Raw genomic sequence first — 264863 nt, forward strand, 5'->3', positions numbered from 1 at the left:
ATATATATATATATATACCTTAAAATATGTCTGCATATGAACGTATGTTCACATATTTTGCGGCATAATCTCGGGGTTGTTTTGCTTGGGCTACAATAGTGTCCCACATTGCTGAAATCAGAAGCCTTCATTTAACTTTACAAGGCTAGTAAAATACAGTGAGCCACTGATCCGGCTTTGTTACAGAACGCCTTAAACTTGTGATGGTTAAATAGTTTAATAAAACTTACATTAGCTTTCTTTGATTTTTATAGCCTTGAATTTATTGCCTGGAGAAAAGAAAAGGGGCAAAAAAAGGAATCCCAAGCGTTTTCAGTTACCGTGCCCCCCCCGCCTCACATGTATGTGCCCACGGTGCGTGTGCGTGTCCAACAACACCCCCCCCGCGATTGCGTTTTCCGTGTGTTTTCGAAAACCCGAGGGTTTCGAGTTTTTCCCCGTTGCACCGAAGCGATGATGGACACGGGCAGAGCCCGGAGCGGCTCCCGGCCCGAATGATGCGGGGTAACGGGGTCAGTTTTACCAAGTTATGATGATAAATCCCTTTTATTGCAAGATAGTCCGATGGCGTCGTAAATGTTGGTTAAGGAAAAGGTGCGCTCTGTGATTGCGGCAAAAGTGTTTCTCTGGACTTCAGCTGTAACAGTCTGGATCAATTTGCCTTCTTTAATCTATTGCCCCTCCGCCCTTCTCCCTCTCACCCCAACACTGAAGGATATTTAAAGTGAAGGGCAAAGAGATTTCTAGGAAAGAGAAATCATCTCGAATCCTTCCTGAAGTATATAGGGATGGAAGTCTATATTAACAGGCTAATAATAACACTGAGGGGTGCTGATAGCCCCTTGAAATGAAGGAAAAATGTATTTCGCGTTTCTCTCTGTATCTATGAGCGTGTGCGCGCGTGTGTGTCCGTATGTCCGTGCCTACACAACACAGATGTTGGAAATTGCTATCAGAGGTATTTTACTGGTGCCGGAATAATACAAAGGCGCTTTAAAACCTTCAGCCAAAGCCTCCGATTTTTTCTTATTCCTATAAGCGGTGCTTTTCCATCAGCATCTGCCCCGCAGCCTGATGGACGGACACATGTCCAGGACCACATCTCCTCTAAACGAGGCGCTATTAGGAAGCTGTTTATTTTCATTGAATAAAACCCAGAGGAGGGCGAGGAGAGCCGGAGCTTAATGCCGGAGGTCAGATTCATTTTTAATTTCCGCGGCCATCAGGGTAGCGAGAGCCCCCCGGCCAGCTCTGAATCCTGCCCGTGTTGGACACGCAGCCCTAGTCCCAGGCTGCAGCCAAGGTGAGCTCTGAGGAGCCCTCGCCAGCTCAGATCTTGCCAAGGCAGCCGTAAATGTCACCAGGTGAGTCCTCTCCCGTCATCTGCAAAATCCGCTTTCCAGGGGGGGGTCCAGCCAAAGTGACTCCACTTCACCCCTTTTGCTTTTAAACAGGCGAAGGCAGCGAACCCCCGCCCCAAGGAGCAGCATCGCTCTGGTGCCGCTCGCACGAACGAGGGGCATTCCTGCTTTTTCCAACTTTCCCATTTCCATCTCCTCCCCACCCTCTTCTTTTAACTTCCCTAAGAGCTGCGGAGGTTTTGAAATGGAAAGACCCTGTGTCATCGGGCATGAAATAAGAGCTGGTTGCTCACGTTGTCATATTTCTGGGCTTTATTGCCTTTCAGGAATGATTTTTAAAAATCAGGCTATTCCACAAGAGATTCGGAAGGACTCTGCAAATGTTATGAGAGCTTGGGAAAGGGCTGATTTAAGTGTGTCGTGGAGATTAAACTCGCTTGGCGCATGGAAATGTGTTTATACAACTGATGGATAAACAGCCATGTTGGTAGCAGAGTGTTGAGTAAGTATAGATGAAATTATTGAATGTTAATTGAAGCAAAACACCTGTTCTCTGCTTGCTAGATAGATTGGCCATGTCTTACCTGTAATAAATATATTCTTGGAAAAAATCCTGGTGCGCCTCCTATAAATAATGATGAACTATGTCAGCACGTGAGTATATAATTTTCTGTAGTATATAAATTTAAACCAAGAAGACTCTTAGGAGTGTGGCTGTGAGGCAGAAACCAAGGCTTTTCAGCTCCCCAGTGAATGGAAACCTCACAAGAAGATCTGCAAAATCCATTTGCTTTCGCTCCTCTGGAGGTTTCCGTTTGTTCAGTAGTTTATTTTTATACATATTCCCATAGCTTATCTCTTTGCAGCCTTTTCTATAGGCGAACTCCAGCTCTGTCCCGGTCTGGAGAGAGCGAGTCCTGCGGAGCTGCTGCTCCGGCTGCACTAGGAGGGCGTTTATACTTCCAAGTCTTAAATAGAGCCCATCAGAAATTACATGAAAAGCTCTTCTGTGTGTGAAAAACACTTGGCGAAGGAAAAGTCAAGGAGAAAGTGACCTCGGAGTCTGAAAGTCTAAGGGGATGAATCTTTGGGAGAGAGGAGGCAGGATGTGCGAGCTGTTCACAAACTGGATTAATTTTAGATATGCGATTGTTGTGAAGTTGGTAAGGGAAGTGGAACTGGAAATAGTTATTAAAAAAGAAGTCCAGAGTGGAAACTTTTTCCGGCTTTCAGAATCCACACCAAGCGCATTTAGCTGTGAGGAAAATCAGAGTATCGTCAGCTTGCAATGGAAAGCCAGAGGCTCCTGAACTCAGATACTGTTTATAAAAAACCTTTATTGTTTGTGGAAAGAAGGAATCATTTCCAAATAGTGCTTTGAAACACACAGCTGCCCAAATCCATCCTTAACAAAAAACCCTTTGGGTTGGCATTTCTAAGCTGAAACCAACCAAATAGAAAATATTTTCAAAATATGCATATTATAAGTCTGTGCTATCGCCACCTTTTACTGGTTTATAAGTTTTGGCAGAAGGCAGAAGAAAAGCGGATGAGCCATTTCTTAGCGGAACCATATTTAACCACTTTTTAAATACGGTTGTTATCATTTATTAGAACTGGCACCTTCTTGCAGCTGATTCTGCCTCTTTCTCACGGCTACGGAGGAGACCTGGGGTGCGGATCTGCCCCCGTCCTGGTGCTCGGACTGAGGGTTCCCCAGGATCTCTACACCCAGACACGGCGTCGGGGTGTAACCTGCATTACTTTGGGCACTTTTACTTCTCCAGCTGAGGTTTCGAAGCCGATAAGGGTAAGTAAGGGAGGAGGAAAGCTGAGAGTGACCTTCATGAATGCTGGGAGTCTGGAGACCAGATTCTGAGACAACTCAGCCTTCAAAGGGCTGAGCGTTTATGTTAGGAGATATAAAACATTCCGAAATTGTACTGCTAATAATAACGATAAGCACAACAACGACACCTTTTTTTCTTTTTTGAGTCAGGGAACAGAAATCAAATCTCAGCATAAAGCGATCATAATTTATGAATGATGCATTCAGGCAAGTCTAAGAGGTTTTGAAAGAAACTTCAGTCACGGGTCCCCTCCAAACGCACGAAAGCGCACCAAAAAATCCCTCCTGAAGAGCAAAACCTTCAAAAATAACAAATAAAATAATTTTTTAGAAGTTAAACAACTTTCTGCAGCTCAAAAGCCGAAGGATCTACCTTTGCCATTTCCTGTGCTAGCGCTCAGTTTGAATGCTGCCGTCTGTTAAAAATCCGTAAGTGCTGAGGAGGGAGGGGGGGGGAATTCCTTGTCTGGAGAGAAGCAAAAACAAGTTACACATGTGGGCAATTTTCCAAGAACCGAAAGTATACCCTGGCTAAAAATCCCAAGTCCAAATGAGGTTTGTAATCTCAGCGGTTAATAAAGCATTTAGATCCCCTGTAAAGTAAAAGCGTATGTGCATTTGAAAAGGGAAACTGGAAGGAGAGAAAGTTAAAATAAAGTTTAATTGTAGTTCAGGAACCCACTTTCTGGCTACTAGACTGAGTGTGTCCCCCCCCGCCTCTCTTCTTGCAATAATATTCCTCTCCCATGCAATAACTGGGCGCTCGTCCCGCTCCGGCTGCCGCGGGTTTTACACCCGGGAGCTGCTGGTGCAACGGCTGCGGATCCCCCAGCTCCGCTTTGGGGTCACACGGTAGAACTGGAGTGTCCCCCCGAAATAAAGCAACCAAAAATCGTCCAAATCGCATGAGTCTGGGAGGAAGTAACAACCCATGATGGTGAGAAATCTGTCGCTGCCGCTCCAGGCAGAGGAAGAGGGTGGGAAAATACAAGCACAGGTACAAGAATTAAGTTGCGATATAGTTTTTCCATAAAACCCGTAGCATGAGCCCCGGTGAAATAAAAGGGGGAGTTTCTTTCGGGTAGGCTCTTTTCACAACACTTTTGCCCTTAATTAAAACTCATCCCTGGTCGGGGTAACACCAGACAGGCTGGACCCGGCAGAAAAGCAACTTGGGGGAAATTTGTTGCATTAACCGCAGTTGCTCGTTGCCTGGGAGCGCAGAATGTGCGGCATGGCGCAAACCAGGCAGTCACTACGCGGAGGACAATTCTGTAGCCACCCCACACACAGCTTCTTTTCCAGGTAAGTTCTCTCTTATCTCTCTAATTTGGAAAAGAAGAGAAACTAACGCTGCAGCAGCAGCCGCGCCTGAGGGACAGGACCCTGTGCCACCGCACCCTCCTCTCCCAAAGCCTTGGGAAATGAGCCCCAATTCCCGTTTTCAGGCAGCAATACAGACCCCCTGGGCCTGATTCTGATCTTTCCCAGCTCTGTGTCCCCCATTCTCCTCCCTGGCTCTTGTTTCCTGTATTTACGTGGGTAGGAGGGAGATCAAAATCAGAAGCCCAGACATTTACAAGGCAGGTTAGTGGTTGCCTGTGGGGACATTATTACTGAATAGTTTATGATTAACTTTCCCAGATTGTCCTTTTCCGTTTAAGGGCTTTGAGTCAGGGCACAAGCACCACGTTGTTTCTCAGGAGTCACAAGGCTTGCGGGTTAGACGGAAAACTCGGAGCTGTTTTACGCTGTTTGACTTTCCCTCTCCTCCCCTTGAGCGGCTGTTTGTTTTATAGGCGCGATAGGCGCTATGGCTACAAGAATCACCACATTCGGGAATAAAGCACGTACCAGTTCAAAACCCATGAAAGTTTTCTGTTTATTTGTTTTCGTTTGCTTTTAACACTCCGAGGAGGGGCAGGGCGGGAGGGGGGTGGAATCCTGAAATCCAAGTAATTCCTTCGGCCACATAAAGTAGCAGCAGATGGTGATTTAGACACTGGATATGGTATCAACGTTTAATTCTTTAAACCTCGAAGTGAGATCCAGTCCCAGGCAGATTTAGCCGTGGCCTGGACCATGTGGAACTTGGTTTTATGCGTATTTGAAACACCGGTGCTGGGAAAATCGCCTCCATGAACTTATTGCTCACGCACACAATTCTGTTTGCAGAGAGTGCAACGGGTGGACCCCATCCAGGCACACACTGACACTCAGGGCTCTCCGCTCTCCCTCGTTCTCACACGGATTTTCTATGTTTTAAATCGGCTTATTCCCACTTGTAACACGTTGAGATGCGGAGGAAGGATGTGGTGAAACTATTGTGGGCATCTGACACCACCTAATCCCTTTTATTCCGTGAACTTTGCAGCCGTTGTCCTCTCCCAGGTTTGTCTGAAGGTGTCATATTTGATGAACTTAGAGCCCAACGCCCAGCAATGAACATCAGCCGCGTATCTGTGCGCGGTTACACGCGTACAGACCGCGGCTTGGCATTGATCAGTCTCTAAGGACGTGGGCACATTTCCTACGAGTTCTCCTCGGGGACTGAATATTCAATATTTAGCAGGTATGGCTAAATTCGGTATTTTTACCCCCAAAGGAAAAGCCGCAGAGAGCCGGTCCCTATAAACATTGTCAGCGAAGCGACAAACGCCAAGCGCTGCTGAGATGTGCAGCACGGCCTTTAATAAACTTATTGTTTCAATGGGGACAATTTAACTCATGAGCTGGACACAGTCCTTATGTGCTCCTTAAACCCGCATTTTACCCTTTACACCGAGCAGATCCCAGCTACTAAAACAAGACAGACCTTTTTTTTCCTAGCTCTGTGTGTATTTATAGGTGTGGAATTTTAAGCGAGACACCAACTTTATTGCGCACCCAGTGGGGTTTGATAGCGCGGGGCCGCAGTCGCTGGGGAGCGGGGGATTCAGCCTCTGGAGGCGCCGCAGCCTAATTAGACCTTTAATAAGCTCTTGATGATTCGGGGCGTGACTGCGCTGTCTCGCAAAAGGTCTCTGAACCGGGCACTGAAACAAAGAAAACATCAGCCCGGTGCTGAGCCGGGCCCGGGGGAGACAAGGGGACACGGGCCCGGGGGAGACAAGGGGACACGGGCCCGGGGGAGACAAGGGGACACGGGCCCGGGGGAGACAAGGGGACACGGGCCCGGGGGAGACAAGGGGACACGGGCCCGGGGGAGACAAGGGGACACGGGCCCGGCGGCTCCGCGCCCGGTGCCGGGCGGTCCAGGGGATGGAGGGGGGTCCAGGGATGTCGCCCCATTCCCCATCCCTCCCGGGGCAAGTGCCCTCAGCAAACCAGAGCGAGGAGGGTAACTGGAGTAAATCAGGTAGTTTGATGTTCTTGTGTTTAAAATTAAAAGCCCAACAACATGAAACTACCTAATTCACAGAGCAGTTCTAGTTCAGCCTTGGGTCAAAGGCTACAATTCCCAAGAAAGGCGCCTGGGCGGCCATTTTGTTTGACATCATCTGCAATCTGAACTTTTATAATAGAAAACAGTTGCTAGGAAACAAAAGCAACAAAAGGATCTTTTCAGAGACGGAATAAAACCCCTCCGATTGCACGAAATGACTATTCAAATGATTTCCTATGTACAGTGTCTGGAGCGGATCCCTCCTGCAGGACTTTACAAATAGTTTACAAATAGACCAGAGGAAACAGTAAAATGCTATTGACTTTGAGAAACAAGCGATTATCGCAGCCATAAAATAGAGCAAAAATTCCTAAAGTTCTTCCCTAACCTCCTCTGAAAGCTCATTTGAAGGGTCGTTTCTGATAAGAATCTGATTTATCAAGACTTCCTATTAAAACGCTATTACAAGATATTTTTTTCCCTTTTAATCTAGACCCACCAGCAAATCAAATCAGTGAGTTCCGGGAAAGAAAGCAAGTAATTCATATTCTCCTCCCCTGAAAGCAAGTATAACTTGGATCGCTTAAGGAGAATAAAATAAGCCACCACAACTCCAGAACATATAAATCAATTAAAGCGAGAGGGGGGGAAAAGCGTCGTTGTGACTATTTTATAGGTGTAAATAGCAACACAGAGAAACGTATTGTGTCCTTTCCTCCCTCCAAGTCGCTCCCCGAGCTGGAAAAGCGTGTTATAAAATAATGAGTGGGAAATTAAAGGCGAGGGGGCGTCCAGGCCCCTGCTGAGCTCTGAGTGGCTTCCGAGAGGGAAGTTTGGCAGGGAAAAATACAATAAAATAAAAGAAAATAAAAGAAAAAGAGACCATATCGGGTCAGGTCACAAACCGCTTATATATATATGTAATATAAAGTCAACGTCTTACCTTGTAAGCTGGGGGGTTGTCCTCAAGTGGACTAAGTAACTAAGCAGGGTGAGCAAAAGACAATGGGCAGAGATAGTCCCGTCCCAAAGGGCAAGTTTAGGGGAGTTTAAAAGTTCACCGAAGAAACAAAACCCCCGAGTTCAAGAGGCGCATGGCGGAGCCAGAAACTTGCCTATAACTTAACTTCATTTCGTTTGAAAAGCCTTTAAAAGCCTGGACGGGACGGTGTATAAACGGATGGTGCCGGAAATACAATAAAACTGAGCCATGTTGTTGAACTTCAAACGGTTTGCAGCAGGTCGGGCGGGAGACGGGGCGGAATCCGAAAACAAACAAACAACCCACCGAGAACAACCAGCCCTCGAAAACACCGAACAGCCCCTTGAAAGAGAGCGGAGGGGGCAGTTTTTCGGGGGTAGGAGGAATATCGAGAGACGGGGGTTGTTTGCGGGTTTGTTTTGTTGGAGGTCAGAGCTCTAAGTGCACGGAGGGAGGAAAACATCGCCTGATCCCGCATGATAGGCTATAATTGGAAATTAATATAGGTTTCTTATTATTTCACAATTAATAATTTATCTCCTTCCTTTTTTTTTTTTTTTATACGCAAACATAAGCAGGTTCAAGTTTAAACCAAACCTAACTTAAAGTCTAGAATAAAACTTCAATTATGCTTATACATGAATGACCTATAATATTCCATATCTCTAGTTTGTACGTGCCATATATGTTTGCAGGCATGTGTATGTACAATCTGCGGTACTTATATGTAGCGCACCTATCCTAATTTTAAAATTTGTCGAATATTTCTTATTTCCCACAAAGATACTTTTAAAAGCCCTTTATAGCTGCTGGTTTACTATTCACGCCAATGCAATTGGTATAAACCAAAGTCGTAGTCACAGCTGAACTCATCCTACTAAAAGCACTTTCTTGTAGACAAAAGAGGCAGCAGGAATATATTTTAACCGGGTTTCCACTGCTACAACGTGGAAATGAAGCCCCCTCCGCCCCCAAATTGCAAACTGCAACATAAAGCACTGAAGATAAGCATGAAAAACAAACCCGCAAACGCCATTTAATTTCACGATTCGGTTTAAAACAATATTAAGTGAAAAATAAAAAAGGAGGGGAAAAAAATAACCCCAAATCTAAGTAGGTTTAATTCTTGGGCTGGAACAACGTTTTAAGGTAATGGGATATTTTTTCTCCCGTTCTGGCTGTTTCTAAAGTTTTAAAAGACATTTTCAATTCAGACGTCAAAGACAAGTTAGAGCTCTTAGGCAGTAAATGGATGTCTGAGCTATAAGATAACTTCTGCTTGTCAGGGGAATAAGTGCTAAAGTAATTAATAGGCTTGGATGGGAGGGATTTAAGTGTTTGCGTGAGCATATATCAGTAAATGTATATATGTGTACATATCCATTACACACACTCTTACATAATAGAAGAATCTATTACAGATCATCCAAGAGAATGGATGAGATCTCAAGATCTCATTATGGCTTTCTTTGTGACTTACTTAGATCTTTACAAAGCGGTATTTTTATTAAAATATGGTTATAGCAGCTGGTTTTCACAGTTCCCATTCATCACCATTGGCCTTTGGGAGTATTTGGTGTCTGCTCCTCAGGACTCACGCAGATATTCCCAAGCAGAATACGTTACAAACGGGAGGTGCTTGTCGCATTTATGGGAAAAAGATTAAAAAGTAGCCCTTAAACCCTCCTCCTTCCCTCCCCCTGCACTCGGCTGTGCCTGGATGGGAGTGGGAAACAGCTCGGCGTGGGCTCTTTCTCTCCTTTTTTCCAGCTATCCATCAAGCCAAAGGACATAACAGCAACGCACACAAAAACGCGTTGTGATATTTCTTAACCACCCATTGCAAATATATATATATATATATATATATATATACACACACATATATTTTATGTGGATGTTTGAATCATTCCAGGTTCGCTAATAATTTTAAAAAAGAGGAATAAGTAATAGCTACTGCCCGTCCACTGGCCGGTATTTGACCGCTTGGCCCCGGGAGGAGCGGGACGGGAGAACCCGCGGGTCCGCGACCGTGGAGGGGCCGGTGGTGCCGGGGGTGGCGGGGCCGGTGGCCTCGGTACCGGTGGCCTCGGGGCGGCGCTCGCCGGCCGGGCTGGCCCGGGCCCCGCAGCGCCCTCGGCCGCTGCAGCTTTTGTTCCTCTGCCAAGGAGAAAACAAACAGTTTGTCTTCTTTATTTCTTCTTTAAAATATATATATATATGTATATATTTAAGTGAAAGGAGGGGAAACAAAGAGAGGAAGGAGCTTTGGAATAAAAAAAATAAACATTCTGCCTTAAGGAAAGCCGCATTAAAATAAAATAATAAAAATAAATAAATAAAAATATAATAATAATTCTCACAGACTTCTCAAAAGCCCCGTAGGGCTCTCATGACGCACGCAAAGAGCTTTGCCACACGAGTAATTGCGAGTGGGCACAGAGGGACGAGGCACATGGGGGTGACCTGGAGGTCCCGACGGCGACGGGCTGGCACAGGGGGCAGCGGCCCCACCGCCGTGCCCAGGGGTGTAGAGGGGCAGGAGGAGCCCCAGGAGAGGATCGCCTGCCCCGACACGAGGGGAAAACCTCCCGTGGGCCGCCCAAAGCGCGGCCAGACCTGCCAGGGGCACCTCCGGCTGCCCTTCCCCTCTCTGGGCTCTGTGGGGAGAAGCGAGACCCCCGGGGGCGGCAGCGCTCCGGCTACTTGTTGCTGCAGAAAAAGAAGTTTTCCTCCGGGACAATGGAGACACAAGTGGGGTGAAACGGGAGCCCCTCGGCCCAGCCTCCCACCCTCCCCATCGGATGGATTCCCCTCTTCGCCTGTCCCCCCCTCCCGCCTCGAAATCACGGTGCACGGCCGCCCACGCTCCTCCTGCGCCCGCGTAGAGTCGGAGCCGGATTTTATGGACTAAACCCCCAATTAGACGGAGTCATTAGGCCCAAAGAATGGCCCACGCGTGTACCCGCAGCGCCTCTTCCCCTCCACACGTACCTCCCGAGGCATTAGAAGAAAGCAAACTCTGCAAAGCGCCGGGTTTAAAAGCAGAATCCGAGATTAAAAAATAAAGTTCCTTTCGCTGTTCCAATTACTTGGAAAACTCCGATTAATAGGTAAGAAAAGGTGGTGGGAGCTCCTGTGCACCCGCCTCGTCGTGACTCCCCATTTCTTTGCAGGGAGAATTGGAAACCCAGAGTGCGGTGAAGCAAAACGAAAAGACATCTCGGCAGCGAGCAAGCGCCGGGTTTATTTTGGGGTGTCCAGGATGCCGGAGGTGCCCTTGCGGGCTCAGGGCTCAGCTCCGGCCCGGGACCCACCGAAACAGGGGGACAGGGAGAGCTGATTCGCTTGGAAAACCATTAGTCCCCAGACACGCTGCAAAGTTTTCGAGTTAGTTAAATGGGGGTTCCTTTAATTAGCCATAGAGGCTTTGGGCGGAGGGGTTGGAGGCTAAGCCTTGAAAAGTAGTTTTTACAGGTACAAGAAGAGTCAGAAACACTACATCGGTTGTCATAAAATAAAATAAATCAGCAAAATATTTTGGACGAATCTATGGTCATTTAGATTGTGCGGTCAAGAGCATTTAACTTTGCCGAATTAAACCTCTCGCTTTGCCAAGAGCCTTATAGGTCCAGCGACTAGTGCGAGAATGTATTTTGCCCCGTATATTCTCATGCCAGCAAAATAGTTCTAAAATCTTCGTTTTAATAATTTTCAGGAGAGTTTTTGTTTAGTAATTCTTTCAGTTGCTGTATTTCGGAGTATTTTGAATTAGACTGAAGTGTTTGCAAGAGTTCTCCGTTGGCAGGGAAATGAAAAACATTAAAAAAAAAAAAAACCCAAATCGAACAATATTGATAAAATTTCTCGGGGAATGAGCAACAGAAATATATCCAACACCGGGCGGTAAATATTCCATCTGTTCCTGTTCCATACATTCGCTCGGAAATTCAATTAAGCCCGGCTGCCTTCGATTATTGACATAAGCCCTCCGTCCCGGCCACTTGAATAGGTTTCTTCTCTGCTTTTTAACATTGTTATTAAAAATCCATAAAGCAGGGGAGGGACAGGAAATTAAATGTAAAGGTACCTCATTATGGCACAAGTGCTTTCCTGCTCTGCATCGGCGCGGACGGACGCGAGTTGATGCAGACGGGGAGAAACACGTGGCGACACGGAAAGGCCGAGTCCCCTCCGCAAGTGGCCTTGGCAGTCCTGGCGAAGTGACCTTTTAGTTTCAAGTCTAGAAAGCAACCTTCCTTCCCATCCCATCCGAGAGCCAGCAGAGAGGGGGGAAATAACCAAAAAAACAAGAGGGAGAAAGGAAAATCGTGTATACGGTAGAGCCGCGTAAGTAGAAAGCGTGGGTTGGATTCTTTTTGTTAGTATTTTAATCTAAGTATGCGCTGGGACGGGCTGGAATGGGGGGGTTATTCCAGAAGGCTTTCCCAGCTCTGAGCCGAGCGGGATTTCGCTGAGCTGGAGCTGCGACGAGGCCGCTTCTAATCCCGGGTTCATGGCGCAGTTAGAGGGTTCGAACAAACAGATAGAAAAGTAAGCAGTGCTAAAGATGAGGAGTCGGATCAATGATTAAGAAATAAATTGTCAAAACTCCCAGAGGGTGGAGAAGGGGGATACGAGTAACCCGGCTTTGCCTCCCATCTCCGTTTCAAAACAACTTGAGTTTTTTTAGAAGAAGGAACCTGAAATTTAAATGAAAACGTAAGGAAGAGGGGAGGTAAGCACGGCTGCTCGCCCGCCCAGAGAGCCGGCTAGCAGTTTTCTACCCAGGCGTTTCAGGACGATGAGGAGAAAATATTCTCGAGAAGATACATGTGGGAAAAGACCAATACGTTCCGAAAAACGCCTCTTTATCCAGTGCCCGGCAAGGACACTCACTCACCTGGCCGTGCCTTTCCTCTCCCAAACGCTTCCCCTCCCCCTTAAAAATACAAGCGAAATGAATAAATGGCGGCAGCCCGTGTTCTCCGCAGAGTCATCCTTCCACCACTTGTTACAGCCCGGCAAACCTTTCCCAGCTGCGGCTCATTTTATTTTAGCAGTTTGAGGGGTTTTTTTAATCCTAGGGAATCCTTTTGGTTGAACGTTGCTCTGGCCTGAGAGCGAGGGTGCTGTAAATTAATTTTTAACCAAAGGGCCATTGTGTTAGCAAAAGGGAAAAAAGAAACCAACCAACCCAAACACCTTCCCTCCCCCTGTCTAGACAAAATCACTGTTTTGACGGCAAACTGCAGACTTTCCCCGCTCCTCCCTTATTCCGGCTTGTTTGCCTTCTTCTGCTATAAAGCAGGGGAGAGGAATTTAATTTTTATTTATTTGCTTTACCCACCTTTGATTTCTCGTGCTGTTTTAGCATCTTTAGACCTGGCTAAAGATGGAGCTTCCTGCCGAAACAAACAAACAAACAAACAAAAATAGAAGATACTTTCTTTATCTTCTCTTGTGCTTCCCCCGGTCCATCAGGCGGCTCCAGCACAGCGGACACCCCAGGGACAGGCGGTCGCAGCCGGCGGGGACTCGGGACGCACCGAGAACCGGCGGGGTCGGTGGGTGAAGCGGGAGCGGGGGGGTCCCCTCTGCTATGCCGGGGGGTCACAGAGGCTCTGCTGGGCTGCCCGGTGCGGGGAGACTCCAATCGGGTCGTGGAGAAGGACCCGCAGCCCTGGCTGCTGCCCGCTCATTCCCATCCCGAATGAGGTGCGGGGGTCGCCCCTCTGCCCCCAGCTTTGCGGTGGGGTGGAGGGCAGGGAGGAGAAGAGGCGGCTGGGGGAGAGGGTCTCTGCCGGGGGAAGGAGCGGGCTGGGGCTTTGCAAAAAAAGATATTTTGGGGTAAAGGGGGGTGGAGAGGACTCTGACGATTGACTTATCTCTTAGAAAACGCGTCTGCAGGCGAGCTCACCAATCCGGGCTGGCCGAGGCTGCTGAGACCATCCCCTGGTGTCAGTTTGAATGGGAAACTTCACTGCTTTGCAGTGAGGGGGGATGTATTTTTTAATATAAAGACCTGCAGGCACCGCCGGTTTCCCCTCGCCCCTCCCCGCCCGCTCGGCCCCCAGGCAGTTTGCTCACACCTCCGTTGCCAGCAGCTCCATTTCTGGCATGGGGGTTATTTTGGGAAAGCCCTTTGCGGAGGTGAACCTGTGGCTGTGCCAAGGCGTGAAAGCCCACCCCCAAAAATAAGAAATAGAGAGGAGAAAGAGTGCTGCAGAGCGCTGATGGCCGGCTTGCCCCACTGAGCCCGGCCTTTGTAAGCCGGGCTCTAAGCCTTTGCGTCCTTGTAGTGCATCTTGCACAGCTGCGTGCAGGGTGGGGGGGGGGAATATTAAATATTATGTATATAATACTAAATATTATATACTATATGAAAAAAGTCCGTGGCATTTTTAGGGAAGGGAAGATCTCTCAGCTCGGGTTTATTGCTGTAGAGTCGGGATGCGGTGGGTCGGCAAAGCCCGGGAGTGGAGGGCTCCCGAATTTGGGGGTTGCTTGGGGGCATGGCCAACACAGAGAAAAGCCGGGTTGCCCAGGAGGGCGGCTCCCAGCTCGCTTACTCTCCCTTCAGAAAGGATTTATACACAGCATGAAATGCCTGGCCACATCGGTCAATTTAATGATCAGCGTGAATTAATTCTAACTCCGTCTTTAAGAAAAATGATGGTTTGTGGCACAATTCTCTGCAGGGCTGTCATTGCAAAGAAGAAAAGAATCCAAACCCCAACAGCACCGGAGCGTTTCCGATGCCTGGAGGCAGCGTTTCCAAAACGGCTTGGACCGAGAACACGGAGAAAAGGGGAAATTCGGTGTTTCTGTAGAAGGGAACCTATTTATGCAATATCTTCTTGTGTAATACACCTTCCCTTCTGGAAATGAACCTGCGGGTACGGGGTGTTGCTGACAACATATTAGGGTTGAAGCCGACAGGCTTTTGCAGTTGTACCTGGTTCTGTATTGGTGACACGTTCCCAAATGCGGGGAGGACCGGCCGTGACCGCCCCCCCTCTCCATGCACTTGCTCCCTTCTCGTTACCGTCTGCCGGGAGCAGGACTTTTAAAGGAAAACTCCAGGGTATGTTCCAGGGTGTCTCGGCTAAAGAGAGTGAAGATCGGCTTATTTTTTTGGTCTTTTTAGTTTATTTTTTAGCAAAAATCTTCTGTCGGAAAAGCGCGAAAGCGCCACTAGAAATCTGGGAAGAGGACATGGGATGTAATTACCTCTTGGAAAGGACCCTCGGCTCTCTAGAGAGGTTTTTTTGTTGAAGTACTTGAAGGATGACAAATGTACCTCCGCAGGGAGAGCGCTCAGGGCGTTATCACAGCCCGGGGAAGCCGCTGAAAGGCCCCGACTAAATATAACACACAGCGTTAAGGCGGGTGGGGACTTTGCTCTTTTTTAATCCCGGCTAAATCGCTCCTCGATTTGATTCCGGCCGGGGACTCCGTCCCCTGCCCACCCTGACGGGCTTCGCTAAATCTATTTCACGTTCGGGTTTTCATGCTGAAGCCCCGCGGCTGCGACCGTGCGGGGCCTCAGGGCGGTGGGTGCCGAGGGCGGGGGGCACGCAATGAATTTTGCCACATGATGCAAATCGCATGAAAAACAACGCCAAACCGCTGCCCCCCCCCCCCCCGCCCCCGATTTGCTGCCGGCAGATGTGAACGTGCATCCCAGTCCCGGTCCACAAGGCACCCCGGCAACAGCCCTTGTACCCCAGTTCTGACAAAACCCTTCCTTGTAAAAGTCACTTTACATCTCCTGAGCCTGAGAACTACCAGGTAACAACTTTTTACGACCCGGCCCCCAGGACATTCCTTAACTCAACTCTCCATCCCCTTCTCTCCCGGCTGGTTCCCAGCAAGAGACCCCTCCAAGTTTAGCATGAATTTAAACACTCAAACCTTGCAATGGAGCTGCTTCACGATCTGGCCTTAAACCGCAGGATTTTTAGACCAGCTGGAGTTGAACTCTGATTCCAGCGGGGGCATTTTCAGCTGTTTAGAAGTCCTTGGGATCCCACTGTCATGGGGGGAGCGCCTCTGCCAGCAGCAGCTCTGGTCTCTGCAGGAAGGTGCTGAGGTTGGTTCTTCCTGAGGGTTTCTGGCCCCGGGACATCCCAAGGGTCACTCTGCTCCCATGTTGGCCCAGGCAGAAAATTCCCAACCCAATCCCAGCCTGAAGCAGCTGGAGAAGCTCCTCAGATGTGTTTCTTTGCTCTTCTTGCTTGTTTTCCTTCTGATGACTTGTGTATTTTGGAGTTTGAAGCAGGAGCTGGGTGGGCAGAAAATGAGGTGAAAGGAGGGGGAAGCGGCACTGGGAAGCTGGGCAGAGGAAAAGACCAAGAGCAAATCCATGGCTTAACTCCCCTTGAAAGTGGCTGGATGTGAGCCCTCCTCTCCCCTCGGCCCTTGTCCGGGGACCATCGCTTCTTGGGTTTATGGTTCCCCTCTGTGTAGTGTCAGCATTTCACACCCCTGATGACACAGCCTCCCCTTTTCCAGTCCCTCTGAAGATTTGGATTCCAAATAGAGTAAAAAACCCACAAAATTCTTCAGCTCAGGGATTGTTCTTAGTGTGGGTCTACATGCTAGTCCACCGGTTATTCTTTAGATTAAGAAATAAAACAAAATTAAAAGGCCCCAAAATCAAGAGGTGAGTCACAGAGTGAGACTATGGATTCCAGCAGCAGGGCTCGGCGTCTCTCCCCTTGCAAAGACAAGTTGTGGCACCATCCTGAAACTATTTAGCTCACATCCATGGGAGATGGGGGCCTTTTAAGGTCTCTTCTCCATACCCCACCCCCAGAGCCACTACCCCTCATATATTATTTTTACTAATGTGGTGGGATTTTTTTTGGCCTTTCTTGAAGGAGGAGGGATTTGTGCAGCCGGATCCGAGGAATTTGGAGAGAGAGAGAGAGAGAGATCCCCCTGTTGACTAGAGAGATGTTGTTCTTGGGATTAGAGATGTCTGACCTTGAAGGTCGCAGGTCATGGTCTTGAATAAGGAGCCAGAGAGCGAGGCTGGGATTGAAACTTGAGGTGTGTCTGCTGGAGATCACAGGGAAAAGTCTTCCAAACAAAGAGGAATGCCTCGGTCAGGGTGAGAAAGGACAACTTCCCCAAGAATTATGGGCTCCTTCCAGACGGTCACATACCTGCAGACCCCCCAAAGGATGCACCATGGCTGAGGGAGGAGAGAAAGGAGGGGAGAAAGAAAGGAGGAGCAGGATGGCTGGAGCCAGAAGGCCCCGTTATTTATGACTATTTGCACTCTGGGCAGGCCCAGAGGCCCTGATGCTGGCAGCTTTATGGAGAAAGGTGCTGTGGAGAGGATAGAAGGAACATCCCACCGTCAGGGTGGAGATGGCTGCCCAGAAACATCTTTGCAAGAAGGGAAGTCTTCTCTCTGTGAGACCCTGCAGAGCTCTGGGGAGTTGCTCACAGCTCCATGCTTCAGTTTCCCCCTGGGAATACCACTCAGAGAAACAAAGAGCACTTCAACCTTGTTTCAAAGCAGTGAGGTTAGAACAGACTACAGAAGTCGCCTTTCTCTGCTGGGATTTTCATCCAAATCAGGAAAATAACATAGTGGTCCAGAGCCATCAGGCTCGTGCCCGTGGACGCTGCAGCGGGAGGTTTGTGTGTCTGTACCTGGGTGTCTGTGCGTGGGCCGTGTCCCTGCCCTGTCCAGGGTGGGTGGGTGGCGTGGGCAGGAACGAAAGACCCGGGAAAGTGTTTGAAGATCCAGGACCTTCAACACAAGCACAGATCACCTCCCTGGAACCCCAGCATTTGAAGAGACTCAGCTCCAGACCCTCTGCTGGTGTCAATATGGTCTAAATGACCTCAAGGACAAGAAGTCCTGACTCTATTTCAACATTAATTGAAGAGAGCGATGAGGACCTCATGGTGTTCCCCGTGTACAACATGCCCAGAAAGCTCTGCAGTGACACTCCCCAGGCCAGGTCTTGCTGCGGTGCTTCAGCCCATCCTTGGGGCCTTTTCCTTCCCTTTCCCCCTCCCAGGCCCAGTGGCGGCAAAGGGAAGGGAGAGGGTGGGTGCAGAGCAGCCCCTGCCCCGGGAGCGGCCCCGAGCGACGCTAGAGGGAGCCCCGGGCTCAATTAATTAACGAGCGAGAATTAACCGAGTGAAAAAAAACCTGATGGAGCTGGGAGACAGAGTCAGAATTCATTTACCTGGGCTATTACTGGCATTTCAAGCTGCATTTATGCTGATATATATTAAAAAAACCCCTACGTGCGTAGCAGCGAGATGACAGTAACCCAAAATGCAGCGAAGGGAACGACTTTGCGCATTCGTGGTCTGATTCAGAGCAGTTTGGGCTCTAATTGATTAAACGGCTGTCAGACCTGCTTCCCCTCCGCCTAGGTATTTATTCTTCACTTTGAAGCATTTGAGGGAAAACAGCAGGCATCAATCTGTCTCCAAAACGCCTTTTTAATGCCAGTATTGATTTTTGAAGTGCCCCTGGAGGAAGAGATGTCAGGGCTGGATATTGAGGAGTCCAGTGCTCCCCAGGCTGGCCCAGCTGAGCTGCTCCCAGGAGGTGCCCAGGCCTGGCCCAGAGCCGGCCCAAGGCGTTGGGACCGCAGCCAAGAGCCCACGGTGACGGTCACCACGGCGCAGTGGATGGGCTGAAGCCATGTGGGGGGTGAGCTCAGGCTGGAGTGTGAGCAACACCGAACGAAAATGGAGCTCAGCAGAAAGAAGGTTATAAAAGCTGCTGTTGGGCTTATTTATTATCATTTTAATCTTATTAACATCCCATTGAGTGGCTCTTTGGAGAATAAAGCACTGATATTGTGTATTTATCTTGATAGAAAAAAAACGACCTTAATGAAAATGAATCACTCGATAAAGAAAAAAGGCAAATAAAGTATTTCTGAAGTTTTATATTGTCTTTTTAATTAACTATAATACTGGTTGAGTATGTAGGAGGGGGAAAACTAGAAAGTAGCAGAGATTATGGAAAGGTTTTACTGTATTCCATGTCTTAGGTGTAAATAATGTTCCTGTTAATTTAAAACCAAGGCTGCCTGTCTTTATGACTTCACTGCACTCACATTAGCTCTATCTTTATACAGTGTCATGGGTGCAAATAGATTGGGTTGAAAACTTCCCCCGGAGCCACTTTAAAGTGACTTATAATCTTTCCCTTTAGTGGTGTTAATTCAACTTGGAAAGGGTGTTTGCAGCACCATTAGGCAGAGAAATGGACCTTCTCTCCTGCTGGTGCCCTTATCCAAATAGCAACGTTACAAAAAAAATCTGTTTCATATCAGGCCAAGTCTCTGGGGCTCCAGAGAGCAGCTGAAGGAAACGTGGGCTTCCTTTTTATGAGACTTAAATACATAAAGGATTTATGCTTTGCATTTCGGTATCACTGTCCTGTGGAGGTCTCCAGGCACCTTGGAAACCTCCTGCCTCGCACCGTGCAGGACAAGTGGCAGCAGCTGCTGGAAACAGGACAGAGAAAGAGCTGGGGACACAGCCAGGGGAAGGAAAGAGTCTGGGTAGCCCAGGCTGGCTCCATGGTGGCACAGTGCTGGGGTGGGTTGTGCAGCAGGACTGGGACAGACAGCTGTCACACTCCATCTCAACCATCCCTCTGTTCCCGGCAGCTTGGTCAGCACCCGATGGTGTGGTTACCCCAAGTCTTGGTGGAGGAAATGTTCTATTACAGGGCAGTCTGGCCCAGGAGAGCCAGGTTGTCCCCACAGGGGTTACGACCCAAAAAGGACTGAGAGGTGGTAGGATGCGACTTTTCTCCTGTCCTCCAGGAGAGGGCAACCCCTGGCTGGAGCTGAGCTGGGGAACACTTGTTAACAAGAGAAGCTTGGGAGGATTTTCCTCTTTCGCTGCTCCTTCCGAGCAAAAGCTCGAATTACTGGGCTGGAGGAAGGCTGTAAAATGGAAAACACAGATGGAGGAGCTCTCAGGGAGTGTTGGCTTGGGGTAGCCTGTGTTTCCTTGCATGGTGACATTCATTGGTACAAACCAGCCCTAAAAGAAGGAAAAAACAGAGTTAGAATCAAACCAAAGTTTATTCGGATTCCATCAGAAGTTTATACTGTGTGATCCAATCATAAACATATCTCACCATTTGTTTTCATTAGGCTTGTGTTTAATTCTTCTTCTTTAATGTTCTTCCTTCTGAAGACCCAGACAGAAGATGCAGGTGTATGTTGGGTAAAACAAGCAGATCTATATGTAGCCTGTCTCCCAATACTTGATTTCCACCATATACGCTGGGGGTTTTAATGCAATAGATTCTCACACAGCAGCAAATGTGTTCTTGACCTGTCCTGTGGAGACAGGCGGGTGAGCAAGACCCTGGCAAACATTTATTCCAAGTTGTGTTCTGTATAATTGGGTAGCAGATCAAATAGCTCAGCCTCTTCTCTACCTCAGTTTTCCCATCTGCAAAATAACAATCATGAAACTGCAACGTGGATTAAACATAATTTTCTTCAGATGTCCTCTTTCCTAAGAGGGTGGTGAAGATCCAAGCCAGTATTTCAAACATATTTTACTATGCATGTGAGAAATGTTCCATGTGTTGCAGTGGAACTACTTGTGAGCATGTCCTTACCTTTGTATTTGGAGGAGCTGGTGGGAGGGGAGGGTGGGGCAAGGAAAGGGGATCAAAATGCTTCTGAGTAAAGAAACTGCCTGCTCAGGAGTGCTGCTCGACACCTCTGTGATTTCCCAACTACTTCCAGGGAAAAGGTTTGGAAAACCTAATGTACAAGTGTTGGAAGGGAAGGCGGCATCCCAACGGACCACTTCATCCCAGTGCAGGCGTGTGGTTCCGAGAGAGAATATCTGGAAAACAAATGAACAAAACCCTGTTAAACAGTCCTCGGAGCATCCTGTCTCTTGCTGTTAGATACAGGGAAAAAAAGCAGGAATGAGAGAAAAATACTGGAGCCTGGAGAACTGGAATGTGGAGCTTTTTGGCACAAGCTGAGCAGGAGAAATTTCCAGAAGAAACAACATGAGTGAGAGGATTATTACGAAAGGCCAGAGTGTCAAATCTGTGCTGAGAGTTAAAAGGAGCCCATAAAATCCACTTGCCAGAAATGGAGCCAGAGCAAGGTCTGGAGTTAACTCCTTAAAGCCTACAAACCAGTGATAACCATCAGAGGGACTTTCTCTCTGTGCAGAGGTGCAGAGTCTGGGCAAAGTCCCGTCATAGCCATCACCCAGAAAGCTATAAAGAGCAAAAAGGCAGATCAAGCAGGTTGATGAGTGTTTTATGCAATGCAATAAATCCAATGTCTAGAGCAGGTCACTAATTTTAACTCCCCTTTCACAGCCATTATATAATGATTCTTTCAAAAATAAAAGGGAATCATAACAGTATAATCCAGTTATATTATGACTATATAATCCACATGCATCTAATTTTACCATCTTTATTAATAAAAATAATTGTACTGCAGTAGCTATGTGAGGCCAAACCCTGCTGGGGACTTGCAGACTGATTGCAAAGAAATTCCAGTGGCTTATATTATTTTCCCTACTCAAACCCTTTGCAAACACTGAAGAGTGAATCACTGCAAGTTATGCAGCAATTCCTCCTCTTCTGTATAAATGCAATGAGTCCTCGCAGGTATTCGCATACTTACCGAAGTAAAGACTAAAGCTGAATTACAGAGCATTGCCTAAATAATAAGCAAAAACGGGTGCAAGACAGGAGTGTATCCTACACTTTGCTGTCATGGTGGGTAGGACATGAAATGATGGGTTTAGAGCATAGTTAAGAAGATTTACATGTTTTCAAAGATTTGGTATTTGCAAGGAATGGAAAAGGTGGATTTGGAGCAGGAAGGCAGTGGGGGATCCCTGATGCTGGGTGGATACATGTCACAGGGATAACAAGATAAAGTTGTCCGGGACCAAGTGGCAAACTGAGCCCAGGGCTCCAATGCTATGCAGAGGGGGCGGGAATAATTCTTACCACTCTCACCTCCTGCTTCCCTGCAAAGTGTCTTTATTGGCCTCTGCTCCCGTAAGCCAGGAAGAGCTGATTAGCAGATTACAGACCAGCCCCGACCTATCCCCACTTCCCCTTCTGCTCCTGGCCTTTGCATCCTGCCCCTGCTCCCAGATGTGGAGGATGAGACCCCGCTGGAAGGAGCTGCCCTCAAATCCTGCCCTGGCCGCACGGCTCCTGCTCATCCGCACGAATGGGGACAATGAGAGATAGGAGATAATGAAACGGTGACTTGAGTTATTAGTAATTCGGTTCTGTTTGGATCACAGGCATTCAGAGACAGTTTGGGAGGAAGAAGAAAGCATATGGCCAACTTTTAAATAGTATTTTGGGTGCTCCACTTGAATGGCAGGTGCTCAGCCAGAAGAAATGACTCGAGTTTAACACACACCAGAGCAAATATTGTGCCTCCAACTCAGAAAGGCAGAGCTGAAAGGGACAATCAAAGTGAGATGCTTTGAAAAGTCAGAAACAAGTGTAACATGGAAGCAAAGTCAAACTAATGAAAGTCAGAATGAATTTATGAGGCACCTTAATGAAACACGTGGACATGCAGAAGATGAATCCATGATGTTTAAGCTTTTAAGTCTGCAGATAGTATGGAACTCACATGATTGGAAGGGTAATAAATTTTGTAGCAAATGGACAAGATCATATTTGCACAGAGAAAACCTTTGCCCAAAGCAAGCGTGTGTGGTTGGTGACAGATTCAATTAGGCGATGTAATGCCAGTTACACAACTGTCTTGTTCAAAGACATGTACTATGTTCTGTCAAAGGTTGCACCCTTCGCTGGTAGCATTTATGGATTAAAGCCGAGCAGCTTTGCTCTGCCCGACAGATGGGTCTTGTTCCTTTGATGAGAGAGATCACAGAGAAAATGATAAACAAATCATGTCCCACTCTGTACTCATGGTGACAGAACATAGATAATAAATGTTACTTTTTACTTAATTACCCAGAAAGTGCTCAGACAATACCCAGTCTCAACCCAGGACATGGAAGCGCTGAGCGATGATCAGACGCTGCCACGTTTATGAGTCCTGCAGCAACAACCCTGCCCAGATGTGGGTCTGGAACCCACCACTCAGCCGGGCAGGCCCGGAGCGACCCCCCGGCCCCTGCCGGCAGGAACCGGCCCCCAGGACCCCCTAACACGCACCGTGCTCCCCCCGTCCCGGCAGCACCGCGGAGAGCTCCGCACCCCCCCGCGGAGGGGGCTGCAGGAAACCCCGCGGCCGATGTACAGACACACCTATAGACACACACAGGTATGGGAGCAGCATTCCGGCTGGGCACTGACTCCTGCAGCGTTCAGAGCTGACGGCAAAGCTCCCCCTGGCCCACCAAGCGGGAGGGATTCTCCCTTTCCACCAGGCTGGGAGCTGCTTCTTTCCCAAATTAATCCTCTGAAAGGGTCTGGGCTCCCTCTGTGACACGCAGCCAGCGCTACTGCTGGGTATGACCAGCAAGGGCTGTACTGGTGGTGAGTCCTCCCCAGTCCACAACTGGGAAAGGTCCTCCCTGCTCTGCATGGAGCAACGCCAGCACTCAGAAAGCTCAGTTCTTTAGGCTGGCACTTTGCTTTTCTTCCCTGCATCTCCCCGTTTGTAGTTGTGCATGCAGTCGCCATGCAACAGGACAAAAATACCACCACCTGAAATTACAGGAGTGAAATAACACCATCAACTTGAATTACAAATTAAAATAGAGCAATTAATAGTCATAAAAATACTTACTTTAAGCGGCATTGAACACAGGACAGAAAGAATAACTTCTTCCCGCAGAGGCGGGCAGAATCTAGAAGCTAAGTGGTAAAATAAAGGTATCAGGGTACTGTGATGGGTCTGTGCTTTCTGCAGACTGATTTGTGCTTTCTCAGGTGCGTCTGAGATTATTTTGGAGGAGGGAACAGCCGCCCTTTCACTCACCTGAAAGTGATTTTCTCTTTGCTTTTCCTTTAGAAACTTGGGGCTGCAGGATCCTTCTTATCCTCAGTGGTAACTTTCTATTGTTATTTAACTGTGTGTACCCGATTCGCTTTCCTCTTCTTCAGCCAGGCAGGGAGCAAAGAAGAGTCCACCCCAACAGAGAAGCCGGTGCGGGTGATTTAACTGACTCTGTGGGAAGTGCAACTGCAAATAGAGACAAGTAACAATTCGTAGTCTAGAAATTCGGTGTCTAGATCTAGAGGGAGTTTTATTGTTGATGCTGGAAGAATAATAGTGGCTGTGGGTGTGAATTAGTGCAACATTTTCTAGAGCGCAAATGGCTAATATGAACACGAATATTTTTACAGAAATATATTAAAGGTTGGAATTTGTATTTTGTAAATGCCTTACCCCGGCGGGAATGATTTTTAAAGTGCCTCCTTATTATTTGCTATGTGTGCACATTAAAACAATCCCGAAAGAAAACGAAAACAACAAAGAGGGAGAGGTTTTCCTGGAGGTGCAGCCGCGACAGGACACGGGACACGGGTCTTGGCAAGCACAGGGGCAGATGGGGCTTTGGGTTGCAGGGGTTTGATATTTGCGTTGTATATTGTAGAGCTGCTGTTGTCCAAAATAATTTAAAATCGGCTTAATTTGCGAGATTGCACTGTTACAAAAAATTAGGGCGAGTTTTGCGGGGTTTTGTTTGTTTCTTCTTTCCCCTCCGTGTCGATGACTTTCTTTTCTACGTAAAGCAAATTAAATCGGGTAATTTTTGTGCTTCTAAACGTCCACAACAGCAGCTCCCCGCGTTGTTTCGGCAGTGGGAGAGGGTTCGGTCGCACAGTCCTGTCTGCTGGGTGAACCCCCGGGCCCTCCAGACCCACCTCGTCCCCCGTTTCTGGGTCCGGACCCCCCGCGGCTGCACCCACAGCCCTTTCTTGGCCGTTTCTGGCCGGGTGAGCCCCTCGGCCGCTTCCCGCAAGTTTGTTCTTTTATTTTTAGTTTCTCCCCGGGTTATTTTACCGGCAAACGGTGGGTGCGGAGCCGGGACGGGCCCCCCCTGCCCGTCGGTGCTGGGATGTGGTTTCGCTGTCGGCTCCTTTGGGCAGGGGGATGCGATCCGGGATTTGTCGGGATTAACCGGGACATCAATCCCGGCCGGGAGTCCCCGGGGGGGACCGAGGCTCCCAAGCGACCCGGGCTGTGCTCACGGCGTTCGGGGGCAAGGAGGGGCATTATTTCATTCATTAACAGATCATCCCCCATCCCTTTCCTTCGCTTTTCACGGAAAAGGTCTCCCCGATTTGTCCTTTCCGCGTTTCCCCTGCTCGGCCGCGGGGGCAGGGGCCGGGGAGTTGGATTCGACCCGTAGGAAACCGAAGCACCGGGATTTACTGTAATACGTCGCGGCGGCCTTTCCCGGAGGCGACAAAGTCTGAGAATGTCACTTAGCCGGAGTTTGTCGCCCAAAAAACGTGCTCTTGTTCGGGCGGCGATAAATTTCCCCTCCGGCACGGAGCAAATTGAACCGCGGCGGGGGGTGGGGTGGGGGCTCGCTGCTGCAGCCCCTTAATTTCTGCAGCTTTTTCTGCAGCTTTAGCCCCTTCGACGGTTCTCCCCGCTCATAGTGTTGCCCCAGTGCTCTGAACCCCCAGTTTTGTCAGTCCCTGCACACACTGGTTGTCTGATGAAGAAGGGATCCTGATTTATATCCAAGGCGTTATTAGATTGAATTATGCTTCCTGAGAGGCAAAAAAAGGCCAAACACACCCAGGTTCTCCCGGACAGAGCCTGGGAGGGGACACAGGCCTTTGGGGTGTACCTGGGGGGGGACTAGGCCTCGCGCGTCATCCTGGGGTCCATCATGCAGAGGAGCCTGAGGCCCTTCTGCTCTCAGGTGCGTTTCCAGTTCTATCCATACACGTCACGTTGCTTCATGCATTTGTGCAACCTCAGGTTTAGTGGAATGTGCCTGAATGATGGTTGAGCACAGATGTAGGAAAAGGTTGCCAAAAGCATTCCAAGAAAGGACATGGAACGGGCAATAAATGGGGCTGCATCAGCAGGAATGGAGGCTACGCGCTCTGGAATCTTGTGCCAGATTTCACATCCTCTGTGGACTGATGGCGATGGGGAACTCGGGGGAGGGACAGGAAACTGGGTGGCTGGTGCCTCACCACCAGCAGCTCATGAATACGCTCGGCATTAGATTTAGCAACAACAGCAATGAGTAGGTGGGAAATCAGAAGTAAAGAAATTAGGGTGGTTCGATGGTTTGTGTTGAAAACTGCTCTCCCCATTGATTTGCAGTGACAAGGATTTGTCCCAGGGCATGGAAAGCACCACAGAGATGGACTGGGAGAACATCAGTTCCCAGGTGCCAGTGGTCAACAACGCAGCAAAACTCAGACTGAGGGGGTAAAGCAAAATAAGCATAAGCACAGGTAAAGTGCTCTGATGCTTTACCACAAGCTCTCCAGACTCAGGGACTGACAGGGCATGGAGAAGGGCTGGTTATTCCTGACTCTCCCTTTCCTTTCTGAACTGGGACTGTGCACGCTGTAGGAATGAGCTTTGTCCTTTTTTCCCTTTGCACTGAGCTGAGTCATTGTGGAGGAGAAGCCCATTTGTTAATGAGAACAAAGTGCCAAGGTTGAGAGCAGTCTCTCTGGTTGTGACCTGTTGGGCTCAACTGTGGCAGCAGGACAAGTGTCTGGTCACTCCTGCTTCCCCGGCAGAGCCACGGGCTGTGCAGGGAGCACATCACACCCCCCGCATCGCCTGCCCAGACCGCACACAGACCCAGAACGTGCCATAAAGCTTAAGGTGTGTGATTTTTATGCAAACGTTTATTTAGATGCCGGTCCTTTGGTCTGCTCAGGAGACTCTGTACCCTGGGGCTGGACAAACACGCTGCTGTGAAGGGCTGGAGATGAGAAAATTGCTTCTTTTGGTTGTGGGAAAATGCACTGAAGCTATTTCAGTGCTAAATAGCGCTGCCAAACTTCTTGGAGGGAAAAATAGGAAGAAAATTATTGTTTAGGGCCATCTACATAAGGATCAGTTATTTTCAGTAAAATAATCTGGGATAGGCTGATATATTTTAAAAGAAGGAAAATGTCATTATTCAAAAGTATGTTCAAGTAATACAGAGATGTTAAGCACTATTTTATAATCCTGGGGGAGATCGATGGTTGTTGCATAAAGGGTGAGTCTTCAAATAACAGGAAACTCACCCCAACCTGCCATGTAATTCAGCAGAGGAATTTTAACAAGAAGCACCTGCCCGTCTCTTCTAGCTCAGCACTGGCCTTTATGGCTTTACACACACTGTTAAATTTAATCAAGCACATCAGTTTACATATTGTTTCTAATGATTAAACTCTCTATGGCTGGGTTTTTTTACATATAGGTGAAGTTATTAAGGTGTATTACATTTTTTCTTAAACATATCAATCAGCCGAAGCATGCGGGCTGTTGGCATGCTGTGCATTGAGTCAGGAACTTGTATATTCCCAGCATCCAAGAGTTCACGCAGACTCTTGAGGAATGTCATAAGCCAGAAATGATGAGATGGTAAAGGCATTTGACTTAACAACTGATCCATGCTTTGTGTCTGTGTGACACCGGTAGAAGCATTAGCCCAGCAAATGGCCCCCAGAGGTGGCCCAGATCAACCTCTCGTGCTGCCGCAGAACCAAGATTGCAACGTGTTTGCCAGGATGCATTTCAAATGCAGCAACGAGGAAAGATTTTGCACTAACATTCTCCAGGGTTATAAAAAGAGCATCCAAAAATGGGAGGAGGTTAGTGCTGGAGGGAGGAGGGGAAGGAAGGAGGGTCAGAGCTTGGAAATCCCTGGCATGAAGAGGAGGTGGTGGAGCACACGGTGAGTCCAACAGAGCTGGACTTGCTGCTGCTGCCTCTGCACAGCTGGGTCCAGCGTGGCCCAAATATATCAGACTCATTGACCTCCATGGAGCTGATCCCTCCCTACTTCCCTTTGCTCTGTATTTCTGGATGTCCAAAAACCAGGAGCAAATTCCTCTCCTTCCTTCAGGGCAAAATTTCTTGCCGGATAAAGAGAAGAAGTGGCAAAGCCATGAATTCCCAACTTTTTCTCAACTGTCTGGCTCAGTCTCACATTCACAGGCCCATGGGGACCATTTCGGGGTGCACATCTGAAAGAACACAAGAGCACATGCTACTTTAGCTATTGAAGGTCACAAACATCTTACCCATCTGAAAGACATTGTCTTAACAGGCCACTGTTTGCACAGGACAGATGGAGAAAAGAGGTGGAGGAGAAAGAATCCCAGTTGCTGTGGGAGGAAAAGCAACAGTTCCATCCCCAGTGGATCTGCAGCACCAGGTTGGTGTTTCAGTGGTGTCAACTGAGGAATATTGTGGAGGGACAAATAAGAGAAGTCACAATAAGGTGACATAAAATAATGGTTCATGCTGTAGAAAGGTTCAGCTTCATTCCTTGCAAACGTGCATGAAACAATAGTCCCAGTCTCCTCCTTCAGTGCAAACACAGACCTGTCTCTGCTTCCACGCCTCCCAGTTCCATCCCGCTCCATTTCAGTACGTTTCGGTGCATTCCAATGAGAAGCAGACAGGGAGCCTATGTGCTTTGTTTCCATTTTCTGTGACTTAGCGTTGCCGTAAGCTCCATGTCTGCTCCCTTCGGGCTCGCTCTGTACCTGACATTTCCACATCTCCTTCCCTTTCACGCTTGACATTGTTGCCAGGATCCGGTTTCTGGTTTGCACACGAAGGCTCGGCCCTTGATGGTTTCATGGATCTGCAGGGGTGTGTTGGGCTTGGAGGTGAATTTGAGTGAATCAGATCCCTTTGAGATTCTGACAAATGGTCCCTGGAAGGTGACCCAGGTGCGACCTGTATTTCTTCTGGCCACCACACCCACCAAGTATCCTGTCCCTCAGTGCCCCGGTTCCCCTCACCAGCCCCGTTCCTGTGCAGTGTTGAGGAATTAATGGCATCAAAAAGCAGCAGATCACTTAATTCGATTGCTTTTGTTGCTTTATGCAACTGAAGATAATCACCGCCAGGATTTTCTTTCCCTTCTCTGTGCGAAAAACCCCATAGTCTCCTAATAACTGCCATAGTGATTTCCATATATTTTTCTTAATTAAGTAATACCCTTCCCGTGGCTGTACAGGGAGGCTTTATTATTTGCTATAATAATAATAATAATAATAATAATAATAATAATAATAATAATAATAATAATAATAATAATAATAATAATAATAAAGCAAGTATCCTCGGGGGGGAAAAAAGACAAAAAGAAATAAAAAAGAAATATTTATTTCAGCCTTTGGTGTTTAGGAAAATAACAATAATAATTTAAAAAAGCCTACAGGTACTGTAGAAAATATATTGGGCTGCAAATTATTGAAGGCGACAGGAGACACTCGCATGGCAAGTCCAGGTGCAACCAGAGCTTTTCTCTTTCTGGGTAAAATTGTGTTTTGACGTGATTTTCCCTCCTCCCGTAGCCCGTTCCCGGGTCCGCAGCCGCTCCGTTGCAGCCTCAGCCGGAGCAAACGTTCGAGGGACCCAACAAATCCGGGTTTCCCCCCCGATCCTCCGCCGGGCTTTGGTTTCTCCTCCTGCTCGGCCGAGAGCAGGAGGAATCGCCTCTTTCCTGCACTTTCTTGCACGCAAATTGATGCCGAAGGGGGTGATGGAGGCTGAGGGATGCGCTGAAATGTAAACGGGCAGCGTAGGGTTTCTGGTTCTTAAATAAAATAAAAGAAATAATAATAAAAGTGTTTAGCTCTCAGAATAAAGAAAATGCGGTGCTTGAAAGGAGAAGAAAAGAGCCCCTTTTTCTCCGTCTTTTGGTTGCACAAGGAAATCGCACACGGATCTATAATGCGGATATTTCACAGTTTACAGTGGGCATTAACATTCAGCACACGGTTCTCTGCAGTGGGAATGAAATGGTTTTGAGTGCGAACGAAGAAAAACCCATTAGAAAACCATGACTGTATTAAATTTCAGCTCGGAAAATTGAAATATTTCTCACTTGGACGCTTAATTCTGCAGATCAGAGCGAAAACCCCAACGAACAGAGCGCTTTAGTTGCCATTGGGGGAATATTTAATCCCTGTGGCACTTCCAGAACGGCGGGAGACCCATCGTTGGCGAGTCCGCTTGCAAACAATAAACCTGCTTCATCTTTTTTACACTTTTAAAATCTTTCTAAAAAAAACAATTAAGTCATCTAGCAGAGAAAGATAACATCGATTCTGGTGGAAAATTAATTAAATTTGCCTTTTACGGAGTGCAAGACTATAATATATCGAAAAGTCATTGCCCTGGCAGTGCTTTAGAGTAACGAATTTCATTTTAATGTATTGGATGTAACTACAATGACGAGTTTTCCTGGTTTGTTTGCCGGTCTAAAATCACACAGTGATGTGCGGCAGCGCACACACTAAGAAATCACATCGTCTTAGCATTTGCGAAAATAATAATAATAATATTATTAATAATGTTTAAAATAAATAGAGGGAGTGAGGTAGAGCTCTCTTTTATTTTTTTAATTGTATTTTGGGACTCGGATTAGAAAACAAATGGAGTGAGGACATAGAACAATGTATCTTTGATTCAGCTGAAGGAGAAGCGGGGCAAGACAGAGCAGTCTGAGGTCCCTGTTAATGACATCCCGTCAAGATGCTTGTAAGACCCAAGAATGTTTACAACGTGGGCTCAAGTTCAATGACAAAATCCTTTGAAGGGGGAAGGGGAAGGAGAAAAAAAACAGCCCAGACACTTTGTGCGGTGGGCATGAACTTGAACAAAAGAAAGGAGTCAAAGGCTGGGGAGAAGGCGGGGGGGCGAAGGAGAGGTGTCCCCACTGCGCCTCTCATGTCTTTCTCATGCTCGGAGGTGGATCTCGGGTACAATTTTCATATCAAACTCGTATCAGAGCCCACTCAGCCCTCGGGACATCCCAGGGCTCCTCTGCTCCGCGTTTTGCGCTGCGCTGCCCCAGGTTTCAGCCTGTTCTGTCCCACGTTTCGTGCTGCTCTGCCCCAAGTTTTCGGAGTTTCAAGTTCAACGGCAAAGGGAGGGGGCGGGAGCCTTCACCTGGGCCGCCCCCCCGACAGCGGCTCCTTCCCGGCGGTTTACGAGGATGTCGGGTCTCTCTGGCCCTTTGCTGGGGCCGCCGTGTCAAGGTTTTACAGCTCTGCCCGGGACTCTCCTCCTCCCCTTCCCAGCTGCTTTTTCCGCCTCGGATTCGGGATGGAGCTAAGGGAATGGGGGCGGGGAGGGGGGGGGGGGTCACGTCTCCCAGTTTCAACCCAGTTTCCTACTGGGTCGGGGATCTTAACTGGGCTGGAGGTATCTGAGGGCTTCCAGGTGTTCCAGTGCCGGTTTGAGGACATCAGGGAAAGATCCCTATATGGGGGGGGGAACAAAAAATGATGGGAAAAATAAACATCTCACTAAAGGGATTAACCCTTAACGCGCCATAGTTCTAAGAGGAGCATCCTTGTCCAAACCTGTAAACAGACCAGGTTTGTTTTGAAGTTACCCTCAAATATGAGCCATTTTCTAACATTTATTTGATTGGATTATTTGCTTTTATTGTTGGGTAGAGACACTTCTGCTCTGAGGCCTCCTCGGATACATCGAAATCAGGGCGAGAAGAGTCCTTATTGGTAACACAAGGGGAAAAAAAAGCGGGTGTTTTTTCGTCCATCTGCCAGTTCAGTAAAACCAGACAAACATCCCAAGCGGCTTTCTAGCCGGGATTGTTCCCCCGGGCCAAAAGCTAAGGAAATAAACCCGAATCGGTACAAAGACTGCTAACTGAGAGCAGGATCCGGATTGGGAAGAGCAAAGCGTAATCGGTCCCTGCAGGGCAGCGATTTCCGCCGCGCTCCAGCGCTATAGGCGAGCACAGGCACCCTTGGGCGGGTGTTACGGGCGGCCGGAGGAGCCCACGGCCCCCGCTGCGTGCGCACACGCGGCTCCGCGCGTCCGCGCTGCCCCTTTTCCTCCTTTTTTGGCTTTTTTCCGTGGGCCGGAGCAGCCGCCGGGAGGGGCGGGGCCTCAGGGGAGGGGCGGGGTTTAGTGCGGCTGCCACGCCCCACCCCCACTGACGTCACCTCTCGGAACGCTCAGCCAAAGCACCATTGGCTGTTCCCGTCCGGTGGGTTCTGACGCCACGCGTGACGTCACGGGAGGAGTGCCGCCCGGCCGGGCGGGGAGAGACTGCGCCCCGGGGGCGAAAATATCGGGGGAAAACGGGGAAAAATGGGGGGAAACGGGGAGAAAATCCCAGAGAGAGTGCGCCCGGCTCCGCTCCGCTCCCCGCCCGGAACCTTCTGGAAGCCGGAGCCCGCCCAAGCCTAAAGTAGTTGATAAATATGCTACTAAACAACAGCAAAATCACTATTTAAAATCGTCATAATTTAGGCCACGCTGCGGTATACTACTTCGAATTTATGCAAGAAAGACAAGGCAGAAAAAAGGGCATCTTTTTGGTTGTGGTGGTAACGGTGTTTTGGAGCTTAATCGCCCTTTCAGAGGCTTTTTGGGGTTTATAGGCAGGTTTACACATGAGCCGACACGCCGCTGCCTTCAAACAGCGAAATATTAAACAAAGAAATTGTGTACGTGGAGTTTGCCCTTCCCCGAAGCCGTAAATAACCCGAAAAGAACAGAGAAAAACCCATGTTCGTGTATATTTAATTTCACCCTATTTATTCTGTTGAAAAGGATGACGACGTTTCTTATTTTTAACCAAGATCGTTTAGTATTATATGGGGATTACCTCAGCGCATGCTATGAAACGTATCACTAGAATTAGTAGAAGGAAAATGTGTGTACAAATACACATATATTGGCACAAACGAAAGCGTGTATGGAATTATACGAATTGCATTTACCTGTATCAAAATATAGGCGTGAACATACATATAAGTATGTGTATAAGGACGCATACAAACACGTGTATATACACCTTTATCTGAGTATATATTTATATCCACACATCCAGTACTATATTGCATACGTCTGGGTAGCTGGTTATATATAAACACACAAACACAAATATCGGATAGATATAATAATGCGTATTGCTAGATATATGCATGTGCATACGTATAGGTATATTTTATATATAACCGCGCAAAACCGTAGTACGTGCCTTCAGAAATGTGTGCCTCGGTACATATGTGGCACACGCATATACTGTACATTTATGCAAACAATTCACGTGTGTTTCTATGTAACACACCTGCACTATATTTATTCTCCCTTAGACATGCATTTTGATACTTCTGCCTGTAATTAAGGGGATTTCGTACTGGTTTTCGTATCCAAAGATCCCATTCCGTGTGATCCCCACAACCCCGGACAGCCCCGTTCCCGCTGGACGCAGCGAGCCGGGAGTTGCGGATTTGGCTTCATTAATGCAATTAGACATCCTCCCCCGCCCCCCCTTTTTTTTTTGTTTTAAGAAGCCGTCTGAGGACGCTGTTCCATCCGAAAAGGTGGGAGACGGGGAGAGCACGACGTGGCGACGGGAGCGAACTGTACAGGGTCCTGTGCGTGCAAAGCGGGCGGGGATGGGGCATATTCCCAACTCGCCCTCCTCTTGGGGGGATCTCACCCGGCAGCAGCGGGAGCAATTCCCAGCGGTGCCCCCGCCGCCCCCTCTCCCGCCGTTGACGGTACCGGAGCCCACACCCCGGGGGAACAGGCGGGGAGCCGTTCGGGGCTGGAGGTGGCCGTGTCCTCACGGGGTATTACTGCTGCTGCTGCTGCTTTTGATTTTGGCGACGACTTTTTTCTCTTTCACCCGCCTGTTCTGGAACCAGATGGTGATCTGCCGCTCCGTGAGGTTGGTGGCGGCGGAGATCTTCCTCCTCTTGTCGCGGGTGATGAACTTGCTGCTGGCGTACTCCTTCTCCAGCTCCTTCAGCTGCCCCTTGCTGTACGGGACCCGCTTCTTGCGGCCCCGGCGGAAGGAGCAGCCGTCGGGGGGCAACTGCCCGGCGGAGTCTGGGCGAGGGGAGAGACGGGGCTGAGCGGGGAGACCCCCGCACCCTGCACCCACCTCCCGTCACCTTGCCCTGCAAGCAACACCCTCCTGCCCTGCCACCCCAATTCTTCCCTCCATCCTCCCTGACAGCGAAGATATTCGAAGATATTTAAGTTATATATTCTCCCAATTGATATTTGAAGCTTATTTTTATTTTTTATTTTTCTTTTTTTTTTTTTTTTGGTTTGATTTGGTTTGGTTTGTTTTTTTTTTTGGTGGAGAAATCCAGGTATCAGCAAAACACCGACGTGGGGAGACCCACGCTAATACCCACGTACTCGCTTCTCGGTTTCAGCGTCGTCGTTGCGCGACCGGCCCGAGTTCAATCCCACCGGCGTGGCCAATGTGGGCCAGCTCGCAAACAAGTGGTACTGCCCAGAGCAGCTCCCCAGAAGGTTGTTTTAAGCCTTGTTCCCACTCTCCCCCCCGGCACGATGGACCCCCACACCCCACGTCCCCTCTCCCAGCCCTAGCACAGGGACTTTACCTGTAAAGGCGGATTTCAGGAGGTAGCCGGCCTGGCCCTGCTCTTTGGGGCAGCACATCTGGCTGCTCCAGCCGCTGCCCAGAGCCCACGGCTGATGGTAACCGTCCACGGGCAGCAGCGTCTCATGCCGGGCCTCCCCCGGGCCCCCCAAGCCCGGTACCACCGACACGTCCAGGTAACCGGCCACGGGCTGGTACGGGGCCCCGTAGCCCGGGTAGAACGCGAACTCGGCGGGGCGGCTCTGGAAGTCCTCGCTGCCCGCGGGGGGGTCCAGGTACTTCTCTGCGGGGAAGGGGCCCTGGGCCGGGCCGGCTTTCAGGGCGCTGCGGGCGACGCGGCAGGAGTAGTAACCGCTGCCGAAGTAGCCGTAGGGCAGCGGGGCGGAGGCGGCGGGACCCGGCGGGGCGGTCGGGGGCGGCGGGGCGGCGGGACACGGCTTGGGCGGCTCGGCCGGGCCCTCCGGCGGGTAACCGGGGTTCATCCCGGGGGGAGGCGAAGGACCGCCGAGGGCCGGGGGGGGAGGCGGCAGCAGCCCCCCCCTGCCCTGGCCGCCTGCGAAGCCGCCGGCTGCCAGGAGCCCCTCGAGGCCCGGGGGGCCGCGGGGCTCCGGGGGCTGCATGGGGGGCGGCGCGGGGGCCGGGGCATGGGGAGAGCCTGCTCGGCAGCACCCGGGCACTGCCCGAGGGGGGTCCCCGGATCTTTTTAAAAGGCTGCGAGCTGCCGAGAGCGGCCTTTCCCCGCCGGGCTGCCCTGACGCAACGGCCGGGCACTGCCTCATTGGCTGCCGCTCGGGGGGAAAAGGACGGAGAAGGAGGGAAAAAAACCCAGCCCCACACACAAAAAAATCTCCAGCCTCAATAAACTCCGACTGCAGAAATTGCGAAAATACTTTTATTGCAATGGGAGGAGGAGGGGACCCCCCCGCACGTGACAGGCGGGTACACGGGAGGCGCCTCTTGCGCTGCATCTTGCCAACAAAAAAAGTGGCAGAGGTGGGGGAAGGAATGATGGGGAAGAAGGAAGGGAGGGGAAGAGGAGGGAGGGTCATGAGCGGCGCGGAGGAAAAGTCCCCGTGGAAAAATACGGGCTCAGATTAAAACCATCCTTTTTTTTTTTTTCCTTTGGTGTGTGTGGCCCCTGCGTCCCACGCAGGTCTGGGGGTTCTGCCCTGGGAAAAGCCCTGTCCAGCCCGAGGAGACCCAGAGACCCCCTCGGCCCAGCGGAGTGACAGCGGGAAGCTGTGGGGCAGCCGTGGGGCAGCCACGACCTCCCCAGCCCCGGCCTCTCCCTCTGCCCCGCTCGGGGGTTTATCCCCTGCACATAGTCCTGGACCCCCACTTCCAACTGCAAAAGCCGAAACCTGTGTCCCTGGGGAGAGGAACACAGCATGGACCTAAAAGCAAGGAGAGAGGGAAAAGGGTGTCTCCAGTACTCTGAAAAAATAACTGCAAAGGTGCGTGTGGAAATCAATCTGATTTCACACGCTATTGCCACGCACAGCGCTGGCGGCCAAAAACCATCCCAAAGGGAAAGAGCTTGGAAAGAGGAGGGGGAAAACGATACAGAGAGCCCCTCTGGAGTCCGGGGGCAGCAGGCAGGTGGAGAGCCAGGTAGAGCAGGGAAAGACAGACGGACGTGGCGATGAAGGATTACATGGACCTGGAACACTGGGGTAAACACATTGAAGCCCGTGCCCATGTGTGTGCTGACAAATTACCCAGGTACGCACGTTTATAATCATCTGTACACGTGGTACAAACACACAGAGGGACGTTTCTTGCTCATTTTTCTCCTGGGTTTTCAGCCAAAGGCCTTGCTGGAATTTCCCCAAAGGCAGCTTGAGCTTCTGCCTTGTTTCCTTTGTGCAAAGCAATGGAAAGATTTCTGCTTTCCGACTACTAAATCGCAATAAAAATTCTCCTGCCACGTCTTTGGGCCACGAAAGCAACGACCCATCTGCCCAGAGAAGCCGCGACAGGGATTGACGCGCAGGGACAGAAATCCCGGTAGAAAATAGAGGTTAGAAGTGATGATTATGAAGCTCGCCCAGTGGACGAAAGGCCCCGTTTCGCTGCGGGGGGCAGGTGTCCCCCCAAAACCTCATCTCTTTGCAGCCCCCGTCATCTGCAAGGGCTTTGTCCGGGGCTGTCTCGGCCAGATCCGCTCCCACAACCCGTCCGCTCTCCCAGGGAACTAAACCACATCGCGAAGCTGCATCTTCGCTCCTCGGTCCTTCTCGTCCTCTAAAAATCCCGCAGACTCACCAAAATCGACGATTTTCCTTTTCTGGGGAAAAAAAAAAAAAAAATCAAACCCTTTATTTTTAGCCTTTACCTTTCCGATTTCAAAGCTCCTTTCTTTCCTTTCTGCAGTTTAACGACTACAGTCCTTCTTTGATGCCCTTTTTATTCTCCCCCTCTCCCCATTTGCTTTGAACCGGGCACGACGGCCGCGCCGGGCGGGTGTTTGCGGACGGGGCCGCCGCCGCCGCCGCCGCCACTGACAGGTCTGGCTGAATCCGGAGGTCAAGGCCAAGTTGAAAGTTAAAAGCCTGTTGACTTCGGGGCTTCGCTGCGGCCGCGGCTTCGCGGGGAGAAGCTCCCGAGGTGTCCCGGGCTGAGGCTGGAGCGGGAGCCACGGACAGAGCGACTTGCTGCACATTTTCCTGGTAGTTTGTGTCACTTTATTTCCTTCTATTTAATTATTTATTTTAATCTAAGCGGGACAAAAGAGGAGCGGGATGCACCGGCAGAAGCGCCCAGCGCGCACAGACACCCCGATAAATGGGGGTCCGGAACCTCCGATTGACGGAAACGGGGTTTTATTCCGTTTCCCGGGCAGCCGGTGCGCGGCGGCTCCGGCCCCGCGGCCGCGTCCCCGGCAGGAGCAGAGTCGGGGAGGAATTCACCTTTTTCACCCCCAAAAAACGACACTTGGTCTAATTTTAGAGGCATTAACGCTTTCCGAAATTGCAGCTTCACCTCGTGTTTTTAAAACCGCGCTTCCCTTCCGCTCAACTTCATGTTCGGAAAATGTAGAGCACGCTTTGCCGTGGAAATAGTTTAAAATGCGGCTTCCAAATTGATATTAAGATTTCCGTTCTTTGACAATTTTACAGAGAAAATTCAATGTAATGTTTAAGGTCACAACAAAGCAAGAGGAACGGCGTTGTTTTAAGTGAAAAAAAAATGTTTTCTTTTACTAGTTCCTCTCTATGATCTGGCTTAAAATTACCAAACGCACTTATTAGATTTCAACTAGTATTTTATTATATTCTCGATGGGAACCATTTGATATTTATGCCCTCTGGAATCTGATAAAGCTCGAGAATAACTTTTTAACAGTCTGTGATTTTTTTAAAACAATTGAATTTGAGGCCGTCGTTACGAAATACAAGGAAAAGAACCTCAAAACCAACCCAAACCCCTAAGCAGTTTGTGGGGGGGGGGGGGGAAGAAAAGAAATATAGTTAAAGGCTTAGCGTTTGGAAATAATCAATTGTTGGAAAATTGGACTCTGAGTCTGGAAGGGAGCCCAGCGCTTTGGTTTCTGATTTTGGCAATATTTCTGGGAATAAAAAAGAATCAAATAAAGGCAAAGATTTTGATCTTTTATTTCTTTTTTCTCCCTTCACCACCGTCCCCTCCTTCCCCCCCACAGGCATCCCCGGAAGCCCGGGGATGTAGGTGCGAATATTTCTCTCCCCGATGCCTGGAGGGCCAGAATCTGTACTTTATGGCACATTTCTCGTGGATTCTTTGAACAAATCAGCTGGCAGGGGAACAGAGAGCCCGGCCCGGCTTCTCTGGGCTCTTTTTATCCCCACTCTGCGCTGAGGTCCCGGCGCCGCAATCACTGCAATGCACTTCTGACCTCCCACCCCCTTTTTTGGGGTGGGAAGTGGGGTGATTTCAAACTCAGGGCTGGATTAACCTGGTTCTCAGTGCATCCCACCCAACCCAACCGGATCAGCCTTTTCTCCCGCGTACGTTCCCTGTCCGTGCTGAGCACCCTGCACCCATCATTGCACACACCGGGACTGACTCCGTGTTCCTTCCGTTCCTGCTCAATTTATTTCAGCTGTTGTGGGAGAAAAGGGGAGTTGGTTTGTGCTTGGCTTCTAAACACTGCTTCTGATGTTTGATTTGTTAAGAGCTGTTGGGAACCTTTACGCTTCCCTGGTGGGAGCCTGCAGCCAGTCCCACATTTTTGCTGGAATCAGGAAAATTTTGAGGTCTATTCTCAAAAGTGTGCCCTGCAGGAGGTGAATTTGGTGGGATCCAGCCCTGTCGCTGCTGCGGGACACTGGACACGGGGCAGCCTGAAAGTGGGAACCAGGGGAATCCTCTTCCCTCATAGCATAAAGCTATAGGCAAGTCCCTAAGCTGGGCTGTCCCTCTGCTCTGGTGCAGTGCTTGATGTGTTCTTGCTCTTTTCTGGTCTCTCTAGTAGCCGAGAGATTTCTCCCGAGGACAGAAATTCAAACAAGAACTTTGTCTTTTTGGGCTGAGCCATCACCATGGTGGTCACTAGCAAGGGCCAGGCCCTGACTCATCTACCTGGTGTGATTCACACCCTGTGCTTAGGGAATTCACAGCAGGACGGATCATAAATCATGGCGATATAGAGCGATGCTGCTCCTGGTCCCACGCTGGGCACAGGAGTGCTCAGGACATTGGGATCATGACTGAGGTCCCCAGGCCTGCAGCGACTGCTGCAGTGGGAGTTATACCTCCTGCCATTCACGGCAAAACCTCCCCAGGCCTTTGTGGCCAAGGTCTTCAGAGCAGGTAAAATATTGGGGGTCAGAACCTCCTTGGGGCAGCCACGCTGTGGAAATGCTCTGCAGAGGTGTCTGGGGAGCAGCATTGCTGCAGAATCTCGTGTGCTTCTCACCCCGTGCTGCAGGGAGAGTTCTGTGTGTATCCAGAAAGTGGCCAAGCACTTCACTCAGGCTGGTTCTGCCTTCCTGAGCCTGGTGCTGGATCAGTAATACTTACCAGGGGTGACCATCAGGCCCAGGGTGAGCTCAGCAGAGCAGAGATCACAGCAAGTGTCTTGGGACACCTTGTGATTAACCCTCCGCCCTGCCAAGACATCACTACAGCTGCTGGGAGACGGTCCGTGCACTGGCCTCACCACTGCCATTGCCACTGCTATTGTCACTGTCACTGCCAGGCCAGCTCCTGGGAGGTCCCTCCACTGCCCTATGGCACAGGGTGACTCGGGTGAGGACAGCGGGACGCAGCACGGAAAGGCGCTGACCCCGGGGGGAGAGGGGGCTCAAAGGTCGCATTTCCCCCCACTTTGCCCCTTTCCTTATTGCAGGGGCGGCGGCCGGAGGAGGAGGAGGGTGGGGAGGAAGGCGGGAGGGAAGGAGGCGGCGGGGGGACACGCAACCATCTCCCGCCGCCCTCCTCGGGGGTTCCGGGGGCTCCAGTCCTGCGGACACCTAAACAGGTTTTTAGTCTTCAATGGAGCCGATGTCCAAATCCAGGTATTTCCCGGCATTGTCAGCGTCGGACTCGCAGCTCCCCCGGCACACGGTGCCGGTTGCGAGGACCAGCGAATTGATCTGGTTTGGAGGATAAATGCGTTGCTGTGACTCGACTAAACACCCAGAAGTTACTTGCCAGGATGGTGGGAAAAATAACTCCAAGCATCAGCCCATGGGTGAGTGAATTGTCTGTTTACAAGTGCCAGACTACATTAATCCCACAATGGCGGGATTGTTGCTTTACGAGGACAGGGTCGGATGCTTTGTGTCCTGCTTTGCAGAAACATAATTCCACCCTTTTCCAAAGGACAAACCACAGGGAGAGCACCTTACCCGAGCCTAACCTTTGCAATCGCTTTTCCTCCCCTGTTTCCAGCCCAGGATAGGGCATTTGGGCTCCTCTACCCGGCCTTGCCGGTTCTGGGGTGACCTGGGGTTTCTCAGGCAGTTCAGACCGTTTGTACCCAGAGAATGTTCAAAACCCCGCAAGTTTCAGCACAGGAACTCAGGTCGGGCCGGCAGAAGGAGAAATTCTGGTCGATGCAGAAGTAACAGCTTTAGGACTGAAGGAATCAGGTCTGTGAAGTTCCCCGCAGCTGCAGTTACAGCAGAAGGGAACTGTCCCTGTTTACAGTAAATCCGTCCAACCCTGAACCTGCAGCAATTCTTCCCTCATTGCCTCCGCGGGGACAAAGGGTTTGATACTCGCTGCTCGGAATGTCCCTCTGATAAACCAGGACCGTGGGCGAGCAGCAGGGACGGGACCCGGCTAGGAACCCGTGGCACCGGGAACCCTTTTATTCGTTTTCCCTAAAAACGGAGGAAATCTCTGTTCCCATGGCCAGATCTCCAGGGATTTGTATTATCTGTATAATAATTAACAAGATATCATCCCGAAGAACTTGATATTTAATACCTGTACCCGCAGATGACCTCATAGAAAGGAGCGTGCGGGCTTAGAAAGCACCGTATTACTGAAGTAATAATTACACGTTCTCTCTGTTGCAGCCGCTGCAGCGGAGCGGGGAGGTTTGTGCTGTTCCTTCCCTTAGCTTATTAATGTGTGCCAAAAACAAAACGAAACAAACCGCACCAACACATCCCCAAACACCACCACCAAAGTCCTGGGATAACGCTGCAAAACAGAGAAATAATAATAAAATCGGTTAAGATTTTATTTTTAAGCTTTCATTCCCTCCTCTCCTCACTCAGTCCCCGTGTTTCCCGAATTACCGCAGTTGCCGAAGGGGAGGAGGTATTCCCTTCGTCTCTATAATACTCCAGCATTACCTGTTTTTTTAGCCGTCCTGGGCAAACAGTGACTTTTCCTCTCCCGCTTCTGTGCCCCCGACTCTGCGCCCCCCGGGGTCCCCGCAGCCCCCACTGGGCTCGGGGAGCCGCTCACCCCCACACCCCTCCAGGGGACGGTGCCATAGCAGGGACCGTTAGTAACCCCATTATCAAGCAACCTCTCAGGCTGCCAAAGGCATCGAGTTCCCACCCGCCGAAGTAACCGGTTTCTTTTACATTAATTATCCGGATTATTGAAAATGAGCCCCAGCTGAAGGTGCCCCCAGGGGCCCCCAAAGGTGCCAATCTAGCCGTTTATTTAATTAGAGGTTTGTTTGTGAACGACTCCACCACCTCCACGGCTACATCGGGGTTGATTTTGGTTTCGTTTTCTTTCCTTTTTTTCCCTGTAAATTTATTCTATGGGGTCCCTGAGATCCCGGGTGTGAACAGGGAACAGACCCTTAGAAAAACTCACAGCTTTCCCTGTTGAATCATTTGTGTTCTGATGAAACACGAATGGAAAAGGATAATGCACCTTTCAGCAACCTCTCCCAACTCAATTTATACCTTTGCACATCTTAATTTCCAGGCAATCTCTACAGCTTCTTGTCCTCCAGTAAGGAGAATCAACTTTCTTAATTACCAAACAATCAGGAAGTAAAAAATTAAACAGATTACAGCACAATCATAAATAAAGGAATAAACCACATGTGCACGGTGTTAGGAAAGCAACATGCAAACTACACATTTTTTTTCTGCTATTTATTTCTGTGCGCATCTAAGGGATTTTTTTCTAGTTCCCACTGCCTGGTGCCATTCGCTCACCCAGAGCATTCCCGTGTCCTCATGCCAGGTGTCTGTGCGCTGCTCCGGGTTGTCTGCAGGTCATGATTTCCACTCAAGAATTCCCCATTTGCAGCATTGTGATTTGCTTGCGGCTCGCAGGCTGTTCTGACCAGGCTGGCTACTGAACGCCTGGTGTTGCCCAAGGAGCTGCAGTTGGACCCACTCGGCTCCAGCTCTGCCCACGCTGCTCCAACCGCCCGGAGCTCCTGGAGCCCTTGGTGCTCCAGCGACATTCTGCCTCTTCCTTCAGTCCAGTCCTTGCTGCTGGTCAGCACAGCTGGGGAATAACTCTAGTTTCCAAAGCATAATATGGGGTAAAAAAGATTTGCAATGCCAAGGTTATTCACTGCCACCCTAGGAAGTCCGTCAAACCCCATTTTCAGTCATTCCTGCTGACAAACGTTCTCCCAGCATTGCCCAGGCTGATTCCTTTCCAGCAGAAGGGACAAGCCCCGGGCAGGCTCTTGTGCACGCACACAGCAGGAGGCTGCATCTGCCCACATCACCTTGAGTTTTTAGTGCCTGAGCCCACATCGTTCCACATTCAGCAGCAGGAGCTGCAGCTCTGGGTTCTCCCTCCTCGCGCGGCACATTCGCTGCATCGGAGTCTTTCCAAAGCACCGGCCTGGCAGCTGCTCCGCCACTCACCGCGCCATGCACAGCTCCTGCTGGCTGCTCACCAGGCAGTGCCGCCTCGTTTGATCAACACCAGCACCAATAAATGCTGCTGGCTGGTCCTCGGCGGTTGTGAGCGATGTTACCACCCGTGTGACTTGATGTCATCACGGATTTCTGTGCCCAGGCCCCAACTGTGGGGAGCTGGGTGTGTGACATTGCCGGCAGTGGCTTCATGTTTTCCTTTCCTTACTGAGCACGTGTCAGAAACACTATCGATTGTTGTTTAAGAAAAGAGATTAAGGAGTAAATATTGTTTCCTCATGACTGGGTTACTGTAATGGTTTCTTCTCTTGAGCTCCCCCTTTTACTGCTTGTAGAGGAGATATTTTCCTTGGACTGTGACAGCCGGTATCCTTGTTAAAGGCAGAGGGGGTTTATCTGGGACACTCCAAAATATCTGTATTGGCTCCCCCTGATCCCTGTACTTCCTGGGTATGATAACCCAGGATTTCGGACACAATGCATCTTCTGGCTATGCTGTGAGGAAGGAAATCTAGAAGAGTTTCAGCAGAAAGGGGCCAGATCCCCACACGAGCTACATCCCTCCCTGGCTCTGCTAGAATATAAATCTTCAGATATACATTGTAATGAAAGGAGCCATCCCATCTGCACTGGAACTAGTTAAATGCCAGTCACACGTTCCCAACAGAGGGGACGTGTCCTGGGAGCAGCACAGCTCCTCGCACAGGCAGAGACTTGCACCTTCCTGCTCAGCTGGCAGCACGAATTACAGAATGATGCTGAGCAAATGTTTTGGCTCCTGACCCGTGTTCAGCCTCTATTGCTCTGATTTTGTTCCTGTTGTTACTTGCACTGAAGCTGGGGTGGGTATGGGGGGGCATGTTTCTGGTGTTACCTTCATGTTTCCATTTGTTCCGTGGGTCTATCCTGACAGCCCTGCCCGAATCATGAGGCAGACGGCAATGGTTTTGATAGGACTGTGTTAAATGGGATGAACTGGTCATTTGCAGGATGGCCAAGGGCTGACTGCAGCAGCTGAGCCTTGGCAGAGCCGTTGTCTGAGAAGGGGCTGAGAACTCAGCCCAAAAGCACCCAAACGCCTCTGATGTACCAGTTCTTTCGGGGAAGTGGGAAAAATGGAAGCTGAGTCCTGCTGTGCCCTTGAACTGCAGCTGTCAGAGGGCAAATATCACCTACAGCAGCTGAAAAGCAATAGGAATGGAAACTGATGCGATTTTCACGTGCAGATAAACCCTTTAATCTCATTTTGCATAATTGTATTGTTGCAAAGGGATTATGCACTATTGAAGCTACAGATATCCTCTAGACTAGATAATTTCTCGGAGCTTTTAGCTGACAGTATTGTTGTGTATAATAATTATAGCTCATGATCATCTTACTTTGCCCAGCTGTTATTGGTATAACTCATCGGCCAGACGTTCTGAAACATACTAGTAATAAATGCCACTGGAACCTGCGTGCATACAAAACATGACGGAGTGAAAAATAATAAACCCGCTGCAGCGAATGGTCAGAAGGAAGCGACAGCTCCATCCAGTGAGACCTGACAGCCTTGAAGGCAGCGACGTTTCCCGAATTGCTTCCAAAATACACGACTCACCGTGGACAGAACAAAGGGTTGGCCTGTGTGAGCGAGGAGCAGATGGATACGGGTTTGGCGTTGGTGCACAGGGACAGTTTGAGGGATGTTGGCTGTTCGCAGCCCCTGAGCACACAAGAAGCGGGGAGAGTCTCTGTGTTTTACAAGAGACGGAGCTGCCAGCCTGTGCTTGTGGCTGAAATACCAGTTTCCTGGCTTCCCAACACTCTTGGCACCAGTTTCCACCCTCTGCCCATTTGACTTTGGAGCGGGAAGGGCTGGGGACACGGTCCTGCTCCCCGCACGGGGCACACGGACAAGCGCAGATGTTGTGAGAGGAAAAAGAAGTGAAGACAACTGAACCCGCGCTTGCCCTTAGCTGAAGGGCAGCGTCAAAACTTCATTTTCTTTTTGATTAACCCTCAGATGAAGTAATTTAAAGGGAAGGAAAGTGATTCTGCTGAGTGACACTAATTCCAGTCTGATTCATTTTACAGTGTTGTAAAAACAATTATGTGCCTGGCACCCTCCAGAACATTGAACACTGTTCAATAACCATCAGATCTACCGAGATGAAACTGATACAGCTTGTTAGAGCATAAACTTATTGAAAATGGGCTTTGCAGCCAGACCAAGCGGACAGTGGCTTTTTTTTTTTTAATATGAGCTTGGCTGGCTTTCCTCAACTGAAATAAAAAGGTGCAGTTGCTGTAGTGTCTTTTGATCAGATTTTTAAAGGAGTCTGACTCTCATTTGGTGACTCTGGACCCCTTTCCAGCTCGCAGGATCGTTCTCACAGTGACTGATTAACCGCACGTTGTGTATGTGGTAGTTCCCAGCAACTTACATTATAGTGTATTTTTACATAGGAAAAGCCTTAGAGTGGCTAGCTTAATTTCTACCAGAAGTTCTATTAAAATATATGAAAAGATTACTCTTTTATTGATGTCTGACATTGGAATTATCTCCCTTAAGGCAGACACATCTGTCTCACGAGGCTAAATAGCTTGTACCAGGAGCTGATTCAAAGTCAGATTGATGGTACGGGCGAAATTTATTCTTGGAGCAACATTGCTGAGGTCAGTGAAACGCAGAGCATCCGCTCAGGCTATGGAGCGGCTGCTGTTAAAAATGAGCTAAGAAAAAGTGAGGATGAGACCCTGGTTACCTTTTAATTTGTTCCATGGTGCTGTTTTGCTGGGGCAGAGGTTTCCAGCCGCTGCTCGGTCCCCAAATTCCCCAGTGACTGCCCACCTTGAACTGAACCCTCTGACCACAAAGCAGTTGAATAGGAAGATGAAACAATAGCCTCAAATCCTTCTTTTACCAGGGCAGATGTTGTGCGCGCTTTGGACAAGGGCAGTGCCTCTTTATCCATAGTTTTGTTAATATGCGGTAAATAAATGTACATTATCCGAAATTGAGCTTGAAAAAGAAATTGCCTTATCCACTGGAGCTATTTGTCAGATGCACGAGGCCTTTTTGCCTCTGATCAGCTGGAAACTGGGCCAGAGAAGGGCAGATCTGTGCCCAACACGCTCCCAGCAGGGTTAAGTGCACAACAAATTACTCTCCATGGAGCAACCCAACTGGGGACCCTGCAGGATCGGTCGCTGGGCCACGTTTTGGCCTCTCCCAGAGCCTGAGGAACAAGACTCTGCTGCGCCACCCTCATGGATTGATCCTTATAGTCGTATGAAAAGTCATAAATGTATAGGTTGTGTTTCAATACATCTCTCCTCGTGAAGAGGAGATTCTCAAGCTGCGGTGCAAGCACTCGGCTGAAGTTCAGTACAAAGAACTTTCTTCCTCACAAACTCCGTTCCGCTAAGTGGCTCAGACACCAACCTGGTGTCCTCAAAGGATTTGTCACCGAGCAAAACAAGAGCTGGCAGCAGCCAGACACCAGCACAGCAAACATATACACGTCAAGTCCCAATACAGCAGCTCCACATCAGGACACCCACAAGCTCCTGACGTTTCTTTTGTAAAGGCAAATTTCACTGGTCGTCTGTTGAGGAGTGTTGTATGCTAGCAAAGCTGTAAGAATGGAGGCAATTGCCAAAGAACCTATTTTTTTTAAAAAAGAAACAACAAAACGGTTCTGTCAGATCATGGCAAACAACATTGTCTACAGAACAGAGGATCTCTCTGATTAGGGGCGACAAAAATGTTGGGAGTAGATGTTTGCTCAAACCCCTGAAGGAATGGAATATAATATTGAACACAACGGATCCTGAACATCCTCTGCCCGGCGGTGTGTTTGTCCTGTGTTGTCTCCACTAACGACACAATGATGAAAGCGAAGGCGGCAGAAAGCAGCACCTCCCTTGTCAAGGTTTTCCCTTCTAAATATAACTTCTGTCCCGTCGATACATCATTTCCGAGACAGCTATCGTACGCTGAATATCGCTGATGAATCGCCTAGAGCACAAAGCCAATCAGTTCCTCTCCCAGCACTGCTCAATCTTTCATTCCCTCATCACTTTAAAATTAAAATCAGGAATCTTTTGCTCTTTCGATGCTTTGCCTTAAATCTATAAATAGTCCCCTGAGGATACAACGCTGAGTCAGAGGAAGAAAAATCACCCACTGAGTAACTCACATCTCTCCTTACTCTGGCATGAAGTGGAATGCACCATTTTCCATTCCTGGCTGGCCAGCGCTCGCTGTTTGCAGAACACTTCTGGAAGGTAGAAGTTCTAGGCCAGACAGGTATCACCACCTAATTTCTGCTCCTCCTCTTCCTTTGTCCTCACATTTCTTTGTAGCTTCCACTGTTCACCACTTAGGACACACTCTGCTCTTCTCTGCATCAAATATCCCCTATGCTGCTGCCCCGAGCCAGCCAGTATTTTCGTTGGGGGATGAAGGTTTTAGAGGACTGGAATTAGAAAACAGAAAACATCCTGGGAATGTGTTTCTCTGAGTGTTTTTTACTTGCTGACCTGACTCTCTGATGTGTCGCAGGGTGACGACCACGTCCTGCATGGTGTCTTGGGGCTGGATTGGAGTTGTACCCACCTAGAGCACAAGCTATCGGGTGTATTAGGGAGTTAAACACATCTTACAGGCGACAGAGGTGTGCGAAGTGGAGCTGGGGACGCACTGTGCTCCACCCCAGCACCTGACCCCAGGGGTGACACAGGAAATCTGGTTTGCTGAGGCTTCAACAAGGATTTGTGAACAAGTTGGAAAAAAACACCTTCTTACCCAGCGTGTTCCGGGTAGGGAGACGCCAGCTGCTTTTTAGCGCAAAGAGGGAAACAAATAAGTAACACATTCAGCTGGAAATGATCGCCTGAGGTTGAATGCAGGGTTGATACCAATCTGGTATGTGCTGGGAGTAGAAGAGGAGGAATTTGCATTACCGTGCTGTGCTGAGCAGCACAGCCTGCGCCTCCCATCACTGAGGAGCTCCCACCAGGGCCAGGGGGAACTGAACTATGAGTATTTCTGTGTGCTGGAGTGCGGCTGGGTCCGAAGGTGAGGGCTCCTGCAGGCAGCCAGGAGCAAAATCCTCTTTCCCCCGATTCGGTGTAGTCTATCCCCCTCTGCCGGCCTCTTGGCTCCTTTTTCTTCTTCCCACCAGTGTCCTTTTCTCCGGCAGAATTTACTCTGTTCTTGTTAATGGAACAATTTGTCTGATGCATGCATACATTATCCTGCAATTGAATGAACAAGATGCAGGGCTGGAAAGGTATTTGCCTCCTCCCTTCTTCTCTCCATGATCCTGGGCACACTGCGTGATGTACACAGCATCTTAATTAAGCACAGGAGATTTAATGGCACTAAATATGATCAGCCCTATACCGATCCCATTAGTCTAAAGAACCCAATAAATGAGGCTCAACAGTTTCAATTTCACTTCACTGCAATCTCATCAGCATTCCAATTCCATCGCTTCTGAGAAATCAGCAGTTTCAAAGGAAGAAAACCCCCTTTCTCAGCCAGGCCCCATTCTACAAGCACTTATTAGCAGAGCTCATTCTGTGTTGGAATGATCCAGAACTGCAAACCAGAACCTTTTCCAGCCATCAGCTAAGCCACGACTTCTTTTCATAAAGAAGTAAAGCAAGCTATCTCAGCATATATGACCATTTTTTATTTCCAATATTTGTTTTTCTTACCTTTTTTGTTTGGTTTGGTTTTGGTTTTGTTTTTTTCCCCACAATACTGCTTTATGAAGAATAGCACCAGAATAACACAGCATTGCCGACCTCTGCCATCAGTCAGGGCAACTGTTTCTGCTCACTGTGGGTGTGTTATTTACAAACCGCCTGCTTTAGATAATAATCTGGGCAATCAGTTAGAAATTACTACCAAATAATGCCACCATTTCTTGCTGTTTCAGAAGCTTCATACTACCGAGCAATAACTGCTGGAACAAACAGTTCCATTGATATTTCTGACGAGCGGTGAAAAACAAAGATTCCTGGAACACAGCTCTGAATGCTGCTTTCTTGGAGCTGGGAACGGAGCCACTTCCAGGGCTGCTCCATCTCCTCTCCTGCGGCACGAGTCCAGCAAACACTGGCAAGAGATCGCAGGCGTGTTAAGTTTTGACATCTTGCCTGACTTCAGTCATTATGAGAGGCAAGTTAGTGCTTCAGAGAGATTAAACATTAGGGATAGTGCGCGCTGGCACAGAGCGAGTGTTACAACAGAGGCCGCCGGGCCCGAGCTCAGCTGGGATTCCCAGACCGGCTGCCAAACCCTGCGCAAACCGAGCTGCACAGACACTAAAGCTTTTGATTTCTAACAATTCCAGGGGTTTGTTAATGCCGTGACCCCTGTGTAAACTTACTGGTCCCTTAGGAATCAACTGTATCACAGTTATTTTGGCTTCCCCACTCAAGAGAAGACAGAGACGCTCCTCCAACGCTCCATCCTTGTGCCGGGAGACTTGAGAACCCAACAGCTCCACACCTGCGGCTGCAAACAACTTTTGAGGCACCTTTTTTCCGAGGTTTCACCCCCGTACCGGTCGCACAGGACGCGGCACTAACTGAACGGCAGCGGGACGCTCCTGAGCGCCCTCCCCGGGGCCTCCATCTCCAGTCGCCGCCCTCCGCAGCCCGGATCTCACCTCCGCGGGACCGGAGCGCGTTCGCCCGGCCCACACGGAGGCACCGGCAGGGCCGAAACGGGAACCGCTGGGGTGAAACACCGGCACAACCGCGGAGAGCTGACCCCCACCCTTCCCCGCCTTCTGATTGGTCAAAACCACCGGCATAATCCTCCTCCCGCCACGCCCCTTTATTAACATATTGCCTCTCCATTGGTCCGAGCGGATAGAGTGGCCTCTGATTGGATAAAAAAGGCTAGAGAGAGGTGTTGCTACGGCAACCAGAGGACGCGCCGGCGTCACGCGCGTGCGCCAGAGCTGCCCATGCGCATTCCGGTGAACCAACGGCCCGCTAACGGCCCCGCCCCGTCACGGGAGGCGTGGTTTCATTTGAACGGCCGCAGCCAATCACAGCTGCGGGAAGCGGGGTGATTTGAATATTCACCAGGGCGCAGGGGGTTGTGGGAGGCGGCGGTGGCGCCGAGGTGGGTGTTCCTGACAGGATCCGTTCCCGCTCCTCAGGGCCCGGTGGGTCCCGGGGCACCGGCGTGGGCACCGGCGGGGTCCCCAGCTCGGGGCCCTGCTCCCGGCAGTCTGCAGCCTCCTGGGCGCTGTCTCCGGGTGTGTGATCCTGGAGGTGGGCGGGTGTGAGGCCCACGGCAGCCTCGGGTCCAGCAGAGCAAAGGCCTTGACAGAGCCCAGCGTTGTTCCCTGAGCAGCAAAGGGCGTGCGGGAGCCTCTCGGCCAGAGTTGTCTTAGATCTTTAAAATGGCACAAAAATAATCCTAAATAAAGAATAACGAGACAAAACGAGCAGCATTAGGAAGCCGAAATGGGGCTCTGAAGCCTGGTGGTGCTGCTGACACAATGGGCAGCACCATTTACATCCAGAATTTGCAACAGTTGCGTGAATCCAGTTCCTGCTGCCGTGGAAACAGACCGAGATGGCTCAAAATTGGTCTAATTGTTGGACACACAGGAAAAGCTTGGATTCCCTTTATTTGTGTGAGACCGATTCCTTTAACCTGCTCCGTTTCCATGGCAGCCAGCAACAGATTTACTAGGATTCATTTTAAATTTTACAATCTTGATATGTGGCATAAGGTTAAGAGTTTTCCAACATTCTCTATAGAATTAAAGATCCAGTGAGCTCCTTAGATTTATTTGAGCAATCTGTAGCGTGCTCAATACGATGCATCCAAGTGATATATAGGTAGATATTGCTTCTGCATTAAGGCAGCGTGTTCTTCTCTTCTGCCTGTAAACACAAGGACTGGAGCAGTGATGCTTCTGGTCTATTCTTCTGTCAGGCCACATGTTTTAGGATAAAGTGCAAGAATCTCATGTTTTGGGGTTGTTTTAGAAAAGCAGACTGAGAAATATTATTTAATATCTCTTTCCAAGTTCATGTTAAAAAATCCACCAGTGTAAAGCAACAATAATAAGTCAAGGTCCACTTCCTAGGTGTAGTTCTGAAAGGACAGAGTACATACAGGTCGTTAAAATTATAGTGACTGAGAAAGAACCTCCTAAAGGTGTAAAATCTGCCTTAAAAAAATACTGGTGTTCTCAGCTATAATTAAGAGCCCCTCTTCCAAACCTTTCCTACATTGTGGATCAGCTTGGGTCTAACAATCGCCCTCTTTAAGGGAGGATTGTCGAGCCTAATGAGTCCATTAAGGCAGGCGTGGGTTCATATATACGGCTATAACCAAGTAATAACTCTTAGGAATTAAAAATCCATATGGCTCTCTCAGCTGTACTACAGAACATGTGCAGCAGCTGCTCTCACAACCACTATCACTGTTATTAAAAAAGGAATTAACTACACTATATGGCTTACGAAACTGCAACTTATTATTAAATAGAAACAAATTTAGTGTAAAAACCGTTCAGAGTCTTCAAGCTGACCGTGGTTTTTTGTGCTTCTCGTTGGCAGTGTTTGTGTGGGGTTGCATCTAGACGCCGTAATCACGACCAAGGCCCCAGAGGAATACACGTTCTGAAAGCGCACGCAATATTCCAGCCTCCTCCTGTTACGGGGGAAGAGAAGGCGGCGGGGGCCGAGCCGTACAGATGTAAGTGCCTCAGGGCTCGAGTTATCAACTCGCTCTCGCAGCAGCTGCTCCCACTGGCAAATCTCTCCTGGCTCAGCAGAGGAGAAGCGCAGCCTGATGAACCTCACCAGGCTTTTCGGGCTGGGAAGACCATTGGGAAGGGTTAAAAACTCCCCCGGGTTCTGAAGGGCATCAATCCCTTTTGGCAGCCGTCCATTTTTTCTCCATCCTGGCTCACTTCTTGTGCTGTGCAGCCTTTCTCAAAGTGTTAAATCTGGCGAGGGAAAGGGGGATTATGTCACCAATTTTCTGAGTGATCTGGGCCAAATTCCTTCATGTGTGCTTTTCCTGTCTGTAACACAGGAGTAATATTTAATTATGGGAGTAATATTTAATTATGTAGAGCATAAGTCTCGCAAGGCCTGCTTCTTCAGTGCTTGTCGTGTGAGGTCTTAACGTGAAAAGAGCTATATTTAAATTAATTAATTTGAGATCTGTGTTGCTGATGGCTTTGCTGTATTTTAAACTCTTAATAATGACAGAAGTCTATAAGCCCTGGGCACTCTGAAGCTCATAGAAGCTTTGTCACCAACGTCATTTTTTATTTATATTACATGGTAAGCCAAGGCGCAAACTTACACTGAAGCCTAAACTGACCTTGCATATGAATCTTAACGAGCTCTGATGCCTCAGAGGGCAGGGAGTCTACATGATCTCTTAACCAGGGCCCTGTGCAGTCCCACCTGCTTTCTGAGTGGGGTGAACACGAGCGGGGCTGTGCCAGTCGTAATATATTCCATCATATTGTGTCACCAGCGGAGAACAGACGAGTGAGCTCAGGTTCCTTCCTAGAAGGGTTCAGTGGTGTATGCAGCGGGTGCTGCGAGCTGAGCAGGCGGCTGAGCTCCAGATATTTGGGGGATGACTGAGGTCAAGGGCAATACTTTGTAATAACCTGGTTTCTGGGCACATCCAGTGAAGTGCAGAACGGCTGCTGTTTGCATCAGGATGTGGTGTTACATTTTCCCTTAAGTCTGGATTGTCTGGGAAGGTAAAAAGATCACCTGGAAAAGGAAAGTCCTCTTTGCCCGACACCAAGAGCCAAGGTACGCAACACCACTGCACCAGCTCTACCGCTTAAATTGTGATCAAAACCCAACAAGACCCTCTCCTTGCCGAGATTTACTGCTTCACAGACCAACGGAGCGAAATGTAAACCGTGATACATCCCTCTTTATTCCACCAACATCCCTGCTTCTGTTCTTCCCCTCTCTGCTCCCCCCGAGAACAGCCCTGACCCCTTGCCATGTGGGCCAGGTGACTCCGAAACTGCCACCCAGCAGATGCTTCCGCAGTACCAACTGTTCTGAGTCCCCCACCCCATCTCCAGCTTTTTTTTTCCTGTATTTTTATTTTTTGCCGTCCTTCCCCTGTGTCCCACCAATCTGGGCTGCCTGGCACATGCTGCAAGCTGCAGTCCCGCCGGAGCGATATTGTGATGGAAATGAGGGAGGGGATGCGGGCAGAACTGCACAGATTTACAGCACTCTAAGGGTTTCCATTAAAATCCTTGACAACTTGTTATTTATGAGGAGACCAACAGCTCTTCTAATATCCAGGGCCTGGACCCCATTCACTTCAATAATGCTGGTTTGGAATAAATGAGCCAGAGGATGGAAACCAGTTCCGCTGGTATAATGGAGGAGGCTAATAGCTGTTTAGAGAAAACAACTGATGTAATTCTGGGACCCAATCCTTTCACCAACAAAACAATAAAGGTTCGATTCTTCAGTGCGTTTCACGTTAGCGGTTGAATTCAGTACAAAGAGGGTGATAAATGGCAGCGTTTGGGTTTCGTGCCGTTTATATACCCACGTTGCGCTCTCGATTTGTACGAGTGCCCTAGAGATAAAGGGGCCGGTTGGCTCCTGCGTGAGCAGGAATAGGTCGGTCTGGATCTCCACAGCAGAACAAAGGTGAACACTGTGTCCTTACCGAATAACGTAAGTGACAAACCCCCCTGCGTGTCAGGGTCATATCTTCATTTCTCAGTGTTACGGGGGCCTGTGAGCGTTTCCTTCCCCAGGTTAATCTGAGCTGCCCAACTAAGCCGGTGTGGCAGCCTGGCTGAGACTGAGCTTAGAACACTTTTTCCACCATTCCCAACGCTGCTCTCTCACCCTTCCCATCCCCAATACAAAAGCCCTCCGCTTATGAGCACAGGACTGATCTCTGAAATGAGGCTTTCAATTATCAAAGTACCTCAAACCCTGGATGTGCATTATGCTGCTGTAAAGAATTATCGATCTCTTCTGCTGTGTCTTAAAATCAAACTGACAAGTTGATTATCGAGTATAACCACTCAATTGCTGGCTTGCCCACAGATTTCCTTTTCCTCCTTTGTTCACCTGCATCTTTTCTCTTCCTTTTGTCGGGAATCTTTTTATCTCCTTTCTGCTTCCTCCACTCTCTGCAGGAGCCTCATTAAGGTGAAGTGAAGCAGCAGCAGCAGCACTGCCAGATGGACTCTGCTCCACACCCTGGAAAGCTTTTAAAAGATAGAGATCCACAGAGCAGGACTTCTTCCTTTTAGATATATTTCTAATGAACGTCCATTCAGATGTGACATGAATTTGGGCATAAATTGTGCCAACCCCCTACTGTCCCTTTAGAAAATGTGTGTCAGGGTCCTTATCCAACACACATCAAGGTAATATTCGATCTCACCCAAAGTGTAACTGTATCTAATTATCAGCCATTTGAGCCATTGTATTAAACCATAAAACTGAGATAGGATTGAAACATCTTATGATTCCAAAGGCTAAATGTACCAGTAACATAAATAATGCTGTAAATTACAAGCAAAATGAAAACTTGGTCAGAAAATATATGATGTAATTTGTGCTTAGGGGTAAATTGGCCCCTGGCTGCCCAGGCCAGGGAAGGTGTGACCTGTGTAAGGCCGAAGGAGATGGCTGCGACTCAGAAGCTGGGTCATTAGTACAGAGAACAAATGAGATACCCTAAAATCCTTCCAAAAGACAGCATCCTCACGAGATTTATTGCAGTCTGACCCCCTCTGCCGGTCACCTGCTTGCTGCCTGTGTGCCAGGCACCTCCAACAGGCTCCGAGATCCGCAGGGATGGTGGGAGCGGGCAAGCAGAAGGTGATCCAGGGCTACCAGAGCCGTGCTGAAGCACTTTGTTAAGGCAGAAGCTTCAGAAAGCACCTGAAAGGCTGCAAAGAGCAAACAGCTCCCTTAAGGCCCCACCATCTCCTCCAATTTATTCCTTTAAGAATGAACACAGGCATCTTTTTTCCAATATTTTCTTCATATAGCTTTTAATTTTGTTTGCTGCTATTTTCTTTTCCATTTTTTAAAAATAATGCTTACCAGCATGGCGCATCTCAAAGCAGCTACTCTAAACCTAAACTGCTAAAAACCTTATGTCAAAATCAAAACAGTAACTCATTTTGAAGTCTTTGTTATTCTAAATATTCTTAAAACTCTATATAAACTTCTTAGGATTTTCTATTGCTTCAGATATTCAGCAGGAAACACAGTCTAATACATCTGGATAATAAGCATTTACCCATTTGTGTCTGCACAAAAAAGAGCTGCTGATTATAAACTGAAAATCCAGAGGCAGAAATAAAGACAGTAACTGGATATCTGTGCACAAAGCATTGTAATATCCCAAGGCACTTAGTTTTGAAGCACAGTGTTTTGGTTGGAGAACACGCTCTTCTTGTCAGATCAAGAAAGTTTAGAGACAAAAAATAATCCAAATTGATAATTTTCTTTCAATGAGGGTGCCCAGTTTCTCACTGAGAGACCATTAATCCTCCGCGCTGCCCAGACAACTCAGCCCCTGCTTTTCTGCGGCTCGTTTAACAAGCGTACAGACTTGATCCAAGACAGGACTGAGGTTGGACACCCGTGATTCAGTTTCGGGATGTGATGTCTGACCCCATTATGTGTTGCTCATGTCCCGCGTGGAACAGAAAGCTCAGAATTACCGCAGCGGTGGCACGGTCAGTCTGGTCTGCGTGATCGTAGCATCAACTAAGCCTATACAGTGATTTCGGTCTATTTATACCGCAGCCTCCGGACCTATTCTACAGCGCAGATACCAATTCAGCATTATTCCAGGCCGTGACAAAGCAGGTGGTCATCAAACACCTGCTTGTTGGACTTGTCGAAGGTCTGGCTGCAGTGCGGGCACTGCAGGAGGTGGCTCTGCACATGTGCCTCGTACTGACTCGTCCCTGTGTCTTCAGGAAACACTTCGTTGCACATGGGGCATTGCCGTAGAGAAGCCTGAAGTACAAAGGAAATGTAAATAAAGCTAGTTTAAAAGTTATATTCAAAGAGAAGAAACAGATAAGTTTAGTAGCCAGATATTATCACTTTTGGACAAGTCTCTCTGACTTCTAACACTCCCAAGTTTTCAAATGTCTCCAAGCTTCTCTAAATACCACTTAAAAGTGACGAGCTCCTGAGAGCCACTCTGACCTCCCGTCCTACGCAGCACGTGTCCATGTCTCCGGTATGAAACACGGTCATTAGCAGCTGCATGCTGCTCGTTCTGACATGAGGTGCTGCCAAGAGCTGGTCCTTACAGAGTAAGGTCAACAGAGTTTCCTTTCTCTTCTTGGAGACACATAACTCTCATTAATTCTATGTGTTCTAAGCATCTCTGTCTCCATTTTGTTGTCCACTGTCTTACCGGGACCAAAGCAGCATGTAGACAATTGGTTACAGAGTTGAACTTCCAGCTTTTTATTTCCAAGCACTAACTTGTGTCCATAAACCACAAATTCATGTCCACTTTACTTACTACATTTGCAGCTCCTGCCCCCAGGTTTGCTCCTGCAGCTGTAAAAAGAAGTGGTCAATTTAGCCACAGCAAAATGATTAACACCGTAATGTGCTGATAACGAGACATTCCTGAAACATGAGGATGGGGCTCTGCATTGAAACCTCTATATTTAGGAGTATGGAAACTGGACATAAGCCACAGAGCTGGCTGTCTCACAGCTGAACCAACTCGCTAATCATTGTCCCTCCTGGTAGAACAGCCACCCCCGATCACTGAGCAGCTGTCACACCTGGCGCCTTTTGCACCTGCGCACAGGTGAAGCTGCACGGAGGTGCTGCCAACAGCGGCTTTTCTCCAGCACTCGGTTCCAGAGCGAGGGGAGTTTGCTGGGGCTCTCACTGTTGTGTATTTGCAGTTCTGGACAGTGTGATCTCACCACAGTATGGATTTCCAAACAGAAGAACTCCTTCCGGAGCTGGACCCGGAGCCTGAGGAACACTGGAGGAGGAGGAACCCTCTCCAGCCCGCGGGAGACGCCTCAGGAGCGCATCGTTCTCATCCCTCGGATTCTGCAAAGAACGGCAGACAAGATGATCGCAACAGAGTAGGTTTGTTGCTACAAAGGGTGTTATTTGGTAAATCACGGCAAACGGGCAAATAAACCAGTTCGCAATCAGCCAAATATCAATCCTGAATTCCCACTGATTTACCTTATGCCTTGAGCTGACCCAAAAGAGATCAAGACAGAGGTTGACTTTCCTCCTACGGAGAATCCCAGTTACAATGTCTTGTTATCCAGGCGTTTCTGCCAGAACTAAACCATCTGTGTACACTATAAGAATATCTGTGTACTACGAGAATCTGTCAGTGTGCTCACAGAGCCGCCTGTGTCGGTGCCCACGGCACCATAAACGTCTGTCTCTGTCATGGAATCCCCTGGATTCTCCCAGGATTGAGCACTATTTGTCCCTGCTCAGTGCTGAGGATGCCTCAGCCCCCCGCCCCGGCTCCCCCTTGCACCGTGGTGCTCAGGGACGGCTCTACCTCTTGAGTTCTGCTCACGCGTAACCGGCGATTCTCCTCCTTTAGACCTTCCAGCTGCTCTGTCTTGTCATGGTTCACACGAGACAGGTTTTCTACTTCTTTCTCATAATTCAGCACTTGAGACTGGGAACAAAGATGGGTGGGCGGAAAGGGAAAATCAAATAGCTGTGAGTGAGGAGCACAGGCACCTTCTGCTGCAGAAAGCAAAGCTCCATTTTCCCATTAAAACCTTTGTAGAAACTGAGAATAGGTCCACGGGGATCTATCGGACTCTACAGCTGATGCTCAGCCCATCATTCCGGGTGTCCCAGGTCTCAGACCTAACACCAAGCTATTATCAGTCTCCCTTCACACACCTCCCAGCTACAAGTCTTGTTTCCACCCACGTATTGAATGTATTAGAATGTTTTTCCAAACAGAAGTGTTTTCTGCCTGGATCCTTAGCTGGCAGGAGGTGAACCACAGTCTGGCTTTGGTCAACTTAATGAGCACACAAAGGGGACATTTGCAGGGAATAAACTCTCAGTTTCTCTTTGCACATCCCCCTCGGCCCTTTCACAAAACAGCTTGCCAAGGTTTCCTGGAGGTCAAATCACATCAAAGGTTGAGATAAAGAACCTATAGAACCTACGTAATCAAAAAAGAAACTCACACACCACATATTTGCTCAAGATTGCTCAGTTCTGACGGAGGCAAAGCAAAGCGAGGGAGGGCAGCTCCGTTTGCTACCTGCAGCTGGTCCATGTGCTCCAGGGCTGCTCTCAGTCTGCTTGCCAGACGGTCCTTGTCAGAGCTCACGTTCTGAATTTGCTCTTTGAGTCTACTCAGAACAAATCAAAACACACCGCACTTTCACAGATGGAAATTTAATCCGTAAAGCCAAGGTGCTTATATGAAACCCTGTTTTGAGGTATGCTGTAAATACACTTACTGGAGCAGTTCCGCCCCTCTGCAGTCATCCTGCTCCTTTAGATGTTTATTTTCCTTTCTCAGGGAATTCAGCTCCAGCTCCAGTTTCTCTATGTTGCTCCTTAGAGACTCTACATTATTCTGCAGCTCCTGAAAATCACAGTGAGGTTGACAGGTGGTAAACGGGACTGAAGCAACAGTCCTGCTCTGCACTGGAACTGCACAATCCCTCAACTGCAACATCTCCCGGCAGCCCGTGTGAAGGAGGAAAATCTCTCCTTTGCATTCTGACTCCTCTTTCAGATGCCGTTTAATTTATATTAAGCCCTGAGCAGAACTGAAGGAGGAAAAGATAATAATGCGATTTAGGGACAGCCAACAAAACGTTTTTGAACACTCCTGGTTCCCATATGTTCCTGACTTCTGTGTCTCCTGCTGCCTCTTGTTCATCATGATTGTTCTCATCACAGTAGAGGTGTTGCACGATTTGGTAAAAGATTAAACAGATAACACGTGGAGAAACCTCTTTTGTTTTCTCCCGGAAGCATAGAGTAGAACAAGACCCGACTCGATCCCTCTTCATCTTTCAGACTTAAAGCTGCTGACTTAGATTAACTTTTTTGTTTACCTGTGTCTTCTTGAGCTCTTCCTGTAGGTTGATGTTTTGTTGCTGGAGACTTGCACAGCTCGCCTTCAGCTCCTCATTTTCTTCATGTAAATTTTTGTTTTGCAGTTCCAACTCTTCCACTTCTCCCTGGCAAGCAGCAAAGTTGTTCACTCACAAAGGCAGCACCAAAAAGCCACATTCCAAACAGCACAGTGTGAAGAGCAAAGGAAGATGAGCTCTGCAGCAGGGAACCCCATGTACCTCCCCACGCTTTCACTACCAGCGCAGACCACGCTGCTGCTTCACTCTCCCCAGTCTGCCCAAACCCGTGTGACAGATCCACAGCAAAGCCAGGAACAGAACCCAAATCTTGGCATCCCCTTTACCGGGTCGCTCCGTGTTGGCAGTGAGCACACGCCAACAAAGCGGAGGCAGGGAAAAGTTGGGGATGGGGGACACACACCTGCGTGGTCACCACCAGGATGTCATCCTCGGTCTCTGCTCTGAACTGGAAGGGCACGCTGGCTCCCCGCACCACGCCGTCCTGGTCCACGTAGCAGAACTGGTAGTACTCGTCGTCCTTGGGGAGGTAGTAAGCTTCAGACAAATACAACAGCCCCGTCACATGCAGCTTCTAATTATCCAAGTCTCTTAACTACATAGCACAGAAAGTGTGTGCACTCCGGAGTGACCCCGGCTCCCTGCTCACCTTTGAACTGGATCTGGTGCTGTGCACCAGCGCCACTGTTGGTGTCACTGTGGGTGTCACTGGGCAGAGGAGCCCACATGAACGTGTAATATTCCCGGGTTGTTTTCCATCCCACCTGAAACAGTAAACTTGTTATATGGCATCACACAGTTCATATTTATCCTGTGGTAATGGGACTGTATTTCCACACAGATCAGTTACTGGGAGGACTTTTGCATTGATATCTGACCTATGACAGGTTATGATTATCCTATGACACGATAATCAGTGTTTGACAGCGCTGAAACTGTTCAGGTCACAACAGACCTGGCACCTTGTCCCTAGCCATGACAAAGATGTCCCGTTACACAGGGTTACTACTGAAAACAATTTCCCGTTGTTCTATCAAAGCCCTAAGTCCTGTCTTAAAATGAAGCATAAAGCAGATGCCGAGCTGTTCGTCTCTCCCGCTGCTGCCTTCTTGTGCCTGGCACATGGGGTCTCACGGGATTCACTCACCCGGAAGATGCCCACCCAGTCCTTCCCGCGAGGAACCATGTTCTGCGTGAGGGTGTACTGACAGGTGACGTCTCCTCCGGGAACATAGAACTTCTGCACGTTGTTAAAGACCACCTGGGAGAAGTGGCAGTTGTCCAAGAGGACGGCGGACGTGGGCGGCTCGTCTGAGGTCTTGTCCATTGTGGAGGTCTGCAAGAGGAAAGAGGAAGGAGATTATCTCATCTTCAGATGCTGCCAACACAGTTGTATCCGCGAAGGGTTCGACAAGGTTTGGCTTGTGAGCGATGCAGCTGCGAGGTCCAAACCCACTGCGCACAGCCCAAGGTGTCTCAGCAGCCACACGGGCTGCCTGGTGGCCCTGCCGCTGTGGCTGGGAATGGCGCAAACAGAGGAGTCCTGGCCGGGCAGGTCCTCACAATTCTGTCTCACCAGCCCGTGTCATGAGGCCGTTATAGCCCTGCGACTCGTGACCGCTGCAAGACGATTCCCAGTGCTGAAATGAATACGTTGGGTGACAGCAGGGTCAACAAATAGCACTAAAACTTTCACACGAGTTCCCAGTACAGAAAACATCGCAGTGTGCTGTGACACTAAACATCACGCAACATAAACCCACAGCGGGTGCATCAATCCAACCAGCACCCAAAGTGCCGGAGCCAGGGCAGGGCAGGACACGAAATGCCGCAGCACAGAGCAAACCCTGTTACAGCCCCGGGCAGTTCCAGGAATCCCCAGCAGAATCTTCTCAGCTGCTCTCAGTGACAGCAGCAGCAAGGACGGAGCTCAGAACCTGGGGAAGGTTCATCAGGAACACCCAGCCCACTGGAGCATTTCAGGTCATCTCTAATCCAGACGTTTCACAGGGAAATTAACTCCCTGGAACCTGCATTTTTAATTTTTTTTGGAGATCGTCCATATTCTGTGACAAAGAACAGCCTGGAAACCAGCCAGAAGCTGAGGTGGGGACTGCGGGGCTGTGCTGGGAAAGGAAAAGGCACCAGAGCTGAGAAGAGCAGCGAGAACTGCACCGACACGCTGCCTTGGGATGAAAAAACGTTAAAAAAGAATTAAGGACAGCACCTTAATAATTTTCCTGCATCGCTTCAGCACGGGACACAGCGCTTGCTGCCACCAGGCTTAAAAGCAACTTGCAAAGAAAATGAAGAGTCGTTGCCTGCTGCAAACAGAGGGTTTGGGTGGAATCCTCGCGACGCTGAGGGCAGAGGCGGCCGGGCCGGGGTGCCCAGGGCTGCGGTGGCTCCAGGACACGAGCGGGAGGACATTTGATCACCGCTCGGTTTGTTCCGCGCACAGCTCGGAAGTCACCAGCGGTGGCCCCTGAGGGGACCGGGACCGGGACAGAGGCACCTTTGGGCGTTTGTGCCTGACGGGGCAGAGGTACCAAGGTATCGCGACAGCTCTCTGTTTTGTTTGGTATTTTAAATTTTTGTCGCTGTTTTCTGCTGCCACGAGCCCGCAGCGTCCCGCAGATACACAACAACGCGGGCTCCCCCTTCTCCGGTGACACCGACCCCCGGTACCGGTACCCGGGGCAACCCCAGGCTTCGCGTGTCGTGTCCCCCACCGGGAAACGAAAGTGAAAGTGTCGCCGCCGCTCGGCAGCAGGGCAGCCCCGGCCCCCCCGCCCCGGGGGTCAGACCCGGGAGGGGCACAGGGGACCCCGTCACCTCCCCTCCCCCCCCCCCCCCACTCACCGGGAGGAACGGCTGGAACCGCCGGGGCTGCGAGCGAGCGGGAAAAGGCGGAGCCGCCCGTGCCACCCCCGGGCCACGACACCGCCCCCGGGCCACGGCACCGCCCCCGGGCCACGGCACCGCCCCCGGGCCACGACACCGCCCCCGGGCCACGGCACCGGCCCCGGCGGCCCCGCCCGCGCTGCCGGGACTTGTAGTTCGGTGCGGGCGGGTCCCGTGTTCCCCCCGGTGCCGGGTGCGGGGACAGCGGTGCCGGGTGTCCTGGGCCGCCGGGCCGGGAGGGGTTGGAGCTCAGGGAGTTTCAGTCCCGGTACCGAGCCCTGGGGAGGCCCCTCCGGCCGCTCTCTGTCCCGGGGCACCCGGGGGCGGGACGCGGACGGGCCCCGGCCCGGCCCCCAGCCCTGGGCTGTCGGTACCGGCGCACGGAGCCCTTTTCCCCGCACCGCGGCCGGGGGCGGCGAAACCCTCCCGAGGCCCCGGTTGCCCCCGAGGCGGCGGCGCTAAACCTCGGCCCCAGAGACGTTGGGCTGAACCGGGCGCTTTAATAAACGACGGGAAAAGGTTTAAATGTCCAAAACGACCCTTTGGGAGAGACTCGGGGCGGTCGCAGCCGCCATCGCGCCCGCCTCCATGGTAACCTCTATGGTGCGGGGAGCGGCCCCGCGGCCTCATGGTCCTCTGGAAGACCTCCAGGCCGCCAGCCAGTCAGCAAGCAGGCAGAGAAAATAACCAACCAATGACGATCCGTGTGGAGACACCGCCCTCCCGCCGCGTTGCGCTGTCCCGGATGCTGGTGGGAGGTGCCGTCCGGGTCTCAGCCAATGGGAAGCGCGGATGTTGTCCCAGCGTGCCGCGCGCCGCGCACGGCGGCAGCCAATGAGCGCGGAGGACGCGGGGGGACACGGCAAGGTGAGCGCTGCCCGCAGAGCCGCCGCAGCTCCGGCCGGACCCGCGCAGGTGGGACCCGCTCCGGCCCCGCTCCGGCCCCGCCGGCCCCGCCCGCAGCGGGGAGCGGCTCCGCCGGCCGCGGGGCAGCGCTGGGCCCGGGCGGGCGGTGTGGCCGGGGCCCGGGCGGGCCGTGCCCTTCGGCGGGAGGCGGCGGGCGCGGGAAGTGGCGGCGCCTCCGCCGTCCCCACGCACCCCCAGCGCTCGGGCGGGCTCAGCTGGGCCTCGACGGGGTCGGAGCGGGGCAGGGAAAGGGAGAAGGGCCCGGCCGAGGGTTGACGGGGGCGGCGGGAGCAGCCTCGGGCGGGACGTGTCGTGTGGCGGCCCCGGGACCGCGCGTTGGCCGGTGGTGCGGGGTCCAACCCCGTCTCTGTTCTGTGGCAGGTGAAGCACGATGCAGGCTCCTCTGGCGCTCCTCAGCTCCCCAGCCCTGGTGAGTGGCGTCTCCGCTGGGCGCTGCGGTGGCGCTCGGTGGGATGTGTCATTGCAAACCTTACCCTGCGCTGCTCGGCTCGAAGCGAAGCTGAGCCGGGATTGTGCGGGTTTGTTTCACGGTGGATTTGGCGAGGAGGGGAAACAAGGTGACCTCTGGTGCCCAGCGGGTGGGATCTGCCAGCTGAGCCGTGCTGAACTGCAGCCCCGAGGCTGCTCCACGATCAGCTGCTTGGCCCGGAGCTGCCGGGTCAGCCCTTTGTGTCAAGGTGTGAACTGGGGAGAAAAGCTGGAGCTGCTGTAGTAGCCGTGACACGTGTGCTCTGGGGCAGCGTTCCTCGTGCTCTTAATCCAACCGGCTAAACTAGAAACATTTCCACAAGCCTTTGCTTTTGAGTCTCGTTTCATTCTTGAGATGTTTTAAAAAATTCTAAGACTATTCTGCATAAAATAACTGCTCTTTTCTGTGGGTTATTGTGGACATGTCTGATTACAGGAGTTAATTGTGTTTTGTTTCAGTTCCGCTGCTGCTCTAGGGCGCTGGCCAGACCCGTGTCAGTGTCTGTTTTCAGCCGGCCTGAGGCTCAGGCCATACAGGTGAGACTTGTGGGGTGAACCGGGTCGCGTATTTCCCCGCTCACTGTCTGCGAGATGTGATGGTTCCACCTGAGAGGGAGGAATCAGTTTGTTGATCATGAGGGTGGCGCATATGGGGACATAAATTCCAGCCCAGAGCAGTGGTGGCTTAGCAAGCTCGGCTGATCGTGCTCAGCCTTGAGTAGAAGATAAATAGAGATGATGTTTTATTGAATGAATCTATTTGTAATTAAAGTGTGTCATTAGGCTGTTTGTTCTCCTGTGCCCCCAGCCCACCGGTGTGTCCCATGCACAGCTGTCCCGCCGCGGCTTCCAAACCAGCGCGGTCTCCCGGGACATCGACACGGCCGCCAAGTTCATCGGTGCCGGCGCGGCCACGGTGGGGGTGGCCGGTTCGGGAGCCGGTATCGGGACAGTGTTCGGCAGCTTGATCATCGGCTATGCCAGGTGAGCCAGGCCCGCTCCAGTTCATCCCCGTCTCCCAGCACTAAATTAAATACATCACTGGAGCGTTCTCAGGAATACGTCCAGCTCTATGTGAGCAGTGGGTGCGAGCAAACGCTGTTTCACTGCAGCCGTGCTCCTTGGAACAGAAAATGGTGGTTATAATCCATTATTCTATTAAAATAAATTAAAAAATACCTACATTGTGTGAATCCACCCCGTACCTCCCCGCGCGGTGCAGCCGCTCTGCCCATCTCCGGGAGAAATGAAACTCTTGGGAACGGTTACTCGGTGCCACCAGGGTGGGTGACAGCAGCCTGCAGGGTTCACCGTGTCCCCATTTCTAAAACCAGGGGCAAATCCGGGCTTTCTCAGTCCCACCAGTGGCCGCCTGCCCTGAACCTGCTCCCAAATGTGCCACCACTGTGACATCGTCCTGGGTTTCTGGGGTGGGATGATCAGGACTCTGGTTTGGGGTGTTTATTTCTCACTGTGGATCTTTTCCCCCCCCTCTCTCTGGTGTGTCCCCGCTCAGGAATCCCTCTCTCAAGCAGCAGCTCTTCTCCTACGCCATCCTGGGCTTCGCGCTGTCCGAGGCCATGGGGCTGTTCTGTTTGATGGTGGCCTTCCTCATCCTATTCGCCATGTGACAGCGCGGGGCTGGCTGCGGCGGCCGCCCCCGTCCTCTGCGCCTGGAGAACGTTTCCACCTGAGCGCCCCAGACTGACAATTAAAGAAAACATTTCTCTAAATAAACTGGTGGTTTTATTTTTTCCCTTGTGTTCTGGGCTGGTGGTGGGGGAGACTTCTTGTGAATTGATGGTTGGAGAGGGTGAACATCCTGGGTACGATAAAGCAGAAAGGGAGTGGGAAATGATGGTGGGAGGAATGTCCTTGAACAGCTCAGATCTGTGCAAAAATCCCACCAAGCGCTGCGCTGGTGAAGCAAACGCTTCCAGATGAGCTGACAGAGTGGTGTTTTTTTTTTAACATAGTGTTGAAAATGCTTTGCATTCTTTTTTTTTCACTGAAATGAGCTGGTGGGTGCAGGTACATGTGTGTAAAAGTGTATTGATGGTGTTTGCATCACCGTTGGTACATGTGGGATGTGCTGCCACCTGCTCTGAACTTCCTCATTTCACCCAGAAGAGCTGGTTTCAGAGCCACGCTGTTGATGTACCTCCTCAAAACATCTGTCTGCACAAAGCACCACAGCTCAGTTCTGTTTCCTTTTTCTCCTCAATGTGGCTTTTTCCACCCAAAAAGCCCCGAACTCGTTATTTCTGCTGCCTCCACCTCGGGAGACCCCCGCTGCAGCAGGGGGCGCGCTGCTCCGCAGTGGGACGCTCTAGCCTGCGATGAGGCGTTTCCACTACGAGACTCTGTGGTGGCCGGGGGGAGTTTGCGCCGGCAGTGGGAGGGGGGGAAGCGGGGGAGGCGCCGCTCTGGCCGGCCATCGGTGGTGGAGGCGGGCGGCGGGGGCCGCTCTGGCCGACGGACTCGCTGGTGCGGAGTCCCGGAAGCGGCGTTCCCCGGAATGGCGGAGAGTCCGGCGGCCGAGGAGGCCCCGGCCCCGGCCGCGGTGCTGGCGGCCCCGGGCAGCGGCTCGGCCAGCCCGCCGTCCGGCGGCACGGCCAGCCCCGGCGTCTTCATCCCGGCCGAGCTGTGGGCGGCGGCGGGTTTCGGCGCTGCGACACCGAGCGGCGGCGGCGGCGGCGGCGGCGGCGGCCCGGGGAGCGGCGGGGCCCCCATCGCGGCGGCGGCGGCGGCCGCGGGGGCCGCGCTCCTCACGCATTCGGCCTTCTGGGACCCCACGGTCAGCGGCGACTGGGACAGCGAGCGGCCCAGCGCGGCCTGTCTGCTGCGGATCAAGCGGTGAGAGCGGCCGGGCCGGGCCCGCCGGGACCTGGGGCTGCTGGGGCGGGAGCGGCGGGGTCGGGACCCCGCGGCGGTCACTGGCCCCTGGGCCTCGCCTGCGGGCCTGGAGACCCGGACTGGGGCTGGGGACAGGCCCTGGGGGCCCAGGGGGTTCCTGGGGACACAGCCCGGTCCCCATGGTGCCCCCTTGCCGGGGGTTTGGGGAGGACGGGTTTCCCCTGCCCCGCAGCCATGGACGCCCGTCCCGCCATCAGGTTGTGACTGGGGCTGTGTCCAGCCGAGCTCCTCAGCTCCAGCCCTGCCCGCAGGGTCGCTGGTGGCTCCTTGGAGACGCTGCCAGACGGGAGGAGAGCAGGTTTCTCAGTCCCCCCAACAGCCACATTCAGATGATTGTCCTAAACCTGCCCGTAGCGATGCTCCTCCCAACTGCTGCCGCTCCAGCTCCTTACAGCATCATCTGGTGCACCCCAGTGTGGCGACAGCCTTTGCTACAACGAGCAATATGGTCTGGTGTCATTAGAAACGCTGGTGCTGCTCCAACAAGCCCTTCCTCTTCCTTTGGAGCAGGAATCGCTGCCCGCCAGGCTCTTGCTCAGCCTTGCTTTGGAGCTTCTGGAATCTCTTCCCAAGATGGCACCAGATATTTGGGCGCTTTCCAGCCCAAAGCACGAAGCTTGCGGTGGCAGCGAGGCTGTGCGCTCCAGTGCCCCTGTGCTCGTTCTTGCCCCAAAACCTCCCTGAGCTGCCGTTGCTTCCCAAGGGGGGAGGTCAAGGTGGAGCTTGCCCTGGAGCTCTGCACGGCTCGGGTCACGGGAGGGGGGTTTGGTGATTGAATTCAGTGGGTGGCATTTGGTTCATCTGTAAACTGCATGGAGTTGTAGGTGACTTGTTCCTGTTCAGTTCATTGAGGCCACATTCCTAAGGAAACATCGTGGTCAAGTCGTGTGTGTGTGTATGTGCATCCCAACTACTTGTGGACCCTCAAGCCCAAATCTGTCAGAGCAGTAACAATCTCAGAGGCAGCTGAGCCCCGGTATGTGTGGGGAAAACAACGCCTGGGTGTACGAAAGGGATCCCATCAACAGCCTGAGCGTGAAGAGGGAAACCACGGGGTGGGAAAGTCATCCTTGAAACAATGAACTTTGCCCACGAGGACTTTTAAATGCTGCCATAGGGGGAGTTTATAGCTAAAGCTTTATGCACTGGAGATGGTAAGAGACAAGGCGGCTGGTAGTCACGGTGTGCTGGGCCTGATGTCTCGCATATCGATCCATTGAACGCTGCTTGTGCTCCTCATTTATTTTGGGGACAAGCTGTAAGAGCTCAGCCAGGAAACAGAGGCGAGAGAAAAACGTCCAGCTCTTCACAAGTTGCAAATTTCTGTCTTAAAAGTCTGTCCCTTTGCATCTAGAAGCTTCCATGCCTTGAGGGAGGGAGATCCCGACTAATTCCTGTTTCCTTTGCTCAGGGATATCATGTCCATTTACAAGGAACCACCCCCAGGAATGTTCGTTGTGCCTGATCCCCACGACATGACCAAGGTAAGAGCTCTGGAGCTGGTTCAACTTCCTGCTTCTCTGTGTGTTGCTGGTGACGGCTGCCGGGAGTGTTTGCCCAAACGGAGCGTTTATTCCCGTAGTGGTTTGAGAGGAGTCAGGGTGAGCCTTGCAAGAGCATAACGAGGCTCCCGTTTTGGCTGCGCCGTTGAGCCGGGCTGTGTTTTAACATGGGAGGAGGCTCTTGGAAAGCAAGCTGCTGTCACAGGGCTCTGAGCAGCTTCCCCAGACGGTTTAGTGTCCCTGTGACCTGGTGGGGGCTGGTCCAGCTCCTTTCACCCTATGGATGTTTGAAAACCATCAACAGAGCAGCTTGGAGAGGAAAGAGCCCCCGGGAAAGCTGTTGGCCATGGGGGCTTCTCAGGGAAGCTGGGAATGAGAAGCGTCCATTAGTGACAAGCAGTGCTGGGGTGTCCGTGATCCCCCCGTGGCACCCGGAGCTGTGGAATCATGGGCTGGCGACAGCGGGATGTGTCCCTGTCCCCGCACCTGCTCCCTGTCCGGCTGCAGAGAGGCCGCCGGGCTCCCCCACCCCCTGACAACCGTGCCCCCCGTTCCGGATCCCCCAGACACCCCAGGGAAGCCGCTGCCTGCAGTGTGGCCGTGGGGTTTGGAGGGAGCACAACTGGGGGTCTTCGCTGCAGCGCGGGCTCCTGGAAAGGCCCCAGCGCCCTATGGTGGGAATGGGGGTTTGGGACGGCAGCCTGGGGGCTTTGATCCAAATCCCAGGGAATGGTGAACGGGGGCTGCCTGGATCACCTGGGGGTACAAGCTCCCTTAGCAGCCCAAGGGAGCACATTTCCTCCTGGACAACTGGGATCTTTGAGGGCAATTAGCATGGAGAGAATAGGGTCTTAATTTTGGATCCTGGCAGAGGAAATGGAGCGATTGATTTTAATAAGAGCAAAAATCAGCACAAGACCACAAAATTGAGGAATGCTCTAGTTTTGGCAGAAATTCTGGATTTTTTCCTTCTAAAATTAGATTTTTTTTTCATATTTGATATTTTTTTTAAAGCGGAGCTTACCAGCTGAGCTGTGATTCAGTCTGCTTGGGGCTGTGCAGAGCTGGATGGGAGGCAGCTGCTGCGGCCTCCATCCAAACCCTGTGCTGGGAACCCACTCTGCATGTTGGGGGGACCGAGGGGCACAGTGTGGGGTGGGGGGGGGTCGGCGTGGGCCGCGCACGGTGGGTGCTGGTGGGAGATGCCGCTGCGGGCGGGGGTTTCTCAGGCCGGAGGGTCCGTGGGGGTTTGCAGGGCGCTGCACAGCCTGGCAGCGGGTGCGCAAGACGGGCTTTTGTTTTGCAGATTCATGCATTGATCACAGGCCCATTTGACACGCCTTATGAAGGGGGTTTCTTCTTGTTCCTGTTTCGCTGTCCTCCAGATTATCCCATCCACCCTCCGCGGGTCAAACTGATGACAACAGGAAATAACACAGTGAGGTTTAACCCCAACTTCTACCGCAATGGGAAAGTCTGCCTGAGTATTCTGGGGTAAGAGGAGACTTTGGCTGTTCTGTTGGGGAGCCAGGAGGCGGCTGCAGGCTGGGTTGTGCCTTGTGCCCCAATCCTGCCCCACACATGTGCTTGGATGCGCCTTTATGCTGCTGTGAAGTCGTGTACAGAATCAGGGTCATAGAGCGGCACAAATGAGAGTCCAACTTGTCTTTAAAAGCACCTGAGGACGGAGCAGGGGAAGCACGAAGCCCAGCGGCTGCTGCTGCGCCTCCCGCTTCCCCCGCAAAGCCCGAGCGCCGCGTTTCTTCCGCTTTTGCGCTTTGCAGCCTAATCCTCAATATTGTTTGAATGTAGGTTTTCGTGGTTTTAATTTCCTCTCTCCGTGTGGGTTTAAGAATAAATTAACAAAATTAAAAGCCGCTAACAACTTCCTTGAGAGCCATTTGACTGCTCTGCGTTTCCACCTACATGTCAGACGTGGGGCCGAGCGGTGGGTGTAACGATTCACCAGCGCTGCTCCCTCGCCGCCCGCTCAAACAGGCTCCGCTGCTGCAAACCCTCCTTATTTACCTGCTGGATTTTTAACCGCGTGAAGCCGTGTCGCTCTGGCAATTGTAGCCCTGGAGCTGAATTATTGAAGAGCAAACAAAGAGCCTCAGCCACAGCAGAACCGAGAAGCACGGGGGGGAGCGTGAGCGGCAGGATTTAGGGAGAGCGTATGTGGGTCAGTGCAGCCGCGTTCAGCTCGCGGGGGACGGGCCTGTGTCTGAGCTGGGATGTGAAGGGCAAGCGGCAGAACAGCGTTTTCTGCGGCTGCTATTGCGTGGAAAGGTTGGAGGCCAGTATCTAGTGCAGTGCCTCAGGGGGCTGTACTGGGGCCAATATTATTCAATATATTCATTAACGATTTAGACGAGGGAATAGAGTGTACTATCAGCAAGTTTGCTGATGACACTAAGCTGGGAGGAGTGGCTGACACTGGAAGCTGTGCTGCCATCAGAGACCTGGACAGGCTGGAGAGCTGGGTGGGGAATAACCTGATGAAATTTAACAAGGGAAAGTGTAGAGTCCTGCATCTGGGCAGGAACAACCCCAGGTTCCAGTATAGGTTGGGAAATTACATATTAGAGAGCAGTGTAGGAGAAAGGGACCTGGGGGTCCTGGTGGACAACAGGATGACCATGAGCCAGCACTGGGCCCTTGTGGCCAGGAAGCCAATGGTACCTGGGGTGGGTTAGAAGGGGGGTGGCTAGTAGATCGAGAGAGGTTCTCCTTCCCCTCTACTCCGCCCTGGTGAGACCACATCTGGAATATTGTGTCCAGTTGTGGCCCCTCAGTTCCAGAAGGACAGGGAACTGCTGGAGAGGGTCCAGTGTAGGGCAACCAAGATGATTAAGGGAGTGGAGCACCTCCCTTATGAAGAAAGGCTGAGGGAGCTGGGGCTCTTTAGTTTGGAGAAGAGGAGACTAAGGGGGGACCTCATTAATGTTTATAAATATATAAAGGGTGAGTGCCATGAGGATGGAGCCAGGCTCTTCTCGGTGGCAAACGATGATAGGACAAGGGGTAATGGGATCAAGCTGGAACACAAGAGGTTCCGCTTAAATTTGAGAAGAAACTTCTTCTCAGTGGGGGTGGCAGAGCCTGGAACAGGCTGCCCAGGGAGGTTGTGGAGTCTCCTTCTGTGCAGACATTCCAACCCACCTGGACACCTTCCTGTGTAACCTCATCTGGGTGTTCCTGCTCCATGGGGGGATTGCACTGGGTGATCTTTTGAGGTCCCTTCCAATCCCAAACATACTGTGATACTGTGAAGGTTTTTGCTACTCCGTGTGTGTGGAACGGGCACCTCGTCCCTCCAGCAGAGCTCCCATCGGTGCTTTGGAGGGCAGTCCCGGTGCGGAGCGTTGGCATCGCACGACTTGTCTGAGGCTTGAAAATCAGGTTTCAGTTCCTAAGAAGCTGTTGGTTTTGACCTGCGGCAGGTCGTGCTGGCGGCTCGCATTGCCCTGGGCTGCTGTGCGAGGTGACAGCCCGTAGCTTAAAGAGCCCATAAAATGCTCAGAAATGGCGCTTTTCCTCAGCTCTGCGTGATGCCCTGTGTGTCGTAGCAGTGACGTTCACCAGCCTCTCGTCTTGCTCAAGAGTTGAGAGAATAAACTGCTTTCACCCTGAAAACTCTGTCGGTGCGCGGTGCTTTCTGTGTCCGTAGCAGCGGTTTCTGTTCTGTCGCATTTCCGTAGGGCAGAGATGTGATTTCACGAGCGTTTCGACCTTTGGCGGCTGGAGGGATGGAGCTCGCCGGTCCAGTCCTGCGCTGTTAACCGATGCTTCTCTGTTTTAATGCCTCAGCACCTGGACCGGGCCTGCGTGGAGCCCCGCACAGAGCATCTCCTCAGTCCTCATCTCCATCCAGTCTCTGATGACCGAGAACCCGTATCACAACGAGCCGGGCTTTGAGCAGGTGAGAGCCTGAGGTCCCCGCACACCTCGCTGCTGGCGGCAGGTCCCATTCTGGAGACGAGGACAAAAGCAGGTTGTGGCGCTTGGCTCCTCCCGCCTTGCTCTGCCCCTCGGCAGAGTGCAGGGGGATTTACGGGCAGCTCTGCCCTGGGGCTGCTGGGCTCCCGGTGCACAAGCTAACGGAACAAACGCCGTTCAAGAAGGTGCCGGGGAGGGGTTGGCTCTTCACTGCTCTGCTACACAGCTCCTGACACGGCCTTTCTTGGGACACGTTGTCACGCAGGGAGCAAACTGCTTGGGTTTTCCTGGTCTCCAGCATCTCGGAGCGAGGCGCATTTCTGTGCTGACTTACCAACAGACCCGTCTCCACAGCTGTGCACTCCGAGGCTCTGGAGACACGTAACATCTTGCCAGCTTTGCCTTGGCAGCAGCAATTAGCTCAGCACACACCAAACAGACGAATCTGTGGTGGGTTCAGCGCAATTCACCGGGGCCAGGAGACAAAAAGCCATTCCCACCGCACGGACTCACTGCCCCAAATTCTGTTTCCAGGAGAGGCACCCCGGGGACAGCAAGAACTACAACGAGTGCATTCGGCACGAGACCATCCGCGTAGCGGTGTGCGACATGCTGGAAGGGAAGTGTCCCTGTCCCGAGCCGTTACGGTACGGAAAGGTGGCGTGGAGAGAGCATACGTGGGTGTAGGAGGCAGAATAAGCTCTGGCTGCCCTTCCTGAACTCCTGAGAGCTGCTCTAGGGACCAGCGGGTCTTTAACTCTCCCTGAGTTGTTTTGTTCCCCTGAAGCGGCCGGCGGCATCCGTGCGCTAAGGGCTGAGTTAATGTGCGCGATGGCCACAACCTCCAACTGCTGCTGGAGATAAAATATGCCTCGTGTTCTGGGGAAAACCATCTCTCAGGAGGGGAGCAGCGCTCTCGTGACAACACGCAGAAGCTCTGCAGCCGCGGCGACGCTGCCGTTGGTTTCGCTGTGTCCCGCCCTGCTGTCCCCTGTTACTGGCTGGGGACGCACGGTGTTGTGTCCACACTGGCCACACAAACTGGAGCTCAGTGGGAGGGGGTAACCCCGGGCGATGTTGCTGTTGTTTTGTGGTGACTGTTTGCTCTCTCGTTGCGTTCAGGGGCGTCATGGAGAAATCCTTCATGGAATACTACGACTTCTACGAAGGAGTGTGTAAAGAGAGACTTTATCTCCAAGGACAGACAATGCAGGTGGGTGGCAGACAATTTTGTTGTTGACAACTCGCTGCTTTAGGTACAGGTGTGTCGTTAGTGACAAACAACAACGTGCAGCACCTGGAGGTACATGGGGTGGATCTGGATCTTTCCGTGAACTATATATTCCAACTTCGAAACATGAAGCGAAGACATTCCTGTGGATAAAACCCGACCTGCCCCAAGTCTGGAGGCTGCACGCGGTGTTTTGAAGGCTGTGGGGGTCCCCGGGTGCTGGGCTGGGGCCGCTCCAGGCAGGCAGGGGCTTCTCCCAGCAGCGCCGCCGGGCCCGCTTGCTCCCTGGTGGATCTGGGTTGGCAGGGTGGGCGCAGGCGGGTTATGCGGTGCTGGTGGAGCCGAGCACCACAGCAGCGTTTCCTGATGCCACCCAGGTAGAGTTCCTCGTTTGCTGAGGTTCTGGGTGGGAACTTTGCCCCGACGCTCCTTGTTCTGGCAGATGAGACTGAAAGTGGCCGAGTCGGGAGCTGCTGGGGAGGCCGGGCTGGAGGAGCAGTGACAACGGGGCAGGCTGGACGCAGGAGCCGGGTTCTGCGCTGTACAGAACAGGTTGCCGAGCTGTTTGCGTGTGAACAGACGCATCTTCCTCCCTCATCAGCCACCTCTGTCTGACTCATTGAGAAATTCCACTGCTGAGAAAAGATGGAGGTGGTTGATTTAATGATCTTGTGTATCCGAGCCCTTTTTTCCTGTCAGTGCCATCCAGAAATGCAAAGCACTCCTAAAGCAGAAGGGCTGATGTATGGAGTGAGAAATTCCCACCAGGAAGGTCTGCCATGACAGGGGAAAGTTTAGGGGCCTCTCCATCATAAGATCGGATTTAACCCTTAATGCTTTGACCATTTGTTGCCCAATTGCTACACGGCTTTCTTCGTTCTGCCTCTTGCCAGGTGGATAACGGTCTATATTGATGGGCTTATCTCTGGTTTTCTTCCAGGATCCCTTTGGTGAAAAACGAGGCCACTTTGACTATCTGTCCCTACTGGTGCGTTTGCAAGGAATCCGGCAGAAGGTGCAAGAGAAACACCAGCAGGAGACGACAGAAATAGACTCTGAGAGCAGCTCCTCCGAGACAGAGACGGACACGCAAGGTTGCTCCAAAGCCTAGAGCTGCGCTGCCCGCGGGATGTTCTGTCTTCACCCTCTCACGCACCCCGGACAGACTCAACCCAACCAGGGCCAGGGCGGAGAGAACTGCGGGATGTTCTGTCTCCTCGTGCTGCTCTGGTGGATAACGCTGAGCGAGACTTCACGCGAGACAAAGCCGAGCTTGTGGCAGGCTACCCTTCAAAGGTACTGACTACCCTAGAAAGCCGGAGCATGTGGCATCAGGTTATTTTTTTGGGAAACGCCTACACTGGTTGGTTTTTTTTCTTCTTTTTTTTCTCCCCTCCATTTGATTAAAGAATGAGATCTCGACTGCAAATCCTCTTGACAGCTTTTCTGTTGCTAGACAGCGAGCCCTTCCCTGGGGCCGCGCGAGGAGCTGCGGGAGCCCACGATGAGCCCAGCCTGTGACGGGGCCCACGCGGAGCCGTTTTGTGCGGGTGGGGAGAGCCGGGGCCTCGCTGCTCCGGGGAGCCCACCCAGCCCATGTCGTTCATCTAGACGCTGTTCTAGACAGACCAAAGATCAGGAGCAGTGCTGGAGTCTGGGCTCCTCTCCTAAAGCTTTCCTGGAGCCTTTGTCCACTGAGACTCCAGGTGCAAAATAGTGCATGAAAAGTGGAAACTGCAAGAATCGCTGAATGCAGTGCAGGTGTGTTTGTCCTGGCCTTGTGGGGAAAGGAGGGCGAGCAAATCATTGGTCACAGATGGGGGAGCACTTAAAAATAAGTCTAGTTTAAGTATTATTTTTTTAAGGTGTTGATCTGAGTTTAGCATTCTGGAAAGGTTTTGTTCTGGCTGCTCTGAACGGAGCTGTTTTGTTGCCTCCACTGAAGCGCTCATTGCTCGCCACCTGGGCAGTGGAGTATTTGACGTTCCTCCCTCCTGCCGCCCTGAGCCACCAGAATGAAGCGCTAGAACAGGGGCGATTCTAGTGAAGGAAGCCAGTTTGTGGGTGCAGTTCTGCGGAGCCGTGCGCCTCGGTACCCACCAATTCCTTTGCCAAACTTGGCCGAGTGAAACGTTTAACAGCCGAGCGCTTTGACCGATTCACGCAGCAGCTTTTTGCGGGGAGCGAAGAGGCGGCTGCGGGTGCCGCTGCACCCAGGACATGTTCGGTGTCACCCGGGTGGAGGCGAAACACCCGGTTTCCCCGTGTAAAGGAGCCTGGTGATGACTCATTGGAGCAGCAGAATGTTTGTTGATAAAGAGCTTAATCTATATATTTTTTTTCAGTTATTTTTATGGGAGCTTCAATAGCGAGCTAAGCACAGAGTTGCACATTGTCCCGGGCCCTCTCCCAGTTTCTGTGACACCTTCCCACCAGCTCGGCCCCGTTTCAGACTTTCAATGGCGGGAGAATTCCCAACGCGGTCACCTTGGTTCTGAAAACAGTGAAAACGGCTGAAAACAGCCGAAAGCCCCGCCGTGCGCGGGACAGGACGGTGACCCCCCCGCGGCACCGAAGGACCTTCAGCCTCTGAGATTCCCACTTGTCTCGCAGAACCCCGGAGCCTGCGCTGCCGCGGCCACGGCGCTGGAACCTGCAGACGTTTCTGAATTGTGAAGGTGCCACTTAACAACTTGGGAACCTTTCTTCCCTTTAGTGAGCAAACACCCGTGGGTCTGTCATTGGCTTTAAACTCTGTCTTCCCTCAAGGGAAAGCTGAACTTACGTAGGACTCACTCAACATCTATACACCAGATGAGAGGGAATAAAGCGGGTTTCACCCTGACGCGAGGTCTGGGGGTTGCAGCGGGGTCTCCCGAGAAGCCATGAACTGTGTGCTGTGTCACCGCCTCTCTAATCCCATTGTAAATGTCACATTTGTCACCGTTCAGTAGCGTTGCGGGTGGAGCTGTGACTCCGCTGCCTTCAGGTGGAGCTGGTTCTGAAATCTGTCTGTGATGCATGTGGCGTTACCACCCACCGACCCGACGGAACAAGAAAATGCCTTATTGTGGACACTATTCACATAACGCGCATGTGGCTGTAAAGGAATTAGTTTTCTAGCTCTAGTGTCGTCTGTCCTGCCATTTCCAAATGTTTCCATTTCAAAGTGACAATCGTCCAATGACTGCTCTAGGCAGAGATGTTTTAGCAACAGATTTTTAGACCTAATTGAGTTGAAAATATATGCACAAGAGTCACTCTAAGATACCTTGTTTATATACTATTGTACATAAGATCTTTTCTTTTTTTTTTTTTGTGCAATAAAGTTTGTTTTGGCAGAATCCAGCCTGTGCTGCTCCTTAGTGGAACAACGACTCGCTCAGAGCAGAGAGGACAACAGGATGGTTTCTCAGTGTTGCTGCTTCCACAGCTGCAGCCCCCAAGACTGCAGCTGCAAGAGCAGCTCGGGCCGTTTGCCTCTTGCTGGGACAAGGTCTTAAGTTGTCTGTAATGGTAAGTGGCATTTCCACCCACAACAGAGGAGAAAATGCAGAGCCAAGCGAATACGAATCAGTCCTATTAAACTTTCCAAGCTAGACACTTTTTACAAAAGGTTTATTTCAAGTCCGCTGTCCCTGTTGCAGCTGATGCGCAAATACCCTCGCAGGCAGGGCTGTAGGGGCACAGCACAGAGCAGTCACGGAATCGCCTCCTTGGCCTCCTCCGGAGTGATTTCCTGGGCGTACAGCTCCGTGAAGAGCGCGGGCAGCCAGTACTGAGCTTCTCCTTCTGCCTGCGTGTCCAGCCAGGCCATTCCCTCCTTCAGCAAGTGTTCCTGCGCAAACAGAGCGGAAACCGTGAGCAAAACCTAACGGCTGGGAAGCCGTTCACAACACAAGCCTGAGCCCACCTTCACTCCAGGGCAAGGGGGGGTGTAGAGCTTGGGCTACAATAATTTTTAGCGTGTCCACAGTCCCCGGTCTCCCAGCTGGCGCAGGATCCCCCGCGCTGCTGCGCTAACACAGCCCCTGAACTCGCTGCACACAAGAGACCCTCGTACATACCAGCACTTGCTTTGCACGTTCCGTCTCCCACTTCAGGCTGGACCTGATCTCGCTGACCGTTACGTAGCCCTTTTTCTGAAAAGAGAGGAAAGATACTATGAGCTTACAGGTGAGACTTAAGCCCATAGTTTAGAAGAGTGTGGACAGTTTTGCCTTCAGGCCTGGCCTAATCGCAGCTCCCCATCATAGATGCAATAAGGTTCTTTCAAGGTGGCTGTACTTTAAAACCTCCTGGCTCGGTACCTCTGCCAGCTGCAGGACGACAGTGTGATCCATGTTCAGTTCGGCGGGTACAGACTGGATCAGGTACGTTCCCCCGACAGGGATGATCCCAAAGCCACTCCCCAAGACCTTCAGTTTCTTGATGGCCCGCAGGAGATCATCCCTGCGGAGCAGAGGGACATGTACCAGGCTGTCAGGCGGGAGCTGCTCCCCAGCCGCACGCTGCGTTCTGCAATGAGGGACACTCGACGCACAGAAGCTACGAGCAAGAGCAGCTCCTCGGAGCTTGCTGCAGTTTCATGTAATCAACAGCTGAAAAAGCATTCACAGCACAGCTTAGAATTAGTTTGCGTGTCCGTGCCCCCTTCAGAAGTGCAGACCTGCGCTAGAGACACACTTGTAGCACCTGAGCTTCAAGTGCTGAACTTGCAAGATTCAGCCCCAATTAGTGGTGAGCTGTGTCCTTAAATCCGCTCCCGCAGGACGTGTCTCAGCCCCTTCCCGCAGCTCCGGAGACCGCGGCAGTGAGCTGGGTTTGCGGGGAACCCATTGTCTCCAGCTCAAGGCAACAGCCCTTTGTACCTCAGGGCTCCCCGAGCACAGCGCTGCTTTCTGCAATGTCATTAGTCGTGGGTTAATTGTGGATCATGTGTACGTGGCTCCATTGCTGGAGGTCACATCTGGAGCCCAGTCACCCCTTTTCTTCCCCCAAATGCCACTCGATTCCCTGTCCCAGACAGACACTCACTGGCTGACGTCCTGAGCAAACTTCCCCCGGCCCTTCAGCACCTGCTGGTGAAGTTCTTCCAGCATTATCAGCCCTGGGAGTGGACAAAAGGGGACAGGGAAGCGTCACTGCACAGCAACATCACTCCAGCTGCACCTAAGGGTCCTTTGTGCATTTGCCACCGGGGAGTAGCTGTAACCTTGTACAAACAGAACGAGCTTTTGGGGGCAATAAAGACAAAACTGTCATCTCAGTATTTTGTGAAATCGACTACAGAACGTTCCACTGAGCGACACGACTCGTTCTCCCCCGGGAACGCTGCCCTCCCGCTCGCTGCAGCCCCTGGAAACCAGCCTGGGGAGTCCTCACCTCCATTCCTGTGCTTCAGAGCCAGGCAAACCTCAACAATCTGAACCCCCAGCTCGTAGTAAAAGTCTCCGACTCCCAGCATCTCTGACCAGAATCCTTTCCCAGCTGTGAAGAGAGAAAGGAGTAAGTGAGCAGACCTGAACAGCTGCTGGTGCGAAGCTGTGAGGAGACTCCGATCCGTCAGTGACAAACTAGTCTCCGGTTTGGTTAACTTCGCCTGTTTCCCCCCCAGCTTTCAGTAAATAACACCCAGAGGGACATCACACCGATTCACAAGCCCCAAGAATCGAAACAGCACCAGCTCTGCCCTGGGAAGCTGCAGCTGACGAAGCCGCGGTTGTTAACCCGGCGCCTGCTCCTCACATGCCAAGGGATCCACGCCGATGGTCGCGCACATGTCCTGGAACTGCACCCGGAACTCGGGGTTTTTACGGATCTCTTGCTTGTGTTTGCTGGCAAACTCTTCTAAGTTGGTCTTAAACATGTCCAGCTGCTTGGACATCTGAAAGAGAACCGCAGAGAGGTGTTTGCGTCTCAGCGCTTATTTAACGCAGATTTTCCATAAGCACAGGGAAAGGCTCTTGGAGAGCGGAGTCCCCGCGAAGCGCCCGGGGCAAACGCCGCAGCGCTGTCCCCAGCGCTCGGGGGTGACACCCGGGACACGGCGGAGGGGAAACGCGCCCGGGTTTGCTGCGGGGCCCACCCGCGCCGCTCACGCACCTGTGCCAGCTGGTCCTCGGCCAGCACCGTGCCGCGCTCCTTGTACTTGGCCTGCGGAGGAAAACACGGGGCTGGCGCCGGTACGGCGGGAGGAGGGAGCTCGGGGCTCCCCCGACCCGAGCCCGGTGGGGTCCGGCACGCTCCCACGGGCCCGGTACGGGTCCGACACCCCGGCCCGGCCGCCCCCCCGCGGTCCCGGTGCCCCCGGCACCTCCGCGAGTTTCTTCTTGGCGATAGCGCCCGCGCCCACTCCCCGCCGGTGCATCCCGGCGCCGCCGCCCGGCGCTCTCCGCTGACGTCATCACCCCGCGCCGAGCGGCGCTGACGCACGGCGGGGTCCCACTCCCCACGCGTGACGGGGACACCCGGGTCACCCCCGGGGGACACCGGGGGCAATGGGGGCATCGTGAGTGTGGGGGGTGGTGTCCCCAGGGGTGGCGGCGAGGCTCTGGGGGGTTGGGTCACCTCGGGGGGTCAGGAGGGAGCGGGGGGCTCAGGGCTCCTCTGGGCCAGGGCTGTGTCCCCCAGCCCAGGCTGGACCCCCCAAACCAGCACCCCGTCCCTCAGCCCAGGCTGGACCCCGCAAACCAGGACCCAGTCCCCCAGCCCAGGCTGGACCCCCCAAACCAGGACCCCTCCCCCCAGCCCAGGCTGGACCCCGCAAACCAGGACCCCGTCCCCCAGCCCAGGCTGGACCCCGCAAACCAGGACCCCGTCCCCCAGCCCAGGCTGGATCCCCCAAACCAGGACCCCGTCCCCCAGCCCAGGCTGGATCCCCCAAACCAGGACCCCGTCCCCCAGCCCAGGCTGGACCCCCCAAACCAGGACCCCCCAAGCCAGGACCCCCCTGGCCGATGCCAACATCTGTTTTTAAGCCACCACCCAGTGTTCGGTTCCAAACCCCCCCAAACCGGGATAACTCGGGCGGTGGGTTCACCCACTCACCCGCACCTCCTGTGAGCCTCGTGTGCAAGGACACTTCGGTTTTAGAGATTTAACTAATATCTTACAGTCCATCCCCAAATCAAGCCTCCGAGTCTGATTTCAGCTTCAGACTAAACTCTTTATTTATACGGCAAACCAGACGCTGCGCGCCGAGCAGGGAATGTCAACCGTCCCCCGCGGCGTCTGAGGTGCCAGGAGCTCCGGGGGTCACACGGTCCTGCCAGAGCAGAGGGGACCAAGCCATCAGTCCTCGCGGTGCTGCACTGAGCGCTCTACATCTGGCTCCTGCAAGAAATAGGGCAGTTCTTCCCTTCTCTGCCCCCTGGCACCCGCAGACACGTTTGGACAGCAAGGCGGGGGCCAAGGTTGGGATCTCATTGTAAATATCTTCAAGTTTGACCAAAAAATCAGCAACTGGTGAGAGGTGCAAAGAAGCGTTTCTCCACAGGACAGGCTGCAGACGAGCTCAGCAGTCACTTGTGTTCTCTGGCTGCTCAGCTCACCGACCAAACCATGTGGAATTGTCCAGAGCACAGAGCTGCCTCTTATTTCCAACCTACATTTATTCATGGCCAGTTCATCCCTGTCTGTGCTTGTGCCAACTTCTGCCATGAGCATGAACAGCTCTTTTCTCGCTCTGTTTTGTTACAGATGGTGGCTTTCTCTCAGCCTGAGCACTGGAGGGGCTCACCCTTCCCTTGAGCCTCCCTGGGGCCCTTCCCTGCACCTTTTGCATCCCAGTTTCTTGTGTTTCTCTCCAAACGCCTTTCACAGCAGCGTGCAACGCACAGAAAATGTATTTTCTGTTGGTGGTTTGGTGAACACCTCCTTTTCTCATTAAAGAGGAGGAAAAGATTAACTGACCTCCCTTCTCCAGGCAGTAAGTTTTTGAAATGTGTCTTCCCCCACCTGTGTTGTAGGAATGGTCTCAAGATGCTTGTGCAGAACCAACCTCTGGGCAGAGCTCTTAACTCTGCTGCCCCGTCCAACTGCGCTGCCGGTGGTCACCTCAGAAATGCTGAACTCATGGGCTGAGCACGGCAGCGAGTGCCACTGGGGACAGGGAAGGATCTGGGGACGCTTCTGACAATGGGACAGGTGGATCAGCCACTCACGTGTCTCTGCAGAGACCAGTCGACATCAGCCACGTCAGAATCTCGGGGGTCAAAACGTCCTTCAGACCTTCCAAGCCCTCCAGAGAAGTAAAACTGCAAGAAATGTGCCATAAACTCCTAAGGAAAGTCTGTTTCCAAGAAGGACTTTCCCCTACAAGTCACAATTTTTATTTGTAATTAATGGAAACACTGGAAAACCTTTTCTTTTAATGCAGCTAATCAAGCTGATTAATCTCCAGCATCAGAAGTTTCCCTTCCCTCCCCAGCACAGGCTGGACAGACAGACAGGAGCAGTTTGGGGCGCTGGCTTTTGATGAGCCCGTTCTGGCTTTTGCAAAGGCAAAAATGACCCCAATCATCTGTATTTTAGAAATTCTTATTTTGTGAGAAATTTCAAGGTTAGAGAGGCTTCTTTCACCTTTTTTCTTTTCCTCCCTCATGAGACAGGATTGCACAATGTGAAGATTTCCTTTTGAATTAAAATCCACTCATTTTCCTGTGCGACACAGTTACCGTCTCGACCCACCCCAAAATTTTCCTGCCAGTGTTGAACCCTCGGGGGCCTCGTCCCTCCCCAAACCCCCATTCCCCTCACCTGGGGTTCTCCCGGGCCCTCAGCAGCCAGGGGAACAGATCTTTGTGCTCCTGGGTGCCCAGGTCCCACCTCTGCCCATTCGCCGCCGCCACTTGCGACTCCGCTTCTCTCTTGTAGGGCTCGATGATGTTGCTGGAAGAGCCAAACAGGGCGAGCTCAGGGCAGGTGCCGCCAGATGGAGCCAAAATGCAGCTTTACCACCAAAAACCGGTTTCACCCCCCCTCCGCCGCCCCATCCAGCAGCCCGAGGAGAAAGCGCTTTGGCCAGGGACAGCGATGGTTGCGCCCTGAGCCGACAGACCAGAAACATTTCTGGGACTTAGAAAAATAAAAGAGAAAGAAAAGAAAAGCCGACTCTGCCGACAGCTCCGAGCGCCCCACGTCACACGCTTACTCGCTTTTCTTCTCCCGCCTGGCCAGCAACCACTCCACGAAGTTCTTCTTCAGCATGGTGTCCATGGTGCGGCTGTAGTCGCTGGCCAGGGTGGCCTCCGAGTAGCGTCTGTGCACTGGTCTGGCACTGGGAGCACTGGTGAGATCACAGAGAGGGTGCAAAGGGTCTCATGGCTGATCTGTTTTTAGCTCTATCAGCCGCGAACGCGGCAGCTCCTTTTGGATATTCCTGGGTGTAGCTGGATATTTTGCGGTGGGAAAGAGGGGAAGTTTTTGTTCTACACCTGCTCTGTGGGCACGTTTTCAGAAGCTTCCAGATACCGGATGCCCACCATTCATGGGAGACGGTTGGATCTCGTTTCTAGTTCTGAGTCAACCTCCTCCTCTGGTTGGGTTCCAGCAGGTCCCTCCCAACTACACCGTGAAATCTGGGGAGTTCCTGGCTCTGCCTCAAAGGCTCCGGGCTTTGGGTTGATATCTCCCGTATCACCTGCTCATCTCCACACGCCTGGCTGCCTCTGTTATCCGAGATCCACCCCAGGACTCGTGTTCTCACCCACTTACCGAGACACCAATGGAAAAACGTCAATTTGCCTCTGGCAGGGAACTGGAAAAGACTCAAAATCCACCGTGAGCTTTCCAAAACACTTACCCCGAGACGTTGTCTTCCATCAGAACGAAGCCCAGAGAAGCGAGGAGCAGAGACAGGATTTTGACAGACAGCATGTTCTCGGCCGGTTTCTCCGTTCCGAGGCGGAGGACGGTGCAGATGTCCGGCCGCTGTGGCACAGGGGACAAGGGGTGACCCGCGGTGCTTGGGCACGTGCCGGTGCTTGTAACCGCGTTTCCTTGGCTGCGCGGAGCAGCCGGCTCCGATCCGCAAACCTCCCCGTTAAATCACTCATTCAATGCCAATGCTCTTTCCCACCCTGGTGGTTTTAACGTTGGTTCCCTGCACTTTTATTGTAGATAACTCATTGTAGGGCGCGCGCTTTGTCCTCCCGGGTTTACAAGCTGACCCTGGGGGTGCCTCATTGTGCCTGGAGGGCCGGCTCAGTCCCAGCCTGACGGGACCGGGGCTGGATCGGGCAGTTCAGCCACATCCACGTGTCCCACACTGAGATTTGGGATCCTGAGCTGATTTCTGGGAGCTGTTCTGTCAGGATGGATGGTGCCTGACAGGGACTGGAGCCACAGGCAGGAATATCACTTATGAAATAACCCATGGACAGTGATGGATTCCAAGATTTATTGGTTTCAAGCTATTCCTGGTCCTCATGTCCACAGCTCAGCCCAACAGCCCTCGGACATCTGAGCTCTTTTAATTACTATTCCAGCCCTGCAAACTCTGTACAAAAATGTGTTTGATCACGGCTCACACGCAGATTTTGCCGTCCCTCACCTCAGGCTTTGTTAGAGCTGTTTGCAAAGGAGCTGCTGCCAACAGGGGCAACATGGGAACAAAACCAAAGGAGCAGCTCTGGATTGGGTATCCCACCCTTCCGAAACGTCCTCACACGCAGCAGAGCATCACTCCTGAGTTACCGGTACCCTCACAACACCCCAGTTATTGTTTTGGAAAGAGTGAGAATTTGAAGATTAGGATATTGCTTGCAATAGTGGCATTTGGTATTTCTGGAAAGTTGTAATATCTTTTACAAGCATTGTCAGCCCTCCCTGTTAAGTGAGAAAGATACTGAACATGATCTCAAATGCCTCAAGTTCTGAGCGCTCTCAAAAGCAAAGGTGTAACACTCAACACTGGCAAAAGCCCCCAAATATGGAGCGCTAAAGCAATAAAAGACAAATAGTGTTAACAGTGGAAGTAAATTCCGTTGTGCAGAAAGATGAGGAGCATTTTAAATGAGAACAGAAAATAATGATTAAATAACAGAGGTTTTCCCTATTTGCTTTTCATTTCGTATATTGGTGACACAACTGTGGCAATGATGATCTGAAAGCAGCCACATTGTGCAAGAATATTGCTCTACTTCATGTATTGAGGAGAGGAAATGCATTGTAGCCTTAATTTTAAGGAAGGGCAGCGCTCCTCTGCAGAATCCACCCGAATAGGGAGGAAGAGCAGCCCAAAGCTGGGCAGGAAACAGCAAATCCTGTAGCACTTTGGGAAGAGCTCAGCCCAGGGTGCGAGCTGGTCCTGCTCTGCTGGGGCTCCTGCCTGACGCTCACGCTTCTTCACCCCACCGTTATCTTAGGAGAAAATAACCTTATTTTAAAGAAGTAGTTCAAATGAGAGAGTGCCGTAGAGCTTCTTACCTTCCTCCTCTGCTGCCCTGTGGGCTCCGGCAGGTCCTGCTGCTGGGGGGACCTGTGGGGCTTTTGTAGCGTTGGCTCTGCAGGACCAAACCCTCTGGCGGGCGTAAACAGGAAATCAAACCCCTCATCAGGGCAATTCAAACCCACTTAGAGCTGCTTCATTAGGTCCATTGACCTGCGGAGCAGGAAAATAACCTTTTAAAATATGTTTACATTAATGGCAATTAAGCATCGCTATATCGCAAAATCAAGACCGAACATGGGTAATACATATGGTGCTGGTCTAAACCTTAATTCCACCTCTTCCATGGTAAAAACTGCCTTAATTTCCATCTTTTCTTTTGCCAAGTGTGAGCGCTGATCTTAGAGATATCCAGGCTGCTCCCTTCTCATGGGCGACATAACTTTGCTAAAATCAGTAGCTCCCGTCATTGTTATTTTTGTCACTATCAAATCTGGGCGTCCCAGCTGTGGTCTTCAACCCCTTGTGCAAACCCCAAGTACAGAGAACAGCGTCTGTCACCAAAAATGCACGTTCTAAGAGGAGAAAGCTTGGGATGGAGAGTTTCCAAGGGGAAACGAGTAGAAGCTGGGGAGTCAGATTTGGTTAATGAGCAGGATTGGTGGCACCACAGCCATTCATGGGGTGAGCACAGCAGCTGCACCCAAGCCCTGTTTGGGCTGGTTTTGTCCTGGGAGGGTGATGGAGCAGTTCCTGAGGGGTGATGGAGCAGCTCCTGGGGGATGATGGATCACTGAAGCAGTTCCTGGGGCTCTGCAGCTGCTGGGGACATGGGTCAGCAGGGCCACCACCTCCCCCTGCCCTTGCACAGCTGGATCCAGTGAGCAGATGTTCTGCAGATGTTCGTTGTACCACCAGAGCACAAGGGGCGAATCCGCTTCCCGCCGGCTCTGCTGCGACTGTCCCGGTAAGAGACTTTCCCCGTGTCCAACCTGCCCCATGTCCCCTGGGTCTGTTCAGGGACCATTACCAGGTGTGTTCCCGCTGCTTTAGGGTCCCTGTCCCCCCCAGATGCCACCTGCGGAAGCAGCAGAGCAGGATTATGTCTGTGCCAGCCTAACCCAGAGCTGAGCTCTGTTCACGTTGTTCCTGAGGTGATACAGAGCACGGTCCTGTCCAGGCCACGGTTCCCCTGAGCAGCCGGAGCTTGTACCGGCGTTTGAGTTACAACCTTCCCCTCGGCTCTGCTGCCGGATTTGTGGGGTTGAGCTGAGCTGTGGAGCCCAAACAGCGGGGACCTGTGTGTGTGTGTATCTGTTCTCCCAGGCTTGTGCTGGCTCAGCCACATCAGCGATTGTGTGGGGAAGAAGTGGGATTTTGGGTGATGGGGCTGAGCAAGAAGCAGCCCATGGTGGGTTCATGGTGACAACAGCAAAACTGAAGTGCCAGTGGTTTGGCGCGGGAGAAGGTTTCGCGGCAGCATGAAGAGCTTCGTGTCTTCACGTAAAAACTATCCATTTTGTAGGTTATTTCTAAAAGATGAAGGTTTTGTGCTGTCCAGAGAAGCGCTGCAGGGACAGAGTGTCAGACACAGGCTGGTTCCAGCCCCAGAGCGCAGAACCGGTGGCACCAGCAGCGCCAAGCTCGGTCGTTCCACAGCTCCCGGCACAACCAGCCCTGCCAGCAAAAGCTGTTGCATCTCTATTGCGTTAAGCTAAAGGCTCAGAAGGACGTTATTAGTGGAGATGAAGAGTGCAGTGCTATTAGGGAGTAATTACGACTTTCACAGGAGCTGTTTAACACGTGGCTTCGTCCTTTCGCTGGCAGCACACGCGTGCCAGGGTCTCCAAAAGCTGCTCGCCCATGCAGGAACGTTGTTCCCACTGCAATAAATGAGGCTCTATAATAGTTACAAGTAGCCAATTTGCACTCCTAGCACAGTTGCTAATCAATAAAATGCAATAGTTTATCCTGGCGTCTTTATTATATGTATTCTGGGTACTTCACTCCCAGCCAACTCAGATATCTTGTTTCTCCAAAGTGCAATCTATTTGTTTTCCTCTCATTAAGTGCCTCTGTAGGACGTAAAGTTAATAGAGTGAAATAAATATCAAGCAATATTAAATGTTGACCCAGGGTTCGCAGTTACGGTTATTTCAGGGCATCCACTCGTGATGCGGTTTGGATGGCAGCATCGCTCTAGAATTTCTCATGACAACGAACCCCTCGGTGTGCAGAAGTTCCTCCTGCAGACACTGGGCTGTGTCTGCGTTTGTGAGACCCGCCGAGTGATGCCCGGAACCTCTGCCAGCCTGCTCAGGGCCCTGTGTCCACATCTGCCTCCCCCAGGGTAACGAGGTCTAATTAACGATGCAAACCTCAGCCCATCGCAGCCTCGCTGTGTTGTCTGTGCTCCGCTGCTCACACCAGTCACTCCACAAGCTCCGGACGGGTCCCAGCGTGGGACAGAGGACACTTCAGCCTCCGGGTCACCCCGCGGGGGCATTTCTGTCCCTGCCCATCCAGCAGCGGAGTGGGGGCTGCCCCGTCCGTCCCCCCGCGCTCGGGATCCGCCTCGGCTCTTCTCTGCAGAGCCGGCTCCAGGAGTCGGGGTTTTGGGAAGATCGCAGCTGCGGTACCGAAACCATCCTGCTCTGAGACACTGAAACCTCTCAAGGGCGACTTCGGTTACAAAGTGTTTCGAGTATTAGATGTCCCTGTAATAATGGAAAATAGGGCTTGAGGTGACCTTAAGAGGTCACTGGTTCCCTCCACGGCTCCCAGGCAGCCTCAGCTCTGCTTCGGTCACTCGGAATGGACGAGTCTGATCCATTCCCAAAAGTTTTCAGAAACCGAAGTGCTGCGAATTTCCCAAGAAAGTTCTTGCTGTTTAGTTCTAACATCTCCCCTTCCATGGCACAACTGGCACCTCCCTCTGCTCCCGGGGGATGTGGGGAGCAGGATGTCCCCATTCCCTCTGGAGCAGTGTCCTCCCCGAAATCACAGTCATCTCAGTGTCATCCCAACTCCGGTCCCGATTTAGGACCAGTTCTGCTCTAAACTCAGCTTTGCTGCAGAGGCTCAAAGCTTGTCCTGGGAGCTCATTCCTCTCCTTCAAACACCAGCAAAGTCTCATAGAGGATTTAACTCTTGGTGCTTTATCCTTGCCCGTCCCATCGCACATTGGCAGCGCACGAGGAACCCACTTCGTCCTCTCTGGGGTTCAGACCCGTCAGCCCCTCCAGCGCTTGTGGGAATGGATCAAGTTTTGTCACAATGGCCAAAACCAGGTATGGTTTTAGTCGCCAGTGCTCTCTTTTAACTGCAAACAAACCCCAGGGCCTTTTCACTCTCTGGGAGTTGCTCTTGACAAATTCAGCTCACTGGGGTGGCTGTCTCAGAACTTTCCTGATTGCCAGTTCTTTTGGGGGGAAAAGAACCCCCACAACAGCTAAAAATGGGAACCAGAAAACGTGGAGAGTGTGGGCTTCTCCTTGTTTTGTGCTCTGCTTGTTTCTTTTCCCTTAAGCTCTTGTCCTACCCCCAGAAGCAGGTACAGGACGCAACCGGTGTAACAAAAAACCCGCAACAGCACCTGTAACATCCATACGGGGAAGATTTATTTGGACCATATAGAAAAATGTCACAACTGCAAGTTTTCCCTCCATGTGGTGAGCACTGTTGCTGCTTCCAGAGGCTGGAGAGATGATCCCCACGTGCCCCTGCATGAACCCCACCTGTGTCCACCCCGCTAGCGCTTCACCTCACGCACTTATTGCCATGTGCAAACCATCCTGCGCTCCCTCCTGGAGCACAGGCAGAGCCAGAACTGCCCGGCTGGGGAGGTCAGGGCGCCGGAGCTGCAGGAAAGGAGAGGAAATAATCAGCCCCGCTAAATCCCAAGTCTGTACCAGCAGGACAAGCAACGAGCCCGGCCGGTCCACGGCAAGGCGCCTGCACAAGTGGCCGGTTCACTAACGTGGGATTATTTCCATCTCGTGCCCTCGCTGCTCCGCTCACGTCGCCGTCCCGCAGCACAGCGGTGCGGGTGCCTCAGCGCGGGCGGCGGGGAACGGGTCAAGGTTTCCATTGTGAAATGACCCATCTCTTTTTTTAAAGTGACCCAGAGCAGCGAGTGTTGCTGTGTAGCTCCCGGGATACACTTGTTTTGGGTAAAGAGAATTAGGCAAAAATGCAATGGCATTAGTGGCTGAGCCGTCTGTCGCCTCCTGCTACAGGGAGCTTGGAAAGTGGAGGGATGAAGAGCAGCAAGAACTCAACAGTGACTCGAAATTATAGGCCCCCCAAATTTGTACTCGCGGAGCATAAGTCTGATATAAACGCATTTATTTCAGACTGGAGGAAATCTGATACAGATACCTACAGTTCCTGAGAGGAAAACATCTCATCTGTGCTTTATAAGTGCTGCAAATGTTTGGAGGGGTGTTCAAAAGAGCAGCTCCTGCTCGGAATAGGGTCAGGGGGAGTTCAGCAACGGCAGGATTCATCCCCCACGATGCTTCCTCCGCTCCTGGAGTTTAGTTTATCGTTGTACCAAGACCAGAACTTCCCCCACCGCTCCAGCCATCTGTAGAAGTGGCTGCTCCAGCTCCTGCCCAGCTGCTCTCCCTGATTTTTGAGGACAAAACCATTAAATTTGGGCAGGTTAGAAGGGTCTGCTCTAAAGAAGTGGTGGCATATTCATCTGAGGGAAGAACTGAATGTTAAAGGGACTATCTGAACAACAACATTTCAGGGCTCATAGTGAGAAGCGTTTTCCTTTCCTCACAGTTAAAGTTTACCACTCACCCAAAGGAACAGACAGAAAAACCCCAAACCGAACCACTTCCATTGCGGGGCAAAAATTTAAACCTATGCAAAGCGGCTTTGTCTGGAGGGAACTGGAACAGTTCTCTGTGCGCTTGCAAAGCCCAAGGGAGAGTTGGGTGTGTGTCCAGGAGCCGAGCACCTCGTCCTGGGGGAACCCGGAGCGGCAGATCCTCCTCTGGTTGTGCTTTTCTGTTGGGCTGGTTTGAAAGAGCCTCTGGGTTTTTAGTACCAGAACGAAAGGATTTGTCAGGATGGGAGCTGGTTTTCGAAGGCAGGGTTTACTGCAGCGTTTGCTTTGTTTTTAACTGGAGCACTGCAGTGTTGGGGGAGCGGGCAGATCTTCCAGCGAGCTGCAGGTTTAACCATACCCACCTTGGTGCTGCTGGAGCTGCTGCCCCTGGAGCTCAGGGACCTGCCCCAGGGATGGGGACACTGGGGACACTGGGCGACATGGGGGACACCCCTGAGCTCCCAGCAGCAGCAGCTCAGTGCCCGGGGGGAGGATTCAGGTGCAGAGAACCAGGGGATCCAGAACAACCCACTGCAAACCTGGATTTGGTTTTAAAGCAAACTATTAATTTCACAGCCAGTTGGATTCTCAACCAAATTTATCAAAACGAGCTTTTATCAGCTGGATCTTCTGAGATACGAGCTGCTTTTTCCAGTCGTGCATATTTTCCACGTCATAAAAACCGAACAAAAGGTGGTTCAAACTGGGATTCCACTTAAGTCAAAGGAAATATTTGCCAACTGCAGCCCTCGCCCTCCTCATTCTGTTCAATTCTCACCCATGTTTTCAGGACAAACTTGCTCCATGTTCAGGTTATTTCTGCTGGTTGAGATTTGATTGAAACAGATTCTATGAAAACAAAATTCTTATATTTTTTTCCTTTATGACCCGTGTATTTTCCTGAAAACTTCCAGGTGTATTTATTAGATAGTAATTAATACGTTTTCATGTATGAATTAACTTTCAAAAATGAAGATTTTTTTTTTTCCCAAAGTTTTGGGGTTTCTAAGCACATCTCTGATGTCCAAATTTAAATACCAGTGATATCACCAGACATTAAAAAAAACATACCTCAAAAAAACAAATTAAAGAAAGATTCAAGTGATAACTGGCAGAAAAGTAACAGAATAGAATCTCTTCTTGTTTACTGCTAATCTGACATTAAAAATGGTTGTGGTTTAGTTATTTTCTGCCTTGGACAAGCAGCACTTCAGCAAACTGCCAGAATTACATCCTTTTGTATCAAACCCTCGTTCCAGTGAAATCTTTGCTGCATTTTTACCACCCAGCTACAACCTCCTGCCTTAAGAAATTGCCCCAAACTCCTAAGAGGCAACAATAACTATTTGAATTTGTAGACAAATTATCAAAACTCATTAAGACCACTTCTGCCTGATTAAAAGATTGAAATCTTCAAAACCCCTCAACTTTTGCCCAAGACAGATTTTTACGTATAAAATCAGAAGCAGCTTTAGGAGAGTGGGGTGGTAAAGTTTGAAGATGTTTGTAAAATCATTAAAAATATAATCAAGTCCTCAGGGTGATTATTTTTAACAAACTGCAACCCAATTGAAGGAATCCTGGGGAGGAAAAAGGGCCGTGGAGGGTTTGAGTGTGGACAGAGTCCGGGTGCAAAGTGCTGCACAGCCACTCGCTGGCTCCATGATCCCAGTGGGTCCCAGTTTGAATCGGCCAGGGGAGCACTGGTGCCCTGGGGGTCCCGGGTGGGGGGGGTTTGCCCGGGCTCGGGGTTGGGGGGTCCCGTCCCAGCGCTGCTCCCCCCGCATCCCGAGCTCTGCTGTTTGCATTCTCCACATACCTCCCACCCGCGGGGCTGCGGGGGTGACCGGCAGCCCTGCTGGGGTCACATCCAAATTGAAACCTTCCCCCTTTGTTTGGAGTTGCTTTATTTTTTTTTTAGGTTGGTTTCCTTCGTTTCTTTCTTGCAAAGGATTATGTTAGGTGGGGAAGGTAAACCAATAAAAGCAGCGACAGAAGCGTTGTGCTGGAGATCAGCGACGGATCCACAGCACACGGGGTCCCTGCTTTGGGCTCTTGGTGTGGATCCTGGAGGAAGGTTCCTGCTCCACGTTTCCAGCCAGGGGAGGCTTGAAACAGTTTCTGAGCTGCAGGAAATTCATTTCCCAATTTCATTGCTCTTTTCTCTTCACCTGTGAGCGCTCAGCTCGGCTGCCCCCCCCCCCCCGCCCCCCCGCAAAGCTCCGCACCCCGCGCCCGAAGAGGCTCCTGGGACCGGGGTGGGGGTCGGTGGTGCCCGGGGTGAAGCGGGAGGGATGGGAACCCCAGTGTCCGGGTTGCGGGGCAGAGATCCCGGAATAACACAGGGGATCGGGTACAGGGGAGAAACTTCGAGGCGTTTTGCTTCAACTGACCGTTTCCCAGGATGTTTATCATTCATTTTACTGAGTTTCCAAGGGGGTTGTAGCACAGGGCACATACAAACGTCTCCGGGCATGTCCAGCTATTCCTTAAGGTTTACACAACTTCCGACTCCTCAACAACATCCGATTTATTTACTAACAAATTCTCCGCGTGGCTCTTCCTCAGCCGGGAGAAAACTAATAGTACTAAAATATTTGGCTAATAACAAAATATTTAGCAAGAGAACACGGCACATCCCAGCTGAGCAGCGCCGAGGGAACACCCAAATCTGCCGGGGGCGGTGGGGGTCCCGGCCGCCCCCCCAGCCCCGGGGCCACCCCGAGCAGCGGCGGGGGGTGCGGGACGCGGAGCTGCCTGGGGAGCCGCGCCCGGACCGCGCTCGGCCGAGCTCTCCGTGCACGGGCAAAGATCTTCTGCTAGCGAGTATTCTTCTAATTTGTACGTTTTCAATCCTTCTCGGAGGGGCGGTGGAGCGCGGAGCCCCCGGCCCGCCGGGCGGGAGCGAGTTTTCCCGGGGAGCGTCACCCGGAGCCGCAGGCGCGGAGGGGCCGGTCTGTGCCGCGACTTGCAGCGCTTGGAGGGGAGAGGGGGGGAGCCCCGGCCGCCCCCGCCCCGCCCCGCTCGGCGGATCCCGGGCCGAGCCCCCGGCGCTGCCCGCCCGCCCCGTCGGGAGGCAGGAAGGCGGGAGGGTGGGAGAATGGGGGCGGGTGGGGGGTCGCTGCTATTTTCAGCCCATCTTGAGCCTAAAAATAAAAGTCTCCAGAAAAGGCAGGCGGGAAGGGAAAGGGGGCTGGGGGGGGGCTACTCTGCCCACGCCGCTTCACCGACGGGGCGAGCCCCCTTCCGCCCCAGCTCAGCCCCGGCCCCGTCGGGGAACGGTTCTGCTCCCTCGTGGGGCCCTTTTGTGCCGAGAGGAGCCCCCCCCCCCCGCCCCCTTCCCCGAAGGCTTCCGCGGGGCTGCACATGAAGGGCTTAAAACAATGCCGGGGACAATGCCCCCCCCGGGGCTCCCCCCTCCATCCCCAATCCCCTGGCGCCAGGGGACCTCCCGGTCCCTTTGATGCCGAAGTTTTTTACACCCAGAAAAATCCCATTGAGGCACCGGGGAGAAGGGGTGGGGGAGGGGCGCGGTGGGGGAGGGGCGCGGTGGGGGCGGGGGGCTGCAGCAGATGGGAAAGTGGCTCCGACGGGACGGGGCTGGGTGGAGGAGGGCGGGGGGGGGGGTGGTACACGGACACCCACGCGGGACGGGGCGCGGATGCGCTCCCCGCTCGGGAGGGGGGTGTGCGTGGAGGTAAATACCGTAGTATTTAAATTAAAATAAATAAATAAGTGGAGGCCGCCCCCTCCCCCCCCGGCCCCTCCCCCCGGGGGCCGGGCCCTCCCGCATCACCACGTGGCTTCCTCCAGCAAACATTTTCACTCATTTTCCAGGTCGGTTTTATTTAGAGGCGGTGCCCCGGCTGCCGAGAGGCGTCCGGTGACACTCCAGTGCCGCTCCGCGACTTGGGGGCCCCCGCCGCCGGCGCCACCGCCCTGCCCGCCGCCGCCACCCGCCGGAGCCGCCCCCTCCCCGAGGAGCGCCCCCACCCCCCCCGCCTCCTGCTCTGCGGCCGCCGCCCCCCTCCCCAACGGAAAAAAAGGATCCACCGAAAATAGGAAAAAATCAACGAAAAAGAGGGGGTTAAAAAAAACAACAAGCCACCGAGCCCCCCCGTCGCCAGCCCCGGCTCGGCTGTGGGGCGGCTGAGCGCGGCCGGAGCCCGACGGCGCGGGCGCACGGTGGAGCCCCCCCGGGAGCCGCGCTCCGGCCCCGCCGCCCCCCGCCCGCCGCCCCCCGCCACCGCCACCATGAACAAGCTTTACATCGGGAACCTAAACGAGAACGTGACTCCGGCCGACTTGGAGAAAGTCTTCACCGAGCACCAGATCTCCGTGAGCGGCCCCTTCCTGGTCAAGTCGGGCTATGCCTTTGTGGACTGCCCCGACGAGCAGTGGGCCATGAAAGCCATCGAAACTTTTTCGGGTAAGCGGCGTTATCTGCCTTCCCTCCCGCCCGCTGCCTCCTCTCCCCCTCCCGGGACCCCCTCCCGGGGCTCACGGTCCCCCCACCCCTCCCCAGACACGGAGTGTCCCCCGCTCTCTTGCGCCCCGTCGGGGTTTGCAGCAGCGCTGGGGCGGGACCCCCAATCTCCCCATCTCCCTCCCCAGCGCTACCCCAAAAACAACCCGGGAGGGTGGGGGGCACAAGCGGGACCCCCCGCAACCCCCCAAGCCGCCCTCGCTGGGCTCGGCGCGGGGGTCCCGTCGCGGCCCGGGGGGGGGTGGGCTGGGACTTTGGCCATTTTGATTTGAAACTGGGTTTCCTGGGGCATGTGATGTGTGGAGTAGCGCGAAGGTCGCCATGCTGCTCGCAGGGAGAGAAAAAGCTCCCCGGGAAGCCGAGAATTTTTAGAAGATTTGAATTTTTTTAAATTATTTTTTCACCCCTCCTCTGAAACTGGGTCCCCCCACCCCCACCGGGCTCTGCCCCCCTTCCCTAAAAAATATATATATATATATAAATCATCATCGTAACCCAGCAGCAAAGAAACCCACTCCATTTTCAAAGAGAAATCCATTTCTGCCATGGAGTTACAATTTGTGAGCCTTTTAATGGGAGGGGGGAAGGAAGCTGCCCGAAGGACTTGGTGCGGGCATTAAACTGGGTGAATTAGATAAAGGCGAAGAATTGGTCCCAAAATATTATTCCTCGTTTTCTTGCGCTCAAAGCAGGATGAACTAAGGAATTAAATATTCCTGAGGAACGTTGTCCAAACAGCGAACTCACCACTCCCACCGCTGCCCATTTGAAGCCAGCCTTACATTGAATAAAATGCACTTGTAAAGGGATCGGAAAATGTATTCGTGCATAGTTCGTCGTAATTTGAATTAAATTGCGAGGTTTCACGTGATAGTGTGTTATCCAAAGCTTTCTGACCACTCCACCCAGATTTTAAAAAACAGACCCATTTTGTTTTTAGGCAAAGTGGAGCTTCATGGAAAACAGCTAGAGATTGAACATTCAGTACCTAAAAAGCAAAGGTAATGCGGTGTTTTAATTTATTTATTGAATTATTTTTACATTTCTGTTGGGGGGAAAAAAATCATGTAAGATAAAGGAGGCAAAAAAACCCAACAAACGCGAATGTGTGCGTGTGAAATTAGAGATATTGGTGATTTGGCTTCAGATACGTCCCCAGCGAGGTGAGAGGCGGTTTGGAGGATCAAGGTTTAATTTCTTTTGTTTTAAAAAAAGAAAACAAAACTTCATCTGTGAGAAAGTATATTAAAAAGGGCAATGGTTGCACTGTTACCCAGCGGCTCACCCAAGCTGTTGGGTGGCTGAGGCGGTTTGGGTTGGGATTTTCAAACTTGTGGCACTGGAAGAATTTCCAAACCTCGCTTGGCTTCTCTGCTGTGAAATGGGCGAAATCTTTTGTTTTCCAGAAGAATTGTAACATTAAAATATATAAACAATTTTTGAAAAAAAATAAGTGAAATTTGCCAGGATTTGATGGTGAACACTTAAAGAAAATAATAACCCACCATGGGGCTGGTGGCTCCGTACCAGGGAGGGATTTAAAGCCCGGTGAGCGTGGGCGCTGCCCTGGCTCCTGCCCACCCGCACCTTGGATTTTGGGGCAAGAACTGTGTTGTTTGGTGGTTTCCATCTACCTGCCCAGAGCTTCTCCCGCCGCGCCGGCCTTGCCCAGCCCGGCCCTCTCCATCATCTCCATCTTCTTGGCCCTTTGTTGTTGCTGGCGCGCAGGACGCCGGAGCAGCCCCGGCCCCGCGGTCCCCGGCCCTGCTGGGGCTCGGCCAGGAAATAGCAAGAGTAGTTCATTTTGTATTTGCAGAGACCCCCCCCTCCCCAAGAAGGGGCCGCTTGGGCTATGGGCGAGTTAGACCCCAGCCCAAATAGTCCACGTTGGATCGCGCAGCCCAAACCCGCGGCGGCCACGTGACGGGCGCTCGCTCCAGTGCCCGCGCTGGGAGGAGGCGACGCCAACTCTGCCCCCAAACCCCCCCCTGGTCCCTCGTCCCTTTGAGCCCCCCCTTGGGAGCCCGGTTTTGGGGTCACTTGTCCTGGCTGGGCGGGGGTGCCAAACTTTGGCAGACGGGGCTCCCCCAGCAGGAGCTGATCCCAAAGGCAAACCCCAAACTCATCAAATAATTTTCTAGCCAAGATCTTTATTATTATTATTATTTTAGGACCTGGTGGCAGGTGAGCGATGGAGCTAGTTACTTGCAGGGGTTTAATTATCAATGAGCAAAGGGTGGTGTTGGGAAGGCAATTACCCCAGGAAGGGCAACATAATAACAGGCAAAAATACTCCCATTTCTTTTTCGGTTTTATTTCCTTAGTGCTGCTGGGTAATCGATGGGCTGGGGGAGCAGAGCCCCGGGAACGAGGGGGGACACCCCCGAGAACGCGGGGGTGACATTCGCTGCAAACGGGAACGTTTCTGTGGTGTGTGGAACGTGAAGGAGCGCGGGGGGGGCGGGTTGTGCTTCTGCCGGGTCCCCCCGGAACGGGCACGTCTCACGTTTTGCTGCTAAACCCCACTTTAGGGGCTGGAGGGTTTAAATGAGCCCCCCCCGGGAGGCTGGTTTAAAGCGACAGGAGCCGCGGTGGCCCCGGTGGCCCGGGGTGGGGGGTCCGGGGTCCCTCGGGTCCCCCCTCCGGGCCGCGGTTACTTTGTCTCACTTTGGGGAAGGTGTTTGGTGTTTCTGGGTCGGCAAAAGGCAACTTTGTGGCAGCTCCTGGTAAACTTGGCAGGTTGGTTGCCCCCCAAGAGCTTCTGGGGGGTAATTCGGTGGATTTTGCTGCCCCCGCCCCGTAGCCCGGCTGAGGTGGTGTGGGGGTGCTCCCTCAAAAGCGACTTATTTTCTCTTCTTTTCTCCTTTCTGCTTGTTTTTAAGACTGGATTTTCCAGTTTAAAGGCACATGGCACAGGAAACGGTTAATTAAGTGTGAGCAGTGAGGACAGAATGGGATGGGGTTGGTGGGATCTAAACCAAACAAGCTCCCCCTCCCCCCCCCCCCAAACCTGATATTAATTTTTCCTTCCCCCTTTAGAAATGTGGGAAAACAAGTCCTGAGCACCATTTGTAACGTTTTACAAACGACTTTTGGGTTGTGTTTTCTTCTCGTTTCAAGTACGAATAGGAACGCTCAGGAAAACTGATTTGAGTGGTTTAGAAATGGATGTTGTGTGCTGTAAATAAGCCTTTCCTGGTGGTTTGTTTCCTCCTTCAGAATCTCTCCTGTCCCTCAACTCATCACAGAAATGGATTAGAAAAGTAGTGAGTGTGTTAATATGGCAGAGGAAAGAGCGATGGGTGCGTGTGTAGCTGCTGCACCCGAATACTCAGCAAAGATAAACTGATTTAGAGTTGTTTAATTACAATGATTCTTCAAATAACCCTTAAAGCTGCAAATTATGTTAATGATCTCGGGGAACCATTTTAACAAAGTACTTTAGAGGTATCGGGTTGTGAAGAAAAGTCACTGCTGTCGTTTCATTAAAAAGAACCCGGGTTTTAAAGTTTGTTTAGATGTGTTTAAAGGATCTCAATGCTGTTTGGGAGTTGTTTTTTTTCTTTAACTTTGCTGGTAGAAAAACTTGGGGAAACTTAAGAGGATTTTAAAAACAAATGATCGCCTGCTTTATTCTTCGGGAGGTGAAAGAAAGGAAAAAGAAATCAGTTTTCCTGCTGCAGATGAAGGGTCGGTGGGGGCTGGAGCTGCAGAAACCGCTGGGGTTGAAAGAATGAGTGAATGAGGGAGGAGGGGGCAGGGGAAAAACGTGAATCCATCGCAGACATTCCAGATCTGAGGAATGTGGAAGTGAGTGGAGCCGGGAGTGGAACGGGGCTGGGGGAGCCGGGAGTGGAACGGGGCTGGGGGAGCCGAAACGGGGCTGGGGGAGCTGGGAGTGGAACGGGGCTGGGGGAGCCGGGAGCCGAAACGCGGCTGGGGGAGCCGGGAGTGGAACGGGGCTGGGGGAGCCGAAACGGGGCTGGGGGAGCCGGGAGCCGAAATGCGGCTGGGGGAGCCGAAACGCGGCTGGGGGAGCCGGGAGTGGAACGGGGCTGGGGGAGCCGAAACGGGGCTGGGGGAGCTGGGAGCCGAAACGGGGCTGGGGGAGCCGAAACGGGGCTGGGGGAGCCGAAACTGGGCTGGGGGAGCCGGGAGTGGAACGGGGCTGGGGGAGCCGGGAGTGGAACGGGGCTGGGGGAGCCGAAACGGGGCTGGGGGAGCTGGGAGTGGAACGGGGCTGGGGGAGCTGGGAGTGGAACGGGGCTGGGGGAGCCGAAACGGGGCTGGGGGAGCCGAAACTGGGCTGGGGGAGCCGGGAGTGGAACGGGGCTGGGGGAGCTGGGAGTGGAACGGGGCTGGGGGAGCCGAAACGGGGCTGGGGGAGCCGGGAGCTGAAACGGGGCTGGGGGAGCTGAAACAGGGCTGGGGGAGCCGAAACGGGGCTGGGGGAGCCGAGAATTAAATGGGAGCCAGATCCAGAGAAATAAATGGGGCTGGGGGAGCCGGATCCAGCCCAGGGGCTCCAGACCGAGCTCCGTCACTGGTTTGGGGTTTCAAGGGTCCGGGGGCTCCTGAGCAGAGCTGGGAGTTATCAAATGTTAATGACACCAGGATTGTGTGTCCTGTATATAAGTGGATGGAGAGATCTTAAAATTGGCGCTTCTTTGTAGTCTTTGTTTTCAAATCAATGTTTTCACACCCGAGAAGTGTTCTTTTTGCATGCGTGTAATCATGCAATTAATTGTTCATAATGAAATATTGTAAAATTTTTGATAAGAGCGAGTGTGGTTTCTTTGTTTAACTGGTGTTAGTCTAAAAATGCTCCTTTCTGCCTCCTGATGTTTGAATTCTCTGAAAATTGGACTGAGGAAAGTTTACTAGTTCTTTTCCCTGAAAATAAAGATACTGTCTTGAATGCTGAGACAAAATACACTTTTAATCCAATCCTCAGATCATCCTCTTTCCCTTCAAGCAGGTCTGGTTTACAAGTTCCAGCATCATTAACAACAATTAGCGACCCCTGTGTTTGGAATGGGGGCAGGAGGAACAGGGGCTGAGCTGGGGGGGTTGGGGCTCATGGGACATTTTGACCCCCAGAAAGGGGCAGAATCTGGGGTTGTTCTTTGCTTTGTTCTTGTGAGCTTGGAGCCTGTGGCACCTCCAAGAGCTGCAGTTGTGTGGCAATTAATGCATTTCAACCATTTCCAGCTACTAAAACTAGAAACTATTTGTTATTAGATCAGTCACAAATGATTTGTCAGTAAATTTCATCCATGAGGTTTAAAACTGAGATGATTTAATATATTTTAACATACCTGGGAGGAAGGATATATTTGCCAATTTACAGCCTGAAGTGAGGGAAATGCCTTTATTTCTTCCGTCCATGTAGGAGCCATAACTGACCAATACATCCAAGAAATTGCAATTTAACCGTAAACTTTGTAGCCTCCAATTTCGAACCTATAGAAGATGAAGCCCATGTAGATGCCCTTTGTTAAGAGTTTTGTGATTTCTGGCTTCCAAAGAAAAGAATACATTGAATTCCAGCAATTGCTGGGACTCAACCTGCTCCTCCCATGGAATTTGTTTCTCTCTTTACTTTTTAGGTTAAAACCCAAGCAAACAGAGATATGGCCGAGGGAAGTTGGGGTTAAAGTACTTGCTTTGAAAACTGAGACCTTTCAGAACTAAAAATAAATAAATAAATACAAATTCAAAGCCCCCAGCACTGTTAATATTTGCCAGAGCTCCCGGGGGGTTTTGGGCTGCTTGGGGGAGCACCGGTTTGATGGGACAGGTTTGATGGGGGAACCAGGAGCCTAAAGCAAAGGCACAGGGGAGCCCCAGGGGTGCTGGTGTCTCCCTCTTCCCCAGAATTAAAGAGCAAACTGAAAAGCTGAGGAGCCTGAAGGTTGCAGGTTCCTTCTGAGAAAAAGCCTTTTGAAGAGGTCGCAGACACTTTTCTATATGTTTAAAATCATTTTTCTTCACCAGAGAGGAGCTTTGTGCGTCTTTCAGTTCTTACTGTGCCCAGTGCGAAGCGTGGAAATGAGCCAGGAGGGTCCTGCACCGGGTGCCTGGGGGGATAGAAAACACACTTGGCAAAGTCAAGGTTAAAATAATTAAGAAAACAAGTGGCACGGGAAGAAAACACGTGAGGGACGGGGCTGGTGTCCCACGTCATCCCGTGTGCGCTGGGGATGGGTTTGTGGAATAATCCGCTCACCAGGAAGGTTGTTCTTCACCTATTTCTGATGGAATGAGGAGCGCGGAGCCCTGGGGTGTGTGTCCACCCCAGCGGTGAGTTTGTCCTGCTGCTCCTTACCCGTCAATGCACGAACCCCGCGGGGAATCCAGCTCCAAAATCTTTGCTGGGCTTTACCTGAAAATGGCGAGTTTCTCCCGGAGGTGGTGGAGCTGGGGGGTCGCGGGGGTCTCACTGGAGGGTTTTCCTTCTTTCTGCCAGAGGTGTCCATGGGTCTGTCTGTCTGTCATTGTACATGTCCTGCGGCACCAGGAGATGTTCTGACCAGATGTGTGTCCCTGTGGAGGGGATGGGCTGGGGACACTGGGGTTGCTGGGGGGACCTTGGGAGGTGTGTCCCTGTGGAGGGGATGGGCTGGGGACATTGGGGTTGCTGGGTGGACCTCGGGAGTTGTCCGGGCAGTGGGAGGTTTTGTAGCACCCGAGCAGTGCTGCCCTGCGGAGCTGTGGGAAAGTTAGTGGGAAGTGTTGGTTTGAGCTGATTTTCTCAAAACCAGGGTGCGTTTTCTGCTTCTGGTGGAATAACCTGCAGAAGGGGAGCGGAAACCAGTTCCCCACTGGTTTGTGTCCATCGCCTGCTCATGAAGATGCTCAAGCGGTCTTCACGGGTTTATGTATATAGATTGAAATGAAACACTTGTGCTTCAATTGAAAGCCGCCAGGTTTTCTCATCTGGACAGACTTAGGGATGGACGGGGCCTTGGGGAGGGGGCCGGTGAGGGTTGGGGTCCTGTAGCCCTTCCCACAGGGGCTGCTGCCTGACCTTGTCCCCTTCCCTGGGCTCTGCCTTCATTTTAGGAGCATCTGAAGTGAAACTGGATGCTTTTGGGTGTTGCTGCAGTTCTGGGGTGCGAGTGCCTGCTTGGGGGGGATGCTTTGGGGTACCTGGGCGGTCGGGAAGTGCTTTTGGGGAACCGTTTGGTGCCTGGAGTGGAGCTGCTGTTACAGCCCCTGCATGGAGCATCCCCAAGGAGGCTCATAAAACCAGAGAGCGGGGGGACGGTGTCTGGAGGTCCTGGAGAGGGGACATCGCTGGGGACGAGGGGATGGGATGGGTGCAGGAGTGAGGGCGAGAGCATCTCCGTCTGCTCGCGGTGCGAAAGAGCAGGGGAGCACAGCCTTCCCTTCAGGAAAAGAATTAAAAAAAAGAGGAAAATAAACAAAAACTGTGTCCGTCCGTCTCGGAGGAGCCCTCGCGATCTGTCAGGAAATGGGTCATTTATTTTATTGTGACTGACACTTGGGAGCCCTGACATGGCCAGAGCTGAAATTTCACACTTTGCTGGCTACTGTAATTGTCTGGTCGGTGTGGAGCAAACCCGTTTGAGGAAATAAAACCCTAATCCACGGGCATCCCCGGCAGAACGCGGTCCGAGTTTTATTTTGAGGAGAAGCCGGCAGGTCGGGTCTGGTGGCGCTGAACACGGCGGGTCCGTGGGAGCTGGCCAAGTTCCACCCGCGCTGCGAGACGCAGATCCCGCACGGTCCGGGGATATCGCTGTGTGTAAACAGCACTTGGGTTTACAGGGAGAGCGGTTTGCGCTAAAAGGAGAATGTTTTGACACCGATGAAGGTCCCGCTGTAGTTTCCTTTCTTACCGAGTTACAAGCGGAGATCCTGGGGGAGCAGCCTCCCCGACTGGAATGTGAAAGAAAAGAGACGGGGGAATTGTGATCTAGAGCCAAATACAAGGGAAGAGAACCAAAAAATAAGGCTCTCAGGGCCAGATTTTCACCCACAATTGGAGCCACGTTTTTCCAACTTGCATTTAAGCGTCTAAATAAAAGCTCCGTTTTCAGAAGTGATTAGCGCCCGATGTGCTGAGCGCTCTTGAAAAATCTGACTTTTGGAATTCCTTTCTTCTTTCTGGAGATTTGGATCCGCCAGCTGACACCCGGGGGGTTTCAGCCCCCTGGGTCCTGCCCCTTCGCCCCCGATGCCGCAGACACAGCTGCTGCCCTGGAGCCCCAGGAGGGGCCGGATGATGGGGGCACAGGCTGGCAGGTCCCAAAATGTTACTTGTACCCCTGTATCTTTGCCCTTAGCGACATGGAGAGGCGTCATGTTTAGTGCTTGTGGGGAAAGGCTTGTGTGAGTGTTTGGGAGTTTTGGGGGTGCACGTGGCTGAGGGTGGAGCTGTGGGAGCGATGCCCAAGATGCTCCATCCTCCTGTTCCACGTTCTCTCCCGCATTTCTCACCCGTGAAGCTCTGGCTTTGTGTAAACTCGAGCTATCCAAAGCTGGGGGTTCAGACCTTCTGGTTGTGTCGTGTGTGGAGAACAACCTGTGGTTAAACGATGGTTGAGTTAAACGGGGCTGTCAGTCTCGGCCAAATGGTTCCTTGGTTAATCACGTCCAACCAGACTTGGGGGGTAGTGTTGTGTGTGTACACCGAGTGTATCTGTTTTCTTTGCTATGAAGACACTCCTGTGTGTTTTGTAAACTCCTGTGGTTCCAGCCTGCAGCATAAAGGTATTTACAAGCAAATTGCTCAAATGAGCAATCCGAAGGGCAAAGGGGGTTCTCCTTGGGCTGGAGAGCTGCTGGAGCTTTGATGGGGCTGTTTGTTGGGGTGTCATGTCTTGAAAAGCCAAGAATCTGGTGTAAATGTTCTGCTTTTGGGCTGGGATTCCCGAAGCTCCCAAGGAAGTGCTTTGCACAGGGAACCCGTCCTTTTGAAGTTACCGGGGCTTCGGTGGTAAAATGAGGCATGTGCTGAACTGGAGCCTAAACACACAACTTTCTATGTAGTCATTGTTTAGTGTTCAGTTACAGCTGAACTAATAACGCAACACATTTCTCTGACATCTGCAGCCTCTTCTTGCTTATGGCAAAGATGCAAAGTGGCTGAGGCTTTTAGATGTGATATGTGTTGCGGGGAGAGAATATTTGTGACTCTAGAAGCATGAATGAAGCGCTTGCCCCGCTGAGCCGTTCCCTGCCCCGCGATGCTGCTCTGGCCCTGCCTGGAATGTTTGCACAGCGCAGATTTTATCTTTAATTTCCCCAAATACCTGCTCGTGCAGCTTTGGAAGCTCCGTTCTGACACCGTTTATGCCGGTAAAACCTGGTGGTGTGGGTGTTGGTGGGAGGCAGGAGGGAGGACACAAGCCCCAGCGGGTGAAGGAAGATGCTCCGAAATGTGCAGAATGCCCCGAAATGCAGAATGTACTTTTATTTAATGTGTGCTTTTATTTGGGTTTTTCTATTAGTGTCAGGGGTGGAGGGAGGGAAGGTGCCAGCAGAACTTCTGCCACCCCCCACATGTAGTGATCAGCAAGAAAATTTGCCTCTAAACGTCACATTTGTTGGTGTATTCATAGTCCCGGTGCTGCCGGTGCGAGCTCCTGGCTCAGGTTTGGTTAAGGTTGGTCAGAGATTTGGGGCTGGGAACACACTGGGTTTAGCTGGGCTTGGCTTTGGGACGTGTTCAGAGCATCAGAAAGAGCCTTTCAACGCGTGGCAAGCTGCCAGCAAATTAGAATGGCAAGATAATGCAAAATGGATGCATTGTCTAAAACTCATCCATCTTTCCTCTCTATTACTTACTGTTAAACTCGTCCTGTCCGCAGATCCTTGATGTATCGATTTTGCCAAGGACGGACAGCACAAGTCTAGGGTGATTGGAGTCTTACTCTGGGCACATTGAGAATAAGGGGTTTTGGACATTCTTGGAGATTTTTGGCATCCTTTGAAGCCCTGTGGTGTTGACTCCTCTGAGGATGGTGCAGAAAGGTAGCGCAGACATTTAATAGAGGAGGGAACTTAAACCAGAGTGTTTTTCCCCGTTCCCTTCCTTCTGCACCTGAGGCTCTAAAACCAGGAGCGAGTTCTCCAAGGATCCCCATGGACACCTCTTCATTCCTGGCAGCTCCCTGAAAAGGTCCCATCAATTATTAGGTGTGATCCTCCGTGTACAAAGCGATTCCGAAAAAAAAAGAGCTAATGGAGAGAAACCAATTAGACAGATTTATTAGCCCAAGATCAAATTCTGGTTGCTGAGATGATTGATGGGGATGATTAATCACATGGTGCTTGCTCGCCAGAGATAACGGCCGGCCCAGGCGAGGGGGTCTGTGGGAGGGTTGTGCGTGGGGGACGCGTCTGTGTTTCTCAGCGTCCGTGTTTCTCTGTGTTTCTCCGCAATCCCGTGGCCGGTTTGCTCCCGCATCCCTCCAGCTGTGAGAGGCCAAACATCTGGTTTGGCCCGGTCCTGGGGGGTTCAATAGTGCTTGTTAACACCCCCCTGGCTTGGGGGGAACTGAGAGCCGTGGTGGCTTGGAGGGCAATGCAAAAGGTGGGACCCCCTGGCTTGGGGGGAACTGGAAGCTGTGGTGGCTTGGAGTGCAATGCAAAAGGTGGGAAACCCCAAATCCTGGAGGCAGATTCCAGCCGGGCTGCGCTGGGCATTTAGCAGGTGCCTCTTTTTTGTGCTTTTATCACCTTGTCAATGGAGGGAATATAGGAATAATATTCCTGCTTCGCTGAGGTGCCGGCAAATGGAAAGCCTATCAATTTATAAGGGAAAAGCAAGTAATTTCAGCTACAACTTTTCTCTGAGTCCCCCTGGCAACGTTTGTGTCTTAGCAACCACATTTTCCTATTTAAAAATGTTTAAAACATTAAAAAACAACAACAACAACACATTAACCACAGGATTAAGTGCTTTCCTGAATCAAAGCCTAACTAGATAAATGAAATGCTGTTAATTGAATCAGGGATGCACTGTGTTTTCAGCCCCCAAATTTGCATAAGATTTGCATTTGATTGAGAAGCCATCATTAATGTTGTTCAGTTCTAGCAGGTCCCCCCATGTCTGGGGCTCTGGGGTCCCCCCGCCCCCAGGAGCTGCAGAGATGGTTTGGGAGGAGCTGCCGGATGGGGTTGGGGTCAGCCCGGAGTTCTCTGCTCTGTCCCATCGGTCACCTCTGCTCTGTGAAACTCTCGGTGGGGACGGGAAGGGGAGGATTTACCGAGGGCATCGAGAGGTTTCCAGGGTGTCCCGTCACCTCTCGGTGGAGCCACCAGGGCAGCCGGTTCTCCAGGGCTGGATCAGGGGATGCCACAATCCTGTTGTCACCAGCAGCACCGCCGGTGCGGAGCAGGAGCGCGATGCTGGGGTCTGTCCCCAGGATTTGTGGTCCCTCTCCCTTCCCAGCCCCGCAGCCGCTCGCGCTCCTCTTGCCACCCCCAATTAAAACAAACAAACAAAAAAGCCAGCAGCACATGGCAGAAATCACCCACATTTGCAAGTCAACGTATTTTAGCAGGTGGATCAGTCGCTGCGGCTCACCCTGAGGATCTCAGAGGCTCCTGCCTCTGGAATGAGCCCGGCAGCATCCCTGAGAGCTGCTGCCGTGTGCCCCGGGATGGCGATGCCAGGACTGCTCCATGGCTCCGTCATCCCAGGGACACGGGCACGGGAGGGACCAGCTCTCGCCTTTGGCGCATCCTCAACAAGAAGCCGGGGAATTGCACCTCTTGGCGTTATTTATTTGGAGTGGAGCTGTGCTGGGAGCAGAGGCGGGTACGGGCAGGACCGGGCTGTCGTGTGGGGTGATGTTCCACGGCGGGGATTTAAATACAGCCGGACCTGCTGCTGGCGAAGCCAAGAGCGGGTTTATTTATTCATGACTTCCTCTGTAATTCCAGCCGCAGTTGAGCACTCGGGTGGAGCGGGGGGTTCCCACCCAGCATGGGCAGCTCTGCGTGGTCCGAACCCCCAGGGGGCTGAGGGACACGGCCCCAATTCTGCCCCCCAGACAGCGGGGGCACCCACGGGCCAGGGGCTGTGTATTCGGGGTGCCGGCTCAGCCCGGGGTGTGTGAGATCCTGCTCACCCCCTTGGGCTGGGAAAGCCCTGTTCTACCCCTCCTCATGGGGATTAATATGTCAGTGATGGAGACCGTTAGGAGCAGCAAATAATCCCAGTGCCGTGGTCGCAGGGGGAGGAATTACCGGTTAATTAACATATTAATGAGGGCCTGGTGCCCCGTAGAGGTGCAGAGCAGCCTTGGCCGTGCCCGGCGTGGTGATGCTCTGCCCGGGCGGGCGCTCCCGCCGCCTCCGCAAAGGACACCCAGTGCTTTTTTCTTTATATTTTCATTTTTAGGGGGAGAAAATGAGATGCCACCGGCAGAATGACGGTGCGAGGACATAAATGGCTCTTTTCTCTCCATAGCGCATTGGATGCCGGTCACGTCTGTGCGGAACACATGCTCTGCCCGTGCAGATGCTTGTCGCGATCTGGAGAAGTTTCCGTGGCGGGGGCGGGCGGGGGGACCGCGGGGTTTCCTCTGTCACTTCCAATCCTTTCGACCCTCCCTGGACTCTGACATTCTCCGCGTTCTGAAGTTCTTAATCTCTCTCCCATTCATTTTGGGATGTGGATCAGCATGGAAACGCGAGATCTGGTTTCAGAGCGTTCCCCCCCACCCTGTGCTTCCTGCAGCCCCCGCCACATGCTGGGATTTTAAGGGTTAGTTTGGTTTCTTTCTCCTCATCGACCTGGTTTGTGTCTATAGCAGTGACAAAATGTGGCGTTTTGGAGCCTTACTGGTGGTGGAGAGGGCGGGAGTGCTGAAAATCCTATATTTTATGCTTCATTCTGACTTTCAGAGGGGAGAGCTGCCCCCTCCCTCTAGCCTTTGGAAACCCTTGGTGACCCTGGGGAGCACCAGCCCTGGTTCTGTTTGAAAGCAGCTGACCCAGCCAGGCTGTCTGGGGGTTTTTGGGGTGTGTTGGTACCCGGATCGGGGCGGGATGCTGGATCGGAGGGGGGATGCTGTACCTGGCGGGATGAGGGTGTGGAGGATCCATCCTCACCTGGGTGGCGAAATCCCACCCATGGCTTTGGGCCATTCGTACCCAGACGATTTCTTCCCCTTGACAAATGAGCTGAGCCGCCTTCTGAAGTTTTGCAATTAGAAGATAAGGATCTGGAATCTCATTTTCTTTCTGTTTTGGGATTATTTCATGTGCTCATGAACAGTCTGGATGTGAAGCCCGGGTCTGCGATGAGCTGCTCTGAGGGTATTTACCCCACGTAGTGCTGCCGTGGTCCCGGTGTTTATCTTCTGGGCACCTTAAAATTCCGTGGGTTTGGTTATTTCTGAAAACAGGCTGCCGGGGGGGACCACCCGTATTGGGGGGGTGGCACTATTTGCACCCACAGAGCTGCATTCCCCGAATGTCGTTGCCTTTGGGTGGGGGGTCCGGCAGCACTTGGGGTGCCAGCCACTGGTTGGGGGGTGTTGGCAGCGGGTCGGGGGGCTGCACAGCGGTGCCGGAGCCGCCGGCCGAGCCCCGGCTGCTCTCAGCTGTCTGCAGCAGCTGCCGGCGAGGGGGGGACAGCACCCCCGGGGGTAAATTTGGCATGGGAGCTAAAAAAAGAGTTTCTATTTTGGGAAAAGGGAGGTTGGGAAGAGCCAGGAGCGCAAGGGTGGGGGCACTGGGAGCACGGCGGGCGGTGGAACGGGGGCTCCCCGGTGGAAATACTGCTGGTTTTGGGTCCCACCGGTGACATTCCAGGGTCGCCCCCACGTGCAAGCGGAGTGGGAGGGCAGGTTACACCAACGCAGGGCTCCCTTTTGGCTTTCTAACCCCGCTATTAAACCTGGCCAAAGCCTTTCCAGCCATGCCCACCTCTGTGCTGCAGCCGGTGCTGAAGGGTCCGGGGGGGGTTGGCATTGTGTTCTGTACATCCAGCACTGATGGAATTAGCCAAAAGCCGTCAGAAACCCGGGTAGCACGTGGAAATGCAAAATTTGGTCAGATACAACGTGCAACAGTTTGGTGCAAAACGGCCACATTTTGGACACCAAAGCTGCTTTTTTAATCACTCTTCATTTCTTTCAGGAGCCGGAAAATTCAAATCCGAAACATCCCGCCCCAGCTGCGATGGGAGGTAAGAGGAGCAAGTGGAGAACTGGAGACCAGGTTTAAGGACTTATTCCCCCACCAGGTTTCTGTACTTGGGATTAAAGTTCATTCATCCTTTTCTTTCTTATTAACTGGCTCTAATTATACCAGATCTTGCGTCCATGCGGTTTATTCCTCTCCCACTGCAGGAGTAAATTCAACTGGCAGAAGCAACGTAAGCTACACCAACAAAAATCCCCATTAATACCAATTTATAGTGATTTATCCATTGTGTGAGGGACAGAATGGATCCTTTCTTCCCGCCGCTGCCAGGACGTTCCCGACTCTTCCCGTCCCTGAGGCCCCTTGGCCTGGCCAGGCGGGAGCTTCCTTCGGCTAATTGCTTGTGAAACCTTAATGACGAGGAAGCTGCCGTTATTGATTGATTTTATTTCCCTGCTCTGTCCTGATGGTCTCAGTGTAAAGTGGTTTTACTTTTTCTCTCTGTTTCCCAGGTTCTGGATGGTTTGCTAGCCCAGTATGGCACCGTGGAGAACTGTGAGCAAGGTAGGACGACAAAAGAAGCCGCGTTTCAGATATTTTCTGCCCCAGCTGTTTGGAGGGGGGAGGAGGAGGACGGACACGCGGTTTCCCTTTGTCAGCACAAGCCGCAGCTACAGATGTCAGGAGGTCTCAGCCTGGTTGCTGGGGCTTTTTCTTATTGTTCCCCATTGCTACAAAGCGAGTCCCGCGGTGGCTTTGGGGAGCACGGGGGTGTCCTGCAGTGGGGCGGGCTGGCATTGTCCCTGTGGCACCACCAGCATCCCCAAGGGACGTGTGGGGACTCTGTGCTGTTTGTGGGGTCTCAGCCTGAGGCGTTTGCACTGCCTTTTGACTTTTTGGCTGTTTTTCTCGCAGTGAACACGGACAGCGAGACGGCCGTTGTCAACGTCACCTATGCCAACCGGGAGCAGACCAGGCAGTAAGTCCCCATGGTGTCCCCAGACTGTCCCCGCACTGCCGCACTAGCCCCTTCCCCCAGCAGAAAACAGGATTTCCAGTGCTGGGACTCAAATCATGCGTGTGCGTCATCAAGCGTCTTTGGTCCCTTCGCATCTCACAGGGACGGGGCTGCTGGCACGGGAGTTCCCTGTTCCGCCAGTTTTAGAGTTTTTTGGGTGTTTTTTTCCAAGAGTTGAGTCACTGCCCGCTTTCTGGAGAGCTGCAGTCTGTGCTGTCTCTGCAGAAAGCCGTGGGGGTTTGTCGGGGCTGCGGAGCCGTGGCCGAAGCCTCCTGTTGCTCTTGCTGCTGGCCCCATCTACCGACAGCTCCGGCTCCTGCAGCCCCGAGCTCCTGCTGGAGCGGGATGGAAACACCGGCCAAAAATCACCAGGCAAAGGGGACACGGGAACCGCTCCCAGCACAGTCCTGTCCTGCGCCCAGGGCTCCCGTCCCTGCTTAGAAACATTCCCCTGAAGCCCCTTTGGCTCACCCGGGCTGGCTGGGAGGTCCCACTGGGTCCCTGCAGCATCTGATGTCTCCCTGACTCCCAGTGCTTCTTCACCGGGTGTTATGCCAGGGAGGGTTTGGCCCATTTTGGGTCGAGCTGATGCTTATTCCACTTGGCGTGGGACCCCCCCCAACCCCCTGTCCCCTTCCAGAGCCATCATGAAGCTGAACGGGCACCAGCTGGAGAACCACGCGCTGAAGGTCTCCTACATACCCGACGAGCAGTCGGCGCAGGGGCCGGAGAACGGGCGGCGGGGCGGGTTCGGGGCGCGGGGCGCTCCCCGACAAGGCTCCCCTGTCACCGCGGGAGCTCCGGCCAAGCAGCAGCCCGTGGACATCCCCCTCCGCCTCCTGGTGCCCACCCAGTACGTGGGGGCCATCATCGGCAAGGAAGGGGCCACCATCAGGAACATCACCAAGCAGACACAGTCCAAGTGAGTCCCTTGTCTCGTGGTCACTGAACTGAGGGCTCTGCAGTGATACATGAGGCTGGATCGGTTTTTTGGGGGGGGAACGGGCTGTCTGAGGCCCCAGCCTGGCTTTCTGGGCTGTGCTTCCCGCATGTCTCTTTTGTTGGGACAGGACCCGGGTGGGTGCGTGGGGGTGTCACTGCTCCAGCCAGACCCATTTAGCATGAGCTCATTGAGCCCCTAGTTGCTGTATCCATGTCAAGTACTGAGCCCAGAATTAACTGTTCTTGCCTTCCCTGGGTGCATATAACCTCAGAACCGGGTGGGCTGCGGGGACATGGAGGGAGCGGAGCAGCTGCGGAGTCCCCAACAACCACAGTACCTGTCCTGTCCATGCAGGATTGATGTGCACCGGAAAGAAAACGCGGGAGCTGCCGAAAAAGCCATCAGCATCCACTCCACCCCCGAGGGCTGCTCCGCCGCCTGCAAGATGATTCTGGAGATCATGCAGAAGGAGGCGAAGGACACCAAGACGTAAGGTTCCCCCTGTGTTTGTGTTGCTCCTTGCTGGGCTCCGGTCCTGTCCCAGCGCCGGGTGATGCTCCCACTTGTGCAGGAGCTTTGCTCTGGGGACCAGGGGACTCGGGGCAGGGGGACCTGAGCTTCCCCTGTCCCTCTGTACCAAACCTTCCCTCTCCTGGCTGAAATCACCCTTCCTGGGTTTTTTTTTCACCCGTTCTCCTCTCCAGAGCTGATGAAGTGCCTCTGAAAATCTTGGCCCATAACAACTTTGTGGGGCGCCTGATTGGCAAAGAAGGGCGGAACTTGAAGAAAGTGGAGCAGGACACGGAGACAAAAATCACCATCTCATCGTAAGGCTGCTCGCTGCCTTTGGGGACGCCAGGGCTGACCTTCCTCAGGCTGGGGCCGGGGGGAGGATGAGGAGGAGACGGGTGATGTGGTGAGAGGGGCAGGGATGCTGCCCATCCGCAGGAAGGCACCTGTGCGCTGGGTGCTTTATTCTGCAAAGCTCTCTTGAAATATCTTGGCTTTGTATTTTCTGTATTTCCCCCCACCCCCCCCGTCCCTTTGGCGTGTCCCCCCTCCCCGTCCCTTTGGCGTGTCCCCCCTCCCCGTCCCTTTGGCGTGTCCCCCCTCACCATCATTTTGGCGTCCCCTCCCCAGCCCTTTGGTGTCCCCCCTCCCAGCCCTGCAGGACTCAGGACTGGCTGTTTTGATGCCTGGGACTGGGGTTTTACTCTTCAATCCTGTTTTTTTGGGTGAAGGCAGGGTGGACATCCCAGTTCAAACTGTGATGTGGTCCCTGCTCTGACTGGGGACATGGTGACAGTGACAGCCTGTTGCCCCAATGGGAAGGAGCAGAGGATTGCAGCGCTGACCTGTTTTTCCCCAGCCTGCAGGACCTGACCCTGTACAACCCCGAGCGGACCATCACGGTGAAGGGCTCCATCGAGAACTGCTGCCGCGCCGAGCAGGAGATCATGAAGAAAGTGCGGGAAGCCTATGAGAACGACGTGGCCGCCATGAGCGTGAGTGGGCTCCGGGCTGGCAGGGGCTCTCAAGGAGGGCGCCCCAATCAAGCAAACGAGCTGTTCTCTGCTCTCGCCCTCAGCTGCAGTCTCACCTCATCCCTGGCCTGAATCTGGCGGCGGTCGGGCTCTTCCCGGCCTCGTCCAGCGCGGTTCCTCCGCCACCGAGCAGCGTCTCCGGCGCCGCACCGTACAGCTCCTTCATGGTGGGTGAACAGCAGCTGCTCGGGGTGTCCCCTGCACTGAGAATCGTAGAATCAGACAATGGTTTGGGTTGGAGGGACCTTCAAACTGCCCCAGTGCCATGAGCAGGGACATGGTCACCAGCTCAGGTTGCTCAGAGCCCCGTCCAGCCTGGCCTGGGATGTCTCCAGGGATGGTTCATCTGGGTACCTGGGCCAGGCTCTCACCACCCTCAGGGCCAACAATTCCTTCTCAGCCCGGGGGGCAGGATCTGGGCTTTAAACTATTGCAAATGCACCATAGAAGGTGCTCGGTCCCCATGGGGTTGGTGCTGGCTCAGCCCCGCACCCCTGGGTGGGGAGTGGGTATCACCTGGGGGGGGCTTGGAGCCCTGTCCTCGTGGTGACACTGAGCCCCGAACGGTGACACCGAGCCCCAAACGGTGACACTGTCCCTGCAGCCGCCGGAGCAGGAGACCGTGCACGTCTTCATCCCCGCGCAGGCGGTTGGCGCCATCATCGGCAAGAAGGGGCAGCACATCAAGCAGCTCTCCCGTTTCGCAAGTGCCTCCATCAAGGTAGGGTGGGACCCCCCCGCCAGCCCACCCCTGAGCCGAGGCCTTTCTGACTGGGAGAACCAGTTGAAAAGCCCAGATCGGGCTGGGGGCCCGATCCTGCGGCAGGGCAGAGGACATGGCCACAGCCCCTATGTCTCTCCCTCCAGATTGCCCCCCCGGAGACGCCGGACTCCAAAGTGCGCATGGTCGTCATCACCGGCCCCCCCGAAGCTCAGTTCAAGGTTCCCTCCACGTTGCTGTCACTGTGGGGAGTTTGGGGTGTCCCTCTGTCACCCTCTGGAGCTGGGAGGGGGGAGTAGGGGAATGACCCCAATTTTGAGCTTGGCCCGTGGCTTGGTAAACCCAGCATCTCCCTGGGGCTGAGCTGGTTGGAAACCCCAAGAACTGGGGTTTCACGGGATGCTGTCCCCCCCGGGATGGCGGGGACGTGCGGGGGTGGGACACATCAGGTGGCCCCTGACCCCCTGCTCCCCCCCGCAGGCGCAGGGCCGGATTTACGGGAAGCTGAAGGAGGAGAACTTCTTTGGGCCGAAGGAAGAAGTGAAGCTGGAGACACACATCCGTGTCCCCGCCTCGGCCGCCGGCCGCGTCATCGGCAAAGGCGGCAAAACCGTACGTGGAGCGATGCTGGGATAGGGACGGGAGCACCCGGGGGTGGGACATCCCGGGGGGGGTACCTGGGTACATCCCAGGGGTGGAGTTCGCCAGGAACTGGCTGGGATTCCCTGGGTAGACTTAGTGAGACGGTCCCTCCCCGCAGGTGAACGAGCTGCAAAACCTGACGGCGGCCGAGGTGGTGGTGCCACGGGACCAGACCCCTGACGAGAACGAGCAGGTCATCGTCAAGATCATCGGGCACTTCTATGCCAGCCAGGTATGGCCATGCAGCCCCCCAGCACCCCGCGATTCTCTGGTGGCTTGTATGGGGTTGTGTCCACTTGCGTGTTTCCTTCTGGGGACGTTCAAAGAGTTGAGAGAAGGGAACAGAGCCGGTGAGGGGCTGGAGCACAAGTGTGATGGGAGCGGCTGAGGGACCTGGGAGGTTCAGCTGGAGAACAGGAGCTGAGGGGAGACCTTCTGATCTCTGAACTGCCTGAAAGGAGCTTGGAGCTAGGGGCAGTTGGGCTCTGCTCCCCAGGAACAAGCGCCAGGAGCAGAGGAAACAGCCTCAAGTTGCGCAAGGGGAGGTTGAGGTTGGATGTGGGAACAATTTCTTCCCCAAAGGGCTGTGGGGCATTGGAACAGGCTGCCCAGAGCAGTGCTGGAGTCACCGTCCCTGGAGGGTTGGACAGGTGCGGTTCTCAGGACATGGGACAGTGTCATGGTGGGGGAGCAGTTGGACTCGATGAGCCTGAGGGTCTTTTCCAACCAAACTGATTCTGTGATTCTATGCAAAGCCACGTCCCTGTCCCCGGGGTCTTGCTGCCCCCAGGGTCCTCCCCAGCTCCCCTTTGTCCCTGTCCCCGCAGATGGCTCAGCGCAAGATCCGCGACATCCTGGCACAGGTGAAGCAGCAGCACCAGAAGGGACAGAGCCAGACGCAAGCGCGGAGGAAATGAGAGCGGCTCCCGGGAGCGCCGAGCAGCCAAGGCCGGGCTTAAGAGTGGATGGGAATCAGTTACCGTAGACAGATGATACTTTTTTCATTAACCGAGATTAAAAGGCAGTTTGATTGGCTTCCCAGGTAGATGCTAGGGTAAAAAACTTAAAGAAATTGGGTCCTTTTTTAGCTCCACGTGCCAGGGCAGCTACTGAAATGGAGTGAGAGGTGCCGCTCGGGGCCCCTCTCAGGCACAGAATTTGCCCCGAATTTCAGTTGCCTTTGGGGTCCCATCGCAGCCCCAACCTCTCCGCAGCTGCTGGACGTTCTCACAGCCATGTGCGGCCTTTGGAGCTTCTCGTTTTGATTTGTTTTTTTACCTATTTTATTTGTTTTTTTCCCCAAGACAAATTCCAGTGGATTCTTACCAACCCCTGTTGATAACAAGATCCAGTGCAGGGGGGAAAAATAGATAAAACCCCAGGACAACACCTCTGTTTTCCAGGATGTTTTTTTTCTCTTTTGGGTTGTTTGAATGTTTCTTTTCATTTTAGGTCAAAGAAATACTTTTTTTTTAACGTTAAGCCTATGAAATGATGTCGGAAACAGGACAGGTGACTCTTTCTCAGTGATTTCTGCTGTGGAGGAGACGACCCATCCTAGAGACGAGGTGAAGTGTCCGGGGCAGGGACGAGCTGCTGCTTTTCCCTCCTCCCAACAGCAATAAACCAGCACCAAAAGCACCCAACAGAGAAGCAAAGAACCCCCTGCTTGGTAGGAAATACTGAATTAATCTGGTTAATAATTGGATTATGGTAACTCCGTGCATGCAGAAGTGCCACAGAGCCTCCAAGGGCTCAGCCATGGGGAATTACAGGTTGTTTTTCAGAAGACACCCAGGGAGTATTTTTATTAACTCCCCTGGGGCAATTTGTGTCTTATTTCCCCTCTCCAAATCTCTTCTAGGTGGGGGAAAAATTGTCTTGAAACTGGGCACATTTTTGCTAGTTTATAAACACTTTTTAAAAGGCAACCAAGCACCACTCTCCTTTCTGCGGTAAGAACAACTGTTCTCATGAGCCGATACCAAATATATACGTCAGCCGAATGTAATACGGTCACTGATTCCCGTCACTCTTACGTGGATTTTATATTTTAGATATATTTTAATGGTTTGTTTTTAATATTGAGGATTTGGCAGGGACAGTAACTGCTGCCACCGCCTCTCCCGGGCAGGCGAAGGGCTCGTCTCCCCGCGCTTTTCTGCTGCAAATCCAGCCCAAATACGGATTTACACTGATTTTCCTGCAAATCGGGACGGGAGGGTGGCAAAGCCAAACTGGGATTCATTTAGGAGGAGAGGGACGGTGCTGGATCCCGCACGGGAGCCGCTTTGGGGCTGAAAGGAGGGGATTTGGAACAAGCCTCGCACTGATTTAACCCTTATTTTCCCAAACGGGGACCAGCCCCCCCCATCCCGGCTCGAGCGGCGTTTTCCCGGAGCCAAACCCGGCTGGAAAACGCGGCTCCGGGGTCGGTGCCGAGGGACCGCGGCCGCAGTTACTGTCCCCAAACCGCCGCGACGCCGGGGAGATGGGGGGGCGGGGATTGCTGTGTGTGAGCAACGAGAGGAGAAAAACAGGCAAAAAAGCAAAAAAAAGAAGAGAAAAGGAAAAAAAAAAAGCTACCTCAAGGTATGAAGTTACCTCAGCAATTGATTTTTTTTATTTTGTTTTTTTTTGTTTTGTTTTTTTTTTTTTTCGGGGGGCTTGCTGATATTTTATATAAAAGCTGATAGTCTTGAATATTTTATTTTTTTAATGAAAAGAGAAGTTAAGTTTCATAATTTCTTATGAGCCAGGAGTTATGTGCAGGTAACCAGGTGTTATGAGCTCTCTATGGAGAACGACAGGGATTTCAGCCATAGTGGAAAAGGTGGCGGCGGCGGCTGCTTTTTGGGGCCTTTTCACGCCAGTTCATGAGTTTCACCAGCACACAAGAGCTGTTGGGTGGCGCGACTCTTCGAGCCCTTGGACATATTGGAGCCCACCAACTTTTGCAATTGGTAGAACCCAACTTCTTTCTTTTTTAAATGAAATTTGAAACCAAAACAAACCGACCCAAACGTGCCACTGGCTGAAAGGCTTTTTCTCTCCAACTCCATTGAGTAATCAGATTTCGAAAGAGCTTTGAGATCAGGAACGTTCCGCTCCGGGACTACGGGGACTATGCAAAGTGGGGGACGCGGGGTTTGCTGGGATTTAAACCGCACCAGCTCAGGCCGTTTATTTGCTAACACTTGGAAGCCATATATATATATGTACATATATGTATATATATATTTATATATATATATCTCCGAACCCAGATGGATCGGCCTCCCGTGTTGCCGCGGGGGCAGCGTCAAACCATCTTCTCCACTATGATGCTGTGACGTGTTTTACAGAGATTTGCCTCCGTTTTACCGAGGATAAGCGATTAAAAACAAGAAAAGGAAAAAAAAAAAGTGAGAAAGAGAGAGAGAAAAAGGAACGGGAACCAAGTTTTGTTTCCTGCAGCCGCATAAGGAGGCACAGGGAGGGCGAGCCCAGCCCAGCACTGCCCCTCTCTCCTGCTCCAAAGCATTCACAGGCTTGGTTTGACTTGTTTCTAAGTCCCATCTGGCTATTTTCCACTATACCCACAGGAAAAAGACCCTATTTTTGAGCATTATTTATAAAGATGCGAAATCCAGCGGTGGTGCAGTGATTGTCGGGGTGGGGGGGCGCTACCATTCCACCCCCTGCATTGCACCCGTTGCCACCGGGACAGAAACATTGACCCTTTTATCCCAGCAAAGTGGGGTCAAAGGAGCAAAATTGGGCTTGGCAGCTCCTGCCCCTCGCTGGGCTTTTCCTCTTCTAATTTTTTAATCAAGGAAGAGCGGCAATTAACCTTGGGGAAAAAAAAACAACAGTTAATTACTTGAAATCTCTGTCTCCTTTTTTTTTTCCTCAGCCTTGCACAGAACTGTATTCAGACATCGGTGATTATAATTGTCCTTTCCAACAGCAAGCGTTTTTTGATAACTGGTTCAAACTGTATCATTGAGGGATAAAAAAAAAACACCATGAAAACCACCCCAATCCCACCCGAGCGCCCCCCCGTCCTGTCCATCTGCTTGTTGCGGTGAGATTTGACCTAAAATCCGGTGATTCAGGGAAACCTTTGGTGCTTCCCCCCCCCCACGCTGGTCCTGCTGCCCCAAGGTAGAAGCGGTCGGTGCTTTTTTGGGGGGGAATCTCTTTTTCCCAAGGGAAATTATTTATATAAAGTGATTTGCAGTAAGGAACCCGCCTCCGAGCATCTCCCGTCTTTCTCTGGTGCTGAGCTGGGAAGAGGGACACTGGGATGGACTGGGATGAACTGGGATGTGGGTGGGTGAGGTGGGGGCAGCAGATGCAGGTGAGTTCTGGATCAGGCCTTGGGGGGAAAAGCAGAAAAACCCCTCTAAAAACCCCAAAATGAGCAGGAGGGACGCCCGGCCCCGCCGCTGCTCTTTGCACCCCAATAAACAGTGATTTGGGGGAACCCCCACCTTGAATTTATCCCAGTGGAAAGAATTCTGGGTTGATTTTTTTCAGTTTAATTTCATTTTCCCCCCCCAAATCAAGGAGCAGCCCCAGGGGGGCTGGAAACATCCATGGGGAGGGGGGTTGACGTGGGGCAGGGGAACAATGGGGCTCTGCTGGGGGGTTGTGGGCAGCCAAAGCACTTCTGTGCCTCAGTTTCCCCCCCCGGGTGCCCCTTGGGGCCGTGTCCCCTGCAAAGCGTCACCGGGATGAGCAGCTGCCATGCGGGGGGGCTGGGATTTGGGGGTTCACCTCGTTTGAACGCTCTCGGTGTCTCCTCTTGCCGTTCAGCTGGAGAAAGAGGGAAAAACCCCCCAGATGGCGGGTGCTGCTTGTGACCCCCCAGCCCTTCCGTGGAGTCCATCTAGAGGAAATATTGCCAAGAACCTGCCTCTGAGCGACATTCTATGACATTCTATGTTTCCTGGGCATTAGGTTTGGGGTTTGTTTTTATTTTTTTAAGCACATTAAAAGAAAAAAGCAGTAAAAGTCAGATAGTGAATCGATGCTGGGAAAAAAGATCTTTTTAATGCTTAGCTCCAACTATTTTGAGTGCTTTCTAGACTTAAAATAAACTCAGAAATGCAGACTTGCTTGTAGGCAGACATTTTTCTTTTTATCGATGTAGACCTTCCCTCCCTGCCCCTTGGTGCTCCACACAACATGGGCTTGTGATATTTTTGGAACTTTCTTGTTTTCAGAGAATTTAGTAACCAAGGTGTTTGTTGTGGTTGTTTTTTTGTTTGTTTGTTTGTTTTTGGTGTTTTTTTCCCATTTTCCATTTATTTTTCTATTGTATCTTCTCGTTTTGCGTGGGTGAAGCCAGTGTAACCCCATGATCCATGTGCTCACCTGAGCGGCACAGACACCAGACCAGGCGCCGGCTCCAGCGCCTGCTCGGGCTGGGGTTGCAGGATTAATTTGGGATTGATTAATTTGGGATGCCTGACGGTAGCTCCGCATCCGCAGTGCATGGGGAGGAGAGAGATGTGTCCCCATTCGGTCAAATCAGCCTTTTTTAAACTAATTTGTGATTGTGGATGAGATCCAGAGCGGAGCAAAAACAGCCAGAGGCTCTTAAATCATGATTATTTTTATTTTGGAGGCCGTGCAGGTGCTGTGAGCAGGGAACGTGCATGTGCAAACTACCTCAGAGCTGGCGGGAAGCCTGGGGCTGGACGGGGGATGCTCTGCTGGACCACAGCGGGATGCTGTGCCTGTGGGATGCTGTGTCTGTGGGATGCTCTGCTGGACCACAGTGGGATGCTGTCCTGGACCGTGGTGGGATGCTGTGTCTGTGGGATGCTGTGCCCCTGGGATGCTCTGCTGGATCACAGTGGGATGCTGTGCCCATGGGATGCTGTGCTGGACCGTGGTGGGATGCTGTGTCCATGGGATGCTGTGCCCATGGGATGCTGTGCTGGACCGCGGTGGGATGCTGTGTCTGAGGGATGCTGTGTTAGACCACAGCAGGATGCTGTGCCCATGTGATGCTCTGCTGGACCACAGTGGGATGCTCTGCTGGACCGCAGTGGGATGCTGTGCCCATGGGATGCTGTGCCCATGGGATGGAGTGCTGAACCGCGGTGGGATGCTCTGCCCGTGGGATGCTGTGCCCATGGGATGCAGTGCTGAACTGCGGTGGGGTGCTGTGCCCATGGGGTGCTGTGCCCATGGGGTGCTGTGCCCATGGGGTGCTGTGCTGGACCGTGGTGGGATGCTGTGCCTATGGGGTGCTCTACTGGACCACAGTGGGATGCTGTGTCCATGGGATGCTGTGCTGGACCGTGGTGGGATGCTGTGCCCATGGGATGCTGTGCCCATGGGATGCTGTGCTGGACCGCAGTGGGATGCTGTGTCCATGGGGTGCTGTGCCCATGGGATGCTGTGCTGGACCGCGGTGGGATGCTGTGCCTATGGGGTGCTCTGCTGGACCACAGTGGGATGCTGTGTCCATGGGATGCTGTGCTGGACTGTGGTGGGATGCTGTGCCCATGGGATGCAGTGCCCATGGGATGCTGTGCTGGACCGCAGTAGGATGCTGTGCCCATGGCATGCTGTGGTGGACTGCGGTGGGATGCTGTGCCCGTGGGATGCTGTGCCCGTGGGATGCTGTGCTGGACCGCAGTGGGATGCTGTGCCCATGGGGTGCTGTGCCCATGGGATGCTGTGCTGGACCGCGGTGGGATGCTGTGCCTATGGGGTGCTCTGCTGGACCACAGTGGGATGCTGTGTCCATGGGATGCTGTGCTGGACTGTGGTGGGATGCTGTGCCCATGGGATGCTGTGCCCATGGGATGCTGTGCTGGACCGCAGTAGGATGCTGTGCCCATGGCGTGCTGTGCCCGTGGGATGCTGTGCTGGACCGCGGTGGGATGCTGTGCCCGTGGGATGCTGTGCTGGACCGCGGTGGGATGCTGTGCCCATGGGGTGCTGTGCCCATGGGATGCTGTGCTGGACCGCGGTGGGATGCTGTGCCCGTGGGATGCTGTGCTGGACCACGGTGGAGCGGTGGGTTATGAACTGTGGAAAGCATTTGGGTGCTGCAGATCAGCACAAGCCAACAGCAAAGGTTTTATTTTTGCCTAAAAAACAAAAGGAATCTCTGGGAGGTGGATGTGTGCCAGAGCGTGTGCCAGAGCTGAGGCTCTTTGTTCTGGCCTGGTTTGGGAACAGGCTCTGCAAAGTGACACCAGGTCCAGCAGCGGGGACAGGGGACAAGGATCGTGTGGGGCTCACCAGGCACTCCCGTCATCTTGGGAAACCGGTGGGATTGCCTGGAATCGGGGCAGAAGGTGCTCTTTCCAACGGCTGTCATTGATGCGAGCGTTCGTTACCCAGCAGTTAATTGCATCGGTTCATTCCAAATGCATCCGGATTCACCTTGGGATCAAATTCCTCAACTTCAGGAGGAAATCCGGCCCCAAACCGTGACCCCCGCATCACTGCCACCTCCATCGGCTCCTGCACTGACGGAACCCGCAGGTTTTTTGGTGGCGAAACCCGGAATTTTCCTGAGCGCCCGGGGGTCCCGCGGCACCTCAGACCTGATCTGTAACCAATTCCGGTTTGTTTATCTACCTCTTAGCGCCAGTAGATAAAACCCAGATAGGGGCAGCTCCACAGGCTGTAGTTTAGGGGGAAAATAATAAATTACTCTCTTTTTCCAAAGAAAAATGTTCTTTAAAAATAGAACTTATGGGCTTTCTTTTCACTTTAAAGCGGTCATTAGTTGTGAAAGCTCCAGACCTCAGCAGTCTGAAATGTTTGGTTGTGACTAATGTTTTGGTGTGTTTTCTTTTTGTTTTCTTTATGCGCAGTCTTCCATTTCTTTATATTATTTTTTCCTTTGGAACATGGGTGTTCACTTCTCCCATCAGCAGTTCACCCCCATCCTCCTCGCTCCCCCGGCCCCTCAGGGCTGAACCCCATTTTTTTGCTGGGGAAAATGCAATCAGTGTTTTTCATTTTGTTCTTGTTTTCCCCAGAAACCTTTTTGGGGGCAGGACAGCGGCAGAACGAGGGGGGGTGACAGAGCCAAATTTGGGGGCCGCATCACCCCACACCCCAACCCCAGGAGCACCCAGCACCTCCCCACCCATGGGAGACCCCCCCAGACAAGTTCGGGCTATTCAGAAAACAAAGATATAAAAATCATACTTTCCTGTAATGATGTTGTTTTTCCTCTTTTCAGCTCATTTGTTTCTTTTCCACCTTTCCCCCCCTCCTCTCTTGCCTCTTTAATCCGTGTTCTCCCTGGCTGTGGATGGGGGGGTGGAGTTTGGATGGATGGGGGCTCCACTTTTCTTCCAGACAGGTTGATTCTTATTTTTTTGGCCACAAGCCGCTTTTCTCCACTGTTTCATTTTTTTTTTAAATAAAGAGGGAAAAAAATAATAGTGTGTTTGTGTGTTTTTATGGAGCTGGGGGAGGGAAAAATAGAGAAATAAAGGGTGGAATAGAGGGGGAAAAAATAGAGAAATACAGGAATGGAATAGAGGGGAAAACAGGGAAATAAAGGGGTGAAATAGAGGGGATATAAAAGGGTGAAATGAGAAAAAAAAATAGAGAAAGGAGAAAAATAAGGAGAAATAGAGGGGAAAAAGAAGAGAAAGACAGGAATGAAATGGAGGGGGGAAACAGAGAAATAAAGGGGGAAATAGAGAAATACAGGAATGAAATTGAGGGGGAAAATAGAGAAATAAAGGGGTGGAATAAGGAAAAAATTAGATAAATAAGGGGAGGAAAGGGATGTTGAAGGCTCGGGATGACGGGCGGGGGTGGCAGCGGTGACACTTGGGGACATCCCGGGAATGCTACGGGCCTGAGTGCGCTGCAACGTCCGGACCCTCCCGGGGGGGCTCAAGGCCACCGAGGGCGACCGAACGGTCGCCCTCGGTGGCCTTGAGCCCCCCCGGGAGGGTCCGGACGTTGCGGGTGTGGGATACTGGTCGGTGTCACTCACGGGTGTGACAAACTAAGGGCGCGGCGTCGCAGTAGGGACGCAACGGTCCCATGGTGTAATGGTTAGCACTCTGGACTTTGAATCCAGCGATCCGAGTTCAAATCTCGGTGGGACCTCGCGTTTCTCCTTTTTTATTTCTTTATTATTTTTTTTTGCCTCGTCTCCGCCGCGCTACCGGCGCGGAGGCGGCTGCGAAGCGGGATGAGGAGCGGGGGGAACACCCGGTGTCACCGGTGTCACTCTACGAGGTACCGTCCCCCGCCAGGCTCCATTTTGTGCGGGGGCGCCGGCTCATCACTGCACATGCGTGAAAGCGGGGAGGGGGTGTGGCATATGCCGGCTGCCGGCGTTGATTGGGGGTCCGGGATGTCACCCTCGCTTTCTCGCACTGCTATTGGTTGAAAATGCGCTCCACCCCGCCTCCCATGCATTAAAGTGCGGCGGCGCTGCGTGTCAGCGCGCAGTGGCGCTTCCGGTGTCATGAGTGTAGTTTGAGTTGGGTTTGGCCCCGACGTCTCGGCTCTGCCTTAAGCCGCCATTGGGTCAGAAGCGCCCCGAATCCCTTCAGCAGCGGCTTAGCCGGCTCTGACGCAGGTTTCCAGCCGTTTAACGGCGATTAACGGGTCAATCCCCTCCGGGCGTGGCCGTGCTCCGGCGGATCGGCCCGGATTAGGAGCAGCTCGGCCCCAAGAACCACAGAGGCCGCGGTAGAGCTGGCGGGTTTATTTAGCGTCTGCGAGAAAAAGACCAAACCACCTTTAATTTTGTGTATTTTGGGCTCGGGGAGAGTGGTGGAACCCCCACCCCAGGAAAAGCCTCTTCCGTGGGGAACCCCCAGCCCCACGGGCTTGGTGCCGGCCCATCCACGGGTGGTAGGAAAACGCTGCTCTGAGAGCGGTGGGAAGCGGTTTCCCTGCAAACACCGTGTTTAAACTGGTCCCAGTCTGTCCCCATGTGCTCCTGCAACCCCCACATCGGGGTCCCCCTGCACCCCAACACCCCGATGTGCGGCTGCCCCATCTCTGCACAAACCCCGTTTGCAGGTGGAAGAGCTTTGGTGCCGCTCCGGATTTGCAGCCGCTGTCCCGTCTAAACGCACCGTGGGACGATGTGACCCCCCCCAGCAGGCACCGCCGGGCTCGGGGCTGGTGGGAACAGGATGGGGACAGAGAGGGGACCTGAGAGACTCCGAAATAAACAGCTGCTGCTGTGTGGGGCTGAACATCTGGGGATGTTTTGGGGAGTTTGCTGAAAGATGGAATGGACTTAGAAAAACCCAAGGACCTCCAAAAAGAAAAACCACCCCAAAGAACAACCCCCCAACACGTGCCCTGGAGCGCCGGCTGTGCCCCCCGGCCCTGCTGGGCCTGGCCGGGGAGAGTTTGTCCTGGAAGAAGCTGCTCGGGTCTTGTAGAGCTGCTGCCTAAAAATGCAGAAGTTTTGCTTGCAGGAAACCGAATGTAAATCAGCTGTGAATGTAAATCCCTGCTGAGCCTCATCTGCGCTGCCAGGTGGTTGTTCTCCTTTTATTTTTTCTCTTATTCTTCCTTTCCCACCCCCTTTTTTTTAATATTTTCCTTCAATTGTTTTTTGTCCTTTTTTTTTCTTTTTTCCCTCATTTTATCTTTTTTCTTTTCTTTTATTTTTTTCTTTGGTTGCCTTGCTCCAGACGTGCTACACTTTGGTGCTGGACTCCCCGGTGCTGAGCTCAGACTACAGGAAAAGCAGGTTTCGGAGGTTCGTGCCAGTCCTGCCCCATGCAGGGAACTGTCCCCGTGCCCGGCGGGGACAGCGGCGCCCGGTCAGCTGATGGTGCAGCCGCCCTTCTCCTTGAAGGGGTTCTTGTCCTCGGGGACCCCCTTGAGCAGCGGGTCCTCGCCCGCCATGGACTCGATGTACTCCTTCAGCTCCTTGCCGGTCTTGGAGACCTGTCGAGGGAGGAGACGCTGCACAGGGACCCCCGGGATGGGCCCTCGCTGCGGGGTGCCCACCCACCCACGTGTGGGGCCGGGAGGGGGGACCCGCGGCTGTGAACACCCCACCCAGCGCAGGGTGTCCCCAGGGTGTCCTGGGCAGCTGGGTGGGTGCGGGGCTGCAGGACATGTGAGGGGAGAGGTGTGAACACCCCTGTTTCTGCCTGTATTCGAGGGCTGATGGCAGTGTTGTGTGTGTTTTTTCACGATTGGGTGAGGAAGTCACCCCGGGGAACGGCCCCGTTGTGTTTTGGGTGACAAACTCACCATCTGCCTCTCGTTCTTCACCTCCTTCTTCAGCTGGTCCAGCTCCATCTTCAGCAGCTCCTTCTCAGTCATGTCCTGAGCCATTTCTCCCTGTACTCGCGGGGAAAGGGCAGGTTAGTGCTGCACAGCAGGACTGTGGCTTCAGCCCTCATCACGTTGCAAACGCCGCCCGTGTCCGAGCTGCCCCGTGGCGAGTCGTGGGCTGCTGCTGAAGCCCCACCGAGGCGGGAGGCACCTTCCAGGCACCTTGCAAACCCTTTGCAGCCCCTGCTGACACTTTGCTTGTTCTCTGCAGGCTCAGCACCACAGAGGCAGCCTGAGGGCAGCAGCATGGGACCCAGCTTGGCTTTTAAGGAGATCTTTGCTGCCACAGGGGCAGTTTCCCCAATACACGAGGAGCTGGTCTGAACCCACGTGGATGCCCAGATCTGCAAACCAGATGGGTGTCCTGTGCCTGGGCAAGAGCATCTTTGCAGGTTTGCTAAGGAAATAAATACCTTTTTGGGTTTTTTTCCCTTCTCTCCCCTCCTTGTGCCTTCCCCCAGGTAAGTGATAATAAGGATTACAGCCCCTTCATTGCTGTGAACTCGGTATTTGCACGCAGAGCCACTATTTGCTGCCGCAGAAGGTGTTTTGGGCTATGTAGGTTGGAAAAGCTTGGGTGTTCTTTTCCCGAAAGCCCATCCAGGGGTTGTGCGATTCCCGTGCAGCCAGCCTGCGCTGCCCAGATCTCCTCCTGTGTTAAAACTTGCATTTGAAAGCCTGGCCATAGCCTTTTAAATCAAACAGTAACCGTGGTTAAGCTGAGATGTGCCCTGGCCCTGTGCTGGGAGGTCTGGGGCTCGTGTTCCGCAGCCCATCCCGGCCCCTCATGGCAGAGCCAAGAGCCACGGTACCGACCCACGGTGGAGGCGGCTCCAAACCGCATGGACCCCACGATGCTGTTTGTACCTGGGGGGATAGAGCCACTCACCTTGGGGACACGGGGCCACCCCGCTCAGCAGCAGAGACGTTCAGAGACCATCCGGGAGGAGACGGCGCCGGCTGCACCTCGCGCTCCGAGACTCCGTCGGCTCTGCCGAAGCAGATGTCTTTGGTCCTTAAGCTGATAATAGACTCAGGAATAAGCTGGTCAGGTGTTGGGCATTAGCCCCAAAGCCCAGGGAAATGGGTGGGGGAGGATGAGGATGGAGAGGAAGGGCGGGTGGGGCGGCCCTTGGGCTCTGGCCATGGGTGTCCTGCCTGGCCTGTGGGAACGGGAGCAGCTTCTGTGGGGCCCGGGAGGGACGGCAAGGGGGCGACTGGGCTGAGGGTCCCCAGGGTTTGGCTGGGGGTGTCCCCAGGGCCGGAGCAGCTGGGGCGGCTCCTGGTCCCTCAGGTTTGGGGAGGAAATTCATCCCACTCCCCGTTCCCGGCCAGGAAGGGCCGAGCCCTGATGGGTTCACTCCTGGCCCAAGTGACCAGGGCTGGGGACGAGCTGGGGGGGCTGAGGAAGCGCCTGGGAGGAGGAGGAGGAGGAGGAGGGTGGGGGGATTTCCAAGCACTCAGAGTGAGAATTTCCTGCCCTCGCCTCGGCCTCACCCGTGGGGATGTGAAACACACGCAAAGCACAGAGGGACACGCTGTTCCGAGCCTCCGCGGTGTCATTGTCACGTCCCCCGCGCTGGGCAGGATCGGGGTGACCCGGTGATGCCATGTGGGGTGCGCAGGGTGCTTGGGGCCGTTCCGGGGTGCAGGCCCAAGTGCTGCCCTCGGCTCTGGGTGACAAAGGTGAGGGGACGGGAATTGCTGTCCCTGGATGTCCCCGAGCCTGGCTCAGCCCTGCATGTGCTGGGACGGTGACAGTGGCTCATGGCGGGTGGCAGAGATGGTGGTTGGAGTCTCTGGCAGCTTCGCAGGTGTTCGCCCCCACCCCACGCTGACACACCTTTATCACAGCTGTCACCTCCTGCCCCTCTGGGGTGACCCCAGAATCTGGCCACCCCCAAGAGCCGCAGTGAAGGTGGCAGGATGGGCTCCCCGCCCACGGGGTGTCCCTGGGGGGGACGGGGACACCGCGGCGCCCACGGGCCCTGCGTCAGCTCCGCCGGCGGCTCCGGGCGGGCGGGAGGAAGTGGGGCCCGGCCGCCATGGCGGAGCTGCAGCGCCTGCGGCAGCACGACATCCCGGCTGGGCAGCAGCTGCTGCGCGACCACCACGGCAACCTGCAGCGCGTGGCCGACTACTGCGAGAGCAACTACCTGCAGGTGGGGGACGGGGACGGCACGGGACGAGCGGCGGCTCTGGGGCTGGGTGTGATGCTGGGGCAGTGGGGAGCCTGGCTGGGATGGGGGGTCCTGGGGGTGACTCTGCCCACGGGGATGGGAGCCTGAGCGTCCTTGTCCGTGTCCCACTGCGCTCTGTGTGCTGCTGCTTGTCTTTGGGCTTTTTCTCGTGCCTCAGTTTCCCCTCTTGCTGCACAGCAGCTTTCCTGCTCAGCTCTTGGGTGGGTTTGGGATGAAGGGCAAGTCCTCGGAGGTCTGATGAGAACTGAGACACTGTCCCCAGCACAGCTGGTGGCACGGCTGGCTATCCCCATGCATGGCCACTGGTGGCATGGCTGGTTGTCCCCATGCGTGACTGGCTGGTGGCACGGCCAGCTGTCCCTATGTGTGGCCACTGGTGGCACAGCCGGTTGTCCCCATGTATGGCCACTGGTGGCGTGGCCGACTGTCCCCATGTGTGACTGACTGGTGTCACAGCCACTGTCCCCAAGGGTGGCAGGAGGCTGAGCTGGGCTCTTGGCTCTGGCACCTGCGGGACCAGCAGCATTTGGGGAGGGATCCCGGGGAACCCCCAGAGCTGGAACAGCCAAGTGCCGCTGCCGTTTGGTGTCTGTCTGTGTGGCTGTGTGTCCTGCTGTGGAGATGGAGGAAGGCTGATGCATTTGGAAAGCAGAAGGAGGCACCTCTGCCCCCGTGTGACCCGGTGGGGACACGGAGCAGCTGGTCCCAGAGCCATTCCCCGCAGGCGAGCGACGCGCGGCGGGCGCTGGAGGAGACGATGGCGCTGAGCACGCAGTCCCTGGCCAGCGTCACCTACCAGGTCAGCAGCCTGGCCAGCACCTTCCTGCGGCTGCTGGACCTGCAGGCGGCCGAGCTGCGCCAGCTGGAGGCCACGGTCAGCTGTGTGGCCCAGGTGGGACCATCGTGGGGTCTGGAGGGGCTGGGGACCCCCTTCCCTGCTCAAAGAGCCCGTCACCCCCAAGCGTCACCTTGCAGGGGGATGCAGGAGCCTGTCCCGGGGTCACCCAGCCCCGTGTCACAGCACGAAATCAGCTTCTGGGTGGCTGAAGCTCACGCATCCCCCCGGCACTGCCCTGGCCCCTGTCCTCTGCTCCAGGATGGGCCAGGTCCCCTATGGTGGCATTGAGGGTGCCACTTGTCCCGCTGTGACAGGGCAGAGCAGGGTCTGTCCCTGCGGTTTTGGCAGAGCCGGGGGGTTCGGGCTCAATCCTGATCCTGATACGGGGCTGGGGTGGGTGGTGGGATGCCGGGGGGTTCAGGCTAAATCCTGATCCTGATATGGGGCTGGGGAGGGTGGTGGGATGCGGGGGGGCCTGGGAAGGGGCAGTGGGGACAGTGTCACCTCCGCAGAGGGTGGACATGCACAAGGAGAAGGTGTCTCGCCGCGAGATCGGCTCCTTGACCATCAGCAAGACGTTCCCGTCCCACCAGAAGATCGTGCCCCCCCCCAGCCCCCCCTGCCTGGAGCCCTATTACAGGAGGCCCCTCAGCTTCAGCATCCTGGATGACATCGGCCATGGCATGAAGGTCAGCGAGGGGTGGGACACTGGGTGGGCTTTCTGGGTCCCCAGTGTCCCCAGGGTGGCACTGGTGGGTGCACACGGGGGCTCAGCCCCTCCTTGCTGGAGCACGGGGGTCTGTCCATGTCTGGCAGCCAAGACTCTTCCCCCGAGGCTTCCAGTGTGGGGAGGGGACATGGTCACATGTAGCAAAGGGAAACTGAGGCACGCAACGCACAGCAAAGACTGTTGGTGTGGGGAGGGCTAAGCCGCCCTCCCCCCATGGTGCTTCTCCCAGCCCAAAAGCCCCCACAGGAAGGGACCTGTGTGGGGGTTCGGCAGCCTGGGAGGCACCAGCCCTGGGTGAAGCCACCAGGGGGAAGTGACAGTGACGGGGCTGTGGTTCCCACGGTGGCTGGTGCCTCTCGGCCGCCTCCGCACCCAGCGCCGGCGGCTCCTTCCGCTCAGCTGCTCCCACGGGGGTGACGGGGACCTCGGGGTGCTGCTCCCATGGGGGGTGATGGGGACCTCGCAGTGCTGCTCCCACGGGGGTGACAGGGACCTCGGGGTGCTGCTCCCATGGGGGGTGATGGGGACCTCGCAGTGCTGCTCCCACGGGGGTGATGGGGACCTCGGGGTGCTGCTCCCAGAGGGGTGATGGGGATCTCAGGGTGCTGCTCCCACGGGGGGTACAGCCCTCTGGGGTTCAGTGAGTCTGTGGAGTGGCTGTGGCAACCCTGACCCACGGTGTCCCCGTGTCACGTCCCGCAGGACCACAGCACCCAGCTGTCCCGCACCGGCACCCTGGCGCGCAGGGGGACGAAGGTGGCGGCGCAGGCAGGGGGCACCCTGGGGTGAGGCTGCGGGTTGGGGGCTTCGACTGTGTCACCCAGCAGGTGACAAGGGTGGGGACAGAGCCCCCAGCTGCACCTCGGGCTCGCCCGATGCTGCTGCCATGGGGGACCCGTCCCCATAGCTGTGCTGGGGGGGTCAGTGGCCACTCTGTCCCCAGGAGAAGTGCCCGTGTCCCCGAGCCCGTCCAGCCGCCCGTGGTGCCCGAGGACAAGCTCTCCACGGCCTCCTCCTCCTCCTCGCTGGCATCTGCCAGGTACTGGGGGGCTCTGGGGGGCTCTGGGCAGCAGCGGGAGCCGGGGGGTCAGGGCAGATCTGCTGCAAAGGCGTTTTGACAAAAAAGATGGTTTTTGGGAGTGGGAAATCTGCTGCCCTGGGCAGCACTTGTCTCTAGAGCAAAATTATCCCCTGATGGAGGGTCCCTGATGGGGAGGGGGTTTGTCCAGGGTGGGGAGGGGGTTTGTTCCGGAGGAGGGGTGTTTGGGGTTCACACACAGACACCAGGATCGGCCCACGTGGTGACCATGGTGAGTGGCCCCTCGTTCTGGTGTGGGACAAGTGTCTGTGTTTCAAGAGTGGGGACAGAGCTGCCCCCACCCTGACACTGCTGCCCCCGCCCCCAGCTCGAGTGTAGCCCCGGCAGCCCCTACTGAAGATGTGCCCCCCCGACCCGGGCCACTGCCACCACCTGTGGCCACCATCCCGCCACCCCCGGCCCTCCCCGGGGACCTGTCCCCCCCGCCACCAGAGGACCTGCCAACCCCACCACCGGGGGACCTGCCCGTGTCCCCGCTGGACCTCATGTCCCCAGGTGAGCACTCAGGGACCCAGAGACACCCAGCGCGTGGGTGAGTGGGGACGGGGAGGTGAGCGGGACACGGGGGTGAGTGGGGACACGGGGGTGAGCGGGACATGGGGGGTGAGCGGGACACGGGGGGTGAGCGGGACACGGGGGGTGAGCGGGACACGGGGGTGAGCGGGACACGGGGGGTGAGCGGGACACGGGGGGTGAGCGGGACACGGGGGGTGAGTGGGGACACGGGGGTGAGTGGGACACGGGGGGTGAGTGGGACACGGCGGTGAGTGGGACACGGGGGGTGAGTGGGGACACGGGGGTGAGTGGGACACGGGGGGGCTGCATGTGGCCCCTGCTCCCCGTGGAACCCGCCGTCCCTCAGCAGTTTTCCCTGATTTTTGCAGCCCCTGATGACCTCGAGCTGCCGCCGCCTCCGGCTTTGCCCGACTTTGAGGATGTGGCGCCACCACCACCCCCCGCTGCAGAGAACCCCCCCTGGGCCCCCGAGAGCTACCTGGAGAAAGGTACAGTGGTCCCCAGACCCCCTGTCCCTTTGCCGTGTTGCTTTTGGCTGAGCCCCCGTCCTGAACCGCGGCACTGGGGGCTCAGCTCTGCCCTGGTGCTGGCGGGACTGGGATGGGGCGATGCTGGGGCTGCTCCTGTGCCCCCAGCCCCACGGTCCCTGTCCCCCCGCAGTGGTGGCCCTGTACCCCTACACACGGCAGAAGGACAACGAGCTCTCCTTCCCACCCGGTGCCCTCCTCTTCGTCACCCGCCGCTACTCGGACGGCTGGTGCGAGGGCGTCATGGGCGAGGAAGCGGGTTTCTTCCCCGCCAATTACGTGGAGCCATTCTGAGCCCCAACATCCCGCATCCTCCACATCCCTTATCCCCCATCCCGCATCCCCCACATCCCTTATCCCCCATCCTGCATCCCCCACATCCCCCATCCTGCATCCCCCGCATCCCTTATCCCCCATCCTGCATCCCCCACATCCCACATATCCCCCATCCCCCATCCTGCATCCCCCGCATCCCACATCCCCCATCCTGCATCCCCCTCATCCCTTATCCCTCATCCTGCATCCCCTGCATCCCGCATCCCCCATCCCGCATCCCCCATCCTGCGTTCCCCGCATCCCGCAGCCCCATCCTGGGGCACCCAGCCCCTCTCCCCTTTGCCTTTTCTTCACATTTTGAAGGGCAGCATCCCTGGTGCTGGGAGGTTCAGCACTGGGCACTGCAGCTCCTGGCTGATGGGGACACAGTGGGTGGCACCTCGGGCCCCTGGGCTGGTCCTGGTGACCCTCTCAGCCCCACGGGACCAGGAGATGGGGCCACATGCCCACGGGAACCAGGAGAGCAGCACCCACCGTGTCCCCAGGGACGTGCCTGCCGTCCCCCCAGCCTGAGCCTCGGAAGGGACAAGGCCAGGCCCTGTCCCCAGCAGCGGGTCCCCACAGGGTCCCCTGAGCATCGCTTTAGCCTGGCCTGCTTTGCCATCCCACCGAGGAAGAGAAACAACACATTTGTGCAGCTCTGAGCCACTTGACGTCCAGGTTTATGTCCTGGATACAGCTTGTGCACCTATCTGCAATATATAGATCTATATCTATACACATATATATGTATTTTGTTTTAATTCCATGGCTTTAAGTTCCACACAGTTGACCAGGGTCCAGAGGAGGAAGAGCAAAGAGGGGGGAGGTGACAGAGGAGGAACAACTTGGGGCTGCTTTGGTTATTTCCCGCTGCTCAGGTGTGTGTCGGGGTTCCTGTGGTTTTGGGGGGGTCCCAAGCTGCCCTCGGACCTGTAAGGCTGTGGAGAAATCCGGGAGAAGCAGAGAGCAGCCAGGGGGCTCCCGGCAGAGTGCAATTACACAGGGCGATTAATGCTGCGGGGGCCGGGGGGTGATGCTGATACTGAAGAGCCCCAGCGCCTCCCGGGGGTTCAGCACCTCTGGCCCAGGGCAGGGGGTCGGTGTGATCCAGTAAACACGGGGTGACCCGCGGGACACGGGGACATTCCCCTGGGAGCAGCAGCAGCGGGTGGAGGTGGAAGCCAAGGGCCGGTCCCCCCGCATTGCGACACGCTCGCTCTGCTCATGCCCTGGGCGCTACGGGAGGTTTTATTTCCAAGGTACCACCTTCCCAAAGGTTTCCTGTTCCTCGTGTCGTGATATTTCAGAGAATAAAGTCTCAAGGGACAGTTAACCCTGTGGCAAAGGCTCAGCTGCTGAGCTGGGGCTGGCGGTGCTCATGGCTTCTAGGGATTGCTCTTGTGAAGCCAAAAGGGAAAGAAAAGAAAATCAAACTTAAAAAATATATAATAAAGAAATCACTGTTAGTGTTGCCGCCCTCCGCGGGGCTGACGTCCGAGCTGCATAGAGAAGGCTTTGCCTGGACAGGGATGGAGAATTGGGACCTGGAGAAAGTGCTTCAATCCCGGGGAGCAGGAGCTGGGGCGGGAGCGCAGCTGGGACGTGGGGCGCAGGATGTGGCCCCGCTCGGCCTGGTCGCTGCTGCCGGCATCCCGGCCCAACCTCAGCCCTTCTTCTTGAGCAGCTCCTGCAGGTACCGGGCGATCTCGGTGGCCGAGTCCCAGGGGACCAGCGTGGCCTGGAACGCGCCCGGCTGCTTGTGCTGCAGCTCCTGGGCCAGGCGGTGCATGGGGAAGCCCTTCCGCGGGAACGCCACGTCTGCCGCTGTCAGTGCCGCCGCGGGGCAGAAGTCGTTGGCGCCGTCGCCCACGTAGAACACCCGCTGGAACTCCACGTCCTCCTGGGCCCGCTCAGCCAGGTACTCGGTGAGGATTTTGCGTTTGCACATGTTGGCCGGGCAGTCAAGGCACTTGTGGCTGTGGTAGGGCCCCAGGGTGAGGTAGCCCCGCTTGTCAAAGCCCGACGGGTTGCTGAAGATCTTGCGGAAGAGCGAGTAGATCCCGGCTGCCCGCAGGCTGCACTCGATCCCAAACATGTTGGCGTCGGAGATGAGGATGATCTCAAAGAGCTCGTGGTTCTTGGAGAGGAACTGGAAGAGGTCGGGCATGCCGGGGGACAGCGGGATGCTCTCATAGACGGCCTTGAAGTCACCCATCCTGACGCCCTGGTCGCCCAGGTAGCCCAGCACGCGCTGCATGTACTCGTTGTAGTAACCCTCGCGGAAGGTCTGGCGGATCCGCTCCGGCAGCGCCTGCCCCGGCGCCGCCCGCACCACCGACTCGTCGCTGTTCTCGTTGACGATGGTCTCGTCAAAATCAAAGACCAGGAGGTATTTGGGAGGCCGGGGGCTGGCCATCCCCACACCCTGCCAGGGGACGACCAGGCCCAGTTAGCTCAAGGTACTTGGGCACAGCGATGGCGGCAGCAAGGGACACCAAGGGACAGCGACACTTCTTGTCCCCAGGCGGCTCGTTTGCCCGGCTGGGCTTGCAGGGGCTAATCCCCCTTGGACAGCCCTCCCTCCAACCCTCAGCCATTTATCTGCCTATAAAGAGATCAGTTTGTCCCCGCTAATCCATTCCTGTGGTCACTGTGCCGGTGACACCGCACGCATCCTCCCAAGGACAGCACCCGCCCGGCCAGTTCCGCGCAGGGAGGGTCCTCGGGAGGGATTTACCCCTATTTACCCCCAACCAGCTCTGTCCCACCTCTGCAAAGGGGTTTGTGTCCCTGCAGACCCCTATTGCCGCCAGGACAGAGGAAAACACTTTGCAGGTTGATTTCTGCTCCATCCCCCGGCAGGGACCACAGGCTCCTGAGCCACCTCCTGCCCCGCTCCAAATCCAAATTAAACCCACTTTTGCCTCTTAAAGCCACCAGGACCTCCCACGCTGTCTGCGGCCGGAGGTCGCAGGATGGGGACCTGATCTCTGCTCCTTGCCTCCGAGGACAGAGGGGACAATCCTGTTGGGAGGGGACATGGCGGTGACGATGGCACTGACCTTAAACAGGCATGGCAGCCCCGCGCCCCCGCAGCACCTTCGCATTTTCAGAGCATCCTCGGCTGGTAGCGCGGGGCTGAAGGCAGCTCAGGGCTCTCCCGCCTGCAAACCAGAGACAGGGTTGTTAATGGTTCGGGGTCATTAATGGTTTGGGGGGTCATTAATGGTTTGGGGGGTCATTAATGGTTTGGTCACAGCACGACCGGGTCTGCGTCCTGCCCTGAACTCCCACGCTCAGGACCTTCCGCACCAGGAATGGAGGAATTAGCACCTGGGAGGGGGGAGCGGCAGAGCCCGCTTAATGCCGCTGATCCCGCTTAACTCCCCTGAGCAGCCGGGCTTTGCTGCACGTGAGAGCGGCCAGCGCAACGGCTCGGCACCAAACCCCGGCAACGCACCCCCTGTGCCAAAACTGCCCTGATTTTCTTCCAGTATAATTAGTCTGGGGTGTTTCTTTTAATGCAGTAATTATGCTGGAAGGATGGTGGTTCCCCGGCAGCTCCCAGGAGGATGTTCCCATCTCTGCCCCGGAGCGAAGGCAGAGCCCTGATTACGGCTCCTGATTTTTGCCGACCTCTTGTGGTCCTTGGAGATCAAAGCAAAGAGACGAGAAACCTCAGAATAAACCAACCTGGCAGCCAAGCCCGGCTGGAAACTCCAGCACATGGTTATGGGAGGAACAACTCACTGGGACATGGGGCTGGGAGGAGTTCAATGATGTTTTCTTGTCACCAGCACAAGAATAGGAAGAGTTTTCCAGCTATTTTGGGCACAAATGTGACTCACAGCTCTGTGGAAACCCCAGACCACAGCTGGAAGGTGGACAGTGCACGGGGCTCTCCAAACTAAACTGGCTTGAAATCTTGGAAAAATGGCTTATTGTGAACCAAATTAGTTATTTCTGTGCAGAAGCGTCCACCAAAAGCTGGTGTTTATTTACAGACACCACTTGAAGCCAAATAATGCAACAGCCATCCCAGGAGTGGCTTTAGCCACGATTTTCTGGTCCAAACCAAGAGAAACTGAATAAAGAATAAATATGAAAGAGCAACTGTAATTTTTTTGTTATATTCTAAAAAGATGCCAGCGGTGAGAAAAATAACGTGGGTCTAAACCTCAAGGAGAGGCTGCGGTACCAATGGAACGGCTGGTGAACCCCGTGTAAGGGACGATGGGGACACGGGGTGCTGAGCTGCCCCCAGAAAGCTCCCCTGGCCCAAACGTTTGCATTTTGCAGCACAGGATGGGCCGGGACACGTCCCGGGGTCAAACAGCAAACCCACAGCATCACTGCGGCTGGAAACGGCTCGTGGCTCGTGTCCCAGCAGAGCAGTTGTGCACAGAAATGACTCACCCGGCGGCTGCGTCCCCGGAGCGCGTCCCTCCGCCTCCCGCACGAAAGGGGCTCCCTCCAAAACCAACGCAGAGCGGCCGCGCTGCCTGACATGATGCAAAGCCTGAGCGTTGGAACAGAAGAGAAGAGCAGAGATTTGCTCGTTAATCACATCAAACACAAAGGCTTAAACAAACTGAGTTTGGGATGAGGGTCAAAATACGCCTGATAAAAGATGGGTTCACCAGGAGGATAATCTCCCAGGGTGGTTTATCCCCCAAATCTTCCTGTTTTCTTCCACTCTAGCCACCCTTCTGCCCCAAAGAGGCCCGGGGGGGGAGAGGCTGAGCCCAGCAGCACCCCACACCCTCCTTATCTCCACTGATCAGTGTCCCGGGACCTCGGTGCTGCCGTGTGGTTTCGGGCTTAATCTCACCCGGGTTCAGCGCAGGACAAGCAGCAGCACCCGAATTGGGACCCGGAACCGCTGAGCCCTCAGAGCGAGGGCACACGGGGACACGGGGACATTTCCACACGGCAGGCGCGGTCCCTGGGCTGGTTTTAACCCCTCGTTGTCCTCTGCTCTTGCTCGCTGTTCACATATTTTAACCTTCGGAAACCATTTGGTATTTCTGGTGTGTACAACACCTTTGGAGTTTTCTAAAATTTGAGCTCAAAACGCAACCACTGACCTTTGGCAAATGCGTTTGTCCAACACCCCCGTTCCTCCCCAGACAGTGTTAAGGGCAAAACCAGAGGACAGAGTCCTGCTGCCCCAAAATCAGAGGGGAGAACAGCACATCGGGCACGGCACCGGGACGAGGAGGCGATTTCATTGCTTCTGGAATAAAACCTGACCCAATCCTAGAATAAAACCCGACCCAAACCTGGAATAAAACCCGACCCGCTCCCCTCCCTGGCCAGCTCCGCAGTTCCCCGCGCAGCAGCAAATGAGCAAATTAATGACAAATCCCGGGTGACCCCGCCAGCCCCGAACCCCCGCACCCCGAGGTGCCACCGCCTCCCTTCTCCCGCCCCGCCCCGCGGCGGACGGACCGGGCTCGGCCCCCCGAGATGTTCCGTTCTGCTGTTTATTTTCCCGCAGCCGGGCCCGGAGCTCCCGGCTCCGCAACACAAATCGCCCCGAAACAGGTGGTTTTGGCCCCAAAATGCTGCGTCGGGCGGGCGGGGCTGCCGGACCGGCGGTTGGTTTGCGGGACCCCGAACCGGGATCGCGGGTCCCCCCCCCGGGCACGCGCCTCTCGCCGCCCGGAGCCGGTTCGGGTGCCGCTCGGAGTCGGGTCGGTGCTGCCGGACCCACCGCGGCTGCTGCTGCGCCGGCTCCGGTACCGGCTGCTCCCCCCGCCGCCCGCGGAGCGGCACCGGTGCCGATTCACGCCCGGTCACTCCGGGTGCTGCCGGTACCGGCGGGGCTGACTCATGCACGGCCGGTGCTTGGAGGCTCCTGCCCGGTCAGCGCTCTCGGTACCGGTGGCAGCCGCACCGCTCCTCCGAGAGCCGCACCGGGTGGGGACCCTCAGGCACCGGCCGCCCCGGTCCCCGCAGGGTCCTACCGGATCGGCACATCCCTGTACCGGCACCGGCCGCCCCGGTGCAGCCTCACGCCTGATCAGCCCCCGGCGCCTCCTTACCGGGTGGGAACGTCCCGGGAGCGCCCGGCTCGCTCCGGTGCCGGTGGGTGCGCGGGCAGCCCGGCCGTGCCTGGGGCCGGTACCGGGAGCGCGGTCCGGTGCGGCGGGGCCGGCGCCGCTGCCGGGACTGCAGCGAGCGCGGCCCCTTTAAAGCAACGCAAACGGCGCCGCGCGCGGCCCCGCGGCACAACCGCAGTCCCTGACGTCACCGCCCGCGCAGCCAATGGCAGCCGCTCTGGCGCGCACCAAAGGGGCGATGCCCGCAAGAGCCACGCCCCTCCCCGCCGAGGGCGGGGGAGACTTAAAGGCGCCGCTCCCGCCGCCCCCCCGCCCCGCGGCAGCGCAGCCCCGAGCGGCAGAAACCGGCACCGAACTGCTGGAAACAGCCCGTTCAGCATTTCTTATGACTTGGCTATTTTGGGGCGATTTTGCCCCAAAACAAGGGGCAAAAAAAGCACAAATGCACCCAGAACGCAGCCCCGGGGGTCGCTGGAGGCTCCGGGCCAAGGAGCCGCCTCACTGGGCACCGCAGCGGGGCCCGGGTCTAATTTTAGGCGAGGCTCAAGGCGGCCCCAGTGACAGGGTGACCCCAATGACAGGGTGGCCCCGCCAGCACCGTGTCCGCACCCCAAAATACCCTCGGGGCTCGGGCGGCGCCCCGCGGTATCTGGGGTTTGCAGGACGTGTAATTTGTGCCGGAGGTGCCTGTGATAAATAAATAAGGTTTGTTCCAAGGCTGGCGAGGGTGCGGGCAGGGAGGGGACCGGCCTGACAAACACGCCGTTAAGACACCGCCAGAGGTTGGTTTTGTCCTACTCTTTAATTAAAACAGTCTAAGAATGGAAGGACGCAAACAGAATCCAGAAGTTCGGTGAAAAGCAGTTTTCTGCTCCCAGCTCCCCAACGCCACGTTGCCCGGCGCTCCAGGCGTAGCCCCCAAGGGTCTAAAGTTACCCTATTTTGGCAAAATTCAGTTCCAGGAGCAGAGCTCAGAACGTTCTACAGCCAAAGCGCGGCTGTTCCGAGAGCTCACGGACAGCGGTAACGACACCGACCCTTCCCACCGGGTTTATCGGGAAAGGTTCTATTGCCCGTTCAGCCTGAGCCGCTGTCTCTGCAGCTCACGCCGTGTCCCCGGCCCCGGGTGGGTTTTGGGTTCCCCCCCCGGAGCCCCAGCATCTGCCAGTGGGTCCAGGGCGAGGGGGGCGCTCCAAAGGACAAATGGCAGCGGGTGCCGATCGCTCCGGCGCCATCCCAGGGCAGTTTGGCAGGTGATCCCCCCCGGTGATTTTCCACAGCGGGGCTCCAGCCAACCCCCCAAACGAGCCGAGAGCAGCGGGGATGTCCCCGTGTCACCACACGGATCCGCTCCCTGGCTTTTCACCAAACACAGCGTCCATGGAGCTGTCTGTCTGTCTGTCCGCCCTGGTCCCCCCTTGCTTTATTCCCCATAGCACACAGGAGCTGGGTGCCAAGTTCAGTAGCCCCCAAACCCAACGGGCCCCTTGTCCTGCCACCCACGGGCTCCCCCATATTTTGGGGGGGCCTCCAACTGAGGCTTTGGGATACTGGCAGGGGAGCCAGTCCCCGGGGAACCTGCAATTACAGCTGCTAACACACCCTGTTTCATTTATAGCAACGAGATTTTGGTGGCCGAAAAACATTTGTATGGTCAATATGGGGAAAAGCCTCCAGAACTAACCAGCCACAACACAGCAAACTCCATTCGATGGATGGGGTGACCGATGGGGTGACAGTCCCACGCAGATCCTGCAGATCCCCCTCCTCCCCAGCAGAAACAATGGGATCAAACCCCCCCTGGGGAGCGACTCCGATTCCTGATGGGAACAACCCAGCGCTCCAACAGCAACAGAACAGATCGCAAAGCCGAGGTTAATTCAACCTGCTAAACTTATCTCCTGTGACAACTAACAGGATTGCTGTATTTCTTTCAACAGAGTGGATGGATTACTGTAATCAATACATGCCTATGGTAATCAATATATGCCTAAAATGAGTAAAGTAAAATCCACTATACGCTGTATAAGAAAATCCAGTTGTTTCCCGGTACTAACAAAAAGCTTAAATTTTCACAGACTGCGAGACGTTTTGGGCCAAGTAGGAATTTTCCTATGAATTCGCCCTAAATTGCTAAACGCGATTTCTCGGAGCAGGGGGCGAAGCGCCTGTCCTGCCGCCCTCCCCGCTCCCTCGGCGATGCCCGGTGAACCGCGTTCCGCCACAAACCTCGACGGTTCAGTAACGCGCTGCCTCACGCTCCCATTTTTGAGGCCCCGGTTGTTTCCAGCCCCAGAACTCGGTCACGGTGCAGCCGACACCGAATCCACACGCCGCCTTTTCTATTTACACCCTCCAGAAATGGCTCTGGCAGAGGGCGGCGCGGGTGCCCCGACCCGCGGAAATCACAGCGTTGCATAAGAACCAGGGCACTGTTACCCAACCGGGGCTGGAACAGGACGCAGGTTTAATTTTAAGCGTCGTGAGACCTTTGGACCATTAGTGACATCTGAGGCTTCGCAGAAAGCTGACACCCCCACGCTTGCACTGCCTCGGGAGGAATCATTTTTCACAGATTTTTGCCTGTACGGAGTAGCTTTAATATAACTGCAAACTGATCATTATCTCCTTTCTCACAACTGAGCTACCCACTGTCTGAAAAACCTTAGGGAGGAAATTCTATAGAAAAACTAAAAAGAACGGACGGGGAAACAGTGACGCTGCGGTCAGGGCAGGACCAGATCAGAAATAACACAACAGGGACATCTCCTGGGACAGGAACGCGCTGGATCTCACCGCACTGGCTGTTTGAGCGGACACGCAGGTTAACACCCCTGCAAGCCCTTCGAGAGCCTCTTTTTCAACAGTTTTTTGCTAATAAACCCCATAGTTTTATCAAAGCTTATTGAGAAAGTTGTCTTATGGCATTACGTAATTCCGACGGGGCGCAGGAGATGAAAGCACACGGGTGTTTCCTGGGGAAAGCACGTTTGGACGCGCGGCGCTGCACGGCGCTCGGGCTCCTGCTGGAAAAGCAAAGGCAGAAGCTGTTCTGCACCGGGCTCAGTGGTGCATTGTGCGGCTCCCGATTCACCGCAACGCCCCAGTTTTCACTCAGGTCGCCCCGGGAACGCGCAGCACGACACGAGGACAAAGTCGCCGCCAGCGCGGGCCGCCCCGCGGTCGCTGTTCTCAGACTGAGCTGCGGCGACCGGGCGATGAAACCGCAAAAAGAAGGTTGCAAACGGGAATGGTGCTTGGCCGTAACGCACCCGCTTTGCCGGCGAGTCGGGCACCGACCGGGCGTCAGGTCGTGGGGTTGTCACAGGTTTGGGGTCTGCGCTGCGGTCTGTCCCGACTTCACCTGGGTGATTCCTGCACTTGGATCAGCTCTCATCAGGAATCTAAACACATTAACTCCAACAGGGCTTGGGGAGACAGCGGAAAGTCTGATAATTTTAGCTCCCTGCGTGCCCATCCTTCCCTTCTTTTAATATGTTTTGCAACTTTTCATGTAGGGAAAAATGGTTACTGTGCATTTCTGAGAAACACGCTAAGTCATGGCTTTGGAATGGAGCAACAGCTCATTTTCGTAACCTGCCCACGCTACTCAAGAAATTTTACTAATTAGTTTTTGCTGCGTTAAAAAACAAAACCAAAACAAGCAAACATACCAAAGCCAAACCACATGCACAAAGAAAACCCCAAACCACAGTCACACACCCCAGATCTCCAGAATCTCCCCCAGCTGATTCTGGAATTGCAGCTGAAGAGAGGAAGGTGCAACACCGCCTGGTCCCTCTTGGCACCAGCACAAACGTCGATTCCGAATGGCTGAAAGTGGCGCAGGACACGGTTCTCTGGAATCATCCGGAGAACACACGGCGCAGGCTCGCTGTCTTTAATGCAGAAACGCCGTGCCGAGCTGTGGCTCCGGGTTCCAGGCTGTGTGCCCTGTGCAGGACGCAGTTTCCGCATCCACACCGCCCTCCTTACAGGAGTTTTCTGCCCAGCAGCACATTCTGTACCCCAGAGAGACTATAACTGATTCCAATGGGATGAAGTTCAACAAGACCAAGTGGCGGGTGCTGCACTGTGGCCACAACAACCCCCTGCAGCGCTCCAGGCTGGGTGCAGAGTGGCTGGAGAGCAGTCAGGCAGAAAGGGACCTGGGGGGGACTGATGGACAGGAAGCTCAACATGAGCCAACAGTGTGCACAGGTGGCCAAGAAGGCCAACGGCATCCTGTCCTGTGTCAAAAACAGCGTGGTCAGCAGGACAAGGGAAGTGATCCTTCCCCTGTGCTCTGCATTGGGGAGGCCACACCTGGAGTATTGTGTTCAGTTCTGGGCCCCTCAGTTCAGGAAAGAGATTGAAGTGCTGGAGCGGGTCCAGAGAAGAGCAACAAGACTGGTGAAGGGACTTGAACACAAGCCCTATGGGGAGAGGCTGAGGGAGCTGGGCTTGTTTAGTCTGGAGAAGAGGAGGCTTAGAGCTGAGCTCAGCACTCTCTATAACTACCTGAAGGGCAGTTCTAGCCAGGTGGGGATTGGTCTCTTCTCCCAGGCAGTCAGCAATAGGACAAGGGGCCATGGGCTTCAACTCTGCCAGGGGAAATTTAGGCTGGATATTAGAAAGAAATTCTTTGCAGAGAGTGGTCAGGCATTGGAATGGCTGCCCAGGGAGGTGCTGGACTCACCGGCCCTGGAGGTTTTTAAACTGAGATTGGACATGGCACTTAGTACCATGATCTAGTCAATGGACTGGAGTTGGACCAAGGGCTGGACTTGATGACTCTGAGGTCTTTTCCAACCCGGTCCATTCTGTGACTCTGTGAACTAAAAATATTATATGCCCATTAAAAAAAAATATCATCAGGCTGGAAGGACAGAGGTCTGAAGAACTTTTGTGGGCACCCCTGGAAAATCAGTAGAGCTCAAAGTTCAGAAGCAGATAAGATATAGGAATAAAGTCATGTTTTCCATTAAGAATCACTCACATCTTAATCATAGTGCAGGACAGAACAGGCTGAAAGCAACGTCAGCTCGTTTTGTGCTGAGAATGGGCAAGTGCTGATGGACTTCACCTCCAGCCGCTCTCCAGGTGTGTCCCAGGTAACCAGAACCTGTTGGCATCGTGTCAAACCACCACGGGCTGTAGTTACGCAGCTCAGACAGTTTAATCTTCCACAGAAGGGAACTTCATAAGTCTCGGAAGGAAAAAAAACACAAGGTGTATCATTGCTGTGAACTAAATACTAGAAAAGAAACTGTCCCAGATTTTAGAATTCTGAATAGCAGCCTAATACTGTAAATTTATTGAGAAGAAAATCATTTTGCAAAACTGGAATACAATTGATTTACCAATAATTTTTTTAGCATTTAAAAATCATTTAATAACAGGCCTGACCATCAAATAGTGGCACAACAGAAACGCGGTTGCAAATGTGACGTGGAATGCATAGAACCCCGGGGCGGAGCAGCCGCAGGAAATATAACAGTCATCATGAGGGTAAATCCACTGTCAGAACTGGCTTTTTTACTAGAAGGTAAGGGGGTGCATATAAATATTCTAGAGAAAACATTTAAAAAACCATTGCTTTATTTTTCAGAAATGCTGGAAAGGGTTTCAGCTCACTCAAAAATTAGTAGGTTGGACCAAAACTGCCCTTTCTGGTTCCTAAAGTTTCCTATGCGAGTTATGAAAAACCCAACGTTAATGATTAGGTGGTAGAAAATAGTGGAAAACACCAACGGAGGAGCCAGTTCTCCACAGAGAGAGACGTGGTGTTTCAAACACAGCGCTCGGCAGCAGAAGTCAGGCTGGGAAGGATTACCACCGCCTCTGCTCTCTCGAAAAACCATTAACTGCATTTGTCACACAAGTCCAGTTCATCACCGAGCAGAACGGGAAGGTCGACACCTGCCCCACGGATCTCTGGACACACCGTTTGCTGGGATTTCATTGAAAAAGCAGCACAGAAGAGCAGGGATTTAAAGAAAAAGAGGACTTACAGTACAGGGGGTCTCTGTCTTCACTGAAGGTGGCAGCAAGTCCCCAGATTGCATAACGCTGCTGTATTTATTTTAGTTGGAGAGAAGCACAAACCTGACCCAGCAACAGCTCCTTGGGGTTAAACCCGACAGACCCGGCGTCCCAGCCCCCAGCCCTGCGCTAAACTTGTCCTTTCCCCTCGTCACCTCCCGGGATTAGGAACAACTCAGAGTTTCCTACCCTACAACTGCTGGATTTGCCCAATGTGAGACTCCAGGCCTTGGAGATCATCCCAAGGTTGGAGCTCCACGGGTACCCACAGCGCAACGGCAGCTCCTGAACGATGCGACTGAACCACCCGTCTCACCGCAGCCCTTCCAACCCACCCAGCACAAACACCCGACTCAGCACCGCCCGCAGCCCGGTCCTCACGGCTCCGGGGATCCCACAACGCGACCCGAAGAGCAGCGCCCGATCCCATCCCCAGCTCCAAAGGAACAGGAGCAGGAACAGCGCCGCCCCACAGCTGAACAGAGACTGCGAAAAGGGAAACGGTACGGTTAGAAGGAAAGAAAAAAGCTCTACTAAAATAAATTACGTAAAGTTCTGAAATCAACGTCACCTTCCAGAGACTCTCAGGTTCGATTCTTCTCTGAAGCACCTTTGAAGTTGTATGGTTGTAAGAATAACTTTAACTATAGAAGCTATATGCATCTTTTAAGAATCACATTTTGATGATTATAAAAATTTATCTATTATACAACATAGGTCCAGCTACACTGAAAAAATTACACCGCTTATTGAAATACATTTCATTTTAGAAACAGACTACTAAATAGGTCTATACAAAAAACTCTAAAATAATTTCTGTAGTAAAATAAAGAGTGTGTTAGGAGAGCTACACAAACAAGAAACTTTTTTGCCTTTCTTTATAATGCTCAAATATACTGTGATACGTGGCTGGCTCACTCCATAGCCGGCACCAAAAGCTGAAAGGAATCCATTACGATACACAGTGATACAATTAATGCTCTGTATTAATCTCACAGCCTTCCCGATTAGTACAAAGAAAACCAGGCCTGTCTCCTCTTTGAGGAGAAGTCCGGGATATAAAAGCAAGCATACCTCATCAGCTGATATGAAATTATAAAATTCCACAAGTCTCAGTATCTGAAATTTATAAAAGTCACCAGGAAAACTCAAGCAAATTGGGTCTCGGTCCTGTTGGTTCCCGGGTTCAAACGAGCGCTGCTGATCCAGAACAGCGTTTCCTCGTTTCTGAACCGGTTCAAGGGAAGAATCAGGATCCTGCGCTGGGGCTGGGGAAGGCAGCGATGCTCCCCGCTGCGGCGCTGGGTCAGTGGTGCTGTGCCGAGCTGCCTTTCTCTGCCAGGTGCCGCAGGAAGGTGTCCTCGCTCTGGCCCCTGTGGTTTAAGGGCTCGCTCTTAAAAAGAGCCGGAGGCGGCGGCAGGTGCGGGACCGGGGGCACCGGGAGGTGGTGCGGGTGGTGCGGGTGAGGATGGAGGTGCAGGTGCGAGTAGGGGTGCGGGATGGGGCGCGGGGGCAGCGTGCTGACGGGGTTCAGGCTGACGGGGGGCGCGGGGGCGGCGGCTGCGTTGACCGCGGCGGGGACCGCGGCGGCAGAAGTCACGGACAGCGGGATCTGGGCAGCGGCCGCCACGGTGACGGGGCTGGTGACGCGGAAACACTTCTCCTTGTGCGCCTTGAGCATGTTGGAGAAGCGGAACCGCTGGCCGCACACGTCGCAAGGGTACGGCTTCTCCCCCGTGTGAGTTCTGCGGTGCCTCTTCATGTTGGGGCGGCTGGTGAAGCTTTTCCCACAGATTTCACAGATAAAGGGCTTCTCTCCTGCCGAGCACAGACACGGAACACCTGCTCACACTGACCGTACTTCTGCAAACAACCTGCGGCCTCTCAAACCCACCGTGCCCGCTGCCTGCAGCAGATAACGAGGCAGCTGCTGCACAGGAGCCCTCGGTCTTTACGAAATCCTCTCTCACCTTTGGATTTTGGTACATGAGAGGCTCCTTCAAACCACAATAAAAAGGAAGGAAGCCCAACCTCTCATTTTCCCCCCAGTGAATCACAGAACAGACAGTTCGATTTAACAGTAAGCTAACAGATTAACCTTTCCTGTCTGATTTTCTAGGGGGGGATAACAGTTTTGATCCCCAATTCCAAGGAAGGGAATACAGCTGGAAGTACAGGAAGGATTTTGTCCTGGAGGTACTTGTTTTTTCCCAATAAGCTCTTACCAGTGTGTGTTTTCATGTGCTCATCAAAGTACTGTTTCATGTTGAAGTCCTTGCCACACCACTGGCACATGAACTGCTTGTGCCCGATGTGGATGCTCATGTGGGAACGCAGCTGGTACTTGTACTGGAACCTCTCGTCGCAGTTCTGCAAGAGAAAATCAGCAGGTGTGTTTTTGGGTGTCCCGCAGCGGGAAGCGAGGCAGTGGTGTGCGAAGGAACAGACACCTGCACTAGCGCACGCACAGACGCTCGCTCTGACACTGAATTTGTGTTATTTAACGAGAGGAGAACTGGGTCTGCACTAAAAGCCTGCTGGCAAGGAGCAGGGAGCAGCCAGGAGCCCATCAGACGTGGGTGTCACCAGCAGCACAGCGGCTCTGCTGGGTGACAATGCGGTGACACCGGCAGCACAGCGGCTCTGCCGGGTGACAATGCGGTGGCACCGGCAGCACAGCGGCTCTGCCGGGTGACAATGCGGTGGCACCAGCAGCACAGCGGCTCTGCCGGGTGACAATGCGGTGGCACCGGCAGCACAGCGGCTCTGCCGGGTGACAATGCGGTGACACCGGCAGCACAGCGGCTCTGCCGGTGATGGTGACACCGGCAGCACAGCGGCTCTGCTGGGTGACAATGCGGTGACACCGGCAGCACAGCGGCTCTGCCGGGTGACAATGCAGTGACACCGGCAGCACAGCGGCTCTGCCAGGTGACAATGCGGTGGCACCGGCAGCACAGCGGCTCTGCCAGGTGACAATGCGGTGACACCGGCAGCACAGCGGCTCTGCCGGGTGACAATGCAGTGACACCGGCAGCACAGCGGCTCTGCCGGGTGACAATGCGGTGACACCGGCAGCACAGCGGCTCTGCCGGGTGACAATGCGGTGACACCGGCAGCGCAGCGGCTCTGCCGGGTGACAATGCGGTGGCACCGGCAGCACAGCGGCTCTGCCGGTGATGGCGGCACCGGCAGCACAGCGGCTCTGCCAGGTGACAATGCGGTGACACCGGCAGCACAGCGGCTCTGCCGGGTGACAATGCGGTGACACCGGCAGCACAGCGGCTCTGGGGGTGACAATGCGGTGACACCGGCAGCACAGCAGCTCTGCTGGTGATGGTGACACCGGCAGCACAGCAGCTCTGCCAGGTGACAATGCGGTGACACCGGCAGCACAGCAGCTCTGCCAGGTGACAATGCAGTGACACCGGCAGCACAGCAGCTCTGCCGGTGATGGTGGCACCGGCAGCACAGCGGCTCTGCCAGGTGACAATGCGGTGACACCGGCAGCACAGCGGCTCTGGGGGTGACAATGCGGTGACACCGGCAGCACAGCAGCTCTGCCGGTGATGGTGACACCAGCAGCCCAGCAGCCATGCAGCTCCGGCAGGATCTCTGCGGCACGTCCCCACTAGAGGACTCTGCTCACCAGCAGAACAGCCGCTCCGCACCCCAGCCCTGCTCTGCAGCTGGTGCTTATTGCTGTGAGGCGGTGTCTTGTATTTACTTATTATTTATTTCTTTGTTTATTTTCACTGTCCCTGCTTTTGTTTCAAGTCACTGGGCAGGCTTTGCTATGAACACGGAGGGATTCCAGCCCTGCTGTGCTGTGTGCTCACTGAGAGCAGCGTGACAGCGGCAGCAAAGCAAACCCAACGTGCCCATCTGTCCCTGCTGGGTGCACTCCTGCTGCGCCCTCCGCACCAACGGAACTTCCCCCAAATTCTACAGAACTGCACCTCCCATACAAGCCCGTCAACTCCGTTTCCACCCACGTGCCCCACTGACAGCGTCACTCATTTGGCGCCTTGCGCTGCCGTATCTAAAAGCACGAGCGGCCGCTGCCTCACCTCGCATCGGAAGGGTTTCTCTCCAGAATGCTGCAGGGAATGGACTTTGAGAGACATGCTGCGTTTGAAGGATTTTCCACAGGTTTCACATGTGAATGGCATGTCCTTGGTGTGTGCTGCAAGACGACAGTAACGTACAGAGGGTCACTCAAATGCAAACAGTTCTTCAACCAATTGTTTTCTCCAGTGCTGAGCAGGGAAACGGTCAGTACTGTACAGCTGGTAAGCATATATACATCAGCACATACACAGACATACACAGTCTGCTTGCTGTCCCTACTACAACCTTGAACTTTTAGCTAAGGATAAAGCTCAGACAGCTTAATTCACCTTATTATTTTTCTCCCCAAAACAGCAATTATGAGGCAAGAACCACAAAGACACATAATGAGGCAGAACCAACAGAAGCGACGACCAATAACTCACCAACCATGTGTTTCCGCACGTGGGCCATGGTGTAGAACTTTTTTTCACAAATCTCACAAGAGAATTTCTTTTCTGCATATCCGTGGACAATCTTGATATGTTCATGGAGGGACCAGAGCTTCTTGAATGATTTATTACAGGAAACGCACTGAATGAATGGGATAAATAGAAGGAAGTTTGAATTAGATTCAAGTTTGTGGAGTTATCTTCCTCTTGCATGACAAAACGCAGCGCAGAACAAGCCAGAATGCTGTATATACTGTCTCACACCGCACCTCAGCTCACGTTTACTGTTTCACACTTGAAACAACACCCTAAGCAAAGCCAGATCACGCAGGATTAGAGGATGTGAACACGCGGCATTCTGGTGCCACCTGAAGGGCACGCCGGCCTGCACCCGCTCATTCCCACAACTGGGCAGCGCACGAGCTGCTGCACACCCTTGACGGTCCCGTTGGCACGGACAGACGCACGGACGTGGAGGAGGATGTGCTGACCACCCCGATGCCTCCAGCCCGTCCAGCCCCGAGCACCGCAGCCTGCACAGTCCAGGTCTACCAGCAGGGCCCAGGCCAGGTCTACCAGCAGGGCCTAGGCCAGGCTCATCCTGAGCTGGGCTCAGGGCAGCGTCCACCCCGCAGGCTGCAGAGCCGCTCGGGGTCCACAGCAAGTCGTCACCTCCGTCCTTCATCTTCTGACTCTTCATTGACACGCATCAGCAGCACCGCAGGTCTAAAATGACAACATGCAAATGTTTTCATCTCTTCCCACAGCTCCTGTGAAACACCCAGACAGTGATGAGCTGGATCCATGGGCTTTCACGCGCCTCTTTTTGTTTTTCTCCAACAGTTAGTTCTTGCTGAAGACTTGATTAAAAAAAAATCCTTGTGCAATTCTGAAAATTCCAGAATAACCGCAGTTGTAAAACTTGACAGCAGACACCCATGTGAGGGAGCTCGGTCGTCTCCATCTCTGAAGAGGAAGGAACCGTGGTTTGGTTTTCTGGTAGTTGTTGGGACGTCTGGGGTCCTGGGTCCGTCCCCAGGTTCCTGCTTTCCCTGGCGGGAGGGCTGGGGGTCAGTGCAGAACCAGCAAACACCCGCAGCTGTTTCTCCGCCGTGCTGACCCCGGGAGAGCCGCCAGCAGCCACCACGAGGACAAACTGTCGTCTTTGCGGGGAAAAAAAAGCCCTTAAAGATTAAAGCAGCGCTAAGAAATGAACAGAACTCCCTCCGCTTCAGGTGACGCAAGCCCTGGGAGCAGTCAGTCTGCAATTTAACTGACAATCAGCAGCAAGTAATTCAGATCCGCAGTACCGAGAGCTACTACAGGGTGTAAGATGACAACGGAAAGCCTGAGAAAGTGCTAATTTTGAACGGATGAAAACCAGAAATTACCTGGAAAAACAGACACATTCCATCATTGAGATGAGGAGCACAGAGAGGAGCCAGCCACGTTCACCAGCTCAATTACCACTCCATAACAGAACCATTTTTTTCCCCGAGACAAAGCTCCATATCCCCCTTGACATATTAAACCCTACATTAATGTAAAACTCTCATATCCCCTTACACCCTTTGCCAAGTGTAATAAAAACAAATTAGCAGGCAGCTGTGAAACACATTCCAAATCTCAGGACAGACAAGAATAATTGCTGAATCTATGGTGAGGAGGACCAGCAGTGCTTCTGGCACTACAAGTAGTTGGGAAAATTTCTGGACCAGACTCTTCTGGTACTGGATATAAAACACAATTTCTATGATTTCTTCTTTTCCTTTCACTTTTGGACACAAGCGTGTGGGCCCGTGGATTTCAGGATCCTCCTGCACTCTGTGTCACACATAAACCACTCGTTAATTCCTGTTATAGCCAAGAGATTTTAGGCAGCGAACGAGCCACCTGGATGACCGGACATTCCTTAAATTTACATTCAAATGTTCTCTCCTGCAGTAAACTTCGGAAGTATTTATTTCAAAAACAGGCAAGGACATACTGAAGCGTTTATGCACTTTAGTAACTAGCTCAAGACTCATTATCTTATATTATAATCCTTCCTTCAGTCTTCCTCCTCTGAGCTGAAACATAAGGAAAAATAGCATAGTGTTATACAGAGCTGCATTGGGGTCTGACGGCAAAGAGAAATAGCAATAAATATTTCATCTATCTCCCACACAGTGAGAACTGAATACCAAGTCAGTTCAGCGTTTTAGCAAACAAACAAAAAAGTCTTAAATCTTGCTGGTAAAACTCACTGGACAGCCAAAAAAACCCCCTCGTTGCCTTATAAACTGTCACCATTTCAGCTGCCAGAAGTCGAGCTCCAGCTGCTCCGTGCTGGGGTGATTTCAGGAGGAGGTGGCAACACCGTGCCCAGTTCAACACGGCAAAACCTCACACTGGAGCCGCCAGATAAAACAACAGTGCCCCCAGTTACACCAGAACGCGGGCGCCTGCGAGCAAAGTACAAACCGCACATGAATCAGAAACTCTGGAACTCTTTCCACAAGCGAAACTTCAGAATGGTTCTGTTACAACACAGGATTCCATTGTTGGATAAAATTAAAAGCTGCAAATCTTCTGGTGAGAAAGAGCAGAGATCTGTATGCTATCAGTGAGACTGACTGAGCTTCTCACAGTGGGAAAAGGGCAGGCCCAGAACAGCTTTAGCTGCTGAATTCACACACTTGTACGCGCACACACGAACGCTTCTGTACATCACTTGTATATCATTATCTCGGTAGGATTAAAACGTTACATTTTAACACCAGTTCCAACCCTGACTGCACTAGTTTCTTTCTCACCTGCTTGCCTCTCCGATATTGTACAAATTCCTGATTCCAATACCAGCAACGTGCCACAATTCTGTTCTCTGAAACCTCACCTGTACTATGTTTCAGGACACTGAACGCTGAGGCCAGCAGCAGCTGCCGGTGCTCAGCGCCTGAGGAAGGAGGTTTCTCCTGCCAAAGGATCCTGCTGCACAGGCACTTGTTTTCAGGGCAGTTACTCCTGAGTCTGACACTCGCTTAAAGGAGCTTTGCATTCTCCCCAACTCGCGGTTAAATACCAGAGCAGCTCTGCCGGAGCAAACGTCAGGCGTACACTGTTCCCTGCAATTTACGTCTTTTGGAAGACACCAGAGCGTTGATACGTAGAGACAAGGTCTCGGTCAGAACCTGGTCTGCACAAAAGATTTCCCCCTCTGAAGTGTCCGCCAGCTGTATCCAGGGCACGACAGAAGGTCTGGAAATCTGGCAAGCAGGTGAGCAAACCTACCTGGATATTTTTTTCACAGTCTGTTTGCTGGTGAAGGGACAGCTCACTTTCTAGCACAAATTTCTTCCCACATTTGTCGCAGATCTGCATGCGCCTGTGAGTGACGTTCATGTGCTTCTCCAGGTACCAGCGTGTGTTAAACACCCTGGGGCACTTCTCACAGGTTAAAGTCTCCTTCTCTTCACACTTTGATTTCTGCACAGGTGCCTTGGGCTCCTTTGCAGCTTTCTTCTTACGCTTGGGGGGCTCCACACTCTTTCTACGACCCCTTGTAGTTCTGGGTGATGGGGAAGTTGTGGCTGCTGCAGCAGATGCAGCTCTCCTTGTTCTCCTTTGTGCAACACTAACTTTTTCCACTCTTTCCTCTTTTTTCTTCTGCCTCGTATTTTCCTCATAATCACTACTGTCTTCAGTGGCCTCTTCCCCACTGTCACCCTCCTCTTCCTCACTGCTGGTCTTAAGAACAGCAGTCTCTTTGGACTGGGAGGGGACACCCTTCTCCCCTTTTGATACATTTAATGTTTGGTTGTTAAGGTTTACCTCTACTATAATCTGCTCCCTTTTGTAAGTCACTTCATCTTCCTCCTCTTCTTCCTCCTCAGAGTCGCCAGAGTTTTCTCTGTCTTCTTTCACAGCCCGGACCTCTCCTACCGATCTGTTCTCCCTGAAATACGGCTGCTCCTCTCTCTCATGGAGATGCGGTTTGCTCATTTTGCTGTCCACCAGCACCGAGTACGGGCTTCCTGACTCCCTCTTGTACACCTTGGTGGACAGGTCGAGCTCCTGGCTGGCACCGTGATAGAACGGGGGTGGCACTTGTCCGCGGCGACCGTCCTCCTGTGCCATCCCTGCTACATGCGCCGTGCAGCTTTCAACCAACTGTTGGCAAGAATTGGCTGTTTGACTCATTTGGGGGGCCCTGATTCATGGAGCACCTTTAATCCCAGAAAACCAAGTAAGCAGCTTTAAATCAGGGTGGGATCTCAAGACCGACGCCTGTTCCATCTACACAGAATGAACAAAACACGATTCTCTGCTGGTGTTTAGCACTGATGTGTAGGTCACAGAATTCTGGTATTATGGCAAGAGCAGAGCAGTAGTAATTATTCTTCTGGAGAAAGTTGCCAAGGAACCGTTGAACATTTTATCTATAAAAGACAAGAGAGAAAACAAAGTCAATTAAAAAAATAATCACTAGATTCTTCAGCAAGCTCTTTTGAGTTTGTATCATACAACTGGGGTAAAGCACAGGGTGTATTATGTCTGTGCTGTATCTGCTGGGGGTGGACTGTCCTGCAGCACCACCTCCAGCATAACTGCCACTTAGGTACGAACATGCACCTTTTGGGGGGTCGGAACTGCTGCTGGGCTCCCGAGATGCGCAAAGCAGGTTCCTCATCTCAGAATCAATGTTGTGCACCCCACAAACATCACCCAGAGCGGCCAACGTGCCTCCTGGTTCTGCCAAGGCGCTGCCCCCGACCCGGCTCACCCCTGCACAGAAACCCCCCGTCCTGCCCCACAGCGGCACGTCCACCACGCAGCGCTCCCTTCACCATCCGCATGAAGAATTTCAATGGAGACGCTGCGGCTCGCAGCACTAAATCACATCAGGAACACCGTGTCCCCCGCGCGTTTCCACCTCGGAGATCCTCACACGGCCTCCTGATTTAAGGCACTTGTTCTTTTGTCTCGTTCTCCCTTCCCCCAGCTGCTCATTCCTCAGGGCGGCAGCCAAACAATATTACATTTGCCTGTCTAAATCTCACTTGCAGTTATCCAAGCTGGAACCGGACCAGGACAGCGTTAACTTCCCCTTGCAAAAACCGCCACGTGATCCCTAATGAATACAAGTAATTAAGCTCTCACATCTATTTTTCACCGGGACAATTACATTTTGAGGGTGCAGCATTACAACACCAAGCCAAGACGTTTGTGCGGATCAAATCAGGAATACGTTGGAACTCCTGACCAAACAGCACACTCAGAACTAAACCTGCGACTAGAGGATGCAGGAGAGAATTTAGGACAGAGCCTAAGAAACATCCCATGACTAGAGGACAAGGAATGGAACACGGATGGACCGAGCAGCTCCGTGTGAAGAAAAGTGGATCCCCAGCCGGAGTCTGGAAACGTCCTTGGGGATCCACTTGGGCTGAGTCCAGCACAGGTATGAAACACTCGGATTTCACACAACAGCCTCATCATTTCTTTATTAGTATTGTAGCAACAATAAAAACCAACCAACTGAAAGCAGTGTTACAGACAGGGATTTTTATGGTGAATTTCCTTCCACATCCTACCGGGTTAACATACTCTCCACACTACAAATGCAATAACTTCCATCCAAATGGATTCAGATACAATTTATATATATATATATATATATATATATTAGTTTAGCTTTTCCTTTAACAAAATCTAATGAATTATTCAGAGGCTCAGAAAGTCACGATGTCATGTAGAAAATGATACCCGATTATTTCCTCAGCATATGAAGCGTCTCTCAAGTTGCAGCAGCAAATGGGGAACGTTAAGAAAATACCGCTCCCAGAATACTGCTGGACAGCCAGAAAGGGCAAAAACTTGTCACCAAAAGGAATCTTTGGTTTACCTCCGCCACGCACTTACTCAAAGTCCAATTATTCTCTTTACACATCCTGCCGTCACTTCACCTCCGCTCGTTTAAGGAATATTCTGTATAATAAACCACTTAGTATGAACACCGTGCCACTTCAAATGAAAACAACAAAGGGGCTTATTTTAAGTTATCAAAGCTGTTTGGCCTCAAAACCACTTCACTGTGCAGAACCAACAACCCACGGTCGCTCTGAGCACAGCGCCCGGGCCCTCCAGGGAGCCGCAGCTTTCCACCAGCATCAAGCAGAGCCCTCCCTATATGTTTAATGCACACAGCATCAAGCAGAGCCCTCCCTATATGTTTAATGCACACAGCATCAAGCAGAGCCCTCCCTATATGTTTAATGCACACAGCATCAAGCAGAGCCCTCCCTATATGTTTAATGCACACAGCATCAAGCAGAGCCCTCCCCGTATGTTTAATGCACACAGCATCAAGCAGAGCCCTCCCTATATGTTTAATGCACACAGCATCAAGCAGAGCCCTCCCTATATGTTTAATGCACACAGCATCAAGCAGAGCCCTCCCTATATGTTTAATGCACACAGCATCAAGCAGAGCCCTCCCTATATGTTTAATGCACACAGCATCAAGCAGAGCCCTCCCTATACATTCAATGCACACAGCATCAAGCAGAGCCCTCCCTATACATTCAATGCACACAGCATCAAGCAGAGCCCTCCCTATATGTTTAATGCACACAGCATCAAGCAGAGCCCTCCCTATATGTTTAATGCACACAGCATCAAGCAGAGCCCTCCCTATACATTCAATGCACACAGCATCAAGCAGAGCCCTCCCTATACATTCAATGCACACAGCATCAAGCAGAGCCCTCCCTATATGTTTAATGCACACAGCATCAAGCAGAGCCCTCCCTATATGTTTAATGCACACAGCATCAAGCAGAGCCCTCCTTGTACATTCAATGCACACAGCATCAAGCAGAGCCCTCCCTATATGTTTAATGCACACAGCATCAAGCAGAGCCCTCCCTATATGTTTAATGCACACAGCATCAAGCAGAGCCCTCCTTGTACATTCAATGCACACAGCATCAAGCAGAGCCCTCCCTATATGTTTAATGCACACAGCATCAAGCAGAGCCCTCCCCATATGTTTAATGCACACAGCATCAAGCAGAGCCCTCCCTATATGTTTAATGCACACAGCATCAAGCAGAGCCCTCCCTATATGTTTAATGCACACAGCATCAAGCAGAGCCTTCCCTATATGTTTAATGCACACAGCATCAAGCAGAGCCCTCCCTATATGTTTAAGGCACACAGCATCAAGCAGAGCCCTCCCTATACATTCAATGCACACAGTGCACGACCAGACTGTGGACACTTCTGAGAGAAAGGGCTTCAAAAACTGCCCAAAATATTGTAACACAAGATTTTTTCCATTAAGTTTCTAAGCGAGTGTTTCCAAGGATGCCAAACAATTTGGGCTCACGGGATGAATTTCAGACACACTTCAAAAGGGAGCTACACAGGTTCTGATCAAAATGTAAAAGGACACACAGTTTCAAAGCAAACTGAAAGAAGCCTATGAAGACATAAAACTGAGGAATAACTGTATTACGAGCACAATGAACCTACACTAACACTTAGTAATCAGAGATCACACAAGAAAGGCTCGCAAGCCTGTGAACATGAAAGGCTCAGCCCAAGGTGCAGCCAGGGGTGTAGGTGGAGCCGCACGTGCCCGTGGGAGCCGCGCTGCACACAGCGCTTTCTTCTGAACCAAAACCGCATCTCTTCACCTTATCTGTGCTAAAAATAGAGCCAGACGGAGCAGAGAGCGCTGGCAGCATTACCTGCCCTGGAAATGGGCACAGAGCGAGCGCCATACGCTGAGGTTCACAGCTTTACACGACACATCCTCAGCGTGCCCTGAGCAGGACCAGCCTGACGGCCCCGCTATCCCAAACCTTCATCTCACCTGCGATCCGAGTCCTGGCAAACATGATGGAAAGGCCAACGCTGCTTCTCCCAGCCGGCTGTGAGCAACACAGCTCTGCAGCACGTCCCTCAAAGTACCACAGCATCGACACTTCCTCGCTACAGCTCTTGGGCAACGTGAATTCTAAACAGTGTATTAGCAAGAAATGCGTAGAGATTGCAATGGGAAAACACGCGGCGTTTGTGAAACGGTCCCGTCACCTGCAGCTCAATTTATCAGCAATGTTTCAGGGCACGGGGAAAAAGAGCATAAAGTTTCACTGCACTTGCACAGTTTGCAGAACAGGTGCATGAAACAGAATAGTGCAGAGGCCCAGCGGCTCCCGCTCAGTGGGAAAACACATCTGGTGCGAGTTACATCATGTCAGCGGATGGTAATCAGGCCTATAACACAAGAGGGAATTATTTATATCAGCGTACAATCACTCCTTTCTTGTGCATCTCAGCTGCTTTATATGCAAAAAACCAGAAAATATGCTCTTAAGTGGTAAGTTTTATCTCCAGGCAGAGCCCCAGTCAGCACATCCTCAGGGCTTTTGCATCTCTATGAGTGAGTGCTCAAGCCCATGTAAATGCAAAATAAAGACTGACTGGGACTGAGGGTCTGTCCTGTCCCCTGGAGATGGATCTGAGCGGGGCCAGCACCGCAGAGCTGAGGAAAGGAGGGAGCAGGGTCTGTCCTGTCCCCTGGAGATGGATCTGAGCGGGGTCAGCACCGCAGAGCTGAGGAAAGGAGGGAGCAGGGTCTGTCCTGTCCCCTGGAGATGGATCTGAGCGGGGCCAGCACCGCAGAGCTGAGGAAAGGAGGGAGCAGGGTCTGTCCTGTCTCCTGGAGATGGATCTGAGTGGGTTCAGCACCGCAGAGCTGAGGAAAGGAGGGAGCAGGGTCTGTCCTGTCTCCTGGAGATGGATCTGAGCGGGGTCAGCACCGCAGAGCTGAGGAAAGGAGGGAGCAGGGACCTGCTAGGGCGAGGGACTTTGCCAACTTTAGGAATACGGTTGACACGGCGAGGGGAGATGTGGAAACAGCATTCCCAATTCCTGCGATTGTTCTGTGAAAACCAGACAATACCACTCTCTTCACTGCAAGCTCAAAATGCACTTGGAACAGGTTTTCCCATCAACTCATAGAAAAGATAGACATGAAATGGTACGTGGCCCTGCGGCTTGGATTTTGGTGAAATTAAAGCTACGCCACATATTTGGGCATTTCTGTCCCAAATGGATTCGTCTTGGTACAAGTAAGCAAACCGACACGGACATCATAAAAACCCAACAACGCTGGCAGCAATGCCAGTATTGCAGGGAGTCTTGGCAGGGAAACAAAAGGCTGGGGAGTGAATAAATACCGTCCGGTTCTCCAAATAAAGGCCTGGGCAGAAGGGTGTTTGACGGGTGTGTGACAGCCCAAGGTGCCGTACGGCACCTACGCTGTCCCATCCTCCCGCTGTTTGTTTCCACCATTTCTCCAATAATCTACGATAGGTATCTTGCTAACTCAGCAAGCAACATATTTTCACTGTATGGAGCTGGCCATTTGCCTGTAAGTCTTTAAAAGTCTAATGGAAAATGAAGCAGACCATATTTCCAATTCCAGAAAAATGCCTTATATAATATCCTGCAGCTAAAACATAAAAACTATGATAAAAAAGCTTCAGGCTTTTTCCATTTCTTAAGATGATTTATTTGGCTGTATCTAACAATCTGGTTTGAGGGACAAAGGCTTTCAAACCAGTGATTTCCAGAACTGGGAATCTGGAATTTTTTCAAGCATTATCTCCACAGAAAATAGTTTCAGAGGTTGCCATTTCAGAATTCAGCAGCGTTATAATCCCTCAGCTTTTGCAATCAGCTTTCTGTTGGCTATGAACTAGTTTGAGACACGACAGCACGAACCTCAACGCTTTTCTTTCTTCTTCTTGTTCAGTGGCAAGATTCCTTTTTGCTTGAAGAACTCTTGCTTTCATCATTATCTGCGTACAAATCTGGAAGACTAGTAAAACCTGCACTAAGATGTGAAACCATCCATTTATATGCAAAGATGCCAGTGATTCCACTTCTTATTAAACATCACTAGCTTACCCTAAGATTGCACATGATTACACTAACAAAGTTAGAGGAAATCTCTCATCAGGACCCGCACTTCTTTCACATTGTTCGCTAGATGTGTATCTGCGGCTCTGAATATGCAGATGGGGACCAGTTGGGAGCTCAAAGCCACGTCAATTGTCTGCCCAGCAAGGGAAATGCGGGGGAACCTGCGGCTGCGGTCAGTGTGCAGGGAAGGGCTTTCTCCTTGGGGTGAGCCGACACCAGAACCAATAAACCTTTCCATCCAGAACAGTCACCAGCAGACCTGCTGTCCTGGAAGGACTGTGGAGAAGTTCAAGTAATCAGGTGTTGACAAAGTCTAAATGTGCCAACACCAAAGCTCCCCCATTGTGTTTGTCCTCGCCCAATGTCACAGCGCTCCTGCGCACGGCTGGCTGTGGTTATCTTCACCGCCCATTACTGCCTTGTTTGGAGCTCCTCAATCTCCTGAAACGTTACACACACAGCTTGCTTGAGATGCAGTGTCAGCTTTTGGAAAAACAGTCAGTCTTGCTTTTCTAATATTTACATAATTTAACAAAGCGCGTTTAACAACACACAAATGTATCAGCTTCCCAGAAGTGCTGACCAAGTACCAGTGCTTCAGGAGAACTCCTGTTTGCACCTATTCCACCTCTGGAAACCAAAAGTGCCCCGGCCCTGCTTGTCCCCGTGACAAACCCGTCCCTGCGCCACTGCAGCTCCATCGCAACCTCCGGTCTCAGCCACAAATACTCTGCCTGCTGTTTGTATTCCCAGTTTTTCCTCTAATTCACTATGCAGCTACGGACATCTTATCTCCGCTTTGTATTCAAATTTCCTTCTGGGCAAAGTGAGGACAATTATCAGTTAAGGCCAAAGTTATTTGTTCATTTTAATCTGATCCAAGCCTGTCTGGATGCCAAAGAAGGCCGTACACTCTTTCCCTATTTATATGCCAACGCTGGCATTCCTATGGCTGCAAGGCGAGATGCCTTGGGAGATCAGTCTGCCTGGAAAACAACCATCCCTTGGGATAAATGAGCTGGATGGGCTCTCGGAACCAGCTCACCTGCTCGGTGGTGCAGGAATTCCACATCTCAGCAACAAGATGCCATCTGTACAGTCTCAGGGTAGAGACAGAACACTTGAAAAAAGTGCCAAAATGTTTCTTTTCCCTCTTGGCAAAAAGGACCAACCGCTCCTTACCATCCTAAGCAAGACAGGGAAGCATCTCAGTAAGACTGGGGTTATTTGTGCGAAGGGAAGAAGGGTGTCCACCAACAGCAGGGATGATTAACTCCATCTTATTGTCTGAATTTGAAGTGCTTGGAGTGCTGGATAATAGAAGTCAGTTGTGCACAGGAGAGATTATGTTAAATGATTTTATAGCACCATACGTGGGCTAGGTAACTCATCACAGATAAGTAGAAGGCAGGATCCTTCATCAAGAACTCTGCAGGTGAAAATCTGAGAGAGGGAAAAGAAAACACACTGGTCTAGGAAAGAGTTTTTAAAAAGGCAGGAGAAAACAGCGTAATAAAGAATAAAGTGAGAGGACAGCAAACAGGAAAGCACAAGAATTGGAATGAGTTTCGAAAGGTACGAGTGGAAGAAGAAAAGTGCAACGAGGTTATGTGTTAAAACAAAACTTCCTGCTAAAAAGTTGCAATTAAATTCAGGACATAATTTCCCTCAGAGCTTTGAAATGCAGTCAGCACAGCACTTCACTCTGACTAATAGAGTTAGTCCTGCAGCTGTAAGTGTGAAACGAATGATGCAAGAGATGCACGTTACAATAGAGCAAACTGGAGATTCTCAGCAGCCATTTTTACTGTTACATGACATGGGCAATAAGGTTTGATCAGGATACGTTTCTGTCCCTGCTAAAGACTTGGAAGTCACATCTATACACCACAATGTGTATTTTCATCAGGGCATTGAATCTGACCACACCACTGATGTCAGAAACACCTCTAATTTGCTAGCCTGAAAGAGCAAAAAAGGGAAAGTTACTGCATAGCAAGAAATCTCTGCATCACTCACAAACCATAAATACTTGTGTTCAGCAAGTGTCCAAAACTCTGAGCGAGCCAGGTGTGACAGTACCTGTGGAGCCAGGACACCGGACACCGACAGTATCACAATATCACAGTATGTTTGGGATTGGAAGGGACCTCAAAAGATCATCCAGTGCAATCCCCCATGGAGCAGGAACACCCAGATGAGGTCGCACAGGAAGGTGTCCAGGCGGGTTGGAATGTCTGCACAGAAGGAGACTCCACAACCCCCTGGGCAGCCTGGGCCAGGCTCTGCCACCCTCACTGAGAAGAAGTTTCTTCTCAAATTTAAGCGGAACCTCTTGTGTTCCAGTTTGAACCCATTGCCCCTTGTCCTATCATTGTTTGCCACCGAGAAGAGCCTGGCTCCATCCTCATGGCACTCACCGTTTATATATTTATAAACATTAATGAGGTCCCCCCTTAGTCTCCTCTTCTCCAAACTAAAGAGCCCCAGCTCCCTCAGCCTTTCCTCACACGGGAGATGCTCCACTCCCTTAATCATCTTCGTTGCCCTACGCTGGACCCTCTCCAGCAGTTCCCTGTCCTGCTGGAACTGAGGGACCACAACTGGACACAATATTCCAGATGTGGTCTCACCAGGGTGAAGTAGAGGGGAAGGAGAACCTCTCTCGATCTACTAGCCACCCCCCTTCTAATACAGCCCATGATGCCATTGGCCTTCCTGGCCACAAGGGCCCAGTGCTGGCTCGCACAGCAGCCGGGCTTGCTTAGAAATCACCTGCCTTCTGCCAGCAAAGTTCACAGGTGCCACCGTACGCAATTTGTCTTCAGACGGCACTATTAAGACGCATTTCACAATTCCCTGTTCATCACATAAGCACTGAAAAGGCTTAAATAAGCATGACCTGCAAGCAACTGTGGCGTTGAGCACAGATTTTACTGCGCTCCCGAGCAGGCAGCCCAAGGAAACGCAGAGTCCTAGCGAGCGTCTGCACCTGCAAGACTCAGTTACGCTCCAACCCAAATATTTGCAACGTTTTGTGTACAACTTTCCCATAAAAGATGGTGTGTGGATCCATGGACGCTTGTCTGTACATTTTCAACTACGAAACTTTCTGCTTGTAAGAAAAGCAAAGGTCTACTACCTTGTCCTACCAGGCTGTCTGTCTTGGCAGAGGTACCACAAATACGCCTCCAAAATTCCACCTGCAGAACTTCCTTGTTCACTTGTATTTAGTACCTGGGACAGAATCAAATTGGTTTAACAGGTTTTGTCTCAAATGTGAATCTGGATCCTAATTCCAGTAACCTATCTCCAAGCAGGCCCGCTTGCCTTTCATATTCATTCCTGAAAATCACTTTTCTACTGAAACAATCAAATTTCAAATCTTAAAAATACAGAAACGGGAGAGCAAGACAGCACAAAGTGCTGAATGTTCTGAAACCTCCTTGGGGAAGAGCGGCTGGAGCCCAGGGCAGCTCCCGGAGCTGTGGCTGGAAACGAATGAGCTGGAGCTGCTGGGAACGGGCTGGAGCTGCAACCGCGAACGGGCTGGAGCTGCAACCGCGAACGGGCTGGAGCTGCAACTGGAGCTGCAACTGGGAACGGGCTGGAGCTGCAACCGCGAACGGGCTGGAGCTGCAACCGGGAACGGGCTGGAGCTGCAACTGGAGCTGCAACTGGGAACGGGCTGGAGCTGCAACTGGAGCTGCAACTGGGAACGGGCTGGAGCTGCAACCGGGAAAGGGCTGGAGCTGCAACCGGGAACGGGCTGGAGCTGCAACTGGAGCTGCAACTGGGAACGGGCTGGAGCTGCAACTGGGAACGGGCTGGAGCTGCAACCGGGAACGGGCTGGAGCTGCAACTGGAGCTGCAACTGGGAACGGGCTGGAGCTGCAACCGGGAACGGGCTGGAGCTGCAACCGGGAAAGGGCTGGAGCTGCAACTGGAGCTGCAACTGGGAACGGGCTGGACCTGCAACTGGGAACGGGCTGGAGCTGCAACCGGGAACGGGCTGGAGCTGCAACTGGAGCTGCAACTGGGAACGGGCTGGAGCTGCAACTGGGAACGGGCTGGAGCTGCAATCGGGAATGGGCTGGAGCTGCAACCGGGAACGGGCTGGAGCTGCAACCGGGAACGGGCTGGAGCTGCAACTGGAGCTGCAACTGGGAACGGGCTGGAGCTGCAACTGGGAACGGGCTGGAGCTGCAACCGGGAACGGGCTGGAGCTGCAACCGGGAACGGGCTGGAGCTGCAACTGGAGCTGCAACTGGGAACGGGCTGGAGCTGCAACTGGGAACGGGCTGGAGCTGCAATCGGGAATGGGCTGGAGCTGCAACCGGGAACGGGCTGGAGCTGCTGGAGTATGTTTTTAAACAACGTTTGCAACTCCAATAACAAATCATATTTTTATTAAAATGTTCTCAAAGGCAAAAAAATGGTCACTTTAGACAAAACGCCCCTTTATGTTAACAGAGATTAGTTATTTAGACTTTTGATACAATAAAGGAGTCATTGCAAAGTTTTGAAAACAGTATCCTGGTATTTACAGTGGAAACAGCTGGATGTCAGGCATTGGGATCCACAGAGAGAGCAGATTGAAAACTACAGACTTACTGGAAAGCGGTGTCTGAAATAACTCAGCCATGCGGCCTCGGGACATCACAGGGTGATCTCAGCTGCAGACAGGAGCTGCTCAGTGGCTGCTTTCATGCTTAAAGTGCATAACTTCATGATCATAAAGCGACCTCCACATAAAAATCCACATTTTTTCTAACTATCGTGGGCAAAAAGCCCAAACTTTCATATAATAAGATTCTGAAAAAAACCCAAATAGCGCCTATTTAGGGAAATGTAAACTAATATTGTCTTAAAAAAAAAAGATTATTTTATTTAAAATTTACTTCATCATTTCAGAAGCCAAAATCTGGATCTTGTATGGAGAGAGCTGTTCCACAGCACAATACATTAAGAGATCAGCTGCTCTGTGTTGTAGGAATTTAACCATGAGAATGGTTATAAAATGTTTTAATACAGTAACAATCCCCAGAATCAGGTTGCTAGAAAACATATCCATCTTCTCAATTGGTTGGTACTTCCTTCCAATTATGTCTATTTTGTGGGGCTAGGAAGAAATATGTTCTTTGATGAGGCACGCTACAGTGTGCCACAGAGAAATAGGTCACTGATGACATGTAGTTTTGTAATCACCTTAAATATACCTGTGCCTATCTCAGATATGCACTGGTACACCCCTCCACCATCAGGCACCGACACAGCACGTGGTACCAAGGATGGGAGATGGGATCTTGTTTATGGAAAACATTTATTTAATGCAGTTGTACAAACCCAATCTTTTAAAAACGATGTTTTCCTACCCCACAGCCTCTTTAACCACACCAGCATCCATGGTCCTGCACCTATATAATGCGTTTTGTTACCACCACGCACCAGACACCTCTAGAGAACGAGCACCCAAGTGCTACACACCAACAATCGAGCTGCAATGAGCACGGTGGCAAATCAGGGTGCACACAGCACCCCGACAAACCTTCATCCCGCACGCAGACCCATCGCCGTCCTGATCCACCGCGCATACACCACTGTCAACAAAGCATGTGCCAGTTGCTGTTCCCAGAACAATACAGCTCAGGTCATCCCCTGGAAGGATGAAAACGCACGTTCCTCACACCCTGTATGTCTGCAGCACTTCCCTCGCTTTGACTTCAATCGCTTCTCCTGCACAAGATGCCAAAACTCAGTTGTGATTTAAGAGACTTATATAATACTCCCCAGACCAAAGAGATACGCGATCCTGCAGCACGTCTTTCTATTCTAACAATACCTGTACCGACACATCCACAGCACCAAAAGTTGCCCACAGCTCAGTTAAATCTCAAACCAAACCGCAGACCCCTCGGACGCACACGCCACAACGTCTGTCCGGAGAGCACAGGGGAACGTACTCGAGCAAGAGGCAGAGGAAGAAAGAAAACATCTGATTTCTCTCCTCCCCCCAGCCCCGCCGCTGGAGCCGGTACCGGCCCGTGTCCGCTCCCGGTGACACCTCCGGCGGGTGCGTTTCACTCGCGCCCCCGCAGCGCGGGGACCCGGAGCGGGCGGGGCGACACGGCGGGACAGACCCCGGAGAGGGTGCGAGGCCGGCGGGGATGTGTGTCGCCCCGCTCGGTGCGGTTCCGCTCCCTCCCCCGGCAGGTGGCACAGCCCCTCCCGGGCACCCCCGGGGCTCCCCCGCCCCCGCGGGGCTCCCGGCCGCTCCCCGGGCCCGCACGGCGCTCCCCCCGCCCAGCCCGCTCCCTCCCCGGCCGGGAAGCGGCTCTGCCCCGCTCCCTCCGGCACCCACCCCCGGCCGGGCCTAGCGCTGCTCGGCGGCCCCGCCAGGCCCGAGGAGAACGGGGAAGGGGATCCCGGCCGAGCGGGCGGCCCCGCACTCACCCAGGCCGATCCCCTCAGGGCCGCCCCCGCCGCCTTCCATGCCGGGCGGGGAGGGGAGGGGGGCACGGGCGAGGCGGCGGAGGGCGGGCGGAGGCGGCGAGGCGGGAGGGCGGCGGGCAGGGCGGCCGGTCCCTCCCTGCCGCGGCCTGTCCCTGCGCTCGGCCCCTCTCCCGCCGGAGCGGCCGCCGCCTGGTCCCGCGCGCAGGCCCCGCGGGCGGACGCGGCTCGCGCTCCCTCCGCAGCGCTACGTGGCCGCCGCCGCCGCCGCCGCCGGTCTCGCGACTCCGCCGCGCGCACGCGCGCGCGCGCGTGTCCCGGCTGCGGGCGCGCGCCGGGGAGGCGGTTGCCGCGCGGGGCGGGGGGAGCGCGCGCGCGCGCGCGCACGGAGAGAGGCGGGGGGGGGGCGCACGCGGGACACCCATAGGCTGAGGGGAGCGGGGCCGGCGCGCGCCGGCGCAGGGGCGCATGCGCTATCGGGCGGTCGCCCCGCGCGCCCCCCTCGCGCTGTTCACATCGCGCCGCGCAGGTGAGGCGGGGGGGGTGTGGTGCGCATGCGCCGGGCCGGCGCCCCGCGGCGTACAGGTGAGGCGGGAGGAGGAGCCGCTCCCCCGTTACCCGCTGGGGTAATTAGAGCGGCCGCGCTAATTGCAGTCAGCTGAGCCGGGCAGGCTGCGGCTCACCCCGGCCCGCGCCGGTGAAGGCCTCTGCTCGCAGCCCGGGCCGGTGTCAGGCCCCGGGGCCCCGCTCCTCACCGGTACACGGGGATAACGCCTCACACAGCGGCCTCGGGCTGTGGGTCACAGAGCCGCCCTCAGGAGCCAGGTAAGACCCAGCGCTCAGGCCCTGTTCGGTTCACCCCAGCCAGAGCAGCCGGTTGCTTCTGCTGCTGTGCCAAACCCCAGCTCCCACTGTTCAAACCCTCCTCTCCCCTCCAAGTAATAACTACTTAACTCTGGCCTGTGGTTTCTTGATTACACCCACCTGCAGGGCCCAGGCCTGGTGTATGAGGGAGATGTGACAAGAAGTAAACCCCCATTTTTTGCTGGTTGAGCTCCCGTTGGTGGCAGGTGCAGGGCTCACAAAGGGCCGTGGGGTTCGGGGCTGCGCTGCCCGGGCTGGTGCCGCTTCTCCCCGGAGCTGCAGAGCCTCCACGGCCCCGAAACCGCCGCCGGTGCCGTGTAGGAGGGAAGAGCGCTGCTGCGGTTGGGGTTTGGCAGTGGTAAAAGAATTAGCGAGAGTAGCAGAAACAGGAAAAGGGGGAAGGGCACCAGCCCTTTCGGTAGCGTGAGCTGCTTTCCAGGGACTTCAGGAATCTCTTGTGCCATGTAGCTTTGTCTCTTGCCCACTCTCAGACTTGCATTCCTGCTGTGGTCCCTTTTTTTTTTTTAAATCCTTTTGTCCGCAATCTTTTGGTGGTTTATTTCCTAATCAGTGCTTTTTTTTTTTTTCTGGAAATCCCCCCCCTAACAGTGTAGGGCGCTTGATTTAAGGTTCTGCAAAACATCGATACGCCCTCAGCCCCCTTAAATGTGATGTTACATGCCAGTGTGTTTGACCCGCTCTTGATTATTGAGCGTACAGCCCAGATTTGAACTCCAAGTGCAGAGCAGGGATTGGGGCTTCCCCAAAGTTCCTGATCAAGCAGAAGGGGCAGGGTGAGCTGGGGAAGCCCCACGGTGGGATCAGAACAAGCTTGGCAGTTTTCTTCCTTGCCCCAGCACTGCTTCACTTAGCCCAACACCCTTGTGTCATGCAGCTTCTTGAGAAAGCGCGAGGATGTCAGGGAATGCGGCTGCTCTTGGTTAACTGCGTGCGTGTGAAGGATGCTGTGCAGCAGGATTGAAAAGAACAGGAAGAAAAATGCTGGGGATGTTTTTCTTAGAAGGTGAATGAACAAGCGTCACGGAGGGACCCCAAAATTAGTTTTAGGCGGACAACCAGGTCCAAACCAGACTTTTATTTTGTCTGGGAAAGTCCAGCAAAACAACCAATTAGAAGCGGGGTTTATACAATCAGTTAGCACTCTGGTAACATAAAACACAGGTTTGGATATCAGTTGAGGAAATTATTGGGGTACAGCAAATAAGAATAATGGAGGTCCACAGTGTGCATACACATAGCTCCCAAAAAACAACGCCAGAGCCGTCCCTCACTCCAGGAAAATACACTCGCTTGTATTAAAGCAAGGAATTATATTAAGGAAAATACACTTGCTTATCTGGTGAGGAAATCACTTGCATATTTAGCAAGGAATTATTTAATACACTTGCCTGGTTTCAGCAAGGACCTACACTTGCCTGAATATAGCAAGGAATTATTAAGGAAAATATACTTGCTAGTCCCGTGAGGAATTAAGTTATCACTCACCCACATGCGGAGATGAGGCAGTTCCGGGAGGTTACCTTGGATGGCATTCCGGTCTAAGGGGAGGGTCTCTCGGCTGCATTTTGGCCTGCTGCTCCGAGAGGACAGACACAAAGGCAATCCTCGGCGGGAACCCCGTTTTTATAGTCTTGTCAGATCTGGCTGTGGGCATTCCAGAAGTTTCTCTGCACCCCCACTCTGGCTATGGGTGCCCAGAAACTTCTGGACTCCATGGCGCCTCTTCCTCTCTCCTAGCTAACCAACAGAGGGTTAAACAAAAGGAGCTATTAACTGCCCCATTGCAGGAGAGGGGGGATGTGTTGGGGAAGAGGCAGATGTGCATGCACCTTCCACATTGAAGGGAAGGGGGGTGTGTGTCTGCCACAACAAGTCAGCAATGAGTGACAAAGCCCAAATGTGGGATTTTAGCAGAGGGACGACTTCGGGATGTTGTCCAAAGGAGCAAAGCCATCAGTTATTTCAACAGCCACAGAGGTGGAGCCCCTGCTGGTGCCCATCGTGGGACAAGCACAGGCCCAGCTCTTCATGCCCTCTCTTGCTCCAATAAGCGAGGAGAGCACTTGGTCTCCTGCAATGTTTCGCTGTTCCCTCTGATGCAGCCTGTGGTTTTCTTTACCTGAGCCTGCAAATATCTTTGGACTCTGAAGGGCATCTGACATGATGAAACCAAATTACTTGTCCCCATGGCCCTGCTGTGTCCCGTCCCCAGCGGCAGCGGCCTGGGAAGAGGCAGTGGCAGAGGGGGGTGACTCCCCCCATGCGAGGTTGGGCACCCAGGGCAGCTGCAGCTGTCGGGCTAACGGGGGTGACAGCCCCTCGTGCTGCTCCCAGGGATCCGCGCAGCCGCTGGCTGTGCCGCTCAGCCCCGTTCCCACAAGGAAGCCTGTTTCAGCTATTTACATCCCTCGCTTTGATCTAGCGTCTGACATGAAAAGACATGTCAGCCAGGTAGGGGGAAGCAAACAAAATGCAGCAACAGTCCCACATCTCTGCTTGCACATGATCCGCTCCCTTGCACACACCTGCCTCGCAGCCACAGATCCTTATCTGATTTCCTTGCTGTCATCTCTGCTTTCCCTTCACGCTGGTGTCCAACTTCTAGAGGCAACTTTCTTCACCTTGTTCCATGCTCAGGAAGATGATGTGGCTCCCTTGCCCCCTCTCTCTGGCATTTCCCCTCTCTCCAGGGTACAGCCAGTGTGGGAAATGCCCTCAAGTGTCCTCCTCATTGCATGCAGCGCCAGGGATGGGCGATACCAATCTTTGTTTCCTCCCTAAGCTGCTGCGCTGTTTCAGCAAGCAGCTGTCTGCAGCTGTCTCCAGAAGCAGCAATACAGCAGTAGGTGACATTATGCTGTCCTGGAAACCAGATAATTTATTTTCTGCTAAGCAACATAGGACCTTTTGGGGTGAAAAATACAATAAAAGCTGGGCTGTGGGGCTCAGACACAGCAGAACACAGTGTTACCCACCTAGGCTCTACCCCAGAGGAAAAGCAGCCAAGGATGAGGAGAGAAACTGAGGTGCAGGGCACTGAGCCAGTCTGCAACCCAAGCAGTTGACTTTCAGATAAATGTTTTATCTTTTAGGCATCCTGCTATGCCCTGCAGAATCCAGGATCCTCTCAAGTGATGGGAAAGGAAGCAAAAGGAAAACAAAGGGTTTTTCCTGCTAGCTCATGTCACAGGAAGAGCTGCACTGTCTGAGGGAACCACCACCGCTGGACGAGAGGCGCTGGGCTTCGAGACTGCACAGAGCAAGGTAGAAGTTCAAGGAGAGGAAATTCCTGTTCCCATTCTCTCTTCTCCTTTACTAGTTCAGCATAAGGCCACAATTAAAGATTAACAACGCCCACCAGTGTGTCCTGGTGCCCCAGATTAGCTCTTCAGAGCGGGAGGGTAGAGCAGAGTTCTTGGAAGCAGAATCCAGACCAAGATACCACTGGTACCTGTGGCTTTAACTCTGCCCTTCTAAGCAGACACGCTCAGCCCTCCTGAGGCTGCAGCGGGTACCGGGGTTTGGGGGGCAGCTCTGCAGGGGCCCAGCATGGCCAGCGGTTTCCGGGTGGTTTTATAGCTTTGTGTGTTAAGGGCTTGAGCTTAGCCTGGGCAGGGCAGCAGGAGCAGCCTTGGAATAATACAGAAAAGCCTGGCAGGTCCATGTGTAGGTTGTCAACTCTCTTTGGGGTACTGGAGGCAGGTTGGTAACATGACTGTATTATCAGAGTCGTCATCCTCTGTATAAAAATTGTGCCACCAAAAAAAAAAAAGTTCTCTTTGGAAGCCTTGGTTTTGTGCCTTTCTTAAAAAAAATAAACTATTCTGGGATATGGCAGTTGGACAGAGCAGGATGGGAGTGAGGGAAACCCACAGAATTCAACTTTTCCTCTTTGTTGTCTGTTTAATCAGCTTTGGTGCTCTGCTGTGGTCTCAGATGGTCTCCCCAGCAGACTGTCTGCATACGGGAGGTCTTACTGGATGTGCTGGGGTAACCGTTACATGGAAATGTGGGTGAGCATGTGATTAAAAGTAGTATCCACCGTATTTTTCTAAAGACATCAGATTCTTCACTTCCTCTGGCAATTTGTTCTGCATCCCCTAGCTAGAGTACACTCGATGTCCCCCATCACTTACCCTGATACCCCTCCGCCTGAGACAGGCCTCTCCTGCTTCACCAAGTAGAAAACCAAAGCACAAAGTCATCCCTAAGTAAACCTGACCTACCTCTGGGAGTTACACTAGTGTAAGTCGGGACTTGCTGGACTGAAGTCAGCTCAGTTCTGCTGATGGAAAACAGGCATATGAGGAACGTGTCAGCCCCCAGTGCTGACTAGTGCCAGGCAAGGAACAATTAAACCAAATTTGGCCCTAAGAATTGCTCGCCGTCTCCCAGCTGAGCTTAGGACATTGTTTCCTAGCCGCTTTCATGAGTGCTTTCTACCCCCCCCCAGTCCTCTTTGCTTCAGGACTGAGGCGCTTTGTGCTCCATCCACTCGGATGTAAACAGCACAGAGGAAGCAATACGGAAACTCCTCCCCACCCTCGCTCTAACCGCTCCAGAGCACTGCCAGCCACTGCGGGGTGTAAATCACCACAAACCGGGGAGCTCCTTACCTGGGGAGCCTGCGGCCTGGGGCATCAGCCGCTGCCCGGGAGCAGGTGCCCGTTCCAGTGCAACAGCCGCGCTGCCAACTCCGGCCATGCCAGAGCACGGGGCCGCGCGGGGGCTCCGGGTCTCTTCACGCGTCAGGTAGGCTGGTTATCTATTAAAGAGGGAGAGAGCGAGGGGGTGAACATGCAGAGGAAATCGGGCAGTTTCCTGTTTGTTTATCATGAGCAAAAGCTTGTTTGGCTGGTCTGAGTGTTGCGAGCAGGCTGGCCCAGCCGCTGCGGGTGCTGCAGAGCTGAGCTCTTCCTCTGGCAGGAAAGGAAGAAGAAAGGCAGTCTCCCAGGAAGGAAAAAAACAAACCAAACCTCTCTGGAGATTTGCAGCCAAAGGAGAGTGGTGGGCAGAGAGATTTAGAAAGGGAGACCGGCATTTGCACCTTCCTGTGTGCTGCCTTAGGCCAGAGGAGTTAAACCTGGAGCGACTCAGAGCTTTACTACCAGGAGAGACCAGCACGGGGACTAAACCCTCCACCTGCCCAAGTGGTGCCACCCGTCAAACAGGTCTCGTGCCAGCACAAGCTCTTTTCTCCCTCTCCTGGAGACTGTGCCATTGTGTTTGTCCCTGTTCACTGCGCTCCGTGCGTCCTCTGCCCAGGGCAGGGTGACCTCCCCGCTCACCTGTTCTCACAGAGCCTGGGGGACACCCTTTGGTCCCCGCTGCCCTTCCCAGCAGAAAACAGAATTGCTGCTGCCATCTGCTGGGACAGCAGCCTGCCTGCAGCTCCAGCCGCCATCGTCACCCGCCCCAAGGGTTGGGTGCTCAATGTGACAATGTGTTGGCCAGTGCGACTCAGCTCTGGGGGGGGAGCCGGGCAGACGGGCCTTGGGTTGTGACTGGCGAACACCCAGGCTGAGCGCTGGCAAAGAGCCTTTCTCCAAGTGAATTTTCAGGCCGTTTCAGGTGGGTTGTTTAAGTGCTTTCTGCAGCCCAGTACCACGTCCAGCCCCGCTGGGGACGCACTGGCTGTGTGCAGGCGTGCGGGGCCTCAGGGGGACAGCGGCAGGACCAGGCTAATGGAGCCATTCACTCGGGCTCTCCAGAGGAGACTGGGACCTGCACAAACCTCTCTGCTCTCAGAGCAAAGCCACATGCCTCGACCCTCTCTCGTTTCTCCACCCTGGGTGCACTCCACTTTCACCATTTGTTTTTGTTATTGGATTATTAAAATCAACAAGGTTAGAAACGCCAAAGAGAGGGTGGGGACACCCTGTTTGCTCAGGCGGCTGCCTTCATGTTCCCCAAGCCTGAAGCTCTTTCCGTTGCCCTGACAAGCAGAGCACCGCTCATGCCAACACCTGCCGAACGCTGCCAGGGAAGGGCTGGCGTCCTGGGAAGCGGCGTTCAGTCCAGCCGTGGCCAGGAAGGCCAGTCCTCCACTACACAAACTCAACTTTTTGTTCTGTTTTACACCAAGGAACCTGCGGTACCTGAGCAGGTTGGCAGCAAAGCCCAGCAGTGCTTGCTCACAGTGAACACAAGGCTGGTTTCTCAGCCAGTGCCTCTGTGCAGCCCAAAAAAACACATCCTGATTCCTGGGTCACTGTTCCCCTCTGGAGCCAGACAGCTCCACGGTCTCCAAGCTCTGCCAGGCCGAAGAGCAGCTATAAACACGATATAAACACAATATAAACAGGGGGTTCAGTGAGTGCACACCTAGACAGCTACAGGTGCAAGAGCAGCTTTGAAATCTAACGAGTTCAGAACAGCTTTAGGCATTAAGTGAGGCAAAGCGAGGGTAGAGGAGCAGTTAACAGCCATGAAACATTTGTAAAAGGAATTAAACCCAAAAGCAAAGGAAATGATGATTAATCAGACCCAGGGGCCACTGTTAGAGCTTCAGACACCTCCAGAGAAGCTGACAGCAAAACCAGCAGGAAACACTCCACACTCCACTGAAAAATGCACAACAGGAGGGAGAGGCAATGCAGAGCTGCAGAAGCCGAGGAGGGATTTCACACACACTGCTTTGAGCCCAACACCTGGTGCACAAAACTAACGGAGAGAAACACAGGAAACACTGGGGGGGCTTTAAAGGAGCCTTGGGAGAAAAGTGGAAGCTTCCTGACGAGTGTCTGAAGCGCTAAAGCAGAAAAACGAATAACAAGAGCACCAGAAGGGAAGAGATCTGGAAGTTATTTGGGAGTTACGGACCTGACTGCTCAGTTGCTTAAAATATTTTCGAAGCTCAGGCAGCTCAGCACTGCAGGAGCATCCCCTGCCCAGCACAAAACGCAGGCAGGGCTTTGGGCAACAACCCAAAGTGGCTGTACGGACAAAACGAGCCCACTGTTCACAGCGACTTTCCCAAGGGCTCAACTTCAGCCTTACCTTCTTGCAGGAATTCAGCCTAAGAATCACAGTTCAAGCTTTAAGTTGTCAGGAGGAAGACTCATTTACCTGTGACTTTTATCCAAATAAACGAGCACAAAGTGAGGTGTCATGCTCTACTGATCCAACCTTCATTCTTCTGAGATATCAAAAAAAAAACCCCACACCACTACAATCAGGACCATGACGTTTATTGAAGGCTGGTTTACAATCTCACCCATCACATCCTCCTCACGATTCAGTTTCCCTAAATAAAAAGAGCATTGATGTAACAGAGAATTCTGCCCACCTCTGGCTGCCTGAGCCACAGAGCACCCAGTCGTCCCCTCTTTGTCCCAAGTGCCACCTGAACAGGCCACCTGCCAACTTCACTGACCTTGGTGAAGGAGCAAACGCTGCACAACAGGGCAAGTGGCAGCAAACAGAGCAGCATGCAGTGGGGGGAGAAGTAGAGATGTCCCATTTCCAGCATGTACACGAAAAGTATTTCCTGCAGAGGAAATATCTTCTCCACGCCTGAAATCCATCTACTACAGAAAAAGAATCTCTGCTCATCTCACCCCTGCCACAACCCATGCGATCTGCGCCTCCAGTTTTCACTGCTACGGCTCACACTGTCCTCACAGCTGAGATGTCCCCTTGCTCAGCTGACACCTGAAAACAAACGGGTTTGACCGCAGAGCGAGCCCCGAGTGTCCCTGTTCCATAATCCAGGACCTGCAAGTCTGTACTGCCCTGGCTCTGCCAGCCTAAAGGCACCACAGTGTCACGGGGACACCCGACAGCCGCAGCATTTGCGCAGTCAGGGAGTCACCTGGGCTGCTGGCGCGTCCCAGGAGTGAACAGATGAAAACTCTGCTCCTGTTGCTCAAACTGCCTGGAAAGGGGCAATTCTCAAATGTATCTTATGGGTCAGTGCAGCCACTGATCTGACTGCACATGGGAGGAATGCAGGTTTGTTGTCAAGAGTGTTCAGTTTTATTTGATTAAGAATTAAAAATGGGTTGAATTCTCATTTCCCCTACTTTTACCAGTGAGGAAATTGCAAAGATTCTTTTGGAAGGGGCTGATCTGATAGGTAGAGGCGATCAGGCTAGCTACAGCTGCAGAGCCGGGCTCACTGCGGCAGCTGGAGGAGCACAGACTGTCCGGAGGGCAGGTAGGTGATGTTGCGGGACCGGGAGAGCTGGTACGCGATGTCCTCGGCTGCCTCCAGCTTGCGCAGCTCGATCAGGCCATCGCCCGCTGTGGCTAGCGAGTTGGCGATCAGCTCAGCGGCCTTTGAGTCTCCCTCGGCAGAGATGACGGCTGCTTTTTTCTGCTGCTCCGCCTGAGAGGAAACACAGGAGAAGGGGAATAAGCAACAAAGAAAACAAGAGCAAAGAGTAGAAGATGCTGTTGTCACAATTAAAATGTAAATTCCCACTTCACCAGCCTACTGATCTTTTCCCCCAGTAGCAGAGCTAAGACAGAAGGTGCTGTCTCTTCCCTGCTCCTCCAGGCAGACATTTCTGTTCAGCACTCCAGTAAGAACACGACATGGTAGTAAAAGAAAAAAGGTCCCAAAGCCCAATAAAACAGACCTTACACTTGATCTATCCAACCGTCACGTGCCAGATCTGAGAACTGAACTAGCATTATGACCCTAAGTGACTTTGTCATTCAACCCGCCAGGTCTCTGGGACAGGTGAGATGTTCACAGGGGGAAAGGAGACACCAGGAACCATTTCCAGGTTTCTCCAAAGGACAAGGTACCTTTTCCACGATGAATCGGGCTCTCTCTGCTTCTTGCTGGGCCACCTGCTTCATCTCCACCGCCTCTGTGAACTCCTTGCCAAAGGTCAGGTGGGTCTGTGAGGCAGAAATTAGGCAAAGTCCACAACGCTGACACCATGCAACCCGTGCAGCTCCCGGGGGAGGCAGCTGCCCGCCCCAGTGCCGCTGGAACAGAGGTGGAACACCAGTGTCCCTGAAAGGACAGGAACTGGGACACGCAAGCCTCCCCGGCCAGTGCTGAAGTGTCAAGGGAGACGCTATCAGCACAACTCCAGCAGCCCAGCTGGACCCAGCACATCCTCCCTGTGTCCCAGCGTGCTTGTGGAGCAGCTGCCTCCTCTACAGCAACATGCTGCCTCCTCTACAGCAACGTACAGCCTCATCCATCACCCGCAGCCGCACTTGCTCTTCATTTTAACTGTAAAAGGCCTGCAATAGTGATGTCTGCTGATAAGCCAGTGCAGTGGGGCCTTCAAGGGCTCACTCAAGGTCACAGACGGCCAGTGACAAAACCAGAGGCGCTGCCTTGAGCTGGAACCGCAAAATCCCACAGACAGACAAACACAGTCCACGTGTCATCCACTGATTTCCCACTGCTCTTGCTGGCGCAGACTGCAGAGAGGAAGAGCTGAAAAGGGAGAACTCTTACCAAGGACACATCGTCCAGGATGAGCCCAAAGGTCGCCGCTCTCTCCGTGAGGTCCTCGCTCACCTGCCGGGAGACCAGCTCTCTCTGCGTGATCAGCTCTCCAGCATCAAACCGAGCCTGAAATCGGGACAGACAACAGTGAGAAGGAAGTTCCAGAAGTGACAGATTGTCCATGCCCAGCCTGTCTGTGAACCCATGAGCCCCAGAGTTAAGCCCGTTCTCCCCAGGCTGGCAAACCCTGAGCTGCGCCAGCATGTGAAGAGAAAGACTGAATGATTGGGAATTTGAGCCTAAGCTAGAGGGGAGGTTCTCCAGTTGAGCGAAGACCCGTGGAACCCAGCAGCTTCTCACTGTCCTTACCACAACAGACTTGAGGATTTCGGTTGTGATTGAGGGCAGGACACGCTCATCGTAGTCCTCGCCAATACTGGTGAAAATCCGTGGTAACTGGGCAGTCACTGGTCTGAACAGGATACGCAAAGTGATGTTCACATTCTGTAGATCTGCGGGATGAGAGTCGGGAGTTTAGTGACAAACCACAGGGATAAGAGATATAAATGTGAAAAGATATCTAAACGAAAAAGAGTAAACATTCAGGTTTCTTTTTGCCAGCAAAGACAAGTTATTTTAATGGCTCCTTTCCAAATCCACCTCACAGGTAAGACTTAAGGTTCAGATTGTTTGTGATACAGGGAATTACCTGCCCTGCTGTAAAGGCAGAGAGCTCCGGTTTAAAGGGATGAGGTGGAGGACTGAAGGAAGGGTCCCTTCAATCTGCTCTGTAACTAAAAAGACAGATCAAACCATTCCTGACCCTGTGCCAAACTGGACTAGGAATGTGTGGAATCACCACGTCCAGAAACAAACAAACAAAATTAAAAAAACCCAAAAATCATCATCAGAGCATCTGGTTGTCTTACGGTTGCTGGGTCCAAACACTCACCTTTGCTGCCCGTGATCACAGGAATGTTGCGGGGGCGAGAGCGGCAGTCGAAAATGATGGGTTTCTGTACCCAGGGGATGAGGAAGTGGGTACCTTCCCCCACCACCACGTCCTGGACCCCTCGGAACCGGTCAAAGATGACGGCTCTGTGTCCCGCGTCAACTAGAGGAGGAAACAGCGCGTCAGGCTCGGGTGTAAAACAGCCCAGCGAGGCCTTGGCTCTATTTCTCCCAGTGCCATTAGCAAGAAGAGCACAGAGCAGCCAAGATGCTGACAAAGAACACCCAGCGTGACCTGGAAGTGCTCAGCTTGTCCCACTCACCGTTGTACAGGGCAGAATTGACAACTCCGCCTGCCACGGCCAACCCCAGGCCGAGCTTCCCCAGGCTCTCAAACACCTTCGCAGCCATTTCACACCTCCCGGTCCAGCCCCTTCGGAGAGTCCCTCCTGCAAAAACCCACCGGCCCGTTAAAACCGCGTTGCCCGAGGCCGGGGGCTCCGTGTGCGGGCAGTGCCCCCGGCAGCTCTTCCCTGCCCGGCTCCGGCCCGAGACCCCGCACACACCCCGGCCCCCCGCAGGGCCCCCCCGCAGGGCCCCTCCGCACCGCCCCAGCTCCCCGCTCCCGGCCCCTCCGCACCCGAACCTGCCCCGGCCGCCTCCCGCAGCCCCGATCCCCCGAGGCCTCCGCCTGCCCCTGCCGGGCCCCGCACCCTCCCAGGCCTCTCACCCCCGGGACAGGCGCCCAGTGGGCCAAGGGCCCGCTCCCCGACCGCAGCTCAGCCCCCTTCCACCCCAACGGCCGCGGGACCTACCGGGATTTACCGGGATCTCCCGGTTCTCCCGATCCTCCCGCCCCCCACACCCGCCCGCTCCCCTCCCGCCGCGCCCCTGACCTCCACATGAATCCCCGGCCGCCCGCCCCAGCGCGCCTGCGCGCCTCGCCAAGAAGCCCGCTCCTCATTGGATCCCGCCCCTCCCCGCGGCATTCTGGGACTTGTAGTCCTACCCGTCTCTACTAGCTGCTGGGCGGCATACAACTCCCGGCGAGCCCCGCGGTGTTCCGGTCGCTGAGCAAAGCCGCTCTCTATTGGCTGCGGCTGGCCGCTGCCCGCAAGGCCTCTCGGGAGCTGTAGTCCCTGCGGGGGGAAGCAACGTGGGTGCCGGGCTGTCCGCGCCGCGCTCCGGGCACGGGAGACAACGGCCGGGCCGGGCCGGGCCGGGCCTGTCCAGCACCGGGCACGGGGCCAGCGGGGCCGGCGAAGAGCTTTGGCGATGCCGAGGCGGGGACCCCGGACTGCGGCCACATCCCCCGCCTGCCCGCGGCACGGCCCCCGCAGCGGGACGCACCCGCCGTGTGTTAGTAACAGAACCAGTTTTACAAAATGTTCCTGAAAGGATGAATCAGTTTTGTAAAGTGTCCCTGAAGGGATGTTCAAGCATATCGCGTTCGAGTATACTCTTACCTTAACAACCCAGCTTTTATCTGAGCCTAAATATGCATCGAGTGAGGAGAAGGACACGCAGTATCTCCGGAGGTTGGGCAAGTCAGCAGTTATCTAGCTATAGAAGTCGTACACCTGTGCAGTACCCAAAGGTGAAAGGGACAGAGTGATGAAGACTACTTACTTCATCCTGAAGACCCCCTGAGAGACCACCAAAGGACACTGCGCATGATCAAAATAGCTCCAAGATGTTGCAATCAACGTTGGGTAACCGTTAAGTATCTTAATGAATATGTATGTGAACGGACTGCATAAATACTGTGCAACTTAAACTGATAAGCGAGGCAGCTTTGGGTGCGAAGCCCTGTTTTCCCAGCGCTGAAATAACGCACCGCACATAACTACGCCCGTGGTTCTGTGTCCTGATCGCTAACACCTGCGCTCTGTCCCTGTTGGCGTGAGAAGCCGCCGGGGCAGCCCCCGACCCGCTGCGCCCAAAGACCCCCTGCTCCCCGCCGGCATCCCGCCCCGCCCGCGCCCCCGAGCAGCTCGGCGGTGCCGCTAGAGGGAAGCAGCGCCCGCCCGTCCGACCCACGGATCCTCACTAAATGGGGAATAAAGATGGGGGGGGAATGAAAACCCCACCCGCTGCTCAGGAAGAGCGCAGAGGAGCCGCCGTGCCCCACGCAGCCCCGTCCTGTCCCCACCGTGCGCCCTCCCCGTGTCCCCGCTGAAGAGGAGCAGGACGAGGTGTTTGGTGTGGCCAGACCTGCCGGGGACCCCCTTGATCCCAGCTGGAATGGGGGTGCCCCACCGACCCCGACCAAGCCCTAAAAGCTACCTCGAGCAGGACCTCTTTGCAGTCACTGGTCCCCAAATCTCACGGTGCTGCAACCTCAATTTGGGGTCAGATCCTGACACTCCTCAGCTGCAGCAAATGAGAAGCATGAAGCTGAATTTTGGGTGCTCCTGCACCCCCTCAGCCAGATCCACCCCTGGAGCATCCACGTCCAGCCCAGCGGCAGCACCAGCCCCATGGCCCAGCACCGTCCCAGCGCAGCCCCCCCGGCCGCTGGGCTTCCCCCAGGATGACTTTGTCCCAGGAGGCTTCTATTGACTTGCATCTAATCTAATAACAACAGCCTAATTGGTGACAAAGCCGCGGCTATAAACACCAAGAGATTTATTCCCTTTTGACGTGAGATTCACACAGGACACAATTCAATTATTAGACTTGGGATTTATGGAGCTGGGGCTTTGTACCACCCGCCTGGCATCTCCCCACGCTTTGTATTTCATCGCAGCCATTGTGGGTGTGTTGGCTGCCGGGTTTGTGCAGCCCTTACCCTTTCCATTGCCACAGAAAATGAGTGTTTCCCATTCACTCAGAAGATGGAAAAAGGCTCACGGCAATGGGGATTTTTGGCCAGGTTTTAGGGTGGGAGCCCCGAGAGCCGCCGGCTTGGAGCCGGTGACACCCGCACGGCGAAACCAGAGCAAAATGGGTCCTTTGTGTGGGGAATATCTGGCGGGTGATTCAGCCAGGGCTGATGCTGGCGGTATGGGCTGACACGCTGCTTGGTGGCTTGTGGGGACCCACCATGTGTCCCCACCACCCGCCGAGACTGTCCCCAGCTTCGTGGGCTGGGGGACATGGCACAAACCCTTGGTGGGTTTGGGATGGAGCCGAGGGGCTGAGCAGCCCCGGAGCAGCCAGGAGCATCCTGCGTCCCAGGGAACCAGGTGAGGGTGGCCATGGAGGTGCACCCCAAAATGGTGCCGGGCTGGGACCCCACTGCTGGGCTGGGACCCCATAGCTGGGTGGTGAGGGACCAGCTGCGGGCCCAGGGCTGTGAGCTGCACCCCTCACTTGAGACTCTTAACAAGGCCGTTACCGTCCACCACATTTTGGGAGGACATTCCTCCAAGGAGCAGAGAAACGGCAGCTTCAAGAAGTGGCTCATTGTCCTCAGGCGGTGGCAGCCTGGCCCAGCCGCGGCCACCACGGCACGGAAACAAAAAGCCTCCTCTTCTGCAGCCCCTGCAACCCGTAGCCCTGCCTGTCGCTGCCCCCGAAAAATTTATGGCATGAAGTTTGCAAACGGCAGAGAATCCGAGCGCTCGGCGGGCGGTGACCCCGGGGCCACGATGCGTCGATCCGCACGGTCTGAGAATGGCTTTTGGCAGGAAGGACATTTTCCAACCCAAAGCCTTGGTCTGGTTTGCAGGGACGGGATGGGGCTGATGCTGCTGCCCCGTTCCCACCCGCCCAGCCCCGCACGGGGGTCCCAGCCCAAACCGCGGCGGCTCCAGCCCCGCGCCCGGCACGTAACCCAGTTAGTCTCAATAAGCATTTAAATCAAATTAGTTAAACTACATTAAACCCCTGCGAGGACACGGTTCAGAGTGGAAACGGCCTTAATGTGATTTCAGCTGACTTCCCTGCCACAATTTGCAAGTCAGAGAAATCGAATTAAGGCTGTTTTCGTTCTGAACTCTGTCCACACAGGCCCATAATGCAGTTTAATTAATCTGCTTTAAAAGTGAGCCTGTCTTTCATTCGGGCAACTTCGCCTGACTCACCCCAGAGAAGCAAACCCCCCCCGGGCAGGCGCGGGGCTCGGCCCCAGCTCTGGGCACGAGGAGCCCTGGAGGGTTTAGAGAAAACTAGGATTATTCCTAATCCCATCAGGGGATAATCCGGGGTCAGGCCCGGGGAGCCGGAGCGCTCGGCAGCGCCGCGGGCACCGGGGCCGGTCCTGGGCGCTCTGCGATCGTTATCGCCCGTTAACCAAGTTTCCTCCTCGGGAGGGAGCGGCTGGAAGCGGCCGCATTAACCCCGCACCGGGGAGGGGCCGGAACCGCCGGGGGGGCCGGGCCAGGGACACCCCAGCCCCCCAAACCCCGCAGCCCCTTCATCTACCCCGCACCCTCCAGCCCCAGTTTGCATTGAATTTGCGCTGCTCTCCTGCCCCAAAACCCGACCCGAGGGGTCTAGGGGCTCCCCTGGTGCGGGGGTCCCTCCCATCGCAGCCCGTTTTCTCTGCAAAGGTAAAATGGCATCTCCATAAAGGAGCCCCAATTAAAAGGGAGTTAATGACTTAATGAATCATAACAAAATCTGCTTGCATTAGCACACGAACTGCTGACCCTCTCGCGTTGTGGCTATCAGCTCTTTAATTGCAAACCTTTTTATTTCCTTCCCAGCAAATTGGCTGCTCGTTAAGGGTGTTGGGGGAGCGGTGGGGGCTCCGCAGGGCGGGGGGCAGGTAAAGCCCAGCCTGGAGGTGTGGGACCCCCACACCCCATCCCGCACAGACACCCCAATAACACTCGGGCTCTGCCTGGCGTCTTCCCCCTCCCCTCCCCTTCCTGCCAGGGTCACCCTCGGTCATTCGCAGCCTTCCCCAACCCTCCGCACCCCCAAAAGGTGGGGGCTGCATCCCGCGGAGTCCCGAGAGGGTCACGGAGAGGTCGGGGGTGTTTTAGTCTTCCTGTAATGTCCTTAATTGCTCATCTATTCAGTGCAATTAGTCGCAGGTGCTTGCTCTGCCTGCGTGACCCCGGTGGGGGCCGCTCCAGCCCGGCCAAGGGCAGCTCATCCCCGGCACCCCCCGGGCAGGAGGGGGAGATGCTGCGCTGCAGCGCCCCCACCCCGAACAGCAGCCGGAGCATCCTCAGCCCGGCCAGGACCGCGCTGAGCCCTGGGACGGGGGTGCTGAGCCCCCTGGGGAAAAATGCCCCCCCGCTTTCCGCCTCCTGGAGCGGGCAGGAACGGAGCCCGCGGCTGCCGAGGGGAAACAATCCGGTGCTTTGTGGCCGTGGACAGACCCCCCCGGAACGGCGGTGGGGTCAGGGGGCCCCGGACCGCGGGAGTCGAGGGAGGAACCGGCAGCGAGAGCTGGGCGGGGGGCGCAGCACTGGGGGGTCACAGGCGGGGGGGTCACCCAGCCCTGCTCTGTGCCCACAGCACAACCTGCGCAGCCGGGCAGCCCATGGGGGGGTGGCAGCCGCCCCCCCCGTTGCCTCCAGCTTCCCTGTAGCTCCTCTGGCTGCTAAAAGGCCGGGGGTCTCTGCCAAATGCATCCCCAGCGCTCCCCAGGCATCACTCCCCCCATGGCTCCGTCCCAGCGTGTTCATTCCCTGGCACCGTTCGCAACTGGGGGCTCTCGGAGATTGAACCTTTTGCTGCCTGTTTCTCCATCCTCCCCGATCTCAAAGCACTTTAACTGTCTGCCGATTGATCCCCTGAATTCCCCGCTGACACATGTAATGTTTGATTTGTGGATACTGGGAAAGAGGCAGCTCGGGGGCTGCGTGGATCCATCCTGAACGCGGCTGCGCTCAGGTCGCGGAGCGTCGGGGAGAAGATGCTGAGAAAGCCGGTTCTGCGTGGGCTGGGGGTGGCCGGAGCAGAGGGGGGGTCGCTGGGGCAGCCCCCAGGGCTCAGCCCCCAGTCTGGCACCCAGGCCCCACCGCAAAGTTCACGGTCACCAAAAGCTGCTGCTGAAACACCCCCAAAGCTGCGAGGGCAAAGGCACAGCCTGATTTTGCGCTGTGCAGAACCTGCTGAACTGGGATGGACCTGGGGGGCTCAGGGAAAATTGCCGCACTCCGGTTCCCTGTTCCCCTGATGCTCTCGTCCCCAGGATAACTCCTGTCTGTCCCTGGATCTGGCCATGTGCGATGAGGCCACATTCTGCCCCTTCCCCGCTTTGCAATGGGCAGAGCTGCAAAGCTGCCCCAGGCGAGGCCGCCGGAGCGGGTGGGAGGGAGCGAGTGGGATATAATGAGGTCCCTGAGCTGCTGATGTTCCAAATGCACCATCCATCTATGTTTTATTCTGCAGAGCGCTGCACCCTGTTCCCGGGAGGGCTCGTCTGGAGAAGCCCATAAGTGCTCTGCGGTTTCTTTTCAAACTCCCTGACAGCAACCAGGGACCTCCAGAACAAAACCACCTCCGGGGCCCGAGCCAGAGGGGACCCCCTGGGACCCCCACAGCGCCTGCACCAGCACTGGGGATGCTCTGGTGGGACACCAGCACCTTCCAGGGAAATGAGCGTGGGAGGAGCAGCTCCTCCCCAGGAGCCCCTGGCCACCCTTGCTCCGGGGAACACTCCGTGAAGAAGTTTGTGTCCAGGGCTCGAGCACCCCAAGTGGCTTTTCCAAGGGCTTTCCAGCAAAGAACAGGCTCTGGAACCCCGTGTGCCCCAGAAAATCTGAGCTCGGGGATGGGAGTGAAGTTTGGTGTGTGCACAAAGACAAATCCTCGTCCAGAGCCACCCGTTATCTGCCTTAGAGACCCTCAGCCAGGGATGGACGTGCCTCCCTCCTCCTGGGTGATGATTCAGCCCATCTAAGACATAAATTGTCCCCGGAAGATTCCTGTCCCTCTTATCGACTAGAAGGAGACCAGAGCAGCTACATTATTCATCGAAGCATCTCGGTCGGGTGCCCGGGGTGAAGATGCCGCTTCCAGAGCGCACAGCAGGCACCTCGCTGTGGGTTTAAGCCTTGACATACGGGTCAGAGAGACCCAAGCCAGGCTCACCCCCTGCTCCCAGGGGCTCATCGAGCTGCAGCTCTGCTGCTGATGAGGACACCACCACCCACCAAGCACCCTGGGGAGCAGGATGTGGCCCGAGGGGCTCAGTGCTGACACATGGATTGAAGAGGGCGAAGCCTCCAGCTCCTCCCAGGCTCTGGGCTGAGCGGGGGCAGCTCCAGCCCCCATTTCCCAGACAGATGCAACATCCTCCGAGCATCCCCGTGCAGGAAACCGCCATGGATGGACGAGGCTCCCTGCAAAGAAAACTGCTCCGGGTTGTCTGGTCAAGGCCAGGTCTGAGAGCTGGTTAAATAACTCCAGAGCATCATCCACCGTGAAGAAAGATAACAGCGATTCCCCCCGCTTCTCAGCTCGCTCTGGAGCAGGTTGCACACGGGGAGCCCAGGGAGACAGCCGGCACGGCTCGAGGCCATAAATCAACCTCCGGGGTTCCTAATGGGACCCTGATTTATCTCCTGCCTCTGTCTGAACTAATTGAGTTCATTCCACTCGGTGATTCATGCCATGGAAATGGGTTCCAGAGAAAATGGGACCTCGAGCAGCTTCAGCAAATCCCTCGCTTTGTTAGCCAGGGAGCCCTAATGCTTTTAGAACAAGGAGAATTCAGGCGCAGCCGCCGGACCCCAGCCCCTCACTTGGGTTTCAGCTGCATCCATCCGGCCAGGGATGCCAGCAGCACCGACAGGGCAAAACAAGGGGGTTTGTGGCCCCCAGCCTGGCTGGGGGACAGGAGGTGGTCTGGGAGGATGGGGAGGGAGGTGGGGGAAGGACAAACCACCCTGAGCTTCTCCTGCAACCCCCCGAGCAGCAGGAGAGACAGAATGGGAGCTTGGTTTCATTCTTTGCAACTGCACAGCGGGATGCTGGTCCCCAGGTCAGCCACAAACGCATCCCAGGCTCACACCTGCCCTGCCCGCTGAGCATCCCACCCTCCTCATCCTCCTCCTCTCCATCCCATGGCATCAGGAGGGCATCCCCAAAGCTCCCGCCTCTCCCGGCCCAGCAGAAACTCATCCCAAAGTGCAGGCGAGGAGGTGGCGGGGCTGGCGGCTCCCGGGTACGCGCCAGCGGGTTTGTGGTGCCGTCGGAGGGGACGCAGGGGACGCTGCTGGTGGCAGGAGCGCCAGTAATGGCTTGTTTGCTTTCAGCACGTCTGGCGTGTCCCCGGGGAGTCTCGGCCTCGCAGCCCAGACATCCCTCCCTGCTCCTCCCCGGCGGCGGGGACTGGGCTGCGGGGATGGGGCTGTAGAGATGTCGGAGGCTCCTGCACCCACGTGTCCTGTCCCGCGTGTCCCGTCCCGCGGCCCCTCACGGGACCTCTCAGGTCAGCAGCCCCGGGGAATCCACCACACACATCCCAAGCTGCAGTTGTGTTTAAAGCATCCCGGGGCCGCTCGCCTCTGCCACACCGCATCCGCACCCCGGGGGTGTCACCCCAAAACAGGCACCGCGTCCCCCAGGCGCCGTTCTGTTCGCCTGCCAGCCCAGCCTGCCATTGCAAACACCAGCTGCCCTTCTTTATCGCTGTCATGTTCTGGACCTCATTAAACCCCTTCTAGAAGCCAGAATAAAATTGCCTTTACTAATTTCCTCCCTGTCCTCGGCGTTGTTTACTTACTTGGAGAATTCCAGCAGGTCTGAAAGGCCCCACGTCCCCGCGGAGACAGCACTGCTCGTCCCAATCTGATTACCCTTATCCAATTGATCTTCATTTATCTGACCTTTATAGAGCTCTCACCTGATTTCCAGAGCACAAGACATTTGCAATGTGAAGTTTCCAACCTTCCCTCCCTGGTTCTGCTCTATACGAGCACATGATTCCCAGCAAAAAGTCACTGAACCTGTCATAACCCACAGGGAAACAGCTAATTAGAAAACCAAACACTCTGATGGAGTTGATTGGGCCGAAGGGGCAGGAGCTGGGCTGGGCAGGGGCAGGGCGTTGGGGGGACAGAACTGTGGGCATCATGCAGATGGGGATGTATGGATTCTATATGTGCAGCGGTGCTGCGTTAGCAGGAGGGGGAGCGGGGCAGCTCCCACAGCTGCTCCTGGCTTTGCTGGCGGCTGGCTGATTTGCATCAGGAATGAAGGCAGCAATTAGTTTAGCTCATCATCTCACAGACTGAGAAATTAGCTCCCTCCTGCTTCAATCACAGTTGCTGGGAAGAGGCTCTGGGGACACTGGGTGGGGGAGGTGGCCGATCCCATAGGGATGAAGTGCAGGAAGCCTCAAACACCCACTTGCAGGACCCAGCCCCAGTTTGGGGTTTCCCCAGGGACGGGGGCTCCTATGTCACCCTCCTGCCCAACCTTCCCCACTTCCAAAAGTGCAGAAGCAGGAGCTTGTGGGTTTCCTGGAACAACATTCCAATAATGCTGAGAAAAGTCTCGCTTTTACACCATGTGCGATGCCTTTGTCCACCCAGCATCATCTCCTGCCTCCCATCTGCCTTAAAGTCCCCAGTTCCACCCAGCTGAGCTCAGATCCTGCCGGGAAGGGGAGGATGAGCTGAGGATGCTGAGCCGGGGATGCTGAGCCGGGGATGCTGAGCTGGGGATGCTGAGCTCGGGTTGCTGAGCTGAGGATGCTGAGCTGGGGATGCTGAGCTCGGGTTGCTGAGCTGGGGATGCTGAGCTCGGGTTGCTGAGCTGAGGATGCTGAGCTGGGGATGCTGAGCTGGGGCTGCTGAGCTGGGGCTGCTGAGCCGGGGATGCTGAGCTGAGGATGCTGAGCTGGAGGTGCTGAGCCAAGGATGCTGAGCCGGAGGTGCTGAGCCAAGGATGCTGAGCTGAGGATGCTGAGCTGAGGATGCTGAGCCAGGGATGCTGAGCTGGGGCTGCTGAGCTGGGGCTGCTGAGCTGGGGATGCTGAGCCGGGGGTGCTGAGCTGGGGATGCTGAGCCGAGGGTGCTGAGCCGGGGATGCTGCAACGCGGGGCGGTTGCCATAGGGACGGGATGTCGAGCAGCAGCTCGGGCGTGTTCACAGCCCTGCCCTGTTCTCCCTCCCGATGCCTCCGCCAGAGCCCGGAGCCTCGCTCCGTCCTTATCAATGCCATGACGGATTTGACATCCATTTCCTCCTAACAGCAGAATTCTTGATCCATCAGCAACAAAAGTGAATCAATCAGTTCCCAAAAGCCGGGCTGGTGAGAAGAAAGCCGGCCCTGGCCCTGGCATGTGGAATTAATCAATACTTTAAGCAGAAAAATATTGATAACATTGCTGCTGCAGACATATTTATGTCCTTTATTATATGTGCCACGAGGAGCGATTCTCTCCCCCCCTGCCTGGCCCAAGTGTTATTTTAAATGGTACAAAATCTCCCTCCTTTCTCAGGGAGAGGAACCGCGGTCTATTTTTACTGCCTCACGCTCTTGCCGCGGCTCCTTCCCGAGGAGGGATCGAGTTTCCCGGACACCGTGGGCTCCGCTTGCCGGAGATTCCTTCGGTCGGGCCTTATAAGGAACCAGAGATTCATCTCGGCCGTGGCCGCGAATCCCCCGCTGCAGCCGGGTGATGGATCCCGCTGCAAAGACACAGAAAGGGAGAAGAACGGGCAGGAGGGTCCCCAAGCTGGGGACCGGCACGTGGAAAAGGGTGGGGGATGGAGAAAGGCATCGGGAGAAATTACAGGCGTGGAAATCAAAGAGTATAATCAGAACCAGATTGGGACGCTCCAACAGGAATGGAAATCGGGGATTTTTTGTTGGTTTGGGGAGTGCTGGTTCCCCAACCCCACGGCTGCGCTTTTGGGTGCTTTGGGTCTCTCTCCCCTGCTGTGAGCAGCCGGGATGATATTTTCCCAATGTGTATTATTTATTCATCATTATTTATAACTTACCATTACTGTGTTACTGTCTCTGTCGGGAAGGTGATTTTTAGTAAGATCAATGAAAAGTTTGGGGGCAGGAGCTCGTACCATGTGTTTAACTTGGGCTGGTCCTGGGGGCTCCGGTGAGGCTGGGGGGGAAGAAACGCCACTTGGGTTTGCTCAGATGAGATCTGGCCAGGCCCGGAGAACAATAACAAGGGAGAGAGACGGCAACTCCGAGGGTGCTGCGAGCGCTGTCCTTGAGAGAGAGACTTAGCGCAATATTTCACCCAGCTGTGATTTGGTTTGCTAATTGAACCGTCGCTTTTCGGAGTGCGGGGGCGCACTGGCTTGCACAATTCTGGGCCCCCCCAGGGGTGTGAGCGGCTCCGCTCGGCACACGGAGCCGCGTGCAGGTGGATGGAGCCTCTGGTTGCGCTCGGAGAGCAGCGAGACCGCCTGCAGCCAAAAGGATTCTCCCCCAGCACCGAACCCCCCGGAGCCTTCGGATTTAATTCCAAGAGGTGACAGCAGACGTTTAAGAGGCTCTTTGTCATCTCATGGAGCCAGGAAAGCGCCGCAACCTTTTTGGGATGGGAAAATAAAATAAGGAAAAAGCACGAGGGGGATTTAATGAAAAGCGTGAGCGAGTCCCTTCACCAAAGGAGCCGCGCGGGGCGGGGAGGGAGCAGCAGTTTCCATTTACCCCCACTGGCCGCCGGCCCAGCCTCCAGCAGATGCTGCCCAGCTGAGCAGCGCCCCGGCCCAGCACCGGCTCCTCCCGGGGTGACTTGGTGGCACTTGGTGCAGCGCCCGTGCTGGGGCGCTCAGGAAGGGGGCGCAGGGGTGCTCACCCCAAACCCCGCATCCCTGGCAAGTGCAGCCCGTGCGGGGAGGTCACAGCAGGACCCCCGGGGCAGGGGATTTATGGAAGGGGCCAAGGGAAGCAGCTGGTTCACCGCTCGCTGCGGCGGAACGGCAAAGCAAATTAATTGTGGGAGAGCTGGGCTGCCCCCCCGCTGTGCTCATCCCCGCCATATGTCTGCAGGCGGCTTTGTGCTGGTTCCCTCCGTCGGTGCGTTAGAAAGCGAGCAGGACGCTGGGCTGACCTGCGGGTGGGCACCCGGGCGCATCCTCCGGCCCCAGCGTGGCCCTTGGCCGGCACAGCCATCGCCATGTGGCTCGCACATGTTCCCGGCTCTCCGTGCCAAACAAATGGCAGCTTTGGCTCCAATTTAATCTCATTGAAAGGCAAAGCTGCGAGCGAGGGACTTTCCTTAGAGCAATTCCCGGCCCCCCGGCGGAGCAGCCGACCTCATGTGCTTCGGGAGTCAATAATTCACTTTCAGGAGGAAATCCAGCTGACCCGAAGGAGGAGCCCACAGTGCCAGCGGGAGCTGGGGGCTCAAATAGCTGTGGTGGTGGGAAGGACTGGACCGAGCATCGCTATGTGAAACCCCAAAAGCACCTGCAGAGCCTGGAGGGGCAAGGAACGCCTGGCATTGGCACGGCACGAGGTCAAATCCACCATGCAGTGGGCAAAGGCAGAGTGGGGGTGTCACCAGTCCTGGCACCTGCGAGATGTTGTCCCTTGTCCCACGGGGCCAGCAGAGATCTGGTCGCCCCACCTGGTCACCCCATCCCAGCCTCATCCCTCCAGCCGTGGCCGCCAACCTGCCTGGAGCCTCCTGCTGGGGCTGCAATATAGGATATTATAACGTGATAAATATTATAACGGGATAAATATTATAACGTGATGATAGATATTATAACGCGATAGATATTATAACAAACCCACCATGAGGACAGTGACCCGAGAGCGGCTGGTGTGCAGGGACAGACAGACGGATGGATGTGGGGGTTTGAGGGGATGGGCAGCAGAGGGGGGTGGTGGAGGCAGACAGATGGGTGTGAGTCATTGAGGGCTGGAGACCTAGCGCACCCCAAAAAGCGCTTCGTGGGAGGGCGGGGGGTCGGGGGGGCCCAGGCTTTGTGTGCCGGCGGAGGAGGGTGCTGGCTCGGCCGCTCGCCGTGATGCTCCGGGGGCGGAGAGGAGGAGGAGGAGGAGGAGGGACTTGCAGCCCTTTTCTGCTGCCGCCGAGGCGGAGGGCGGCAGACGGAGGGCAGCCCGGCCGCGCACCGGCTGGGGTGACCGGCTGGGGTGACCGGCCCCGCCGCCCCCGCACCATGGCCCGGCTGCTGCCGCCGCTGCTGCTGCTGCTGCTGCTCCCGCCGGTGAGTGCGGGGCTGCGGCGGGGGGTGCGCCGGGGGTCCCGGGCTGCACGCACGGGGGGTCCCGCAGGGGCCGGGCTGGAGACCCCGGGGTGCGGGTGGGAGGTCCCGGGGTGCGAGGCAGAGCGCTCTGGGGACAAAGGGAGGGGGCTCGGGGAGGTGGATGGTGATGGGGACCCGCGGGGATAGTCCCGCTGAGCTCGGCTCTGCCCAGTCTTTTACCCAAAAAAAAGGATGCCAGAGCCCTGCCTCGGTGTGGAGGGGGCGGGGGGACAAGCCGCCCACACCCCAGTGCCCTCATCTCCTGCCATCCCACACCCCCAAAATCTCCCTTAGACCTTCCCAGCTCCAAACCCACTTCCCAGAGCAAAGGGTGAGAGCCCCGGGATGGGGCGGTGGGTGCTTGGGATGAAACTTCAGGGCATGGGGGGCAGGAGAAGGCAACTACCGGGGGCCACATGGGGATGGACCCGCTTACCTGGGGCAGAGACGGGGCTGCTGTTGCAGGGGGACATGTCAGGCGTCCCAGGGGGTTCGTTGGGCAGCAGGACACGGTTGGGCAGGATATTACAGCCGGAGCTTTGGCGGTTTCGTGCAGAGACTGAGGAGGAGAGCGGGATCCGTGGCTCCGTGCCGAGGGGTTCCCTTCCCCGTACACCCCCATACCGGGCTGGCCACACTCCCCAGGGATGCTCATGGTGGCAGGAAAAGCAAGAGCTGTCCCAACTGTATGGATTCCTTGGGCGGTCCCCCCAGCACAATGGGGCCAGGCTTTGGTGTCCCCAAATCTGCAGACCCGCCTGCCTGGGTCAGGGCTGAGCCCAGCCAGGGTACCCGCTGCCTCGGGACTGGGGCTGCCCCCCTGGATTACACCTGCAGAGCTGGGGGTGCAAAGGGGTGCCCAGCTGCTCTGCACCCTGGCAGGTCCAGATGTGCACCCACAGCTGTGGCCACAGCCCCGGTGCACCCCCAAACCCTGGGCACCCCACGTTCATTGTTCTTTACCTGTGCTGCGTGGCTGGTAGCTCCATGTGGGCTAAGGCAGAGCCCCCCGTGCCATGGGCTGGCTGGAACCCCGGCTCAGACGTGGCTTTTGCTGCCTGGAGTGGGGATTGTGGAGCCAGAGCTCTGGCTTTCCCTGGCCAGAGTGCTTCGCCAGGAGCGGCAGAGCCCGTCTGCCGAGCGGGTCAGATCCAGGCTTGCCGCTGGGCTGGCTCCAGCTGGAGCATCCCCTCCCTTCCCCGCGCTGGATCTCCTGTGCCAGGGCTCCGGAGCTCACGGTGCAGCGCCAAACTCCACTGAGGCTATCACCTACACCGATGGCATCTGCCGGGACGCAAAAGCCCCTGACACAACTCGGAAAGCAATTAAAAGCTTACAGAGGTGTTGCTCGCACCCTCCGTCTGTCCCCCTCTCCTTGGTCCAGCTGTCAAAATGCTTTATGGTGTTAATACCTGTGGCTTTGTCAACAGGAGTTGTGTTAATAACATACACATTTCAGCGGGCTAATGCAGACCATGTGCCCCGCTCATAAGTGTGTTAATCTTTATGGGGCTTTCAGTGCTCAAGATGCAGAACTAAAAGGGAAATGCGGGCAGAGCTGGGGGGGGGGGTGTGTGCAGCACCTGGGGCTGGAAGTTGCATTTTCTGCAGCATTTGGGAGCACTGAGGGGGGGCCCTGGCAAGGGGGCGGCATCGGCTGCTCCTGGCAGCCCTGCAGGAGGGGACGTGTGGCCAGAGGGGTCCCTGTGCTCAGCTCGGGGGTCCAGAGGAAGCAGGGTGTTCGGGTCCCGTCCTCGCAGAGCCACTGGCAGCCGCTGCGGTGTGGGAGAGTGGTCCTGCCAGTCCCTGCGCACAACGGCAGCCCCGGCCTCCCCTGCTGCTGCTGCCACAACCACGGAAGGGGACAAACCCAGACAGGGGGACAAACCCAGACAGGGGGACACGATGCAAGCAGGGGCTGAAGGGATGGGCAAGCTCCAGCCAGGGTGGGTGCAGAGCCCTGTGAACCACATCTGTCCCGGAGCAGAGGCACAACCAGCCCTGTCCTCACCCCAAACCAATTCCCAGCTGTATTTGGGGTGCTGGGAGCCCCCCCAGCAGCAACTGGGGCCCAGTGCCGGAGCGGCTGCCAGGCTGGGCTGGCGAAGGCGCGCCAGGGAGGAGAGCGCCCGCTTCCCAGTGCAGGGTAATTGGAGCACTTTGTCATTCAGATGCCTATAATTGGCGCTCCATTGTCTCCGGGGCCGGATGCTGCCGGATGATGCACAGCGAGTTCATAACGCCGCATTGTGCAAGGAGGCGGCCAACTGGCTGACGAGGCATCCAGATGCACGAGGAGCTTCTCCAAGTGCTAGCCGCGTCTCTTCCCCCCAAAATCAGGCTTAGTTGGCTGGCAAAGGGCTGGTCCAGCCCTGGAGCACAACTGCCTGCGAGCAGAGGGAGCACGAGGAACCCTGGCACAGCATCTCGGCAGCCCTGCGCCCAGGGTGGTGGCTCCCGCTGATTTGGGGAGCCCTGCAAATGCACCCACTGCCCCGGCTGCAGGGCAGCTCTGACCCCACGGCCCGTGGCAGGTTTATTGCTTCCACATGTGAGGACAGGTTTTTAAAGCGGATAGACTTACTGCCATGAGACAGTAAACGGTGCTGAAGCTCTCGGTGCTCCTGTCAAAGTCTCAGTGTCCATCGGGGGGGCTGATTCCCAACCCACATGCAGCAGGAGCGCTGGGCAGAGCTGCCACCCCAGCTCTCCTAACCCCAATGTGGGAAGGGCTGGACCCTTCGGAATGGCAAAGCATCCTTAGAGGAGACAGCACAGGCGAGAGACAAGAACAATCAATGCTGTAACCTCACAGGAAAGCTCACTTCCCCCCAAAACACCCCCAGCCTGGCCCATGGAGATACGACCTTTCCTGACCCCTCTCCAGCTGTAGCGCTCAGCAGGAGCTTTCCCAATAAGCGAGTTTTGCACAGGAAAGTCATTTCTCCAAGACCTGTATTCAGCGTGAGCCCCCTTTAACCCCTACGTGGGACACCCTCGCTGGCTGTGCCACATCCCCACGCAGTCCCGTCCAAGGGTCACCTCCCGGCTCTGTTCTCTCTGCAGGGACCTGCCTGGGGCTCCAAGGACAAGTGCATCTCCAAGATGTACACGGCGAGCGGGGAGTGCTGCAAAGCCTGCAACCTGGGCGAGGGGGTGGTGCAGCCCTGCGGGCTCAACCAGACGGTGTGCGAGCCCTGCCTGGACAGTGAGTACCTGGCACCAGTGGCACTGGGGACCGCGAGCGTTCACAGGCACTTGCGCTGCACATCCTCTTTTCCCCCGAGGAGCATCGCCTGGGCACGATTTGCGCCGTTTCATTCAGCTTTTCCACTCACGATGCTTGCAGGGACCGGCTCTAGCTCTGCGCTGACACTGGGGTTACTCCCAGCACCTCTCCAAACTCTGCCCTGCAAATCCCTGCCCTGGGTGCAGCATCTCCCCCAGTTTGGGTCCTGTTGGTACCAGGCACCTTTGCAGATCCCCCTTGCAGCGGCTCCTGCTTCATGGCCAGCATTGCCTCCAAAAAACTCCCCCTGACTGCCCTTCGGTCTGTGATGCAGCCACAGGGACGCGTCCCCATGAGCCACCTATACTTGTCTTTTTTTAAACCTCGTACAGATTGCAAAAGCAAGTTTGAGAGGGGAAGAAGTAAATCATACAGGTCCCCAAGAGAGGGGGGAACAGTTTTCTCCTGGCTGGTTCCCAGCACATTGTCTGTGTCAAATGTTTCATAAATGTCGGCTGGCGATGCGTGCTGGAGACCCGGTTAAACACTCACAGTGGAGCGGGGCGAGCTCCGGCTGTTTAAACAGCGCCACGACACGCATAAGCAACCTGCCCTTTGCATTTACTGCTGCAAACCCTTTGAAGGCCTGAGGACAAGGATTTGTAGGAAAAGCTGTGCCAGCCAAGCCCAATTGCTCCAGGGACGTGACCCGAGGGGAGGGACAGGGCAGGGCTGGGGGGGCAAAGAGGAGGCAAATCGGGGGGAAGAAGCTGCGTGAGCAGAGCAGGGACAGAGCAGTGTCAGGGCAGCGCTAAAAATACCTCTGCTTCCCTGCAAAATCAATGGACAGCCCTGCAGGGCCCTCCCAGCCCCTGCTTGGACACCCCATCACTCGCCCCATTGCAGGGACACCCCAGGTGGTGTCACATGAAACAGCACCAAGAAGGGGACAATCCACCCCACTCACTGCTCCAAAGGGGGAACAACACACACTGGAGAACCCCAACCAGGACAAAGCCCCTCCTGCCTTATAGCCCACCCTGCCCCAGCTGGAGCCTTTCACTCATTCGTTAGCAGCAGCAGGAGCTAATTGTCAGGAGCTGGGTGCTGCTGGGGGGTTGGCCATAGGGTGACCACAGGTGCATCTGCTGCAAGGGGGCAAATGACCCCCCAGCTCCTCAGAGCCCAGAGGGGGATTTTAAGGTGCGGAAAGGAGACCTGTGAACCCCATCATCAGCCTGTGCTGGGACAGGGTCGGGGACAGGGATGGGGACAGGGTTCTTTGTCCCTGGGATCCCAGCAGATCCTGTGGGCACCGGGCAGCACAGGCAGAGCAGCCTGCCCGCCCCACGTGAGCCGGGGGGTGCCGGGGGAGGAATGTGGGCACGGGATCCCCGCCTCCGCCCCGGGCTCTTGCCTTGGACGTCTTCCCAATTTACCAGGCAAACTGTTTTGGAAAAATCCGCTCCAAGCCAAGCACCAGCGCTGCCAAAGCCCGGAGGGGTCGGAGGAGACGGTCCTTGCATTAGCCCAAATGGCCACTTGTGGGTTTTTTTAGATTTTCTTCTCCCCTCCTTGCCAGCCCCCCTGATTGATGCCTCATGATTTATTTATCCCCTCACCAGCCCCCATTGCTGAATCTGGGCTGTAATTGCTGCGCTCGGATCCCCGCTGCCCCTGAAATGTGCCCACTCAGCCGAACGCCGTTCCTGGCCACTTCCCCTCTAATGGCGCCCATCAATAATTCAGAATAATGCGAAGGATGAGCCCAGCTTAATGGCAGCCGCGCACGCCAGCGGCCGCCCCGGGGCTGCACTGGCTCGGGCAGGCAGGGAGCAGGCAGCGGGCAGGGGAGATGCTGGGGGTGGCAATGTCACCGCTGTCACTGCTCAGGGTTTGCAGCCACTGGGGCTGGGATGCTCTGACCTCTGCTTTGTCCCCTGCCAGGTGTCACCTACTCAGACACGGTGAGCGCTACAGAGCCGTGCAAGCCGTGCACGCAGTGCGTGGGGCTGCAGAGCATGTCCGCGCCCTGCGTCGAGTCGGACGACGCCGTGTGCCGCTGCGCCTACGGCTACTACCAGGACGAGGCGAGCGGGAGCTGCCGGGAGTGCCGGGTGTGCGAGGTCGGCTTCGGCCTCATGTTCCCCTGCCAGGACTCGCAGGACACGGTCTGCGAGGAGTGTCCCGAGGGCACCTTCTCCAGCGAAGCCAACTTCGTGGACCCCTGCCTGCCTTGCACCACCTGCGAGGAGAACGAGGTGCTGGTGAAGGAGTGCACGGCCACCTCGGACGCCGAGTGCCGAGGTAACGCTGCCTGTCCCGGGCACAGCTGTGCTCGCCGGGTCTCCTATACCGCTCTGTGCCTCAGTTTCCCTTTGCAGCACAGTGGTGGGGGGCAGTGGTGCATCCCAGGGCTTGGAGGAGAGGAGCCCTTAGAACAGGGGAGCAGCTGCCCCACAGCCAAGGGGGGTTCAGTGCCCAGGGTGGGGGGAGAGCATCACCCACCGGCAGCACCCCCACCCTGCCATCCCACATGCTGCTGTGCACAGCCCCCCAGAGCCACAGGGCTGGGGACACCCCAGCTGCTCCTTGGCAGCTCAATTCCCTGCCCAAGCCCGGCCGGGGAGAAAGGAGCTTTTTGTCCTGGCCGCGGCTGGTTCAGAGCGCGGGGGCAGCCGGCGCAGCGCCCTTGGAAGGGTTGAGTAAATGGAGCCACAAGTCAAGGAGCACAGGGGCAGCTTTGTCAGCGGGGCCCCCCCGGAAACTGCCGGGCCGGGCGCCGAAACGCCGCGTCCAAAGGGCAGCAGGTCTGGCCGGGGGCAGCGGTGGGGGGTTCGCTGGGGCGAGGTGCCAGCTCCTCCCTGGCACCCGCTCCGTCCTCCCTGGGCCGGCCAACACAGCACAGCCCCAGGGATATGGCACAGCTAGGGGGACACAGCACAGCACAGGGGACATGGCACAGCCCCAGGGGATCGCTGTCAGGGGAGTTTGGCAGGGACCCGGTGCCTGGGGAGGCGATGGGGCAGCTGCAATGAGAGCGTTTGCTCGGGGCAAGACCAGGCGCATCTGTATCCGCTCTCTCTGCGGGACACGCCTGGGTGTGGGATGGGGTGACTCCCAAACGGGGCCGGGCTGGGGGTGCAGGGCTGCTGGGGGGTCCGGGAAAGGGGCACGTCAGGGGAAGAGCTGCAGGACTGGAGCAAAGCCTGTGCTGGGACAGAAGAGCTCTCAAAGTGACATCCATGTCCAGCCGTGACCAGGCGCCATCAGCCATTGGGGATGGGAACAGCTGCAGCTTGTCCTGGGGACTAGGGGGCTGTGGCCTCAGGGACAAGCCTGGGGACGAGGGGATGGGGCAGAGCTGGCACCTCCACAAGCCTTTGGACGGAGACCCCTGCAGACACTTGTCCCTTCACCAGGTCACCCACCACAGTTACAAGACAGACTGGCTGCATGACTCACTGGTTAATCAATCTCATTTCTCTCATGCCTGGCAGACCTCCACCCGCGCTGGACAACCCACACACCAGTCCTGCCGGGCTCCGCCAGCCCTGAGCCCGTCACCAGGGACCCCCCGAGCCCCCCGAGCACCGAGGTGCTGCCCAGCACCGCGGCCGACGCCGGCACCACCGTCATGGGCAGCTCGCAGCCCGTTGTCAGCCGCGGCACCGCCGACAACCTCATCCCTGTCTACTGCTCCATCCTGGCGGCTGTGGTGGTGGGGCTGGTCGCCTACATCGCCTTCAAAAGGTAGAGGAGCAGCTGGGGGAGCACGGCAGAGGGTTTTGGTGCTGGGACACAGGCTGTGTCCCCACCTTGGGAGTCCCACAGCAAGGAGGGAGGGACACCGGGTGGGTGGGTAGGAGCTGGATTTGTGAAATGCTGGACAAATCAGGCAGTTGAGGGGTAAAAGAGGAAGACGGCAGCAGGGTGGGGTGCAGGGAGGGGGAGCCCTCATTGCAACCCCCCAGCAGCCCTGCTGGGTCTGGCACCCGCCGCGGCCGTCGCAGCCGATCAGGCTCAGCGGTTCATCCCGGTGCTGGGTTTGCACCTGCCCCGGACATGCCAGGGCCAGCTCGGCTGCTCCCGGCACCCGGGGGGACCCGCACGCGGCCCCAGATCCCCCCGCTCCGCAGCGCAGCCGCGGCTCTGCAGAGGATCCCAGCAGATCCCTGTCCTGGTCCCTGCAAAGCTCCAGAGCTCAGCACCCGCAGACACCCATTTAAACCGATCCGGCCGCTGTGCTGCAGAGTTGCGAGTCAGAGGCTGCAGGGAAACGCTTCTTGTTGGGAAAAGTGGTCCTGAGAAAGAGGAGCAAAGGCACAAACCTGCTTCCAGCCCAGGGCACATCACCACTGGTGGTCACCTCCCAAGTGTCACCTCCGGCTGTCACCTCCCCGGTGTCACCGCCAGCTGTCACCTCCCTGCTCCTCTCCCGGCAGGTGGAACAGCTGCAAACAGAACAAGCAAGGGGCCAACAACCACCCGGTGAACCAGACGCCGTCGCCAGAGGGGGAGAAGCTGCACAGCGACAGCGGCATCTCGGTGGACAGCCAGAGCCTGCACGACCAGCAGCCACCCGGCCAGGGCACCCAGGGGCCAGGTAGGGACCGTGGGGGCTGCGGGGGGCTGGGGGCACCCGGGGACGGGCCTAATGCTGCCTCGTCCCCCCCAGCACCCAAGGCAGACGGGAGCCTGTATGCCAGCCTGCCGGCCAGCAAGCAGGAGGAGGTGGAGAAGCTGCTGGGCAGCTCGGCCGAGGAGACGTGGAGGCAGCTGGCCGGGGAGCTGGGCTACAAGGAGGACATCATCGCGGGCTTCACGCGGGAGGAGTCTCCAGCCCGCGCCCTCCTGGCCGACTGGGCTACCAAGGAGTCGGCCACTCTGGACGTCCTGCTGGCCGCCCTGCGCAAGATCCAGCGTGGGGACATCGCCGAGAGCCTGTACAGCGAGTCCACGGCCACCTCCCCCGTCTGAAGGGTGGCCCGGGGTGGCCCCGCGGGGTCCCCTTCCCCCTCGGGCCCCTCGCCTCTCCCCTCCCTGGCACCCCGAGCGCTGCTGGGGGGCGGGGGGAGGAAGCGGGGGCTCCCCGGGCGCCCCCAGTTTACTGTCCTGTATGCACTGCGCTCCTGTTTTCGGTACCGCCCCCTCCCACCGCCGCCTGCCCCCGGCAGCCCCTGAGTGCAATGGGTGCGAGGCGCCCCCAGCCCGGCTGCCACCCCAGCACCCTGTGCAGCCCCGCTGGGACGGACACACGGACGCGGGAGTGAGCGCCGCGTTCTCCTCTCTCTGTTTCCAACCCCTTCCCCTGTCTCCCTGGGGCTCCAGCTCTCCACCCCTGGCCCACACCTCCACCAGTTCTTGCTCCTCTCCAACACTGAAATCCGGCTGCTGGAGCGGGATTTGGGGACGGGGCCGCACTGGGGGTGGGCTGGGGACAGGACGTGCAGCCCAATGTGCACTGCCAACGCCAGGCACAGTCTCCCCACCAGCTGCACTTGGGCTTGGTCAGGAGAGGATGTGACCCCCCAGTGTTGGGGACCAGGCGCCTGGTGGCACCTCCTGGTGCTGTGGGAGGACACAGAGGGTCTAAAGGGCTGAAAAAGTGCCTGGTGACAGCAGGGACACGGTGAAAGGGCTCTGCTCGCCCTTCCCTGGCACAAAGCCGCCCACCGCCATTGCACTGTCCCTGTCCCTGCTGGGGGGCGTCTTCCCCCCGTAAGGGCTCCTTCTCCTCCAGCACTGTGAAGGGGGCTCAGGAGCCCCCTGCCCCCTGGGCCCTTTGCCTCTGCCTGTGCACACAGTGGGTGCTGCCACCCTTGGGGCACCCACTGTCACCCAGGGGCATCCTCAGGTGGCCCCAACACCCCCTTTGCCACGGCCCCCCCGCAGACCCGGGGCGGGGACATCACCCACTGCATCTCCAGAGCTGGAAATGCGTTTTGTTGGCATATCAGCTCCTCGCCAGCACCCGGCTCACCCATGGGCGGGGGAGCACCTGTACGTGGTCCCGCGCGATGTCCCCAACATGTCCCTGGAGCATCCCAGGTTTCAGAGGAAGGACAAGGTGACCTGGCGCCTGGTGCGTCTGCACTTCTGGACTCCCCTTCGCCCTCAGATCCAACCAGGAACTGCTTCCTGAAGGCAGAAGGTGATTTTCCTCCCCTCTTTAAGGAGATAAGCAAGACTTGTAAATAACACTGTGTCGTTTTATGGACCGCTTGATGTTTCCACGTGTGACACGGGGTGACGGCACCTGCTCCGACCCCTCTGCTCGTCCTCGCAGCCTTTGCAAGGCGAGCTCTCATTTTGCTGCCCAAGCCTTCAGTCCCACCTCGTTTCTGGCCTTAAAGACTCAATGGGGAGGCAGGGAGACACCCCCCAAAACTTGCTGCAGCAGATCCATGAGCAATGCGGGAATGTGGAAGGATTTGGCTGTTCTGGTGGAGCATGGGGACGGAGATCTTGGTGCTTCCCAAGGGATCGGAGCCTTCAGAGAGAGGACTCCAGAGCCTCAGTGCTTCAAAAGCTTTTGGGTATTTTGCCCCTCGTGCTTTGGGTGAAAAAGCAGGACCTGGATCTCTGGGGTGGGACATTTGGTGCCTCCTACAGCCAAAGAGCAAAGATCCCTTTGGAGGAACAACCCTACGATGCTTCGGCCGCTCACACCAAACCTGGTGGCTGGAAACACCCGGTCCCGACAGGGCTGTGAGCCCCAAACCTCTCCCATCAACAAAATCCAAGGAAACTGCCCCAAATTTGCAGTGAGCCCCAGCTTGTGAGCCCCTGGCTGGGGCACCGGCATCTCTGGGGATGCACTGGGATGAATTGCAATGTTGGTTATCTTTGGGTTGTTTCCATCGGTCCCTTTTTTTGGTGAAGCGAATCAAATACGAACTAAGGGCGACTGGAATTGAGCGCCCAGATCAAAAGCAAAACTGCCCGATCGGGTCCCACACGCCAACCCGGCCGTACCTTCCAGCTGGAAATTGCTTTTCTTCAGGACAATATTGCCACGGTCTCAGGTTTCAATTGCCATAGTAAAGGGATTTCCTCAGGGCTGAGGAAACAGGGACAAACTCAGCATCCAAAGAGAAGCCGGGGGATGCCTCAAATCCCTGGTTGCGGGAAATAAATAGAAATACAAAACACAAGGAGGGAAAACCAAGCCAAAGTTAGTGCTCGTCGGTGCGTTTTGTGTCCTTTTCTAATGTTTCTGTTGTACGAAGAATGTGTTTCCCACTCACCCCTCTGTAATACCGATTTATTAGCAAGTTTTACGATGAAGAAATAGCCGCCGTAGGAGGAGTTGGGGTGGGTGTGAGCAGCATGGGGGGTGCACGGGGGCAGTGGGCCTTGTGTATCTGTCGGATGCCAATAAAGAGCATCACTGGGCTGCTGTGCTGCTTGCTTCTGTGTCCCCCTCCCCAAACCCGCCTTTGTGAGTCCGTGATAGCAAAGAGCCTCGGAGCCTCTGAGGGTCGGGTATTATTCTTCTCTCTTCGCCATCCTATTTTAACCTCATAAACAGCAGGAATGTAAAGCCTGATCTTATCTGGTGGAGGAGGATTCCTGGGGACGCGGAGCAGACGCAGAGCTCGGCCAGGAATGCGGCGCCAGGAGCTTCTCATGGTTTATCCAGATTTGTACAAGCGGCGCTGCCCACAGCTGGTCCCCTCCAGGAGAGACCTTCAGCACTGGGAAAAACCCAGGAAAAGGTGGTGGCTTCCTCCTGCTGCCCCTCCAAGTCGCTTCAGCTGCTGTAAAAGAGTGTTAAAAGGCTCAAATCCTCTTATTTTGAAGTGTTTGCTGCTTTGGGCACAAGGCACCCATTTCTGCACCCCGGGGATCCTACACAAACCTGCAGCCCCAGGGGAGTTATTTAGGTGGGGGAAGTTGTTGCAATGAGCCCAGGAAGGGCTGGAAGGGCACAGGGCATAGTCCTGATGCTAAATACCCACATGGTTCTGGGGCAGCCAAATTGGGGGGAAACCCCCCAGGAATGGTGACAGGTGAAACTTCCTCAGACATGAGGTTGGGTCTTACCCCAAACAGCTGCCGCTGCCCCCCGGGGGCTGCGTGTCCCCACAGCCGGCACCCAGGGCTGCTCGGCACAGGATCGCGTGTGGGTTTGTGCAGAGTATTTACATGTCACGTTTCATAAGGGCTTGAAATAGGATGCTCTGATGTAGCCGGGTTTATTTTTGGCTGCCCCGGGCGCTCTGTAGCAGGAGCCATAATGAGGAGCAGGAGCGCACACACGGAGCGCGTTCTTCGCCTTTCTTCAGGCCCCAGCCTGGTGCTGTGAATAAACAAGGGAAAACAATCACAATCAATCCATTAGGTTTAATCTGCTTCCTCTTAATCCCCGTCCTCCCCCGAGAAAGGGGCTGGGACAGAGCAGAGGGCAGAGCCGGGAGGTTATGCAGTGCCCGGGGGGAACAACGAGCATCTTCCCCATGGCCCTCCCCACATCCCTGAACAACGAGCATCCTCCCCATGGCTCTCCCTGCATCCCTGAACAACGAGCATCCTCGCCACGGCTCTCCCTGCATCCCTGAACAATGAGCATCCTCCCCATGGCCCTCCCCACATCCCTGAACAACAAGCATCCTCCCCATGGCTCTCCCCATGTCCGTGAACAAGCATCCTCCCCACGGCCCTCCCCACATCCCTGAACAACAAGCATCCTCCCCATGGCTCTCCCCATGTCCGTGAACAACAAGCATCCTCCCCATGGCCCTCCCCACATCCCTGAACAACAAGCATCCTCCCCATGGCTCTCCCCATGTCCGTGAACAACAAGCATCCTCCCCATGGCCATCCCCACATCCCTGAACAACGAGCATCCTCCACACAGCTCTCCCTTCATCCCTGAACAACAAGCATCCTCCCCATGGCCCTCCCCACATCCCTGAACAACGAGCATCCTCCCTATAGCTCTCCCTGCATCCCTGAACAATGAGCATCCTCTCCATGGCCCTCCCCACATCCCTGAACAACGAGCATCCTCCCCATGGCCCTCCCCACATCCCTGAACAACGAGCATCCTCCCCATGGCCCTCCCCACACCCACATCCCTGAACAACGAGCATCCTCCCCACGGCTCTCCCCGCATCCCCAGCTGGACCGGGAGCAGGAGGGAAGGACTGAGCAAGGTGCTCAGCATGTGCGGCATCAGCTGCATTCCCCGGTCCCGGGAGAGAACAACCTGATTTATGGTTAGTGCAGGAGGGGGAAAGAAAAAAGAACAATAAGCTCAGGGAAGGAGGCTGATGTTTGCACGGGCTGGTGAGCGGGGCTGGGGAAAGGGCCCTGGAAAACTTCCTTCCTTTGCTTTATGGGTGTCTGGGGAGGGAGAGCGCGGCCCCCTGCTTAATCTCACATCTGCTGCACGGAGCTAGGGGGCTGGGGCTGCTCGGAGCAGGAGGAGGAAAGAGCCACCGGCACGGGGACACACGGACAGACACACAACCCCCTGCTTTGGCCACTGCCACCTCCAGCAAAGAGCCACAGCTTTGTAAACCACTCGCTGTCCCCAGCACGAGGTACAAGGAAAAGGAAATAAAACCCACGATGCCCCAAGATGCTTTTGATTCCACTCCCGGCTCCTGCGGGGAGTTCAGGACCTTCCTCTGTGGAGGGAAAACGATGGGAAAAGCAAGCGGAGCTTCCAGGGGAGAGCGGGGCTCTGCAGGTGAGCCCGCGGCTCAGGGCCCAGCTGCAGCTGAGAAACACTAATCCACCGACATTTCCTCCCCGTCCGTCTCCAGGACCTGAGCAAGCATTCTCAGAATCATAGAATTAGGTTGGAAAAGACCTTTAGGATCATCGAGCCCAACCGTTAGCCCAGCGCTGCCAAGTCCGCCACTGAGCCTGGATTTGGGGCTGCAGCCGGTGGCAGGGAGGGGGGACTGGTAGACATTTCATTTCCAAATCCCACAGAGACCCCCCGACCTGCAAACAGCCCCAGGTACCCCCATCTCCCCCCTCACATCCCCATCTCCCCCAGGCAGGATCTGCTGCCCAGATGAGCTGCATTCCCCCGTAATGGGAAGCAGGTTGGGTGGTGGCCGGGTGCCAGTGCTGGGCACAGCGGCCCAGGCTGCTCGGGACTGGGGGGATAACAGCCCCCAGGGGACCAGCACGGCAGCCTCTCACTTTTAACCTGCGGCTTTGCGTCTCCACGTCTCTGCTGACCGGGTTGGAGAAACCCCTGTGTGGTCCAAACACCGTGGATGCTGCTGCAGTGTCCTGGAGCTCCAGCAGAACCTGAGGCTGAGCCTGGCGCAGGAAAAACCCGGCCCAGGGTAAACCTGGCCCAAAAGGCAAAGGAACACATCAGTGGGTGGGAAAAGCCACATGTGGTGACACCACCCTAAATCCAGTGCAGCTGGGAGGTCTGTCTGTCCTGCTCACCTGAGGGAGGGGTGGCAGTGTCCCCCACAGCGGGGACAGGCAGCAGAGGAGAGAGAGAACCTGCCCTTCCCCTTCCCCTTCCCCTTCCCCTTCCCCTTCCTCTTCCCCTTCCCCTTCCCCAAATTGCCACAGGTGACTCTGCTTTGCTGCAGCTGGGTGCAGCTCCCAGAGGTGCTGATGGGTCCCGGGGGGGTTAACCAGCCCTGAATGGCCACACTGGGGGGCCAGCACAGGAGGTGATGTGTGAGGGGACGCAGCAGCCAGGGCAGGGGGTCCTGCCCCACTCCCCCAACACGGGCAATTCGCCGCTGCCGAATCATCCCAGCAAAGCCCAACGCGCAGGCTGTGCCCAAAACAGGCTGAGAAAGCCCATCTCCAGCCTCACAACATGGGAGCGAGGGTGTGATGGAGCTACCCAGGGAGCCCCAAAATACCCCCCCAGCCAGGCAAGCAGTGAGTAAATAGGGAAAACCCTCGGGTTTCCCTCAAAGCATCGCTCCCAGATGCACGTTGGTGCTGGCCACGGTGCAGAGGCCACCCGGGCGCTGAGCAGAGGGGTCCTGGCACAGGGACAGCAAACGGCCACCTCAGAGCACAGGGAAGGGGCAGAGAGCCCCCGACCAGCCCAAATCCCTCTGACGGAGGCACCGCAGCTCCTGGAAAATCCACCCTGCTCCTGAGAAAGCTCCGCTGAGCGCTTCTGCAGGAAACCTGCCAACAGCTCATTTTCCTGGTCTTTTAATTATTTCCTTTATTTGAGTACGAAAGGGGAAGGGGAATGATTTACAGGGGCTGGGAGAAAGTGGTCAGCTTGGGTTCCTTCCAACCGCAGCTGAGGACAAAAATCACCGAGAGCAGGAAAAAGCCTGTGAGGGGTCTGGCGGAATCGACTTTCTCCGGTTTCTGAGGGAGGATGGGGCAGATAAAGGAGATTTCAGTTCCCAGCAAACTGAGGATGAGCTTCAGCCAGGATGTCGCTGGTCCGAGTCACTGGGGCGAGTGCGAGTCCTTCCCGGGCAAGCTGCTCCGCTCGGTGCAGACCCAGGCTGAGACCCGCTGGGAGGGCTCAAAGGGCTTTTAATTCCCTTGAAAGGTGAAAAAATCCCATGCAATTCATTCCAGTTCACGGGCTCCCCTTGGCCGTTAGCTGGTGACTCATTTTCCCCATCTGAAAACCAGAATGAATGTAAATCCTCCTCAGATACAAGCTCCCAGGTTAGTTTGTTACTCATTTTAAAATAAATATTTTATTTTATTTTAATCTCTGGCTGCCGGGTGTTGGAAATGTCTCTTTGTATTAGAAACAAAACAAAAAACATGGGGATAAAATTTTCATAAGATGCAAAGTGAGACTCTTCCAAACAAAACGAGCAGAGGCAGCCTCTGGGCCTGGCTGACGGTCGCCGGAGTTTTGCTTTGAGAAACAGCCAGATGAGGTTCTCAGAAATAGAGATTTCCGGGTTTCCAAGCAGGGAGGCCGGGCCAGGCGCCAGGCGAGCGCAGAGCGGCCAGCGGCGGAGTGCGGGCACCAACCGTCCTGCAGGACCACCGACCCTGCTGTGTGACCACCGACCGTCCTGCGGGACCACCGACCCTGCTGTGTGACCACCGACCGTCCTGCGGGACCACCGACCCTGCTGTGTGACCACCGACCGTCCTGCGGGACCACCGACCCTGCTGTGTGACCACCGACCGTCCTGCGGGACCACCGACCCTGCTGTGTGACCACCGACCGTCCTGCGGGACCACTGACCCTGCTGTGTGACCACCGGCCCTGCTGTGTGACCACCGACCGTCCTGCGGGACCACCGACCCTCCTGTGTGACCACTGACCCCTCTGCATGGCCACCAACCCTGCTGTGTGACCACCAACTGTCCTGTGTGACCACTGACCCTGCTGTGTGACCACCAACTATCCTGCGTGACCACTGACCCTCCTGTGTGACCACCAACAGTCCTGCGTGACCACCGACCCTGCTGTGTGACCACTGACTGTCCTGCGGGACCACCAACCCTGCTGTGTGACCACCGACTCTCCTGCACGACCACTGACCATCCTGCGTGACCACCGACCCTGCTTTGTCACCACTGACCCTCCTGCGTGACCACCGACCCTCCTGTGTGACCACCAACCCTGCTGTGTGACCACTGACTATCCTGCGTGACCACCGACCCTCCTGCACGACCACTGACCCTCCTGTGCGACCACCGACTGTCCTGCGTGACCACCGACCGTCCTGCATGACCGTCCCTCTGCCCCTCGCTCGTCCTGTCCCACCTCGGGGACGGCTGCCGGGATGGACCCTTTTTGCAGCCTGTCCTCCGAAACCCAGCCCGGTCCTGGTGCAGCCGCATCGTCCCAGTCCTCGGTGTCACCGTGTCCCTGCGCTGCAGGAACGGGTCACCACTTCCCCACAACACACAATTCCTGCGAATATTCATCAGGCTTGAAGAGTGAAAAAGAAATAACTGGTGTGGGCCCCCTGGGGTTTGCTCAGGTCCTGAGCAGGAGGAACGGCTCCTTTCCCCAGGTCCAGCCTGTCTTCAAGCTCGAATCCATCCCACACAAATTCTCCCTGTTTCCCTTGCACGGCTCCATGGCTGGAAGGGTTTTGTTCCATCTCTAATTGCTTCAGACCTGGACTAATCAGGGCTTTCTGGAGAGATGCTTTGGCTCAGCCCTGGAAAATACCCAAGGCAGCACACACACAACTGCAAGGTCAGAAAACCACAGGCGTAAAACAGTTGCTGATCTGTGGGTGGTAACCATGACCCCCAGCCCAGCCCAGCCGGGGTTTTCCAAACCAGCCTGAGGGAGCAGCATCCCCCATGTGCCAGCATCCCCCATGTGTCAGTATCCCCCATGTGTCAGCATCCCCCATGTGTCAGCATTCCCCCATGGGTCAGCAGCCCCCATGTGCCAGCATCCCCCCATGTGTCAGCATCCCCCCGTGTGCCAGCATCCCCCATGTGCCAGCATCCCCCCTCACCAGCATCCCCCCTTTTGCCAGCATCCCCCCGTGTGCCAGCATCCTACATGTGCCAGCATCCCCTATGTGCCAGCATCCCCCATGTGTCAGTATCCCCCATGTGTCAGTATCCCCCATGTGTCAGCATTCCCCCATGGGTCAGCAGCCCCCATGTACCAGCATCCCCCCTTTTGCCAGCATCCCCCCATGTGCCAGCATCCCCCCTCACCAGCATCCCCCCTTTTGCCAGCATCCCCCCATGTGCCAGCATCCCCCATGTGTCAACATCCCCCCACACCAGCATCCCCCCAGTGCCTGGACCACACGGGTCTCCACGTCCTCACTGCCCCTCGCCCATCCAGGTGACCTGAGGCCAGAGGCATGGAAATGGCATTTTTTGGCTAAAACCAGGTGCGAACCCACATAACGTACCATGTGCCTGGGCTGGGTGTGGGGGACACAGCCTGTGCTGGGGGGTTTGGGCAGAGTCAGTAGAACGACTGGACAGAGCTGCCAACTAACCCGTTTCCTTCCAAAGAGCCACAATTTCACACTTGGAGTGAAAGGATTGAAACATTCAGGATGGAGCCCAGGCTAGAAGTTCCTGGGAATTGCCTATGCAACCATATGGATTTGTTCCCTGGCTTACAAAACACAAACACAAAACCTCCCAAGCACCCCAGCCCCAGTTTCCCCCCGCCTTCCTTCCTCCCCTCGCTCCGAAACCGCCGCTCGCTCTCCAGCCGCAGCCGCTGGTTTCAATTATCTCCGTGATTAACTCTCTTGGTTTTACAGGCGCCCCGTTTCCCCTCTGCGGGGGGGGCACCCCAGGGTGCTGCTGGTGGACACATGATGCTCCAGCCCCGACCCACTGTCCCCGTTGCCAGCGGGGGTGACACAGCCCCAGGGCTGCAGCTGCAGATCCGCAGCCCTTCCCCTTTGCCCGGCCCCTGTGTGGCTTGTCCCGGCTGGGTGCAGGGAATCCCTTCGGCACCCCATGTCCCGCAATGGGGTCAGCTCATTCAGGTGGCTCAGACCCAGGTGATCCCAGCAATGGGAAACCAGGCTGCAGCCCAGAGAGCTGCTGCGGTGCTTAAACCCAGCTTAATCCCCCCAAGCTCAGGCTCTCCCTTGCCGTCCTTCTGTGCCTGGGCAGCAGCTCCTGATTGCAAGAACTGAGCCCCAAAGTGGCTCTTGCACAAGCCCCTGGGGCCGGGGCTCTGCCCGGGTGGGATGAACAGCATCCCTGGCCGCAGCAGTGCTCCTTGGCTTTCGGGAGAGGTTCTTAACACAGCTGGAGGCTCAGAACAGGGGCTGGGGAGAACAAAAGGCATCGATCCAGGCGGGCGCTGCTCGCTCTGGCAGCCCCAGCTTTGGCCAGACTGGGCTCTGGTGTCGCTGCCCTTTCCTCAGCTGGAGAAGCGACGTCTGTCTGTCTCGTACGAGGGGGCTGGAAGGGCAGCGCTCCCGTGCTGTCCCCACTGTGCACAGGACGGGGACACAGCCGATCCCCGCAGGCTGGGGACATCTCCATCGCCGCTGGGGCGGGCCCCTGCAGGGGCATCAGGGCACAGAAACCACCATCCTGGGGACGCGAGCTGCGAACAGACCCTGGGATGGGGACAGCAGAGGCCCGGCAGCGAGTGCGAGACTGAGCTTTTCATCAGAGCCTCGACGACCCGCTGACACGGTGACTTTGTTCCCGAGAAACCTGCCCCTCCTTTGAAGTGACTGCGAGTCCCCTCAAATAAGGAGGCTTTTATGGGAAGGATAATTGCTCTTCATTGCGCTGAGAAGCCGCGGGGAGAAGGAATCAAAGGCAAAAAGCCTCCGGAGCATCTCTCCCGCGGACAGGGGAAATATTGTGTCTGGCTGCCCCCGCCGCTCCTGCCCGCCTCGCCGGTGAGGTTCTCAGAATAACTTCTCCTTTCTCATCGGGACACGAAGCCATGAGAAACAAATCAAAGTCCAAGCCTGCTCCAAACTCCAATTCCAGGCAGGCTGAGGCTGCGAGCATTTGGATAAGCGAGAAGAGGAGAAAGTGCTTTTTAATTTCCTTGAAGCACAGCGAGTTGCCCGAATTTTGGCATTGATGCTTGTTTGTGTGCTGCCTCCATACACCAAGGCATGGGGTGAACCCTGGTGCTCAGCCCCTGCCCGGGTCCAGGGCACTGGCAACAGCAGAAGCAGCAAAAAATAGGGTGAATTGCCCCATTTCTGCTGTTCCCCAGGGATGCTCGCGATGTTCCCTGGAGATGCTGCAGCAAAGCCCCAGAGGTGGGTGGGGGTGAAGGCCAGAGCTTCATGCAGCACATCTGGCTCTGCACAGGAACATCTGCCCGCAGCCCCACCGGCTGCAGAACATGGAGCGTGCACTGAGGGAACCGCAAACCCCCATTCGTGGAACGGCGTCTGATCCAGCGTGGGATTAGAAACAAACATTTTCACAAGATTCCCAGGAAGAAGAAGCTGGGGGGGTGGGGAGGAGGGGATCCCCATGGCCGCCGGCGTGTCGGAAACATTCACTTTTCCCTTCCCTCTTACATCTCTTCTGTATGTCTGTTAGTCAGTGGTTTTAATACACTTCTGACCCGCCCTGGTGTATTATAAGACTTAATACTTGATGCTGCGGGAGCTGTTCGGTGTATTTTGGGAGAGCCTGAACCCGTCTGTGTGCGTGGAAAAGCACCGTTGCTGTAAAAACACATGGGAGCGTTTTGTTCCTTCATTGGATGACAAAAATGCATTAATGGATTATTATTATTAAGCTGGGGAATGACAAATAATCCACCTCTGAAGAATGCCCTAGTGAGAAACAGCTGTGTAAGGTTTCATTAGAGCAAGTATTTCCGTGAGGACCAGCAGCTGCCGGGACGGGCCGCGCTGGGGAGCAAAACAAGGGGAAAGAAGTGTCTTATCAAGAAAATATTTCATCCATCAGGTGACTTGGTTTGCTCTTTGGCTAAATGAAAGGCAGCAAAAATAGAAGGCATTCAAGGAGTTTGCAGTGAATAAATAGAAAAGGGAAAAAATGGGTTCTAATTGTGGCGTCCAGGCTGCGGGGGGGGGCAGCGCAGCAACAGCCCCGGCACAAATCTGGTCCAAGTTTCGTGCTCATAACAAAGCTGAAACCTCAACGAGTTTCACATGGTTTTGTGTTTCTCCCACAGCATTTTCCGCAGCCACAAAAGCCGGGACTTGAAAAACGACCTCGGAATTTTTATCTGTGTTGAGAAACCTCTGCCTGGCCCCTCTGACTCATCCCATCCCCCAGGGGCCGGGGTGCAAAGCGGCAGCGAGGGTCACACGTGGGCACCACACACGCACGACACAACCTGCTGTGGATGGAAATCCCTCCGGCCGGGACCGCAGCATTGCTCTGGTTTCCCCCCCTACCACACTCCCCTTTTCTTAGGAAACAGCTCAAGAGACACAAACCCCCATCCCCAGAGCCCCCGTGGGGCTGCGGCAGCGGGATGCTGCTGGGAAGAGCTGTGGGATGTGGTGGGGACCATGGGGACCGCGATGGGACCTGCTTCTTCATCTCCAGGGATGTTGGGATGCGGTGGTTTTGCTCCCAGCTGCCTCTTCTATCCAGCGCTGAGAGGCCATTCCGTGATTTTTGCTGCGTGTCAGTTAATTAAAACATCTCTGGCTGTTTGATGTGTGGGGGGATGTGACGGCACCGAGTCCCTGCAGGGTCTGGCCATCGCGTGCGAACCGAGGTGGTTCTGGGGCTGGGGAAGCGTTGGAGCCGCAGGACCAAGCGTCTTGAAAGTGCTTCATGCCACCCAGGGACCCGCGGGCACTTGGTCTGGGTGCCACTTTGGGTCTGTGTCCCTGAACGGCCGGTGCCTCCAAGGAGCATCCGCTGCTCCGGCCAGGCAGAGGGTCAGCCCCCGTTTGCAGCAGGATTGGCCCCTGTTCACAGCAGGATCAGTCCCCATGTGCAGTGGGATCAACCCCCATTTGCTGTGTGATCCCCATTCTCCCTTCACTTCCCAGGCAGAGCTGCTGCCTGCAGACCCCGAGGGACAGCCCTTGTTGTCCCCAGCTGTCCCCAAACAGCACCTCCCAGAGCTTTAGCGGGTTAAATGGCAAAACACATCCCCATCCCCACCCGTGGGGTCTCATCCCAGGAAAACCCAGCAGTGGGACCATGTTCCAGAGACACCGCTGCACCTGCAGAGCTCAGGGAAGATTCAGCACGGAGGTTTTTCCGAGGTTCCCCCCTTTCTGCCAGCAGAAGCACCCAGATAACCAGCACCCTTGGCTTCACACGGTACCTGCAGCTCCAGGGATCCCCAGGTCCTGTTCTCACTGCTCCTGCCCCACCAGCCACGAGCTCTCTGCAAATTTGGGGTGGGACAGGTCTCACCTGGGCCAGCAGCAGCTTAAACCCATTACCGCCTCAATGCCAGGGACCCAGGGGAAAGGAAAACAGCTTTATTACCCCTAATTGAGGTGAACTCGCAGACCTCTCCCTCCCGGATGCAGCGAGAGCTTCCCGGAAAATATTCCCTTTGCCTTTCAGCCTCCCCCACACCCCCACGTTAATTTAAAACAAATTAAACTCTGGTTACACCTGGATCCCACTGGCAGCACCGCTGGGCCGGGGTCTGGGGGGAGCGGGATGTCAGACCGTGGGAATCGGGGGTCAGGATGGTATTTTGGGGCTGCGATGAGGCTGTCAGTAGCTGGGAGGGATTTTCTGCTCAGTTGGGGTTTTTACCGGAAGGAGGATAAATGTCCATGAGCTTTTCTGGGGGAAAAAAACGCCAACTGATGATGAAGACAAGTCCGTTTGGTTTTACTGCTCCATAAATCAGCACTTGGGCCCCCCGATCACCTCGGGTAAATCATCACCTCCCCTCACACAAACCCAGCACCGGCGTGGGGGGAGCAGCATGAAACATTATCCCGTTTTCCGTCCCCGCTCTCCCGGGAGGAGGTGTTGGGCTTCCATGAGAGTCCCTGCACACACTCACCATTCCAGCTCTGCGCAGCCGACACTTCCCCTGCTTCCCGTCAGCTGCAAACCCTCCGGTTCCCAACAAGAGGAAGAAACAAATAAATAAAAGCCGCTATAAAAACAGCCACGATCTGCGAAGATTTGGGGGTGAAATGGAAACCCAGCTTCCTGTTTACCATAAAAACCACACGAGAGGGGAACATTTTTGAAGAGCTTTAAGCCAGTCCATGTCCTGAGCTGCCTTTGCAGCAGCGGCCTCGGGGTTGGGAGAGAGAACGGCTGGAGCAAGGGGGCAGCACCTGAGCTGGGACAGAGGGCGCGGGGCTGCGCTCCCGAGGGGATCCGAACCAGATCAATGTGTGTCTAGTCAGAGGTGAGAGGTGAATCCATTAAAATACACTTAGTAAACACCATCCGCAGGGCTGGCGAGAAGCTGAAGGCAAGAAATCACGGTAAAACAGCCCCTGGAAGACACATAACAGGAGAGAGACGCATCCGAGAGCTGATAAGTGTCCGTGCTGTGGGGAGCAGCTCTGGGTCTGGAGGCAGCAACCGCGAGGGGATCTATTGGCTTCTTTGGCGCCTGGATCCCAAAAGTGCAGGGAGCTGAAGTGGTTTCTTGAAGTGCTTTAGAAAGTGTGAACAGGGCAGTGGTTGCACACCAGCAGGGCTGGTTTGTGCTCGGATTACAGGCACTTTGCACCTTTTGGTTGTCTTTGCAAAGCAAATGAAGCAGCAGAGCTCTGCCCCAGACCTGTTGTCCCACGAGACCGAGGGTGACACCGGGAAAAGCAGCTGCAGGAGCTTTACCCCTTGTGTTGGTTGCGGGGAGCAGCCCTGGCCAGGATGGATGACGAGACGCTGCTCCCAGAGCCGCCGGCACCCAGAGGGAGTTGAGCTGAATCAATTCTCTCACCGTATCACGTTTGTGGCTCTTCCCCATCACACGGACAGCTGGATGGGGCTGTGACACCGAGCGGGGCCACCAGCTGCCCCCACCTGCCCGTGTGGCATCGCCATTCGCCGCGGCGGTGACGTCGGTGGTGGCCGAGTGGGAGCATTGCGACTTCAAAGGGAGAAATAAAAGCGGGAGGAACAAAGGGCACCCTCCTCCCCACCCGAGGGATGCCTGGTGCACGGGTCATGCTGCTGATTACGGAGCAGGGACGGCGCTGGCAGCGCTCCCGGTGCTGGCGTCACCCCTGGCTCTGCGCAGGGACCCCCCCGGTGCCAGGACCCCGGGCAGGCTCCAGGCTGGATCCCACGGCCCGCAGCACCCGGAGCACCCACTCACCCAATTAACGGGGCAGAGTCACCAGCTGAGCCACCCACAGCCCCTCGTGTCCCCGCGCTGCTGTGACAGCCACCAGCACTGCGTGCCACAGACAGGCCTCCCGAACCACAGCCTAAGCCTAGTTAAGTCAAGCTCAACCTCAGCCTCTCCTCCATGGCCTTTCTGCGAGTGCGAGGCACGGCCAGGCCCCTGAGCACTCATGTAAACACTTGGTTCCTCCAGAAAAAAACAGTAACTCATGTGACCCACACTATTTATTTTTCTAAGACCATTTCTTCTACCCTGGTGCTGCAGATTCTGCTTCTGACACCCGCTTTCTCTGTGCTGGAAGGCGCGAGCCCGCAGTGTCACCTCGCCGCGCGGTCCCCGGTCACGGACAGGCTGCCCGTGCAGGCCAGATGTGGAACACAGCAGGACGGGAATCCAGGAATGGCCTCGATCATTCCTGATGTTCTTGCTGCATCTTCTCAGCAGCGCTGCCTCCTGCACATCTTCTTCAGCCCCGTTATTCGCTTCTCCCCCGCATCCCGACCCCCCAGGGGCTGGGGCTCCCACCCTCCCCCAGCCCATCAGGACTGCAGGACTGGGGGGCTCAGAGGAGAACCAGGCGTCTCGCTGCCAATTCATGTTATTCTTGGCCCCCTTGACGAAGGCAAGAGGGGAATCTGCCGCCCACGGAGAGGAGACTGGGAGGCCGGGCTGATGGCGAGAGCAGACGCTGGGAACCGAACAGCCTGGAACGACAGAACATCTGGAACCGAACAGCCGGGAATGACAGAACATCTGGCCGGGAGCAGCCGCAGCCACCCGGGCACGGTGGCCAAATGCCAGCCTGGCCACCGAGGGCTCCCGCAGCACGTGCTGCGTCCCCTGCCCTGGACACAACCCCCCCGCTACTCTGCCGGCTCTGGGGCTGTGTCCCCGCATCCCCAGCTCCGCTCAGTGTCCCCGGGCAGCTGGCGGTGTTAGGGGCTCCTCTCCATCACCCCCATCGCTCTCCAAAAGCGGCTGCTGTCGGGAACAAGGTGAGTTTCGTCAGCTGAGCCTGGGGATGAGCATCTCCCCGCTCAGCCTGCTCCTGGAAAACACTCGGCTCTCACCAGGGATCGCTCAAACAGGCAGGGCTGTCCCTGGACCATTTTGTCACAAAGAGATACCTGGAGGAACCCCACGCCTGTTGTCCCAGGGTGGCATCGTGTTCGACCCTGCAAACACCAAGGGATCTCACTTTGCAAACCCCCCTTCTGCCACAGCCTGTCCCTGGGGGCCCGTGGAGCTGCAGCTGGGGAGGGGTCGGTCCCCTCATGGTCAGTGTCACCCTCGGGTACTCACCACGGGGTATTTCCAGACCCACCTATTCCCAGACACAGGCAGGGAGGAGCGGGACGTCGCTCTCTCCCCCGCATTCCCAGGACGGCTCTTTGGGCTGGGAAGAGACCGGCTGTGTTTGCTCAGCCAAACCCCCAGATTTGGCTCAGCGAGAAGGTCGAGCTGTCCCCCGGCCAAGGGGACTGGAAACATGGGCTCCAGCCAGATACACTCAGGGGGACGACCCCCTGGCCCCAACAGCCCAGCCGAGGTGCCCACTGAGCCCCTCACAGGGCACACGCGGGGCATCCGGAGCTGCGGTGGTGGCCACGACCCCAAGCGATGCGGGGTGGCAGCCAAACCCCCGGCAAACCCCCCGGGAGCTCCAGCCAGCACAGAACATAAAGGATAAAGCCATCGATTGAGGGACAGTGGCCCCGGCCCCTGCCCCTCGGCACAGGGCACCGCCAGCCCTTGACTCATGTCTCCAGACACTTCAAAGGGCTCTTTGTCTGCCCCCAGCACCGGCCGCTTGCCTGGGGGGACAGCGACATTAGCCCACCCTTGGGGACACTGCAGGGCTTGGGGACAGCAGGAACGGGGCCGTGTGCCCACAGGGACCTTCTGCACGTCCCCACAGCTCCGCTCACCCACACCAGGCGCAGACCCATCCGGAGGGGCTGACCGGGGGAACACGTGTCCCCCCAGCATTGAGCCAACACGTGTGGAGCCATCAGCCCAGACCCCCCAGCCAGCCCGTGTACCCGGGAGCTGATCCCTCTGAGGGAACCTGCTGCTCTCACAGCCCCAGCCTGTCATTTAGTTAATTGATCCTTGGATAAAGTCCTACACATTCCCAGCTTCCCTGGGAGGTTTGGATTCCCCCCGCTTTGGCATCAGCTGTGCTCTCCCTGCAGGGCCGGGGGAGCGCAGCCGGAATCGGGTTGCAACCTTCACACGTTTCCAGGCGTTCGGAGCCGCGATTCCCACCACGAAGGCTGGAAAGCTGCATCTGCCGGGGCCACCTAAACGGAGCCGCACGGCAGCAGCACAACGCCAGGAGGCAGAGACGGGGAGGCACCGGGGTGACCCGCGGGTGGGCACAGCGTGGGGACATGGGCATAGTGTGGGGACACAGGCACAGAGTGGGGACACAGGCACAGCATGGGGACATGGGCATAGTGTGGGGACACAGGCACAGCGTGGGGACACAGGCACAGCGTGGGGACTTGGGCAGCCCGGGGGCTCCTGAAAAGAAGAGGAGATGAAAGATGTTCAGAGCCGGAAAAGAGAAGAGGAATTTGAAACCTCAGGGCAGAGAGGACAGCGATGCTGCCGCAGGGATGGGGCAGAGCAGGGCTGAGTTACACCCGCTGCAACTGGGGGGAAAATCAGCGACATTTCCAATGAAACAGGAGCTCCTGATGCATGGGGCTGTGCAGCTAAACACGCTGTTCCAGGGAAAAAAATCCCACAGAAACACTTAAAATATTTGCATTAAATACCCAACAAGCCTATCAGGATTAATAGCATTACAGTAAATTCCAGACAAATTAATAACCATTAGGCCGTCACGTAAAAGCACTCCTGGAGCTGGCTGGCCTCAGCCTCCCTGTAAATCACGGTGTTATCAGTAGCCTCTGCTCACAACCCAGAGCTCCTTGTGCCAGCGGTACCAACAGAACCACCCGGACGCGCCGTGTGTCGGCACCGCGAGGCCCCGCGGCCGCAGGATGAAGCTCACGAATAAAAGCCACCAAGACTCCATACTATATTGCATATTGCTTTTTATTTTTGGACTTATAGTATTTCTTGCAGTCTGAAAGCAGCGGGATAAAGGTGTTTGGGAGCTCAGCTCTCACCTCCATGCTATTCCCACAGGACAAAGCTCTCGGAATGGTGCCCGGGGGAAGATGCTCTGGGGTTAGTGGAGCACTGGGGAGGATGCAGCTGATTTCCAGCTGCCATAAACTCACCGCATGATCTTCCCTGATTAATCCACCGCCCTGGCTTGGTTCCCTCCCCGTTCCCACCCACCAAAGCAGTTTTGCATCCTGGGATTTGTCCCTTCGCCTGCGTGCAGCTGGTCCTGACCCCATCCCATGCGCCCCAGCCCGGCGGGCACAGCAGGGACGGGGGTTTGTCCCCACTGCTGCCACCGGGACAGGCCCCTCCAGCCTCGGCTCCCGAATGCAGTGAGGATGAGAAAAAACATCCCAAAACCATAAAGGATGAGCAGAAATGGGTGCAGAGAGCGAGAATTGACATCCCCACAGCAATTACACCACATCTCCCGCCAGCGCTGAGCACGCCGACCTCTGCCATGCTCAGTCCCAGAGATTAATTACCAGGGTTAATCACGGCTGTAATAACTGGCTTAGTCAGCATTACCACACATTCATCCTGCAGCTTCTTACCTGGAAAAACAACCCCTGGTTTTCCCTGCCCGTTCACCGTGCTGGGCTGGAGGAGCTCCCGCCTCCCTCAAAGGGCTTTTTTCAGCGTGATTTACCTGCTTTTTTCAGGTTATTGCTGTTTTTCCCCTGCCCTCCCGCTCCTTTTGGGTGCGAGGAGGCTCCTGTGGGCACCTTGTCACCCCCAAAACCTGTGAATGTCCCCCCACAGGGACCCGCGGGGTCACCACGACTCCCCTTGGCAGAGCTGCGGTTCCACCCCGGCTGTGTAGAGCAAAGAGATCGCCAAGACTCGGTTTCCCACCTAAGGGTTGGCTGACACTCAGACAGATGTTTTCTATAAATAACGAAATAAGGAGCACACAAGCTGCAGAAATAAGAGAAGCAAACCCAATTAGGTTGGAAAAATTATTTGCCAGACTTTCAAAAGGCCTGTGGTTAATCATCTCGCAGGGTACGTCTCTATTAAAATAACAGAGAGATTCGGGGTCCCGGGTCAGCCCCTGCTTTGGGGCGAAGCCCGGCCGTGGGGCAGGGAAATGCATCCCCAGCCCTGTCTATGTCCACTTCAGAAACAAGAATGTCAAAATCTGAGCCAGAAAAGGGGATTTGCCAAGGGAAGAATGGGAAAACAGCTTTGGAGTTTGTTTGATTTCCTATAGCAATGATTGATTTTTCTCCCTTTGCTCTCTTGGATTTTGGCTTGGGATCGGGGCTCCCCGGGGACCGGCCTGCAGTGTAGCTTTCACTTAAATGGGCTATTTGTTGCTTTAACTTGCTAAAACCTCAAAAGCCACAACAGGGCTGGGTTGTACAAGCTGTTTCTTTCCTGTCTCAGGTCAAGCGCCAGCGGCACCGTGGGCTCGGTCGCTTTATGCCGGCGGGGTTTGGGCTTTCAAAGAGCCCCCACGATTTGGGAGTTTGTGATTTGGGGGGTTTGTGATCTGGGGGGTTTGTGATCTGGGGGGTTTGCCGTGGGCCAGCTCAGGACCCCTGGAAAGCAGCCCCGACTCCCCCATGCAAAAGCCTTTAAAATAGTAGCGAAAGCCTGTGTGATACACAGATTCAGCCTCCAGATTTGTTTCTTGCTGCTGAATCAGAGAAAGAAATTAACCAGAAACTGAAAAAAAAGACAGAGAAATCTTCTCATGAAGTCATTGAATCAGGGCTGGAAACCATCCGAAAGGCTCGGCTCCGCGGCCGAGGACGGCAAAGCCGAGCTTTGGGCTCCTGTCCCCGCTCCAAGGGCTCCTTATGCATTTTGCATTAAGCAGTAATTGGGTAAAACGCATAAGCAGGCGCTGGCAGGGGAAGGAGCCCGGGGGCGCAGGGGGGTCGCTGCAGATCTCACCCCACCCGGAGAAGGTCCCTGAGCCCCCTCAAGGGCATCCCCAGTCCCCAGGACCTGTATTTGCCCTGGTTTTGGTGCCTCTTCCTGGCCCCAAACAAGCACCCCCAGCACCCCCTGGCTCGGCTTTGGCTGTGCTTCGTCAGGAGAAAAATAAAGTCTTGCATTCGCTGGGAGACCTTCTGACCCAACAAACCCCTGTCCCCCCATGAATCGCCCCCTTTGCTGCCACAGGAGCTCGGGGCGATGGGACCGGGGTCTCCAGACGCTCCATCACAGGTCGGGGCGCCCATGGACCTGGAGCCTCCTGCTGCAAATCAGCCCGGATCCAGGGATCCACCCGCTGTTGCGTGCTGGCTGGGGCCCGGCAGGCGCACTAATTAGGAAAGCCGCATCGTTATCCGAAGCGTGGTTTTCCAAGACCGAATCCATATGGGTTGCTCCCTGGGGAGGCCAAGCTTGTCAACGCCAGTGTGCACAATGCACCGGGCTCTGCCCCCTCCCAAACACGGGTCTGGCCATGGGAAAAGAGGTTCGGGGAGAGCAGAGGGGGTGGTTTGGGGGTAAAACGGGCAATATCGCTCCAGCAAAGCAGTGCCAAGCACAGCACCGCAGCCTCTTTGCTCGTTAAAAGCTGCTTTCCCGCCCCCCCGCGACCTCGCAGCCCTCTCCAGCAGAGCAGGAAGGCTCCAACCCAGTGAGCTGAAAAGCAGAGCCGCAAGAAAGGCAGAAATTCCCCCAAAGGCTCAAACCAGCAAAGCTGCAGCCCCAGGGGTGGGAAGGGGCTCATCAATCACGGCCCCGCCAGCCCCGGGTCCAGGACCTGCTGCCCGTGCAACCCTGACCCCTCCGCAGGGACACGGCCAGGCTGGAAGCGCAGCTGTTGAGGGGCAAATCTGCAGCTTTGGGGCTGGATTTGTTGCTTTTTGGTGGGGAAAAGGCAGCTGGAGGGGCAGGGGTGAGCGGTGGGGCACACACAGTCGCTGCAGCGTTTTCATGGGGGGGTCCGGATGGTGCCGGGTTGTGGGGAAGAGCCCAAACACAACGTGGGGCTGGGTTGAACACAAACCCGTCTGGCTGCTCTCAGCCCGCAGACCCTGCGTGTGAACCCAAAGCTCCTGTGCTCTGGGTGACCCCCCAGGAAGGTCAGAGCCCCCCCAGCAGCCCAGGGGACCAGGCTGGGCAGGCTCAGCTCAGCCTGTTGCTGCCAAGCTGCAAGGAAGGGGCTGAGAAGGCAAAGTGCCCCCCCCACTGCTCAGCCCCATGGCCAGACCCCCCCAGACCCCCTGGCTCTGCCCTATCAAGCCCAAAACACCTGGTCCAGGCGCCGTTCCATGGGCAACCCGATCTGCGGGGCGGAAAGCCGCTCCGGTCGAGCCCACAGGCCAGGGGGGGCCGCCCCCGCCTTGGCTCCCACCCAGGTGGCTGATGGGGTGCGAGCGCTGGAGCCGCAGCACGAACACCTGCCCCCCCGGCCCTTCGCCGCCCCCGCACGGGCTGCTAATAGAATACATTTCTAATGATTACGAGGAAATTTTGGGGTACGGGGGGCATTAGCCAAGCCTGCGAGAGCGCCCAGCCGCCCTCCAGGACCGTCAGCTGCTGCCACGCTTCGCAAACATGCGTTTCCATGAAATCAGGTTAGCAAAGCCATCCGAAGGCTGGCCCAGTGCTTTCTGCCTCCCAAATTTGCTGCCTGGGGGCTTTTCCTCCCCACGCAGCTTGAGCAGCACATGAAAGATTTCGGCCTCTTGTGCATCCAGGCTCCACTGGCACGGAGCGCGATGTGCACGCCAGGTCGCTCCTGCCCCTGTGCGAGCGGCTCCATCCCAGCCAGAGCCATCGCGGTGGTTTTACTGATCAATTTAATTCCATTCAGCGCTGCCGGGTGCCGGGGCGAGAGGCTCGGGCGGCTGCAAGCCGAGCAGTTTCTGTGCCAGCAGATCCTACCGTGTTGATGTTGCCTGTTGGTAATGATGGGACCGGGATGTAAATACGGGGCATGACCCAGTAAAACGTCACCGCGACACGAACCCTTTTCATCTCCAATTTGTCAGCTCAGCTCAGCCCTGGGCAGCCGGCGGCATCGCTGATTGCTGAGCCCAGCAGAAACGGGCTGTTAATCCCGTCCTGCTCTGCGGGAGATGGAACCAGCACCGCCCTGCCCTGCGGCACCTGGACCCACTCTAAATGACCTTTTTTCAGTAAAGGCCATTTTTTGCCCTGAGGTTGGTGGTTTTAGGGCGCTGGGGCTGCACTGGCCGCCTGCAGATGCTCTGCTGTCCCGTGGGATGATTTGCAGGTAAAATTAAAACCTTGCTTTGAGAAAAGCGCTCTCCACCCGAAACGCACGGAAGGGCTGATGGCTCCAGCCCTCCCCGACTCACAAACACTCCCTTGCCATAGCTTTGCTTTCCTGGGGTTATTTCTTTTCCCTGAGAGAGTCCGGTTGCCTCTTTGGTTATTTTTATGAGGTTATTTGCAGCCTTGGAGGGTTGGAAGGGAAAGCAGAGCCACCCATCCCCAGCTGGGGCCTGGGGACAACACCAGCCAGAGCGGAGGCCCTGGGGACAGCCAGATGTGACACCCTCCTCCCAGCACCAACGGGACCCATTTCCAACCCCCCAGAGCAGAAGCAAGAAATCTCTTTTCTCTCCCATTTGGCCTGAGAAAAATAACTGAGCCAACACAGAGAAACCCAAAGGAGATGAAGAAGCATCAAACCCCCCTGTACTGCAGCAAAGCAGGACTCGCTCACCCCCACCCAGCCCCCAGTTTTCCCAGTTTAAAGCTGATTTTTGCTTACAGAACAGTGCATTCCCAGCCACATCCCCATTGCGAGATGTGGGGCTGCAGCTCCCCCTAAACCCCTGGTTAGCCCTGGGTTTAGGCAAAGCCTCACCAAACTGACTCCTGAGGAAACCTCACAGGTATCTGCAAGAGGAAAAGGGCGAGGGCAGGACCAGGAAGGGCTGCAGGGGGACACACAGCAGCTCAGGCTGTACATCCCTCTTAATCAATACCTGAATTAATTCTCCGCAGCTGTCAGGCGTTTGCAGGCTGGGGCCGCACTCCTGGCTCTCTGTGCCAGCTGCTCTCCCTGACCCCGCTCTCCACTGTCTCTCCAGAGCATCCTCTCCCCACCAAGCATTGGGATATTTTGGTTTTGGCACTCACGTTCCTGACAGCGCCGCTTCACGTGCACGTTCCTCCCGCTCTGCAGCACTGGGGGGGCCCCGGGCAGCTCTGTCCCGCGGCATCTGCTCCTCCACGAACAAAGTCCCTTCCCTTCAGTGACGAAGCCTCTGACACCGGCCTGGCATCCTGCGAAAGCCACCGGGACCCCACGGGCTGTGTCTCCTGTGTCGCTGCCTCTGTGTATGGGGATGTCTGTGGTGGGTACCAGGGGAAGGTGCCCAGCGTCATCCATCGCAGACACCGGCAAACCCACCGCAGACACTGGCAAACCCATCGCAGACACTGGCAAACCCACCGCAGACACCAGCATCACCCATCACAGACACCAGCATCACCCATCGCAGACACCGGCAAACCCACCCCAGACACCAGCATCACCCATCGCAGACACCGGCAAACCCGCCGCAGACATCGGCAAACCCACCGCAGACACCAGCATCACCCACCGCACACACCAGCATCAGCCACCACAGACACCAGCATCACCCATCACAGACACCGGCAAACCCACTGCAGACACCGGCAAACCCACCAGAGACACCGGCAAACCCACCGCAGACACCAGCATCACCCATCACAGACACCAGCATCACCCACCGCACACACCAGCATCAGCCATCACAGACACCAGCATCACCCACCGCACACACCAGCATCACCCATCACAGACACCAGCATCACCCACCACAGACACCAGCATCACCCATCGCAGACACCGGCAAACCCTCCTTGCCGTGTCTGCCGGTGATGCTGCCGACAGCCCCCCCGCACACCTGCACCTCAGGGCACTGCAGCCTTTCTGCTTGAAAAGATCTTCCTCCTTCCCAGCCTTTCACATCTGTCTGATTTCCATCCGTCCTTCATTCTGCTGAGGTTGATAATGTCTTGTGAAAAAAATGCTTCCAAAGCAGAAGCTGCGTTGCTGGAAAGGCGCTTGGGCCAGCGGGAGGTGTCTGCCAGGGGCCCCCCGGTGCTCCGCACCCCGCGGTCTCAGCAGAGCTGAGCCCCCCAGCACCCCCAGTCTGAGCCCTTTTCCCAGCGCTGGTCCCACTAGAGGGCAACAGAAACCCAGGAAAAGAAAAAGGAGCTGAGCAGCACTGCCCAGGCTGCCCCCAGTCCAGAGAAATCACCCCAAATTAACCTCAGCTACTCCCTACGGCCAGGGCTGCTGTCCCGGGAGGGATGAGCACTGGGTGAGGTGGGGGCTGCGTCCTCCTGCCCCCCCAAACCAGCCCCTGCAGCCACAAGAACATCCCTCCCAGGAGCCGCATCCTGGGGAAAAAGAGGTTTCCCAAAGCGCCAGGAACACACGCGGAGCATTTGGGTTTGGAAATGTGCGCAGTCTGTGTTTCTGCAGCAGCCCCCGGAGCCTCATCCCCATCACTGTGACCCCCCCATCCCACCTGGGACGATCCTGGGGAAAAAGCAGCAGGGACAAGAGTTTTCTTTAGACATGCTGGAAGCACCACCAGCCTTTCCCACCCCTCCCACCCCAATCCCAGCCCGTCTCACAGCACCAGGACATATTTGCTGGTGTTTCAAAGGAAACCTGTCCCAGATGCTGCCCAGGACTCGCCTGGATGGTTTGGTTTCCACCCTCGAGGCCCCATTTCTGCACGGGAGGGGCAGGAGCCCACTGTGCTCAACAGCCCACTTGGATGGGCCACGTGGGCTGGGACATGTCCCGGAGCTGACAGGGACGTGTCCCCGAGCTGATGGGGACATGTCCCGAGCTGGACAGGGACACAACTCCAAGCTGGACAGGGACATGTCCCCATGCCGCCCGGGAGGGTGGAAGCTCCAGCTCCATCTCACCACGCTTGGGCTATTTCAGCAGCTCCGGGGGGAGCCATTGCAACACCAGACGAGCTCAGGCAGCTCCTAAATCAGTCCTGCTTTATGCCACTCCTGTCCCCAGTTGCCTCCAAACACCAGGAAACCCAGAAAGTCGCATTAAATCATTTTTATCCCTCGTTCTTCCTCCTCATCCTGAGCCGTGCTGACCCCAGCTGAGCCTCGTGGAGCCATGAGAAGCCACAAAGCTGCTCCCAGGAGCATCTCAGCCCCAGCAGCGGGTGGGACGCAGCCAGGACAGCACAGGGGACATGGACCCACGTCCCCATGTCCTGCAGCAGTGGCAGCTCCGGGGGCTGCGCGGGAGCTGTGGCACTTGGAGGGACTGACGAGCAGGTGACAGCACAGGCAGCTGGAACTTTTATGAAGATCTTTTATCGAAATCGCAGTAGTTAGAGCCGTGCAGCCTATTAAAGGTGCTCAGCACGCCACTGGGGCCAGGACAGTGTTAGTGCTATTGTATTTCCCCCAATACAGTGTTCCTGCTGGTTTTAGGAGGCCCCAGGGTCCATCCAGCACAACTCGTGCATGAATATTCTAGAACTTAACAGCCCTGACGACCAGGAATCTTTTTTAGAGGGTTTCAACGTTCCCTTGCTCCCTTTGGTGTGTATTTGCTGGGGAAATGGGGCTCACCGGGCTCCTCACCCCATGCTGGTGTTGAGGATGTGTCTTGTCTTCCCTGCCCCAAAATGCCACCGCTCCAGGGGAGCAAGTGGCAGCAACACGGAGCAGGCTGCTCATTGGGAGTGAAAGGTGATTCTGCCCCCAGGGAACTCCCGTGGGCTCTGCCCGAAATGGTGTTTCCAACCTGCTCCTGATGCCCAGCGGAGCCAGGGGCCACGGGCAGCTCTGTGGGCAGCAGCCACCGCGCAGGTTTGTCACCTGCCTTCCTCCCCCCAAACCGCAACAGAAACCGCCCTGTCCCGGTCCCAGCTCCGCAGCGGCGTCGAACGCTGGGCCCGTTTGCGGTGCAGCCGGGGGGGTCTGGCGCTCGACACCAGCGTCCTGCAGCTCACAACCTGCTCTCCATACCATCCTCAGTGTCCCCCGTGCCAGTCCTGTGCCACCACCCGGATGCTCCTCCGCTGATCCACGGGACTTTGTGACATGACGGTTCTCCAGCCCGCTCATTGGGTGCACCCACACAGGCCCCTGGGACCCCCCCGAGCCCCTGGGATCCCCCCGGCTGGTTTCCCCGCCGCGGGCAGCAAAGGGTTACGCGGGAGGTGTCGCTGTGTCCCCAGCACCTGGAGGGGAGGGAGCGGGAGGGGACGGAGCGAGTTTCAGTGAGTCTCCAACAACAGCGAGGAGCGGGCAGGGAACCGGCAGGGAGCGGGCAGGGAACGGGCAGAGAACGGGCAGGGAACCGGCAGGGAGCGGGCAGGGAACGGGCAGAGAACGGGCAGGGAGCGGGCAGAGAACCGGCAGGGAACCGGCAGGGAGCGGGCAGGGAACGGGCACAGAACGGGCAGAGGGCGGGCAGGGAACCGGCAGGGAACCGGCAGGGAACCGGCAGGGAGCGGGCAGGGAACCGGCAGGGAGCGGGCAGCGGAGCAGCAACAGCAGCGGCCGCAGGTGCAGCCGCCCCCGGTCCGGCCGAGCGCGGCGAGAGCGGCCGGAGCCACCATGGCCCGGGGGGGGCCCTGAGCCGGGGACATCCCTGCCCCTCGCTATCGGCCCCCGCTGAAACAGAACGGAGGGAAAGGAGAAAAACCCACCCGAACCCGCTCGGAATTGGGGCTCTGGCGAAGGCGGCAGCGGCTGGAAAATGCATCTTCCTCGGAGCTGCCTCCTCCTCCTCATCCAGGGGAGCATCGCGCTGCTGGTGAGCGCCGGGCTCGGGGGGGCTGCAGGGGACGGGGGGACTACAGCCGGGAACGTTCCCCAAATCCATTTGTCCCCCTCCCCCCCATCTCCTGGAAAAACGAGCATCCCAAAACTTCGGGTATTTCGCAGCAGACGGTGGGTGGGCAAGCGAGGGGGTGCTCGCAGGCAGGGCTGGGGATGGAGGCACCTCCTGAGCACCCTAAAACCTGCACCCCCCCGCACAGCGGTCCCAGTGTGGCTACCAGGGCAGAGCCAGCCAGGCCGCCCTGAGCTCGGCCCCCCCAGGACAGCGGGGGGTTTGCTGGGCAGCACCGGGGTGACAGGGCTTGTCCCCCCAGCCCCGTCCAGGCGGATTTGGGGGTCGTGGGGGTGGCAGAAGCAGTTTGCAGAGCACCCGTGCGGGGCTGGGGGAGGCCAAGGGCTCTCCGGGGTCAGGACCCGCTCTGTGCCTTGCTGTCCCAGCTCCGTCGCTCCAGCGGCCCGTGGCACAGGCTGGGGGGCAGAGGTGGAGAGGAAAGGCAAGAGAAAAGGGAAACACAGGAGGAAGGATGGGAGAGAGGGTGGCTGGGTCATGTCTGGAGAAGTGGGGGGACTGGAGAGCAGAGCTGGGCAAGGGGGGCAGGCACCCAGCACCCATCTCTCAGTGTCCACCATCGCTGTGCACAGGTGATCCGTGACCAAGAAGAACTGGGAAAAGGTGCAGAGCAACGTGAACCCGAGGCCCGGGAGAGAGCGCGGGTGCAGGAGACGAGGGGGCCGCTCTCGCCAAAGACCCTGGGAACTCCAGCCCTCCTGCACAACACGACCCTCCTGGAGCTGCTGAGCAGCCCTCGGGAGCTGTGGGGTGTCCTGGACAACCTGTCCCAGCGGGACCCCCCCCCACACCCCAGAGCACAGAGGGACTTGGGCTCAGCTTCAGGCAAGCTCAAAAAGATTTTTGGCTGGGGAGATTTCTATTCCAATATCAAGACAGTGAAGTTGAACCTCTTGATCACCGGAAAGGTGGTAGATCATGGCAATGGCACCGTCAACGTCTTCTTCCGACACAACTCTACCGGGCAAGGGAACATCTCCGTCAGCCTCGTCCCCCCCAACAAGGCGGTGGAGTTTGACCTGGAGCAACAGATCTTCATCGAGGCCAAAGAATCCAAAATCTTCAACTGCCGTGTGGAGTACGAGAAAGTGGATCGTGCCAAGAAGACCACGCTCTGCACCTACGACCCGTCCAAGACCTGCTACCACGAGCACACACAGAGTCACGTCTCCTGGGTCTGCTCCAAGCCCTTCAAAGTCATCTGCATCTACATCACCTTCTACAGCACGGACTACCGGCTGGTGCAGAAGGTGTGTCCTGACTACAACTACCACAGCGATGTCCCCTACTACCCCTCGGGGTGACGCTCTGCCCGGCTCGGGGTGTCCCGGTGACGAGCGGGTGCGGGGGGGCGGGGGGAGGGACGGGGACGGTTTTGTAAGCGGGGACGGGAGCGCGGGAGTCCCTGGAAACCAGAAACGAGGAAGGAAGAGGAGGATTTTCCATTTTCCCCAAAAGCTCCAATGCCAGGAGGAGGAGTTTTAGGCTGTGGGTACCAGCATCGCTAAGCCTGGCCTGGATCCGCGGTTGGTAGAGCCTGGTCTGCGAAGGCAGGGTCTGAATCCGGGACACAGAAAATGGGACAGAAAGGCACAGTTGGGACTCGCGTTTCTCGGTACAATGACGGGTTTGGCTGGATCCAGGTGACGTGGCCCTGGGGGCGGGTGGAAGAGCCCGGGGAGGACCTGGGTGGGGGGTGAGGAGGGACCTGGTGCCCCTGGGGGCTGTGAGAGTCCCCAGGCAGCTGCAGCATCTCCCAGTGTCCCAGTGCGGCAGAGTGGGACCCAGGGCTGAGCTTCCCATGTGGGGATGGGAACGGGAGCCAGAGGGACCTTGCCGGAGTGTCCCCCCCCCAGCTCACAGCGGCATGGGGGGCGCTCAGGGAGCCGGAACTGTGAATTGGCAGGTAGAGCAGCCCTGGCGGAACCTGTCAGATGTGCTGACACAATCCGTGATTCATGCGTGTCCCCTGACACGCGCTGATTCATGCGTTTGCCCTTCATCTCCCCCGAGCTCCGTCCCGCCGGCCCCAGCGCCGCGCACGGACGCTGCGCCAAGGGGAGCTCTGATTGTGGCGTTTAATCGACTCGGAAGGGAAAAAAAAAGAACCAAAACCAACAGAAAAACAAAACAAAATCACAAACCACAACAACGTTGTCCTTGAGAGAGAAAATAAAGTTTTCCCGGTGGCACCGAGGCAGGTGAAGTGTTTTCACTGAGAGGAAGCTCCGTCTCCGTGGGGAGCAGCGAGATGAACCGCTGGGGTGGGGAACGCGGCCCAGCGCGGGTCCCCGGCCCGAATTCGGCTCCGTTCACACACAACCAGCACTGGCCGCTTCCAGCGAGCGGCGTTGGGTCCAGCTCAGTCCCGCACCCACCGCTCGGTTGCTGTTGCTCGTACACGGGCTCATTCTGCACCCCCCGAGCTGTTCCCAACCTCCCTTCCCCAGGTACCAACGCCAGGCTCCTGCTTCTCTGGACGCATTCAAGACCAAACCAAAGCGGTTTCCCACCAGCCCTGCATTTCCCCAGAGCCCCCCCTCCAGGGCAGCTCAGAAACCCCCCATGGGGCAGACCTGGGGCTGGGTTTGGTGCCTCAGCCCCCACACGTCCAATTCCTTCTGCTGGCAAAGTTTCATTATTTGCACTTTTACATCTAGACTGAGGCCTGTTCCAAAATACATTGAGCGCAGAAAGGCTTTTAGTGCAATAATCAATGAGGAGACTTTTACTGCGAGAACAGAAAGTTTAAAACGCTCTGAGAGCAGCGTTTCAGAAAATAGCCAGAGCCATATCTGCCGTGGGGGGGACCCACCGCGAGCCGTCTCACAAAGTGTGTCCCCAAGGGTTCACGCTCCGCTGAAGGCAGGAGCACGGAAAGCCGCATTAAACCCCCTTCTGGCAGCACAAACAAAACCGACACACACAAAAGTTGCTCATTTGGAGAAATTTCAGACAATCGCCACGGGAAGCAGCCGGGGGAGCAGGGAACCAGGCGACAAAGGATGCTCCATTGTCAAAAGTGCTGCGGAGCTGCAGTTACTAGGAGACCAGGACGGGCCATTATTCGGGCTGGGAGAAGAGGATTCCTGCTCGCAGAGTCACAACTTGCCACAGAAAATGCGGGTTTTGCTGAGCTGGAGGGGAAACAACACAGGAGAAAGCCCCCCGGCCACTGAGTCCCCTTGCTGCTGGTCCTGCGCATCCCCCGCTCACCGGGCAGAGCCCTCGCTCCCGCTCCCTGCGTGAAACCCCCACGCCACACCAGCAGAATCCAGGTTTCGTTTCTTTCCCCATTAGCAGATGGACATAAAATAGATTTGGGGGTGGGGGAAGCTGAAGTTTATCCAAATGAAGTTCCACGAGCCGCCAACTCCATCACAAAGGAAGCGGCGTGTAATGAGTGCGGAGAGCAGGCTTCAAGCCCTGGGTGACGGCGGGTTCAGCGCTCGCAGGCGGGTTTGCAATTAGAGCCCATCCAGCTATAAACCAGCCCTGATCATCCCGGTAACGCGGTGGCCGATCGCTTTGTCTCCGAGGCAGGAAAAGCCCTGATGGGAACTACTTACCGCTGTCATCTGCAGCCGGCAGCGAGCGCTCTCCATCTCCAGTAATTAGCTCGCTTCACTTTGTTAATACTTTTTCCTCTTCCCCACAAAATCCTCCTGATTTAAATTTCATGAGCCTCCGAGCTAACCTGGGCTTCCGCACATTCAGGAGCCGCTTCCCAGCACAGCCTGCTCTGCCCTCCCAAAGTCAATCAGGAGCCCCCAGCCATTAATTGCACCCATTAGGGATGGTGGGGACCAGTCCAGCCCAGCATCCCCCCAGTCCCCGCTCTGCTCTCCATCCCAGGTGGATCCTGTCACTTCCAGCTCCTCCAGCCTCACGGACTGATGTGACAACCCTGGTTCAGTGGTGGCCGTGGCAGGGTTGGGTTCATGGGTGGACCTTAAAGGTCTTTTCCAACCTCAACAATTCCATCGTTCCTTAAAATGCTGTTTAATATTTGGGCCATTCTCGCATTAAGATAATTTCCTCAACTCCGCACAGCCCAAGTGCTCCTCCATTAGTTTTGCCTTACACTATAAAAAATAATTAGGACTAATCAACCTCAAACAAACCTCAATCCATCTCTCTGTAGGTAACTGGGTCCTCTTCTCCCTCTCTAATCTTGCAATCGATCAGACTTTGTCTTTGCACCGTTCCCTGTTTACCACACCAGGAACCAGCCTTGGATTCAATGGAGTCTCGTGTCCAGCTGCCACCTCCTGGTGCATTCCTGGGGCTTTGGGAAGGACAAACCTGCCAGGAGAATGGGATTTACTGCAAATTTGGCACAACCGAATCCTTCTCACCGCTGCGACGGCTTCGAGGCACCAGCCTGGGGTCAGGAGGGGTTTTCCAAACATCTTCAGCAGGTTCCAGCCAGACACAAAAATCTCGATTGAGAAGGAAGTTTGCTCATGAAAAGCTCTGGTTGATGAGCAACAAAAGGTTATTGTCACAAGAGCAATACTTGACGTGAGAGCTTCTTCAAGTTTCCAACCTTAGAGGTTTCCACCAGAATTTGGCAGGATTTGGAGGAATTCCCAGCGCAGTGGCTCTCAGAGCCACTTGGTTACTCAGGAACTTCAGCTTCCAGAAGAACAAACTATTGGCTTAATCACAAAAAAAACCCCAAGAAAATGGGATTTTTAGATGTCACAACAAGCATATAAACCTCAGTTTGTGTTGGATTTCCTGATTTCTCCATGGAGATGGTTTCAGGGCCCCTCTCGGGGTTCCTGTGCCCGCTTTCCAGGCTGGAGCAGCATTTCACCATCGGGCATGGGCAGCTCAAGGTGTTTCCATTTTGGTGGCTCCCGTGTTGTGTCCCCGTGTTGTTAAACTGCGCTAACGACAGACGCCTCTTAATTCCAGGGCATAAATCCTGACCATGCTATTGGCTTTTTCTGATAAACTTAACCAAGTTATTCCAGGCTTTTGTCTAGTCGGCCTTATCTGTCTTTATAAAGATAATATTCACGTGCCCTCTGGGGACGGCGTGAGGCTGCAGATCCTCAAGCGCTCTGGAAATCAGCAGAAATGATTATTCATGAAATCCCCAGTGTTATGACTTGTTATTACACGCAGTCGACTAAAAATGCGAGTGGGCTGAATGCATCATGTATTTGATCTAAGAATTATTACAGTTTTGCCAATTAGACCCAGAACCCAAACACAGGCGCTGCCTCCTCCCCTCGCGCTCCCCCACCGGCGCTCGGCACCAGCTGCCGCTTCACAAGCACCAGCACCTCCCGTCTTCCTGCGCTTTCAACCACCTCCAAGAGCAGCAGGTCCCTGATTGTTTTCCCTCCAATTAGCGGCAGAGCTGCGACGTGCAACATCGCATCACGATAACAACCGCTCGCCCCACCGGCAGGTTTTTCCTGCGCGAGTGGGGGCGGAGAAGCCCCTCAGCATCCCCCTCGACCCCTCGCCCACCCAGAGCCCCAGCCCGCTGGCTGGAGGTTGAGCTGCGCTGCCAAGCGCCGCGGAACCGGCGTCTGCTCCCCGGAGCTCAGCCCGAACACGCTGTTCTGCAGAGCCAGGCCTAGGAAGGACGGGTTTAGTTCCGCCCGAGCGGCTCCCGCCCGAGCACCCATCTGTCACACCTGTCACCCCCACCGGCCCCTCCGGCGGGTGCCGGGGGCCATGGCTCAGCAGCCCCCGGGTGTCACTCACGTACGCTTTGCTGCTGATCTGTTCCCACCCGGATTGCGGGGAGGGTTTCCCCTCGTGTCTTGTTCAATTGCAAACAGAGAGACGAGAAGCGCATACAAGAATAGGGTGTTGCTTTGGTTTTTTTTAAATAGAAATATTCCCATTTAAGTGCTGTGCGGACAGTTCAGACTCACTCGGGTGGCGCAAGAAGCTCTGAGGGCGGCCACGGCGGCAGCTCCGGCTCCCGTGTGCAGGGGCAGCGCTGGACTCACTCGTCCCCATGCCCGGGGGGATCAACCACCCCCAAGGGTGAGATGAGAACAGCGACTGATGTTCACACACACAGTCCTGAACACCTGAGCAAAGCAAATGGGGGAAGGAAGAGATTTTAGGGGAACATAGGTCCGAACCTGCTCAGACATGGGTCACGTCTGTGTGTCTGTCCCTTCCTTCAGGACAAAGGACAGGCTGCAAACCACCCCCTGCTCTCCAAAATAAACTAAAACCCCTGAATAAATGCACCAAACCCCATGCAGACACCAAGCAACCTCCCCCAGCCCCAACAGAGCCCCCGCCCAGCCGGTGGGCAAACCCAGTGGCTCCGTTTGCAGCTGGACCGGCCACAGTGGCTCCAAGACGTGGCAACCTCAGCACCAGGGTGACATTGGTGTCCCCAGGACCAGGGTGACATCGCCCAGCGCTGTCAGTGCCCAATGGGTCATTATTGCAAGCATCCACAGGTGCTTCAACCCAATACGGGGAGAGGGGAAGTTACAGGGGTGGAAAACACAGGCATGAGGATTCAGGCCGAAAAACAAGAACAGGCTGTCAAGAGGCAGCGAGAGGAGGACGGGAATGGAAAACGTGTCTGGTTCGTTCAAATCCCACTAGAGCCCAGCTCCTCCGCAGAGACTTCCCAACTCAAACCGCTTCAAACCCCACACCTGCTTGCACTAAAAAATATGTTAAATAATTCAGTTTTCACTCGTGTGCTCTCGAGCTGCAGAATCCTCCTGGCTGCTGTAGCTCCGTGGTGTTTCAGGGGAAGGAGGGAGGTGGGAGCTGGGACCGGAGCTCCGCGTGCTGGTGCTGCTGCTCCACGCTGCTCTGCCGAGCTCATGTCACCGCGGCGGCCGCGGCACCACCGGGACCGGGCCGGGAGGAGGGAGGGCTGCTGCGCTTCCCGCCTGCCGGGCTGCTCTGATCCGTGGCAGATGTCTCTCCGCTTTCAAGCAGCATCAAGAAGCGCCCGCTTTCATCCAGCCTCCTCCTCGGGAAACTTTCCCATAAGGGGAAAAAGAATTACCTTCTGCGGTCTGCGCAAAGCCCCACAGCGTCGAGATGCGGCTGCGGCTTCACACCAGGCCAGAAGACTTGAATCCCGGCTTCTTCTGCTCCCACTGCTGCCGATCACACAGGCTGTAGCCAGCAGGAAATCCCTTGTTTCAGGCACCGGGGCTCTGAAATTTTATGTCTTGTTCAGAAAATTACAATAGCAACAACAGAACCAGTGAACCACCTAAACAGAGATTCCCCACCGGACTCCACACGCTGTGGGACGACAGCGAAATGAAGAAGCAAAGCTGCCCATGGCCCCAGAGCTCCCGTGTCCACAAACCAGCCTGAGGATTCTCCGGTGCTTCATCAACCGCCTGAGCTGACCTGAGGACATGGGTTTTACCTCCTGTGCTCTCTCTTCTTGCCTCCAATATCCAACATCGTCCCACTGGGACGGTGACCAAACATCGAGATACCCAGAGTCTTCCAGTTCCTATTGCTGCCGTTCGCCTCCAAAGGCTTTAAAATGTTTGCACCCAGCTCACATCAGCGTTTGTCTCAGCTCCCCATGAAGTGTGACTGTTGTTGCATCTCTCGTTGCCCCAGCAGGTGCTGCTCACCTGGCAGGTGGCACAGGGACGTCCCCGGGCCCAGGGACGCTCTGGCTGGCGGGAGGGCGGGTGTCTGGCTCTGCCGCCGGTGCCCAGTCCTGTGTTTGCAGCCTCTGCTACAGCAAACACGGCATCTTAATTAAGGGACTCGTTGGCTTGCTGAACTCAGACAGATGGGATCTTAATTCAATTAGTATACTTTAATTACCTATTATAGTAGGACTTCAAAAAAATGGACACAAGTGGAAGGTTTTCTGAGCAGCTGTCAATCCCAGCGCACTCTTATCAATGACGAGCAGCAAACGCTGCTCAGTGGGTTCTTTCTACCACTCCTGCTCCTCACCACTAAAAACAGCTGAATTTTATCTACAGGTTTTGAAATTTTGCCTGATCCTTCCTCATGTATTGAACACAAACAGCAACACACACAAGCACATCTGTTGGAAAACAGGACGTCGCGTCCTCCCATCACCCCTACAGCAAGGACCATGAAGAAGATCCACAGAGTTTTGCTTTACACGTTACAACCTGCCAGCTAATGCCAGTAAAAAGGCCTGAACCCAATGTAAGAATAAGCTTGTGTTGGGACACAAGGATGTGCCAGGTTATTCCTTCTGGTCTCTTTCAAAACTATGCCTAAGAAAAGCTTTGCACACAGAGATCACAGCTGGGATCCATCCCAAGGCGTCCATCCCTATAGCTGATCTGAGACAATAGGGGCAAACTGGTGCTTAACAGGTGCCGATGGAAGAAACCTCCCCCCTGCTACTGCTTTGTGCGAACTGCTCGTTCCAGGTCTGTTTTATCACACGGGGGTGTTTGCGTCTAGAGCCAGAGCTGAGCTTTGGAAGAACATCCCTGTTGATCCATCCCAGAGCACCACGAGCACTGGCAGGTCTCCCAGGTCACGACGCCAATGTCCCCAAACCCGCACCCCCCTGCTCTGCCGTGGCCACGGAGCTGTGGCCTCAAACCAACATCCCGCTCGGCTATTTTTGTCGAGCGTTCTGTTGTCTGGCAAAAACTCAATAATAAGCAATAATTTTGCCAGCGCCACCTGCCTAGAGGAGCGAAAAGGAGTTCGTGGGAAAGAAAGGGAACGCGGACGAGCTGCAATGCAGCACCGAGCGGAGCGGCTGCGGGAAGCTCTCAGCACCAAAAAGCCACCGGACCCTGGTGGTCCCGGCCATGGGGGTGTGAGCAGGAGGATCCGAGCACCGAATGTTCGCTCCTGCGCCGGGATCACAAAGCCCGGGTCTCTCCGCAGGGCTGGGCAAGCGCTCCACGTCCCTCCAGTTCAGCACCCACCACCTCCATTCTCTTTATTTTTTTGCCATTGACTCTTTTCAATTATTCAAAGAGGAGCCCTCCATTTCATCTCCACTGCCTCTGATTTTTCACCTTTTGGTGGAATAACTGCAATCCTCTCTCCACCTCTTCCCAATTTACCCCATCAATTAACAGACTTCCTCAAGTGATTTTAATAATTCAGTCTCAAAGGCTGATGCATGAAGTTGGACCAAGATGCAGAATCCAACCCCAAGTTTAACCCAAAACTCAGCTGATTCTTCTTGCCTGTGCTTTACCCAACAAACCACAACCACGTTCGAAGGCCGCTGTGCGTGGAACCGCTCCTGCTTTATTTACTGTATCTATTTTCCAGAAGTCTCCCAGGTCACTGCAGTTATTTCCCCTACTATTTAATGGGATTTTTCCCTTTTTCCCAGCTCTCCCCCCGTCTTGCCCGCTGTGTTCCCGGGGGGGTCAGGCCGGCGCTCGCCCCCGCGCACCCACCAGTTCAAAGTTCACTTGGAACGTAACGCGGGCAAGAAACCGGCAACACAAAATCTGCTGCAGCACGTGCCTGGAATCGCAGCCAAAGAGCCAAGTGGGCAGCAGGTCAGGAAAAGAAGACACCCTCTATAATTAAACATCTTCATATCAGATTAACCAAAAAAAAGTCATTAGAAATAAATGAGTTAAGTGATTCTGCAACACAAGTTAAACGGCAGTCACAGGAGAAGGACAAACTGCACGGCCCAGCCTGACTGAGATAATTATTTTAGCAAAGCTTATTGCAAAATAAATTGCACGGAAGTTGAGAAACCTTCTGAAATTGTTGTTTTCAAAAAAATCTTTGGCTCCTTCAAGGAAGCAGAGGATTAAAAAAAAAAAGAAAGGAAAAAATAAAGCAAAAGGAGCGAGCCGGTATTGTGTCCTCAGCAGCAGTTTGAGCAGCAGAACAAAGGCAGGCAGAGTTTCAAAGCACAGCAGCTCTCCCCACTCCGCTGTTTGTTCTGCTCATGAGCAGACAAGCTGTTCCCTTTCATCTGGAAAAACTCACACAATAAGAAAAATACCTCAGTAGAATGCGAGTCTGTACTAACAAAGCCCCAGGGGCAGCAGGAGGAAATCTTCCGGCCAGCAGAAACGCTTTGGCGCTGGATCCTCAGCAGGCGGCTGCGGGTGCAGAAACGGGGACCGGAGACTGCCAGGTGCCCCTGCCCGTCCTCCTCCTCCTCCTCTTCACCGCGAAGGCTCCGGCCTCGCAGGGCAGCGAGCGGAGGCCGTGGCACAGAGCTGATGGGGAGAGGCAGCAGATGAAGGGCTGGCACAGGGTGAGACTCTGGGTGATGCCCTCGGGGAACACAGGGAATCAAAAGCACGAGCACGGGGTCCAACCTGGACTTGAATCCGGAGCCGTGGGAGCTGCGCTGCGGGTCAGAGCCGCTGGAAATGTCTCTCCGGAAGGTTGTTTTGATAAACATGCCATCTCCTTGTGGAATTCAAACCTCCAACTGTTCCACTGGCATGGACACCTCTGCAGCACCAGCACAGGCCACAGATTGCGAGTTAACTTGAATTACATTTCAGATCTGGGGAGGGTGGCAGTGGGAGGTTGATGAACAGTATGCTCTAGCTCTGATGTTGTTACAACCAGATGGCTTCAGCTTATCATTTACAATAAAAAACAAACAAAAAAAAAAAGTGAAGCTGACAAATAAATCATTAATTCACCTGCAACTGGCAGGATGTGAGCAAGTCGCCTCCTTCGCAGATCCGACAGCGCATTCCGGCTGCGCAGGAGGGGCTGGGACGACAAGCCCAGCACAGATCACTGTCCTGCAGGGATCTCCCGTCCTGGGGGAAGGAGCTGCCAGACCCGCAGCGCTTTCCGGTGACACCTCCCAGGAACGCTGAGCACCAGCGCCTGAACACACGTTCACCTCCTCCAGGCGCCTGTGCTCCCCAGGCAGGGACGCTCCGGTCGGTCACTCCAGCGGGACAGGGATGAACGGCTGGGGCAGGTGGAATATTTCAATAAACAACGCGGTTACTGCAGCGTAATTAGACATCTCTGTGCCACGCAGACAACTCCTGCAATTACCTGGCAATGAACTTTTCATGTCTGTACGTAATTAGAAGCTGAAATGCTGGGTTTGAGTCCTGACAGGGGAGGGGGGAGAAGCTCGTTATGACTAAATGCTTCGCTTACCTAAAAGGAAACGCACGCTAAATCCAATATAAAAGGAATTAGCGGCGTTTGAGCAATAGATGTAATATGGGAATTGGTGAACCACGTAGAAGGAAGGATTGCTATGCGGAGGGTTGTGTGTTTGTGGTGAGAGCTTGGTGAGGAACACAAGGGGCAGGGACCCTCTCAAGAGTCCCATCTATAAACACATCCAGCAGCCAGATTAAACACGAGCGTGTGAACGGAATTCTCCTCCACACAAGGGACACGAGGCTGCGAGGCAGCACGGTGACAGAATGAAAAACTGGAGACAACAGACACCTCATCTATTTCCTAGACACAACAGCGTTACCCTCTGTAAGCCATTCCGTGCCCCAACGGACCATCCAAGGTCAGATCAATCACGGTGCGTTCCAGTCTTGCCCTCCCTGGAGATCTGGGGCTAATGACCCCAAAAGGGACACGGGCTGTGCTGCCAGCCCTGCCCGCACCCTCCTGTGCCAGATCCCGACTGTCCCTGCTCCCCGCAGACAGGCCCAGCTGCAAGGGGAGCCCAGGGCCCCGCTGCGGGCAGCTGGCATTAAAACCATGCTCTCCACTATTCCGGTAATACCTGCTAGGAGCAATAAACCAGGTTTGCACTGCAGCTCTGTGTGCGACATCCCTTAATAAATCCCAGCTGAGCTCCAGAACAGCACATCGCTGTCAGCACGCGGCAGCGGACTGAAACGGGACCTCCGGGGAGCCCGTTTGAAACTGGCAAGTCTTAAAAATGAAACAAGAAAGACAACAGATACCACACAGTACAAAATAGTAATTATTTATATTTTCAAAAAGGAAAAAAAAAAAAAAAAGTTACCAGCTATTTTGAAACTTCTTCCCTGTAAGAAGAGTGACTAATAGAAAGGAACAGGACTGGCTCTATACAGTCAGCAAGTCAGGTACAAACAGTTGTTAAGAATCATTTAGCAACTCAGGACAGGGACTTCTGACGCAGCGCTCATGAACAATAAAATTTCTCTTTTTTTTGTTGTTTTTTGTTTTTTAAAAAGGGGGAGGAGGGAAAATAAAGCAGGGAAAAATGCCAAAAACACTTCCCACAATATCTAAAAACAGTAACCGTTGTTCTTGTCAGACAGCACGCTCCAGATCCAAGGATTTTCTAGTCCTTTCCAAACCAGCAGCCTTGCCAAGGGCTGCCTGCAGTCTATTCACACCCTCCAGCCGCTCACTGGCCCCTTGCACTCCAACCTGTCACTTGATAAAACGTGGGGTTTTTCTTCCTTTTTTCCTCCCTTTTTTTTTTTTTCAATTAACATACAAGTGCTACTAACAGAGAAACTGATCTTCTTGTTGCTGGATAGCAATAAGGAATTACACAAACGTCCAGTTTTTAGCTCAGCTGGAAGGACTTAAATTCTCTTTTTTTTTTTTTGATATAAATACTACTGGAGCTCCCATCAGGTACTTCCTCTCCAGAACTTTGCTGGAAGTTCTTTTTAACCCTCCAACGCTTCCCAAGGCTAAAACGTCCTCTTGCTCCAGGCATCTGACGGTTCGTTCTGTGCTGCCAGACGCAGAGATGTTGTTTTCCCCAGTACCTCTGCTGGGTTATCCCAACTCGGGCCGGTGCCTAAACCGAACCCAGTCCTTTATTGACTCGGCCAAGTCGAAGGGAACACACAGACAATGCAGCGACAGGGATTCGTTAGGTTGAACAGCCCCAGGCCCACCCTCCCCCCTCTCCCCAAGTTACTTGGTGCTGTTTGAAAAAGTCTGGGTGTCACGAAGCAGTCTCTTCCCCCCAACAACAGAGTAAAAGCTCCACGGATTTCGCTGTCTACCTGGTGGTCAAGGTCACAGCAGCAACGGCTGGTGCTGCTTCCAGAACAACACGGGGCGGCGCGAGCCGGGCTTTAGGATTGCTTCAGTCGCTTCCGCGGGGGCCCCAGGAAGGGACACTGCGCCGAGGCCAGCGAGCGATAGGCCTCGGCCACCAAGTGCGGGTGCGAAACCACCATCGACTTCCAGCCCGAGGTCTCCATGACATCAGAAGCGTGACTAGAAGTAAGAGAGAACAGATCTGAAGTTATCGACTGGGGACAGAAAGGATTGTTAACTAAATAGATTCTTTCCGCACGCCCAAGAAACCTGATGTTTTTAGCGCATGGTTTTAGGGTCACTCTGGATGCGTGCTGGGGATCTCTGTGAAGACAGCAAGCGTTGGCTCTGCTGGCACGGCTGCACACAGCACAGCGCTGCAGCCTCAGGGGGAAAAGCTTAAACCTCCGTGATGGCAGGTGGAGGACAGCAGGAACTCCGTGTTATCCATCCCAGCTCCTCAGCACAGAAGTAGTTTACATCAATATAGGAATTACTGAGAAAAACGGACCAATATTACTAAGCATGTTTCTAGACATCAAAGTAGTTGGTAGTCATTTGACACATACTGAAAAGTCTGTTCTATTACAACGTGCCAATAGTCCCGCAGTATCAGCGACTACGTGATATTCTACTACCTACAAGTTGTTCGGGTGTTGGGAAGAGACCAGCCCAGCTCACAGACACCACTGTACACTCTGAACGGCCACAGCAGGGCAGGACTGACCTGCCCTTGGTGCAACGGCACCCCCGGGATATCAGATTGGTGAAGGATCACAATGGGAGAACCCAGAAACACCAAAGAGGAGGATCTGCCCTGCCTGTGGTGGCTCCCAGGCTGTGAACCCCGTTGCTAATAAACACTTTCCTCTGGGTTTGTTGCATCCCGGAACAAGAGAACTCACTAGTTAATGAAGTCGACTGCCTGAGTTTTGAGCTGGTCGGCGCTGTGCAGGTCGGCCAGGATGAGGATCTCGGCTGCGTTCTCCACAGACAGGTTGCTGCACAGCGCGTCCTCGCACATCACCTTCAGGCGCTCCAGCGCGTACTGCAAAATACAAAGCAGAGCAGTCAGGGGCAGGACACGGCGCGCCGGGCCTGACGCGAGGCCTCGCTCTGCTCCTCCACTCTTCAGTAAAACCACCCTGCCATGAACAGGCCTCTCTGCTCTGCTATATGCATCTGAACTGCACTCAAAGGAGTAGTGACCAGCAACAAAAAACCAAACAAACGAAAAAAGAATCGTGATGCGCCCACCCTGAGGAAAAGCAATGGAGAGGAGACATACCCACCAGAACTCGTCCCGGCCTGCGGGGACAGGCTGCCTGGCGCTGTGCTCATGCTTGGAAATGAGAGCTTCACGTCACCTGAACAATGTCTCACTCACTTCAAGGCACAGAACGCTAAAGCCAGACTTTTATTCTCACTCTCAGGCAGGATCACCCGCAATCAGTGGGAAGATCTGTCTAACAGGGAACGCTCCACAGGGTTCCAGAGATGTTCAGGCAGCTTTCACTAAACTCCTTTGCCATTCATGACCTGCACATCAAGACCAGCCTTGCTCAAGTACAGGCTGTTGGTTTAATACTAAAGTGTTAAACAAATGTTGCTGATTTCTTGCAGCTCTCCAGCTGGAAACCGAACACCACAGCATGTCTGTAGCTCTGGCAAAACCTCTAACTCTGCCTCCTCAATCTGGAGTTTCTACCATCCACTGTGCACTTGCCTGAGCGCTGTCAGACGCGCGGGGCTGAGCCGCACCGGTAGCCTGAGGAGCTGCAGGGACGTGTGTGGCAGCACAGAGCTGTCTGACAACTGTCACCCTGCGCTTGGTGGCACTTCGGGCAGCACCCAAACCTGCAGACACCACCCAGATCTTCAGAAGCAACACGGTGGGCTCGGGCAGACCCCAAATTTCAGGCTTACGGATATCACAGCTGGGAACCGTGAGACCGAGATGCTTCTGGAAATCTGGGTACGTGGGATCTGATCGGGGTCTGCAGCTCTTTGCACGAACCAAACGGGATAGTTCGGAATATTCTAGGTTCTGTGATTCCATCTCATGGGGTTAGGATAGCAGTCAATTATAATGCAGTTCTTATGGGAGTAATAACATTAGCACTACAGAAATTGTCCTGAAGATTAAACACAGTTCAGTCCTCTGCATTATCACTTCCAATTGAGTGATATTTCTTAAAAAAAAAAAAAAGATTGTTGATTTTTTTCTTATCTTCAAGAGCAATCTTCATATCGTTTATAAGGCTTTTTGGACAACTACGAGATGACACGGTATCCGAGTTGGTCAGTGTGTAAGGCCCCGTTGGGCAAACACACCAGATTTGTGAGGGCTGCTCTGTCAGCCTCAACAGAGACCTGGTAAGGAGCTCGTTGGTGCCACAACGGGAGCACTTGCCATCTGAGAAGCACTATCACCATCCACTGAGTTTATACTCCTATTGATTTAATTTACATTAATAATTATAAATTATAAACCCCTGTTTTCACTGAAGACTCGGTGACAACAATGACTTCAATTGGAGCATGGCGCTCAAGACCAGGACAGTTTGCTCCCACCAGAACATCCGGGGAGGCAACTCACACTTACTTGCTTTATCTGTATCAATAACCAAGCCAGTTTCAAGGGGCAAGCCATTACTTTATAGTACTGTCTGTCACTAGATCAAAATGTAGCAAACAAAGCCTAAAATTATTCCTTTTATAAATGGAATATTGTCCTCCATGCATGTAGGATTTTTATTTCGATTATCGCTACAAATAGCTCAGCTTCTAATTACATAGTTGGGCAAAAGGAGCCATTCTGGTCTCTCAGGTACCAAGATTTCCCCTTCCCCCCTTTATTAATTATATTTAAAGCAACACCCCACCTAGCAGCACACTTACCCAAGCGGCTGAAATAGCATCTCCTGGGCTGAGCAGACACGCTTTGCTTTGCTTTGGGTCTAATTACATATTTTCCCCAAGAGGCAGGAGGAACTCAGAAGAAGCTGTTTCAGTCTCTTGAGTAAATATTAGATGGTTCATGCGCTTCCATGGAAGATTTTTTATTTTTGCTTTTAAAAGACACACAATGAGTTTAAAAGGAAAAAAAGCCCTACATTAAAAGCCAGGAAACTCAAAGTTAAAGCCTACCCTGTCCTTAATGTACTGCTTCGTACTTACACTTGTCTCAGTTAAAGATGGTATGTGAGCTCTCAATCAATACTCTTTAAATATTGAATAAAATATGTGGCAATGACTATAATCAGGCCAAAAATCTCCTTGCATTATCTCCCATTTTAATTCTAGTTGCAGTGGCCCCGTAATGGCGTATGGAGCATTTCACCTCTAAAACTCAGCGTTTTTGATGGAGCCCAGGTCTGCAGTGACAGGGAACTGGATGGTCGTGTGGTGCTTGCGTGGAACAAGGTTACATGCATCCACATCTTAAACGCCACCGCCCTCCGTGGCACCCCCAGAGGATCCGAGGGCTGAAGAAGCACGGAGACTGAACTACGCTCTCACCCTAGAGGTGCTCCCTCCGGGTCAGGGCTGAGGCACAGGGCAGTGTGGAGAATCTTGCACTGCTGCTACCCGTGCTGAACCTGCGCGGTGGATAAAGTCAGGACTTTAGTCTCCAGTGCTGTCAAACTGGCATCTTGCACCAGCACTAAGTTCACTTTTAAGAGAAAAAAAAAATAAAAAAAAGAAAAAAGGTAATCAAGCTGTGGTTATATATGAGGAATTCCCAGCGGTGCGGGGCTCGCTGGCCGCTCTCTGGGGTCCCGGGGCTGCAAAGGGAAGGAGCAGCGGTGGCTGGCGAGGCCAAGCAGCGCCCGCCGCTCGGGGGCCGCCGCACCGGCCCTGAAGGACCCTGCAAAACCAGCGAGGGCTCGGCGAGCGGGCGTCCTCCTCTCCACAGACAGCAGGGACTGCCACTGCGAAAAGAGAATAAACAACAGGACCCCCCGCTCTCCGCCGTCCATCGCTCAGAGCGCCTCTGGAGCTGCCCACCCTGGCCAGGCCAGAGGAGACGCAGGCCCTGTTTGCCAGGGCAGAACGCTGCTTTGGAGATTGGGTAACAATTGCACTAAAAAAAATATCACCAGGTCCACCCTGAAATTTTCTTCTCTCCCACAGCTCTTACGCTACATTATGGTGAATAAAGATGTCCGCTGAAATTTTAAGAAAACGCTTAAGAATGAGCAGTAAAGACAGAAATTCTGTGTTAAGGTATGTATCTATAAAGCTATACGTATCTATGTTACATCCAGGTTTACCTATACGCCACAGCCAATTCAGAGAAACTGCCCCGCCACAGCGCCCATGCGAGCAGCTCGCTGCAGCGATCCCGAGGAGCTCCGCGTGAAGCAAGACACACGTCATTCCTGCTCCTCTGAACACCCGGGTATCCCAACTGTACCTTGTCAGCAGCTGCCAGCAAGTCATCAGCCATTTTGTCAAGATTTGGTGCCTTCCCCGTGTAAATAAAGCACATCATTTCCTTAAAAACTTCAGGCTCCACATCATTGATTTCAACCCGATTCTGTATCAGAAAAATGAAGCTTGTTAAGATCCTGACAAGACGCTAAAGGCTTCCTTCTACCAAAGCTCTTTCAGTATTCAGAAGTTTGCTACAAACTATTTAGAATGTTTACTATTTGCAAAAAAAAAAAGAAAGTAGATGGAATAAGAAGGATTCTAAGTTGTATTTCACATTCTCTACTTCTCCCTGTCCCACCCCAGACTCTTTCCCCAAAGTAACAAAGGTAACAATTGCCTCCTTGATCCCTTTCATCCTCCCTTCAGGGCAGCTGAAGCAGAGACCTGCATCTAATGTGAGAGAAACAGTTAAAAGGTGACAGTAGTCACAAACACTACCTGAGACAGTGATATGACAGTGACGCTAAGAGCTGATTAGAGAGCTGCTACCCCAGCTGGACAAGTTCTGCTTCCTTCAGAACTTACCTTTTTACTCTCTTCCATCTCGTGCTCAAACATGGCGCTGAAAACCGGAGAACGCGCTATGGCAGTGGGGAAAATAAAACAGAGTTAGAGGAGCCCTGGGACGCTTCAGGACATGCTAAGCGCAGCCTGCCAACACCTCAGCAGCCAACCCGCTACTCCATCCTGCTACAGCAGGCAGGACAAATTCAGTGTAACTGCCACACGAGTGTCAGTTGTGACATAATGTGGCCGACGGAGTTTCAGACTGGGTGTGGGACAATTCCTTATGTCCTCTCAAACAATGCTGAAGAGTACACGGGTGGTTAAGGTAAGTTTCTTGACTTTACAAGTACTCCTCTGGAAACATAACTTCTTACAAATGCTTTAGGAATATATTACCACAGCCACAAAAAAAAACACCCTACCATCCTCACCATAGGAGATAAGCAACTTAAAATGGAGCAGATATTTCTTCTCTCCCGACTAACAGTTCACAAAATCACAGTGACAGTATCACAGTATGTTTGGGATTGGAAGGGACCTCAAAAGATCATCTAGTCCAATCCCCCGGTCTTTTACTACAGCTCTGCAGTTAAAAGAAGGGCAGAAGCCTCCTTTAAAGACATAGTAAATCCAACCCCCGTGCCCCACTGCGGTACCAACCTGCCAGGATGGCTTTGTGTGCCTGGAACTCCTGCCCCGCCACGCACAGGCAGCAGTCGGTGAAGCGCGAGTTCTCCCACAGCCCGCCCAGCTCGTCTGCCAGGCGGCACTCGGGCACCTTCACCATGTTCATGGTGTTCTGGCCGGAGATGTTGACCGAGTCCTGCACCACGCTCACCTGCAGGGGAAAGGAAAACGGGCTCAAAAAGACACACTGGAAATGTCAGCTCCATCCAGGGAGTTTTTATTTGCGGGGCAGCTGAAGGGAAATGCAGAGCGAACCCCAGACCTCTCGAGCAGAACTGCTGTGTTGTTAACAGTGTCTCCATTTCTGAAGCATCCTCTGTCCCCTGCCCTAACCCTGCTCTCTGCTCCTCCAGGGTGTTCCACATCACACCAGATTTTCCTCTCAACCCCAAAGTAACAGCACTATGCAATTTAATCATAACTTTATTAGGTGATTTCCTGAGGAAGTGGAACCGTATTTTTTGGCTTTACAGACATCATACCTGACCTAGTTTTTTCCTTCTATCACCACTCTGAAACCCGCCCCAATCAATAATGCAATACAGACAGCAGTGCAGATGAAAATGAAGTATCCGAGAGCTTTGACAGCCAAGCATCCACACGGGTGGGCATGGGCTGAACGCCACGTCTCGCTGCTTCTGGTTCGCAGTGTGTCACAGTTTAAATGCTGCCATCACATTATAAACTTAAATTTAAAAAACCCCACAAAATAAGTAATAAAAGAGCAGCTCTGTGTCAGGTAATGAGGAAGATTTGCGGGAGGCAAATGCAGAAGGCAGGTGGATCCCTGCTCGGCTGCTCCAGAGCAGCCAGGGCTGGGCCCTGCGCAGCCACGCTGGCTGGTAACAATGACACCAAGGGAACCGCTTGGAGCCCGGGCAGCACTGAACCGTGAGCTTCAACACGCCGTAAATCACACCCCTCTACAGCAGACACAATTAAAAACACCAGTGACTAACAGCACCCTGCTCTAACGAAGGAGAAAGGACAACGCTGACTGACAGGGAAGCCTACGTGAGCCTATTCCCTGGATTTGCTGTCAAGTCCAAGTTTAATTTCAGTTCTATTAATAACCGATGGCCAAAGAAGAACAGACAGCAAAAGGAAGTCTCACAGTTATGTAAAAGGAGGAGTAAATTATGAAGTGAGAGAGGTGACAGAAGCATCTTCCGAGGTAAAACGCCCCTGAGAGCATGTCTCCCCACTCGTGAGAAAGCCGGGTGGTCAGACGGGTGCTGTGTGAACTCTCAGCACACACACCAGACGCTGCTCGCCAACGGACACTGATGATTACCCAGAACGCCAGAAAGTTAATATTCCTCGTCACTCATTTGACAGCTACAAAATCTTGTTGCCCTCTGACATTTAGATCAGCAACATGGACTCAAGGATGGATGAAAACTCAGATTCATTAAAAAGGAATTCCAAGATGCTGATTACAGATCAGCAGAAAAAGACCTGGCAACCGCATCTCAAATCCACAAATAAATCCTGTTCATATAGGAAACTCAGTTACTGCCATGAAAATACATTGTATGGCTTTTACATCAGGAGCAGATTCCAAGCGGTGACCAGCCACAGAGGTCAAAGTAGATGAGGTTTTGCTCATGCTATTTTCAACATCTTAGCCAGGGAACCAGTGCTCCCAGCTCAGCAGAGCTACTACCACAACGCTGGGAACATTGCTCTTCTTGGAGACTTACCAGCATGACATTTACCTATGATGTTGGGATATAATTTAAACAGCAGAAAGTAATGCAGTTGGGATATGAACAATCAGTTCCACCTGCAAAACAGAGGTCAAAAAAAACCCCCAAACTGACAACTAAACGAGGTCAGATGTGAAATGCTGACAGGGAACATCATTCTCTGCCTTAACGGCATTTCCAGCAAGACATCATCTGTGTTCAACACCAGACACGAGCAGAGAGCAAAAAGCTTCTTCCTTTAAACTCTAATAAAGCAATGAGAAGGCGCAGCAACACCGGGCAGCTGCCTGGCCTCCAGGAACAAGGATCCCAAGAGCAGCGCTGCTGACCCCTTGGTTCCTGCCCCCAGAACACGGCTGCTCCAAGTGCAGCTGTGAGCGCAGCTCCGCGGGGACACGCTCCGGCTCATAGCACGGCCGGTCACAGCACAGACACTCACTGGGAGCTCTGAGAAGGGAAAAGAAAATAAAATGAGAGCTAGCAGAAAACCCCAAGCCAAGGTGTTGATAGCTCCCGCCAAGCCGTTTCCAGACAGCGAACCCTTCCTCGCTGGTATCACCACAGATTTCTAACACGCTGGACTGCAGAACAAACAGGGGATATCACAGGCAGGTGAAGCCAGCAATAAGTTTTCATCCAGAACACACAAAGACACTGAGCTGAAGCTTTTGAAGGGACTAATTCAGCAGCAAGTGGACTGACTGGAATTAGCATCGGTTGCCAAGACTCCTGGCAGATCTCAGGTTTATATGCATCGCACCTCACAAATTTCCTTCTCAGACATTAATTCTTGAGTCTCATTCCACAATCGTACGTTTTCTGGCTCTTTTCTCATGAAGGAAAGAGACCTAGAGGTGTCATCCCCAACACTGCCCTCTTCTCCACATTGCTGAAGTGCTAAAGGAAGGGCTCCCTCATTACAGGAGTCATTTATGCCGCTGATCGAATATACGCATCCTTTAGGAGATGGCTTCTTAAAAAAAACAAACCAAAAAAACCCGACCAAACCAGCCAGCTGTCGAACAGCTCTGACCAAAGCACTTCTTTCACTCCTGAAAGAAAACACAGCAAAAGAAAAGACTCCCACAAAAACCACTGCAGGAGATCCAAAGAAAGAACAACTCGTTCCACCTGTCTCCTGGCAAAAGTCACAGCTACAGGAGGCATTCTGCAGTAAAAAGACCACGGCAATAAGACAGCAGAAGCTCGGAAGGTACTAAATCACAGAGTTTAAATTTGCTCGTTAAGGTTTCTAAGCTTAGCTAGCTAGTTTCAGAAATAACTCTATCTTTGTCTGAAATTAGTATTAGTGAAATCACAGAATTGACTGGGTTGGAAAACACCTCAGAGATCATCAAGTTCAACCCTTGGTCCAACTCCAGTCCGTTGACTAGATGATGGCACTAAGTGATAACTTAATGATAACTTTGTAAGCAGTTGTGGGAAAATACAAACACAATGAACAGAAAATTGTGGTTAGTATAAAATTCATTTTTCTTAATTTTTTATCTGTGTTGGCTGTATAGACACACTTAGGAAAACAGGGAAATCTCTTCTTTATTCAGTAGGCAGGTTACAGGCGGGCCAGCTTCCACTGCAGGCCTTGGTTATCAGCCCAAGTGAGCTTCCAATTAAGGAGCACAAACAGATGGACGATAATATTAAACCAGAAGTGAAATGATAATCAAACATGCTTAATTCCTACCATCCTCACAGGTAAAAGACAAATAGAAAGTAACAAAAAATAAACACAAGTGAAAAGTAATGAAAGAGCCACCAGCTGCACGCACACACCACGTGCCGCATCGACACCCCGTGTTTCTCCCGATCCCTCTGACTCCTTAAAAGCAAGGATGAGAAATAAGGTCACATCTACCTGGAGTTAATGGAACTGCTACTCTTCCAGCTGCGCAGGCAGACTTACCTCGCAGAACAGAGTGAGTTTGTCATCTGGAAGAAGTCCATTGGCCTCATCCAAAAGAAAGTCTCTCCTAATAAATTTTTTGAACCCCCAGTCCTTGCCTTGCACGAATCGATACGCTCGCTGGCTCTCTGAAAGGAAGACACGGGGCTTTAAACACCGGCTTGATCAAACAGCAAAAGACAAACAACTGACCCCATCAGAGAGAAAGGGTTTGTACACACCCATTGCTTTTGTTTCTTCTCCTTTAGCATTCAGGATGGAGAATTTGAACTTTGCTCGAACTTCACTTTTTGGACAGCTCACCAGCAACAGGTAGAGGGATAAATAATCTTTACTCTCTTCATCCAGGCCTTTGGGATTCACACGTAAACACCTGTGAAGCAGGCACAGGAACGAGACGTCAGGAACGGTTTCTGGCAGATCATTCACAGCTTTCAAAGAAAGCGCATTGTAGAATCTCCACAATAAAAAGTACAGCAAACAAGTTCTGTTTAACAGCCGCTAAACCATAAGGAAATAACGGAGAGGTAAACAGGGTGGAACTGTGTGTTACCGTCAGCCCTGCGCTGCATTGAGCCAGGGAACAACGCACAGGCAGGAGCCACGGGCAAACCAACTCGAAAACCACGAGGGAAAAGAGGAGGGGGGCATGGATTAAATATTGAAAAGCACCCTAGATGTCAACTTGCACAAAAGGAAAGTGAAAGAACTAGTAGAATGGAGGCAATGGATTTGAGGAATTGCAGCAAATCCAGAGAAACGGTGGGTATGATTCCACGGGAAGCAACTGAAAGGAAAAGTGCATTTCTGGAAGGCTGGTAATTCCTCAAAACCATAATTCCAGGGCAAAAGGAGAGAACTCCTCCTGGGTGGAGAGGCAGAAGTGCAGGAAGAGGCCAACTAATAAGCTCTTCCATGACCTGAAACTTGACACAGACTCTAACAAGAGGCAAAAACTGGGGCAAGTGACTAACTGCTCAGACATGCACGGACAAAACACAAAAGATCTGGACATTAGGATGAGATCTGAGCAACAAAGGTCCTAAAGTAATTTAATAACAAAAAGCGGTGGAAGGAAAGCACAGGTCTGCCACCCAAAGGAAGGGAACACGAAGTGTATTGCACACGCACTAAATTATTTAGCGGTCATTTGCTGCAACCTATACTAAGGAGGTTTAAAGAAAAACGCTATAATATTTAACAGCACCACCAAGGGATCAAATTAGGAGCCAGGTGTCCATGGATCTACTAGGTCAGACACAACTCACAGCAGATACACATTCTCAAAGTCTGCTCTGAGTTACTGGAAATCACTTGAGAACTCAGGATTTAGAGTGCAGGCAAAACTGATCTTTTTAACAACCAAACTAAAAGCGAGAGGCTGAACCAGAGCTTGAATATGCTGGCTGTGGACTCCCGGTGGCTTATACGAACTTGTTATGAGAAACATCAGCCAAAAAAACCTAACTGAAGCCATTAATAATCCTCCATAGCACGGCTCTGCTTCCAGGCAGGATGCGGCCTCCCATCCAGCTACGGTTTCTGCTATTTTTGATGTTTCCCATTATCGGAGGAACTGCAAACAGACAGATCCTCACGTTTGTTTTCTGTGTCTGAACACTGTGCTGCAGCAACAGCGCTTCCTCCCTGTGCGCAGGTTGGACATCCACGCAAGCAAGAACCCGCATGCAGTGCAAGGATTTCTTCATATATTTCCGTTGTTATAGAAGCCCAAATTCTTTCACCCCGTTGTACTAGCAGAGCGAACCACTCTGCTCCACTTCTTACCATTTGAGTTTATCGTTGGCGCCGGATGAAAAGGTTGAGCTTTTGATGACCTCACCCATTTCTTCTCGGCAAAAACTAAAGTTGTTTATGGTCCACATGTAGGAAAACTTCACCACTTTGATCTTAAAAACAGAGGATAATGGGCAGGTTAGGGTCACGCTTGTTCACCTTGTCACTCTTAAAGGCAAAAAACTAAAAACCTCTATGTTTTACTGAGTGACAAAGAACCCCGAGCACAAGACAGCGACTTGGGCGAGCGTGGCAGAGCCAGCCGGGCCCTCCAGCTCCTCCGGAGCCGCGCCGGGCCAGAGCGACAGCACTGCGGTTGCCTTGGTGAACGCTCGTTGATGGCAAGCACGACGTTGCCTGAAACGCACGCTCTCAACTTGGTTTGAATACATTTCTAACCACAGGTGATAATTGCACTAGGTCAGGAGCAGCTCAGCACAGCGTGGACTCACCTGGGTGTAGCACCAGCTCTCTGCTACAGGTCCACTCGACATTTCTGCCGGAGGAGGAGGACTCGGCACCCTTGACATCGCCAGTTTGAAGATTAAACGGAGTTTCACCACTCAGTAGAAGAAATTTATAATTGATCTTCACCCTGCCAGTCCCCAAAAAGAGAAAAAAAGGGGCATCAATACGCACTCCAGGTACTTGCTGCAGGTTTTATGAAACTTAAAATTGCCACAGTCCCTCCAAAGAAATTCAATTAAACTACTCTGTGTCATTCAAATTAAGCCCAAATTAGCAGATCCTAGTTCTGAATACCTGGCTAACTGCCCATGGAACTGTCTCCTGGGACACCATGGTTCACTCTCTCCAGTCACAAGTCTTTGGGGACAGATGAAACTTGAAATTGCAGCAAAAGCAGCAGCCACACCTCCTGCCCACGGGAATGATGCCTTTGTGCTGGGTTTAGTCCCAGCTTTTCCATCCCTGGGGTGCACAGCAGCCCTGCTCAACCCCACCCAGGCTCTCACATTGTTATGTTCACAGCTATTTTTAATCCACGTTGTTCTAGTGATCTGTTTTATAGCACAGGGACAGGGCTGGTGAGAGGACAAGCGGCCAGGGAAAGAACGGAGTTCCTTCGCTCATCTGCACACGGAGCACCAAGGGGCTGAGCCTGATGAAAAGGCTGGACCAGAAGAAAGCAAAAGGAATAAATAAAACAGAGTGGGACACGATGTTTTTCCTTTGTTAAAACTGTAGTTAGTTCCAGAGACAACAGCTTTTTGTTACAATGGCACATTCATCAAGCCTGTTGGAACATGCCGAGAAGCTGAAGGGACCCTGGATGGGGGGCAGAAGTTAATCCCAAATTCCTGTTCCTTCCACTGGTCTCCAAGGAGCAAACACCATAGATAATCTTATGATGCAAAATGGAAACTTTAACAGCTGCTTTCTGTATTTCAACAGCATTTTAAGATGTATCTACATATTACCTCCATCTCACATATGCAAAGAAGCTTTTGAAAGCCTCTAAAGGCAAGACAAATGTATGAGCTTGCAATACACGGGGCTATTTCATCTCCTCTGAGTAACTGTCACTTTTATATCTTGTATCTGTTCCTCCCAGATGGCTTAGATAGGCAGGTGGTAATACAAGTTATGACAACAGTGCAAATAGAATTGCTGCATGCCAGGGCGTCATTCGTTATGCTTTTAACATGGCCCAAAGGGGACAAAGGTTCTACATTTTGAAGATTTTCTACTATTTGGAAAATACTTTCAGTCTAGTAGTCAAAGCTTTCTACAGCTACTTTGCGAGGCAGTTAAATACAGTTTTAAAAAGGATGTTAAACTCCCAATATACCCCCAGCTCAATGCAGCAATCGACCATCAAATACTGTCATCAAATGACACCACTGGTCCTTAGTCATACTGGGAATAAACAGGTGATTCCATCACTGTCTCTGCACACGTTCCCGGCAGGGAAACACTTGCTGCAGGAACGGGGACGCACAGAAAGGTCAGTGAAATAGATCCCTGGGAGCTGCCGCAGAAACCGCTGCGTGTTCCTGCACCGGCCACGCTGAGCTGTTCTGCTGGCACCAACCAGCATCAATGGCGTTGTGACAACCACAGCCCACTGCAGGTAAAGTTCTGAAACCAGCAGGGCACCCTCCGTGTTTATTTGCTCATGAACACTCGATACTTTACCAGTTCACACTTCTTCACTCACAGTGAATTCAAGAGCGCTGCAGGCAGAGCTTCCAGGAAAACATTCTGTAAATGGTTTGGATATCAGATTCTTTCTGGCTAGGAGAGGCAGGGAATGAACCTGAAGGTGCAGGCGTAAATATCATGTCACAGGAAACAAAATACAAAATATCTTAGGGACCCCTGTGAGTCCCTGTACAGTCTGCAAGTCTCTGACTTCCTTGGATATAAATAACAAACAGTCTCTGGTCGTCGTTAAGATTACAGTTCAGAGTAATTCTCACCTCATTCACAACCTCACACTGTGAACACCTTTTATCTGAGAGCCCGCTGGAACCGTCCCTCGTCCCTCCCTGTGCTCTGACCCACCCCACCGAGACACCTCCAACTCCATCATCCACTGCAGGAACCAACTGGCAAAACTATTCTGTGAGCATCACAAATGACCCAACAAAGGTGAGGAATCTCAACTCAGTCAATTGTTCTAGAAGCCTCAAAACCACTAGATTCTTGCTCAACAGCCTGTCAATTTGTACGTCTTCTCAAGATAAACCAACTGCCTTTTAAGAAACCAGTACTTTACACCAGAAATTTCCAAGTATATTCATTTTCAGTAAGTTTTATTCAGCAAGAGATAACTCACAGAAGTCTCTAAAAGAAGTATATTTATAATTAAGCGTTTCAAAAGCAGAGGTGGCTGCTCTGTGGACACCAGTATCAAAGACTATCCAAGAACAGCACAAAGCACAGAGAGGAAAAAAAAGAGCAGGACAAAGATAATTGGAGCCATAAAACAAGGGGCTGAGATGTGGAAGCACAGGAAAAGCCCATTATCTTCCTGCATTCTTCAAAGCCCTGGAAAGGACAATGAAAGTCTGAATTCACTGCCGTAAAGACAGAAGACCAAACAAAAAAGGTCAAGTTAAGCGGCAGAGCAAAGTGGGATGCAATGCTACCTGACTAGGGGCTGAATTACGTTAGTAAGTTTTCAGATTGTACTGTACACACTAACTAAGGTGTCCCAGCGAGGTGGGCACAGTGCCCACGGCCACGAGTGGCACTAACCTGCCCGCAAAGTGGGGCACAAGGAAGTCCAGGGGTTACAGAGAGCTGCCCCATTATTGACATTATAACCTAACAAATTTAACAAGGGAAAGTGTAGAGCCCTGCATCTGGGCAGGAACAACCCCAGGTTCCAGTATAGGTTGGGAAATTACATATTAGAGAGCAGTGTAGGAGAAAGGGACCTGGGGGTCCTGGTGGACAACAGGATGACCATGAGCCAGCACTGGGCCCTTGTGGCCAGGAAGGCCAATGGCATCATGGGGTGTATTAGAAGGGGGGTGGCTAGTAGATCGAGAGAGGTTCTCCTTCCCCTCTACTCCACCCTGGTGAGACCACATCTGGAATATTGTGTCCAGTTCTGGGCCCTTCAGTTCCAGAAGGACAGGGAACTGCTGGAGAGGGTCCAGCGTAGGGCAACGAAGATGATTAAGGGAGTGGAGCATCTCCCTTATGAAGAAAGGCTGAGGGAGCTGGGGCTCTTTAGTTTGGAGAAGAGGAGACTAAGGGGGGACCTCATTAATGTTTATAAATATATAAAGGGTGAGTGCCATGAGGATGGAGCCAGGCTCTTCTCGGTGGCAAACAATGATAGGACAAGGGGTAATGGGATCAAACTGGAACACAAGAGGTTCCGCTTAAATTTGAGAAGAAACTTCTTCTCAGTGAGGGTGACAGAGCACTGGAACAGGCTGCCCAGGGGGGTTGTGGAGTCTCCTTCTGTGCAGACATTCCAACCCGCCTGGACATGTTCCTGTGTAACCTCACCTGGGCGTTCCTGCTCCAGCAGGGGGATTGGACTGGATGATCTTTTGAGGTCCCTTCCAATCCCAAACATACTGTGATACTGTGACATGCTGGTGTAGAAGGGACTGCACCTAGGGAGGAAACCACCTGCACCCATAAAACAGACTGAGATTAGACATCAACGCTTCCGCAAGACGGAAGTGACCCAAACCAAAAAGCTACAATCGCCGCCTAAAAAAACCCCAAACAAACCCAAAAAAAAGAACCAAAAAAACCCCAAACAAAACTATAAAGGAGTAAGATGAATGGGATATATACAGACTTAACTGTTACCTGAATTACAGGCAAGAATAATTTATGCCAAAAGAAGTGGTTGGTGAATTAGGTTGAAGCGTGTGCGTTACAGTTTCTGTTCTTGTATATCTAGCAGAGTTATCTCAAAATGCACGGAATATTGGCAGCCCACTAGAACTCAGTAACTAAAATGGCACTTTGAGAAATATTCCAAAACTAAGGGTTTCTTTCCCATTCTTGGAATGCTTTTAACTTTTTTCCCGAAACCAATTCTCCAGTTATAAAACTGGGGGTGGGGGGGTAAGGCTTGGTCACCTACAAAAATCTGAATTTGCAAGAAAGCATTAAGGGATGGGACAATCATCAGTGAAACATCAGCACTGTAAGAAGGATTCCAATGTCCCCAAACCCACCAGCAAAGAGCTCAAACCAGCAGCCTCCAAAGAACCTGCTGCTGGAAACAAACCCTGCGCTCAGCATCGCTGCTCTCCAGCCATTAACTGCTATTTCTGACATTCTTCTGTGACAGCTCCGTGCCCGTGGTGAACAGATGCAGAAAACTGAATCCCCTTTAACCACATCCAACCCTAACTATAAATGACCCCAAGTATATTAGAATTACATCCACACCAATAAATAGAAAGAGTAATCAAATTCTTGAAACAAAACTTAGTTTTATTTCATAGTTACTGTCAGGTCACCACTGCTGTTTTCACCAGATGTTCGCCCCTTCTTTAACTCTTTCTACTTCCATCTTTAATCCTCTTGAGGCACATCCTGAGATGCTTAAAGCTCAAATCTTCAAAACTGTTTTCGCTCAGAAGTTAATCTGCCTCATATTTTTTTAGTTCAGATCATAAGCATGTTAAAAAGAAATAAATCTCTTACTACTTTTTTCCACATTATCCTTTTCTCCTCCTCCTGCCAACCCATGCCTGCTCTTTTCTCTCTTCTCACACGGAAATATGTGATCTGAACACACCAGGAACGATCAGCCTGAGCAGACTTCTGTCTTCAATAAGAAACCTGATCTCATTTTGAAAAGCAGGGGTTTGCTCTTGCCCGTGAACTCCTTTATTTTAGATTCTGCCTCACAGGCAAATCGTAAAAAGTATTTTACAGCTTGGGTCTGTGCATGGAGGGGAAATTGTGACCTGTCAGTCGTCAAGTCACTCCGTTGCCATTTTAGCAATTTTTTTGTTTTTAAAGCAAAACATTTGCACTTTCATAGCATGTAAGTCATCATCCAAATGAGAAGATAAAGCCATGCAAACAGCTCCTTCCCGGAGCACTCCGTGTTAGCAGAGAGGAAATCAGTGGCTTGCCTCACTCCCACAGAAACTCCCTCACTGCAGCCTGTTTCTACACAACAAACAGCAACTCCCGTGCAGGAGACTCCTGTTCACAGCCTGTCCCACAACCCCCAGCACTCCTGGGGTTACACACAGGAAGGTCCTTCATTTCCAACATCGCTTTGTCTCTTCTCGGACTCTGTCACACGCCAGCATGAGAAGGAATAATGAGGGGAAAGAGATGGGAATCAAATTCCAACCACTTCCAAATCAGCTACATTCTCCTCAAAAATCAGCAGCCAAGTTTTATAGAAAATATCTCACCCTGACTTCAATAAGGCGCAATGGCTTTGCTAGTGTAGCTTTAATAACCTTACTCACATTAACATCAAAAAAATCACATCTTACCATAAATCACACTCTGAAAATAACACAATTATAGCATTCGCCTACACCCGTATTTGAATATCCTGACCATTCAAGACCAAGATTATCAAATTAATAAGACAAAAAGAAAAATTTTGGTAGCTTAGATATTTGATATTTCATATGTTTGTAGTCAATAGGAAAAGCCTTGTCCAGAGGCATTATTCCATGTCTGTATCAGCGACAGAGAAGCAGGGCAGCAAGGTGCATTCTTTCCACTGCTTCTGCCATTAATGTTGTAACTTGTGTTAAAGGTGAAAAAAGTCCCAAAGGAGGGATCTTGGACACAAAGAGCTGACTGACTGACGTTTCATTTTAATTATGCCTTCTAAGCTGTTGTTGGCACAAGCCATTTATTGAATCTTTATGAAGCAGAGGAGATACCTACATTCATCTCCCTTTTTATACCACGAAGGCAGCTCCATAAACCATGTCCAGCCTCAAAGAAGAAATGAGTCTTTGTTGAGTCTTTTTTTCTTCCCGTTAGCCCTTCTGTTCTGATAAAAAGTCCTCCTGCTATTCTCCCCATCAATAGTAAAACTCAATAAGCTATGGGTCAGTATTATCTAAAGACAAATATTAATTACCTGCTAGCCAAGCACAAACTCTAAATCACAGAAATTACAAGCAATTACCCCCGAGTAACACCTGGACTTCCATCACACATGCAGGTTTGTTCAAGCTGGCACCAATCTAAAGCAAGGATGTTGCAGAACATTTCCAGGATCCAGCTGAATATAACCTACTGCCACGGTTGTGCTTGTACTCCCTGATTGGAATTATATAAAATCTCACTGTAATCTTACTTGCTAGAAAGCAGAGGTCTGCAAAGCCGAACACGACGCGTGACGACGACTTTCAAACCTGTTGGACTCACACCTACAACGACACATTGTTCTTCTGTCCGGGAACAAGTACCAACAAAATCACAAGCTAACAGGAAACCTCAAGAAAATCACCTGTCTCTCGGCAGCAGCAAAATACTGTTCTGTGAATTTCATTTTCTACCTACAAGTGCTTCTAAGAAATTAATCAAACTGATACATGAGGGTTTTCAGCACCACTTGTTGAGGCTGCACACTTCTAGGAAAGAGCAGCTGAGGAAATTAAGGCCCCAGTCCAGCAGTGTTATTTTCAATGGTTTTGCGGTTCTAGAGGCAGGTCAGTAAGGTTTAGCTGTGTTATTTTCAATGGTTTCGCAGCTCCAAGGCAGGTCGGTAAGGTCAGGAACGCCAGCCCAGAGCAGCCATCTGTCTGTCTCGTTCCAGCCAGGACTGCCCCACGGCTTCCCTAAGCTCAGCTTTGCCTTCAGATACAAAGGCAACACACCATTTTGAATACAAGTTTAGAAGGACCTTGTTATAACAGACCATCTTCTCTGCCCAGGCAATTTTGCTTAACTGTGAGATCCCAAATATTGAGAATGCTTCATAATTAGTGTATTTCAAATCAATATTCTGACTTTTTCTGCATGCGAGTCTCTAAAAGGTGTGCACAGGGCATCCTTTTTTGCTGGAAAATTATTTCTGTTATCAGAAGTTGGATCAATTTTTTAAAAGCATCAAAATTACTGTATATGATTCACAGCCCAAGCATGACATCACACTCAATTTAAAATGCACAACACACACGCTAGATTTCTAACAAGAGCCATTTTTAAAGTCCACAGTCATATAATACAACCTATAATACAGGCTAAGAAAAGCTGAACTGAGATCTCAATGTGAAAATTTTAATACTAATTCTGTAGTCAGTGCATCTAAAGTCACCAGGTTCCTACTGGCTTCTGCTCTATCAATGGCCAAAACAGATCCTTCCAGGTATTAATTTAGTGTTAGACTGTTTAATCCCTCCCATGTTCATGGCTTTATAAACTCTACAGACGTCTAAAAATCCATGGAGTGAGACCAGCTGCACCTCACAGAACACAGCAGTGCAACTCCTGCCTGCAACCAGAGTTACTCACAGTATAGAAATGAACTCCCAAGTCTTCCAGGCATTTGCTACAGTCAGTGGTTCTGCATCTTTTCTGTCCTAAAACTGTGGAGGGGAAAAAAAATAAAGATCACAAATTACATTTCATGTATGTTATGTATTTTCTTGAATTTTCAGCTATGCACATCAGCAAAGAAGAGACTTCCAGAATCACCCAACTCCTTCCTTTCAAAACACTGGCAATGGATATTTAACAACGTGAAAGCCAGAAAACAACTTGTGTTACATTTACAGATACAGCTTCTGAAAAGCAGCAGCTGCTTTGCCTCCTCAGGGGTAGGAACACTTTAATCTCGAGCTGGCTTCCTGCTCTGCCTTGTCTAGAACCTGGGACACGTGCTTTACTTAAGAGCTCTCCCTAGTACAAAGTACAAGACAGAATGCAATGGCAGCTTATCATCTGAGAATCAAGAAGCAGCACTCCCTATAAAGACCTTTTTGTTTTGTTTTTTTAAACCACATTTTTATTGTATTTCCTCTCTGTGCTGAGTAGGAAACACCAGCAGAGGTTGGAGGAGTACAGCAAGATCTTACATAATAGTCCAGTCGTGCAGAAAATTGAGCCAAAGCTGGGGAGAAGGAATTTTACAAAATAACAGTGGATATTCCCAAACGTGGAACTACTAACACAATCAACAGCACAGCAATAGCTTCTGATTGTAAAAGAAACAGGTATCTTTCCTGGTTTTCTGCACAAATTTGAGGAAATAGCATTCAGGAAGAAATGAAGCAGATGATTTCAAGCTCACAGGTCCCCAGACAGTGGAATGACAAGCCCCACAAGTAAAGTGCTGGGCAGGGTGCGCCAAGAACAGAGCTGGTAAGTCCCTCTTATTGTAAACTGGATTGGTATCCAGAGAAATCACCCAGGGCAAACAAACTCCATTCACAGCACATACAAACGGCAGGTCCTCTAGAGGCTCAGCCACAGCTCCGAGATTAACCCTAAACCTCCGAGCTGGCTCAGGGGGATTCACTAAGAGAAGACTCTGGTGAACAGAGTCGGTTTTAACATTTACCAGGTCTAGTCAGCTCAGTACTAGTGCCAGTGCTCATACCTTCTCCACATTAAAACATCAGCAAACGGTAAGATCAACTACACAAAAAAATAGGGGTTTTAAGTGCTCCGCTGTGACCCGTGCAATCAATGACAGGGCTGCTCACCGAGACCTTTGTCAAACCAAAATCCCTTCCATTCGACACCCTCCCTGATCTCTCTGCAAATCCTGGAGGGGTTGGGCAGGAAACACAATTACTTTTATAACAGTGGTAACCATACTCAAGTAAATCAGGATATCAGATTTGAGAACAGTTTCTAGGATCCTACGGTAGGTACAGTTTTGTATTACTGTCCTCTGCTGCTCCAGTGACAGGATGACAGCTTGCGATGCACTTGTGCTGTCGTGTCGTCTCAATCTCAAGACAGATCCCTGACAAAGTACCATTAAAAAACCCCTAAATCTGTTTTTTCTTCAGGTCACAACAGAACAAGCAAAACCAAATCATTCTGGGTACCTAGTTAGAAAATGTCACTTGAAAAGAAGGAAGCCAGTTACATGTTTTACTTAACTAATTTAGGGGTTTTTATAACCAAAGAGTTCTGCCACACAAAGCATAAATAACAGTGCAATTCTGCAGACTTCACATTAAGCCACCCCAAACATAACCCCTTAGAACCCCAAAGGCAAAGAAAAAACCAAATCACAAAGAAGTGTCCCTTTTCATTACGTCATGATGATGCTCTACAATCACAACTGTAAACACATTTTAAAACGCCAAATTACAGAAAAACCACAACCAATAACACTACATTCTATATTTTCCTCCCCTCTACAAGCTCCTGCTAGAAAGACAATTCCATTTCACAGGCAGCTTAACAAATACTACGGGAATAACATTTTCCCTTTCCAATCCCACCGATCGCCCACCCGGATAGAGCTCGTAGCAGCTCTAGCACCTCGCTATCGAACGGCATTAGCGACGTGTTTAGCTGTGAAGGGGAATTCTCCGCTCTCCGTGCTGCAGGATGATGCACCATTTCCTTCAGCCGCCAGCACAGGCCGGGCCGGCCGGGCAGCAGCACAGACCGGGCAGCGGCGCCGGCCCGGCAGCCCCGAGGAACGCGCCCCCGGCCCGGCCTGGCAGCCCCTGCTCGGCTACGCTGCTCTCACCTCAGCTTTCCCACTCCAGCCCGCGTTTCCTCCCTCCCTCCCACTCGTGTTTCCTCCCTCAGCTGCTCCCCCCTCCCCGGGGATCGCCAGGACCCCCCTGGCCAGGCCTGTCCCCAACTCTTCCCACCCGCACCCTCCTCCCTCAGGCCCCGCGGAGCCACCGCTTCCTCTCCCAACTCCTGCCCCTTCCCACAGCTCTCACCTCCCGGCCCCACGAGTGACTCGGCCGCGGGAGGCGGCCCGGCGCCGAGGCCCGGCAGCGCTGTCTGGGCAGGTGTGTGGGAATGGCGCCCCGGGTCTGCCCCCCGCCCCGCACCGGCCCCCTAGGAGCGCACCAGCCGCCGGGGATCACTATTTGGCAGCATGTCTTCCTCCGGCCGGCCCCCCCCAGCCCGGGCACAGGCTCATTATTCCGCAGGTCCCCGCAGCAGCGCTCTGCGCATGCGCCGCGCTGACGAGCGAGCAGGATATGGCTGTTCCCAGCGCTCCCCTCCCGCCCGCGCACGCGCACCGCGCGACGGCCACGGCCTCCCCAGCCCCCCGCCCGCCCGAGGGCGACCGCGCATGCGCACGTTCCCTCGCACTGGACCCAACCGCCCGCTCCCCCGCGCACGCGCCCTCTGCCGCCAGCCCCGCCACCGCGCGTGCACCGGCGCCGCCGAGCACGCCCCCGCCGCTCCTGCGCGCGTGCGCGCTCGGCCCCGCCCGCCGCCGCCCCGCCCTGCGGCTCACGTTGTGGCAGCGGGATGGCGCATGCGCCGAGCGCCCCGCCGTCCCCTCCGGCGCGGTAGCTCGCTATTTGGCAAGGACCTGCCCCCGTCGCAGCGCCGCTCGCACCACCACAGCGGGGGCGGGCCGGTCCCCGCGGGTCTCTCACTGCCCGGCAGGCACAGAGCTGCCTCACAGACACCTCGCCGAGGCAAACGGGGCGGGGGGGGGAAACGACACTGCCTTCCCCCGCCCCTGTGCAGGCCCCGGTCCCCGCCCGGTTCCTCCGGCTCTCCGGCCCCGCAGCCGGCGCGGCGGGCGGCGCGCTGCGCGTGCGCGGGGAAGAGGCGGGGAGGGCCTGGGGCGGCGCGCGCAGCCCGCTCTCCTCGCGGCTCTGTGAGGGACCGGCGGCCCGAGGTGACACCGGGGGGTGACACCGGGGGGTGACACCCGCCCAGCCCCGCGCTGGCGCTGCTGTTGGTGTTAAACCCCTTCGCCCGAGGGGGCAGCGTTAGAGCGGGAGGGCGTGCGTTTCTGCTGCGCTGTGGCTCGGTTTCATCTTCCCACCCCGACCCCCGTTCCTTTGAGGGCTGGACTTGCTGTTGTGTGGTGAATATACGAAGTTCTTTCCCCTTCTCTCGCCTCAGTGTGTGTGTCACCCGTGTTCGTGAAGAACAACTCCCCACACTGAGCACCACGAGAATTTCCTACCTTCACTGTTTGAGAAAAGGATTATGAAGAGAACATGCTCTACGCCTGCCATTCAGGTGTGTAGATCAACAGCTTACGGACCTTCCAGGACCCGCAGCAGCCGCTGGCGCCAGGCATTTCATAGCGGAACATGGAAGGAATGAGAAACAACAGTAAAAATGTGGGATTGATAGTGGATAGAGGACATTTTTCCGTCCTGAGCACAGAGGAGTATTCACACAGGCTGCCCAGACTCTGCAGTCTCTCCTGGAGTTTAAGGCTGATTAAATAAAGCCCCTGTCAGACCTGGCGGGTGACCCTGCTGTGAGCCCTTCAACCCAAATTATCCTGTCATGTGGGGCTGCTCATTTGTAATGGCTTGCAACCAGAGGAAGCAAAATTGTCATTGTTAGCAATCCTTAATTACTTAAATGTTTATAGAGAAGTTTATCCAGAGCTGGTCTTTCTTTCCAGTTTCAGCCTCATGTTATAGTGAATTAACACAATTACACACAAAAGCACCCCGTTAACCGAATCAGCCAGGTTACGTATCACAGCTACTCGTATTTAAATGAAAGATCTGAAGTGTTTTTATCTCAGCTCTCCTTCTCTGAGGTGAAAGTTGGCCCTCACGCTGGGCTGCCACACTGCCTCAGGGAGCATTGCCTGGTTCTGGCGCTTTCCGCAGTGTCCTGGGTTTTCTTGGCAAGTCTCTCATCCAAGTCATGACCAATCCTTGGACCCTGCTTCATTCCTCCATTTCACAAACTGCTGCCCGTGGTGACAGAACAGCAGGTAATGCTGCATTGTAATGAAGAAATGCCATAAACCCGCCTCTCGGGAAGCACGGAGCTGGTATTCGCATTCCTATTCTGGCTACACATTTCTCCTAGAAACTTATTTTCACACCCTTTCCGTTGCCCCGGACTTTATATTGTCAACATAAACTGTGGATTTTTACTAATGTATTTATCCTCTTATGGTTGAAACACAAAAGGAAATCACAGCACCAGCTTTAGAGAAAACAAAGAGCTCCTGCATTGGAGCTCTGGATGCAGGGGTTTCTGGGGAGAACAACCTGAAATGTGATTCAACAGCAGCCACGTGTCACTGAGCCTCTTCCGCAGCTTCTGGCGTTCTGATCGAAATTCTCTTGTTCCCAGGAAGCGGAAAATTGAATTGGGTATCTGTGCAAATGAGGATCGAATTGCACCTCTCCTCCGTATGAAGAAATTATTTCACAGTATGTTTGGGATTGGAAGGGACCTCAAAAGATCATCCAGTGCAATCCCCCCATGGAGCAGGAACACCCAGATGAGGTTACACAGGAAGGTGTCCAGGCGGGTTGGAATGTCTGCAGAGAAGGAGACTCCACAACCCCCCTGGGCAGCCTGTTCAGTGCTCTGTCACCCTCACTGAGAAGAAGTTTTTTCTCAAATTTAAGCGGAACCTCTTGTGTTCCAGCTTGATCCCATTACCCCTTGTCCTATCATTGTTTGCCACCGAGAAGAGCCTGGCTCCATCCTCATGGCACTCACCCTTTATATATTTATAAACATTAATGAGGTCCCCCCTTAGTCTCCTCTTCTCCAAACTAAAGAGCCCCAGCTCCCTCAGCCTTTCTTCATAAGGGAGATGCTCCACTCCCTTAATCATCTTCGTTGCCCTACGCTGGACCCTCTCCAGCAGTTCCCTGTCCTTCTGGAACTGAGGGGCCACAACTGGACACAATATTCCAGATGTGGTCTCACCAGGGTGGAGTAGAGGGGAAGGAGGACCTCTCTCGATCTACTAGCCACCCCCCTTCTAATCCACCCCAGGATGCCATTGGCCTTCCTGGCCACAAGGGCCCAGTGCTGGCTCATGGTCATCCTGCTGTCCCCAGGACCCCCAGGTCCCTTTCCCCTACACTGCTCTCTAATATGTAATTTCCCAACCTATACTGGAACCTGGGGTTGTTCCTGCCCAGATGCAGGACTCTACACTTTCCCTTGTTAAATTTCATCAGGTTATTCCCCGCCCAACTCTCCAGCCTGTCCAGGTCTCTGGATGGCAGCACAGCCTTCTGGCTTCGGGTCAGTTCTGTTCTCCTCGGTGGCAGGTAGAGGTGAAATACTGTCACTCTTCAATCTCTGTCTTTAATACACGCCTGTAATAAAATGACTGGACAATTCCCAGGTGTGGGTGCTGCTTGAGCCTTGAAAACGTGCGTGGGGACACGCTCACACTGTGTGAACGTGAGAACACCGAATTCTCAGCTGCATTCACTTGGGGTACAATTCTCGGCGTCACCCAAGTGATACAAGACAGGTGTTTTTTTCTGCACGAGGAGGACCAGTAAATGCTCATGTGCATTTGGAGGTGTTACTTTTGCATATATATATTTTAGGTGAAGCTGATTAAACTGATGTCCATGAAAGAGTTGTGTGCAAGAATTTTAAATAGCTCCTGCTTTTTAATATTCACTTCCTCTTTGGTTTTAATTATTTTGTTCCTACATTTTCCCTTTCAATTTACTAAAAGTCTAGAAATGTAATTAGAGAGAGGCTGAACTCAGAGAAAGCTGCCAGCATTTCTACATCATGATTAAATATATCAGCCATCCCTTTAGTGAGAGAGTGAAAAACAGGATTCTCATAATTATCTCCCTGTTATCCAGGAAAGAATCTGCAACACGTACCGATACAGAGTTATTGAAAATGCAGCACTAATTAAAATCTCATACAGGCTCCTGATGATCAGGAGAGTATGAAAACACAGTTATTTAATTATTTCCTGTATTTGCCATCTTTGTTACCAAAACAAACAAAACCATTCTAAACAAAACCCATCTCCAATCACTGGGGAGACTTAATGAGGCTTTTATATATGCAACAGTCACACAAACATGGCAAGCTGCTCGATTCACCTCTCCTTTCCCAGGGAGACAGCTACGGAACTCGCTTTCCATCTGTGATGCAAAACGAACGCTGTGGTATATTCAAAATCAGTCGTGGAATCGTTACGTGGTTTGAGGATATGGATACTGTTCATTAGTTTTAAGACCAGAAAAAGAATCTTGATATGATAGGCTTTTATGGTTTCATTGTGAAATAGCAACATTTGTGTCACAGCCAATTAAAAATCTAGTGTCTAAGAGGTTATTGCTCCAGCCTGACCTCTGCGGGGTCTCTCCATCGTCTAACCCAGGCCAAACCCCTCGTGCTCCCACCCAGCCCAGTGCGGAGCCCTCGTTGTTATTTCCGATCGCTCTGGTCCGAGGAGCTTTGGCAGCGCCAAGAAGCAGAGGACACGAGCGCTGATCCGCGTTGTGATGGAAGGAAACGCTCCGAGGTGCTGGCTGCTTTGAACCACGGGAGCTGAGCATCCTCCGGGACCAGAGACTGGGAACTTTTGCACTCCTGTTCCTCAACGTTTAATTTGCAACAGAATAGCAAGTACTGAGCTGGACAGAGCCCAGTGCCCTCGCTTTTCCTTCACTATAAACAATCTCCAGTGCTGCATGGAGTAGGAGGGTACGTCTACACCAGCTCCTGCTTTCCCACCTGCAGGTCCCATGGCACCTCTTGTCCCTTGGAGACAAGAGGGGAAAGTCGCTCTAGCACAGCCACCCCGTACATACAGCGTTAAATTCAGTACAAAACATCATTCTTGTCAGAATTTGCTTTCCTGACTTCAAAATACTGTAAGATAACTGAGTCATTGTTGCTGTGATTAAAAACCGCTTTTACTTGTGAGAAAACAAACACTGTTTAAAAAAATCTTGACCTCCTTTGGAAAAACTCTGACTTGGTGATTTTAATTGCAGGGAATCTGTTCATAGCGCTATTTTTACAGGTATTGGAAAAGTATCAAAGCTAATTTTTTTAGAAGGGGAAATTATACTTTAAAATGCACTATTGTGAGAAAGTGGCTCCCTAATGCCTTTGAGTTGGTGCTTTGTTTCTCGTTAGAAACGTCTCCTGTCTTCCCTGATGAGCCTGCTCTTGTTTTCGGCGCTGGTTTGCTTTAAGATGCTTTTGATCCTGTATTCATTAAAACCTGATCCTGCTGCTTCCCACCAGCCCTAATGGTCTGTGAAATTATTTCCCTTTCTGCAAGATGCTGTTAACTCTGCTGGCACCTGCGGAGCAGAGGAGCTCACAACAGTGTCCAGAGTCCTCCCAGCGATTCAGACCAGCTTTGCTCCACAAACAAGAATTAAGCGTCAGTGCTATCGCAGCATCTTCCTCCGTGGAGAAGTGGGAACGGACTGCAGCTGAGGCTGAAGGGCTTTATCGCTGCTGTTCTCCCCTTCCACAGGTACAGAGAGATAATCAGACAAAAGACTTGAAAATCAAGGAGAAGATCCACTCTGTATAACAGAGCGTGAAAGTCTGAATGAGCATAAAGGGCTCAAACAGCTGAAGAAAAAGAAAAGAGGCAGTAAATCAAGTAAGAAGGTGGGGAATGATGAAGAGAAGCGATGTAGTAAAGGAAAATCACAGCAGAGCACTTGCAGTCTGGACCTTGCAAAGAGTAGCAGCAGCTAAGGACAAGGCAGGATTTTTAAGGTATCCACAAACATCATTTTCAAGAACATCGCACTGTGACTTGTAACCAGATGACAGTTTAGTCTTGTCCTGGTTTTGAAAGCTGGTGCAAGAGAGGAGAACTATCCCAATCTGTGCTTTCAACACAATTATAAAGTTTAGTGTTAGCTGTCAATATGTACTTGATTGCACAAATTGTAGCAAGTATCGCGACTTAAATATTGCTACTCCAGAACATTCTTACAGAACTGCAGAGCTTAACGTGGAGCTCATCAGTTGTTTCTGCCTTCTCATTAGCCATGTCCTGCAGTGACTATTAGGGCATTAAGTTACTGCAACCAAAATAGCACTAATGAGTATGCAGATGTTGAATTTCATTTGAAGATGCACTCAGTTATTGCAGGGAAAATTGTTTTCTAGAACAGCAATTTCAAAGCCAAGATTCAGGAGCCATAAGGACCAGCCAAAAGGAGGGTTGTCCATGCAGTATTTTGGCCCTGTTGTACAGGTCTGTGTGCTGCAGTCTTTCATTGTACGATCGCATTATCATTAACCCGATTCCTAAGGAGACAAAGTTGTTTGATGCTCCACAGCTCTCACAAACTTGCTGCTACTGGTCAGAATAAACTCACAGCATGCTGGAGTGGGACTCTCAAGCTTGCTTTTGTTTTCCCAGGGTGCTATTTCGATTCTCTCGTGCTTTTCAAGTCCATGAATTCTGACAGGAGTTCCCATTTCCTTTGCAAGACTGTGCAGGATCCTGCAGCATAAGCTCGAGTAACCACCAACACTTCACTGAGTGGCACGGCAATAAATCACAGTCGCTCTTGACGAACTACCATTAGGGTTGGTTTTTTTAAGTGGTACCTTCAAGACTGGCAACTCATTATTTCAAAGCGGTAACAATAACTTCCTTATCCCTGAAAACTGCTGTCATTTGAGCAAGAGCCTTTACCGTCCTGTAACCAGGAAAGTGTCAGTGTTAGACAATTATATCCAGCTCTACAAAATATACACACACAGTACCATACAGCTTATCCTATGTGCTCTCCAAACATTTGGGTTTTTTTAAACTTCTGCTGCTGGAGTTGCAGAAGGAACTCGTAAAAACGAGGCAGATGAAAGGAAAAGCAACACAGCTGCCAAGTTCCTCCCTGCGGATGCCAAGGCTTAGTCACGAAGTCAAACTTCACCTTTCTAAGCTGATACATCAGCGAGTTCCTCCTGGAGGCCAAGGGCACAAACACCACAGCAGCGTCTGCTGTTTGTTCTCAGTACGTGCGCGACTCTTCTCACCTCCCCGGGTCCGCCAGGAACTGACAAGGTTCCGACGAGGATCCTGGCAGAGATGTCTCTAAAAACACCGGCTGATGCCAGCGGCTGCTGCTGCGGGGAAGCAGCTGTTGGTGGTACGAGAGCACAGGCAGGTGTGCACATATTTATACTCGTGCCATTTGCAACGGAGCCATTCTGCAGAGGAGACAGTGATCATCTTAAAGCTGCTAACAGCTTAGCATCAGTGGAATCTCTGCTGACAGTCAGAAAGAACTGAAGCAGAATAAAAATGGTGCAAGACCTTGATTTCCACCTTGTGTTCCTCCTGTAAGCACAGAGACTCTGGAAGTACAGTTATCTTGCTAATTAACCAGGGAACTGCTTTTTTGTTGTTTTTCTCCTGGTATTTATTGAAAATGATTGAAACAAGAGTTCCCCCTGCTGGTGACTGGCGGAGTCATAAACACACCCGGGGTTGGGGCTCTAGAGCCAAAAAATGTAGAAGAGAAGATGGAATCTCTTTGTAACTTCTCAGCCCGACTGTCACGTTTTGCTCTTGCTGGGCTTTGTCTGAGGCTCTTCCACTCATCTCCTCCTCAACTGATTTCTTCTTGCACTCCAAGACCCGTCTCGCCTGCCCAGGACGCAGCGACCCACGAGCGTTCCCTGCAGTAACTCCGGAGCAAGTCACCCCAACTCAAACTGACAGCGCGTGTCCAAAGCATCACCCCTTGGCTGCGGAGGGTGACGTTTTACACTTGAAACGCTTCATTTTGGACACTATGGTAGCCAGGCTGTCAGCAGGCAGAGGAGTTACCGTGCTATTGGCAGCCCAGGGCTGGGGACCTGCTTTGTGGCAGTGCAAACAGCTTCTTGAGTTGCTCCTGTAGCCTCCTCCAGGGCCTCGCAGGGTGGGAGGTCAAGAGGACAGCACGCTGTCCAGGGAAACACGCCGGTTCCCACTCCACGCAGGTACAAGAGCTGCCTTTGTTTTATGAAATTCTTATTGACAAGGAGTCAGAGGTGCAGCAAGACCCGAGCTGGAGCAACACCAGCAATAGGCTTTAGAGCTAAAGTGGGTCAAGGGAGCCTGCAGCAATCAGGAGAGAGAAAATCTCCTTTATTTTTTTTTCTTCTTGGCAGACTGATGTTTAAACCTGTGCTCTGAATACAGACAAGTTGACGATATTGGTGAAGACAGATCTTGGCTTAGAAAACAGACTCCAGGAAGCTCCCAGCTTCACTCTTTCTGCTGGTCCAGGCTGCTGCAGAGGGGCAGAGACAGAGCTGAGCTCCCTTCCAACTGTGTTGGCTTCTTTTCAACGGTTAAGAATTAACAAGGTCTTTTTTAAGATATGATCTTTCCTAAAGCTGCAGCTCCCCTGGGAGCAAAAGGGAGAATTCTGAGCCCCAGCGGAGCAGCCTTCCTGGCACGTACGCACAAGACGCAATTTGGGTTGAGATGTTGTAAATG

At 53.8% G+C, this 264863-nt stretch overlaps 15 protein-coding genes, 5 long non-coding RNA genes and 1 other non-coding gene across 36 annotated transcripts; 9 read left to right on the forward strand and 12 right to left on the reverse strand.

Annotated features, from left to right (window-relative positions):
• Positions 1-18714: 18714 nt before the first annotated feature.
• Positions 18715-20124, reverse strand: LOC110363155 (uncharacterized). Its single transcript, XR_002421071.2, has 2 exons — positions 19717-20124; positions 18715-19619 (listed from the first exon to the last, which is right to left on the reverse strand). It is a non-coding gene; the product is annotated as an uncharacterized LOC110363155 (long non-coding RNA).
• Positions 20125-32295: 12171 nt separating this feature from the next.
• On the reverse strand, positions 32296-34817 carry HOXB13 (homeobox B13). Its single transcript, XM_065039494.1, has 2 exons — positions 34129-34817; positions 32296-33601 (listed from the first exon to the last, which is right to left on the reverse strand). The coding sequence occupies exons 1-2, from the start codon at positions 34745-34747 to the stop codon at positions 33336-33338; spliced, it is 885 nt and encodes a 294-aa protein (XP_064895566.1). The 5' UTR covers positions 34748-34817; the 3' UTR covers positions 32296-33335.
• Positions 34818-54454: 19637 nt separating this feature from the next.
• CALCOCO2 (calcium binding and coiled-coil domain 2) lies at positions 54455-61568 on the reverse strand. Its single transcript, XM_065039743.1, has 11 exons — positions 61435-61568; positions 59720-59908; positions 59222-59336; positions 58976-59109; positions 58534-58659; positions 57928-58055; positions 57726-57816; positions 56997-57119; positions 56389-56521; positions 55971-56008; positions 54455-55450 (listed from the first exon to the last, which is right to left on the reverse strand). The coding sequence occupies exons 2-11, from the start codon at positions 59897-59899 to the stop codon at positions 55274-55276; spliced, it is 1245 nt and encodes a 414-aa protein (XP_064895815.1). The 5' UTR covers positions 59900-59908; positions 61435-61568; the 3' UTR covers positions 54455-55273.
• A 668-nt stretch (positions 61569-62236) lies between these two features.
• Positions 62237-64608, forward strand: ATP5MC1 (ATP synthase membrane subunit c locus 1). 2 transcript variants are annotated; one of them, XM_065039747.1, is made up of 5 exons: positions 62237-62343; positions 62764-62812; positions 63331-63408; positions 63680-63855; positions 64388-64608. In XM_065039747.1, the coding sequence occupies exons 2-5, from the start codon at positions 62774-62776 to the stop codon at positions 64500-64502; spliced, it is 408 nt and encodes a 135-aa protein (XP_064895819.1). In that variant the 5' UTR covers positions 62237-62343; positions 62764-62773; the 3' UTR covers positions 64503-64608. The 2 variants fall into 2 exon arrangements, with proteins under 2 accessions (XP_064895819.1, XP_064895818.1); XM_065039746.1 differs by having other exon boundaries at positions 62257-62391.
• Positions 64609-65278: 670 nt separating this feature from the next.
• Positions 65279-75800, forward strand: UBE2Z (ubiquitin conjugating enzyme E2 Z). Its single transcript, XM_065039742.1, has 7 exons — positions 65279-65727; positions 67199-67271; positions 68596-68783; positions 71100-71211; positions 71763-71875; positions 72351-72441; positions 73400-75800. The coding sequence occupies exons 1-7, from the start codon at positions 65390-65392 to the stop codon at positions 73568-73570; spliced, it is 1086 nt and encodes a 361-aa protein (XP_064895814.1). The 5' UTR covers positions 65279-65389; the 3' UTR covers positions 73571-75800.
• Positions 75801-76060: 260 nt separating this feature from the next.
• SNF8 (SNF8 subunit of ESCRT-II) lies at positions 76061-78882 on the reverse strand. The gene is made up of 8 exons (XM_065039745.1): positions 78776-78882; positions 78565-78615; positions 78208-78346; positions 77845-77949; positions 77497-77569; positions 76770-76911; positions 76527-76601; positions 76061-76297 (listed from the first exon to the last, which is right to left on the reverse strand). Exons 1-8 carry the CDS (start codon positions 78827-78829, stop codon positions 76160-76162), a joined length of 777 nt encoding a protein of 258 aa, XP_064895817.1. The 5' UTR covers positions 78830-78882; the 3' UTR covers positions 76061-76159.
• Positions 78883-79606: 724 nt separating this feature from the next.
• GIP (gastric inhibitory polypeptide) lies at positions 79607-83996 on the reverse strand. Its single transcript, XM_005508217.3, has 6 exons — positions 83890-83996; positions 82265-82392; positions 81614-81748; positions 81220-81351; positions 80625-80717; positions 79607-79794 (listed from the first exon to the last, which is right to left on the reverse strand). Exons 2-6 carry the CDS (start codon positions 82336-82338, stop codon positions 79782-79784), a joined length of 447 nt encoding a protein of 148 aa, XP_005508274.1. The 5' UTR covers positions 82339-82392; positions 83890-83996; the 3' UTR covers positions 79607-79781.
• Positions 83997-92712: 8716 nt separating this feature from the next.
• On the forward strand, positions 92713-120581 carry IGF2BP1 (insulin like growth factor 2 mRNA binding protein 1). The gene is made up of 15 exons (XM_065039748.1): positions 92713-93120; positions 94118-94178; positions 107302-107350; positions 107820-107871; positions 108223-108286; positions 108966-109247; positions 109623-109757; positions 109973-110095; positions 110638-110773; positions 110857-110979; positions 111417-111533; positions 111680-111754; positions 112014-112145; positions 112294-112407; positions 113003-120581. The coding sequence occupies exons 1-15, from the start codon at positions 92946-92948 to the stop codon at positions 113090-113092; spliced, it is 1728 nt and encodes a 575-aa protein (XP_064895820.1). The 5' UTR covers positions 92713-92945; the 3' UTR covers positions 113093-120581.
• Positions 120582-121193: 612 nt separating this feature from the next.
• Positions 121194-121265, forward strand: TRNAQ-UUG (transfer RNA glutamine (anticodon UUG)). Its single transcript has one exon. It is a non-coding gene; the product is annotated as a tRNA-Gln (tRNA).
• A 331-nt stretch (positions 121266-121596) lies between these two features.
• ABI3 (ABI family member 3) lies at positions 121597-130442 on the forward strand. Of its 8 annotated transcripts, none has more exons than XM_065039754.1 (8): positions 121597-122660; positions 122819-122886; positions 123685-125635; positions 126399-126566; positions 127025-127201; positions 128186-128281; positions 129226-129345; positions 129518-130442. In XM_065039754.1, exons 3-8 carry the CDS (start codon positions 125519-125521, stop codon positions 130019-130021), a joined length of 1182 nt encoding a protein of 393 aa, XP_064895826.1. In that variant the 5' UTR covers positions 121597-122660; positions 122819-122886; positions 123685-125518; the 3' UTR covers positions 130022-130442. The 8 variants fall into 8 exon arrangements, with proteins under 8 accessions (XP_064895826.1, XP_064895828.1, XP_064895827.1 ...); XM_065039757.1 differs by lacking the exons at positions 121597-122660; positions 122819-122886 and adding exons at positions 127945-128027; positions 128649-128836 and having other exon boundaries at positions 124149-125635; positions 129518-129815; XM_065039756.1 differs by lacking the exon at positions 122819-122886.
• Positions 122798-124500, reverse strand: GNGT2 (G protein subunit gamma transducin 2). Of its 2 annotated transcripts, XM_005508216.3 has the most exons (3): positions 124363-124500; positions 123390-123479; positions 122798-123077 (listed from the first exon to the last, which is right to left on the reverse strand). In XM_005508216.3, exons 2-3 carry the CDS (start codon positions 123471-123473, stop codon positions 122952-122954), a joined length of 210 nt encoding a protein of 69 aa, XP_005508273.1. In that variant the 5' UTR covers positions 123474-123479; positions 124363-124500; the 3' UTR covers positions 122798-122951. The 2 variants fall into 2 exon arrangements, with proteins under 2 accessions (XP_005508273.1, XP_021151264.1); XM_021295589.2 differs by lacking the exon at positions 124363-124500 and having other exon boundaries at positions 123390-123687.
• A 2-nt stretch (positions 130443-130444) lies between the features above and the next one.
• On the reverse strand, positions 130445-140973 carry PHOSPHO1 (phosphoethanolamine/phosphocholine phosphatase 1). 3 transcript variants are annotated; one of them, XM_065039760.1, is made up of 4 exons: positions 140767-140973; positions 134119-134221; positions 132765-132866; positions 130445-132127 (listed from the first exon to the last, which is right to left on the reverse strand). In XM_065039760.1, the coding sequence occupies exons 3-4, from the start codon at positions 132807-132809 to the stop codon at positions 131366-131368; spliced, it is 807 nt and encodes a 268-aa protein (XP_064895832.1). In that variant the 5' UTR covers positions 132810-132866; positions 134119-134221; positions 140767-140973; the 3' UTR covers positions 130445-131365. The 3 variants fall into 3 exon arrangements, with proteins under 3 accessions (XP_064895832.1, XP_021151258.2, XP_064895831.1); XM_021295583.2 differs by lacking the exon at positions 140767-140973 and adding an exon at positions 137997-138891; XM_065039759.1 differs by lacking the exon at positions 140767-140973 and adding an exon at positions 135750-135971.
• Positions 140974-141046: 73 nt separating this feature from the next.
• On the reverse strand, positions 141047-162993 carry ZNF652 (zinc finger protein 652). Its single transcript, XM_065039749.1, has 6 exons — positions 162743-162993; positions 149585-150732; positions 146309-146456; positions 145883-145998; positions 144038-144182; positions 141047-143630 (listed from the first exon to the last, which is right to left on the reverse strand). The coding sequence occupies exons 2-6, from the start codon at positions 150491-150493 to the stop codon at positions 143119-143121; spliced, it is 1830 nt and encodes a 609-aa protein (XP_064895821.1). The 5' UTR covers positions 150494-150732; positions 162743-162993; the 3' UTR covers positions 141047-143118.
• A 221-nt stretch (positions 162994-163214) lies between these two features.
• Positions 163215-180591, forward strand: LOC110363146 (uncharacterized). Of its 2 annotated transcripts, none has more exons than XR_010467783.1 (4): positions 163215-163564; positions 166717-166888; positions 167536-168376; positions 180285-180591. It is a non-coding gene; the product is annotated as an uncharacterized LOC110363146 (long non-coding RNA). The 2 variants fall into 2 exon arrangements; XR_010467784.1 differs by lacking the exon at positions 180285-180591 and adding an exon at positions 172298-173054.
• PHB1 (prohibitin 1) lies at positions 170799-182836 on the reverse strand. Its single transcript, XM_065039758.1, has 8 exons — positions 182743-182836; positions 175000-175129; positions 174314-174439; positions 173992-174153; positions 173409-173551; positions 173049-173165; positions 172379-172474; positions 170799-171953 (listed from the first exon to the last, which is right to left on the reverse strand). The coding sequence occupies exons 1-8, from the start codon at positions 182818-182820 to the stop codon at positions 171741-171743; spliced, it is 1065 nt and encodes a 354-aa protein (XP_064895830.1). The 5' UTR covers positions 182821-182836; the 3' UTR covers positions 170799-171740.
• Positions 182837-184234: 1398 nt separating this feature from the next.
• LOC135576157 (uncharacterized) lies at positions 184235-188204 on the reverse strand. The gene is made up of 3 exons (XR_010467785.1): positions 188057-188204; positions 187530-187652; positions 184235-186516 (listed from the first exon to the last, which is right to left on the reverse strand). It is a non-coding gene; the product is annotated as an uncharacterized LOC135576157 (long non-coding RNA).
• Positions 186824-197720, forward strand: NGFR (nerve growth factor receptor). The gene is made up of 6 exons (XM_065039762.1): positions 186824-187054; positions 190160-190301; positions 192270-192629; positions 193823-194075; positions 194768-194928; positions 195001-197720. The coding sequence occupies exons 1-6, from the start codon at positions 186854-186856 to the stop codon at positions 195300-195302; spliced, it is 1419 nt and encodes a 472-aa protein (XP_064895834.1). The 5' UTR covers positions 186824-186853; the 3' UTR covers positions 195303-197720.
• A 15337-nt stretch (positions 197721-213057) lies between these two features.
• On the reverse strand, positions 213058-219582 carry LOC110363150 (uncharacterized). Its single transcript, XR_010467786.1, has 2 exons — positions 219021-219582; positions 213058-218423 (listed from the first exon to the last, which is right to left on the reverse strand). It is a non-coding gene; the product is annotated as an uncharacterized LOC110363150 (long non-coding RNA).
• A 1864-nt stretch (positions 219583-221446) lies between these two features.
• Positions 221447-224221, forward strand: NXPH3 (neurexophilin 3). Its single transcript, XM_005508273.3, has 2 exons — positions 221447-221929; positions 222598-224221. The coding sequence occupies exons 1-2, from the start codon at positions 221873-221875 to the stop codon at positions 223327-223329; spliced, it is 789 nt and encodes a 262-aa protein (XP_005508330.2). The 5' UTR covers positions 221447-221872; the 3' UTR covers positions 223330-224221.
• A 9678-nt stretch (positions 224222-233899) lies between these two features.
• Positions 233900-257137, reverse strand: SPOP (speckle type BTB/POZ protein). 4 transcript variants are annotated; one of them, XM_065039764.1, is made up of 11 exons: positions 256917-257137; positions 253985-254058; positions 246493-246635; positions 246032-246153; positions 244465-244616; positions 244244-244371; positions 240584-240761; positions 239942-239997; positions 239397-239519; positions 235882-236024; positions 233900-235156 (listed from the first exon to the last, which is right to left on the reverse strand). In XM_065039764.1, exons 3-11 carry the CDS (start codon positions 246568-246570, stop codon positions 235012-235014), a joined length of 1125 nt encoding a protein of 374 aa, XP_064895836.1. In that variant the 5' UTR covers positions 246571-246635; positions 253985-254058; positions 256917-257137; the 3' UTR covers positions 233900-235011. The 4 variants fall into 4 exon arrangements, with proteins under 4 accessions (XP_064895836.1, XP_064895837.1, XP_013224403.1 ...); XM_065039765.1 differs by lacking the exon at positions 256917-257137 and adding an exon at positions 256520-256670; XM_013368949.3 differs by lacking the exon at positions 256917-257137 and adding an exon at positions 256387-256633.
• A 54-nt stretch (positions 257138-257191) lies between these two features.
• Positions 257192-261647, forward strand: LOC135576158 (uncharacterized). Its single transcript, XR_010467787.1, has 2 exons — positions 257192-257309; positions 257540-261647. It is a non-coding gene; the product is annotated as an uncharacterized LOC135576158 (long non-coding RNA).
• The last annotated feature ends 3216 nt before the right edge of the window (positions 261648-264863 follow it).

Source organism: Columba livia, chromosome 23 (assembly GCF_036013475.1).
Source record: "Columba livia isolate bColLiv1 breed racing homer chromosome 23, bColLiv1.pat.W.v2, whole genome shotgun sequence".
In the NCBI taxonomy this organism is placed as follows: Eukaryota; Metazoa; Chordata; class Aves; order Columbiformes; family Columbidae; genus Columba; species Columba livia.

Coding starts and splice junctions, on each gene's coding strand:
- HOXB13 (XM_065039494.1), bottom strand. CDS start 34,747: ATGCAGCCCCCGGAGCCCCGCGGCCCCCCGGGCCTCGAGGGGCTCCTG. Junction 33,602..34,128: donor CCTGAAATCCGCCTTTACAG/GTAAAGTCCCTG, acceptor CCCCTCGCCCAG/ACTCCGCCGGGCAGTTGCCC.
- CALCOCO2 (XM_065039743.1), bottom strand. CDS start 59,899: ATGGACAAGACCTCAGACGAGCCGCCCACGTCCGCCGTCCTCTTGGAC. Junction 57,120..57,725: donor AGCACATGGACCAGCTGCAG/GTAGCAAACGGA, acceptor CTTTGTTCCCAG/TCTCAAGTGCTGAATTATGA. Junction 55,451..55,970: donor GGGCAGGAGCTGCAAATGTA/GTAAGTAAAGTG, acceptor TTTGTACTTCAG/GCTTCTCTACGGCAATGCCC.
- ATP5MC1 (XM_065039747.1), top strand. CDS start 62,774: ATGCAGGCTCCTCTGGCGCTCCTCAGCTCCCCAGCCCTG. Junction 63,409..63,679: donor CTGAGGCTCAGGCCATACAG/GTGAGACTTGTG, acceptor CTGTGCCCCCAG/CCCACCGGTGTGTCCCATGC. Junction 63,856..64,387: donor TTGATCATCGGCTATGCCAG/GTGAGCCAGGCC, acceptor GTCCCCGCTCAG/GAATCCCTCTCTCAAGCAGC.
- UBE2Z (XM_065039742.1), top strand. CDS start 65,390: ATGGCGGAGAGTCCGGCGGCCGAGGAGGCCCCGGCCCCGGCCGCGGTG. Junction 71,212..71,762: donor ACGAGCCGGGCTTTGAGCAG/GTGAGAGCCTGA, acceptor TTCTGTTTCCAG/GAGAGGCACCCCGGGGACAG. Junction 71,876..72,350: donor CCCTGTCCCGAGCCGTTACG/GTACGGAAAGGT, acceptor CGTTGCGTTCAG/GGGCGTCATGGAGAAATCCT.
- SNF8 (XM_065039745.1), bottom strand. CDS start 78,829: ATGCACCGGCGGGGAGTGGGCGCGGGCGCTATCGCCAAGAAGAAACTC. Junction 77,570..77,844: donor TCTGAAGCACAGGAATGGAG/GTGAGGACTCCC, acceptor GTCCACTCCCAG/GGCTGATAATGCTGGAAGAA. Junction 76,912..77,496: donor TTTGCTCAGGACGTCAGCCA/GTGAGTGTCTGT, acceptor TCTGCTCCGCAG/GGATGATCTCCTGCGGGCCA.
- GIP (XM_005508217.3), bottom strand. CDS start 82,338: ATGCTGTCTGTCAAAATCCTGTCTCTGCTCCTCGCTTCTCTGGGCTTC. Junction 81,749..82,264: donor ATGGAAGACAACGTCTCGGG/GTAAGTGTTTTG, acceptor TGATCTCACCAG/TGCTCCCAGTGCCAGACCAG. Junction 80,718..81,219: donor AGGGCCCGGGAGAACCCCAG/GTGAGGGGAATG, acceptor CATTTCTTGCAG/TTTTACTTCTCTGGAGGGCT.
- IGF2BP1 (XM_065039748.1), top strand. CDS start 92,946: ATGAACAAGCTTTACATCGGGAACCTAAACGAGAACGTGACTCCGGCC. Junction 110,096..110,637: donor ACAAAAATCACCATCTCATC/GTAAGGCTGCTC, acceptor GTTTTTCCCCAG/CCTGCAGGACCTGACCCTGT. Junction 110,980..111,416: donor CACCGTACAGCTCCTTCATG/GTGGGTGAACAG, acceptor CTGTCCCTGCAG/CCGCCGGAGCAGGAGACCGT.
- GNGT2 (XM_005508216.3), bottom strand. CDS start 123,473: ATGGCTCAGGACATGACTGAGAAGGAGCTGCTGAAGATGGAGCTGGAC. Junction 123,078..123,389: donor TGAAGAACGAGAGGCAGATG/GTGAGTTTGTCA, acceptor CTCCCTCGACAG/GTCTCCAAGACCGGCAAGGA.
- ABI3 (XM_065039750.1), top strand. CDS start 126,072: ATGTATGGCCACTGGTGGCGTGGCCGACTGTCCCCATGTGTGACTGAC. Junction 126,567..127,024: donor CGGTCAGCTGTGTGGCCCAG/GTGGGACCATCG, acceptor TCACCTCCGCAG/AGGGTGGACATGCACAAGGA. Junction 127,202..128,185: donor ACATCGGCCATGGCATGAAG/GTCAGCGAGGGG, acceptor CTCTGTCCCCAG/GAGAAGTGCCCGTGTCCCCG.
- PHOSPHO1 (XM_065039760.1), bottom strand. CDS start 132,809: ATGCGAAGGTGCTGCGGGGGCGCGGGGCTGCCATGCCTGTTTAAG. Junction 132,128..132,764: donor GGCTGCCATGCCTGTTTAAG/GTCAGTGCCATC, acceptor GTCCCCTGGCAG/GGTGTGGGGATGGCCAGCCC.
- ZNF652 (XM_065039749.1), bottom strand. CDS start 150,493: ATGAGTCAAACAGCCAATTCTTGCCAACAGTTGGTTGAAAGCTGCACG. Junction 144,183..145,882: donor AGAAACCCTTCCGATGCGAG/GTGAGGCAGCGG, acceptor TTTCTCTTGCAG/AACTGCGACGAGAGGTTCCA. Junction 143,631..144,037: donor GCACATGAAAACACACACTG/GTAAGAGCTTAT, acceptor TGTGCTCGGCAG/GAGAGAAGCCCTTTATCTGT.
- PHB1 (XM_065039758.1), bottom strand. CDS start 182,820: ATGTGCTCGTATAGAGCAGAACCAGGGAGGGAAGGTTGGAAACTTCAC. Junction 174,154..174,313: donor CAATTCTGCCCTGTACAACG/GTGAGTGGGACA, acceptor TTCCTCCTCTAG/TTGACGCGGGACACAGAGCC. Junction 171,954..172,378: donor CCCGATTCATCGTGGAAAAG/GTACCTTGTCCT, acceptor GTTTCCTCTCAG/GCGGAGCAGCAGAAAAAAGC.
- NGFR (XM_065039762.1), top strand. CDS start 186,854: ATGCTCCGGGGGCGGAGAGGAGGAGGAGGAGGAGGAGGGACTTGCAGC. Junction 194,076..194,767: donor GCCTACATCGCCTTCAAAAG/GTAGAGGAGCAG, acceptor CTCTCCCGGCAG/GTGGAACAGCTGCAAACAGA. Junction 194,929..195,000: donor CCAGGGCACCCAGGGGCCAG/GTAGGGACCGTG, acceptor CGTCCCCCCCAG/CACCCAAGGCAGACGGGAGC.
- NXPH3 (XM_005508273.3), top strand. CDS start 221,873: ATGCATCTTCCTCGGAGCTGCCTCCTCCTCCTCATCCAGGGGAGCATC. Junction 221,930..222,597: donor AGGGGAGCATCGCGCTGCTG/GTGAGCGCCGGG, acceptor CGCTGTGCACAG/GTGATCCGTGACCAAGAAGA.
- SPOP (XM_065039764.1), bottom strand. CDS start 246,570: ATGTCAAGGGTGCCGAGTCCTCCTCCTCCGGCAGAAATGTCGAGTGGA. Junction 246,154..246,492: donor AGAGCTGGTGCTACACCCAG/GTGAGTCCACGC, acceptor TCTGTTTTTAAG/ATCAAAGTGGTGAAGTTTTC. Junction 239,520..239,941: donor AGATGGAAGAGAGTAAAAAG/GTAAGTTCTGAA, acceptor TTTCTGATACAG/AATCGGGTTGAAATCAATGA.